The sequence below is a fragment of the Tachyglossus aculeatus genome, chromosome 3 (assembly GCF_015852505.1).
Source record: "Tachyglossus aculeatus isolate mTacAcu1 chromosome 3, mTacAcu1.pri, whole genome shotgun sequence".
Taxonomy (NCBI): Eukaryota; Metazoa; Chordata; class Mammalia; order Monotremata; family Tachyglossidae; genus Tachyglossus; species Tachyglossus aculeatus.
The window spans coordinates 17,998,738-18,270,755 of NC_052068.1; the positions used below are offsets into that span (position 1 = coordinate 17,998,738).

The 272,018-nt window shown below is 45.1% G+C and overlaps 3 protein-coding genes and 2 non-coding genes across 8 annotated transcripts in view; 3 read left to right on the plus strand and 2 right to left on the minus strand.

Annotated features, from left to right (window-relative positions):
- Positions 1-16,213, plus strand: part of RBP3 (retinol binding protein 3) — an 18,382-nt gene extending 2,169 nt beyond the window's left edge. The window contains exons 2-5 of the mRNA XM_038743347.1: positions 1-1,771; positions 5,104-5,294; positions 13,100-13,242; positions 15,885-16,213. The exon at positions 1-1,771 is cut by the window's left edge and continues 1,423 nt beyond it. Of these exons, the coding sequence (XP_038599275.1) occupies positions 1-1,771; positions 5,104-5,294; positions 13,100-13,242; positions 15,885-16,213 (2,434 nt within the window). The remainder of the gene's footprint in view (positions 1,772-5,103; positions 5,295-13,099; positions 13,243-15,884) is intronic.
- A 19,824-nt stretch (positions 16,214-36,037) lies between these two features.
- Positions 36,038-66,122, minus strand: ZNF488 (zinc finger protein 488). 4 transcript variants are annotated; one of them, XM_038744118.1, is made up of 4 exons: positions 66,084-66,110; positions 53,229-53,295; positions 46,777-47,033; positions 36,038-37,427 (listed from the first exon to the last, which is right to left on the minus strand). In XM_038744118.1, exon 4 carries the CDS (start codon positions 37,237-37,239, stop codon positions 36,247-36,249), a length of 993 nt encoding a protein of 330 aa, XP_038600046.1. In that variant the 5' UTR covers positions 37,240-37,427; positions 46,777-47,033; positions 53,229-53,295; positions 66,084-66,110; the 3' UTR covers positions 36,038-36,246. The 4 variants fall into 4 exon arrangements, with proteins under 4 accessions (XP_038600046.1, XP_038600047.1, XP_038600048.1 ...); XM_038744119.1 differs by lacking the exon at positions 66,084-66,110 and adding an exon at positions 63,255-63,274; XM_038744120.1 differs by lacking the exon at positions 53,229-53,295 and having other exon boundaries at positions 66,084-66,122.
- Positions 66,123-74,514: 8,392 nt separating this feature from the next.
- Positions 74,515-74,651, plus strand: LOC119926391. Its single transcript, XR_005450271.1, has one exon. It is a non-coding gene; the product is annotated as a small nucleolar RNA SNORA7 (small nucleolar RNA).
- An 8,695-nt stretch (positions 74,652-83,346) lies between these two features.
- Positions 83,347-218,269, plus strand: ANTXRL (ANTXR like). Its single transcript, XM_038743922.1, has 18 exons — positions 83,347-83,803; positions 127,360-127,431; positions 128,926-128,997; positions 132,440-132,521; positions 132,625-132,658; positions 135,694-135,773; positions 135,879-135,947; positions 137,083-137,163; positions 137,272-137,332; positions 149,408-149,506; positions 160,275-160,344; positions 163,494-163,572; positions 168,860-168,955; positions 170,846-170,884; positions 171,933-172,031; positions 176,422-176,589; positions 179,224-179,304; positions 218,033-218,269. The coding sequence occupies exons 1-18, from the start codon at positions 83,502-83,504 to the stop codon at positions 218,267-218,269; spliced, it is 1,821 nt and encodes a 606-aa protein (XP_038599850.1). The 5' UTR covers positions 83,347-83,501.
- On the minus strand, positions 102,435-102,572 carry LOC119926300. Its single transcript, XR_005450187.1, has one exon. It is a non-coding gene; the product is annotated as a small nucleolar RNA SNORA7 (small nucleolar RNA).
- Positions 218,270-272,018: the final 53,749 nt, after the last annotated feature.

Below are 272,018 nucleotides of genomic sequence, written 5' to 3' on the forward strand. Positions count from 1 at the left end.
GCTCTTCCGGGTGTCAGTCCTGTCGGGCAATGTGGGCTACCTGCGTTTTGATGAGTTCCCCGAGGCCTCTGTGCTGGAGCGTTCAGGCCCCCTCTTGCTGCACGGGGTGTGGGAGCCCTTGGAGGCCACTGACCACCTGATCGTGGACCTGCGCCACAACCTCGGTGGCCCCTCCTCCGCCGTGCCCCTGCTGCTCTCCTACTTCCAGGACCCGGCTGCCGGGCCCGTCCGGCTCTTCGCCACTTACGACCGGCCGGCCAACGTCACCCGAGAGTACACCAGCCGGGCCGGGGACCTGGAGAAGCCCTATGGGGCCCGACGCGGCATCTACCTGCTGACCAGCCACCTCACGGCCACCGCCGCGGAGGAGTTCGCCTACCTCATGCAGGCCCTGGGCCGCGCCACGCTTGTGGGCGAGATCACGGCCGGCCGCCTCCTCCACAGCCGGACCTTTCCTCTGCTGCAGCTCCCCCGGGGGGGCCTGGTCCTTACTGTGCCCCTCCTGACCCTCTTTGACCCCCATGGGGAGAGCTGGTTGGGCGGCGGGGTGGTACCTGATGCCATTGTGCTGGCACAGGAGGCTCTGGAGAAGGCCAGGGAGGTGCTGGCCTTCCACCAGACTCTGGGGGCCCTGGTGGAGAACACCCGTCACCTCCTGGAAGCCCACTATGCCCTCCCTGCGGGTGCCGGGCAGGCCAGGGCCCTGCTGAGCACCAGGCTGGCCCAAGGCGCCTACCGCACAGTGGTGGACCCAGAGTCCCTGGCCTCCCAGCTCACGGGAGACCTGCAGGAGGCCACGGGAGACCCCCGGCTGCTCGTGTATCACAGCCCTGGAGAGCTGGGCTCCGAGGAGCCGGCCCCACCCCAGCCGGCCATCCCGTCCCCCGAGGAGCTGGCCTACCTGGTTGAGGCCCTCTTCAAGACTGAACTGCTGCCCGGCCGGCTGGGCTACCTGCGCTTTGACACGATGGCCGACGGCAAGGTGGTGCGGGCCGTGGGGCCCCAGCTGGTGCGGCTGGTTTGGGAGGAGCTGGTGGACGCGGAGGCCTTGGTGGTGGACCTGCGCTACAACCCCTCCGGCTACTCGGACGCCCTGCCCCTCCTCTGCTCCTACTTTTTCGCGGCCGAGCCCCCGCAGCACCTGTACACTCTCTCCGACCGCTCCGCCGGGTGGACCGCCGAGGTGCGGACGGTCCCACAAGTGGCTGGCCGGCGCTTCGGCCCGCACAAGGACCTCTACATCCTGATCGGCCACACTAGCGGTGCAGCCGCTGAGGCTTTCGCCCACACGATGCAGGGCCTGCAGAGGGCCACGGTGATCGGGGAGCCCACGGCCGGGGGTGCCCTCGCCGTTGGAGTCTTCCGAGTGGGCAACGGTTCCCTCTACGTCTCCATCCCCACCCAGGTGGCCCTGAGCCCCATCACGGGCCAGCCCTGGCCAGTGGCCGGGGTGGAGCCAGACGTGCCGGTGCAGGCCGCGGAGGCCCTGGTCGTGGCCCAGGGCATCGCGGCGCTGAGGGCCAAGGTGCCCACCGTGCTGCGGACCGTCGCGAAGCTGGTGGCCGACAATTACGCCTTCCCTGAGGCAGGGGCTGGGATGGCCACCCAGATCAGAGGCCTCCAGGCCCAGTGCAGACGGGTCACCTCAGAAGGGGCATTGGCCGAGGTGTTGGGAGCCCACCTGAAGGCTCTCTCAGGGGACCCGCACCTCCGGATGGTGCACATCCCCGAGGATGCCAAGGACCACATCCCAGGCGTCGTGCCCATGCAGGTGAGGCTCAGGCTGGACCGTGCAGTCGTTCATTCATATTTATTGAGTGCTTATCATATGCAGGGCACTGTACTAAGCCCTGTACTTCCCAAGCACTTCGTACAGTGCTCTGCACACAGTAAGTACTCAGTAAGTATGATTGAATGAATGAATGAATGAGAATACAACAATAAACAGACACATTTCCTGTCCACAACGAGCTTACAGTCTAGGAGAGAAGCAGCATGGCTCAGTGGAAAGAGCCCGGGCTTTGGAGTCAGAGGTCATGGGTTCAAATTCCGGCTCTGCCACATGTCAGCTGTGTGACTTGGGGCAAGTGTGACTTCTCTGGGCCTCAGTTACCTCGTCTGTAAAATGAGGATGAAGACTGTGAGCCCCCCGTGGGGCAACCTGATCACCTTGTAACCTCCCCAGTCCTTAGAACAGTGCTTTGCACATAGTAAGCGCTTAATAAATGTGACTGTTATTATTTTTTTTAGAGGAACCTGTTGAACAAACACTCCTATCACCTCGCTTCTGAAGTTGGGCTACCAAGCTCACAGAGTTCACAGCCAAGAATTACCCAGCATCGGACTGTATCAGTCAGTCAATCTATTGTATTTATTGAGCGCTTCCTGTGTGTGGAGCACTGTACTAAGTGCTTGGGAAAATACATTGCAGTAATGAATGGACACATTCCCTGATGGACACATTCCCTGCCCACAGAGAGCTTACAGCCTAGATGGGGTGAGGAGACAGACATTATGCATCTGTGGAAAGCAGCGAGGGGGGAGGGTGGGACAGAGAGTCAGGAGACCTGGGTTCTAATTTTGGCTCTGCCACTTTTGCCTCCTGCGTGACCCTGGACAAGTCAATCTATCAATGGTATTTATTGAATATTTACTAGTTGCAGAGCACTGTGTTAAGAATTTGGGAAAAAATGATAACTTCTCTGAGCCTCAATTTCCTCATCTGTAAAATGGGGGTGAAATACCTGTTCTCCCCATGAACCTCATGTGGTACATGGACATGCTCTGATCTTATTGCATCAGTTTATCCCATTGTTTAGCATGGTAAAGTATCTTTAGGTTGTGAACTCATTATGGAAAGGGAATGCAACTGCTAATTCTAATTAGGCCTTCCCATACTGAGCCCCCTCCTTCCTCTCCCCCTCCCCATCCCCCCAGCCCTACCTCCTTCCCCTCCCCCCAACACCTGTATAAATGTTTGTTCAGATTTATTACTCTATATATTTTACTTGTACATATTTACTATTCTATTTATTTTATTTTGTTAATATGTTTTGTTTTGTTGTCTGTCTCCCCCTTCTAGACTGTGAGGATGTTGTTGGGTAGGGACCGTCTCTATATGTTGCCAACTTGTACTTCCCAAGCTCTTAGTACAGTGCTCTGCTCACAGTAAGCGCTCAATAAATACGAGTGAATGAATAAATGAATGTTGTACTGTACAAATACAACAGTTGTTTACTATTATTAGTTTTAGTATGGATTGGAGCGAGGCGTGCCAGGTGAAATTTTTTTTTCCAAAATCCATATTACTCTTCGAGGCAGAAACAAATACTGACTCTCTGGAAAAGAGTAGTGGGGAGATCTATTACTAGCACTGTATCAAGCAGGGAAGACTAAAATCCTTTGGGTGGGATGAGACAGCCAGAATTTTCTCTGCCGGAGTGAGTCCCCACATCTGAACATTATTCTGATCGGCTGGGTGACTGTCTAAATGACAGCTACTTCCAAAAGTACTGAAAGCTCTGTTCTGCTCATCCTCACCCTGTGTCAACCTGCCTGGACTCTATAGGCTTTCCCAGAGTCTTTCAAAGCCTTTCCCTCCTTTCCCTAAATAATAAGTGCTTACTGTGTGTTCATCTTATTGCATCAAATTTATCCGAATGCTTTGGACAGTACAGTATCTTTAGGCTGTAAGCTCATTATGGACAGAACACATCTGTTAATTCTGTTGTATTGTACATTATGCTGAACACTAGGATAAATGCAAGATAATCTGATCAGATTGATCACATGGGGCTCACAGAATGAGATGTAGGGCAATCAGGTGTCTTAGCCTCCCTTTTGCAGATGAAACTGAGGCCGAGAGAGGTTGGTTAAGTGACTTGAGCAAAGTCATACAGCAGGCAAATGGCAGAAGATGGACTACTAAAGTGCTAATTTCCAGGTGCCATGGCCATGTTCCACCTACCACATAATAATAATAATAATGATGGTATTTGTTAAGCACTTACTATGTGCCAAGCACTGTTCTAAACACTGGGGTATTCATTCATTCATTCATATTTATTGAGCGCTTACTGTGGGCAGAGCACTGTACTAAGAGCTTGGGAAGTACAAGTCAGCAACATATAGAGACAGTCCCTACCCAACAATGGGCTCACAGTTTAGGAGGGGGAGACAGACAACAAAGCAAAACAAGTAGACAGGTGTCAAAACCATCAGAATAAATAGAGTTATAGATATATGCAAATCATTAATAAAATAAATAGAGTAGTAAATATGTACAAGTAAAATAAATAAAGTAATAAACGTACAAATATATACAAGGCTGTGGGGAGGGGAAGGGGGTAGGGCAGGGGGGGCAGTGGGGAGGGGAGGAGGAGAGGAAAAAGGGGGCTCAGTCTGGGAAGGCCTCCTGGAGAAGGTGAGCTCTCAGTAGAGCTTTGAAGGGAGGAAAAAAGCTAGTTTGGCAGATGTCTGGAGGGAGGGCATTCCAGGCCAGGAGAAGGACGTGGGCCAGGGGTCGACTGTAGGACGGGCGAGAACGAGGCACAGTGAGGAGATACAAGGTTATCTGGTTTTCCCACATGTGGCTCACAGTCTTAGTCCCCATTTTACAGATGAGGTAGCTGAGGCACAGAGAAGTTAACAGACTTGCCCAAAATCACACAGCTGACAAGTGGCAGAGCCGGGATTCGAACCCTCGATCTCTGACTCCCAAGCCCATGCTCTTTCCACTAAACCACGCTGCTTCTCATGCCACATCACATTCCCATCTTCCCTCTCTTCTCTCCCTCTCTCATTTAACCTACCCTCAGCCTCACACTTATGTACATAGCTGTAACTTGTTGATTTATAGTAATGTCTGCCTCCCCCTCTCGACTGAAACCTTATTGTGGGTGGAGACAGTGTCTACCGATGCTGTATTATTGTACTCTCACAGTGCTCTGCACGTGGTAAGCACTCAATAAATAGCATCGATTTATCGATTGACAAAGTTAAATGGGGCACGTGCCGGCCACATAATATCTGTAGAGCAGAGGCTGCTGAGGCTCACCTTTCTCCAGCTCTGGCATCACCGGCTCTTGCTCTGAACTCTTTCAGATTCCTTCCGCCGAAACGTTTAAGGATCTCATCAAGTTTTCCTTCCGCACCAACGTGATGGAGGGCAACATCGGCTACCTGAGGTTTGACATGTTTGGAGACTGCGAGCCGCTGACGCAGGTGTCCGAGCTGATGGTGGAGCACGTGTGGAAGAAAATCGTGCACACGGACGGCCTCGTTATCGACATGAGGTGAACGTGGGAAGGAAGGGCTGTCCCCCGGGCTTTGGGGTAAAAGCCGTTGTCGTGTCCGGAAATATCTGTGTCCTGGCAAGGCCGCATCAGGGCTGTGGGTTTGGTCGCTGTTTTGAGGAGACCATGGAGATGAGCAGGAAGAGGGGAGTCAACCTGTAACAGAGTTCTAAGGTCGAAGAGATACTTGAAAATCAGATGGTCCATGAGCAAGAAGGTCTTTAGAAGGAAAACATGAACTAGTGGAAAGAACAGGGGCCTGGGGAGTCAGAGGATTTGGGTTCTAATAATAATAATTATTATTATTGAGAAGCAGCGTGGCTCAGTGGAAAGAGCCTGGGCTTTGGAGTCAGAGGTCATGGGTTCAAATCCCGGCTCTACCAATTGTCAGCTGTGTGACTTTGGGCTAGTCTGTTAACTTCTCTGTGCCTCAGTTACCTCATCTGTAAAAATGGGGATTAAGACTGTGAGCCCCCTGTGGGACAACCTGATCACCTTGTAACCTCCTCAGTGCTTAGAACAGTGCTTTGCACATAGTAAGTGTTTAATAAATGCCATTAAAATAATGATAATAATAATAATTATGACATTTGTTAAACACTTACTATATATCAAGCACTGTTCTAAGCACTGGGGTAGATGGAAGCTACTCAGGTTGGCCACAGTCCCTGTCCGACATGGGACTCACAGCATCAGTAGAAGGGATGGAGACTTAATCCTCATTTTACAACTTAATCCTCATTTTACAGACGAGGTAACTGAGGCACAGAAAAGGTAAGTGAATTGTCCAAGGTCACACAGCAGATGAGTGGTAGAACCGAGATTAGAACTCAAGTCTTTTGACTCCAAGGCCCGTCTTCTTTCCACTAGGCCATGCTGATTCTAATCCTAGCTCAGCCACTTGCCTGCTTTGTGACCTTGGGCAAATCACTTCCCTGTGTATCAGTTTCCTCATATGTAAAAAAATGTGGATAAGATATCTGAGATCCTAGATATCCAAGATATATTTAGCTTTAATTCTATTTGTTCTGATGACTTTGACACCTGTCTTCATGTTTTGTTTTGTTGTCTGTCTCCTCCTTCTAGACTGTGAGCCCATTGTTGGGTAGGGGCCATCTCTATATGTTGCCAACTTGTACTTCCCAAGCGCTTAGTACAGTGCTCTGCACACAGTAAGCACTCAATAAATACAGCTGAATGAATGAATTTGTTCTCCCTCCCACTTAAAATGTAAATCCCATGTGGGACAGGGACTTCGTCCAGTCTGCTTACATTTTATCTACCCTAAGTCTTGTTATGATGGTAAGAAGAAGAACTGGCATTTGTTAAATACTTACTATGTGCCAAACACTCTATTAGGTTCTGAGATATGTATAATCTATGTGGACTGGACACGGACACTTTCCCGCATCAAGCTCAATCCTCATTTTCCAGATGAGGAAACAGAGGTACAGAAAAGTTGTGACTTGCCCAAGGTCACACAGCAGTGTTAGGATTAGAACCCAGGTCTCCTGACCCCTAGCCCTTGCTCATTCCACCAGACCACGCTGCTCATCTCACTACAATGCTTGGCTCATAATGAATACTTAAAAAACACCATGATTATTATTAGCAAGGGTAATTGTGGCTATTGTTAAGTGGTTATATGTGCCAACCACCGTACTAAGTTCCAGGGTAGATCAAAATAATCAGGCTGGATACAGTCCCTGTCCCATATGGGGCTCAGACAATGCGAGTAGGAGGGAGAATAATCAATGAATCCTCATTTTACTGAGGAGAAAACTGAATCACAGAGAAGCAAAGTGACTTGTTCAAGGTCAAATAGAGGCGAGTGGTGGAGTCTGGATTAGAACCCAGGTCCTTGGACTCCTAAGCCCATGTTCTTTCAACTAATGAGAGCTCACCTCCTCCAAGAGGCCTTCCCAGACTGAGCCCCTTTTCCTCTCCTCCTCCCCATCCCCCCTCCCTACCTCCTTCCCCTCCCCACAGCACCTGTACATATGTTTGTACAGATTTATTATTCTATTTATTTTACTTGTACATATTTACTTTCTATTTATTTTGTTAGTGATGTGCATATAGCTTTAATTCTATTTGTTCTGATGACTTGACACCAGTCCACATGTTTTGTTTTGTTGTCTGTCTCCCCCTTCTAGACTGTGAGCCCATGTTGGGTAGGGACCGTCTCTATATGTTGCCGACTGGTACTTCCCAAGCGGTCAGTACAGTGCTCAGCACACAGTAAGCGCTCAATAAATACGATTGAATGAATGAATGAATGAATTAACTAGGCCATGTGATTTCTCTTTAATGTCACTACTACTTTACCCAGTACTTAGTACAACACACTACATCCAGTCAGAGCTCAATTAATAGTTACTTAATAATTTCCAGCCTTTCAATGCTGACATGTGACAAAAAAACAAGTCCCCTTAACAAAATTACATAATTAGAGAGAGATGTTTCCTACATCTTCTCATTATTATTGCATCACCAGCAAAGCAAACAAGCTCAGAACCAGCAATATTGGTAGCAGAATCCTCTGCAGGATGGAAGTTGCAAACAGTGCCCGAGAGTGCTGGAGTAAAGACGGATGAAAGTGGTAAAGGGGATGAAGAAAGAGGAAGACAGAATGGTGGCGGTGAAAGGGTGGGAGCCATGCCAACATTAGGGAAGCAGCATTACCAGGTGGAAAGATCACAGTCTTTGGAGTCAGAAGACCTACATTCTAATCACAGCTCCACCCCTTACCTTCTGGGTGGTCTTGGACAAGCCACTTCTTTGGGTCTCAGTCTCCTCATCTGCAAAATAGGGATTCAATAATAATAATAATGATAATGGCATTTGTTAAGTGCTTACTATGTGCAAAGCACTGTTCTAGGTGCTGGGGGGATACAAGGCAATCAGGTTGTCCCACAGGGGGCTCACAGTCTTAATCCCCATTTTTACAGATGAGGTAACTGAGGCCCAAAGAAGTTAAGTGACTTGCCCAAAGTCACACAGCTGACAATTGGTGGAGCAGGAATTTGAACCCATGACCTCTGACTCCAAAGCCCGTGCTCTTTCCACTGAGCCATGCAATGCCCATTCTCTGTCCTCCTTAAGCTGTGATCAAGAGAAGCAGCGTGGCTCAGTGAAAAGAGCATGGGCTTTGGAGTCAGAGGTCAGGGGCTCAAATCCCGGCTCCACCAATTGTCAGTTGTGTGACTTTGGGCAAGTCACTCAACTTCTCTATGCCTCAGTCCCCTCATCTGTAAAATGGGGATTAAGACTGTGAGCCCCCCGTGGGACAACCTGATCACCTTGTGTCCTCCCCAGTGCTTAGAACAATGCTTTGCACATAGTAAGCACTTAATAAATGCCATCATTATTATTATTACTCAATGCTTAGTATAGTGCTTGGTACATAGTAAGCTTGGTACATAGTAAGCGCCTCCCAAATCCCACAATTATTATTATTTAGCATAGTCCTGGTGTTAGTTCAATGAGGAGCAGAAGTTGAGGAGGGCAGTAAGGTCCAGAAGAGCCTTGTGTGAAGGTGGAGGAAGTCAAGCAGAGGAGGTTGGGCCATGGAGATTAGGACCTAATTAGTTGTTTGAATTTGATTAGCATCTCTAGTCATTGCCAGTTTGACTCTAAGCCTGGGTGCTGTTTGGCTGTAGTCAACCATCCAGTTTGCTGAAGCTAAGAGGATATATGAATATACATCTATAGAGTTATACATGAAGGATTATATCCATAGATTTATATACAGGGCTCTGTATAGATCTATAAATCTTGTATCCACCCCAGCACTTAGTACAGTCCTGGCACATAGTAAGTACTTCATAAATGCTATTGTTATTATTAGTATTATTATTATTGTACTCCTCAAGTGTTCATTGTGTGCCAAGCACTGTTCTAAGCAGTGGGGTAGATACAAGATATCAGGTTGGACACAGTCCCTGTGCTAAATGGGGCTCACATTTTTAATCTCCATTTTATAGTTGGGGTAACTGAGGCCCAGAGAAGTGAAGTGCCTTGCCCAAGGACACACAGCAGACATGTGGCGGAGCTGGGATTAGAATCCAGATCCTTCTGACTCCCAGGCACAGCCTCTATCCACTAAGCCGTGCTACTTCTCTTATGTAGGTCAGTGGATGGATAGAGGATGTTTAGATCGTAGATAGATCGATAGATAGATAGATAGATAGATTGAGAAGCAGCATGGCTCAGTGGAAAGAGCACGGGCTTTGGAGTCAGAGGTCGTGGGTTCAAATCCCGGTTCCTCCAATTGTCAGCTATGTGACTTTGGGCAAGTCACTTCACTTCTCTGTGCCTTGGTTACCTCATCTGTAAAATGGGGATGAAGACTGTGAGCCCCCCGTGAGACAATCTGATCACCTTGTAACCTCCCCAGTGCTTAGAACAGTGCTTTGCACATAGTAAGTGCTTAATAAATGCCATTATTATTATTATAGATAGATAGAGATAGATAGATAGATAGATAGATAGAGATAGATAGATAGATAGTGATAGATAGATAGATAGATAGATAGAAAGATGGATAGATAGATAGATAGATAGAGAGAGAGAGAGAGAGAGAGAGAGAGAGAGGGAGAGATAAATAGATGATAGATAGATAGATAGATAGAAAGAGAGAGAGAGAGAGAGAGAGAGAGAGAGAGAGAGGGGGAGAGATAAATAGATGATAGATAGATAGATAGATAGATAGATAGATAGATAGATAGATAGATAGCCTAATGGATAGAGCATGGGCCTGGGAATCAGAAGGTCATGGATTCTAATCCCAACTTTACCACTTGTCTGCTGTGTAACCTTGGGCAAACCACTTAACTTCTCTGTGCCTCAGTTCTCTCCTCTGTAAAAGGGGGATTAAGACTGTGAGCTCCACGTGGGACAACCTGATTACCTTGTATCTACCCCGGTGCTTAGAACAGTGCTCGGCATAAGCGCTTAACAAATACCATTATTATTATTATTATTGTTATTATTATAATAGTAATTGAAAGGTGGCCCAGCAGGTAAATGCCAATGTTCAATTAATCGATCAATTAATCAATGGTATCATTGTACACAATGGTATTTATCGTATCCTTGCTCTGCACTAAAGCTTTAGGAAAGTACAATATAAGAGAGCTGGTAAGACCCAATCCCTGCCCACAAGGAACTTACAATATAGAGTAATAATAACTGGGGTATTTGTTAAGCACTTACTATGTGCTAAGCACTGTTCTAAGCACTGGGGTAGACACAAGGTAATCAGATCGTCCCATGTGGGGCTCACAATCTTAATCCCCATTTTACAGATGAGGTAACTGAGGCACAGAGAAGTTAAGTGACTTGCCCAAGGTCACACAGCAGACCAGTGGCAGGTCTGGGATTAGAACCCATAACCTTCTGATTCTCAGGGCGGTGCTCTAACCACTACGTCACACTGAGTACATTGGTGGATGCACAAACCTTCACTATAGAGCCCTTGTTTGGTTCATCCAATCTTTTGGGATGGAAATGACTTGCCATTGTTTAGATTGGCTACTGGACTACTAAGTATAATGTGGGCATATGCAGTAAACTTCCATCCAGGATATAGAGTGCTCTTTTTAGAAAAACAAAAATGATTATCAGAACTCTGAATTATCAGTAGATGGCACTAGACTCCAAAGGGAAATAGCTAGGGGGACCAATACGGAGTTCACATAATAATAATAATAATAATAATAATAATAATAATAATAGCATTTACTAAGCATTTACTCTGTGCAAAGTACTGTTCTAAGCTCTGGGGAGGTTACAGGGTGATCAGGTTGTCCCACAGGGGGCTTAGTCTTAATCCCCATTTTACAGATCAGGTAACTGAGGCACATAGAAGTGAAGTGACTTGCCCAAAGTCACACAGCTGACAACTGGCGAAGCCGGGGTTTGAACCCATGACCTCTGACTCCCAAGCCCGGGCTCTTTCCACTGAGCCACGCTGCTTCTTATAAATGATTGAGAAAAAAGTTTATTTCTTCAACCATTTTTTTCTCATATCCCATAAAGGTAAAAATGTGTGACTTTCTTTGCAAAGTATCCCAAGTCTGTAAGTCACAATTTTCAGACGCGGTTCGGTTTCGTGATCTGTATTGCGTCTATGTCTAAAATCCTACGTGTTGGGTACAGTGCTCTGCACACAGTAAGCGCTCAATAAATGCGATTGAATGAATGAATGGTCGCCAGTCTAAAATGGAACCGTTCTTTGTGCCATCCTGTGAGGTTTCCAGCCCAACAGAGGCACCTCTGTCTTCAGAATTCACTTCCTTCCTCACCCATCTAGCAATTTGCTGGGTTTTTGTGGGTGGGATGAGGGAAGAAAAAAAAGAGATTCAGCCAGAGCGGTTTGGGAATTCAAATAGGGATCAATGTTGCTTTATTTTCACCCGGGAATTCTTCACTTGTGCCACTGGGACTTGATTTTGAAGAGATTGACCCCAAATCCATGCAGAAGGGTAAGGAAAAGGGACTCAAAGCTAAGATGGCAGTGTAGGGAGAGTAGGGGTGGGGGGCCTAAAATGTCAGCACAGCCCTAGTTGGGCCTTCCATTCGACCCATACCAGACACGGAGCACACTGAAGAGGCTTGGAAGGTTTGGGAAGGATATTTATTAATTACCCCACTGCTTAGCCTCTTTTCTGTCAGATTTCAATATCTTCCATGGTTTGGATACCATGAAGTTAATCAGACTGTAAGTACAGAGGTCCTCCTGTTCTTGTGAATTCCCACTTGTGACTGACCACTTCAGAGGTGACTATACAAAGCAAATTTCCCCTTCCTCAACTTCACTAAGGTTTGATTTCAGAATTCCTATGAAGAGAGGGCAGCATGGGGGGAGGCGATGGGTAGAACTCCCTCCACCTATGAGCTGCCTCCCCAGAGACCACCCACTTACCCCCCAAATATTGTGGGAAAAAGGTCCATTCAATTACACCCAATTTTCCTGAGCTGGAAAGCTGCATTGAAGTCTGCTCACCTCCTGCTACCTCCCCTATCCTGCTCCCAGAAAGGAAGGAATTCACAGAAGCCTCAGCCAGCTAGCCCAGCATTTTTCAGGGGATTTGTGGGGGTGAAGGGAAAGAAATTCCAGGAGGGCTCCCTTAGGTAGCCCTGGTTTGAGGGTAGGGTCCAGTGACCTTCTTGGAGATCACTCATTTATGCATAATTTTCCTGGGGCTGGAAGCCTGGATCCTGAGCTAATATGACATGGCTCACACTCACTCTGCTGCCAGGAAAAGTAGGATACAGTTGGTGCTGAGTTGACAGAGGACAGACTGGGAATGCAGTCCTGGCATCTGTGAGTCCATTGTTGGGTAGGGATCGTCTCTATACATTGCCGACTTGTACTTCCCAAGCGCTTAGTACAGTACTCTGCACACAGTAAATGCTCAATAAATAGGATTGAATGAATGAATAAATGTGTGTTTAAGGGAGAGAGCCCGGCAGGAGGTGTGGAGAACACTCTCAGAGAGCAGGCACAAGAGGTCATGAGAAATGGGGGTGTAAAGGACCTATGAAGGCCCAAAGGAAGGACCCCCATTACCTGCCTCCTCCACTGCTGCTCCTTGGCCACTTAGCCAGAGGGGTTTGTGTCACCAGTACGGAGGACTCAAGGGGCAGATTTTCCCACCAATCAGATCCAGCAAACACTCGATAGGCAGATTTTCCCACTTGTTTTCCAGAACTTAGTACAATGCTCTCCACAATTTACAGTGCTTCCATTGTCTCTGCTTTGTCTATTTAGGTCCAAATTGTGCTTTGTCTTCCAACAGGTTTAACGTAGGAGGCCCCACTTCCTCCATCTCTGCCCTCTGCTCCTACTTCTTTGATGAAGACCACCCGGTCCTTCTGGACAAAATCTACAACAGACCTAATGACTCCATCAGTGAGATCTGGACTCATTCTCACATAGCAGGTGATAGTTTGCTCCAGGAATGGGCCCTTTCCATCCGGATTTTTAGTCTAGTATGAAATACTGTGAAATAGAAATATTCATTACTACCAAATCATTTCAATTGCCCAGGAGAAAAGATTTAATGTTACATAGCAAAGGTGACACGGTGTCTCAAGGCAGAGTTGCTATAATGTCGCACTCCCTGATACCAGCAAGCACATTACCAAAGTGTAATTCTCCCCAGCGTGCTTACTAACAATTGGGTCACTAAATGCCAGTGCATCTTAAAGTTCAGAGTGGCCTAGAACAATCTCAAGGACTACTTTCTCTAAGCCACAAAAAGGTTTTTTAGTCCGAATCTCTGGACCAAGGACCCAGAGAGAAGAGCTGTGACCTAGTGGATAGAGCAGGGGCCTTAGGGTCAGAAGGACCTGGGTTCTAACCCCCATTCTGCCACCTGTCTGCTGTATGATCTTGGGCAAGTCACCGCTTTTCTATGGCTCAGTTACTTCAACTGTAAAATGGGGATTAATACTGTGAGCCCTTGTGGGACAGGGACTGTGTCCAACAGAGTAGCTTGTATTGACCCCAGTGGTCAGTACAGTGCCTGCCATATAGTAAGCACTTAACACATATCATAAAAAGACCCTTTGAAAGGCTAGGAAACTTCCGGGATTCCATCAAGTTGCAGCTTCAGGACCAAATAAGGTTCTCCTAGGTCCCCTTCCTCCTAGGATGCATCAGAACCAACCCAGGACTCTTAGGTTGAAGGTTGAAGGTCAGTATGTGGAAGTGTAGAGAGCAAAAGTGCCCTAAACCAGGAGAGAAGGGTTATTTATGAGTCCTTCTAACATCTTTGGAGAAGCAGCATAGCTCAGTGGAAAGAGCATGGGTTTGGGAGTCAGAGGTCGTGGGTTCTAATCCTGCCTCCGCCACTTGTCAGCTGTGTGATTTTGGGCAAGTCACTTAAATTCTCTGTGCCTCAGTTACCTCATTTGTAAAATGGGGATTAAGACTGTCAGCCTCATGTGGGACAATCTGATTACCTTGTATCCCTCCAGCTCTTAGAACAGTGCTTGGCACTTAACAAATGCCATCATTATGATTATTATTACCTTTGCCCCACACAACTCACATGTCTAGACCTACCCAGATTTTCAGAGAAAGTTTTACTGGGAGAAGGCAGCAAGTATTACTTCCTCTCTTTGTATCCATCAGCATTTACCAAAAATCCACCACTTCAGAGCACTGTCGAAGTAGATGTTATTGTCTCTGCCTTCCATAATGTGTGGAACTAATTAAGGACTTACTACTTGCCAAGTACTGTACTAAACGCTGGGAAGAATACAAGATAATAAGGTCAGCTACAGTACCTGTCCCACATGGGGCTCACAGTGTGAAGGGGAGGGAGAACAGGTATTGTATCCTCATTTTCAGATGAGAAAGCTGAGGCACAGAGAAGTTAAGCTACTTACCCAAAGACACAGAGTGGGTAAATGGTAGGGTGAGGATTAGAACACAGGTTGCTTGACTCCCAGGCCTGTGGTCTTTCCATGACTCCACAGTGCTTACAATAAACTGATAATTTCGTTGCGGAGGCATTGAAGAATATTCAGACAGTGTGACCTAATGGAAAGAGCACAGAACGGAGAGTCAGAAGACCCAAATTCTAATCCCAGCTCTGCCACTTACCACCAAAGCCACTAAAATTCTCTGAGACACAGTTTCTTCTTCTGTAAAATGGGAATAAAATACCTGTCTTCCACCCTTTTAGCCTGTGTGAGCCCCATGTTGGACAGGGTTTGGATCCATTCTGATTGTCACGTATCTTCCTCCACACTTGACATAGAGTAAACATTGATTAAAAAATTAATCAATCATTCAATGGTATTTATTGAGAGCTTACTGTGTGCAGAGCACTATACTAAGCACTTGGGAAGGTACAATATCACAAAGTTCATAGACACATTCCCTGCCTACAGGAGCGGCGTGTCTTAGTGAGAAGCAGTGTGGAAGCGTGTACTTCCCAAGCGCTTAGTACAGTGCTCTGCACACAGTAAGTGCTCAATAAATACGATTGATTGATTGATTGATTGATTGATTGATTGGATAAAGCCAGCTCCACCATTTGTCTGCTGTGAGATCTTGGGAACGTTGCTTTACTTCTCTGTGCCTCAGATACCTCATCTGTAAAATGAGTATGAAGACTGTGAGCCCCATGTGGGACATAGACTGTGTCCAACCTGATTAGCTTGTATCTACCCCAGTGTTTAATACAGTGCCTGGGACATAGAAAGTGCTTAATAAATGCTGTAAATAAATTTTAAAAAGGAGCTTACCCTTTAGATTAGGGGATATTAAAATATATCACAGCAGATATGTAAGTGTTGTGGGACTGAGGGTGGTGAATATCAAGTGTTTAAAGAGTACTTGACAAATACTATGATTAGTTTTAGCTAAAGTGTTTATTAAGTGCTCACCGTGCGCCGGAGTAGAATACAGGACCACCAGATCAGACAGTGAATTAAGTGACTAGGCAGTGATTTTATCTAAGCCCCCAGTGTGATGGTGAAAATTTAGTGGGGAAAATGTCCCTGACCATACGCCTTGGCCCCAAATCCAGACATCTGCCTCTGGCTTCCAACCTGTTGTCTCTCTAAAAGGTGAAAGATACGGTTCCAGGAAGAGTGTCGTCATCCTGACCAGCAACATGACCGAGGGAGCTGCGGAAGAGTTCGTGTCCATCATGAAGAGGCTGGGAAGAGCTTTGGTGGTCGGCGAAGTGACCAGGGGCGGGTGTCACCCCCCGCAGACGTACCACGTGGACGACACCCACCTCTACATCACCATCCCCACCTCCAGGTCCGTCGGCTCTGAGGACGGCAGTTCCTGGGAAGGGGTGGGTGTCACACCACACCTGCTGGTGCCGGCTGACGTGGCCCTGAGCAGAGCAAAGGACTTGTTCCGAGCTCATTTGGAACACAAAGACTAAACCAAGTGATCTGGTAAACCGGGCTTCCAATAGTCGCTCTAAAGAGATGAAATTCCTAGCACCCTCCTGTGTAACCTCAATGTACTTATGCTATAAAGAAGAATGAGAACTAGACAAAGGAACTGATTTCTATTTTGTTCTTGGATCCATAAACCTCTACCCTAACACACCTTGAAAGGCAGTAGTAGTAATGATAATTGTGGTATTCGTGAGGCATTATTCTAAGTGCTGGGGTAGATATAAGGTAATCACATTGGACACAATCCCTGTCCCACATGGGGCTCACAGTCTTGATCCCCATTTTACAGATGAGATAACTGAGGCCCAAAGAAGTGATGTGACTTGCCCAGCGTCACACAGCGGACAAGTAGCGCAGTTGGGTTTAGAACCCACAACCTCTGACTTCCAGCCTGGCAATCCTTCCACTAGACCATGCTACTTCTTGTAGTGTGGTAGTAGTAGTACTGGTAATAATAATAAAATAATGATAATAGTGATAATACTTACTGAGTCCCCACTGGGTGCAAATCACTATCTCAAGCATTTGACAGTGAAAGCAGAATATAACAGAGCTGGGAGATGCATTCCCTGCCCACTAGGACCTTACAGTCTGGAGCGGGAGACAGTCATCAGAGCAAGTATGGTTAATAGCTTCAGCCCTTCTCTTCACTAAACCTTTCCCTAGAGCAGTTCACAACTGCCAGAATTGAGGGTTTGAATTTCAACTCTGCCCACTCTTGGATGGAGATATGCTTCTGGAGGAAGAGGGCAAAGGGCAGAGGGCGGCGGGGGCGGGGTGCAGGAGAGGGGGAATGTCAAGATGGCCTTCATTTTCCATGGTGATGCTGCCTTCTGGTGAAATCCTCTCCAAGTATGAAATCCTCTAGACTGTAAACTCATGATGGGCAGGGAAGAAGAATACCAACTCTGTTGTATTCTTTCATTCATTCAATCGTATTTATTGAGCACTTACTGTGTGCAGAGCACTGTACTAAGTGCTTGGGAAGTACAGTTGGCAACATATAGAGACAGTTCCTACTCAACAGCGGGCTCACAGTCTGGAAGGGGACTTATATTTTACTCTCCCAAGTGCTTAGTACAGTGCTCTGTACGTAGTAAGCATTCAGTTAATACCACTGTTGATGACAGTGGCAGAAAAGCCTGATTGACATATATTTGGCCCATAGTAATAATGATTATTGTATTTGTTAAACTCTTTCTATATGCCAATCACTGTACTAAGAGCTGGGGTAGATACAAGCAAATCAGGTAGGACACAGTCCCTGGCCCACGTGGGGCTCATAGTCTCAATTCCCATTTACATATGACTCAAGTGAGACACAGAGAAATAAAGTGACTTGCCCAAAGTCACACAGCAGATAAGCGGCAGAACCTGGATTAGAACCCACGACCTTCTGAGTCCCAGGCCCATGCTCTTTCCCCTAATCCATGGTGCTTGCACTTCCAAATCATTATTATCATGATTATTCTTATCATTATTATTCTTGCATTCTCTTCTGAAGTGTTTGCACATAAAGGTAAATCCTGGCTGCCCTGATATAGGTTTATCCCAAATAAGGTCTGACCCCTTGATAATCTAAATCTTGGCTCAGGGCCTCCACGATGAACGGGCTTAAGTCCTCAAATAACAGCATCAGGTGCCTCCGGCCAGGCCCATCCTGTCTCCCTGAGCGTAGAAGGTGTTCCCCAAGGAGCAAACCCCATTCCCTTCTCTAGGGAATGGGGACTCCTCAAGAACCTCCAGTGGTTGTCCATCCACAGAAACTCCTCACCACTGGCTTTAAAGAAGTCAATCACCTCGCTCCCTTCTACCTCTGCTCACTTCTCTTCTACTACAACCCAGCCCACACACGTCACTCTTTTAATGCTAACCTTCTCACTGTACCTCAATCTCATCTATCTCATCACTGACCTCTCGCTCAAGTCCTGCCTCTGGCCTGGAATGCCCTCTCTCCTCACATCCTTATTTGTACATATTTATTACTTTATTTATTTTACTTATACATATTTACTACTCTGGTTTATTAATGGTGTGCCTATAGCTATAATTCTCTTTATTCTGTCAGTTTTGACACCTGTCTACTTTTTCATTCATTCATTCAACCGTATTTATTGATCACTTACTGTGTGCAGAGCACTATACTAAGTGCTTGGGAAGTACAAGTTGGCAACATATAGAGATGCTCCCTACCCAACAGTGGGCTCACAGTCTAGAAGGGGGAGACAGAGAACAAAACAAACCATATTAACAAAATGAAATAAATAGAATAAATATGTACAAATAAAATAGAGTAATAAATATGTACAAACATATATACATATATACAGGTGCTGTGGGGAGGGGAAGGAAGTAAGGCGGGAGGGATGGGGAGGGGGAGGAGGGAGAGAGGAAGGAGGGGGCTCAGTCTGGGAAGGCCTCCTGGAGGAGGTGAGCTCTCAGTAGGGCCTGGGAAGGAAGTAAGGTGGGAGGGAAGGGGAGGGAGAGGAGGGGGAGAGGAAGGAGGAGGCTGAGTGTGGGAAGGCCTCCTGGAGGAGGTGAGCTCTCAGTAGGGCCTTGAAGGGAGGAAGAGAGCTAGCTTGGCAGATGTTTGGAGGGAGGGCATTCCAGACCCGGGGGATGACGTGGGCCGGGGGTCGACGGCGGGACAGGCGAGAACGAGGCACGGTGAGGAGATTAGCGACAGAGGATCAGAGGGTGCGGGCTTGGCTGTAGAAGGAGAGAAGGGAGATGAGGTAGGAGGGGGTGAGGTGATGGACAGCCAAGGTGATACTTGTTTTGTTTTGTTGTCTGTCTCCCCCATCTAGACTGTGAGCCCGTTGTTGGGTAGGGATCGTCTCTATATGTTGCCAACTTGTACTTCCCAAGCGCTTAGTCCAGTGCTCTGCACCCAATAAGCGCTTAATATGATTAAATGAATGAATATCCGGCAGACAATTACTCTCCCCCATTTCAAAGCCTTACTGAAGGCACATCTCCTCCAAGATGCTTTCACCAACTAAGCCCTTACTTTTTTTTCTTCCACTCTCTTCCGTGTTGCCCTGAATTGCTCCCTATATTTATCCCCGCTCCCAGCCCCACAGCACTTAGGTACATATCTGTAATTTATTTATTTATATTGATGTATCTCTACCGCTCCCCCATCTCCCCAGGGAATGTGTCTGTTATATTGTTATACTCTACTCTCCCCAGCACTTAGTACAGTGCTCTGCACAAAGTAAGTACACAATCAATTTGGGGAGCATAGATCCATCCTTCCACACCAGTGTTGAGGAACCAGCTGGCTAAATCATCATCCACCTCCAGCTCTTTGACCATTTTTTTTTAATTGTCATCTGTTAAGCGCTTACTATGTACCAAACACTGTTCTAAGCATAGGGGTAATAATAACAATAATAATGATGGCATTTATTAAGCACTTACTATGTGTAAAGCACTCTTCTAAGTGCTGGGGCGATACAAGGTGATCAGTTGTCCCACATGGGGCTCACAATCTCAATCCCCATTTTACAAATAAGGTAACTGAGGCACAGAGAATTTAAGTGACTTGCCCAAAGTCACACAGCTGACAAGTGATGGCGCCAGGATTAGAACTCATGACCTCTGACTCCAAAGCCTGGGCTCTTTCCACTGAGCTATGCTGTTTTTCCAGATACAAGATAATCAGTATGGACACAGCCCATATCCCATATGGGGATGTGAGCCCATTCTAGACTGTGAGCCCGTCGTTGAGTAGGGATTGTCTCTGTTGCCGAATTGTGTTTTCCAAGCGCTTAATACAGTGCTCTGCACACAGAAAGTGCTCCATAAATATGAATGAATGAATGAATCACAGTCTGAATTTCCATTTTACAGGTGATTCTAACCGAGGCACAGAGGAGTGACTTGCCGAAGGTCTAACAGCAGACTAGTGACAGAATCGGGATTAAAATCAGGTCCTCTGTCTCCCAGACCTCTGGTCTTTCCACGAGGCCATGCTGCTTCTCTCTGTCCAGACTTGCTCTCCACGGTCACAGAAATCCTAATGGGAGAAAATGGGCTTACAGTTGATTCGGGGAAGCAGCGTGGCTCAGTGGAAAGAGCACGGGCTTTGGAGTCAGAGGTCAGGGTTCAAATCCCAGCTCTGCCAATTGTCAGCTGTGTGACTTTGGGCAAGTCACTTCACTTCTCTGTGCCCAGTTACCTCATCTGTAAAATGGGGATTAAGACTGTGAGCCCCCTGTGGGACAACCTGATCACCTTGTAATCTCCCCAGTGCTTAGAACAGTGCTTTGCACATAGTAAGCGCTTAAAAAATGTCGCCATTATTATCATTATTTGCACTTGGATTTGCATACTTTATTCACCCCTCCCTCAGCTCCACAGCACTTATGTAGAGAAGGAAGCAACGTGGCTTAAAGGCTAGAGCACGGGAATGGGGAGTCAGAAGGACCTGGGTTCCAATCCCAGTTTCAACACGTGTCCACCGTGTGACTTTGGGCAAATCACTTAACTTCTCTGGGCCTCAGTTGCCTCATCTGTAAAGTGGTGATAAAGAGTGTGAACCCCATGTGGGACAGGAACTGTGTTTGACCTGATTAACTTGTATCTACCCGGAACAGTGTTTGGCACATAGCAAACACTTAACAAGTATCATTATTATTTTTACACATACATAATTTATTTATATTAATGTTTGGCTGACCCTCTAGGCTGAAAATTCTCTGTGGGCAGGGAAAGTAACTATCAATTCTGTTAAATTGTACTCTCCCAATGATAATAATTATGGCATTTGTTAAGTGCTTACTATGTGCCAGACCCTGTACTAAGCACTAACTACAGTGCTTTGCACACAGTAAGTACTCAATTAATACAATTGCTTGCTTGATTGATTGATGACAGTGAAGCAGGAAATTTCAGATGGCTCATAAGGGAGACAAAATTCTCACATGGATGCAGTGGTTAGAACAGTGGTCAGCACTTAGAGCAATGCCTGGCACTTAAAACATTGTTTGGCACATAGTAAGCGCTTAACAAATGCCATTATCATCATCATCATCATCATCATTATTATTATTATTATTATCAAGGGAGACTGTGACTATGACAGATTTTTATGCCCCTTGACGGCAGGGATTCTGTCTCCCAACTCTATTGAATTCTACCAACAGCTTAGTACAGTGCTCTGCATAGAATAAATTCTCCATAACACGGAATCGATTGGTGATCTCTAAGAAAAGAATAGGCTTCCATCTGGATGCCTGGAGGCAGGGGGCTGGACCAGGTGATCTCTTGATGTCCTTTCCGGCATTTGACAAGTGCTTAGTACAGTGCTCTGCACACAGTAAGCGCTCAATAAATACGATTGAAAGAATGAATGATTCTCTGAGTCTATTATTCTAGTCACAGTAGTATAGGATTTTGTTTAGCTTTCCTCCTCTGGAAAATGTTAAAGTGTAACGATAGCAGCATTTTCGCAACCGTGCACATTCTTTCCCTCTTTTTGATACATCTGATCTCTGAAAGCGGAAACCACAAAATACCCACTGTGGCCCTGTTCCCCTTCACTCTGGATGAGTGGTCTATTCTGGGATGTTTATCTTAGTTCTATTCAGTGCACCACAGCCACCTTTTTCTCAATTACAAGAAAAGCTAGGTTCGTCTTTTCAGTTCCTTAAGGCTAAAAAAGAGAAACATTGGGAGTGTGAGGAATTTTCTGTCCCAACATTTGTTCCATCTCAACAAGTGTTCAGCCGACGTCTCCATTCAATTGAACCCCTTGCGGCCTCAGAGTCCCTTATCAAGGTTAGAGATGCCATCAATCAATCAATCGATCAATCAATCATATTTATTGTGTGCTTACTGTGTGCAGAGCACTGTACTAAGCACTTGGGAAGTACAAGTTGGAAACACATAGAGACAGTCCCTACCCAACAGTGGGCTCAGCAGAAAATCCTCCAGCAGCAATGGCTCCCCTGCATTCTCTCCAGCTGGGCAGAGTTTTTGATGGGACAGTTTGGTAAATTGTTGATTTTCAAAGCACTGGCAGGGAGCATCTACCCTGAAGGCTCTGTGCATCATGATGAGTTGGTATTTGTTAAGCAGTTACTGTGTGCCAGACACTGTAGTAAGCTCTGGGGTAAATACAAGCTTATCAGGTTGGACACTGTCCCTGTCTCACATGAGGCTCCTCTAGACTGTAAACTTGCTGTGGGCAGGGAAGGTGTCTGTTATATTGGTATAGATGAGAAGCAGTGTGGCTCAGTGGAAGGAGCCCGAGCTTGGGAGTCAGAGGTCATGGGTTCTAATCCCGGCTCTCCCACATGTCTGCTGTGTGACCTTGGGCAAGTCACGTAACTTCTCTAAGCCTCAGTTCCCTCATCTGTAAAATGGGGATTAAGAATGTGAGCCCCCTGTGGGACAACCTGATCACCTTGTAACCTCCCCAGCACTTAGAACAGTGTTTTGCACATAGTAAGTGCTTAATAAATACTATTATTATTATTATTATTATTATTATTATTAAAATGGGGATGAAGACTGTGAGTCCCAAGTGGGACAATGTGATCACCTTGTATCCCCCCCAGCACTTAGAAAAGTGCTTTGCACATAGTAAGCACTTAACAAATGCCATTATTATTATTATTATTATTATTATTATATTGTACCCACCCAAGTGCTTAGTAAAGTGTTCTGCACACAGTAAGTGCTCGATAATTGTGATTGACTCTCTGACTAACTGATTTATAATTTTATTCCCAGTTTTATGATGAGGTACAGAAGTGAAGTGACTTGCCCAAGTTTACACAGCAGACAAGTAGCAGAGCTGGGGTTGGAACGCAGGTCCTTCGGACTCTCAAGCCTGTGCTCTATCCACTGGGTCGTGCTGTTTGTCTGTGCTGATCTTGTAGAGTACAATCCAACAACAAACAGACCCATTCCCTGCCCACAATGACCAAATACGTTAATCAACCAAGATCATGCCTTCTGGGACATTCAAAGAGAGAATGACTTTGTCCAAAAAGTAATGCCTTCAAATCGCAGCTAAAAATATTCACTTCCCAGATTCTCTTTGCTTGAGGAATGCCACAGGGAATTCACATTCCTGGGGGAAAGCAGTCTGCCACTTCTGTCCCCTACCCTGTGCCCCTGGGGTCTCAGTTCTAGGGGAGAGCCTGCCTCAGAGCTCTCCAAACAACATCATTATCATCATCTGTCACCTCAGAGCCATTGATTGTGGTTGGAGCCCAGTACCCTGCTAAGTCCTGGGGTAGAGACAAGATCTTCAGCCTGAACACTGACCCTGGCCCACCCGGGGCTCACAATCTCAGCAAGAGGAAGAACAGATATTTCATTCTGATTTTACCGATGAGGAATCTGTAGCACAGAGAAGTTTAGTGACTTGCCGGAAGATGGAACCAGGCTTAGAACGTAGGTACTACGACTCCAAGGCCCATGATATTAGGCCATGCTGCTTCCCTTCATCACCTCCTGCCCCTGTATTAACTGTAAGCTCACTGTGGCCAGCCAATGTGTCTGTTTACTGTTATACTGTACTCTTCCAAGCGTTTAATATAATGCTCTGTATACAATAAGAAGCAGTGTGGCTCAGTGGAAAGAGCATGGGCTTTGGAGTCAGAGGTCATGGGTTCAAATCCCTGCTCCGTCACTTGTCAGCTATGTGACTTTGGGCAAGTCACTTCACTTCTCTGGGCCTCAGTTACCTCATCTGTACAATGGGGATTAAGACTGTGAGCCCCACATGGGACAACCTTATCACCTTGTAACCTCCCAAGCGCTTAGAACAGTGCTTTGCACATAGTGAGCACTTAATAAATGCCATTATTATTATTATTATCATCATTATTATTATTAAATATAGTTGTCTGATTGACTGACTCCCCTCCTTCTTGCTTTTCTCTCCTCCCCTTCTGTTTCCAACTACTGCTGCTACTCTGCCACTTCGAGGTCAGGGAGGGAGGAATATTTGCTCCAGGGAGGACAGGACAGAGCACACTTTGATTTCAGTGATGCTTCTGAAATGCCTCTGCCCTTAGTCCATCAGAGCCTTAAATTAACTGTTGGAACAGATACACGATACGGGTGTGAACTACCTAAACTACAACTGGTTGGATTAAGACCGACCCTTGGGTGCCCCTATTTGATCTTTCTTCACCCAGTTGAAGGGGTTAACTGACAACAGGGCTATGGGCTGCATCCTCTGATAAGTTCCTGCCAACAGAATGAGAAATTCGATCCAAACCGCCCCCAACAAATGGAATGTTTCCGAAAAATCAAAATGAATATCTTTCTCCCTCCCAGCCTTATCACCCCTGCTGCAGAGGAGTGGGAGCTAGGGGTGCCACATAATAATAATAATTATGGTACTTGTTAAGTGCTTACTATGTGCCAAGCACTGTTCTAAGCGCTGCAGTAGATTGAAGTTAATCTTTAGTAGGATGAACACAGCTGATCTCTGCATTTCCATGAAATAGCAGCATCATTTTGAACTATGACCTGTTTACATGGCCAGCCCCGCTAAGACAATCCATCATTTATAATAATAATAATAGCATTTATTAAGTGCTTACTATGTACAAAGCACTGTTCTAAGCATTGGGGAGGTTACAAGGTGATCAGGTTGTGCCACGGGGGCTTACAGTCTTAATCTCCATTTTACGGATGAGGGAACTGAGGCACAGAGAATAATAATAATAATAATAATGGCATTTATTAAGCGCTTACTATGTGCAAAGCACTGTTCTAAGTGCTGGGGAGGTTACGAGGTGATCAGATTGTCCCATGGGGGGTTCACAGTCTTAATCCCCAGTTTACAGATGAGGGAACTGAGGCACAGAGAATAATAATAATGACAACATTTATTAAGCACTTACTATGTGCAAAGCACTGTTCTAAACTCTGGGGAGGTTAGACCCCTGGCTCATGTCCTCCCCCTGGCCTGGAATGCCCTCCCTCTGCACATCCGCCAAACTAGCTCTCTTCCTCCCTTCAAAGCCCTACTGAGAGCTCACCTCCTCCAGGAGGCCTTCCCAGACTGAGCCCCCTCCTTTCTCTCCCCCTCCCCATTCCCCCCTGCCCCTACCTCCTTCCCCTCCTCACAGCACTTGTATATATGTTTGTACAGATCTATTTGTTTTTACTTGCACATATTTACTATTCTATTTATTTTATTTTGTTAATAATGTGCTTCTAGCTTTACTTCTATTTATTCTGATGACTTGACCACTGTTCACATGTTTTGTTTTGTTGTCTGTCTCCCCCTTCTAGACTGTGAGCCCGTTGTTGGGTAGGGACCATCTCTATATGTTGCCAACTTGTACTTCCCAAGCGCTTAGTACAGTGTTCTGCACACAGTAAGTGCTCAATAAATACGATTGAATGAATGAATGAATGAACTTACTTTTGGTGCATCAGTTGCCTCATCTGTAAAATGGGGATTAAGACTGTGAGCCCCATGGGGAACAGGGACTGTGTCCAACCTGGTTATCTTGTATCTTCCCCAGAGCTTAGAACAGTGCTGGACAAACAGTAAGCACTTAACAAATACCATCATCATCATCATCACCTTCCTAACTTCCAGGCCAGTCCACTAAGTCACACTGCTCTCCTGATCATGCTGCTTCTCCTCAGCAGAAAACAACCAGTTAATTCCTGGGAAACAGTTGTTATGACCCTCTCATTTCAGGGGAATCAACAAAGTTCCCAATTCAAACCTTCAACCCCATAATTGTAAATGCAACCATGTGATTGAGGGATTTCACCGTTAAGTCTGGCTAAAATGCATTCTTGTTCTTTCAGTGAAAACCTATGGGCTAAATAAGAGAAAATCTCAAGCGCAGAGACATGCAATCAGGGCTATTAAGGCACAAAGTGTCAATCAACCTAGAATTTTAAAATGCGGCCACAAAACAATACAATAAAGATGTATAGATATATTTATTTTATTATAACGTGGTTCATCTGAGTACCTTAACAGAGTACCTTAACAGAGAAGCAGTGTGGCTCAGTGGAAAGAGCACGGGCTTTGGAGTCATAGGTCATGGGTTCAAATCCTGGCTCTGCCAATTATCAGCTGTGTGACTTTGGGCAAGTCAACTTCTCTGGACCTCAGTTACCTCATCTGTAAAAATGGGGGTGAAGACTGTGAGCCCCCCATGGGACAATCTGATCACCTTGTAACCTCCCCAGCGCTTAGAACAGTGCTTTGCACATAGTAAGCACTTAATAAACGCCGTCATTATTATTATTATTACCTTCTTTGGGTCAAACAGAAACTCCTTACCATCAGCTTTAAAGCACTGAATCACCTTATCCTCTCCTTGTTCACCTCGATGATTTCCCGCTACAACCCAGGCTGCACACTTGGTTCCTCTAATGCCAACCTACTCGCTATTCCTCGAGCTTATCTATCTTGCTGTCAACTTCTCACCTGGGTCCTGCCGCTGGCTTGGAATGGCCCTCCCTCTTTTTATTTGCCAGACAATTACTCTTCTCACCTTCAAAGCCTTATTGAAGGCACATCTCCTCCAAGAGGCTGCAGTGTCAAGGCCTTGGGCTCAAGGGGTTTCCCTGAGAATCATTCCATGCAGCCCCAGTCCTTCACTACCACAGGTACTTCCTATCCCCTCACCCCTCACTGAGGCCTGGAGGCCTAGTAACATTGATGCCACCACTCACCATGGCCCAAACATTCTTTCCCTCCACCATCCAGAGGCCTCCAACTTCATGCCCCTGTCGCCGACTCTGAAATACCAGGAGCCAAGGAGGAGCAGTTCTGTTTTCAGGTTCTGGAAGAGTTGTGGTCTAGGAGATCTAATAATAATAATAATGACATTAGTTAAGCACTTACTATGTGCCAGGCACGGTACTAAGCACTGGAACGGATACAAATCAATCTGGTTGGACAAAATCCCTGTCCCACACAGGGCTCACAGTCTTAATCCCCATTTTACAGATGAGGTGACTAAGGCCCAGAGAAGTGAAGTGAATTGTGCAAGGTCACACAGCAGACAAGTGGTGGAGCCGGGATTAGAACCCATGACCTTCTGACTCCTAGGCACATGCTCCAACTACTATGCCATGCTGCTTCCAAAGAGGGAGGGAGTTACAGTTAGAGGTGAAAATCAGGAAGCAAGGGGTGGTAGGAGGGAAAGGTGAAAGTGAGGGACAGTGACAAAGAAGGTTCATTCATTCATTCAATAGTATTTATTGAGGGTTTACTGTGTGTAAAGCACTGTACTAAGCACTTGGGAGATTACAGTTTAACAATAGACACATTCCCTGCCCACAACAAGCTTACAGTCTAGAGGTTGGCTTGGAAGACTTACTGGACAGGGAACATGTCTATGAACCCTGTTGCATTGTACTCCACCAAGCTTAGCAAAATGCTCTGCACACAGGTAAGTCCTCAATCAATGCCATTGACTGATCGACAAATTGAGAAACAGAACGCTATCCTCTAAACCCAGTGCTGCAGGGATTTTTTTCCCTATGGCATTTGTTAAGCACTTACTATGTACAAGGTACTGTACTAAATGCTGTAGTAGATACAAAATAATCAGACTGGACAAAGTCCCTGTCCCACGTGGAGCTCAGTCTTAATCTCCATTTTACAGATGAGGTAACTGAGGCCCAGAAAAGTGAAATGACTTGCCCAAGGTCACCCAGCAGAGAAGTGGAGAAGCCAGGATTAGAACCCAGGTCCTTGTGGCTCCCAAGCCCACACTCTATCTACTAAGCCATGCTGCTTCTCATTCTCTTCACCCAGCCAAAGCAGGTAGGAGAATGTGTATGAATCCGAGGCCGAGTGGGAGAAGGAAAAACCCACGCGCAGGCGCCCTCCTCACCTCTTAAAACCTTCCTCTCCCCCTCCCTATCTCCTCCTCCCTACTTCCTTCCCCTCTCCACAGCACCTGTATATATATATCTGTACAGATTTATTACTCTATTTATTTGACATGTACATATTTACTATTCTATTTATTTTATTTTGTTAATTTGTTTTGTTGTCTGTCTCCCCCTTCTAGACTGTGAGCCCGCTGTTGGGTAGGGACTGTCTCTATATGCTGCCAACTTGTACTTCCCAAGCACTTAGTACAGTGGTCTGCACACAGTAAGGCTTAATAAATACAACTGAATGGATTGAATGAATGAATGAACCTCTCTGTACTTCAGTTTCCTCTTCTGCAAAATGGGAATAATAAGAGCTGCCTTTCTATCTACCACAGAGGATTGTTGGGAGAGCAAATATGATATAAGTAATGTAAGAGTAATAAAAATAATAATAATGGCATTTGTTAAGCGCTTACTATGTGCAGAACACTGTTCTAAGCGCTGGGGGGGTTACAAGGTGATCAAGTTGTCCCACGTGGGACTCACAGTCTTAATCCCCATTTTACAGATGAGGTAACTGAGGCTCAGAGAAGTTAAGTGACTTGCCCAAGGTCACAAAGCAGACATGTGGTGGAGTAGGGATTCGAACCCACGACCTCTGACTCCAAAGCCTGTCCTCATTCCACTGAGCCACGCTGCTCCTCCAAGAGTACTGCTACTAATAATAATGGTACTTATTAAGCGCTGTGTGCCAAGAGCTGTTCTAAGCGCTGGGGTAGATACGAGTTAATCTGGTTGGACACAGTCCCAGACCCATGTGGGACTCACATTCTTAATGCCCATTTTACAGATGAGGTAACTGAGGCACAGAAAAGTGAAGCAACTTGCCCAAGGTCACATAGCAGACATGTGGCAGAGCTGGGATTAGAACCCCAACACAGGACCTGAGTTCGGGTCCTGGCTTTCCCAACTACCCTTCTGGATGACCTTGGGCAATTCCCCTCTAGACTGTAAGCTCGATGTGGGCAAGGAATGCTTATTGTTATTTTTTACTCTTTCAAGTGCTGAGTACAGTGCTCTGCACGCAGTAAGCACACTCAAAAATGAGATTGAATAAATGAACTCAGGACCTTCTGACTCCAAGGCCTGTGCTGTAACCACTAAACCATGCTGTTGCTACTGCTACTACTACTGTGGCTAACTCTGCTTCAAATATCCCCTTCAGTCACCACTGCCTCTTCTTCATCCTCTTGTTTCTCACAGTAGCCCTTCCTGCTAATCCAGTTCCCAAGGAGTACTAGGGAAGCGGGACAGCCTTATGAATTGCTTGTTTGTATGCACCTCAGCACTTAGTACAGTGTCTGGCACACAGTAAGTGCTTAAGAAATACCACAATTATCGTCATCATTACTATTAGAAGCAGCATGGCTCAATGGAAAGAGAACAGGCTTGGGAGTTAGAGGTCATGGTTCAAATCTCAGCTCTGCCAATTGTCAGCTGCGTGACTTTGGGCAAGTCGCTTAACTTCTCTGTGGCTCAGTTACCTCATCTATAAAATGGGGATTAAGACTGTGAGCTCCCCATGGGACAACTTGGTCAACTTGAATCCTCCCCAGTGCTTAGAACAGTGATTTGCACATAGTAAATGCTTAACAAATGCCATTATTATTATTGTTATTATTAATGCCCCGGAGGGCCTGGGACTAGGGAGGAGGAAAAGGCCAGCTGGGATGATTAGTCAGGAGAGAAAATAGGGCATCAGCACTAAAAACCATTATTTTAGATCAGCAGCATAGATTGTAGCAGTTGCTTCTGCTGGTGCCCTGTTTTCATTCCCTACTCAGTCCCGAAGAAACTCCTCATGTGAGCTTCTTTGGTTTTTTGGGGGAGCTGGAATATCCTATACTCTTTTTACTGAATGATTTACTTTTAAACCCAGCAGCAACTGGCACTGCCTAGAATCTGTTTCTCTGCCTGCAAACACTGTATTTCAACTTTGATAAATTCAAGACTGTTAGAATAGCTGGTTAGAAGACTGAGCTAGAATCAACAGTAGTTATGATATATGGTATAGGCAGCCAGTTAGAGAGCAATAATAAAAATAGCAACTGTGGTATTTCGTAAATAATAATAATGAGAGTATTTATTAAGCACTTACTGTGTGCAAAGCACTGTTCTAAGCGCTGGGGAGGTTACAAGGTAATCAGGTTGTGCCATGGGGGGCTCAAAGTCTTCATCCCCATTTTACAGATGAGGAAACTGAGGCCCAGAGAAGTGAAGTGACTTGCCCAAAGTCACACAGCTGGCAATTGGCAGAGCCAGGATTTGAACCCATGATCTCTGCCTCCAAAGCCCGGGCTTTTTCCACTGAGCCACGCTGCTTCTCTGAATGTTTCCTTGGAGTCCAGAACCGTATGAAGACTAGGGTGGATACAAGATAATCAGATGGGATAGAGTCCCTGTTCAACATGGGACTCACAGTTTAAGTAGGAGGGAGAACAAGACTCAAATCCTCATTTTACATATGGGGCGACGAGAAGCTAAGTGACTTATCCAAGGTCACACAGCAGGTGAGTGGCAGATTTGGGGTTAGAACTCACATCTCTTGCATCTCAGGCTCAGGCCCGCTCCACTAGGCCACACTGCTCCTCTCTGAAGCAGCTGAGCATTAAAAGCTCCAGCACAGTACTAGTACCCCCCTGCGCCTTACCTCCTTCCCCTCCCCACAGAACCTGTATACATGTATATATGTCTGTACGTATTTATTACTCTATTTATTTTATTTGTACATGTTTATTCTATTTATGTTATTTTGTTAATATGTTTTGTTTTGTTCTCTGTCTCCCCCTTCTAGACGGTGAGCCCACTGTTGGGTAGGGACCGTCTCTATATGTTGCCAACTTGTACTTCCCAAGCGCTTAGTACAGTGCTCTGCACACAGTAAATGCTCAATAAATATGATTGAATGAATGGAGCAGTACACTAGAAATACCACTGATTGATTGAGAACCTAATGGCTGAATAAGACTTGGTACAATGGCCTAGACTAGTCATCTGAGTCAGGGAGGATTTCCCTCCAGATTTTGCAATTGCCTCCACCCCCAGTTTTGTAATTAGCTCCCATCAGTGGATTTCCTTTATAATAATAATAACTGTGGTATTTATTAAGTGCTTACTATGTGCTTACTAGGATAGAAGGGGGTAAGGTGGTGGAACGCTTCAAAACCAGTGGTGAGGAGTTTTTGTTTGATGTGGCTGTGAAGACGCATCATGGCCTAGTGGGCATGGGAATTAGAAGGTCATGGCTTCTAAACCTGGCTCTGCCACTTGTCTGCTGTGTGACCTTGGGCAAGTCACTTTACTTCTCCATGCCTCAGTTCCCTCATCCGTAAAACGGGGATTGAGACTGTGAACCCCACATGTGACAGGGACTATGTCCATGTATCTACCCTAGAACTTAGAGCAGTGCCTGGCACTTAGTAAGTGCTTAACAAATTCCATAATTATCATTATAATTATCATTATTATTACAAGCAAAATAGCCAGGATTGGGTGATGGCCAGGGATTTTTTTTTTCTTTTGACATCTAGGGTGCATTCTGAGGAGAAGTCTCTTAATATGGAGCCACGTTATCCCAGGGTGAGGGGATATTCCTCTGGATGAGGGTGGGATTGGAGTAGCTGTTTCAGAAGGTGAAGTGACTCTGTGAAATGATACAATGTAGGATCCTGGGTGAGTGACAGAGCTCAGAGGGAGAGGGCTAAGAGATACATTTTGGCCTAGTGGAACAAGCATAGGCCTGGACATTAGATGACCTAAATTCTAACCCTGGCTCTACTACCTGCATGCTACGGGACACTAGGCAAGTTGCTTAACTTCTTTGAGGCCTCATCTGTAAAATAGGGACTCAGTAGTTTCTTCTCCCTCCCTCAGACTGTGAAGTGGGGAATGGGGAATGTGCCCTACCTGATTATCTTGTATCTACCCAGAGCTTAGTGCAGTGCTTGGCATATAGAAGATGCTAAGCAACTACCAGTCATTACTGTTTAATATGAGAGCTTATCTTCGAGTAGGGGAATAATCAGAAGGAGAGAAAGTAAAAAAGAGGGAGGAGGGAAAAAAAGTAAGACACAAAAGTGGGGAAGACATTCATGGGGAAAATCTCCTGGGGCAGAGAGGAAATTTAGATTTAGGGGGCTCCTTGGGTAGGGGAATCAAAGAAGAGCAGTGTGGCAAAATGGAAAGAGGACCTGGGTTCATTCATTCATTCATTCAATCAATCAATCATATTTATTGAGTGATTACTGCATGCAGAGAACTGTACTAAGCCCTTGGGAAAGTACACTACAACAATAAACAGATATATTCCCTGTCCACAACAAGCTTACAGTCTGGAAGTGGGGAGTCAGACATGAATAGAAATAAATAAAATTACGCATATGTACATAAGTGCTTTGGAGCTGGGAGCCGAGAAGAGCAGAGGGAGCGAGCAAGAAGGGAGTGGGAGATGAGGAAAGATTGGGCTTAGTCTAGGAAGACCTCTTGGAGGAGATTTGCCTTCAATAAAGCTTTGAATAATAAAATAATAATGATGGCATTTATTTGAAGGGAGAGTAATTGTCGGATATGAGGAGGGAGGGAGTTCCAGGCCAGAGGCAGGACATGGACTAAGGGTTGATGGTGAGATCTGTGTGATCATTCATTCATTCATTCAATCAATCGTATTTATTGAGCACTTACTGTGTGCAGAGCACTGGACTAAGCGCTTGGGAAGTACAAATCGGCAACATATAGAGATGGTCCCTACCCAATAACGGGCTCACAGTCTAGAAGGAGGAGACAGACAACAAAACAAAACATGTAGACAGGTGTCAAAATAGTCAGAACAATTAGACTTAAAGCTATATGCACATCATTAACAAAATAAATAGTAAATACGTACAAGTAAAATGAATAGAGTAATAAATCTGTACATATATATATATATATAGGTGCTGTGGGGAGGGGAAGGAGGTGAGGCGGGGGTATGGGGAGGAGGAGAGGAAAAAGGGGGCTCAGTCTGGGGACACAGTGAGAAGGTTAGCACTAGAGAAGCTCAGTGTGAGGGCTGGGTTGTAGAAGGAGCTCTGCATGGTGAAGTAGAAGGGGTAAGGTGGTGGAGCACTTTAAAGCCAACAGTGAGGAGCTTTTGTTTGACGCGGAAGTGAATGGGCAACCACTGGATTTAATTGAGGAGTGGGGAAATGTGTCCTGAACGTTTCTGTAGAAAAACGATCTGGTCAGCATAGTGAAGTATGGACTAGAAGAGGGAGAGAAAAGAAGCCGGGAGGTCAGCAAGGGAACTGATGCCAGTCATCCAGGCAGGATAGGATGAGTGACTGTATTAGCATTGTTAATAGTTTGGATGCAGAGGAAAGGGCAAGCTTTAGCTATGTTGTGATGGTGGGACCAACAGGATTTAGTGATGGATTGAATGATGGATCAGTGATGAATTTAGTGATTTAGTGATAGACTGGGTTCTAATTCTGGCTCCGCCACTTGTCTGCTGTGTGACTTCGGGCAAGTCACTTCACTTCTTTGTGCCTCAGGAACCTCAGCTGTAAAATGGGGATTGAGGCTGTGAGTCTGATGAGAGACTGGAACTGTGTCCTTCTAGATTTGCTTGTAACCACCCCAGAGCTTGGTATAATGTCTGGGACATGGTAAGCATGTAACAAATGTCACAGTTATCATTATTATTCTCTGTGCCTCAGTTACCTTATCTGTACAATGGGGATTCAAAGATTTAATAACTGCTCTCCTTCACATTTAGACCATGAGCCCCATGGGTGTCACAGACTGCATTGGGCCTAATTTTCTTGTTTCTGCCTCAGCATTTAGTACAGAGCCTGAAACATAGAAGTACTTAACAAGCACTATCTGATTATAAAAAGGAGTCTGTGCTCCTATCCCAAGGTCTGTGTGTGCATGTATGATCAGGCAACTTAGTGAGGTTTCCTGAATCTCATGAGGATGGCTGAAACCCATCCTACCCACTTTTTTTCCGAAGCTCCTCCCCCAGCCCCAACATACTCCTCAGCCTTCTGAGTTTACAGTTCTTTAAAGCTGAATAAACCTCAGAAAGTCCAGAACCCAGTGCTCTCATTTTTCTCCTTACTGGCCCTGACCACTTAGCCTCCACATCCCTCCGCATCTTGGTAGCCCTTGAAGGAAGTCAACTTCTCATGCCCTAGCAAATCCCTCCTATCAGGTGGGACACAGTCAGCATTTTCCTTGACTCATCTTTCTCATTCAACCCGTCTATTCAATCTGTCACCAAATCCTGTCACTTCTACCTTCACAATATTGCTAAAACCCAACCTTTCCTCTCCATCGAAACTGCTACCCCACTGATCCAAACACTTATCATATTCTGTATTGACTAGTGCATCAGCCTCCTTGCTGATGTCAATGGAATTTCTTCCAGTCTCTACTTCACTCTGCTAACCAGATCATTTAAAAAAATGAATCCTTCAGTCCACATCTTCATACTCCTCAGAAACCAATGGTTGTTCATCCAACTCTGCATTAAACAGAAAGGTCTTACCCACAGCTTAAAGGCACTCAATCAGCTTGTTCCCTTCTACTTTACCCCTCTGATCTACTTCAACCCAATCGTCCCACTTACCTCCTCCTATGAGAACTTACTCAAACTTAGCTCAAACTTATTTATCTGACCGCCAACCCTTACCTACCTTCTTCCACTATCCTGGAACTCCCTCCCTGACAGACCACCAATCTCCCCATCTTCAAAACCATTCTAAAATCTAATCTCCTCCAAGTGTCATTCTCTGAGAAACCCCTCATTTCCCCTACTCAGCCTTCCTTCTGTTCTTGTCTAAGTGCTTGTATCCATACTCTTTAAAGTTCTTGATTTTCACTCCACTCCCAATCCCATAGCACTTGCATATGTATCTTTACACCCTCCCATCTGTAATTTATTTGAATGTCTATCTCCTCCTGTAGACTGTAAGCTGCTTTTGTACAGGGCTCATGTCTACCAATTCTACGGTACTGTACACTTCCAGGCACTTAGTACAGTTCTTTGTACTTACTAAGTACTCAATATATACCACTCATTGTGGGCAGGGAAGGAGTATGTTTATTGTTATGTTGTACTCTCCCAAGCTCTTGGCACAGTGCTTTGCAGGGTAAGCACTCAATAAATATAATTGAATGAATGAATTGATCATTCTCCTTATTGCTACTGTCCATTATTGTTCTTGTCAGCTGGGTGACTTTGAGCAAGTCACAACTTCTCTGTGCCTCAGTTACCTCATCTGTAAAATGGTGACTAAGACTGTGAGCCCCACCTGGAACAACCTGATAACCTTGTATCTCCCCCAGTGCTTAGAACAATGCTTGGCACAAAGTAAGTGCTTAACAGATACCATTCTTATTATCCTTATCATTATATTATTCTCGCTGGATTTACCCCATTATTTCTTTCCAGGTATGTGGCCTCCACCATCCTTTTTAAACTTCATTCTCTGTGATTCAGGGATCATATCTGAATCGATGTCCAGGAGCCTTGCTCAATTTAAATGCCTGATAAATCAATCAATCATATTTATTGTATACTTACTCTCCACTGCACTAAGCCTTTGGGATAATTCACTAGAATAGGTAGGCACAGCCCCTACCCTCAAATACCTTACATTCAATGACATGACTAATCTGTTCCATTTCTAAGGGATTTGTGAAGTTTCGTTGCTTCCTTGCACATGCTCAGGAAGTGAAGAATCAAGAACAATGATACTGCTTCTTGCAGAGAAGAGGAAATGAAGAAGAAAGCGGGAAAAAAAACAATTTTCCTGGTGGCTGAGTTTGCAGATCCCTGCCTCTCAGAAAGGTATTAAGTCTGGGCATTGAATGTACACAGCTACTCTCACTACTTCCTATAAAACAACCTGGAGAAGCCCAGTGGCCCACAATTACCAACCACCTGTCATTTGATTCCACTGTTTTAATTCTTGAAAAATAAAACAAGAACTGGATTAGGCTTTCTAAATCTTAGCCTGCTGCTTCTCCTGTTAACTTCCTATCTTTCCAGAAAGGGATACAATTGTAAATTAGGGTAAATATCTGCTTCCCAAAAGAAAATAAATTAAGCAACGTCCCTCTTCTGCTTGCAGTCATGTCTTTAATTGTGAGAAGTCATGTGCCGGGACAAATGGTGATGCTCGCGGAAATACTCGTGGCAAATTGGACAGGCCAGTTTCTCTTCTCTTTTCCTCTTGGATTGAGACTCGGGGGATGAATATTCCTTCTTGTGGTGGGATCGCATGTGGAAAACCAAGTCGGAGGTCATCCGGAAGGAGAGGTTGCATTTTGCACACCAGTTCTGGGCTGCCACACCAAAGGCTGTGAAGGTGGGAGGGAGCAAGGTCAAGGAAGAGGAGGAAGAGGGAGAGGGGGATGGGAAGGAGGAGGGCGATGAGTGTATCAGGCCCGTTTTGGGTCCGGGCCATTGTTCAGAGGGATATGGGAAAGCACAATTCTGGGAGGGATTGGTCTGCGTCATTTGCGGGCCACACAAATCGCTGGCAATAAATCTGGAATTCAGGAGATTGCCACAACACATGATCTCCATGCTGTTGATGAATCCTGACAGGTCTCCCAGGGTTTCAACTGCCTTATGAGCTGGGAGAGCAGAGGTGAGCGCTGTTCTCTCCACCAGACACTTGGCTGGTTTGCTGAAGGCGCTTTTCTGCTCCCCTCTGGCTCTGTTGGGACACACAAAGGAAAAAGCACTCCCTGACATGTTCAAGACGGAGTCCTCGGGATGCTGTTCTTTGTTTAGTTGACCTGGGGTGCCCTCTCGTTCACCTTCCCTGACCTTCTCATTCCATAGCTTGTCCTTTAGTCTCCTGACCTCCGTGAAAGCGCTCGGCTTCTGCTCCCAGCGCTCCTTTTTGGCCAGCTGCTTTCCCGAGGTGAATCTTCCCACGGTCATTGACAGGACGTGTTCGCTTCCCCCATCTCCCCTGTCACTGGGAGGGTAGGGAAGTTTCTTGCTCAAGCGATTCATTTTCTCCAGGAACACTGGATTCCTGCTCTTGTTGCCCTCAACTTCCTCGGTTCTCATTCTCTTGTCAGCTAAGGGGCTGTGAGTGTCACCCTTCCCAGCTGCCATTGGGGCCTCCAGCTCCTTCACAGAGCTGTGAAAGTCTGTGGCCTTCTCTAAAAACCCACTCTTCAGGACTCTCTGGTCTTAAGGTTCCAATGTGGGAAGGAACTTTTCTCTTGAATATGAAAGAAGCAAATGTGGGAGAGACGATCTGCTCACGCCAGAAACTTGGCTACAATCTGGGTGCTTGAATTCTGAAGAAAGAGAAAAACCAGGAGGGATTAAGATATATTCTACAGAACTGGAGGCATGCTGTTGATCCCGGTAACCCAGGATAGGCAAGGTTGTGCTCTCAGTTCTACGTGTCTTATCATGGCAGCTTGGCCAGTTGTAAAGAATGTGTAGTTCTGATTGCAGCTTGCCAGCTGGATAATCCTTGGAGAAGGCATTTAACTTATCTGGGCCTCAAAGATTCAATACCTTGCCTCCAATGATGATCTGTGCCTCAGATGATGTGCATCTAGCTATGATGTGCACCTATCTTCATTTCTATTTATTCTGACTATTTTGACCCCTGTCCACATGTTTTGTTTTGTTGCCTGTCTCCCGCTTCTAGACTGTGAGCCCGTTGTTGGGTAGGGACTGTCTCTTTATGTTGCCAACTTGTACTTCCCAAGCGCTTAGTACAGTGCTCTGCACACAGTAACTGCTCAATAAATGCAATTGAATGAATGAATGAATACCTTTCCACCTTCCCTCTTAGAATGTTAGCCACAAGTAAGACAGGGACTGTGTCCGATCTGCTTATATCAATCAATCGTATTTACTGACCGCTTACTGTGTGCAGAGCACTGTACTAAGCACTGTACTATATCTTATCTACCAGTGCTAAGCACAGTGCTTGGCACATATAAAGTAATTAACAGATAACACACACACACACACACACACACACAGACACACACACACACACGTGCATCTCCCTCAAGGGACTTGCCAAGGGAAGTTTTCCATCTGTGCCCTCATAGGCTACTGGAGAAGCAGCACGGCTTAGTGGAAAGAGCACAGGCTTGAGAGTCAGAGGTCATGGGTTCTAATCCCAGCTTTGCCACTTGTCAGCTATGTGACTTTGGACAAGTCACTTAACTTCTATGTGCCTCAGTGACCTCATCTGTAAAATGGGGATTAAGACTGTGAGTCCCACATGGAACAACCTGATGACCTTGTATCTACCCCATCACTTAGAACAGTATTTGACAAATAGTAAGTGCTTAACAAATACCATCATTATAAGTAGTAGTATTATAATTACTGTATTTCTAAAACCTTGACCTTATTGGCTCAGAGAAGGGCCAGTCCCAGAGACATAGAGGGCAGGACACCTGAAATCAAGGTTCAGTTGGAAAGCTCATAGGCTTATAGGCTAAACCATCCTTGATCAGCTGTGACCAGGAAACCAACTATCCTGCTACATAGAATTTGACACTCACCTCATGGCTGGAGATTTCAAACATCCTTGGATAAATGAAGGGCAGAGGAAACTAGTGATTGTTACTTATATAAGCCTCAGCCCTTCTGCACCAAATATGAGCTTGTGTCCTCAAAACCACCCATCACACTTCCGTATGTATCAATCAATCCATCATATTTATTGAGGACTTATCATGTGCCAAGCACCATAATAAGCGCTTGGGAAAATACCATGTAATAGTTAGTTAGACATTCATTCATTCAATCATATTTATTGAGCACTTACTGTGTGCAGAGCACTGTACTAAGCACTTGGGAAGTACAAGTTGGCAACATACAGAGACAGTCCCTACCCAACAACAGGCTCACAGTCTAGAAGGGGGAGACAGACAACAAAACAAAACATATTAACAAAATAAAATAAATAGAATAGTAAATATGTACAAGTAAAATAAATAGAGTAATAAACCTGTACAAACATATATACAGGTGCTGTGGGAAGGGGAAGGAGGTAAGGCAGGGGGATGAGGAAAGGGATGAGGGTGATGAGGGGGGATGGGAGAGACATGTTTCCTGGCCACAGCCAATGTACAGTCTAGAGAGGAAGGGAGACATTAATATAGAGACATAAATTACAGATACGTGCATGAATGCTGTGGGTGCAAATCCCGGTGCGAGAATGATGTAGGAGGGAGTGAGAGAAGAGAAAATGAAGGCTTAGTCGGCTAAGGCCTCTTGGCGGAGATGTGCATTCAGTAAGGCTTTGAATGTGGGGAGAGTGATTGTCTGTTGGTTATAAAAAGGGTAGGGTTTTCCAGGCCAGAAGTAGGACGGATGAGAGGTCGGCGGTGGGATAGAGGAGTTGGTATTAGAAGAGCAAAGTATGAGGGGTGGGTTGTAGTAGAAAATCAGGGAAGCAGGAGGGAGCAAGGTGATCGAGTGCTTTAAACGTACTCTGCACATCAGACACATAGTCTGTCTCCCCCTCTACACCCTAAGTTCTTTGTGGATAGGGAATGTGTTGTATTGTATTCTCCCAAGTGCTTAGTACAGTGCCCTGCACACAGTAAGCACTCTGTAAATGCTCAATAAATTCTATATACTGTTAACTAATATATACAGCCACTTGCCCTTCTATCCATGTCCATTCATTCATTCAATCATATTTACTGAGTGCTTACTGTGGGGAAAGCACTTTACTACTACTAATAATAACAGTAATAATAATAATGGCATTTATTAAGTGCTTACTATGTGCAAAGCACTGTTCTAAGCACTGGGGAGGTTACAAGGTTATCAGCTTGTCCCACGGAGGGCTCACAGTATTCATCCCCATTTTATAGATGAGGTAACTGGGGCACAGAAAAGTTGCCCAAAGTCACACAGTTAAAAAGTGGCAGAGTTGGGATTTGAACCCATGACCTCTGACTCCAAAGCCCGGGCTCTTTCCACTGAGCCACGCTGCTTCTCTACTAAGCAATGGGATAGTAATGAGCTAACAGTCTACAGGGGGAGACAGACATTAATATAAATAAATAAATACATACATAAATACATAAATGCATAAACAGACACATACATGTTGCTGTGGGCCTGGGAAGGAGGATGAATGAAGGGAGAAAGTAATGGTGACTGCCTAGACTGTGAGCCCGTTGTTGGGTAGGGACCATCTCTATATGTTGCCAATTTGTATTTCCCAAGCGCTTAGTACAGTGCTCTGCTCACAGTAAGCACTAAATAAATACGATTGAATGAATGAAAGAATGGTGATGCAGGAGGGAGTGAGAGAAAGGAGAGGAGGGCTCAGGCAGGGAAGGCTTCTTGGAGGAGATGTCCCTTCAATAAGGCTTTGAACTGGGGAGAGCAATTATCTGCCTGGAATGGCCTCTCTCCCCAGCTGCAGTCTAAGCATTTTCAGATAAATGATCACACATAATGTACTCTTCCTGGAACTTGGAAAAATGTTCTGCACAATGAGTGCTAAATCCTTTCCTCTCCATCCAAACCACTACCTTGCTGGTTCAATCTCTCATCCTATCCCGACTGGATTACTGCATCAGCCTCCTTTCTGATCTCCCATCCTCCTGTCTCTTCCCTGCCCATATTATCTTTGTACAGAAATGCTCTGGGCATGTCACTGCCCTCCTCAAAAATCTCCAGTGGTTGCCTGTCAACCTAGGAATCAAGCAAAAACTCCTCACTCTCGCCTTCAAGGCTCTCCATCACCTAGCCCCCTCCTATCTTACCTCCCTTCTCTCCTTCTCCAGCCCAGCCTGCACCCTCTGCTCCTCTGCCGCCACTAACCTCCTCACTGGGTCTCGTTCTCGCCTGTCCTGCCATCGATCCCCAGCCCACGTCCTTTCCCTGGCTTGGAGGAGGCCTTCCCAGACTGAGCCCCCTTTTTCCTCTCCTCCTCCCCATCCCTCCACTCTGCCCTACCTCCTTCCCCTCCCCACAGTGCTTGCATATATTTGTACAAATTTATTACTCCATATTACTTGTACATATTTACTATTCTATTTATTTTGTAAATGATGTGCCTATAGCTATAATTTTATTTATTCTGACAGTTTTGACACCTTTCTACATGTTTTGTTTTGTTGTCTGTCTCCCCCCTCCAGACTGTGAGCTCATTGCTGGGTAGGGGCCGTCTCTATATGTTGCCAGTTTGTACTCCCCAAGTACTTAGTACAGTGCTCTGCACACAGTAAATGCTCAATAAATACGGTTGAATGAATGAATGAATGAACTTGATTGATTGTTTGATTAAAGTACAGCAAAGGATAGTGATTACTGTGTAGAACAAGATTCTTCACTTGCTTTCTCCAGTAAGGGAATTGCAATGGTCTAGTGGAAAGAATATGATGTTGAGAATCAAGGAATGTAGGTTTTGGTTTGTGTGTTCGTTTTGTGGTATTTGTTAAGCACTTATTCTGTTCCAGGTATAGTACAAAGCACCAGAATGGACACAAGACAATCAGGATGGACACAGTTCATGTACCACATGGAGTTCACAGCCTTAATCTCCTTTTTATAGATGAGGTAACTGATGTACAGAGAAGTTAAGTGATATACCCAGGGTCACATAGCAGACATTCATTCATTCATTCATTCAATCGTATTTATTGAGGGCTTATTGTGTGCAGAGCACTATACTTAGCACTTGGGAAGTACAAGTCGGCAACATACAGGGACGGTCCCTACCCAGTAACGGGCTCACAGTCTAGAAGGGGGAGACAGACAACCAAACAAAACATGTAGACAGGTGTCAAAATCGACAGAACAAATAGAATTAAAACTATGTGCACATCATTAACAAAATAAATAGAATAGTAAATATATACAAGTAAAGTAAATAAAGTAATAAATCTGTACAAATGTATCTACAGGTGCTGTGGGGAGGGGAAGGAGGTAGGGCGGGGGGATGGGGAGGAGGAGAGGATAAAGGGGGCTCAGTCTGGGAAGGCCTCTTGGAGGAGGTGAGCTCTCAGTAGGGCTTTGAAGGGAGGAAGAGAGCTAGCTTGGCGGATGTGTGAAGGGAGGGCGTTCCAGGCCAGGGGAAGGACGTGGGCTGGGGGATGACGGTGGGACAGTTCAGCCTCAGTTCAGCCCCGAGAATGCTTCACTCCATCTTTCTGTCAGCGTGGCCATTTGAGAAGTTTGTTTCTGTCCCTGAAGCATCCTTTTCCCCTTGGTTCTGCTACTCACTGGGTTTTTTTTTTTGCACATCTGATGTTTCCTGACCTCTTCCCATGCTCATATTTCCTGAATCCCGTAATTTCCCCAGCCCCCAAATTTGGCTCCATTCTATTCATCCCAGCTCAGCAGTGACTCAGTCATACAAATCGTTTTTTACTGAATGCTGGACAGTATCTTGTTCCCACAGACTACTGTGCGGGCAAAATCTTTCTCTCCGATTCACATGGCTAATCTCAGCTGCCAAATCCCACTTCCCAAATCCGCCAGCCCAGGGCAGTTTCCCACTTGCAAGGAGAGTGGAAAATCAGTCATGATCTGATATGTGTGTCTGTAAACAGAAAGGCCCCCTCTCAGGATCACACCTGGAGAGTTTCCAGTACTCTACCAGTCTCAGCTACGGAAGGGTGAGTCAAGCAGAGGCCTGTCCATTCCATTCCTAGCTTGGGCAGTCGCTAGCAAGTTGAAGGCAATCTGCTACAAGTCAAAACTTACCTGTGCTGGGCAACAGCTGCATAGGAGAGAGTCGAGGGCAGAGACTCAAGTTAACTGTGCAGAAGAGGGCAATAGTAAACCACTTCTGCATTTTTCCCAAGAAAACTCTATGGATATACTACCAGAATGATTGCAGATTGAGGTGGGGCATTCTGGGAGAGATGTGTCCATGGAGTCGCTATGGATTGTACACGACTCAACAGCGTAAAACAAGCAAACAGAATGGAATAATTCCTCACTGACAAAGTACACTTTCAGTATCTTTCTACTAAGACCTTTAAAGTATCTAACAACCATGAATTACTCCCAGAGGTTTTCATTCAGTTGGTTAGCACAGTTTTCCTGACCTGTGGCATATTTCATCCATCAAGTTGTTGTTTTTTTTGGCTACAATTTCTCTCATTACATTGGAGACAGCAGAGACAGAAAGCAGATCAGAAAATGGAAAGAGCTACCTGGGGGGCAGTGTCCTGGGCTGACCATCAGTGTTTAAAGGGGCAGCTCGGGATCTCAGTCTCCAGACTTTTGGGCATGGATCCAGAAACTCCAGATGCACACTGATATGAAAAGGGATCAAAGCAATTCCCATCTACCATCTCCAGTTGGCATTGCTTGACAAGGCTCAATTTTCCTCCAGCCAAGAGGGAGGGCAGGAAAGAGATTGGGCTTGGTGTAGTATCCAGCACTATGACAGAATGAATTAGCCACAGAGAAAGACAGCAGAGAAAGAGATAAAGAGACAGAGATCCAGAGAGGGGATGGGGAGAGAGAGAGAGAGAGAGAGAGAAGGAAGAAAAGAGAGAGAGAGAAAGAGAGAGAGAGCACACCCACAGCACAAATTCAGCAGTTTTCACAAGCTAACATCCCCAAAGTCTTAATTCATTGCCAGGAGACCTGGGTTCTAAACCCATGTCCACCATTTGGCCTGCAGTGTGATCCTGGGAGAATTACTTACCCGCTCTGTAACTTAGTTTCCTCATCTGTAAAATAGAGACAAAATCTGTTTTCCTTCCCCGTAAGCCCCATATGGGATAGGAACTCTATCTGATCTGATTACCCTGTATTTCAACTTCAAGGCTTGCCATCACCTCGCCCCCTCCTACCTCACCTCCCTTCTCTCCTTCTCCAGCCCAGCCCGCACCCTCCACTCCTCTGCCGTTAACCTCCTCACTGTGTCTCATTCTCTCCTGTCCTGCCATCGACCCCGGCCCACGTCCTCCTCTTGGCCTGGCATGACCACCCTCCACACATCCTCCAAGTTGACTCTCTTCCTCCCTTCAAAGCCCTACTGAAAGCTCATCTCTTCCAGGAGGCCTTCCCAGACTGAGTCCCCTCCTTTCTCTCCCCCTCCTCCCCCTCCCCATCCCCCCGCCTTACCTCCTCCCCCGCCCCACAGCACCAGTATATATGTATATATGTTTGTGCATATTTATTAGTCTATTTATTTATTTTACTTATACATATTTATTCTATTTATTTTATTTTGTTATTACGTTCTGTTTTCTTGTCTGTCTCCCCCTTCTAGACTGTGAGCCCGCTTTTGGGTAGGGACCATCTCTATATGTTGCCAACTTGTACTTCCCAAGCGCTTAGTACAGTGCTCTGAACACAGTAAGCACTCAATAAATACAATTGAATGGATGAATGAATGAATCTACCCCAGCACTTAGTACAATGCTTGGAACATACTAAGGCTTTAATGAATACCACCACCATTCATTCTCATGGAGGCTTTACAGTGTAGAATACCTATCTGACTCCATCAATGAAGCATCAGGGTTTGAATATAAAGGCAAGCAGCATTGCTTAGTGGATAGAGCATGTGTCGGGGTCTCAGGAGGACCTGGATTCTAATTCCGGCTCTGCTACTTGTCTGCTGTGTGACCTTGGCAAGTCATTTCATTTTAATGTGCCTCAGTTACCTAACCTGTAAAATGGGGTTTAATTCTGTGAGCCCCATGAGAGACATGGATGGTGTCCAACCTGATTATCTCCAACCCAATTATCTTGTATCATCCCAGCACTTAGTACAGTTCCTGGCACATAGGGAGTGCTTAACCAATAGCATAAAATTTGTTTTTAATATTTTTTTTTAAAAAAGGGGGCTCCAGGGTCCAAATGGGACATCTTTGCGGGATGCAGTCAAGGGAACCGAGGGTCATGTGAACATCTGGGTGATCTGGATCAAGCAAGAGTTAAATGACTCCCCAAAACCCAGACTATGTCAATCACAGAAGTAACATCCTTTGCGATTCTCTATGGTTAAAAGAGATGCAACCTGAACTGAACTGGGAAAGGGAGAGAAATGCTATCTTTTTTCCATGTGTCAGCTCTCTTCCTCTATTTCATATTGTAAACATCCAACCTTAAACGTTCAAAGTGGTAATTATGTGGCTTTCAAAGATTAGAAAAATCAGGAAGCAAGATTCCTGGACCTAACTCTGAAACAGAAAATAGTTAGAGGTAGGAATTCTGATGGACAGAGAGAAAATCCCAAAACTTGAGAACTGTGGGGCTATGGGGAGACACCCAGAAAAACAGTAATTCTTGGATAAGCCTCTGCCCAGTGCTTCATACAGTGCCTGGCACATAGTGAGCACTTAATAACTACCATCATTATTATTACTACCCTCACTGTTTCAAATGAGATTTTTTCACTTTCAGGGAACCAAAGAACCAAGCAGTAAATTCCCTCTCTCCCTGGAAGCCTTCTTGAGAAAATCTCCAGCTCAAGGCTGGCTCTTCTCCCATCTTAGTAAAGTCTAGCTATAATGATGGCATTCGTTAAGCATTCACTATGTGCCAAGCACTTTACTAAGCACTGGGGTAGACACAAGATAATAAGGTTAGACATGGTCCCTGTCCCACATAGGGATCAGATCCTATGAGGCAGGGTGAACAGGCATTGAATCACTATTTTACAGATGAGGAAACTGAAACAAAGAGAAGTTAAAGTGGCTTACCCAACGTGACATAGCAGAGAAGTGGCAGAGCCAGCGCTAGAACTCAGTTCCTCTGATTCCTGGTCCTGAGCTCTTTCCACTGTGTTATTACTATGTTATTACTTGACACCTGTCCACATGTTTTGTTTTGTTGTCTGTCTCCTCCTTTTAGACTGTGAGCCCACTGTTGGGTAGGGACTGTCTCTATATGTTGCCAACTTGTACTTCCCAAGCACTTAGTACAGTAGTAAGCGCTCAATAAATACAATTGATGATGATGATGATGATTACTAAACACCACATAATGACTTTTTATAAGGTAATCGATCAGATTAGGCACAGTCCCTGTTTCCCAAATGGCATCCAGACTCAGAAGTGGAGAAAGCATATATCTTATCCCCATTTTTCAAATGAACCAACTGAGGCTACAAGAGATGAAATGATTTTCCCAAGGTCTCACAGAGGACCAGCAAGGATTAGAACTTGGTCTCCTGACATCCATGTTCCTTGTGCTAGGCCACACTGGATCATGTAATAATGATGGCATTGTTAAGCGCTTACTATGTGCCGAGCACTGTTCTAAGCACTGGTAGGGGGAATACAGGGAAATCAGGTTGTCCCACATGGGGCTCACAGTCTTAATCCCCATTTTAAAGATGAGGGAACAGAGACACAGAGAAGTTAAGCGACTTGTCCAAAGTCACACAGCTAATAATTCACGGGGCAAGAATTAAAACTCACGACTTCTGAATCCTTAGTCCGTGCTCCTTCCACTAAGCCAGGCTGCTTCTCCAACTAAGGACTCAATAAATACCACTGAGTGATTGGAATTAATGAATAAGGGAGAACATAGAAAAACACTGTGTGCTGAGCCCTATACTAAGCCCTTGGAAGAGTACAATAGCGTTCGGATGTGTGTCTTGTGCCTCCTCCCAATTGCATAAAGGGACACAAGGAAAGGAAGTTTTCCCAGTCAGTACAACTGCTGAATTATTCTCACCTTTAGCACATAATGGATGTTTCTCCTGTTACAGCATTTGAGAGGGATGAATGGCATTGTATCTAGCGAAGTTCTCTGCCCCATGCACAGCACCCAAATATCTTCTTCTTAATTTAGTAATGGCATTTATTAAGCTTCTTTTGGAATATCTTAAGTTGTGCAGACAGCTGCAAACAGGGCTGAAAAATGGTGGTAGGGAGGGTTTGTTGTCATTTTTCCATGGAAGCTTGGGTGAAGAAATGAGTTCCATTATAGGCCTGAAAGAAGATGAGAGGAAATATCAGTTGAGAAGCAGCATGGCTTAGTGGATATAGCCTGGGCCCAGGAGTCAGGAGGTCATGGGTTCTAATTCCACCACTTGTCTTCTCTGTGAACTTGGGCAAGTCATTTCACTTCTCTGTGCCTCAGTTACCTCATTGTAAAAATGGGGATTGAGACTGTTAGCCCCATGTGGGGCAAGGATTGTATCCAACACAATTTGCTGGTATCCACCCCAGCGCTTAGTAGAGGGCCTGGTATGTAGTGAGCACTCAACAAATGCCAAACATACTTATCCATTGTAGTGTGCATCTTCACAACTAGCATCCTTTAAGGCTAATGCAAAGGTGGTGAACTATCTGTATGATTGAGTTCTGCACTGCCAGTCTCATCAAGTAGGCCACATCCTGTTTATTTTTTTTTATCCCAAGGTGTCATTCAGGTAGAGTCATGGGGGGGGCATTTTCCTTCCCCTTATATTCATTCAGTCATATTTATTGAGCACTTACTGTATGCAGAGCACTGTACTAAGTGCTTGTGAAGTACAAGGGATAGTCAGTACCCACGTACTGATACATCACCCAGTGGAACCAGAATCCTCAGGGCCACCTCAAAGTACCAAATGTGTTTGACCCCTCTGACCATGGTGACAGATAGTAATAATGATGCTATTTGTTAAGCGCTTACTATGTGCCAAGCCCTGTTCTAAACACTGGGGTGGTACAAGCTAATCAGGTTGGACACAGTCCCTGTCCCACTTAGGGCTCAGTCTCAATCCCCATTTCACAGATGTGGTAACTGAGGCACAGAGAAGTGAAGTGACTTGCTCAAGGTCACACAGCCGAAAAGTGGTGGAGCTGGGATTAGAACCCAGGTACTTCTGGTTCCCGGGCCTGTGCTCTATCCGTTAGCTGATTCTCAGGCCTGTGTGGAGATCCAGTGTGGCATTGTGGAAAGAATGACCTGGCTTCTTTGTCAGGTAGACTGTAGCTATCAATCAACAGTATTTATTGAGCACTCGGGAGAACACTGTGCGCAGAGCACTATACTAAACTAGTGCTGTGGTGCTGAGGATGGGATGAATATCAAGTGTATAAAAGGGATTCCAGGCTATCTACTCTATTCAAGCAATCAATCAATCTATTGTATTTATTGAGCACTTACTGAATGCAGAGCACTGTACTCTGGGCTTGATAGTAAGGAATTTCTGCTTAAGGAGTAGGTGGATGGGCAACCACTGGATGTTCTTGAGTTGGGAAACATGGACCGAACTGTTTTGTCGAAAAGTGATCTGGGCAAAACAGTGAAGTACGAACTGGAGTGGGGAGAGACAGAAATCAAGGAGGTCAGCAAGGAGGCTGATGCAGTAATCAAGCAATGTGGGTTAGTGGATAAAACATTGACCAAGAGCCAGAAGACCTGGGTTCTAATCCTGCTCCGCTGCTGGTCTGCTGTGTGACCTTGGGCAAGGCACTTAACTTCTCTGCACCTTAGTTATCTTAGCTGTAAATTGGGGATTCAATACCTGTCCCCCCTCCCAGTTGACTATGAGCCCCATATGGGTCAAGGACTGTGTCCCACCTGATTAATTTTTACATACCTCAGCACTTAAAACAGTACTTGACATAGTAAGTACTTAACAAATACTATTTTAAAAAAAGGTGAGATAGGATAAGTGCTTGACTTAACAAAGAACTCGGTTGGAGAGGAAAGGGTGGATTTTAGCAATGTTGTGAAGGCTGAACCAACAGAATTTGGTGACAGATTGGCTTATTGAAAGTGGTGAGTCGAGGATAATGGCAAGGTTAGGGCCTTGTGAGACAGAGACGATGTTGGTGCTATCTATAATGACAGGAAAGTCAAGGGGAGGACAGGGTATCGATGAGAATATGAGGAGTTTCTGTTTTAGACATGTTAAGTTTGAGGTGTTGGCGGGACATCCAAGTAGAGATGTCCTGATGGCAGGAGGAAATACAAGACTGTAGAGAAGAGAATGATCAGAGCTGAAGATGTAGATTTGGGAATTATCCACATAGAAATGGTAGTTGAATCCTTGAGAACGAATGAGATCTCCAAGGAAGTGGGTGTAGATGGAGAATAGAAGGGGACCCAGAACTGCAGTTAGGGGGTGGAAGGCAGAGGAGGAGCCCCTGAAGGAGACCGAGAATGAGTGGTTAGAGAAATAAGAGGAGAACCACGAGAGGACAGTGTCAGTGAAGCCAAGGTTGGTTACCAGGAGAAGGGGGTGGTCGGCAATGTCGAAGGCAGGTGAGAGGTTGAGGCAGATTAGGATGGAGCCCAAGACCATTGTTCTCTACTCCTACCCAATTGTACACTCTCAAAGACTTAGAACATTCAGTGCACAAAGTAAGCACTCACTAAATACTATTGATTGATTGAAATTGATTTGAAATCAGAAGAGTTGCTTAAAAAGCATGAAAATCTATCTGTGATACATTTTTTCTTTGTACCCCAGACACAACTGAGAAACATTCATTCACTCAATCATACTTATTAAGCACTTACTGTGTACAGAGCACTGTACTAAGCGCTTGGGAAAGTAGAACAATAAAGAGTGATAATCCCTTCCCACAACAGGCTCACAGTGGAGCAAGTCTACAGTGGGGCAGACAGACAAATAAATAGACATCAATACAAATAAATAAACATCAATACAAATAAATAAAACTACAGATATTTTTATGCTGTGGGGCTGGGAGAGGGGGAAAGAGCAAACAGAGCAAGTCAGGGCAATACAGAAGGGAGTGGCAGAGGAGGAACGTGGGGCTTAGTCAGGGAAGGCCTCCTGGAGGAGATGGGCCTTCAATAAGGCTTTGAAAGGGAGGAGAGAGTAATTGTCTGGCAGTTTTGAAGAGTGAGGGCATTCCAGACCAGAAGCAGGAGGTGGGCCAGGAGTTGGTGGTGAAATAGGCGAGATCAATGCACAGTGAGCATAGCGTGGGAGCTTGGTTGCAGAAGGAGAGAAGTGAGGTGGGGTGGGAGGGGGCGAGGTGATGGAATGCTTTAAAACCAATGGTGAGGTGTTTTTGTTTGATATGGAGGTTCATAGGAAGCCACTGGAGATTTTTGAGGAGTGGGGTTACATGTCCTGAACATTTCTGCAGAAAGATGATCAGGGCAGAAAAGTGAAGTATGGACTTGAGTGGGAAGAGGCAGGAGGTTGGGAGGTCAGCAAGGGGGCTGACACAGTAATCCAGGTGGGATAGGAATGAAGGGCAGCGTGGCTCAGTGGAAAGAGCACAGGCTTTGGAGTCAGAGGTCATGAGTTCAAACCCGGCTCCACCAATTGTCAGCTGTGTGACTTTGGGCAAGTCACTTTTCACTTCTCTGGGCCTCAGTTACCTCATCTGGAAAATGGGGATCAAGACTGCGAGCTCCCAGTGGGACAACCTGATCACCTTGTAACCTCCCCTGCGCTTAGAACAGTGTTTTGCACATAGTAAGTGCTTAATAAATGCCATCATTATTATTATTTAGGGCAAAGTTTAATGGAAAAAGCAAGTCTCTAGACTGGATGAAAAGGCAAATCTCTAGATTGGATCCCAAGCGAGTTACTTTTAGTTCCATCCCCACAGAACAAAAATAATTTTCAAAACTTTAGGCTGGTGAAAGTGCAACCAATGCATCCAATGCATAATATCATTATAATAACTATAAGTATAGCTCTGCTGGTACCAGTTATCAGAGCAGAAACAAGCTCTATTTTTCAATGGAAACTCTAATTCCGCAGGATTTTCTTTCTGTTCCACATGATGTGATCCTAATTTACAGGCTTCAAATTGAAGCTGAGAAGGCTGACCACAAACAGAAATGGAATTTGGTTTATCTGCAACTTGCTCCAAAAGCAAAAAAAAGTCACTCCTTCTTTGCCAAGGCAATGTGCTGAGAAGAAACGGAACTAATACAAACAAAGTTTGAGGTTCTGCATAGTCCCTGGATTTATCCTCAAGGATCTGAAAGAGTCTGAAAGCTTGGATGAATGAAACATTCCTCTGTTGAAGCCATATTAGCTCAACCTTTAAATATGTTGAGAAAATCACAGTAAGGTCGCCAGGCTTTGTCACACTTCCCAGTTTCAGAAGGTCCAAGATTCTAGTGCCAATGGATATATTTAGATTTTCAAAAACTACACTACTGGTGCAGGGGACTATATTTTTAATTTGCTCTTTATTATTCATCATGATAATAGTATTTGTTAAGCACTTACTATGTGCCGGGCACTGTACTAAGAGCTGGGGTAGATAAAAGATAATCAGGTTGGATATAGTCCATGTTCTGCAGGGGGCTCACAATCCTAATCCCCATTTTACAAATGAGGTAACTGAGGCACAGAGAAATTAAGTAACTTGCCCAACGTCACACAGCAGATGTGTCAGAGCTGGGATTAGAAGCCATGACCTTCTGGCTCCCAGACACGTGCTCTATCTACTATACCATGCTGCTTCCTATTTAAGGCTTCTTATATGCAGGCCCCGGATGAGACGCAGCCTGGCGTAGTGGCTACAGCATGGGCTTGGGAGTCAGAAGGTTGTGGGTTCTAATCCTGGCTCCACCACATGTCTGCTTTGTGACCTTGGGCAAGTTACTTCACTTCTCTGGGCTTCAGCTACTTTATCTGTAAAATGGGGATTGAGACTATGAGCCCCACATGGGACAGGGACTATGTCCAACCCAATTTGCTTTTATCCACCCCAGCACTTAGTATAGTGCCTGGCATTCATTCATTCAATAGTATTTATTGAGCGCTTACTGTGTGCAAAGCACTGCACTAAGTGCTTGGGAAGAACAAGTTGGCAACAAATAGAGATGGTCCCTACCCAACAACGGGCTCACAGTCTAGAAGGGGGAGACAGGCAACAAAACAAAACATGTGGACTGGTGTCAAGTCATCAGAACACATAGTAAGCACTTAACAAATGCCATCATTATTATTATAGGGGATTGCCCTCCCACCTGTCAGCTGATACCACTATCCCGTATCCTAGCTTAACTCAAGAAGACATCTCAACAACTTCTAAAACCCCACACAAACTCCCGAAAGCTTTTCTTGTACTCACCTTGCCAGGGAGAGGGAAGAAGGGAAACCAACAGAGAAGAGAAACAAAAGGGAGCTTCCCACAAAAGAAACAAAAGGGAGCTCCCAACAAATGGGACCAAAGTACAGGAGAATACAGGTCAGTCAATTGTATTCATTGAACACTTACTGTGTGCAGAGCACTGTACTAAGTTCATTCATTCATTCATTCATTCATTCATTCATTCATTCAATCGTATTTATTGAGTGCTTACTGTATGCAGAACACTGTACTAAGCACTTGGGAAGTACAAGTTGGCAACATATAGAGACGGTCCCTACCCAACAGTGGGCTTACAGTCTAGAAGGGGGAGACAGACAACAAAACAAAACATATTAACAAAATAAAATAAATAGAATAAATATGTGCTAATAAAATAAATAGAGTAATAAATATGTACAAACATATATACATATATACAGGTGCTGTGGTGAGGGGAAGGAGGTAAGGCAGGGGGATGGGGGAAGTGCTTGGTAGGGTACAATTTAACAGACACAGTCCCTGTCCGCAAGAAGCTTACAGTCTAGAGAAACACCTAAGGCATCCAATATGTATGGTACTTTGCAATCAGAAGCTAAAACAAAGGATAACTGAAGGATGCCTAGGCATTTCTCTTTACCTCAGTTACCTCATCTGTAAAATGGGGATTAAGACTGTGAGCCTCCTGTGGGATATGGATTGGGTCCAACCTGATTAGTTTGTATCTATCCCAGTGTTTAGAATGGTTTCTGGCATGTAGTCCTCACTTCTAGACTGTGAGCCCATTGTTGGGTAGAGATTGCCTCTAGCTGTTGCCAAATTGTACTTTCCAAGCACTTAGTACAGTGCTCTGCACACAGTAAGTGCTCAATAAATATGACAGAATGAATGAATAAATGAAGTACTTAACCAATACCACAATTGTTGTTATTATTGGGATACCCTGGGCACCCAAGGAAGTGTGTTTTTTGTTGGTGTTGTTGGGGAGGAGTGGGTGGAAGGGGTGAAGGAGTAGGAGGAGGAGAAAAAGGAGAAGGATTGACTGACTAGAAAGAGGCAGGGAAGTTAGAAGGAGGAAGAGGAATTAATCGAGGAGGAAAAAGAGAAGGAAGATCTTACCTTAACCAATAACTTCTACATATGGTTAAAGACTTTATACAGCCTGGTACATGTCATCACAGCATCTCTGAGGAGAAAGGCAGCTGTTTATAATATGATGACAGTGAGGGTATCTATGGCACAGAAGGTCCACTGCCTAATTTTCCAGTACCAGGCCTCTTTCCCAAGTCTTAAGCCAACCCTGCATATAAATACAGAGTATTAGGCATTGAGGTTTCCCCTGCCTTGAATTCCTTCCAGATGGTCAAAGTCATTCTGCTCCAGCACTGAGCCATGGATTCTAGACTGAACCCTACTAAATAATCACCAAAGTGTATCCAAGTCCCATATTTCTTCAGCTATGGTCTTGTGGTTTAATTTCCTCTGTGACCTTTAGAAAAGTAGTACAGTTTTTAACAATGCATCCCCAGGAAAATCAGAATTATTTAACTCTATCAAACCCTTTCCAGTGTGAATTGAATCTACTAGAGATCCACAGATGGGATATTACTGATATGACAGGACATTTGTCTCTAAATATTGCCATGAGACAATTTAATGCCACCTATGTGAATGATCAACCACAAAGATCAAAGTAACTGTTACAGCCAACTCTCCTGATCACTGTTACGAGCATAAGAGATGCTGAACAAGACAGAAAATATTCCCCTTCCAGTCTGTCCTGGAGAAAGCAATGTTAGTCCACCTTAAATCAAAGAATTCACATTCATCCCAGGTGATATGGGAAGACAGTTTGAGATGAAAAGAACTAAATCATATATTTTTAATGGTATCTTAAGTGTTCACTATGTGACAGGTACTGTATTAAGTGCTGGGGTAGACACAAGCTAATCAGGTTGGACACAGTCCATGTCCCACATGGGTTCACATTTTTAATTCCCATTTTACAGATGAAGAAACTGAGCTACAGCCAAGTTAAGTAACTTGCCCAACATCACACAGGGGACAAGTGGCAGAGCCACAATTAGAACCCACTTCTTTCTGACTCCCGGGCCCACACTCTAGCCAGTAGGTCACAGTGCTTCTCATCTGGGATGAATGAAAATGCTAGGATTGTGTATGTGTATGTGTGTATGTGTATGTGTATATATATATATATATGCTCTACAGCAATGCAGTGGGTTGGTTGCCATTTCAAAGACACCATTATTCTCAAAGAATCTGGGGCTCCTGTACTGAGCACAATCAGTAGGAACTCTCAAGGTCGGAAGCCCAATTAGTGGATAACCCTTGTGGCTTACAGATGAGATAACATTGTGTGTTCTGGTTGGTGAAACAAGGGAGTGGGGACTCATTAGTGTGGACATATCTCATCTTGTCTCTGAGTTACTGAATAAATGACAAAATTCAAGTTCCCTCTCAGTTTAAGTTCCTTCATTTGTAAAAATCACACAGTGGGCCTCCAGGACAAAGTACTTGACAGGAATTGTTAAGGAAACCCCTGGCTTCCCTTGAGTGTTTTACAGTATTAAAGCTAGTAATTGCAGTGGTGTGATAATGCTTTCCTTTCTTCCTCTTTCTTTATTCAGCTAGCTTTGTTTAAAACCTGTACTACAGGGAGCTTTTATGTGAAAGATAACAAAAAGCAGTGATCCTGAGAAGTACTTACTCATGAGAAAAATAAGCACTCATTAAAGCTACAGAATGCTGTTTATTATTATTGTTTATTATCTTTTTATTATTATTGTTAATTTGCAACGCATAAAGATAGGACTGGCCTGTCGTTTTGATCTGGGTTGATTACTAGAAAAGCCATGAAGATGATTAAGAGATTGAAGCATTATGGTTCAGTGGGAAGTGCTTAAGACTCAGAAGACCTGGGTTTTAACCCCACCCCTGTCAGTTGCCACCCTTGTGGTGTTGGACAGGTGACTTCAGTTCTCTGTCCCTCAGTTTCCCATTTGAAAGTGGGGATTCACACCGCACAGTGGAAATGACAAGCACCTGTTTATTACATTCTGAAGGAAAGTCTTCATTACATCCTTAAAGTGGCTAAATCACTCCCCCTGCCTGATTTTCTCCAGGGTGAAATTTAAGATTTCCTCATGTAACAATAATAATAACAATAATAGTTTTGGCATTTAAGTACTTGCTATGTACTAACCACTGAGGATTAGACAGTCCCTTTCACACCTGGGACTTACAGTGGAAAGAGGAGAGTGAACAGGAATTTAAATCAATCAATCAATCATATTTATTGAGCACTTACTGTGTGCAGAGCACTGTACTAAGCGCTTGAGAAGTACAAGTTGGCAACATATAGAGACAGTCCCTACCCAACAGTGGGCTTACAGTCTAGAAGAGGGAACTGTAAATTCCATTTTACAGATAGAAAAACTATCACCAGCAATCACTTCAGGACCACTTACACACTTGTTTTCTCACAGCCTTCTATAGCATTTATTTACATGCATTAATTGTATTTATTGAGCGCTTACTGTGTGCAGAGCACTGTACTAATATAAGTGATGTAACTAGACTAGACACTTCTAGACTGTGAGCCCGTTGTTGGGTAGGGGCCATCTCTATATGTTACCAGCTTGTACTTCCCAAGTGCTTAGTACAGTGCTCTGCACACAGTAAGCGCTCAATAAATATGATTGAATGAATATAAGAGATCAAGTCTACCAACTCTGTTGCCTTGTATTTTCCCAAATGCTTAGTATAGTGTTCTGCTCACAGTGAGCATTTAATAAATATCACTGATTTGATATCATCTTGTCCTTCTTCCCCCATTTGTAAATTATTCCAGTGTCTGTCTTCTCAGACAGATTTTAAAATCCTTAAGGATAGAGATCATGTCTACTACCTCGATCGAATTTGAGACCCGTAAGCCAAACCCCGAACATTCCTGGTTTCCAAAGGATGTGACCTCATCTTCCTTAAAGAATGGTTATTAATCCTATTTAAACCCCCAGAGATCTTAAAGCTCCCTGCTATTACTTGCATACAACTAGGAGATTGCAGATAATTTTGCAACATGAGCAGGCATTGCTTGTTCCTCTGCTCATCTAGTGGCATTTGCTAGACTGTGAGCCCATTGTGGTCAGGGAACATCTCTTTTTGTTACTGAATTGTACTTTCCAAGTGCTTAGTACAGTGCTCTGCACACAATAAGCACTCAATAAATAGATTGAATGAATTGAATGAATGAATAATTAGATTTTCTTGTTCTTGTAATTGAACCCGATTTTGCATTGAAAACACGAATAGTGGCCTTAGGAGACACAGCTGCAGATTCATGAGACATTGTTTCCTTGTGAGTACTTCTTGTCATTCATTCATTCATTCATTCAATCGAATTTATTGAGCACTTACTGTGTGCAGAGCACTGTACTAAGCACTTAGGAAGTACAAGTTGGCAGCATATAGAGATGGTCCCTACCCAACAGCAGGCTCACAGTCTAGAAGGGGGAGACAGACAACAAAACGAAACATATTAACAAAATAAAATAAATAGAATAAATATGTACAAGTAAAATATATAAATAAATAGAGTAAAAAATATGTACAAACATATATACATATATACAGGTGCTGTGGGGAGGGGAAGGAGGTAAGGCAAGGGGATGGGGACGGGAGGAGGGGGAGAGAAAGGAGGGGGCTCAGTCTGGGAAGGCCTCCTGGAGGAGGTGAGCTCTCAGTAGGGCTTTGACGGAAGGAAGAGAGCTAGCTTGGTGGATGTGCAGAGGGAGGGCATTCCAGGCCAGGGGGAGGACGTGGGCCGGGGGTTGATGGCGGGACAAGCAAGAATGAGGCACAGTGAGGAGGTTAGTGGCAGAGGAGTGGAGGGTGTGGGCTGGGCTGGAGAAGGAGAGAAGGGAGGTGAGGTAGGATGGGGCAAGGTGATGGACAGCCTTGAAGCCGAGAGTGAGAGTTTTTGCCTGATGCATAGGTTGATTGGTAGCCACTGGAGATTTTTGAGGAGGGGAGTAACATGCCCAGAGCGTTTCTGCACAAAGATGATCTGGGCAGCAGCATGAAACATAGATTGAAGTGGGTAGAGACAGGAGGATGGGATATCAGAGAGGAGGCTGATGCAGTAATCCAGTCAGGATAGGATGAGAGATTGAATGAGCAGGGTAGCGGTTTGGATGGAGAGGAAAGGGCAGATCTTGGTGATGTTGCGGAGGTGAAACCGGCAGGTTTTGGTGACAGATTGGATGTGAGGGGTGAACGAGAGAGCGGAGTCGAGGATGACACCAAGGTTGCGGGCTTGTGAGACGGGAAGGATGGTAGTGCCGTCAACAGTGATGGAAAAGTCAGGGAGAGGGCAGGGTTTGGGAGGGAAGATAAGGCGTTCAGTCTTGGACATGTTGAGTTTTAGATGGCGGGCAGACATCCAGATGGAGATGTCCTGAAGGTAGGAGGAGATGCGAGCCTGGAGGGAGGGAGAGAGAGCAGGGGCAGAGATGCAGATTTGGGTGTCATCAGCGTAGAGACGATAGCTGAAGCCGTGGGAGCAAATGAGTTCACCAAGGGAATGCGTGTAGATAGAGAACAGAAGGGGACCAAGAACTGACCCTTGAGAAACCCCTACAGTAAGGGGATGGGAGGGGGAGGAGGAGCCCGCTAAAGAGACTGAGAATGAACAGCCAGAGAGATAAGAGGAGAAAGAGGATAGAGTCTGTGAAGCCAAGGTTGGATAGCATGTTGAGGAGAAGGGTGTGGTCCACAGTGTCGAAGGCAGCTGAGAGGTCGAGGAGGATTAGGATAGAGTAGGAGCCATTGGATTTGGGAAGCAGGAGGTCATTGGTGACCTTTGAGAGGGCAGTTTCCGTGGAATGTAGGGGATGGAAGCCAGATCGGAGGGGGTCGAGGAGAGAGTTGGTGTTGAAGAATTCGAGGCAGTGTGTGTAGATGACTCGTTTAAGGAGTCAGACCAGGAAAAAGCACATTCTGAAGCTCAGGATTCTGACCCACTAGAAAATCTTCCCAACCTCCTTCCCACCACCTGGTCTTTCTGCCCCAAAGCCACCCAGGTAGGCAGCAGAATGGGCTGGTCAGGTGTAGGAGATTGGAAAAGATGTAAATGCTGTCAATCAAGTCAACATGAAAACATCAGTGCTTCTGGAAAGGGACAGTTGTGAGAATAGTGGGAGGGGGTCGGCAGGACGGGTTTAAAGAATGGTTATTAATTCTATTTAAACCCCCAGAGATCTTAAACCTCCTTGCTACTACTTATCTACAATCCAGAGGTTGCAGAGCATTTTGCAACATGAACAGGTATTGGTTGTTGCTCTGCTCATCAAGGGGCATTTGCTTGACTGTGAGCCCATTGTGGGAAGGGATTGTCAGAAGGGGATTAGCGGGCGGGTTCTGGGAAGATGGATCTCAACTAACAATTCCACCTACATGACCTTCTCTCCCTGGTAGCATTAGTTACAATCTCAGCCTCTGGCTTGCACCAAATAGGGTGGTGATGAAAATGGAGTTTTCTATGGAAATGTCCATTTGGAAAAAAAACATACTACTGTCTGTTGTAGCCACAACAGACGGCGACATCCACAAGGGCAAAGTGACGTGAAGAGTTGAGCAATTTTCTGGGGGCCTTGACCAACTATGGCAATCAGATCACACAGCTTCCTCTAAAAACAAGGTTTTTAGACTGAATTTTGCAAATTCTCCCCTTCACTCTGCCTCTTTAGACCAAGCCAAAATAACATTAATGCTTGTGGAATTTGTTAAGCGCTTAGCTATGTGCCCAAAACTGTACTAAGCACTGTGGGGTAAATACAAGATCACCGGGTCCCAAATGGTGTCACAGTATAAATAGGAGGGAGACTGGGTATTGAATCCTCATTTTGAAGATCAGGGAACTGGTGCCCAGAAAAATTGAGTGGTTTACCCAAGGTCACAGAGCAAGTAGGGGCAGAATGGGATTAGAACCCAGGTCATCTGACTCCCGGGCCTGTGTTCCTTCACTAGGCCAAGTTGCTTCTCCCCAAAAGAAAGCAGAAATATTGTCAAGAGCAAGGAAACCCTGAACGAGAGTCCAACAATTTGGAATGGTAATGTTTCTCATTTCACCAGGACAGGCAACTTGCCTATCAACTCTGATATTCTGTATATCAGAGTTGATATACAGTATACTGTATATACTGTATATCTGATATACTGTACTCTCCCAAGTGCTTAGTACAGTGCTCTGCACACAGAAAGTGCTCAATAAAAATGATTGATTGTGTTTCATCCTTTAACTGTCAAGATTCCTGACTCCTGATTTGCTAGGGGAGTAATTTGATGGGAAAACTTGAAACAACTGATCTAACTCATTTCAAGAGCTTATTTCATCTGAATCCTGCTTCCTTTGGATCATAGTGAAACCAGAATTAAAATAAACTACATAGAAAAAGCAGCCTGTCTGTAAAACAAAATCTATATAAACGCTACACACAAAACTGTGAGTTCTTTCAGCTCTATGTAAGCACATCTCTTTGAAAAGATGTCTCCAAAAACCTTTAACCCCCTTTAAAACATGTAGTTTACAACACAAAGATTATATAAATACTGTTGTGTGTGCTATGATTAGGGTTTTATTTTCTTTTATGTTGAACCTTGAACAGTTAGATACCCATAAATAATTCTAGTGAACCAAAAACACTATGTGACAGTAAAGGAATTCAAATAATCTCATTGTAGGATTAGGAAATCAATCATTCAGCTGTATTTATTGGGAGCATAGTGGGTACTGTACTAAGCACTTGGGAGAGTACAATATAGTGAAGTTGGTAGACATGTTCCCTGCCCGCAGGGACCTTACAGTCTAGACAAGGAGACAAATAGTATGTACATAAGTGCTATTTTCAAAATATCCTGTGGTCCATTTTTCAACTCACAGTAGAACTCATAGTAGACTAATTTCTCGTGATTCTGTGAGGAAGCATAAAATCTTACATAAATAATCGTCCTTCATATTAAAAAAAAAAGGCCAGGAACAGTGAAATTCATTCTTGAGAGTACCTAAAAAGGCCAATGCAGAGCCAACATTCCTGGACACAAGGTGCTCACTGAAAGACTGTCTCATTGAATTGTTTTGCCTTAAATTTGAGAGGCCTGGCTCGGTTTTTTCTTTTGCCTCCTTTACTCTTATTTCTTATGAAGATTTTGCTCAAAAAGAGCCATTCCTTTCTTGATAGCAGTAATGTGGTCTATCTTCCGCAACTGATTCCCAGTTTTCAAGTGGGATGAAACATTGTCTGACTTTTTGTTTTACTGTCTCCTTAAAATGTTTCCTCTGCCCTCCTTGCTTTTGCTTTCCAAATCTCAGCTCTTCACACATCAATTGTCTGGATATTCTGCTGTCATTTATTCTCCTCCTGCATCCCACCTTGTTCAGTTGCATTGAGGTGAGCACAACTTCCATGTTGGAGACTGATTTCATTTCAAACTTCAAGTGTTTAGTACAGTACTCTGCACCCAGTAAGTGCTCAAGAAATGGCATTGATTGAAAATACCATGGATTGATTCATTGTTTAATAATAAAAATAATAATGGCATTTATTAAGTGCTTACTATGTGCAAAGCACTGTTCCAAGCGCTGAGCTCCTTTCATAATGAGTATTTAAAATTTTGGAGCCCTTGGTCCTATCCCCACCTCTAGACTGTAAGCTCCTTGTGGGCAGGAATCATGTCTACCTACTCCACTGTATAGTTCTCTCCCAAGTACTTAGTAAAGTGCTCTTCACACTGCAAGCACTCAATAAGTATCATTCATTGATTAATGCTGTGAAAAAATAAAATCAGTAATTTTGCTTTCTCAAAAATCAATAGAGAATTTCAGTGCTCATTCAGTACACTTTTCATTCTTATTTGTATTCCAGTACTCTAATGCATTTAATTATAAAATATTTATTACATACTATTCACCCTCACTTAATCACAATGAGTCTAATTGGTAAGTGCTGTGGTCACTAATATTTCAATCAGCTTACTCTTTGCTAGGATTTCTGAAATCATCATTTCCAGCTTTGACAAGTGTCAAAGTCACCATTATTGAGACATACAAAAAGGCTCTGTATGCAGAATCAACCACTTTTTATCAATTTTTACAAAAGCTGCCAGGCACCATAGAAAGTATTGCACGGCCAATGTTTTCCTAAATATTTCATTTTCCAATGTTCTACCAATTGCCTGTGGTCCTTCTTTAAGTTGACTGGATAATAACGAAAAGAATCAGGATTCCTTCTTGCAATACTCTGAAATCAGTTACTCCCTGCTATTCACCTATTAATACGCTGAACAATTCAAGTAATGTATGAACGGGACAACCAGCTGGATGCTGATGACTGCTAACCGATATTTAGGTGCAGTGGATAGTTTGGGAAGAGGAGGAGTTGAGGGGGTGAAGAGAAAGAGAGAGAGAGAAAGAGGGAGGGAGACAAAGTTGTCCAGAATACAGACACAGATAGCTAGAGAGAATGCTATTTTTCAAAATAGACCGTTTGATCATAAAAATGTTTCCAAAATCATTCTAGCAGAAGAGTGGGAGTGGAGAGATGAGGGAACAAAGTGGAAAGAGACTGGGCTTGGGAGTCAAAGGTCGTGGGTTTTAATCCCCGCTCCGCCACTTGTCAGCTGTGTGACTTTGGGCAAGTTGCTTCATGTCTCTGTGCCTCAGTTGCCTCATCTGTAAAATGGGTATTAAGACTGTGAGCCCCAAGTGAGACAACCTGATTACCTCATATCTCCCCAAGCACTTAGAACTGTGTTTGGCACATAGTAGGCACTTAACAAATACCATTATTATTATTGAGAAGCAGCATGGCTCAGTAGAAAGAGCACGGTCTTGGGAGTCAAAGGTCATGCGTTCTAATCCCGGCTCCACCATTCGTCTGCTGTGTGACCTTGGCAAGTCACTTAACTTCTCTTTGCTTCAGTTACCTCATCTGTAAAATGGGGATGAAGACGGTGAACTCCACATGGGACAACCTGATTACCTTGTAGCTATCCCAGCGCCTAGAACAGTGCTTGGCACCTAGTAAGCTCTTAACAAATACCATCATTACAATTAAACCTTTCCAAAGACTGTATAGAGCAGCTGTTCCTGGAAGTTGGAGAATCAACGTGGCTCAGTGGAAAGAGCACGGGCTTTGGAGTCAATGGTCAGCTGTGTGACTTTGGGCAAGTCACTTAACTTCTCTGTGCCTCAGTTACCTCATCTGTAAAATGGGGATTAAGACTCTGAGCCCGCTGTGGGACAACCTGATCACCTTGTAGTCTCCCCAATGCTTATGACAGTGCTTTGCACATAGTTAATGCTTAATAAATGCCATAAAAAAGGTTGGAGAGAACGGGGGGAAGCACAGAGAGAAGGACAAGAGGGGGAACAGGGGGAAGCAGAGGGAGAGAAGAAGAGGGAGAGCAGCATGGAGGACCTGTTCGCTTTCTCCCCACTGTTTGAGGCCCTCTCCGGCTGCTGGAGTCCCAGCCGCGCCCTGGGGAGGGGATCGAGACCCTCCCATTGCCCCCTGACCCCACTCTGAGCTCGTGGCTGGCACTACCTGAAGAGCAGCAATCCCAGTTTCCTTCAATCTGCCTCCTCCCTCTCCCATTGATTTGTTCATTCATTCATTCTTTCAATCATATTTATTGAGCACTTACTGAGAAGCAGCGTGGCTCAGTGGAAAGAGCACGGGCTTTGGAGTCAGAGGTCATGGGTTCAAATCCCAACTCTGCCAATTGTCAGCTGTGTGACTCTGGGCAAGTCACTTAACTTCTCTGTGCCTCAGTTACCTCATCTGTAAAAGGGGGATTAAGACTGTGAGCCCCCCATGGAACAACCTTGTAACTGCCCCAGCGCTAAGAACAGGGCTTTGCACATAGCAAGCACTTAATAAATGCCATTATTATTATTATTATTACTGTGTGCAATACTAATAATGATGGTATTAAGCACTCAACTATGTGCCAGGCACTGTAATAAGTGCTGGGGTGGTTATAAGAAAATCGGGTTGGACACAGTCCCTGTTCCATGTGGGGCTCACAGTCTCAATCCCCATTTTCCAGAGAAGTGAAGTGACTTACCCAAGGTCACACAGCAGACAATTGGCGGAGCTGGAATTAGAACCCATGACCTTCTGACTCCCAGGTTGGTGCACTGTCCACTACGCCAGCCAAAGCACTGTACTAAGCGCTTGGGAAAGTACCATAACAGCAGGCACATTCCCTACCCACAGTGAGCTCACAGTCTAGAACAGGAGAAAGACATCAACATAAATAAATTAATAGATAAATACATAAAATAAATGACGGATATTCATTCAGTCATATTTATTGAGCACTTACGGTGTTCAGAGCACTGTACTAAGCGCTTAATTATACAGTTATATCCGTATGTGCTGGGGGGAAGGGAGGGATGATGAAAGAAGGAGCAAGTATGAGCGGCACAGAAGGGAGTGGGAGAAGAGGAGAGGAGGGCTCAATCAGAAAAGGCTTCCTGGAGGAGTCATGCCTTCAATAAGGCTTTGAAGGTGGGGAGAGTAATTACCTGTCTGATATGAGGAGAGAGGATATTCGAGGCCAGAGGTAGGATGTGGGTGAGAGGCCGACGGTGAGATAGAGGAGATGGAGAAGCAGCGTGGCTTAGTGGAAAGATCATGGGCTTGGGAGTCAGAGGTCATGGGTTCTAATCCCCACTCTGCCACTTGTCAGCTGTGTGCTTTTGGGCAAGTCACTTCACTTCTTTGTGCCTCAGTTACCTCATCTGTAAAATGGGGATTAAGGCTGTGAGCCCCACATGGGACAACCTGATTACCTTATATCTATCCTAGTGCTTAGAACAGTGCTTGGCACATAGTAAGCGCTTAACAAATACTATTATTATTATTGAGAAGCAGTGTGGTTCAGTAGAAAGAGCACAGTCTTGGGAGTCAGAGGTCATGGGTTCTAATCCCGGCTTCACCACTTGTCTCCTGTGTGACCCTGGCAAATCACTTAACTTCTCTGTGCTTCAGTTACCTCATCTGTAAAGAGGGGATGAAGACTGTGAGCTCCACATGGGACAACCTGATTACCTTGTAGATACCCCAAGGCTTAGAACAGTGCTTGGCATATAGTAAGTACTTTAAAAATACCATTATTATCATTATTATTATTATCATTATTATGGAGGGCCAGTGAGGAGAGCACCAGAGGAGTGGAGCATGCAGGCTGGGTTGGAGTAGGAGAGCCACAAAGAGGCTGGCTTTGTCCCCATCCCAAAGGGCACTACCCATCCTTAGGTTGCACTCTGGGCAGCTGTCCATCCTGAGGGGAGTAAGGGGCACATCCAGAGTTGTGGGAAAATAAAAATAATAACAATAATTGCGGTATTTGTTAAGTGCCTACTAGGTGCCAGGCACTGTACTAAGCCCTGGGGTGATGATGGTATTTGTTAAGCACTTACTATGTGCAAAGCACTGTTCTAAGCACTAGGGAGGTTACAAGGTGATCAGGTTGTCCCACGGGGGGCTCACAGTTTCAACCCCCATTTTACAGATGAGGCAAATGAGGCACAGAGAAGTTAAGTGACTTGCCCAAAGTCACACAGCTGGCAGTTGGCAGAGCTGGGATTTGAACCTATGACCTCTGACTCCAAAGCCCATGCTCTTTCCACTGAGCCACGCTGCTTCTTATGAAGTAGTGTGGCTCAGTGGAAAGAGCCCGGGCTTGGGAGCTTGAGGCTGTGAGTTCTAATCCTGCCTCTGCCACTTGTCTGCTGTGTGACCTTGAGCAAGTCAGTTCACTTCTCTGGGCCTCAGTTCCCTCATCTGTAAAATGGAAAAGAAGACTGTGAGACCCACGAGGGGCAACCTGATTACCTTGTATTTACCCCAGCACTTAGAACATTTCTTGGCACATAGCAAGCGCTTAATAAATACCATAATAATGGTAATAATAATAATAATTACCTTGTATCTACCCTAGTACTTAGAATAGTGCTTGGCACAAAGTAGGCACTTAACAAATACCATAATAATAATAATTATAACAATTACATTGTATCCATCCCAGTGCTTTGAACAGTTCTCGGCACATAGTAAGTGCTTAACAAATACCATAATAATTGTAATAATTACCTTGTATCAACCCCAGTGTTTAGAACAGTGCTCGGCACATAGTAAGAGCTTAACAAATACCATAATAATGAGAATAATTACCTTGTATCTACCCCAGTTCTTAGAACAGTGCTCGGCACATAGTAAGTGCTTAACAAATACCATAATAATAATAATTACCTTGGATCAACCCCTGTGTTCAGAGTGTTGTACTTCCCAAGTGCTTAGTACAGTGCTCTGTACACAGTAAGCGCTCAATAAATACGATTGAATGAATGAATGAATGAACAGTGCTCGGCACATAGTAAGCATTTAAAAATACCATAATAAAAAGAATAAGAATAATTACCTTGTATCTACCCCAGGGCTTAGAACAGTGCTCGGCACATAGTAAGCACTTAACAAATGCCACAATAATAAGAATAATAATTACCTTATATTAACCCAAGTGTTTAGAACAGTGCCCGGTACATAGTAAGCACTTAACAAATGCCGCAATAATAAGAACAAGAATAATTACCGTGTCTTTCGCCAGTGCTTAGAACAGTGCTCTGCACATAGTAAGTGCTTAACAATTACCACAATACTAAGAATAATTACCTTGTATCAACCCCAGTGTTTAGAACAGTGCTTGGCACATAGTAAGAGCTTAACAAATACCAAAATAATAAGAATTATTATTCTTAATAATATTATTAAGAATATTCTTAATAATAAGAATAAGAAGAATTACCTTGTATTAACCCAAATATTTGGAACAGTGCTCATCACAGAGTTAAAGCTTAACAAATGCCCTAAGAAGACGAAAAAGAATTACCTTGTATCTCCCCCAGTGTTTAGAACAGTGCTCGGCATAGAGTAAGCGCTTACCAAACGCCCTGATGTTGATAATGATGATGATGGAGGAGGAGGAGGATGGAGGTTGATGATGATGGAGGAGGAGGAGGATGGGGGTTGATGATGATGGAGGAGGAGGAGGATGGGGGTTGATGATGCTGGAGGAGGAGGAGGATGGGGGTTGATGATGATGGAGGAGGAGGAGGATGGGGGTTGATGATGCTGGAGGAGGAGGAGGATGGGGGTTGATGATGATGGAGGAGGAGGAGGATGGGGGTTGATGATGATGGAGGAGGAGGATAGAGAAGGAGGAGGATGGGGGTTGATGCTGATGGAGGAGGAGGATAGAGAAGGAGGATAGAGAAGGAGGAGGATGGGGGTTGATGCTGATGGAGGAGGATAGAGAAGGAGGAGGATGGGGGTTGATGCTGATGGAGGAGGAGGATGGAGAAGGAGGAGGATGGGGGTTGATGCTGATGGAGGAGGAGGATGCTGGAGGCTGGCAGCAGGGGTCTGTGTGAGAGTCGGTGGGGTGGTGGGGTCAGGGAGGAGCTGGGGGTCCCCCGGGGTCTCCCCCACCCCCCGGTCCCGCCCCCCGGACTCCGGGGCCCAGGGAAAAGGAGGCAGGGAGGGACGGAGGGAGGCGGGAGGAAAGGGGCACCCAAGGGACCCCGAGACTCCGGAGGGGACGGGGAGGAGGGGAACAGAGGCACCCACGGGGGAGAGGAGACACGGGGAGACACACCAGGAGAGAGAGAGAGAGAGAGGGAGAGAGAGAGAGAGAGAGAGAGAGAGAGAGAGAGAGAGAGACGGAGAGTGATGGGGAGAAACACGGGGAGAGATGGAGGGAGACAGAGAGAGACGGGGAGAGATGGGGAGAGACAGAGGGAGACACACGGGGAGACAAGGGGAGACACAGGGAGACACACGGGGACAGAAGGGGAGAGACAGACAGAGAGACGGGGAGACACGGGGAGAGACAGAGAGGGACTGGGAGACACACGGGGAGAGATGGGGAGAGATGGAGGGAGACAGAGAGAGACGGGGAGACACGGGGAGACACACGGGGAGAGATGGGGAGAGATGGAGGGAGACAGAGAGAGACGGGGAGACACGGGGAGACACACGGGGAGACACGGGGAGAGGCTGGGAGGATGGAGGGAAATGGAGAGAGGTAGAGAGAGACGGGGAGACAGGGGAGAGATGGGGAGAGACCGAGAGAGACCGGGAGAGATGGAGAGAGATGGAGGGAGACGGAGGGAGACGGGGAGACACGGGGAGCCACACGGGGAGAGATGGGGAGAGATGGAGGGAGACAGAGAGAGACGGGGAGAGACAGGGAGAAACACGGGGAGAGATGGAGGGAGACAGAGAGACACGGGGAGAGACAGGGAGAAACGGGGAGACACGAGGAGAGGCGGGGAGAGATGCAGGGAGATGGAGAGAGAAAGAGAGAGACGGGGAGAGATGGGGAGAGACACGGGGAGAGATGGGGAGAAATGCAGGGAGATGGAGAGAGATAGAGAGAGACAGGGAGAGATGGGGAGAGACACGGGGAGACACGGGGAGAGATGGAGGGAGACAGACATGCAGAGACACATGGAGACACGGGGAGAGATGGAGGGAGACAGAGAGAGACGGGGGAGACACGGGGAGACACACGGGGAGAGATGGGGAGAGATGGGGCGAGACGGAAAGAGATGGAGAGACACGGGGAGAGCCGGAGAGAGATGGGGAGACACGGGAAGTGACGGGGAGACACAGAGAGGCACTGGGAGACACGGGGAGAGATGGGGGGGGGACACGGAGAGACGGAGAGACCCGGGGAGAGATGGAAAGAGACAGAGAGAGATGGGGAGACACAGAGAGACACGGGGAGACGCACAGAGAGAGACGGAGAGATAGACACGGGGGAGAGACAGCTGGGGACAGACCGCCAGCCGGGGGGAGACGGGTGGGTGGGGTGGGGAGTGGGGTCTTACGCCTTTGGGGTGGGTGGGTGGGTGGGTCGGTGGGTGGGTGGAGCTCAGGACCCCCCGAGCCGGGGCCCCCCGGGCCCCCCGCTGCCCCCAGGCCCCCCGGGGCCCCGTCCCGGAGAGCCGGGCTGCCGCCCGCGATGGGCGGCCGGCCGGACGCGGGCTCCCGGCCCGGGCGTCCCGCACAGCGTGTCCCGCAGCGTGTGGCGCCCCGCGGGCTGCGGGGGAGGGGCACGGAAAGCCGCCGCCGCCGCGGGCGGCCCCCACCGGCCGGCCTTCCCCTTCTCCTCCCACTTGCTCCCCACTCTCCCTCCCTCCCTCCACCCTCTTTGCCATCCTCCAACCCCACGCCCCTCCCTCATCCCTTCCCCCATCCCTCCTCTATCCCCCCGAACCCCCATCTCCTCCCTCCATCCCCTCCCTCTCCCCTCCTCTATGCCCCTGACCCCCCATCTCCTCCCTCCATCCCCTCCCTCTCCCCTCCTCTATTCCCCCGACCCCCATCTCCTCCCTCCATCCCCTCCCCATCCCCTCCTCTATCCCCCCGACCCCCCATCTCCTCCCTCCATCCCCTCCCCATCCCCTCCCTCTATCCCCTCCTCCCAGCCCCTCCCCATCCCTTCCTCCAGCCCCTCCTCCCTCCCCTCCCTCTACTCCCCCCTCCCACCGACCCCCATCCCCTTCCCCATCTCTCCACCCCTACGCCCCTCCCTCATCCCCTCCCTCTATTTCCAAGTCCCATCTCCTCCCTCCATCCCCTCCCCCATAATAATAATAATAATGATGGCATTTATTAAGTGCTTACTAAGTGCAAAGCACTGTTCTAAGCGCTGGGGAGGTTACAAGGTGAACAGGTTGTCCCACGGGGGGCTCGCAGTCTTAATCCCCATTTTACAGGTGAGGGAACTGAGGCCCAGAGAAGTGAAGTGACTTACTCAAAGTCACACAGCTGACAAGTGGAGGAGCTGGGATTTGAACCCATGACCTCTGACTCCAAAGCCCGTGCTCTTTCCACTGGGCCACGCTGCTTCTCATTCCCATCCCCATCCCCCCAGACCCCCACCCCCATCTCCGCCCTCCATCCCTTCCCCCAGCCCCTGCCATCCTTGGGTCCTTTCCTCTTTTCAAGGGGTGCCATGCTCGCCCAGCCCGCCCTCATGCCCACCCTTTCCGTCTTTTTTCCTTTTATTATTCAGTCCTTCATTCATTCCATAGTATTGATTGAGCGCTGACTTTGTGCAGAGCACACAGTAAGCGCTTAACAAATGCCATCATCATCATCACTGCACTAAGCACTTGGGAAGGCATAGAGGCGGTCCCTACCCAGCAACGGGCTCACAGGCTAGAAGGGGGAGACAGACAACAAAACAAAACATGTAGACAGGGGTCAAAACCGTCAGAATAAATAGAATTATAGCTATATGCACATCATTAACAAAATGAATAGAATAATAAATATGTACAAGTAAAATAGAGTAATAAATCTGTACAGATATACACAAGAGCTGTGGGTAGGGGGAGGGGGGAGGGCAGGGGCGGGACAAGGGGCAAAGTGGAGCAGGAGGAAGAGGGGAGGAAAAATGGGGGGTCAGTCTGGGAAGGCCTTCTGAAGGAGGTGCTTAGTACAGTGCTAAGCGCTTAGTACAGTGCTAAGCGCTTAGTACAGTGCTCTGCACATAGTAAGCGCTCAATAAATATGATTGATTGATTGATTGATTGAGGTGAGCTCTCAGTAGGGCTTTGAAGGGGGGAAGAGAGCTAGTTTGACAGGTGAGAACAAGGCCCAGTGAGGAGGTGTGTCCTCACAACAATAACACTATTCACAATAATAACAATAATCACAACAATAATAACAATAACAGCATTCGTTATTATTATGGGAAGCAGCGTAGCTCAGTGGAAAGAGCACGGGCTTGGGAGTCAGAGGTCGTGGGTTTGAATCCCAGCTCCACCACTTGTCAGCCGTGTGACTTTGGGCAAGCCACTTAACCTCTCAGGTACCTCACCTGTAAAATGGGGATTAAGATTGTGAGCCCCACGTGGGACAACCTGATCACCTTGTATCCCCCCACCGCTTAGAACAGTGCTTTCCACATAGTAAGTGCTTAACAAATGCCATCATTATTATTATTGCTTGTTAAGCGCTTACTGTGTGCCAGATGCTATACTAACCAAGACATACCAAGCGATGAGGCATTGTACTAAGCGCTGAGCCTTTTGCCTCTCTGCCCCGGGTACTCTCTCTGTTCCCCAAATTCCATCTCTGGGGGTCGCCCCCTGGCCTTGCCCCAGAGCCAGCTCCTTTCCCAGTTGCTTTCTTTTTCCCCCCTTCCTATTTCCCCTCTCTGGACCCTTTCTCCCCATTTCCCATCTGCACCCCTCCCCCCCTCCATCTCTCTAGCCTCCCCCAGGTCCGCACCCCCTCCAAGACCCCTGCCCAGTCCTGCTCCTACTGCCCCCTCCTCTGGGACGGTTGGGTGCCCTCCTATCATCTTCTGGGTGGGGATAATAATAATAACAATAATGATTTCTAGACTGTGAGCCCATTGTTGGGTAGGGACCATCTCTATATGTTGCCAACTTGTACTTCCCAAGTGCTTAGTACAGTGCTCTGCATGCAGTACGCGCTCAATAAATGCAATTGAATGGATGAATGAATGGTATTTGTAAAGTGCTTACTATGTGCCAAGCACTGTTCTAAGAGCTGGGGTAGTTACAAGGTAATCAAGTTGTCCCATGTGGGTCCCAGAGTCTTTTATCCCCATTTTACAGATGAGGGAAATGAGGCACAGAGAAGTGACACGGCTTGCCCTAGCTCATACAGCAGATGAGGGACAGAGGCAGAATGAATAATAGTAATAATAACAATAATAATGGTATTTGTAAAGCGCTCACTATGTGCCAAGCACTGTTCTAAGAGCTGGGGTAGTTACAAGGTCATCAGGTTGTCCCACGTGGGGCTCATGGTCTTAATTTGCATTTTACAGATGAGGGAACTGGGGCACAGAGAAGTGACATGGCTTGTCCTAGGTCACACAGCAGACAAGGGGCAGAGGGAGAATGAATAATAATAATAATAACAATAATAAAGCGCTTACTATATGCCAAGCACTGTTCTAAGACCTAGGGTAGTTACAAAGTCATCAGGTTGTCCCACGTGAGGCTCACAGTCTTAATCCCCATTTTACAGATGAGGGAACTGAGGCACAGAGAAGTGACATGGCTTGTCCTAGGTCACACAGTAGACAAGGGGCAGAGGGAGAATGAATAATAATAATAATAACAATAATAATGGTATTTGTAAAACGCTTACTATGTGCCAAGCACTGTTCTAAGAGCTGGAGTAGTTACAAGGTCATCAGGTTGTCCCACGTGGGGCTCACAGTCTTAATCCCCATTTTACAGATGAGGGTACTGAGGCACAGAGAAGTGAAACAGCTTGCCCTAGGTCACACAGCAGACTAGTGGTGGAGACAGAATTAGAACCCACATCCTCTGACTCCCAAGCCCGGGCTCTTGCCACTAAACCACTGTGCTTCTCTGATCTTGTAATCCCTTCCACACCCCTAACCCAGTTTGGTATTCCCCCTACCCAGCCACCCCTTCTTCTGGGGAAGTGCATTCGGAAAATGTTTTCTTTAAATTAGAGACTTCCCTTCTCGCAAGAAAAGAAATCACATGCAAGCAATCATGCACACATGCAGTGGGATAAATCGTGCGTGGGAAGGGGATGTGAGCCTATTCTCATCGGCCTTATTCATTCATGCAATTGTATTTACTGAGCACTTACTGTGTGCAGAGCACTGCAATAATAACAAAGGTATTTGTTAAGTGCTTACTATGTGCCAGGCATTGTTCTAAGTGCTGGGCACTGTACTAAGGCCTTGGGAAAGTATAATACAGCAATAAAGAAAAACAATCCCTGCCCACAACAAGCTCACAGTCTAGAAGAGGGAGGAGACATAAGCACAATCAGCTTTTCACCCCTCTACTTATTCTTGATCCTCTCCCACTACTCCCCAGTTCATACACTTCATTCTTCTCAAGCCCACTTACTCACTGCAGCTAGGTCTCATTCATTCATTCAACCGTATTTATTGAGCGCTTACTGTGTGCAGAGCACTGTACTAAGCATTTGGAAAGCACAAAACAGCAATGGAGACAATCCCTGATTACAACGGTCTCCCCTTTCTGTCTCCCTCTCCCTCTCCCTCCTGTTCAAGCCTCCCTCCACCTTCACATCTAGGAAACCACTACTCTCCCCACCTTCAAAACTCTTCTGAAAGGACATCTTCTCCAGGAGGTCTTCCCTGGTTAATCGCTCCTCTCACCACCCTGTTCACCTCTCCTCACTTTGATGTCACTCAAACACTTCTGAGCCATCTATGCATTTGGGTACTCACTCTCGGGCCCTTGATCACATCTGGTTCTTTATTGCTTTCCCCTGTTCATAATTTATTTTAGTACCTAACTCTCCTGCTAGAATTTAAGATCCTTGATGGCAGAGACCGTATCTATCATATTGTACTCTCCCAAGAGCTTAGTACAGTGTTCCACACCAAATAGGTTCTCAATGAATACTAATGGCTCTGCCATTTGTCTGCTGTGTGACCTTGGGTAAGCCGCTTCACTTCTCTGGGCCTCAGTTTCCTCATCTGTAAAATGAGTATTGAGACTGTGAGCCCCACGTTGGACAGGGACTGTGTCCAATCCGATTTGCCTGTTTCCACCCCAGCGCTTAGTACAGTGCTTGGCACATAGTAAGCACTTAACAAATACCATAATTTTATTATTATTATTATCATTGATTGAACGACTGAAGTGAACGCTAAGGCACCCTGGGTTTCATACACTCGTCCCTCATGACTCCCAAACCCAAGCTCAAAAAGAACCCCCCCAAACCAAAAAACATGCCTGCACTTCTTCCACAGAAGTCTTACTCCTGGGCCATCCAAACCCTTCTCTGCAAACTTCCCAAAGCCCAGAAACATCCCGAGATTTCAAATGAGGACATTTTTTTTTCAATCAAATACCCTGGGAGGAAAGTGCTGGGAATTAAAGACTTTTATAGCCTAGGGAACAATGTCCAGCACCACTTAAGCCCTAAGCATATTTCCTCTTCAAATCACCACCAGGCATCCCCAAATCCTAAATCCAAAGAAAGAATGATTTCCTCCCAAGCCTGACCTTCAACCTCTCGCAGTCTTTCCGGAATACACAGCCGTCTCCGGGCCTCCCATCCACCCACTCTCCAAAATAAACACGTGGATGTCTACCCAGGCAAAGCGAAACAGATCATTTAGGTCATTAGTGGGAAAAATGTTATTCCTCTGTCAAACTAATGGCCTATCTCTATTGGAGTGTTCTGTCTCCCCCAGGGGCAACAGGATGCTTGGAGGAGTCATGTGATCGCTGGAATGGTAAATATTTTTATGTAAACTCCTTTTGGGCAGGGAATGGGTCACTTTGGTGCTGTCCTTTCCCAAAGGCTTAGTGCCAGGTATTGGTGCACCCCGAGGGTGCTCAATAAATACTATTATGTAACGGTTGCCCTCCTTGGCATCGATCGTAATGTTTAGGATAGATGGGCTATTTCACATCCCTAACCTTTCCCTCTAATAATAATTCTGGCATTTGTTAAACACTGTATTCCAGGCACTGTGCTAAGTGCTGGGGTAGATATAAACTAATTGGGTTGAACACAGTCCTTGTCCCATGTGGGGCTCACAATCTCAATCCCCATTTAACAGCTGAGGAAACTGAGGTACAGGGAAGTGAAGTGACTTGCCCAAGGTCACGCAGCAGGCACGTGGTGGAGCCGGGATTGGAACCCATGACCTTCCGACTTCTGCCTTCACCTGGAAGAAGGAAAAGCTCTTTTCTCCTCTCTAAGGCTGACCAGATCTGGTCACATTACTCCCGATTGGATGGGCCATGGTTTTATAAAGTGGCAGAAATAATTAATCAATCAATGGTATTTATTGAGGGCTTACTGTATGCAGGGCACTGCACTGTGCACTTGGGAGGGTACAACAGAGTAGGTTTAGGCGATCCCCACTCACATAGATCGTACAAAGAGAAGCAGTGTGGCTCAGTGAGAAGAACACAGGCTTGGGAGCCAGAGGTCATGGGTTCTAATCCTGGGTCCGCCACTAGTGAGCTGTGTGACTTTGGGAGAGTCACTTAACTTCTCTGGGCCTCAGTTACCTCATTTGTAAAATGGGGATTAAAAGTGTGAGCCCCACATTGGACAACCTTACTACTTTGTACCCCCCCAGCACTTAGAACAGTGCTTGGCACACAGTAAGCGCTTAACAGATGCCATCATCATTCTAGGGGAGAAGACAGATGTTAAAATAAATTATACTGATGATGTGTCTGGAAGTACTGTGGGGCTAGGGGAGAGGTGAGTATCAGAGTGCACATGGGGAACAGCCCCTCTCAGGGTCACACCTGGAGAGTTTCCAGTCCTCTACCAATCTTGACTACAGGAGGGAGAGTCAAGCAGAATGTACCCATTCCATTCCTAGCTTGGCCAGGGGCTAGCGAGTGGCAGGCAATCCGCTACAAGTCAAAACTCATCCACGCTGGGCAGCAGCGGTGTGGGAGAGAGTCGAGGGCGGAGACTCAAGTTGACTGCACGGAAGGCGGCAATGGTAAACAACTTCTGTATTTTTACCAAGAAAACTCTGCGGATCCACTACCAGAACGATTGCAGATGGAGGTGGGGCATTCTGGGAGAGATGTGTCCATGGTGTCGCTATGAGTCAGACACGACTCGATGGCATAAGACAAGACAAGACGGGGAAAAGACCCAAGTGCTTAGGTCATCGTGCTTTTTTTTACTAGTAAAAAAAGACAGAAACGGAGTTTGGATCTGGAGGATTGGAACTGTCCGTCTAAGCGCGAAGTTCATTGGGTCTACTCTCAACCGTCCATTCTGCTCCCATCTGGGAAGAGCCATGGAGAGCAGGGATGGAAGGCAGCAGGATGAGCGAAAGGGCCTGTGTCCAACATGATTATCTGTTCAACCATATTTATTGAGCCCTTACTGGGTACAAAGCACTGTACTAAGCACTTGGTAGAGTACGCTATAACAATAAATGGACACATTCCTTGCCCACAACGAGCTCACAGTCTAGAGGAGGATAATGTATGGAATGTAGGGATATGTAGCCCACAGTTAAGCCTGTCTCCACCCCAGTGTTTGGCCCCAGTAAGCATTTAAAAAATAACACAATTGTTATTGTACTTATTATTAACCACAGAGCCGCAGCCCCGATGAAGAGCATGGAGGAGATGTTAGTTGTCAGCGACTTCACAGCCAGCCACCATCTCCTCCATCCAACCCCTGAGAGAGTGGGGATTCGGCCCCAGCCCCCATTCATTCATTCATTCAATTGTATTAAGCGCTTACTATGTGCAAAGCACTGTACTAGCCGCAATTCTGGAGTTCTGTGGCACTGGGAATTCTTTCTTCACCCGAACCCCTATTGTCTGTTGTGTGACCTTGGTCAATCGGCTTGACCTCTCTGTGCCTCAGTTACCTCATCCATAAAATGAGGATTAAGACTTTGAACCCCACTTGGGACAACCTGACTGCTTTGTATCAGTCCGGGCTGAGCAGTTGAGGAAACGGAGAGGGTCTGGTCTCAGATAGGCAGCCCCTACCCTTGGCCATGTCTCCCTGTACTTCCCCACGCCCCTCCCACACTCCTCCAGAAAGCTGTCGCTCTGCATCAGGACATTTAATGCCTAGTCGAGGATGCTGGGGAACATGTTGACAAAGGAATTAACCCAGGGTATTTGATTAATGTCTGAGCGATCGGAATGTTGGTTTGTATCTGGAAAGAAAATGTCAGCCTATTCCAAGTATGCGAATGAGATGTTTTATGCCCAATAAATCTACTCTTCTCTTTTTGTATGGAGGCGGGAGGGGCTGCCCCAATGAAGAGGAGTCATCCTAGGATGCCCCAGATCCTTCATCGGTGAAGGGCAACAGCCTTCTGCAGCCTGCGAAGACCTGAGAAGTAGTGTGGCCTAGTGGAAAGAGCACAGGCCTGGGAGACACAAGGACTTGGGCTCTAATCCAGACTAGGACACGTGTCTGCTCTGTGATCTTGAGCAATCATTTCACATCTCTGTGCTTCAGTTACCTCAACTGTAAAATGGGCATTAAGGTTGTGAGCCCCATGTGGTTCAGGAACTGTGTCCAAACTGATCAGTTGTATCTACTCCAGAGTTTATGTGCCTGGCACATAATAAGCCTTTAACAAATACCATAAAAAAGCCACTACTAGCCAGAAGTAGCCCCTGTGCCCCACTCTGTGGCCCAGTGGACTTTTAAAGGGGATTTCCCTGGGCAGGGGGCTGCATTCTCAACCCTTGTGAGGTTTTCCTAAAGAGGAAAACTCCACGGCCAAATCAAAACTCCTTTCCCTTTTCCTCATTTCCCTCCTTCCCCCTTTCCCTCCCTTTCCCTTATCTATCTCTTCCCCTCTCCCTCCTTCCTCAATCTCTCAATCAATCAATGGTAGTGTCTGAGCACTTACTGTTGGCAGAGCACTGTAGTAAGCACTTGGGAGAGTACAATACAGCAGAGTTGGTAGACACATTCCCTGCCCACAACGAGCTTAGTCAAGGTGGGGGAGATAGTCACTGATATAAATACAATATACAATTTATAGATAGGAACAAAAGTGCTATGGGGCTGACTGGGTTGAATATCAAGTGCTCAAATTGCAGATCTTAATGCATGGATGGCACAGAAGAGAGAGAGCTGGGGAAAAGAAAGCTTAATTGGGGAAGGCCTCTTGAAGGAGATGTGAACTTTATAAGGCTTTGAAGGTGGGGAGAGTGGTTAACTGGCATCTATGAAGGCAGCTGGGGTGGGGAGCTATTTGCAGGCCAGAGAGAGGATGTGGGAAAGGGGTCAGAGGAGAAATGGATAAGATCATGGCACAGTGAGCAAGATGGTGCTAGAGGAGCAAAGTGTGTGGGCTGGGCTGAAGTAGAAAATCAATGAGAAGCATTATTGCTCAGTGGAAAGAGCAAGGGCTTTGAAGTCAGAGGTCACGTGTTCAAATCCCTGCTCTGCCAACTGTCAGCTGTGTGACTTTGGGCAAGTCACTTAACTTCTCTATGCCTCAGTTACCTCATCTGTAAAATGGGGATTAAGACTGTGAGCCCCCCATGGGACAACCTGATCACCTTGTAACCTCCTCAGTGCTTAGAACAGTGCTTTGCATATAGTAAGTGCTTAATAAATGCCATTAAAAAATGAGGTCAGGTAGGAGAGGGAGAGCTGATTGAATACTTACATTCATTCATTCAATCATATTTATTGAGCACTTACTGAATGCAGAGCACTGTAGTAAGCACTTGGGAGAGTACTATACAACAATAAACAGACACACTCCCTGCGCACAAAGAGCTTACAGATTTGATGTAAATGGTAAGGAGTTTCTGTTTGATGCAGAGTTTCTGTTTGGGCAGTCACTGGAGGTTCTGGAAGAGTGGGGAGACATGGACTGAACATTTTTTGAGGAAAATCATTTGGGCAGCAGATAATGAACTGGAGAGCAGGGAAAGGAGGCAAAGAGATCGGCAAGGAGGCTGAGTCAAGGTGGGATAGGATAAGGGCTTGGATCAGCATAGTAGTGGTTTGGATAGCGAGGAGAGGGAGGATTTTAGTGGGGTTGTGAAGATTGAATCAACAGGATTTGGTGAAAGGTTGAATATATGGGTTCTGTCCCTTCCCCCTTTCTTCCCATAGAAAGGGAGCCCACTGTTGGGTAGGGACTGTCTCTATATGTTGCCAACTTGTACTTCCCCAGCGCTTAGTACAGTGCTCTGCACACAGTAAGTGCTCAATAAATACAATTGAATGAATGAATGAATGAATGAATGAATAATGGTATTTGAAAGCACTCCCTATGCGCCAAGCACTTTTCTAAGCGCTGGGGTAAGACAAGGTAATCAGGCTGTCCCACGTGGGGCTCACAGTCTTAATCCCCATTTTACAGGTGAGGTAACTGAGGCACAGAGAAGTTAAGTGACTTGCCCAAGGTCACACAACACATAAGTGGAGGAGCTGGGATTAGGACACACACATCCTGTGTGTGAGCCCACTGTTGGGTAGAGACTGTCTCTATATGTTGCCAATTTGTACTTCCCAAGCGCTTAGTACAATGCTCTGCACATAGTAAGCGCTCAATAAATACGATTGATGATGATGATCCTCTGACTCCCAAGCCTGTGCCATTTCCACTAAGCCACACTGCTTTGCTTCCCTTTTGGCTGCCTTCCCTTCCCTCCCTTCTTCTTTCCTTCCTTCCCCCTTTCTTCCCATTCCCCTTTCCCTCTTTCTCTCCTTTCCTATCGCCCCCAACCCGCCTTCACACGTGAAAAGCCCCAGTTGTCTGATGTCAGGCGGCGGGTGGTGGGCTGAGGGGAGGGAAGCGAGCATCCATCGATTTGCCTTGCAGCCGCCAGCTCCCTGCCCCGCCACTCTCTCCCCTCCTGCCAGCCTCTCCCAAGCCTCCTTAATTGGTTTTGGGCAGCACAGGGTGCATCTCGAGAGGAGCCGAGGGGCCATGGAGAGGTGGATGAGGTTGAGCAAATGCACTTGGGCATCCCTGTCACATCGCATCGGCTGGCTCTCACCATCTCGCCATCCCTCCCACTTGGGTGAGAGAAATAAAGCAGACTGAGCCCAGCTTCATCCTCAGAGCAGCAGCACCGTGATCCTGGAAGCAGGAGCATTTATTCATTCATTCATTTGATCATATTTATTGAGCATTTATTGTATGCAGAACACTATATTAAGCAGTTGGGAGAGTACAAGACAACAATAAACAGATAAATTCCCTGCCCACAAGGAGCTTTGTCTAGAGGAGGTGGTCCACCCCAGATTTTCTCCTTTACCTGTATAGGATTTTGTGCTAGTTGTCCTGGTTACAGTGTAATTACTACAACTACTATTTTGGTATTTGTTTAGTCCTATGTGCCAAGCACTGTTCTAAGCACTGGAGCAGATACAAGCTAATCAGGTTGGACACAGTCCCTGTCACACCTGGGGCTCACAGTCTTAATCCCCATTTGACAGTTGAGGGAACTGAGGCCCAGAGAAGTTAAGCGGTTTAAGACACAGTGGACAAGTGGCGATGCGGGATTAGAACCCACATTCTCTGACTCCTAAATCTGTACTCTTTCCACTAAGCCACACTGCTTCTCCAATGCCTCTAAGGGCAGAGATTGTGTCTTCAAATTTTAAGGTGCCCTTTCAGCATAATAACAATAATAATAACTGTGGTATTTGTTAAGCACTTACTACGTGCCAAGAGTTGCACTAAGCGCTGTGGTGGATGCAAGCAAATCAAATGGGACACAGTCCCTGTCCCACATGGGGCTCACAGTCTCAATCCCCATTTTACAGATGAGGAATCTGAGGCCCTGTAATAATAATAATAGCATTTTTAAGCGCTTACTATGTGCAAAACACTGCTCTAAGCACTGGGGAGGTTACAAGGTGATCAGGTTGTCCCGCAAGGGGCTCACAAGGAAGTGAAGTGACTTGCCCAAGGTCACAGAGCAGACAAGTGGTGGAGCTAGGATTACCCCAGCATTAGTACAGTGGGGAGTCAGAAAATCTGAGTTCTAATTTTGTCTCTGCTGCTTGCTTCCTGGGTGAACTTGGGCAAGTCACTTAATTCATCTGGGCTTCAGTTTCCTCATCTGTAAAATGAGGATTCAATATTCATTCAATCATATTTATTGAGCGCTTACTGCGTGCAGAGCACTGTACTAAGCGCCTGTTCTCCCTCCCCAACTCTTGGCTTGTGAGACTCATGTAGGACAGAGACTTTGCCTGATCTGATTACCCTGTATTCATTCATTCATTCATTCAATCATATTTATTGAGTGCTTACTGTGTGCAGAGCACTGTACTAAGCGCTTGGGAAGTACAAGTGGGCAACATATAGACACGGTCCCTACCCAACAACGGGCTGTACCTACTCTGCATTTAGTGTATATTCAGTACTTCACACAAATTAGTATAGTAAGTGTTTAATGAACATTTATCTTCATCATCATCATCATTGTCATCATAAGCATCAAATGAAGCAGGTCTGGGAGTTAGGAGGACTTGTGTTCTAATTCTGACTCTGCCACTTTGCTGTGTGACCATGGGCAAGATACTTAACTTCTCTGAGCCTCAGTAACCTCATCTGTAAAATGGGGATTAACCCTGTGAGCCCCCATGTGGGATATGGACTGTGTCCAATCTGATTAATTAGCTTGAATCTATTCCAGTACCATGCCCGGCATTTAGTAAACACTTAACAAATGCCTTTAGAAAACAATGGGCAAAGAAAGGGAAGGCAAGTCCTGTATGGGGAACACAGGTAACCCTTGGGTAGGCAATTTTCTCTGTAAAGTGACCAGTTGACTCTACAGGATGACATCGTGGCTTTGCCGTGTCCAGCTGTATCCCTTCCACACAATAAACACCATTTCACCAGCTGGGCAATGAGGTGGCTGGCCCGGGCCATCTGCTTTGTGGTGGGAAGGGCAAAGGAAGCAAACAGTCCAGGCTCCAGGCTCCAGGCAGCCCTGTGTGACCTCTCCAAACATTGCAGGAGGGGCGAGGGGTCTCTGGACCGGACTGCCCAGGCCACTGCCACCTTCATTCTTTCAGGGTTTCAACTTTCAGTCCCACTGGCAAGCCTAGACATGACCGACTGAGAGAAAACGTCACTTTCGACCAGCGCACAGTTACTTCTTAGCAATCCAGAAGGGGCGGAGCAAGGTTTGGGGGTCCTTGGAGAACCCCCAGATGGGCCATTCTGCGTGGATAATGATAAGAGTCAGGGCAGGACTAACTGCGTGCCTGCAGCCTCGGTATGCTGAGTCGTCGACAGCCAAAACAAAGCAAAAATCTTCCCCACCTCTGAGGCTTTATAATCCTCAAAACTTTCCAGCCAACTCCAGCTCTGGGTGTCTTGCATGTGGTTTGTCTAGCCCTTTGTGTGGGTCTGCCATTCTTTGTCTGCATGTCTCTCTCTCAATTTTTTTTTAATGGTGTTTGTTAAGCCCTTACTATGAGAAGCAGCGTGGTTTAGTGGAAATAGCATGGGTTTAGGGGTCAGAGGACCTGGGTTCTAATACCGGCTCCTCCTCTCGTCTGCCATCTGACCTTGGGTAAGCCACTTTACTTCTCTGTGCCTCAGTTACCTCATCTGTAAAATGGAGATTAAAACTGTAAGCCTCATGCAGGACAGTCTGATTACCCTGTATCTACCCCAGCACTTAGAACAGTGCTTGGCACATAGTAAGTGACATAACAGACAAGTAGCAGAGGTGGGATTAGAACCCAGGTCCTTTTGACTAACAGGCCCATGCTCTATCCACTAGGATCTCTTTGTGTCTCTCTGTCTCTCCTCCTCTCCCTCCCCTCCAGGCCAGCTGAGTCTTCGGGGAGTCAGTCAGTCAATTGTATTTGTTGAGTGCATACTGTGTGCCGAGCACTGTACTAAGCACTTGGGGGAGAACAAAATAATAAAACAATAATATAACAGATGTGTTCCCTGCCCACAACCGGACTGGGGATGGGGGTAGAACAGGGAGCCTGTGGGTAAGAGTGCAGTCTTTAGCGAAGCAGCTTAGCCTAGTGGATACAGCACAGGCCCAGGAGTTAGAAGGCCACGGGTTCTAATTCTGACTCGATCACTTGTCTGCTGTGTGACCATGGGCAAGTCACTTCACTACTCTGTGCCTCAGTTCCCTCATCTGTCAAATGGGGATTGAGACTGTGAGCCCCACGTGGGATACGGCCTGTGTCCAATTGGATTTGCTTGTATCCACCCCAGCACTTTGTACAGTGCCTGGCACATAGTAAGCTCTTACGAAGTACCACAATTATTATTATTATTCTCTTCCTCCTCCTCCTCCATCTCTGTCCACCAGGCCCTAGTCCAGGATCGTTTGGGCTGAGTGGCATCCATCCCCCTACCTCCCCCAGATCCCCCAGCTTCCAGCCCTCCCCCAGTTCCCCCAGCTCCCCCAGCTCATCGCCCTCCCAGCTCCCCTAGTAGTCCCAGATCTCCCAGCTCCTTGGGCGGGCTTGCAGGAAAAGCCAGGGCCGGGTGGTTCCCACCAACTCAGCCTTTTCCTTGCAAGAAGTAGAAAGAAGGAGGAGAAAGAGGGGGCCGGCGCAGGGGTGGGGGTGGGGAGAGGGATTGAGGAGGAGAAGGAGGAGGGAGAAGGGAACCAGGGAAGAGGAGGGCCAGGAGAGAGGGAGAAGGGGGCAGGGGAGGAGGACGGGGGAGAGGAGGAGGGAACGGGAAAAAAGGAAAGAGGAGTTGGGAAAGGAGGGAGGGAGAGAAAGGGGCAAGGGAGGAGGAGGAGGAGGGTACGGGAAAGAAGGAAAAAAGGAGTGGAGAGAGGAGGGAGGGAACGGGAAAGAAGGGAAGGAGGAGTGGGGAGAGGAAGGAGGGAGAGAAAGGGGCAAGGGAGGAGGAGGAGGGTACGGGAAAGAAGGAAAAGAGGAGTGGAGAGAGGAGGGAGGGAACGGGAAAGAAGGGAAGGAGGAGTGGGGAGAGGAGGGAGGGAGAGAAAGGGGGCTGGGAAAGAGGAGGAGGGAAGGGGAAGAAGGGAAAAAAGACGGGGAGAGGAGGGAGGGAGAGAAGCGGGCAGGGAAAGAGGAGGAGGGAAGGAGAGAAGGGACAGGGAAAGAGGAGGAGGGAAAGGGAAGAAAGGAAAGAGGAGTAGGCAGAAGAGGAAGGGAGAGAAGGGGGCAGGGAAAGAGGAGGAGGGAAGGGGAAGAAAGGAAAGAGGAGTAGGCAAAGGAGGGAGGGAGGGAAGGGGGCAGGGAAAGAGGAGGAGGGAAGGAAGAGTGGGCAGAGGAGGGAAGGAGAGAAGGGGGCAGGGAAAGAGGAGGAGGGAAGGAGTGGGTAGAGCAGGGAAGGAGAGAAGGAGGCAGGGAAAGAGGAGGAGGGAAGGGGAAAGAAGGGAAGGAGGAGTGGGCAGAGGAGGGAGAGAGGAAAAGGGGGCTGGGAAAGAGGAGGAGGGAAGGGGAAAGCAAGGAGGGGAGGAGTGGGCAGAGGAGGGAGGGAGAGAAAGGGGGCTGGGAAAGAAGGGGAGGAAGGAGGAGGGAAGGAGGAGTGGGCAGAGGAGGGAAGGAGAGAAGGGGGCAGGGAAAGAGGGGGAGGGAAGGAGGAGTGGGCCGAGGTGGGCGGGGGGGGGGGGGGCGGCCGGAGGAGCAAATCCCACGGACCGCGGCGACGCCGGAGCCCCCCGAGCCCCCGGCCCGGCCCCAGGGAGCCAGGGAGCCAGGCAGCCAGGCAGCCAGGGAGCCAGGGAGCCCGGGAGCCCGGGAGCCAGGGAGCCCGGCCCGGACGGACAGAGGGACAGGAGGGGAAATGGCGAGGCCAGGCCCGGGCCTGCTGCTGGCCCCCCTGCTGCTGCTGCTGCTGCTGCTGCTGGCCCTGCTGCTGCTGCTGCTGGCCGGGCCTGCGGAGGGGGCCGGGCTCGGGGACGGGACCCTCGGCCGGAGCCGGGACCCCGGGGCCGCCCACGGCAACCAGGGCCAACCAAGCCCACCGCAGCGGCACCGGCACCAGCACCGGGACCAGGACCGGGACCAGGAGCAGGAGCAGGAGCAGGAGCGGGGCCCGCGGCGCTCCTGCCACGGAGCCTTCGACCTCTACTTCGTCCTCGACAAGTAAGTGGGAAGGGGCACCAAGCTGTAGCTCCTGGGCCCGGGGGCGGGGGGGCACAGGCTCCCAATAACGATCATCATGATGAGGATGATGGCATTTGTTAAGCGCTTACAATGTGCTAAGCGCTGGGTGGGGGGATACAAGGTGATCAGGTTGCCCCACGTGGAGCTCGCAGTCTTCATCCCCATTTTAAAGATGAGAGAACTGAGGCACAGAATAATAATAACAGCAGTGGCATTTGTTAAGCGCTTACTATGTGCTAAGCGCTGGGGGGGAATACAAGGTAATCAGGTTGCCCCACGTGGAGCTCGCAGTCTTCATCCTCATTTTAAAGATGAGGGAACTGAGGCACAGAATAATAATAACAACAATGGCATTTGTTAAGCGCTTACTATGCGCTAAGCGCTGGGGGGAATACAAGGTGATCAGGTTGCCCCACGTGGAGCTCGCAGTCTTCATCCCCATTTTAAAGGTGAGGGAACTGAGGCACAGAGAATAATAATAGCAATGGCATTTGTTAAGCGCTTACTATGTGGTAAGCGCTGGGGATGGGGTGGGGATACAAGGTAATCAGGTTGCCCCACGTGGAGCCCGCAGTCTTCATCCCCATTTTAAAGATGAGGGAACTGAGGCATAGAGAATCATAATAATAACAATGGCATTTGTTAAGCGCTTACTATGTGCCAGGCACTGTTCAAGTTAAGTAATAATAATAACGATGATGGTGATGACGGTATTTGTTAAGCGCTTACTATGTGCCAAGCACTGTTCTAAGATACGAGGTGATCAGGTGTCCCACGTGGGGCTCACAGCCTTCATCCCCATTTTACAGATGAGGGAACTGAGGCACAGATAATAATAACGATGACATTTGTTAAGCGCTTACTGTGTGCTCAGCACTGATTTCAGCGCTGGGGAGGATATGAGGTGATCAGGTTGTCCCATGTGGGGCTCACACAGTCTTTATCCCCATTTTACAGATGAGGGAACTGAGGCCCACAGAAGTGAAGTGACTTGCCCAAAGTCACACAGCTGACAAGTAGCAGAGGCGGAATTAGAACCCATGACCTCCAACTCCCAAGCCCGTGCTCTTTCCACTGAGCCATGCTGCTTCTCTACTTCTCAGTGCTGCGCTTTCTCTCTCTCTCTACCTCTCTCTCTCTCTCTCTCTTTTTCTCCCAGGCACGCGTGCACACACACACACACTCATAATAATAATAATGGCATTTATTAAGCGCTTACTATGTGCAAAGCACTGTTCTAAACGCTGGGGGGATTACAAGGTGATCAGGTTGTCCCACGGGGGGCTCACAGTCTTAATCCCCATTTTACAGATGAGGTAACTGAGGCACAGAGAAGTGAAGTGACTTGCCCAAAGTCACACAGCTGGCAATTGGTGGAGCCAGGATTTGAACTCATGACCTCTGACTCCAAAGCCCGTGCTCTTTCCACTGAGCCATGCTGCTTCTCATGACAAGACATTATTTATTTATAATAATGGCACTCAGCGCTTAGAACAGTGCTTTGCACATAGTAAGCGCTTAAATGCCATCATCATTATTATTAATGGTATTTGTTAAGCGCTTATTATGTGCAAAGTACTGTTCTAAGCCCTGGGGGGATACAAGGAGATCAGGTTGTCCCACGTGGGACTCACAGTCTTCGTCCCCATTTTACAGATGAGGGAACTGAGGCACAGAGAAGTTAAGTGGCTTGCCCAAAGTCACACAGCTAAGTGGCAGAGCGGGATTAGAACCCACGACCTCTGACTCCCAAGCCTGTGCTCTTTCCACTGAGCCACGATTTATCTATCCATCTATTTATAGCAATGTCGGTCTCCCCCTCTAGACTGTCTCCCCGCCCCGACCCAGACTCGCTGTGGGCAGGGAATGTGTTTGATGCTATGTTGTACTCTCCCAAGGGCTTAGTACAGTCCTTTGCACACAGTAAGTGACCAATAAATAAGATTATTCATAATTATATACTCCCACCCCTCACAGGCCCTTGCACGTATTCACAGGGTGGACACATATATGGGCAACTCCCCCGCACCCCAGTCCCAGTTGCCCCCAGTTGCTCCCAGATCCCTCTTCAGCCTGGCCCATTCCACCCATCCCTGGCCAACTGGGAGGCCAGCTGCCATTACTGTCGGCACCAATGTGACCCGGTGTAATAATAAATGATATTGATGGTATTTGTTAAGCTCTTACCCTGTGCCAAGCACTGCTCTGAGTGCTGGGGTGGATATAAGGTAATCAGGTTGTCCCACATGGGGATCACAGTCTTAATCCCCATTTGACAGATGGAGTAACTGAGGCACAGAGAAGTTAATTGACTTACCCAAAGTCACACTGCTGATAAGTGGTGGAACCGGGATTAGAACCCACGACTTCCGACTCCCAAGCCCGGGCTCTTTCCACTAAGCCATGCTGCTTCACCCCATCTTCAGCTGCTTCCTTTTTCTCCCCAGTCCCTCTTCAGCCTGGCACATTCTGCCCAGAGCACGGGCTTTGGAGTCAGAGGTCATGGGTTCAAATGCCGGCTCTGCCAGTTGTCAGCTGTGTGACTTTGGGCAAGTCACTTCACTTCTCTGGGCCTCAGTTCCCTTGTCTTTAAAATGGGGATGAAGACTGTGAGCCCCCGTGGGACAACCTGATCACCTTGTAACCTCCCCAGCGCTTAGAACAGTGCTTTGCACATAGTAAGTGCTTAATAAATGCCATTATTATTATTATTATTATTATTAAGTGTTCAAATCCCGGCTCTGCCAATGGTCAGCTGTTTGACTTTGGACAAGTCACTTAACTTCTCCGGCCCTCAGTCCCCTCATCTGTAAAATGGGGATAAAGACTGTGAGCCCCCCGTGGGACAACCTGATCACCTTGTAACCTCCCCAGCGCTTAGAACAGTGCTTTGCACATAGTAAGAGCTTAATAAATGCCATCATTATTATTATTATTATCCTCTGCCAACTGGGTGCGGATGGTGGAGTGAGTCAGCTGCAGTTGTTGTTGATGCCGATGTGATCCAGTGTATTTGAGAATACACTCGGGCCTCAGGGTCCAACCTGGCCATGCCCCTGCCTCTGAGAAGGGACTCAGGGGGGTCACATTGGAAAGAGAGAACCACCAAAACAGAAAAGTGTCAACTCCAGCTTTGGTTCCTGGGTTTGTGTCCGATTGTCGTACCATCTTACGTCATCCCTGAGACTGCAGCATATTTTCTGGTGGTGACACTCTTTGAAAGGATGTGACTGTTGCTAATTCCCAGCTGCTTGGTTTCTGCTAGTTTCAGGCTGGGGGGCGGGGTGGGGGATGTGAAGGGATTAGAAGCCAATTAGTACCGAAGAGAAACAGTTTGGCCTAGTAGATAGAGCCTGGCCCTCCCTGGGTGTCAGAATTGTGGGCAGGGAATGTGTCTGTTATATTGTTATATTGTACTCTGCCAAATGCTTAGTACAGTGCTCAATATATATTCATTCATTCATTCATTCAATCGTATTTATTGAGAGCTTACTGTGTGCAGAGCACGGTACTAAGCGCTTGGGAAGTACAAGTTGGCAACATATAGAGACCCAACAGTGGGCTCACAGTCTAGAAGGGGGAGACGAGAACAAAACAAAACATATTAATAAAATAAAATAAATAGAAGAAATATGTACAAATAAAATAAATAAATCAATAGAGTAATAAATACGTACAAACATATATACATATATACAGGTGCTGTGGGGAGGGGACAGGTGCTGTAGGGAGGGGGCAGGTGCTGTGGGGAGCACAGCATATGATATGGTCAGCAAATATGATCAACTGACAGATCCTGGCTCCACTACTTGTCAGCTGTGTGACTTTGGGCAAGTCACTTTACTTCTCTGGGCCTCAGTAAAATGGGGATTAAGACTGTGAACCCCATCAGGGACAACCTGATAACCTTGTATCTCCCCCAGCACTTAGAACAGAGCTTGGCACATAGTAAGCGCTTAACAAATACCATTATAGAGAAGCAGCGTGGTTTAGTGGAAAGAGCATGGGTTTAGGAGTCAGAGGTCGTGGGTTCTAATTCCCGGCTCCGCCGCTTGTCTGCTGTGTGACTTTGGGCAAGTCACTTCACTGTGCCTCAGTTACCTCATCTGTAAAATGGGGATTAAAAACTGTGAGCCCCACATGGGACAACCTGATTAACTTGTATCTCCCTCAGCGCTTAGAACAGTGCTTGACACATAGTAAGCATTTAATAAATGCCATCATTATTATTATTATTGTTATTAATCCTGACCCCACCACTTCTCTGCTGTGTGACCTTGGGCAAGTCACTTCTCTCTTCTGTGCTTCAGTTACCTCATCTGTAAAATGGGGTTTAAGACTGTGAGCCCCATGAGTCCGTTGTTGGCTAGGGACCGTCTCTATATGTTGCTGATTTGTACTTCCCAAGGGCTTAGTACAGTGCTCTGCACACAGTAAGCGCTCAGTAAATATGATTGAATGCATGAATGAATGAATGATGGGGACTGTGTCCAACCTGACAACCTTGTATGCACCCCTGATCTTAGTACAGTTCCTGGCATATAGTAAGTGCTTAGTGAATACCATAAAAAAATGATCTGGCTTTCCACTCCCACTGAGGCTCAGAGGGCATCCTCAAAGTACAGGAAAGCTGCACTTCAGCAGTTCACTAGGCAATTTTGGCTCCTGGCCCACTCGTGGACAAGCACCAGGAAGGGCCGATGGCCTCTTCATATGGCGCTCATTTCATATCATCCTCAATATGGGGGATGTTGGCCCACGATCACTTAACGTTATTGAAATGTAGAAACTGGAAAACCATCCAGGTTATTTTTAAGGTTGGCCCCTGAGGTCAGCATTGCTTTACATCCTTCCTCTGTCGGGGTCTGCGATTAAAGTGGAAATGAGTCTCTTCCTTTCCTTTCTGGAATGTTCATCATTGAATTCACTGACGTTATGTGTTCTAGTCCCACAGCTGCTTTGCCAAAAAGCCAGTATTTATGGGGAAAAGAAGTATTGAGAAATTACAGATGAGTTTCATGGGTTATTACGCAAAGCATAATAGGGAAGCGGCATGGCCTAGTGGATATAACATGGGTCTGGGAACCAGAGGACTTTGGTTCTAATCCCAACTCTGTCACTCGCCTGCTGTGTGACCTTGATCAAGTCACTTAACTGCTCTGTGCTTCAGTTTCCTCAAATGCAAAATGGGGATTCAGTACCTGTTCTCTCTCCTACTTAGACGGTGAGCCCTAGGTGGGACAGGGACTGGATCTGACCTGATTAACTTGCATCTACCCCAGTGCTTAGATCAGTGCTTAGATCCTTAATAATGGGAAAAGCCGATTTTCTAACTTGCAGTCCACTGCAAGTTCTTGCTGTTCGATCCCTCCCCGTCTTAATACCCCAGGTAATAATAATTGTGCTATTTAAGTGTTTACTAGGTACAAAGCAATTGGCTTAAAACAAGATAATCATACATATCCCTGCCTGGCATGTGCCTTCAAGAGAAACAGCATGGCTCAGTGGAAAGAGCACAGGCTTGGGAGTCAGAGGTCATGGGTTCAAATCCTAGCCCCACCACTTGTCAGTTGTGTGACTTTGGGCAAGTCACTTAACTTCTCTGGGCCTCAGTTACCTCATCTTTATTAAAGTGGGGATTAAGACTGTGAGCCCCACATGGGACAACCTGATCACCTTGTATCCTCCCCAGCACTTAGAACAGTGCTTTGCACATAGTAGGTGCTTAACAAATGCCATCATTATTGCATCAATAATAATGTACATCAATAATAGTGATAATTATTATTATTATCATTAAAGTCTAGGTGGGAGGGAGAACAGGTATTGAATCCCCAATTTAGAGATGTGGAAGCTGAGGCCTGAGAAGTTAAGTGACTTGAGCAAGGTCACACAGCAAGCAAGTGGCAGAGCTGGGATTAGAATCCAGGTAGTCTTGACTCCACTGTGCTAAGTAATAATAATAACAATAATAGCATTTATTGAGCGCTTACTATGTGCAAAGCACTGTTCTAAATCCTGGGGAGTTTACAACGTGATCAGGTTGTCCCACGTGGAGCTCACAGTCTTAATCCCCATTTTACAGATGAGGTAACTGAGACACAAAGAAGTTAAGTGACTTGCCCGAAGTCACAGCTGACAAGTGGCGGAGCCGGGATTTGAACCGATGACCTCTGACTCCAAAGCCCATGCTCTTTCCACCCACGCTGCTTCCCTAAGTGTGGATTATCCACACTGGGTAGCCAGGCTCTTGTCTGATGTCCTGTTTCTTTGTAGAAGTGGCGAGGGAAGTAGTGGTATCCAGCCTTCCCCCGGTCTTGGCCCCACCCTCTATTCATTCATTCAATCATATTTATTGAGTGCTTAGTGCTTGGGAAGTACAAGTTGGCAACATATAGAGACGGTCCCTACCCAACAACGGGCTCACAGTCACACCCTCTCGTGACCAAACGGTCAATCTGAAATGCCTCTGGCATTTATATCCTGGCACATCTAATTGAATGGCTGGAATCTTCTCAGGCTGCTTAGCCAAGGTAGACTGACCTTGGAGATGATAATGAATTGAAGCAGCGTGGCGTCATGGGTAGAGCACGGGCCTGGGAATCAGAAGGGCTTGGGTTCTAATCCCAGCTCCGCCACATGTCTGCCGTGTGACCTTGGGCAAGTAGTTAACTTCTCTGAGCCTCAGTTACCTCATTTGTAACTCTTGACTCTCATCTGTTCCTCACTCTCGGCTTCAAGGCTCCCCATCACCTCACCCCTTCCTACCTCACTTCCCTTCTCTCCTTCTCCATCCCAGCCCGCACCGTCCACTCCTCTGCCACTAACCTCCTCACTGTACCTTGTTCTCGCTTGTCCCGCCGTCAACCCCCAGCCCACGTCCCCCCCGTGGCCTGGAATGCCCTCCTTCTGCATATCCACCAAGGTAGCTCTCTTCCTCCCTTCAAAGCCCTACTGAGAGCTCACCTCCTCCAGGAGGCCTTCCCAGCTGAGCCCCCTTTTTCCTCTCCCCCTCCCCATCCCCCCAGCCCTATCTCCTTCCCCTCCCCACAGCACCTGTATACATGTTTGTACAGATTTATTACTCTATTTATTTTACTTGAACATATTTACTATTCTATTTATTTTGTTAATGATGTGCATCTAGCTTTACTTCTATTTATACTGATGCCTTGACACCTATCCACATGTTTTGTTTTGTTGTCTGTCTCCCCCTTCTAGACTGTGAGCCCATTGTTGGGTAGGGACTGTCTCTATATGTTGCCGACTTGTCCTTCCCAAGCGCTTAGTACAGTGCTCTGCGCACAGTAAGCGCTCAATAAATACGACTGAATGGGTAAACAGGGCAGAAACAGTTCTTGCCCCACATGGGGCTCACAAGAGGGAAAGGGAGTATTAAATTGCTATTTCATAGATGGGGAAAGTAAGGCACTGAATGAATGAATGAATGAATGAATGAATGAATGAATGAACTAGGCCATGCGATTTCTCATTAATGTCACTACTACTTTACCCAGTAAAGTATATATATGGTGCCGACTTGTACTTCCCAAGCGCTTAGTACAGTGCTCTGCGCACAGTAAGTGCCCAATAAATACGATTGAAAGAATGAATCTGTAAAATGGGGATTAAGACTCTGAGCCCCACGTGGGACAACCTGATCACCTCGCATCCCCCCCAGAGCTTAGGACAGTGCTTCGCACATAGTAAGTGCTTAACAAATGCCATCATTATTATTATTGTTCAGATATTGAACCCTGTGTGGGAGAATTGCATCTGAACTGATTATTTTTTACCTTCCCCAGCACTTAGAACAGTGTTTGATGCATAGTAAGCGCTTAACAAATAACACAAGTTTATTATTATTATTAATAATAAATCATCTGAAGGACCCCTGAATTGGGTGGAGGTGCATCTGTTGAAGGCAAATTCATACATTAGTATCATACTCTCCCAAGTGCTTAGTGCAGTGTTCTGCACTCAATAAAGACCACTTATCAATTACCGATGACAATGTCCTCTTCCTGGGTCAGATTCCAGGTGGTTTCTGTGGCTGGCCTTAGGCTATGCAAAACAGGCTGTCCAGGATACTGAAGTTGACAGTGTCTGTTTTTGCCAAGGGTAATAGCACCAGAGGATAAAGAACCTACCAGGGCAATGCATATTCTTTCATTCAATCATATTTATTGGTGCTTACTGTGTGCAGAGCACTTTACTAGGTGCTTGGAAGGTATAATTCAGCAATCCCTACCCAACAATGGGCCACAATCTAGAACGGGGGGAGACAGACATCAAAGCAAGTAAACAGGCATCAATGGCATCAATATAAATAAATAGAATTATAGATATATACACACGCATATAGATTGCCTTTGATAAAAAGATGCTTGCCAAGTAGAGCAGCCCTAGTGGAATGAGCAGCCTGGAAGTCAGAAGACCTGAGTTTTAATCCCAGCTCTGCCAATTACCTGCTGGGTAACCTTGGATTAATCACTTGAATCTCCTGTCCTTCAGTTTCCTTCAATCAATCAATCAATCAATCAATCAATCAATCGTATTTATTGAGCGCTTACTGTGTGCAGAGCACTGTACTAAGCACTTGAGAAGTACAAGTAGGCAACATATAGAGACGGTCACTACCCAACAGTGGGCTCACAGTCAAGAAGTGGGAGACAGAGAACAAAACAAAACATATTAACAAAATAAAATAAATAGAATAGATATGTAAAAGTAAAATACATAAATAAATAGAGTAATAAATACATACAAATATATACATATATGCAGGTGCTGTGGGGAAGGGAAGGAGGAGGAGAGGGAGAGGAAGGAGGGGCCTCAGTCAGGGAAGGCCTCCTGGAGGAGGTGAGCTCTCAGTAGGGCCTTGAAGGGAGGAAGAGAGCTAGCTTGGCGGGTGTGGGGAGGGAGGGCATTCCAAGCCAGGGGGATTACGTGGGTGGGGGTTCAACGGTGGGAAAGGCGGGACAGGCGGGACAGGCGAGAATGAGGCACGGTGAGGAGATTAGTGGCAGAGGAGCGGAGGGTGCGGGCTGGGCTGGAGAAGGAGAGAAGGGAGGTGAGGTGGGAGGGGGCGAGGTGATGGACAGCCTTGAAGCCGAGGGTGAGGAGTTTCTGCCTGATGCGTAGGTTGATTGGTAGCCACTGGAGATTTTTGAGGAGGGGAGTAACATTCCCAGAGCATTTCTGGATGAAGATGATCCGGGCAGCGGCATGAAGTATGGATTGAAGTGGGGAGAGACAAGAGGATGGGAGATCGGAGAGGAGGATGGGAGTCAGTAGTCCAGACGGGATAGGATGAAAGCTTGAACGAGCAGGGTAGCAGTTTGGATGGAGAGGAAAGGGCGGATCTTGGCAATGTTGCGGAGCTGAGACCAGCAGGTTTTTGTGACGGCTTGGATGTGAGGGGTGAACGAGAGAGCGGAGTCGAGGATGACACCAAGGCTGCGGGCTTGTGAGACGGGAAGGGTGGTAGTGCTGTCAACAGTGATGGGAAAGTCAGGGAGAGGGCAGCGTAGGGAGGGAAGACAAGGAGTTCAGTCTTGGACATGTTGAGTTTTAGGTGGTGGGCAGACATCCAGATGGAGATGTACTGAAGGCAGGAGGAGATGTGAGCCTGGAGGGAGGGAGAGAGAGCAGGGGCAGAGATGTAGATCTGGGTGTCATCAGCGTAGAGATGATAGTTGAAGCCGTGGGAGCGAATGAGGTCATGAAGGGTGTGAGTGTAGATCGAGAACAGAAGGGGACCAAAAACTGAACCTTGAGGAACCCCCACAGTAAGGGGATGGGAGGGGGAGGAGGAGCCTGCAAAAGAGACTGAGAATGAATGACCAGAGAGATAAGAGGAGAACCAGGAGAGGATGGAGTCTGTCTTTATCTTATCTTCCTTATCTTTAAAAATGGGGATTGATACCTATTCTCCCTTCTTTCTTAGACTGGGAGCCCCTTTCTTAGACTTGGAGCCCTGTAGTAAGGGCTAGGAACCTTATTTTACAGATGAGGTAACTGAGACCCAGAAAAGTGAAGTGACCCTCCCAAGATCACACACACAGCAGGCACATGGCAGATACAGGATTAGAACTCAGGCCCTCTGGCTCCCAGGCCCGTGCACTTTCCAGTAGGCCAAACTGCTCCTCAAATGGACATATCAAATGGATATGCCAACTTCAGGTCTACCAGAGTTGACATCATCATGTTGGGTCTGTAGAGCAGGAATGAACCCCAGCTGTAGCAATAATCCTGATGTGGGCCAGAGTATTCTGGAAGAGTTTAGCCCTCGATGGTATTCCTGTCAATACCCATGCTGCTCCCAATCCCTCCCCTGCAAGAGACAGGACAGAGAGACATGTGGGCAGGTGAGACTTTCTACGGTATCCATTGAAGGGGTTTTGGCAATTAAAATCTTAATTAAGTTAATATGCAGTCAAGCAAATCCTTCCTTTTCTCTAGGTTGGGAGAAAAGAGTAGATTGTTATAAATCTATGGAGGGATGCCCTTGGTGTCCCTCCATGCATGTACACAACAAGAGAAAATATTTGTACCACACTTTGTTCAGGAGCAAAGTTACTCAAAGTCCCGAGAAGCAGTGTGGCCTAGTGGAAAGAGCTAGGGCTTGGGAGTCCGAGGACCTGTTTTCTAATCCTGACTCCGCCACTTGCCTGCAGGGTTACCTAAGCCTCTCTGTGCTTCTGTTTCCTCATTTGTAAAATCAATCAATCAATCAATCGTATTTATTGAGCGCCTACTGTGTGCAGAGCACTGTACTAAGCGCTTGGGAAGTACAAGTTGGCAACATATAGAGACAGTCCCTACCCAACAGTGGGCTCACAGTCTAAAAGGGGGAGACAGAGAACAAAACCAAACATACTAACAAAATAAAATAAATAGAATAGATATGTACAAGTAAAATAAATAAATAAATAGAGTAATAAATATGTACAACGTATATACATATATACAGGTGCTGTGGGGAAGGGAAGGAGGTAAGATGGGGGGATGGAGAGGGGGACGAGGGGGAGAGGAAGGAAGGGGGTCAGTATGGGAAGGCCTCCTGGAGGAGGTGAGCTCTCAGTAGGGCCTTGAAGGGAAGAAGAGAGCTAGCTTGGCGGATGGGCAGAGGGAGGGCATTCCAGGCCCGGGGGATGACGTGGGCCGGGGGTCGATGGCGGGACAGGCAAAAACGAGGTACAGTGAGGAGATTAGCGGCAGAGGAGCAGAGGGTGTGTGGTGGGCTGTAGAAGGAGAGAAGGGAGGTGAGGTAGGAGGGGGCGAGGTGATGGAAAGCCTTGAAGCCGAGGGTGAGGAGTTTCTGCCTGATGCGCAGATTGATTGGTAACCATTGGAGATTTTTGAGGAGGGGAGTAACATGCGCAGAGCATTTCTGGACAAAGACAATCCAGGCAGCAGCATGAAGTATGGATTGAAGTGGGGAGAGACACGAGGATGGGAGATCAGAGAGAAGGCTGATGCAGTAGTCCAGACGGGATAGGATGAGAGCTTGTATGAGCAGGGTAGCAGTATGGATGGAGAGGAAAGGGCGGATCTTGGCAATGTTGTGGAGCTGAGACCAGCAGGTTTTGGTGACAGCTTGGATGTGAGGGGTGAATGAGAGAGCGGAGTCAAGGATGACACCAAGGTTGCGGGCTTGTGAGACGGGAAGGATGGTAGTGCCGTCAACAGAGATGGGAAAGTCAGGGAGAGGGCAGAGTTTGGGAGGGAAGACAAGGAGTTCAGTCTTGGACATGTTGAGTTTTAGGTGGCGGGCAGACATCCAGATGGAGATGTCCTGAAGGCAGGAGGAGATGTGAGCCTGGAGAGAGGGGGAGAGTGCAAGGGCGGAGATGTAGATCTGGGTGTCATCAGCGTAGATGTAAAAGGGGTATTCAATATCTGTTCTCCCGCCCCTCTCTACTACCAGTCCCATGTGATCCAAGGAATATGTCTGACCTGATTACCTGGTATCTATCCACATGCTTATTACATAGTAAGTGATTAATAAACACCAAGTTATTATTACTTCTTATCATCATTATTTTTATAATAATAATAATGATGATGATGATGATGGTTTTTGTTAAGTGCTTACTATGTGCCAAGCACTGATCTAAGCTCCGGGGCATATACAAGTTAATTAGGTTGTCTCACATGGGGCTCTCAGTCTTAATCTGCATTTTACAGATGAGGTAACTGAGGCACAGAGAAGTTCAGTGACTTGACCAAAGTCACATAGCTGACTAGTGTCAGAGGCGGGATTAGAACCCATGACCTCTGACTCCCACGCCCGTGCTCTTTCCACCAAGCCATGCTGCATGCTTTCAACCTTGAGTGGCAATCTTATTCTTCTCAATTTTCTTCTGAAGAAGGTGAAGTGGTTGATATTATTGCCCCTTTTCATTCATTCATTCCTTCTAGCTTATAGTCTAGAGGGGAGGAAACAGACATCTGTACAAATAAACAGACATCAGTATAAATGAATAAAATTACAGATATATACATAGGTTCTGTGGGGTGGTGGGGGAAGAGCAAAGGGAGCAAGTCAGGACAACACAGGGAGTGGAAGATGAGGAAAAGTGGGGCTTAGTCTGGGAAAGCCTCTCGAAGGAGATGTGCCTTCAGTAAGGCTTTAAAGAGGGGGAGAGTAATTGTCTGGCGGATTTGAGGAGGGAGGGCATTCTAGGCCAGAGGTAGGCCATGGGTCGGCGGTGAGACAGGTGAGATGGAAGTACAGTGAGGAGGTTAGCGGCAGAGGAGCAGAGTGTGCGGGCTAGGTTGTAGAAGGAGAGAAGTGGAGTGATGGAATGCTTTAAAGCCAATGGTGAGGAGTTTTTGTTTGATATGGAAGTGGTTATGCATCCACTGGATAGGTTTGAGGAGGGGGGTGATATAATAATAATAATAATAATAATAATAATAATAATAATAATGGCATTTGTTAAGCGCTTACTATGTGCAAAGCACTGTTGTAAGCGCTGGGGGGATGCATGGTGATCAGGTTGTCCCATGTGGGGCTCACAGTCTTAATCCCCATTTTACAGATGAGGCAACTGAGGCTCAGAGAAGTTAAGTGACTTGCCCAAGGTCACAGAGCAGACATGTGGTGGAGCCGGGATTAGAACCCATGACCTCTGACTCCCAAGCCCGTGCTCTTTCCACTGAGCCATGCTGCTTCCCTTTCTGTGGAAAGATGGCCAGGGCAGGGGAGTGAAGTATGGACTGCAGTGGGGAGAGGGAGGAGGGTGGGAGTCCAGAAAGGAGGCTGATGCAGTAATCTAGGCGGGATAGGTTGAGTGAATGTGGTAACATGGTAGCAGTTTGGATGGAGAAGAAAGGACAGATTTTAGCGATGCTGTGAAGGTGAGGCTGACAGGATTTGGTGAAGGATTAAATATGTGGTTTGAACGAGAGAGCGGAGTCAAGGAGAATGCTCTTGTGAGACGGAAAGAATGGCTGTGCCATTTACAGTGACGGGAAACACTGGGAGAGGACAGGGTTTGGGTGGGAAGATAAGGAGCTCTGATTTGGACATATTAAATTTGAGGTGACGGGAGGACATCCAAGTAGAGGTGTCTTGAATGTAGGAGGAGATGTGAGCCTGGAGAGAGGGAGAAAGATCTGGGGAGATGTAGATTTGGGTATCATCCGCATAGAGATGGTAGTTGAAGCCGTGGGAGTGACTGAGTTCTCCAAGGGAACGAGTGTAGATGGAGAATAGAAGGGGACTGAGAACTGAACCTTGAGGAACCCTCACAGTTAGGGGGTGAGAGGCAGAGGAGAAGGCTGCGAGGGAAACTGAGAATGAACAGCCAGAGAGATGAGGCTGGACTAAGCGCTTGGGTAGTACAAGTTGACAACATCTAGAGACGGTCCCTACCCAACAGCGGGCTCACAGTCTAGAAGGGGGAGACAAACGACAAAACAAAACATATTAACATTCACACTGATGATACACTTTGGCATCCCTGGATGTGGTCAGATCCATGGATCAATACAAACACACAAAAACAGAGAAGCAGCATGGCTCAGTGGAAAGAGCCCAGGCTTTGGAGTCAGAGGTCATGGGTTCAAATCCTGGCTCCGCCACATGTCTGCTATGTGACCTTGGGCAAGTCACTTCACTTCTCTGTGCCTCAGTTACCTCATCTGTAAAATGGGGATTAAGACTGTGAGCCCCCCGTGGGACAACCTGACCACCTTGTAACCTCCACAGCGCTTAGAACAGTGCTTTGCACATAGTAAGCACTTACTAAGTGCCATTATTATTATTATTATTATTATGAGGTAGATCGGGAGAGGACAGAGTCAGTGAAACCAGTTGTATTTATTGAGCGATTGCTGTATATGGAGCACTGTTCTAAGCCTTGGGAGAGTACAAGAATGAACAGACACATTCCTTGCCACAACATGGTATCTCCCCCATTGATGATGATGATGATGGCATTTATTAAGCACTTACTATGTGCAAAGAACTGTTCTAAGCTCTGGGGAGGTTACAAGGTGATCAGGTTGTCCCACGGGGGACTCACAGTCTTAGTTCCCATTTTACAGATGAGGTAACTGAGGCCCAGAGAAGTTAAGTGACATGCCCAAAGTCACACAGCTGACAGTTGGCGGAGCTGGAATTTGAACCCATGACCTCTGACTCCAAAGCCTGGGCTCTTTCCACTGAACCACGCATTGGAGTGTAAGTTCCTTGTGGACAGGAAACCTATCCATTCTTTATTCTTTACTTTCCAAACGCCAATAGTTCAGTTCACTGCTCCAAGCGTACACTCAGTAAGTGCCACTACTAGTACAATAGTAGTTAGGTGTGGAACAAGAAAATAAGAGAAGTAGAGTCTTACAGAGAAGAAGAAGTCTGTAAGAAGTCTTGCTTCTTACAGAGAGACAGCATGGCTCACTGGAAAGAGCATGGGCTTGGGAGTCAGAGGTCATGGGTTCTAATCCTGGTTCCACCACGTATCTGCTGTGTGACATTGGGCAAGTCACTTAACTTCTCTGAGCCTCGGTTGCCTCATCTGTAAAATGGGGATTAAGACTGTGAGCCCCACATGGGACAACTTGATCACCTTATATCCCCCCCAGCGCTTAGAACAGTGCTTCACACATAGTAAGCGCTTAACGAATGCCATCATTATTATCATTATCATTATTATAAAAAACCTGGATCTTCTGATTTAATTCTTTTGATTGAATTTTCATTCCTTGATTTGATTAACTTCTTTCTAAGGGCAAAATTAGATGAGGTTCTAAATGTCGATGAAAATATTAATAGAGGCAATCAGCCAAAAACTGCATTCATGATATTAAGAGAAAAAAACAAAGAGTCAACAATATTTACATTATTATTACTAGGTTCTTGAAGAACATGAAGAAATAACTATTACTCTTAGGGAGTTTGTAATCAAAGACAGTCATAAATTAACAAGCTTACAGGGTGCTCCTCCTGGGCAGGAATGTGTCTGTAGTTTTATTGTACTCTCCTATGCATTTAGTGTAGTGTTTTGCACACAGTAAGCACTCAATAAATACGACTTAATGAATGCAATAGGTGAAGTAGATATAAATAAATATCACTGATTGATTGTTAGAAGAAAGAGAAAATAGACTTGGATCTGTACCCTTTAAGCACTTAATATTTGCCTCACTCCAGTCCCATAGTATTTATGTATATATTCATAGTTCTATTGTTGTTTGTTTCCCTCTCTAGACTGTAAGCTCCTTGGGAGCAGGGAAGGTGTCTACCAACACTATTGTATTCTCCCAAGCACTTAGTTCACTGCTCTGTAGTTGTAAGCCCTCAGTAAATATCGCTGATTGGTTGATTGAAATAACAAACACCAAGAGATAAATAAATCGGTAAGAACTAAGCAGATAAGCTTGCACGAAGGCTGTTGTGTCGGAGAGAGTGGCATGGTCTGAAAGATGGAATGAAGGGGGAATCAGTCAAGAAGCCATTCCAGATGGAAATAGAAAAAAAAGGCAAAAGCATAAATTCACCACTCTAAATGCATGATGTATCCAAAATACTGCAGATAATTTTATCACAATCTTAGGAGGGACCTAATGGAGACCAACAAAGTTCAGGGAGGAGCAACCGAGATGAGCAGGAAGATAGGACAGTTTCTGAATGAGAAGAAATGAAATGAATGAGGATTCTTCAGTCTTTCTTAAGTGCTTACTTAATGCCAGGCACTGTATTAAGCAATGGGGTAGCCATCAGATTGTCAGGTTGGACAAAGTCCCTGTCCCACAGCGGGCTCACAGTTCAGTTAGGAAGGAGTCACATTTAATGGTTTTCCACCTCCGTGGTTCCACCCTAGTGCGCAAAGTGGCATGTATCAGGGCGGACTGAGAATGAAAGTCAATGTTCATGTCTTCTCCCCTTCAAAGCCCTACTGAAGGCTCACCTCCTTCAGGAGGCCTTCTCAGTCTGAGCCCCCCTTTTCCTCAGCTCTCTCTCCCCCTCATCGCACCAACTCTCCCCCTTTGCTCTAGCCCCCCCCCCACCACACAGCACTTGTGTACATATGTACATATCTATAATTCTATTTATATTGATGCCTGTTTACTTGTTTTGATGTCTGTCTCCCTCCTTCTAGACTGTGAGCCCGTTGTGGACAGGGATTGTCTCTCTTTGTTGGTGAATTGTACTTTCCAAGCACTTAGTACAGTGCTCTGCACAGTAAAGTGCTCAATAAATACAGTTGAATGAATTCATGAACTCACCCCCTTTGCTCTAGCCCCACCTCACCCCACAGCACTTGTGTATATATGTACATATCTAATAATAATAATAATAATAATAATGGCATTTATTAAGCACTTACTATGTGCAAAGCACTGTTCTAAGCACTGGGGAGGTTACAAGGTGGTCAGGTTGTCCCACGGGGGGCTCACAGTCTTAATCCCCATTTTACAGATGAGGTAACTGAGGCCCAGAGAAGTGAAGTGACTTGCCCAAAGTCACACAGCTGACAACTGGGTCACTGCCAATCTAATAATAATAATGATAATTATGGTATTTGGTAAGGGCTCACTGTGTACTAAGTACTAGAGTAAGTACAAGATAATAAGATGGTACACAGCCCATATCAGACTGAGCCCCCTTTTTCCTCTCCTCCTCCCCATCCCCCCCACCCTACCTCCTTCCCCTCCCCACAGCACCTTTATATATGCTTGTACAGATGTATTATTCTATTTATTTCACTTGTACATATCTATATTTTGTTAATGATGTGCATTTAGCTTTAATTCTGTTTGTTCTGACGACTTGACACCTGTCCACATGTTTTGTTTTGTTGTCTGTCTCCCCCTTCTAGACTGTGAGCCCGTTGTTGGGTAGGGATTGTCTCTATATGTTGCCGAGTTGTACTTCCCAAGCGCTTAGTACAGTGCTCTGCACACAGTAAGTACTCAATAAATATGATTGAATGAATGTATCAATGAAAGTGGCAGAGTCGGGATTCGAATCCCTGACCCCTGACTCCAAAGCCTTTCCACTCTTTCCACTGAGCCATGCTGCTGTAATTGTATTTATTTATATTGATGCCTGTTTACTTGCTTTGTTGCCCGTCTCCCCCTTTCTAGACTGTGAGATTTCATTCATTCATTCAATTGTATTTATTGAGCGTCTAGAATGGACAGATGAAGTCCATTCTAGAATGGACAGTCTAGAATGGACAGATGAAGGCCAATAGGGAATTTGATTGAAGTTTACACTATCCTGAAGTGGGTGGACAGGAGAAAGACAGAATTGTAGCTCACCATTTCCACAACATGAGTGCTGGGCACATCCCCTGCAGTCTGGAGGCCCTTCTGCTTCTGATGTTGTTGATTGTTGTTTGTGCTGAATCTCTCCATTAGGTTGTAAACTCCTTGAGGGCCGGAGTTGCTTCCATCTAGCCTATTGCTCTCTCCCAAGCATTTGCTAGGATCTGGATCCAGTAATCAATCAATCATTCAGTGGTAGTTATCGACCCCTTACTGTGCTGAGCACCATAACGAGCACTTGGGAATTACCAGACACGTTGGTTAAGAACCCATAAATAACAGTGATTGCTCTTCTCAGAGTAAGTATTCCTTGCCAAATGTTCATTTCCCTTTTTAACTTTCAATTTGACTTCCTCTCCACGCCCCTTTGTGATGTTTAATTCCCTTGGGTCTGAGTCCAGCGACTGCTCCTTTCCATTTACAGTTTCTCATTCGGCTCTGAGTCTCACCCAGCCTGCCCGCCCAGAGACTCCTTATGTATCTGTCGTCAGTCTCCTTTCACACCTTTTCTAATTTCCACCCATGTATTCTTTCCTAGCATTTAATGCAGTTTCTGCAAATTGTTGTTGTCTTATGCTGTTGAGTCGTGTCCAACCTATAGTGACTCCGTGGACACTTCTCTAGCGCTCAATAAATACGATTGAATGAATGAATCTCTCCCAGAATGCTCCACCTCCATCTGCAACCATTCTGGTAGTGGATCCAGAGAGTTTTCTTGGTAAAAATCCAGAAATGGTTTACCATCGCCTTCTTCCGTGCAGTAAACCTGAGTCTCCACCCTCAACTTTCTCCCACGACGCTGTTGCCCAATACAGGGATAGTTTTGACTTGTAGCAAATTGCCTTCCACTCTCTACCCCCTGACCAAGCTAGGAATCGAATGGCTATACCTCTACTTGACTCTCCCTCCCATAGTCAAGACTGGTAGAATACTGGACATTCTCCAGGTGTGACCCTGAGAGGTGTCTCTGCACATAATAAGCATTTAATAAATCTCTTGCTACTACTATTGTTTGACATATCCATTTATTTCTTTATCTGCCTGTCTACCCCACTCTTTTAAAATATAAGCCCCCTCTAGGCCAGGGACCTTCCCTCAGTCAGTAGTTGAGCTTCTGCTTTGTACAGAGCACTGTGCTAATCACTTGGGAGAGTGCAATAGACTTGGTAGACATGATCCTTGCCCTCAGAGAGCTTACAGTCTAATGAGTTGCAGTCTAATGGGAATCAATGGAGGTAATTGGGGAACATCTAGCCATTATTTTTGAGAACTCAAGGAAAGTTAGAAAATATTTAGAAATGACAAATATTAGGGGCCCACTCAAGAGAGAAAAGAAGGATGATCTGGTAATTGCCAGGAAGGAGCTTGTCATATATAGCCGGGAATATACTAGAAGAAATAATCCAATAACCAGTTTGCATCTGAGAATATTTTCTCCAAAACAATCATTTGGCCTTTGGACCACTTAGGTTTTGAGGTCTCAAGGATCCCTTTGTTGGGTAGGGACCATCTCTGTATGTTGCCGATTTGTACTTCCCAAGCGCTTAGTACAGTGCTCTGCACACAGTAAGCACTCAATAAATATAATTGAGTGAATGAATGAATGAATGAGTACCATAGAAATCAATCAGGGAAGGCCTCCAGAAGGCGGTGTGATTCCAGAAGGACTTTGAAGATGGGGAGAGCAGTGGCCTGTTGGATGTGACTACCCATTGTGTATACATCTAGTTCTGTTCATATATTCTGATAGTATTGACACCTGTCTACTTGTTTTGTAGTCTGTCTACCCCTTCTAGACTGTGAGCCTGTTGTTGGGTAGGGACTGTCTCTGTCTGTAGCCAAATTGTACTTTCCAAGCCCTTGGCTCTGCTGCTTGTCTGCTGTGTGACCTTGGGTAAGTCACTTCACTTCTCTGTGCCTCTGGTACTTCATATTTAAAATGGGGATTGAGGTTGTGAGGCCCATGTGGGTCAGTGATTGTGTCCAACCTGATTTGCTTTATCTACCCCAGTGCTTAGTACAGTGCCTGGCACATAGTAAGTGCTTAACAAATTATTATTATTAAGTGCTGTGGAGTCATTTCCTATTCATAGAGATTCCATGGATATACTTTCTCCAGAACGTCCTGTCCTCTGCCGTAATCCGCAACCTTTCTAATGATTCTTCTGTTATCGTTGTTATGGTTTCTATCCATGTAGCTGCCAGTCTGCCTCTTCCACATTTTCCCTGGACTTTTCCTAGCATTAGTGTGTTCTCCAGAGAATTAGTCCTCTAGATTATGTGTCCAAAATATGCTAATCTAAGTTGTCATTTGGCCTTCCAAAGACCACTTTGGTTTAATTTGTTCTAAATTCCATTTGTTTGTCTTTCGGGCAGTCCATGGTATTCACAAAAGCCTTCTCCAATGCTATTTTTCAAAATAATAGATGTTCTTTCTACCCTGATTTTTCACTGTCCAGCTTTTGGATCCATACAAATATTATTGTTATTATTATTGTTATTATTATTATTATCATGGCAAACAGGATTTGGTGACTGACCAAATATAGGGTAAGAGAGGGAGGAGTCTAGGATGATGCCGAAGTTATGGTGTCAAAGATGGTATTGTTAAGTCTTTTGGGGAAGTTAAGGATAAGAAAAGATGTGGGGAGGAAGATGAAGAGTTCATTTTCAGACTGAGTGCCAATGGGTACATTAATGTAGAGAAGTCCTGGAAGTAGATGGAAAAGCAAGGTTTCAGAGAAGGTGAGAGGTTAGAGGTAGGAGGGCAGATTTAGAAGTTATGTGCAAAGAGGTGGTAATTAAGGCCTCGGGTGAGGATTAACTCCCCAAGGAAGTGAATGTAGGTTGAGAGGAGAAGAGCAACCAAAACAGAGTCTTAAAGGGCAGACTAACAGTAAGGGAGTGGGAGTTACAGGAAGAGGATCAGACACAGGGATAAAAGGAAATGGAAGAGAGAACTGTACCAGAGAAAATAAGGTTAGACAGTGTTTCCAGAAATTAGAAGGGCAACCAGAACGAAGTCTTCCTTTAAGACTATAGTTAGTCTTAAAGAGAGTGGGAGTCAAAGGAAGAGGTGACCAAAGAGACTGAGAGAGATCAGACATGGAGATTCGAGGAAAAGTGGGAGAGAACTGAAACAGAAAATAAGTTTAGTCAGTGTTTCCAGAGAAGGGAGTGGGCTACAGGGTTGATGACAGCTAAAAGGTGGAGGAGGATTAAGGTGAAGTCAGTTAGATTTTGCAAAGAGATGAGGATTAACTTGTATCAACCCCGGTACTTAGAACTGTGCTGGGCCCATAGTAAGCACTACAGTACTCTAAATTGTAAGCTCGTTGTGGGCAGGGAATGTCACTGTTTATTGTTGTATTGTACTTTCCCAAGCACTTAGTACGGTGGTCTGCACACAGTAAGCGCTCAATAAATAGGATTGACTGAATAAATCTGGTCCTCAGTTACCTCATCTGTAAAATCGGGAGTGAGACTGTGGACCTCCTATGTGGGACAGGGACTGAGTCCAACCCGATTTGCTTGTATTCACCCCAGCTCTTAGTACAGTGCCTGGCACATAGTATGTGCTTAACAAATACTACTACTATTATTATTATTGCTAGGATAGTGCCATTATTAGAACATATCTAGATGATACTGGGATGTCTTTACAGTAATCTGACAAGCAGGAATCTGGAAAGTAATGTTTCTGTTTTACTCAGCCTCGACCACACCATCACAAGGATTAAGACTGACTGTGAGCCCTGTGTGGGACAGGGTCTGTGTCCAACCTGATTAACTTGTATCTACTCCAGTGCTTGGCAAATAATAATCGCTTAACAAGTACCATAGTTATTATTATTGTTATTCTTGTCAGTTTAGCAGTGTGGTTATTTTTAGATGCTTAACTCTGTCTTTGACTTGTCTGCAGTGATTAAACTGGAGGTTATGGTAGGGATTGCTCTCAAATAGTAGAAGTAGTAAAAGTCTGATAGTGGATAGAGCATGGGCCTGGAAATCCGAAGGTCATGAGTTCTAATCCCACCTCCACCAATTGTCTGCTGTGTGAATGTGGGAAAGTCCCTTCACATCTCTGTGCCTCAGTTACCTCATCTGTAAAAAAAAGGGGGATTATGAGTGTTAGCCCAATGTGGGACAGGGACTGTGTCCAACCTGATTAACTTGTGTCTACCTCAGTGGTTAGAACAGTGCTTGGCACGTAGTAAGCATTCAATAAGTCCCATTATTTTTATTTATTAAGTACCCATTGTGTGCAGAGCCCGCAGTAAGCACTGGGAAAAATATGCAGGAGGCCTTCCACGGACCCAGTATGAAAAGAAAGGATTTGGTGACAGACACCATAGGAAAGACAGTATAAAAACACAGAGCTCAACTAACGTGGTGAGTGGTATCTCAGAGTACGGCCTGGACATCAGGAGTGCAGGCCCAGCTGCAGTTCCCGACTCTGTAAAATTGGGAGAGGTTTCACACTGTCGCTGCTACAATCCCTCCCAGCCCTGGATTCCCAGGGCTTGTCAGAACAGGGGCCGGGAATGTCATGATGGGAAGCAGGCCAGGCTTCCCTGTGGTTTCGTTCAGTAGTTCAGCACAGGGGAAGACTGAGGACTTGTCAGTGACTGAGAAAATGTCAATCTGAAGCTTGAACTTGATCTAATATCCATCAGAGCCCTGGCCTAAGAGTCAGAGGACTTGGGTTCTAATTCTGGCTCTGCCACTTGTCAGCTTGTCTTCAGAGAGTCTCATTTACCTCACTTGCAAAATGGGGATTGAATTCATTCATTCACTTGTGTTTATTGAGTGCTTACTGTGTGCAGAGCACTGTACTAAGCGCTTGGAAAGTCCAAGTCGGCAACATATAGAGACGGTCCCTACCCAACAACGGGCTCACAGTCTAGAAGGGGGAGACAGGCAATAAAACAAAACATGTAGACAGGTGTCAAAATCAGGTGTTAAATCCTCCTGACTTAGATTGTGAGCCCTATGTGGGATACGGACTGTGTCCAACCTGATTATCTTATATCTACTCCAGCACTTAGGACGATGCTTGTCACATAGTAAGCGCTTAACGAATACCATAGAAAGCACAATTGGGCAGTCAAAAGAAGCTGGTGGAGTATATGTCAAAAGATATGGTGTAGGTGGGATGGAGAATACTTTTCCATAGCAATACAAAGGACACTGTCCTGGGTACCAGTCTATTTCAATGGAAGTGAAGTCATCCTAGTCTCACTCAGTAGTTTGACAATGGAACCTCTCTTTGGTGAAAGTTTTTTTGGTAATTATGTGGAAATGTGCTTCAGCTGGGAAATGACTGACTTCTAGTGTTTTCTAATTATAACTGGCTCCATTATTATAACCATCTGTGTCGCAATCATTCAGCCTTATTTTTGTTAGCAATTTCCCACTCTAAACTAGAGATATACTCCAGGCTAAACCTCTCCATGTCATGGCTTAGAGCTTCCTATTTGTTTATTTTTCATCAAAGTTGATTTTTTAACTTTATTCCAAGTGTCAATGAAGCACAAAAGATGAATTATATGATCTAAGCCATCACTATTTTCCACAACTCAAGCATGTATCAGATGCAGATGGTGAGGAATCCAAAAAAGATACTTTCAGCAAGGGTCATTATTGAGTCTGGAAAGTAGCAGTCACATAAATGTAAACATGATACTTATCATTGAATGAGTGAAATGAATGATAGCACCTCTCATTCTTATGAAAATTTTGATGTGTGAATTATAAATGAAGTTGCATTTAAAAATATATTCTGCAGGAATATTTAGACGTATATGTTAAGAGTTTAAAACATTAGGGAAGCAGCTTGACCTACTGGAAAGAGCTTGGGCCTAAGAGTCAGAGGACCTGGTTTCTAATCTGGTCTTTGCCACTTGCCTGCTGTGTTACTTTGAGTAAGTCGCCTAACTTATTTTTGACTTAGTTCTCTCAACTGTAAAATGTGGATTTAATACCTGTTCTCCCTTTCTCCCTCCTACTGTGAACCCCAAGTGGGACTATGTCCAACCTGATTATCATGTATCTATAATAATAATAATGACATTTGTTAAGCCCTTACTATGTGCAAAGCACTGTTCTAAGCGCTGGGGGGGATACAAGGTGATCAGGTTGTCCCATGTGGGGCTCACAGACTTCATCCCCATTTTACAGATGAGGGAACTGAGGCTCAGAGAAGTTAAGTGACTTGCCGAAGGTCACACAGCAGACATGTGGTGGAGTCAGGATTAGAACCCATGACCTCTGACTCCCAAGTCCGGGCACTTGCCACTGCGCCACGCTGCTTATCTATCCCAGTGCTTGGCATAGTGCTTGGCACAAAGTAAGCTTAACAAATACCACACTAATAATGCTAAATGATGACAGCAACACAACAAAGCTCAGCTCTTTTGTATACACATGGTGACTGAGACACTGGTGATTTTCACCACTATTGGTATCTTCTCTGCATATAAAGAACACCTCCATAGATAGTCATACTTAATGATGTTGAAGCTTAAAAGTGCCATCACTTTTTTTCCCTTCTCTCATCTCTCTCCTGGCTCTTCAGTGTCAAAGGCTATTTTCCTCTCCAGCTAGGCAGGAAAAAGTATGGAACCTGGATGTCTCAGTTTCTACACATATAAAATTGGGATAATAAATTTGTTGTATTAATAATAGTAATGATATTAATAATAGTTGTGCTATTTGTTAAGGGCTTACTATGTGCCAAGCACTATACTAAGCTCTGGAGTAGATACGAGGTCAGATTCCTATTCCAGTTGGGGCTGAGAATCTAAGTAGAAGGGACAACAGGTACTGAATCCCCATTTTGCAGATGAGGAAGCTGGCACAGAGAAGTTAAGTGACTTGCCCAAGGTTACATAGCAGAAAAGCGGCCGAGCTGTTATTAGAACCTGGGTCCTCTTACTCCCAGACCTCTAGTCTTTCAACTATACCATGCTGCTGTTGTGAAACTGAATGAGAAAATGAGTTCAGTTCTTCCTTTCAAATCCAGAAGGGAAGTGACAACATCCCTGGAGTGGAGGAAAATGGAATCTCCACCTCTCTTCCCCACCACCCCTGGATTCTTTGGAGTGGTTCACCTTTTATTCAGGGCTCCAGGTAGTCATTTTCCCACTGCAGAATAATAATAATAATGATGGCATTTATTAAGCACTTACTATGTGCAAAGCACTGTTCTAAGCCCTGGGGAGGTTACAAGGTGATCAGGTTGTCCCACGGGGGGCTTGCAGTCTTAATCGCCATTTTACAGGTGAGGTAAATGAGGCCCAGAGAAGTTAAGTGACTTGCCCAAAGTCACACAGATGACAAGTGGTGGAGCTGAGATTTGAACCCATGACCTCTGACTCCAAAGCCCGGACTCTTTCCACTGAGCCACGCAGAAAGCATGTGGCTAGGGGTGCAATGACTGATAAAAGCTTCTTTGCACTGATTTTCAGTGCTTAGAAACGTGGCTTTGGGGAAGCATTCTAAGCTTTCTAAGAAGCCTTAGAGCAACTCAGTCTCTAGTTCTGTCCTTCTAAGCATCTTTCCTGCCCAGGTGATGCTTCACACTCAGAAGCAAAGAGAATAACAAACAGTCAGCCTTAAAAACACTCTAGCTGCAAATCAGGGAGGAAGGGTATTCTTATTTTCCAGCTGGCACAAGGTATTAAATCGTAGAATTCACCATAGTTTTTTGGACAAAACAGTAGAGAAAGATCTTGGTCAAAAACCTGATTCTCTCTTTTGTGTTAGGAATTCAAGTTTCCCAGGTGGGAAGAGTAGAAGAGCCTTCTTTACCCACTTATTACCTTCTTCTGTTGGGGAAAAAAGGAAAAAGGAGCTAATTGTGTTGGAGTCAGACTCCTGCTAACTGAAAACTCCAGTGTCCCACTGTGGGCATGCTCCTGTGTTGAGAGCAGTGGGGCCTTGTGGAAAGAACTTGGGCTTGGGAGCCAGAGGACCTAAATTCTAATCCCAGCTCTGCCACTTGTCTCCTGTGTGACCTTGGGTGAGTCATTAAACATTTTTTTAATGGTATTTCATTCATTCATTCAGTCGTATTTATTGAGCACTTACTGTGTACTGAGCACTGTACGAAGTGCTTGGAAAGTACAGTTCGGCAACAAATAGAGATGGTCCCTTCCCAACAATGGGCTCACAGTATTTGTAAAGTGCTTACTATGTGCCAGGTACTGGACTAAGTGCTGGGGTAAATACCAGGTTGTCAGTTTGGACACATTCCTTTTCCAGCGTGGGGCTCACGGTCTCAATCCCCACTTTACATATGTGGTATCTGAGGCACAGAGAAGTGAAGTGATTTCTAGACTGTGAGCCAGTTTGTAGAATGTGAGCCCATTTCTAGACTGTGAGCCCGTTGTTGGGTAGGGACCATCTCTCTATACCGCCTCTGCCACATATCAACTGTGTGACTTTGGGCAAGTCACTTCACTTCTCTGGGATTCAGTTACCTCATCTGTAAAATAGGGATTAAGACTGTGAGCCCCACATGGGACAACCTGATCACCTTGTAACTTCCCCAGCACTTAGAACAGTGCTTTGCACAAAGTAAGCACTTAACAAATACCAAAATTATTATTATTATTATTATTATTATTATTATGTTGCCTACTTGCACTTCCCAGGCGCTTAGTACAGTGCTCTGCACACAGTAAGTGCTTGATAAATATAATTGATTGAATGAATGAATGAATTTGCCCAAGGTCAAATGCAGACAAGTGGCAGAGCCGGGACTAGAACTCAGGTCCTTCTGACTCCCAAGTCTGTTCTCCATCCATTAGGCCAAGCTGCTTCTCAAAATCAAAGTCATTAAACTTCTCTGTGCTTCACTTGCCTCATCTGCAAAACGAGGGTTCAGTACCTGTTCTCCTCCCTATTTAGTAGATTGTGAGCCTCTTGTGGGAGCTGTTTATCCTATATATACCCCAATGCTTAGTACAGTGCTTGGCATATAGTAAGTACTTAACCAATATTATTATTATTATAATTATTAATGATAATTATTATTATTAGGGATGACAAGTAACGAATCCCCATTTCTAGGTGAGGAAACCGAAGCACAAAGAAGTGAAGTGACTTGCTCAAGGTCACAAAGAAGTTAAGTGGCAGAGTCAGGATTAAAGCCTGGGCCCTCTGATTCCTAGGCCCAGGTTCTTTCCACTAAGCCACACAGCTTGCCATAATAAGTTGTACACACAAATATTTATTTTGATTACTCCGTAAATACTTCTTTGTCTGTCCCTCTCCTCCTCTTAGAGTGTAAGCTCCTTTTGGGCAGGGTATGTGCCACTGGCCTCTTTTGTAGTTCCCAAGTGCTTAAGAGAAGCAGCGTGGCTCAGTCGAAAGAACACAGGCTTGGACGTCAGAGGTCACGAGTTCAAATCCCAGCTCTGCCAATTGTCAGCTGTGTGACCTTTGACAAGTCACCTAACTTCTCTGGGCCTCAGTTACCTCATCTGTAAAATGGGGATTAAGACTGTGAGCCCCACGTGGGACAAACTGATCACCTTGTATCCTCCCAAGCACTTAGAACAGTGCTTTGCACATAGTAAGCACTTAACAAATGCCATTATTATTATTATTATTATTAGGGTCCAATGAGTGTTTGAGAAATGCTATTACTGCAAGTGCCCTCTCTAGACTGTAAATTTGTTTTGGGCAGGGAATGTGTCTACCAACTCTGTTATGTTGTATAACGGGTCCTTAGTGCAGTGCTCTGCGTACAGTAAGCCCTCAATAAATATGATTGATTGATTAGAACTACTTTTGGGGGATCCACCCAAGTAACTACAGTCATGCATTGAGCTACTGTGCCCAAACATTAACGAGGTGGGCAGAATGAGGTGCTGGCTGAACTGGAGCATGTATATTTCCTGCCCTCCTGCCTTCTGGAGGAGAGGAAATGAAGAATTTGGTGGGAGGGAGGGGCGGGGGGGAAGAGAGAGAGAGAGAGAGAGAGAGAGAGAGAGAGAGAGAGAGAGAGAGAGAGAGAGAGAGAGAGAGAGAGAGAGAGAGAGAGAGAGAGAGAGAGAGAAAGAGAGAGAAATACCCTGTGTCTCTGAGAGACATTGTATCTGGCAGTGAGCTACTACCAGTGATGTTGGATTAAGTGTTTTTGGGACCCTAGTCTCAATGGCTTTCTGTGAGAAGCAGACTGGAAACGTAGCCGAAGCACATGCTTGAGCCTGTCAGCATTCACATCCAATTTTCTGTCCCGGAGGGTGAGCTGACAGCAGAGGTGGGACTTCACTGTTACTGTTATACAGCAAGAAAAATGATGTGGGGAGAGTGAGACATTTTATGTCCCTCTGTTTCTACTCACCTATCTGGGGAAAAAGGTCAGACTGGAGGGAGATAAGAAACCTGGACTGAGACATTTCATCATCTCTCTCTGCTTCTTCTTGCCTGTCTTTTCTAAGATGGCATTTATTAATCACTTATTACGTATCAGGCATTATACTAAGCACTGAGATAACAGTAATTATGGTATTTGTTAAGCATTTACTGTTATTCCAGGGGACTGTTCTAATCAGGTTAAACACAGTCCCTGTCCCACATAAGGCTCCCAGGCTTAATCCCCTTTTGACAGGTGAGGTAACTTAGGCACAGGGAAGTGAAGTGATATGTCCAAGGTCAAAGAGCAGACAAGAGGCGGAGCTGAGTTTAGGACCCTGGTCCTTTGGGCTCCCAAGCCTATGGTCTATCCACTAGGCCACACTGCTTGGGACCAAGGTCATCCTGGAGGGAGACAAGGGACCTGGAATGGGATATTTCATTTCCCAGTTCTTCTACTCCTTTGTCCTGGAGCCAGGGTCAGCCTTGAGGGAGACAAGGGACCTGGAATCAAGACGCCAGAAGGCTGCAGATTTGGCAGATGCTGGAAATCTTTGAGCCGCGAGGGTTTGTGAGGGAAGCAGGAAGGGAGGAGGTTGCTGGCCAGCCTTCTCTCGCTCAATCCCACAGGCTCGCAAGGGGAGCCGTGCCACCAGGAAATGGCTTGGCTTGGCTGGATCGACGGCTCCCTCGCTCCGACCGTGTCTGTAAAGAAGTCCGACCTGAGCTCTTTGCTGATCTGGAAGAATGCTAGATGTTTTGAACAGCAGCGAGCTGGAAATGGTCCAGTCAGGAAAACTGCTCATTGTTGCCTTGGTAATGGCCAACCGGCCCACAGAAACTAGTAACCCCAGGCCTGCAGAAAGAGGATTTCATTGCCTTTCAGGGAAACGGGACCATCATAAGGGTCTCTGATTTGGAGATGTTCATTCAATCGTATTTATTGAGCATTTAGTGTGTGCAGAGCACTGTACTAATTGCTTGGAAGAGTACAATATAACAAACAGACACATTCCCTGCCCACAATGAACTTGCAGTCTAGAGGGGGAGACTGACATTAATATAGATAAATAGATGACAGATCTGTACATAAATGTTGTGTGGGTGGGAGCGGGGATGAATAAAAGGGAGCAAGTCAGTGCAAGGCAGAAGGGAAAAGGAGAAGAGAAAGGAGGGCTGATTCAGTGAAGACCTCTTGGAGGAGACTTGCCTTCAATAAGGCTTTGAACGGGGAGAGACTAATTATCTATCAGATTCAAGGAGGATGGGCATCCAGGCCAGAAGTAAGGATGTAAGGTACCAGTACAATTCTGAGTTTCAACCCAGAGTGTTGGCCTCCCAGATCTTTCCAGAAGGTAGCAGTCTGGCTTGGGAAAGGTCAGCAGAGAATCTGTCAGGTAATAGGAAGCTACCTTCCTCTTAGTGTCCTGAGAGAACCTATTGCTCATTCTTGTCTGGGACCAAGAGGCGATACCAGTTTCTTTCATTTCCCTCCTTGGTGACTTTGGGCAAGTCACTGTGTCTCAGTTTCCTCATCTACAGATGAGGATTAAATACTCGTTTCCTCATCCCCTCAGACTGCGAGCCCTAGATGGGACAGAGACTATATTTAATCTGATTGTATTGTATCCACTTGTTGTGAGTCACCACTCAGAAGTGACTATCAAGGACTTCAGATAGATTAAAAGGAGGAAAATCCACTTGCTAGGATGACATGCCAAATATTTTGCATAGTCCAATTCTCCTGATACATAGGCTCCTCCCCGGATGTTTTGGGACCTTTGGGAAGCTGCAGTGACCTTTCACTCAATCAATCATATTTATTGAGGGCTTACTATGTACAGAACACTGTACTAAGCACTTGGGAGAGTACAGTAGAACAACATAAGAGACATATTTCCAGGCCACTATGAGTTTCCAGACCACTATGAGTTTACCGTATAGAGGGTGGGATAGACACTGATACAAATAAATTATGGATATGTCCATAAGTGAGGCAGGGCTGAGGGTGGGTTGAATAAAGGGAGCAAGTCAGGATGATGTGGAAGGGAGTTGGAGAAGAGGAAAGGAGGGCTCAGTCAGGGAAGGCCCCTTGGCAGAGATGTGCCTTCAATAAAGCTTTGAAGGGGTGAAGATTTGTCTGTCAGATATGAGGAGGGAGGGCGTTCCAGGCCAGAGGCAGGACACGGGTAAGGGGTCAGCAGAGCAGCATGGCTCAGTGGAAAGAGCACGGCCTTGGGAGTCAGAGGTCATGGGTTCAAATCCCGGCTCTGCCATTTGTCAGCTGTGTAACTTTGGGCAAGTCACAACTTCTCTGTACCTCACTTACCTCATCTGTAAAATGGGAATTAAGACTGTAAGCCCCACGTGGGACAACCTGATCACCTTATATCCCCCAGTGCTTAGAGCAGTGCTTTGCACATAGTAAGCGCTGTACAAGTGCCATCATTATTATTATTATTATAGATGAGATGGAGGAACATGAGTAGATTGGCATTAGAGGAGCAAAGTGTGCAGGCTGGATTATAGTAGGAGAGTGGCAAGGTGAGGTTAGAGGGGACAAATTGATTGAGTCCAGGAGGATTCATTGAGGAAGATGCCAGTGCTTATTGCACCCGAGGGAAGCATTTGGGTGGGCAGCCGGCTCCTGGCCCAAGGCAGGAGGAGCTGTTGCTGAGCCGGCAGAGTCGAGGAGCTGGACACCACACCAGGAGGTCAGACCGCTGCCGGCTCCCCTCTCCTTGCCCTCCCTTAAACCCTTCCAAGCAGTGTTGCCTAGTGGATACAGCCTGGGCCTGGAGTCGGAAGGACCTGGATTCTAATCCCAGCTCCTCAACTTGTCTGCTGTATGACCTTGGGCAAATCTATTCACTTCTCTGTGCCTCAGTTCCCTCATCTGTAAAACAGGGATTAAGATTGTGAGCTCCTAGTCGGACGGGGATCACATCCAACCCAATTTGCCTGTATCTGCCCCAGCGCTTAGTACAGTGCCTGGCAAATAGAAAGCGCTTAACAAATGCCACAGTTGTTATTAATATTAGTATCCCAAGGAACCGTCCCTTTGGCCTGCTGGGAACTTCCCAGCCAGATCCGTGGCTTTAAACCAGTTTAGGGGGAATTCCTGCTTTTGACCTTAGAGATTTTTCCATGCAGTCCGTACTTCTCTATGCTGCCTGGATCGTTTTTCTACAAAAACGTTCACGACATGTCACCCTGCTCTTGAAAAAACTCCAGTGTTTGCCCATCGTCCTCTACATCAAACAAAAAATTCTCACCCTTGGTTTTAAAGCACTCCACCATCTTTCCCCCTCCTACCTCACCTCGCTGCTCTCCTTCTATAACCCATCCCGCACATTTAGCTCCTCTAGTCCAAACCTTCTCACTGTGTCTTACTCTTGCCTGTCACCACCAACCCCTGGCCCACATCCTTACTCTGGCCTGGAACACCCTTCCTTCTCAAATCTGGCAGACAATTACACTCCCCTCCCTTTCAAAACCTTACTGAAGGCGCATCTTCTCCAAGTGGCCTTCTCAGACTAGGCTCCCCCTTTCCTCTTCTCCCTGCTGCCTCTCCCTGACTTGCTGCCTTTGTTCTTCCCCCCTCACCGCCCCACAGCACTTATGTATATATCTGTTATTTATCTATTTGTATTGATGTCTGTCTTCCCCTTCTAGATTGTAAGCTCACTGTGGACAGGGATTGTGTCTGTTAATTGTTGTATTGTACTGTCCCAAACACTTAGTACATTGCTTTGTGCACAGTAAGGGCTCAATAATAGTAATAATGATAGTATTTGTTAAGCGCTTACTATGTGCAAAGCACTGTTCTAAGCTCTGGGGGTGATACAAGGTAATCAGGTAGTCCCACATGGGGCTCACAGTCTTCATCTCCATTTTACAGATGAGGTAACTGAGGCACAGAGAAGTGAAGTGACTTGCCCAAAGTCACACAGCTAACAAGTGGCAGCGGAGAAGCAGCCTGGCTCAGTGGAAAGAGCCCGGGCTTTGGAGTCAGAGGTCATGGGTTCTAATCCCGGCTCCTCCAATTGTCAGCTGTGTGACTTTGGGCAAGTCACTTCACTTCTGTGCCTCAGTTCCCTCATCTGTAAAATGGGGATGAAGACTGTGAGCCCCCCGTGGGACAACCTGAATCCTCCCCAGCACTTAGAACAGTGCTTTGCACATAGTAAGCGCTTATTAAATGCCATCATTATTATTATTAAGTGGCAGAGATGGATTTAGAACCCATGACCTCTGACTCCCAAGCTCGGACTCTTTCCACTGAGCCATGTTGCTTCTCAATAAATACGATTGAATGAATGAATGGCCCCACTTCTGCCAGGCTAGTCAACCCAGCCATAGACTGTAACCCATTTTACAGATGAGGTAACTGAGGTTTAGAGAACTTGCCCAAGGTCACACAGCAGACAAGTGGCGGAGCCGGGAATAGAACCCATGACCTTCTGTCTCCCAGGCCCAGGCTCTATCCATTACACCATGCTGCTTCTCTAGACTGCGAAACTGAGAAACTAAGATTTAGGAAGTTAAGTGACTTACCCGAGGTCATACAACAGGCAAGAGGTGGGACCGGGACTAGAACTCAAGTTTTCTAGTTCTCATTTCTGTGCTCTTTCCACTAGCCAACACTGCCTCCTTTGAATCTCTCCTCCTGAAACTAGAAGGGGTTTCTGAATGTGCTCATGAATATCAGTGATTTTGCAGATCCAAGAACCAAAATTTCAAGCCATTGCCTCCTTTCTGTTTGGATTGTTGCTAGGTGACGTGTTTCCTAGTGAACCACAGGGCAGAGCAGGCTTGCAATCAATTACCCAAAGCCACATCCTGCCCTCAGAGGAATGATCCTCATGGATCCTGACCAGCCGTCATTAGCCTGGAAAGTAAATTCCTCAGCCCCTCCAAGAGTTAATGGAGCAAGCCCTGAAAAGCAGCGAGCTCCAGTAGAAATAGCACAGGCCTCGAATCCAGAGGACCAGGGTCCTAATCCCAGCTCTGCCACTTGCCTGCTGAATCACTTTGGACAAGTCACTTCACTTCTCTGTGCCTGTTACCTCATCTGTAAAATGAGGATTAAGGTTGTGAGCCCCAGGTGGGAAATGGACTGTGTCCAATCTGATTAGCTTGGATCGACCCCAGCTCTGATTACATTGCCTGGCCCAAAGTAAGAGGCTAACAAATACCATAAAAAAAAGTCCTGAATGATAGATTGGACAATTGGTTTTCCATTGTTCCCTCAGTTCAAGAAAGACTTTTCCAAGCCGGGAAGGCTCATGTGTGAGCCTCATGGATGCCCTGGAGAAACTTCCCGCTGGAAAATGATCGTATTGGAATGATGATTGCATCCTTACAAGTCTTTGTTAGGGCAGGGCGGCCAACGAAATCACTCGCTAGAAACCCTTACTCAGCTGTATTCCTGCCGCTGTGTGGTTTTCTGTTTGTGCATATGTCCTCCTCTTTGTGGTTTGCTGCTCCGACTTCTGACTCATGCCCCAGGGATTAAGCTGGCAACATCACAGGCTAGGGGTAAGGATAGAATCAGGAGATCCAGGAGTCAGGAGAGGGTTGTCATTTCACAGACGATCCCAGGGTAAAGGCAAAAGGGTAATTTAGTCCCTGGTATCTGTCCGTATCTTGGGATTCCTGGTTTTAGTTTTTTCTCCTTCTGCGGAGCTCAGACTCATTGATGTGGTCTAGGGCATAGATAATGGGGCCCTGAGAAATGGCAGATGGAGTTTCTGTCTGGATAATAATAATAATAATAATAATGGCATTTATTAAGCGCTTACTATCTGCAAAACACTGTTCTAAGCGGTGGGGAGGTTACAAGGTGATCAGGTTGTCCCACAGGGGGCTCACAGTCCTAATCCCCATTTTACAGATGAGGTAACTGAGCCACAGAGAAGTTAAGTGACTTGCCCAAAGTCACACAGCTGACAACTGGCAGAGCCGGGATTTGAACCCATGAACTCTGACTCTAAAGCCCGGGCTCTTTCCACTGAGCCATACTGCTTCCCCCCCACCCCGTAACCCTTTTGTGACCTTGAGCATGTTGGCTCAGTCAGCAACACATACAGTTTCTGGCTTTAATTCCCTTCGCTGCCTTCCAGATGGGAATCGCCAGATCCTTTCAGCATGGCATAGCAGATGGAGCACAGTCAGAAGGTCATGAGTTCTAATTCCGGCTCCGCCACTTGTCTGCTGTGTGACCTTGGACAAGTTTTATTTTGTTGTCTGTCTCCCCCTTCTAGACCGTGAGCCCGTTGTTGGGTAGGCACCGTCTCTATTTGTTGCCGACTTGTACTTCCCAAGCGCTTAGTACAGTGCTCTGCACACAGTAAGCGCTCAATAAATACGATTGAATGAATGAATGGAAGTCACTTCACTTCTCTGCCCCTGTAAAATGGGAATTGAGACTTGTGAGCGCCACGTCGGACACGGACTGTGTCCAACCCGATTTGCTTGTATCCACCCCAGTGCTTAGCACATAGTAAACGCTTAACAAATGCCATGATTATTACATTATCATCATTATTACTACTCTCTCCTTGACACATTTCATTTCATTTCCCAAATGCCCCGTCAGCCCTACTCTGCCTCTCAGCTCTCCCTCCGTGTTGTCAACCCACATCCCTTCCCATGGTGTGGCGGTCTGTTTCGTGTTTGACAGGGCAGCGTGGTCTACTGGAAAGAGCGCGAGGCTGGGAATTTGATGACCTGGGTTCCAGACCCAACCCCACCGCAGGCCTGCTGTGGAACTTTAGATAAATTACTTAACCTCACTATGCCTTGGTTGCTTCATCTGTAAGTTGAGCATAAAATAATTCCTCCCTCTCCCTCATGGGGACTTGAGGAGGCTCAAATACGATGATTGATATGCACGTCCTTTGGTAAAAAAAAAATAATGATAATGATTCATTCAATCGTATTTATTGAGCGTTTACTGTGCGTAGAGCACTGTACTAAGCGCTTGGGAAGTACAAGTTGGCAACGTATAGAGACAGTCCCTACCCAACAACGGGCTCACAGTCTAGAAGGGGAGCGCTTACAATGTGCCAAGCACTGTTCTAAGCGCTGTGAGCCCATTGTTGGGTAGGGACCATCCCTATATGTTGCCAACTTGTACTTCCCAAGCTCTTAGTACAGTGTTCTGCACACAGTAAGTGCTCAATAAATGCGATTGAATGAATGAATGAATGAATGAATGATACAAATTAATCAGGTTGGACACAGTCCCTTTCCCGAATTGGGATCACACTCTTATTCCCCATTTTTTACAGATGAGGAGACTGAGGCCCAGAAAAATGAAGTGACTTGCCCAAAGTCACACAGAGAAGTGATGGAGCCGGGATTAGAACCCGTGACCTTCTGACTCACAGGCCTGTGCTCTATCTACTACACCATGCTGCTGCTTCTCCACAGATTATTATTTAGGCGATGTCTGACCTCAATCTCAATTAGAAAACAATAATAATAGTAATAATAATAATAATGGCATTTATTAAGCGCTTACTATGAGCAGAGCACTGTTCTAAGCAGTGGGGAGGTTACAAGGTGATCAGGTTGTCCCACAGGGGGGCTCACAGTCTTAATGCTCATTTTACAGATGAGATAACTGAAGCACAGAGAAGTTCAGTGACTTGCCCAAAGTCACACAGCTGACAATTGGCGGAGCCGGGATTTGAACCCATGACCTCTGACTCCAAAGCCCGGGCTGTTTCCACTGAGCCACGCTGCTTCTCCTAGTATTTGTTAAGCACTTACTATGTACCAAGCACTGTTCTAAGCACTACGGTAGGTACAGGAGAATCGGGTTGGACATAGTCTCTGTCCCACAGAGAAGCAGTGTGGCCTAGTGGATACAGCATGGGCCTGGGCATCAGAAGGTCATGGGTTCTAATCCTGGCAATGCCACATGATGATGGGCAAACACTGTTGTAAGCACTGGGGGGATACAAGGTTATCAGGTTAGCCCATGGGGCTCACAGTCTTAATCCCCATTTTACAGATGAGGGAACTGAGGCACCGAGAAGAGAAGTGACTTGCCCAAAGTCACACAGCTGATGAGTGATGGAGGCGGGATTAGAACCCACGACCTCTGACTCCCAAGCCTGGGCTCTTTCCACTAAGCCACGGTGCTTCTCATGTCTGCTATGTGACCTTGGGCAAGTCACTTCCCTTCTCTGGGCCTCAGTTACCTCATCGGGGGAATGAGGTTTAAGAGTGTGAGCCCTATAATGGAACAGGGATTGACTACCGTGTATTTACCCCAGCTCTTAGAACAGTGCTTTGCATTTAGTAAGAGCTTAACAAATACCAAAATTATTATTAATTATTATTATTACATTACAGGGCTCACAGTCTTAATTCCCATTTTACAGATGAGGTAACTGGGGCACAGAGAAGTGAAGTGATTTGCCCAAGGTAAAGAGGAGACTGTGAGAGAGATGAGATCAAGGTACAATCAATTAATGGTATTTATTGAGTGCTTACTGTTTACAAAGCACCCTACTAACTGTTTAGTCTAGTAAGTAGGTTGGTGTAAGGGGAGCCATATGTGTGGGTTACAGTATAGTAGGAAATCAGCAAGGTAAAGTATGAAGGGGAGAGCTGATTAAGTGCCTTAAAGATGATTTTTTTTTTCTGGTATTTGTTGAGCACTTACTATGTGCCAGGCACTGTTCTAAGCGCTGCAGTAGATATAAGCTAATCAGGTTGGACACAGCCCATGTAATAATAATAATAATGATGATGGTATTTGCTAAGCACTTACTACGTACCAAGCACTGGGATAGATACAAGGTAATCAGGTTGTCCCACGTGGGGCTCACAGTCTTAATCCCCATTTTACAGATGAGGGAACTGAGCCATAGAGAAGTTAAGTGACTTGCCGACAATTACGCAGCTGATAAGTGGTGGAGCCAAGAATAGAACCCATCACCACTGACTCATCATCATCATCATCATCAATCGTATTTATTGAGCGCTTACTATGTGCAGAGCACTGCACTAAGCGCTTGGGAAGTACAAATTGGCAACATATAGAGACAGTCCCTACCCAACAGTGGGCTCACAGTCTAAAAGGGGGAGACAAAAAAGTCTAAAAGGGGGAGGGGCTGACTCCCAAGCCCGTTCTCTTTCCACTAAGCCATGCTGCTTTTCCAACCAGGTCCTCCTGACTCCAAGGCCCGTAGTCTATGTACTAGGCCATGCTGCTTTTCTATGAGGAGGAAGAGTTTCTGTTTGATTTGGAGATGGATAGGCAACCATTGGAGGCTTTTGAGGAGTTGGGTGGTGTGGACTAAGTGACTGTTCAGAAGAATGATCTGGGCAGCAGAATAAAATGTGGACTGGAGTGGGGAGAAACTGGAGGCAGGGAGGTCCGAGGAGGCTGATGAGAGCTACGAGAAACATTTTCCCTCTGCCTTGGAAGGAGCAGTTTACAACCCCGTTCCATCTACATTTCTTTACATAGGACATTCTTGCTCAAAGAGAGCTATTTCCATCTTGATGGCAGTGCGCCATCTGGGTCTGTCAGTCAGGCAATCATATTTACTGAGTGCTTACAGTGCTCTGCACACAGTAAGCGCTCAATAAATACGATCGAATGAATGAATGAATGGAGAGCACTGTACCAAGCACATGGGAGAGTACAGTCCCTGCCCACAATGAGCTTGACTCTCAGTTTTCAGTTGGGTTGCAGCATTGTCTGAGGTTTGGTTTACCACATCCTGAAACACTTCTCCTGCCCTCCTCGCTTTCAGTTTCCCAATTTCAGCACTCCATACCACAGCCATTTGGTTGTCCTGCTGTTCATTTTTATCCCATGTCTCACCCAATGTAGTTGTGTTAAGGTGTCCGCTGTGGGATCTTGGGCAAGTCGCATCCCTTCTCTGTGCCTCAATTACCTCATCAATATGTGGGACAGGGACTGTGTCCAACTTGATTTTCCTGTATCCACCCAGCGCTTAGTACAGTGTCTGGCACATAGTAAGCACTCAACCAATACCGTCATTACATAGCTTTGTTGCTAGGGGGCTAACTTCAGTTTGGAACTGCATCGTTTGTGATTTTGTCTTGCCGTTTGACACTGAATGTGATGCATGAGCAAGGCCGGTAGAATTGTTCTAGAAAGGAGATGTGCTGCCAGGCTATGGTCTAAGTCTCACTGCCATAACAAAGGTTGGACAGCACTACAGCTCTGTGGACTTTTAGTTTGGTCTGGAGCCTCATTTTCATGCTGCCATCACAGTCTAACAATCTCCCAAAGGATTTGCTGGCCTTTTTGATTGTGTTTTTTATTTCCCTGTCTATGATTGCATCATTGGTCAGTGTGCTGCCTAGGTAGCAGAATCTGGTTCCTCTTTTAATTGGCAATACATTTTTTGGTTTTTTTGGTCTGACTACTCTGGTACATACTGGTATGCCACTTTGGTTTTCTTTAGACTTGCCTTCAGCCCTTAATTGATCAGGCTGATCCGGTGAAATATCACACAAGGGACCTAATGGTAAGCTTTGTTGGGTGTTTAAGAGGAATATAGAGGCCTGTCACCCGTTGCCCAGGGATGGGTTCATTCAGGAATCAGGAGAGAGACAGACAGACAGACAGACCGGGGACGGAAAGCCTGAGATTTATATAAAATTTATTCCATGAGGCAAGTGGAATTATTTAATGGTTTAGGTGCAATGGATTCAACTTCCCTTTTGGGAGGAATGTGATAAATTAATGATCTTAGAGCTTCCCTAATGGGAGGAACACACTCATACATTCCCCACGCGTGCTAGCTCTCTCCCATGTGCACTTCCCACTCGGGAAGAATCCACTTACTTTCAATCAATCAATCAATCGTATTTATTGAGCGCTTACTATGTGCAGAGCACTGTACTAAGCGCTTGGGAAGTACAAATTGGCAACACATAGACACAGTCCCTACCCAACAGTGGGCTCACAGTCTAAAAGGGGGAGACAGAGAACAGAACCAAACATACCAACAAAATAAAATAAATAGGATAGAAATGTACAAGTAAAATAAATAAATAAATAAATAAATAAATAAATAAATAGAGTAATAAATATGTACAACCATATAAACATATATACAGGTGCTGTGGGGAAGGGAAGGAGGTAAGATGGGGGGATGGAGAGGGGGACGAGGGGGAGAGGAAGGGGCTCAGTCTGGGAAGGCCTCCTGGAGGAGGTGAGCTCTCAGCTGGGCCTTGAAGGGAGGAAGAGAGCTAGCTTGGCGGAGGGGCAGAGGGAGGGCATTCCAGGCCCGGGGGATGATGTGGGCCGGGGGTCGACGGCGGGACAGGCGAGAACGAGGTACAGTGAGGAGATGAGCGGTGGAGGAGCGGAGGGTGCGGGCTGGGCAGTAGAAGGAGAGAAGGGAGGTGAGGTAGGAGGGGGTGAGGGGATGGACAGCCTGGAAGCCCAGGGTGAGGAGTTTCTGCCTGATGCGCAGATTGATTGGTAGCCACTGGAGATTTTTGAGGAGGGGAGTAATATGCCCAGAGCATTTCTGGACAAAGATAATCCGGGCAGCAGCATGAAGTATGGACTTCCCCACACTTTCCCACACGGGTACCATTTACTTTCCCACATGGGAGGAATCCATTACATTACCCATTCACGTGGTGGGTGGCTAGCTCTCACCATGTGCTCTCCCTACACGGGAGGAATCCACTTAGGTTCCCCGTCCACAGCGGGGCACCTGGCTCCCAGCCACGAACGTTGGGCGAGACACTCACCCGTCCCGCGGCCCTTTCCTCAGTGTGTCAGTTCTGGATGCAGAGCGGGTGTCTGGCCTTCTGGGCAGAGAAAGACACATGGGCCGCTGCTGTTGCTGCGCGGCTGCTCCTCCTGCTGCTGCGTGTCTCGGTGTTCTGCCCCCGAAGGTCAGAGGCGACAGGTATTTATCACCTGTGCTCCTAGGCCATTCCAGCTTCCGGCCTCAGTTTATCCAATCTCTGCCCTCCCCCTTCATCCATACATAATTTGATTGGAATGGGGGCGAGGGTCACTTTCTGTATTCCCATCTTGGGCTGTCAATCTAGTAGTTTGGGTTGCGGAGGCGGTATCCCCCCCTCACTTCCGAGTTCTGCCTGCCGGCTCAGGCAGCCACGAGATCGCATTTGATCTTGAGATGGCCGGTACCCAGGGTCCTTAAAGTTATGCCAGCCCTTTGCTGTTGAAGAGGCACAGAGGGGTATATTTGAGATGGTATCCGATCTGTTGATTCATTCATTCAATCGTATTTATTGAGCGCTTACTGTGTGCGGAGCAGTGTACTAAGTGCTTGGGAAGAACAAGTCGGCAACATATAGAGAAGGTCCCTACCCAACAATGGGCTCACAGTCTAGAGGGGAGAGACAGACAGCAAATCAAAACGTGGACAGGTGTCAAGTCGTCAGAACAAATAGAATTAAAGCTAAATGCACATCATTAACAATAGAATAGTAAATATGTACAAGTAAAATAAATAGAGTAATAAATCTGCACAAACATATATACAGGTGCTATGGGGAAGGGAAGGAGGTAGGGCTGGGGGGGATGGGGAGGAGATCTGTTGGCACCACCCCCATCAGAGGCTTTTATGAGAGGATTCTAAAGCTAAATGGATATAGATATCTTGGTTGGTTCTCCGACTCTGGCCCACCCCTGATTACAAACCTAGAAGTAAGTATGATTCAGGTTTCACCAAGTGAGGAGAAACTCCTCAAAATGACCTTATAGGATGCCAGCGACTTCCCTTTAGAAAATCACTGGAGTCCAGGTAGCCTAACACCTTGTCCCAACCTGGGACTTTTCTATAATATTAATGGTGATATTTGATAAATGCTTACTTTCTAGACTGTGAGCCTGTTGTTGGGTAGGGACCGTCTCTTTATATGTGGCTGACTTGTACTTCCCAAGTGCTTAGTACAGTGCTCTGCACACAGTAAGTGCTCAATAAATATGATTTAATGAATGAAAGTAATAATAATTATAATAATAATGGTATTTGTTCACTTACTATGTGTCAAGCACTGTTCTGAGCATAATAATGATAGCATTTATTAAGCGCTTACTATGTGCAAAGCACTGTTCTAAGCACTGGGGAGGTTACAAGGTGATCAGGTTGTCCCATGGGGGGCTCACAGTCTTAATCTCCATTTTACAGATGAGGGAATTGAGGCCCAGAGAAGTGAAGTGACTTGCCCAAAGTCACACAGCTGACAATTGGCGGAGCTGGGATTTGAACCCATGACCTCTGACTCCAAAGCCCGTGCTTTTTCCACTGAGCCACGAGCATGGGAGTAGATACAAGCTAATCAGGTTGGATACAGACCCTGTTCCACATAGAGCTCGCTGTCTTGATCCCCATTATACAGACAAGGGACCTGAGGCAGAGAGAAGTGATGTGACTTGACCAAGGTCACAAAGCAGACATGTGGCAGAGCTGGGATTAGAACCCAGGTCCTTCTGATGCCCAGGCCCGTGCTCTATCCACTAGGCCATGAACAAAGCACTGGTGTAGATACAATATAATCAGGTAGGATATAGATGCAAACAAGCCCAAGTAAACTGGGGGACAGAGAATGGTTTGCCCAAGGTCACACAGCCAGCAAATGACAGAGCTGGGATTAGAAACTAGGGCTCTTGAACCTGTGCTGTCTTTACTAGACCGTGATGCTTCTGGAAAAAAAGAAAAGATTCGAGTACTCATGTTATAGATTTTCACTGTACCTCGTTCTCACCTGTCCCACCGGACAGATAGCCTGGAATGCCCTCCCTCCACATATCCGCCAAGCTCACCCTCTTCCTCCCTTCAAAGGCCTACTGAGAGCTCACCTCCTCCAGGAGGCCTTCCCAGACTGAGCCCCCTTTTTCCTCTCCTCCTCCCCACCGCCCCCGGCCCTATCTGCTTCCCCTCCCCACAGCACCTGTATATATGTTTGTACAGATTTATTACTCTATTTATTTTATTTGTACATATTTACTATTCTATTTATTTTGTTAATGATGTGCATTTAGCTTTAATTCTATTCTGACGACTTGACACCTGTCCACTTGTTTTGTTTTGTTGTCTGTCTCCCCCTTCTAGACTGTGAACCCGTTGTTGGGTAGGGACCGTCTACATATGTCGCCAACTTGTACCTCCCAAGTGCTTAGTACAGTGCTCTGCACACAGTAAGCTCTCAATAAATACGATTAACTGAATGAATGAATGAATCTTCTGAGAAGCAGAATGGCTCAGTGGAAAGAGCACGGGCTTGAGAGTCAGAGGTTATCGGTTTTAATCCTGGCTGCACTGCTTGTCAGCTGTGTGACTTTGGACAAGTCACTTAACTTCTCTGTGCCTCAGTTACCTCATCTGTAAAATGGGGATTGAGACTGTGAGCCCCATGTGGGACAACCTGATTACCTTGTATCTACCAAGCGCTTAGAACAGTGCTTTGCACATAGTGAGTGCTTAACAAATATCATCATCATCATCATCATCTTCTCCCACCATCCACCAACCTCCTTCCACCCTCATCTGTGCGTCCCCCAAAGCCACCATTGCCCCCGCAGAGATTGGTGTAGCTAACCAGGTTTAACACTGCTCAATTCAAAAGTGTGTTTTGAGGCCAGGCTGCGTTGGCGTGGGACTGAACATTGATAAAAAAAATGCAATATTTGGTGTTAAGAATGACGTTTGACGAATGGATTGCGTCTTCATTAAGGTGTATTATTGAGTTGTTCTGGTGTATTCCGTGGGATCTGGTTTCATTTGTATCACCAACATGTGTGTAAAAATATAGGAAATGGATAGTGTTAAAACTAAAATGATCATCAATCAATGGTATTCATTGAACCCTCCCCCAGGAAGCCTTCCAGGATTCATTCACAACATCATCAGTATGTCAGCCCAACTTCCACCCTAAGCTCTTGGGTATTTTGTGTCCATCCTCACCATTCACATATATATGTTTACTTGCATGTATATACATATATTTAACTGTAGATTCAGTTATTTATTCAACTGTTTTGTCCTGATGAGTTTGTAACTGCTCTCTGCTTTATCCTTGTTCTTCCTCTTGCTTTCATTAACTTTAATGACATTAGTGTCTGTTTCTATCCGTCAATTGTATGTCCCTTAAGGTCAGGGGATATGTGTCTTCCACTGCTGTATTCTACTGTTGCGCTCAATAAATACCACCGATGGATCACTTAATTGGCTGAGCATCTTCTGTGTGCAGAGCACTTTACTGAGCACTTGAAAAAGTACAGTAAAGGTAAAAGGCACAGTCCTTACTCTCAACAACTCTCCAGTCTGTTCGAGAGGACCGGAATGATACTAACTTCATTAAGCTGGAAAACCAATTATAACCTATCTTTCTCTATTCAGGTCTGGAAGTGTGAGACACCACTGGACGGAAATTTACTCCTTCGTTGAAAGCTTGGCTGAAAAGTTCATAAGGTACAGTTTTCCAAGGAGGAGATTCAACTTTTCCATATGTAAAGTCTAACTGTTTCCTCTTTCAAGCCGGAGGGGCATTTGTTCCTGGTTTGCATTTGCCGGACCCATCCAGGCAAGAAGGGAGAGCAGAATGTGGGCATCATCATTGCTGAGAAAGCCTTTCTCAGTTCTGATCCCAGTTTATACTTTTATGACCTCTTCTGTTGATGGCATATGGAATTTAAATGTGTGTGTGTGTGTGTGTGTGTGTGTGTGTGAGAAATTGTGTGTGTGTTTGCTTTCAACAACTTTTCTGGGAAGTGTATCAGCAGTGATACAGCAGTTAGCTAACAAACAGGGGTAAGAGTAAAACTCATATATTGTCCATATACCCATGAGGTTACCATGCTAAACTGGAAAAGCAGCCTAGTGTGATGCCACATTTTGAGCTGGATGAATGCTGGGACAAAAATTCAAATAGGGGGAAGTAGCAGTGGAAGCAAAAGCCGGGAACCCCAGCATTTCCTCGGCCTCCCTCCCGGAGGGTCCAGGGCAGAAGCCTACAGGGAGGAGCCTCGACCCTCCAGCCACAGGCAAGGCTGAGCCAATTTCCCTTCCTCCTCCTCCTCATTCACTAATTCAATCATATTCATCGAGCCCTTACTGTGTATAGAGCACTGTACTAAGTGCTTGGGAGAGTACAAAATAACAATAAGCAGACACATTCTGCTTGTGAGCCCCCTGTGGGACTACCTGATCACCTTGTAACCTCCCCAGTGCTTAGAACAGTGCTTTGCACATAGTAAGCACTTAATAAATGCCATTATTATTATTATTATACTATTATTATTATTATTCCCTTCCCACAACAAGCTTATGCTCCCTTGGCTTCCTCATTCTCCTCCACCCTAGAACCCTGAAATCAATCAATCATTCGTATTTATTGAGCACTTACTGTGTGCAGAGCACTGTACTAAGCGCTTGGGAAGTACAAGTTGGCAATCTATAGAGACAGTCCCTACCCAACAGTGGGCTCACAGTCTAGAAGGAGTCTAGTCTAGTCACAGTCTAGTCTGAAACTGAGTCCTGCCCTGATCCCCCCAATGGCAGAGGAAGAGAGGAGGAAATGACGGGGCGAGTCATCTTCATTTTGTCTCCCGGGTACCAGGCTCTGGGCAGGGGTCCAGCGGGTGGGTGGCGGGTGAGAGGATGGCTGAGGGACCAGGCTGAACTGATGCCATGCTAGGCCTCCCATGCGCCATTCAGTGCTGTCCAGTGTCCCTGGAGGTGCAGACCTCCTTGGAGCAACCTCCCTGGCACCGGGGATGCCTGCATCCCCGTGGGCCACCACCCACGGCTGCCACCCTACTTCTTCAATCTTGTGCCCCCCTCCTCGTCCCCCTAAGATCCGGCAAGTCTGAAGAAATTCTGACGAAGCCGGAACTGCTGTGCCAGTGAGTTGCACAGGGTGTATTTTTGCCACCGTTCACACGTCGCTTTCTATTTCTTTTCCAGTCCGATGCTGCGAATGTCTTTCATAGTTTTCTCCTCCAGAGGAACTACGATCATGAAATTGACAGAAGACAGGCAAGTGGCTCACACTGTGTCCGTGGCTGTATAAATCGAGAGCTGAAGTGGCATAGGCATTACTCTTTCATTCTTTCTTTCATTCAGTCATAATTATTGAGCAGTTACTGCATGCAAAGCACTGTACTTGGCACTTGGGAGAGTACAATACAGCAATAACCACATTCCCTGCCAAGTGAGCTCACAGGCTAGAGGGGGAGACAGACGTTAATATAAATAAATACATAAATAAATGCATTACTCTTTATTTCATTTTATTTGTTATTATTTATTATATCAATCAGTAGTATTTATTGAATGCTTATGGTGTGCAGAAATGCTTGGGAGAGTGTAATGTAACAGAGTTAGCATGCACATTCCCTGCCCACAATGAGTTTACAGTTCAGAGAGATTTTATTAAATTATGTTAATTGATATTAGTAAGGACATTAGTAATATTTGTTAAGCATTTACTATGTGTCAAGCATGGTACTAAGTACTGGGATGAATCCCAGAAGCAGTCCCTATCCCAAATAGGGATAAGGGAGGGAGAAAAGGTACTTAATCCCCATTGTACAGAGGAGGAACCCAAGTCCCAGTGAAGTTGTGACTTGTCCAAGGTCACAGAGCAGACCAGTGGCAGAGCGGGGATTAGAACCCAGTTCCTCCGACTCCCAGGCCCGTATTCCAACAACTCTTCAGTTGATTTATGTAGTAGATGCCACCAATTATGTCCACAAGACCAATATATCTGAGGTTAGGTTGCCCTTGTGGGGGTGTAGTTTGCATAGCCATAGGAAAAGCTAACCTTCAGGAGGGAAGAAGAAGGGCCTGGGGGCCGGAAGATGTGGGTTCTAATCCTGGCTCCACCACTTGTCTGCTGTGTGACATAGGGCAAGACACTTAAGTCACAGAGAAGCGGCGTGGCTCAGTGGAAAGAGCACAGGCTTTGGAGTCAGTGGTCTGGGGTTCAAATCCTGGCTCCGCCAATTGTCAGCTGTGTGACTTTGGGCAAGTCACTTAACTTCTCTGTGCCTCAGTTACCTCATCTGTAAAATGGGGATTAAGACTGTGAGCTCCCTGTGGGACAACCTGATCACCTTGTAACCTCCCCAGTGCTTAGGACAGTGCTTTGCACATAGTAAGCGTTTAATAAATGCCATCATTGTTGTTGTTGTTAATTTCTCAGGGCCTCAGTTCCCTTATGTGTAAAGTAGGAATCAACTCTCCCTCTGACAAACAGACTGTGAGCCCTGTGTGGGACAGGGACTGTTTCCAACCTGATTAACTTGTATCTACCCAGCAGCAGGGCTTAGTGGCAAGAACACAGGCTTGGGAGTCAGAGGTCATGGGTTCGAATTCCGCCTCCACCACTTATCAGCTGTGTGACATTAGGCAAGTCATTTAACTTCCCTGGGCCTCAGTTACCTCATCTGTAAAATGGGGATAAAGACTGTGAGCCCCATATGGGACAATCTGATTACCTTGTATCTACCCCAGTGCTTAGAACAGTGCTTGGCACATAGTAAGCACTTAACAAATACCAACATTATTATTATCATTATTACCCCAGCCTTAGGAATGTAAGCATTTAGTCAGTACAATGAAAGAAGAAGCTTCCGTGAGGATGCAGCATTCATTCATTCATTCATTCATTCAATCATATTTATTGAGCACTTACTGTGTGCAGAGCACTGTACTAAGCGCTTGGGAAGTACAAGTTGGCAACATATAGAGTTGGTCCCTACCCAATAGTGGGCTCACAGTCTAGAAGGAAGACCTGAGCTGGCGAGGAGCTGACCTGATTTGAGTTTTAGTTATATAAATGAACTTGACATTTGATGTTAAATCCATCATGTGATGCCTGGACTTATAACGAGGGAAATAATATCATACACACAACCTGGAAGTGGTTAGTCCACATTACTGTTTTACAAGAGAATTACATTTTTTTTGATGATTTATTTTTTCCAGGAGTGAAAAGTCTAATCGCTGGAGGAGCTGAAAGCAGTTTGATCAGATGCACATGGGCAACTTCAGTTTAGAAGAAACTTGACAGGGAAGGCCGGGGGAAGAGGGGTGAGAGGAGCAAAGCTTAGATGGGTGAGGAGCCAGTAAGAAATGAAAATAAAAGGAAGAAAGCATAGCCTGTTCTCTGTTGATGTTAATGCTGGAGAACCCAATTACCCAATCTGCAATTCCCCTCCTCTTTCACCCCCTATCCTGAATGACCTAGTGACATTGGTTTGGGGGGTGGGGGGAGAGAGAGAGAGATAGAAAGAGGAAGACCCGAGAGAGAGAAATAAAAAGAAAGACAAAAGAAAGAGAGAGAGAAATTCCCCTGACCCCACAGGCTTGGCAATATAGCCTGAGCGGCCTGAAGGATAATCATGTTTGGATTGATCTGTAGAAGCAGTGTGGACTAGTGGAAAGAGCATGCGCCTTGGAATCAGAAGGACCTGGGTTCTAATCCTGGCTCCTCCACTTGTCTGCTGCCTGAGCTTGGGCAAGTCACTTCACTTTTCTGTGCCTCAGTTCCCTCATTTGCAAAATGGGATTAACACTGTGAGCCCGATGTGAGACATGGGTTATGTCCAACCTGATTAGCGTTCATGTATTCCAGCCCTTAGAACAGTGCCTGGCACATAGTGAGGACTTAACAAATACCATAAAAAAAATTGTAGTTGACATGGAATTACTAAGACAAGATCCCTGAAAGTAGTACCTTGGGCCACCTCAGGTTGAAGAGGGTGATTTACTGGAACAATCCATTGTTTAGCAGTGGGAGAAAAACCAGATAAGACATTTCAGGGTAATAAAGCTTATTGGGAAGGCCTTGACTAATCTTATGGACTGTAAGTTTGTTGTAGGAAGGGAGTGTGCCTACCCACTCTGTTTCATTTCACTCTCCCAAGTGCTTAGTACAGTGTTTGGCACACAATAAACACTCAATAAATATGATTGATTGATAGAGATCTGACTATCAAAAGAGGGTCAGATCTGACTATTAAAAGAGAAGCAGCTTGGCTCAGTGGAAAGACCACGGGCTTTGGAGTCAGAGGTCATGGGTTCAAATGCGGCTCTGCCAATTGTCAGCTGTGTGACTTTGGGCAAGTCACTTAACTTCTCTGTGCCTCAGTTACCTCATCTGTAAAATGGGGATTAAGACAGTGAGCCCCCTGTGGGACAGCCTGAACACCTTGTAACCTCCCCAGCACTTAGAACAGTGCTTTGCACATAGTAAGCCCTCAATAAATGCCATCATTTTATCTCTGCTATCTGAACTGTCTTTTTCCTTCCATGTGCTTTCATTGATTGAATGTTGATTGATTGTAGTCAAAATGTCTTTTTGAATTTTAGAAATGATCATCAAAAGTCAGAAAATCAGAAATCTTTTTTTAATTTTTTCTCTCTCACGCCTTCCTTCCCCCTCCCCACAACTCTTTTTTTTTTTCATTTCCAGAGAAGCCATAAGACGGGGACTAAATATCCTTCGGTATGAAGTGCCTGGAGGAGATACATTCATGCATGAAGGACTGGAAAGGGTAGGGGGCGAGTGCTTGGGATTTATTCATGTTTACTAAATTTCTCCTTTCTGGTAGTGTTAGGATTACCAAAACCCACAAATATTTCTCCATTCTTTTTCAGGCAAATGAGCAGATTAGCCTCGAGAACAGTGGAGGTAAGACAATGATTGAACTTTCAGTCTCAGAGCCTAAAAGATTTTCTTTGGCTGCTGTTTCCTAAAGTTAGGCCCTGTTGATAAAAAGAAACAAAGAGTATTTAACAGGGTAGAATCCAGTTCCGAATTCTTAGTTTGTCTTTCCTGTTAACTAGTTTGATTCATTCATTCATTCAATCGTATTTATTGAGTGCTTACTGTGTGCAGAGCACTGTACTGAGCGCTTGGGAAGTACAAGTTGGCGACATATAGAGATGGTCCCTACCCATCAATGGGCTCACAGTCTAGAAGTTTGATCAGCTACAGTGAACACATTTCATACTTTCCAGTGGTTTCGAGTCTCTTTTGGACTTGAAAGTTTAAGACTGTGACTTGATATGATATGGAGAGCAAGTTAATCAATCAATCAATGATATTTATTGAATGCTTACTATTTGCAGAGCCCTGTACTAAGTGCTTGTGAATGTAGCATAAAAAGGAGTTGGCAGATATATTCCCTGTCCTCAACAAGCTAAGCTAATGCCAAAAGAAAGCTGTCTAAACCCATCTGTCACCTTCATTATAGGCTGTTCTGATCATACAGCGTTTGAATTTTAGGAAAAATGGGGAAAAAAGCCAACAACAAAAATTATATTTGAAAGCACAATGAGACTTAGATTGTGAACCCCATGTGGTACAGGGACCGTGTCCAACATGATTATCTTGAATCTACCCCAGTGCTTTGTACAGTGCTTGGCACATAGTAAGTGCTTAACAAGGACCACAAAAATACAGTGAATGAGCTGAAATAGTCAAATGAATGAAATTAATCATTGTGGAATTTTTGGTTTGTATTTGAGACAGGGTAACTGTTAACTCCTATGGTTTCTCACTTCCTTGTTCAGTTGAAGTAATATGTCACTTGCCAGATTCCTGGGCCAGCTCATAGGAAAATTACAGGGAATAGTCCTTAGATAACAGTATGGAGAAAAAAAATAAATAAAAAAACCCTGACTTTCTTTTATTCAGAATTTATTGAAAGAAGTGTCTAGTCCTCACTCAGCTGTTCTGAAGGTGTATCACTTAGGGGTCTCCATAAATATTTAAATGTATATTGATTAAGCGCTTAGTACAGTGCTCTGCACACAGTAAGCGCTCAATAAATGTGATTGATTGATTGATTGATTAGAATATGCATACAGTAGATATAATTATAAATGTATATAATGTACTTAAATAATATATATATAACTATATATAATGTACTTAATATATGTATATATGTACTTAAAATATGCTATATATGTAAACTTACTACCACTCCACTCCCTTGGAGAATTCATTCACTCCCATGGCTTCAACTATAACCTCTATGCATATGATACCCAAATCTACATCTCCAGCCCTGATCTCTTGCCTTCTCTCCAGTCTCACATTTCTTCCTGACTTCAAGACCTCTCTACTTGGATGTCTTCCTGTCACCTCAAACCTAACGTGTCCAAAACAGAATTCCTTATCTACCCACCCAAATCCTTTCCTCCCCCTGACTATCCCATCATGTAGATGGCATCACCAATCCTTCCTGTCTCATAAGCCCATAACCGTGCCATTATCCTTTACTCCTCTCTGTCATTTAACCAACATATTCAATCCATCATTAAATCATGTCCATCCCACCTTCACAGCATAGCTGAAGTCTTCCCTTTCCTCTATATCCAAAATGCACCACGTTAATACAATCACTCATCATATCCCGCCTGGATTACTGCATCAGTCTTCTTGTTGACCCCCCAGCCTCCTGTCTCTTCCCACTCCGGGCTGTATGTCACTCTGCTGTCTGCATCATTTTTCTATAACAAGAATCAGGACATGTCATCCTAATCCTCAAAACACTCCAGTAGTTGCCCATCTACCCCTGCATCAAATAAAAATTCTTCACCGTTGGCACTAAAGCACTCTACCAACTTGTCCTCCCCCCGACCTCACTTCACTACTCTCCTACAACCCAGCCCGCACACTTTGCTCCTGTTAATACTAACCTTCTCACTGTGCCTCCATCTCACCTGTCTCGCCGCCAACCTCTAGCCCACATCTTGCCCCTGGCCTGGAATGCCCTCCCTCCTCAAATCCGACAGATAATGACCCTCCCCCTCTTCAAAGCCTTATTCATTTATTCATTCATTCAATTGTATTTATTGAGCATTTATGTGTTCAGGGCTTGGAAACTACAATTCAGAAATAAAGAGAGACAATCCCTGCCCACATTGGGTTTACAGACTAGAAATTGAAGGCACAACTCCTCCAAGAGGCCTTCCCAGACTAAGCTCCCCCCTCACCCCCTTTCCTCATCTCCTACTCTCTTCCGCATTGTCTTGACTTACTCCCTTTGTTCTTTCCCCCTCCCAGGCCCACAGCATTTATGAGCATATTTGCAATGTATTTATTTGTATTGCTGTCTGTCATCCCTCCCCCACTCCCCAGATTATAAACTCATGGGCAAGGAATGTTTCTGTTTATTGTTGTATTGTGCTCTCCCAAGCATTTAGTACCATGCTTTGCACATAGTAAGCTCTCAATAAATAAAATTGAATGATTAAATGTATGAATGAGAGTGAAGTCTCTTGTAAAACTTAGTTACTAATACAATTCTTAGCAGGGAACATATCTACCAACTCTGTTATAGTGTATTATCCCAAACTCTTAGTTCAGTACTCTGCACACAGTGAGAGCTCAATAAATATGATTGATTAATTGATTGCTGTTTAGTCAAATACTATTGCAAGTTAAGCCAAAATTATGATGGGCAAAATCAATGAGCAAAGATGCAGATTCCAAATATGTTCACAAATTTACTTTTTTTACTTTACACAATGAAAAATTGGATGTGGATTTTGAGCCATGTGAATTATCCCAGGATTCTTGTGTTAGTTGAGGATTACTTCACCTGGCTTCAGTGTACAAATCCATTGCCGTGTCTGGGAATGCGACTCTCAAAGGTCATCGGGTCCCTCTTACTTCCATGCACGTCGCTAACCATCCAATTTTTCTTCGTTCAGGTCTTCGGACTGCTAGTGTGATCATTGCCTTGACAGACGGAGAATTGCAAAAAGACCAATTTTATTATGCAGAGAAGGAAGTAAGTCCATTTTGCCATTCCTGTCATGTCAGTCAAATGCATTTTGATCTAGTTTTTGCCAAACTACCTTCATGAGCTTTGCATTTAATACTCTTTTCCATGCAGGCCGACAGAGCCCGGAGTCTCGGGGCAATTGTTTACTGTGTGGGAGTGAAAGATTTTAATGAAACTCAGGTAACTTTCAGCCATGAGTTTTTCATTTTCCACAACTGGGATAGAGGAAGCAATTGATATTCACCCCACCTTCAGCCCCTCAGCTCTTGTGTACATATCCATAATTTAATTTAATGTTTGTCTTCCCCTCTAGACTGTAAGCTTGTTGTGGGCAGGGAATGTGTCTACTAACTCTGTTTTATGGTACTTTCCCAAGCACTTTGTACAGTGCTCTGCACAGAGCAAGTGCTCAGTAAATACAATAGATTGTTTTCTTCATTGATCACAATAATGGAAAATTGAACACTCTAACACTTAAATATCCAGAGCCTGCAATGCCACCAAAGGAACTGATGAAACAAGGCATGTTTATCTGACCAAAATATGGGTCTAGACTAACATGGGTTGAGATGCAGTGGTATTTCATTCATTCATTCATTCATTCATTCAATAACAATTATTGAGTGCTTACCGTGTGCCAAGCACTGTACTAAACTCCTGGGGGAGTACAGTTCAGCAATAAACAGACACAGCCCGTTGTTGGGTAGGGACTGTCTATCCATTGCTGAAGTGTACTTTCCAAGTGCTTAGTACAGTGCTCTGCACACAGTAAGGGCTCAATAAATATGATTGAATGAGTGAATTCCCTGCCCACAACAAGCTTACGTTGCAGTGGGAGAGACAGACATCAATATAAGTAAACAAATTAATAATCAATCAATCAATCAATTGTATTAATATGATTCAATCCATCAATCATAATAATAACAATAATGGCATTTATTAAGCACTTACTATGTGCAAAGCACTGTTCTAAGTGCTGGGGAGGTTACAAGGTGATCAGGTTGTCCCACGGGGTGCTCACAGTCTTACCCCCATTTTACAGATGAGAGAACTGAGGCATAGAGAAGTTAAGTGACTTGCCCAAGGTCACACAGCTGACAATTGGTGAAGCTGGGATTTGAACCCATGACCTCTGACTCCAAAGCCCGGGTTCTTTCCACTGAGCCTCGTTTGCACATAAGTTGTGTGGGGCTGGTAGGGAGGAAGAACAAAGGGAATAAGCCAGGTTGATGCAGAAGGGAGTGGGAGAACTATAAATGTATATTTTATATTAATATGTATACTTTATATTTTGTACATTTTTTTCTTGCAGCTATCAACAATCGCCGATAGCATTGATCACGTGTTTCCTGTTACAGGGGGCTTTCATGCCTTGAGAGGCGTCATTGACTCAGTGAGTATGATTTGGGGCTTGAGTGATGGAGGGCTCTTCTCACTTTTCACAAACCGGTGGCGGGGGAAAGCAAGACTCATTTCACAGCCCATTCCTTTCGGATTGTAGATCCTGAAGAAATCCTGCATCGAAATCCTAGCAGTGGAGCCATCCAGTGTCTGTGCAGGAGGTGAGTCAGTTTCAGAGAGAATGCTAAATGGCAGGAGAAGTAGTAGAATTTATTGGGCATCCACTTGGTGTGGTGCTCTGTACTAGGCCCTTGATGAAGGAGTGTTCTTCAAAAAGGCACATGTGTTTGTTTCTATGATGACTGTGTATTTGATGTAATAATAACTGGCATTTTGAAAGTTGCTGAGAAATGATGTCAGATGTGTGAAATTGATGTCTAATGTGGTTTTCATGTGAAATTGATGTCTAATGTGGATTTTGGCCAGATCTCTAGTCTGTGGTCCCTTCGGGATGTGATGGATGTGTCTTGCGAGGTGGTTACAAATTTTATATAACTCAGAGAAAGGAAAGAAATATGAGTTCTGAACCTGCCAGAGGAGACCCAAGCAAAATGATATATCCGAGTGAAAGCAGTCTCCATCCAGGCTGTTCTGCAGAATAACAACATTTTCATATCAGTAGCCAAAAGACCAATGATGATAAAGGAATGAAGATTTCAAAGCAATGAAATGCTTTTCACATTTGCATTCTTCACTCTATCCTTTTGTTATTTGTGCCAGTCACCAGGAGTTGGACTGCTAAACTTTAAGATCAAACAGCGAATAAGTGGCGGAGCCGGGATTAGAACCCATATCCTTGTGACACCCAGGCTCATGCTATCCACTAGGCCATGCTGCTTCTCTGTTATTACTGTTATTGAGAGGGAAAGGTTTGACTGAACGCTTTAAATGTGGTACAGGTCTTTACACAGACTACATCTAAAACGTGGGTGATAATAACAGTAGTAAAAGTCATCTATCTCTCTGCCAACTTCTCGCCCACATCTTCCCTCTAGCCCGGAATGCCCTCCCTCCTCATATATGTCACACAATTACTCTCCCCCATTCAAAGCCTTTTTGAAAGCACAATATTTCCAAGAGGCCTTCCCTGACAAAGTCCTCTTTTCCTTTCCATCAACTCCCTTCTGTCACCCTGACTTATTATGGTATTTAAGTGCTTACTATGTGCACTGTTCTAAGCGCTGGGGGGGATACAAGGTGATCAGGTTGTCCCACATGGGGCCTACAGATGAAGGAACTGAGGCACAGAAAAGTTAAGATTTTACAGATGAGGGAACTGAGGCACAGAAAAGTTAAGTGACTTACCCAAGGTCACACAGCTGACAAATAGCAGAGACAGGATTCGAACCCATGACCTCTGACTCCCAAGCCCGTGCTCTTTCCACTGAGCCGCGCTGCTTCCCTAAGGACTTGCTCCCTTTATTCATCCCTTCTCCAAGCCCTACAGCACTTATATCTGGAATTCATTTATTTATATTAATGTCTGTCTCCCCCCTCTAAACTGAAAGCTCATTGTGGGCAGGGAATGTGTCTTGTTATGTTGTTATATTGTACTCTTCCCCAGCACAGTGCTCTGCACATAGTAAGCGCTCAATAAATACAATTGACATAGTAGTCATTGTAGTAGAAGTAAATATCTTTGTCTTTGGCTTCAGGTTGGAGTGTAAATTCTTTGTAGCCTGGGAAAGCATACCTTCGTTATTCTGTATTTCCCAAGTGTGCAGTTCTGTGCATACAGTAAGTACTCAATAAATAGGATTGATTGATTGATTGATAGTGTAGTGCACCATACCAGGTGAGTGCTCAATAATTGCTTTGTCTAATTCACACCCACGTATTCTTTCCCAGCACTTAGTTCAGTTGCTGTGCACTTAATTCAATCCAGAGTAATGACTTCATTCTTTCTCTCAATCATATTTATTGACAATAAATACTGCTATGAATAAATATACAAATGAATAAATCATACTATTACTCTTGCTGCTACTACTCTTCTGGCTTGATCCTACCTCTGTCAACCTCCCACTCCCGTCCCCTCTGCCACCTTGCTCTCTGACCTTTTCTTATAGTATTCGTTAGGCACTTACTATGTGTCAAGCCTTGTTCTAAGCACTGGGGTAGATTCAAGTCAATCAGGTCATACACAGTCCTTGTCCCACATGGGGCTCACAGTCTAAGTAGCAGGTAGAACAGGTTTGGAACCCCCTTTTTACAGTTGAGGAAACGGAGGCCCAGAAAAGGGAAGTGACTTGCCCAAGGTCCCGGAGCATTAATTCATTTATTTCTTTATTTTACTTGTACATATCTATTCTATTTATTTTATTTTGTTAATATGTTTTGTTTTGTTCTCTGTCTCCCCCTTCTAGACTGTGAGCCCACTGTTGGGTAGGGGCCGTCTCTATATGTTGCCAACTTGTACTTCCCAAGCGCTTACTGTGTGCAGAGCACTGTACTGATTGCTTGGGAATCAATCAATCAATCAATCAATCAATCAGTCATATTTATTGAGAGCTTACTGTGTGCAGAGCACCGTACTAAGCACTTAGGAAGTACAAGTCTGCAACATATAGAGACGGTCCCTACCCAACAACAGGCTCACAGTCTAGAATGGGGAGACAGACAACAAAACAAAACATGTGGACAGGTGTCATGTCATCAGAATAAATAGAAATAAAGCTAGATGCACATCATTAACAAAATAAATAGAATAGTAAATATGTACAAGTAAAATAAATAGAGTAATAAATCTGTACAAACATATATACAGGTGCTTTGAGGAGGGGAAGGAGGTAAGGCGGGGTGGATGGAGAGGAGGAGAGGAAAAAGGGGGCTCAGTCTGGGGCTGATTGATTGATTGACCATGGTCCAACATGCATGGAATTTTGACACTACCAATTTATAGCGTGTGATGTGGGAAGGAGGAGATGGGATTGTGTCTACCAACTCTAATATATTGTACTCTCCCAGGTGCTTAGTACAGTGCTCTGTACAAAGTAAGCACTCAATAAATGCCATTGATGAGTGATTGACCACTGTTTGACACACTGCATTCTCAATCTACCACTCTATAGCATATGATGTGGGAAGGAGGAGGTGGTAATGTGTCTACCAACTCTGTTATAGCATACTCTCCCAAGCGCTTAGTAAAGTGCTCTGCACATAGTAAGCCTTCAATAAATTCCATTGATTGATTAATTAACTGACCACTGTCTGACACGCCCTGAATTCTGACACTTCCGACGTGGGAAGGAGGAGGTGGGAGCAGAGCATGTCTGCCAACTCTCTTACAGTGAGAGTAGAGTGTTCTGCTCAGACTGTGAGCCCATTGTTGGGTAGGACAACATTTTTGGGTAGGGACCGTCTCTATATGTTGCTGACTTGTATTTCCCGAGCACTTAGTACAGTGTCCTGCACACAGTAAACGCTCAATATATGTGATTGAATGAATGAATAAATACCCCTGATTGACTGATTGATTGGCCACCCTCCGACACGCCCTGCATTGTGATGATTCCAATCTGTAACATGTGATGTGGGAAGGAAGAAACAGGGCCGGTCTCTTTCTGAACTCTTTATGGCTCAGTGGAAAGAGCCCGGGCTTGGGAGTCAGAGGTCATGGGTTCTAATCCCCGCTCCACCACTTGTCAGCTATGTGACTTTGGGCAAGTCACTTAACTTCTCTGGGCCTCAGTTCCCTAATCTGTAAAATGGGGATTAAGATCGTGAGCCCCACGTGGGACATCCTTGATTACCTTGTATCCTCTCCAGCTCTTAGAATAGTGCTTGGCACATAGCTCTCTTCCTACCTTCAAGGACCTACTGAGAGCTCACCTCCTCCAGGAGGCCTTCCCAAACTGAGCCCCCTCCTTCCTCTCCCCCTCGTCCCCCTCTCCATCCCTCCGTCTTACCTCCTTCCCTTCCCCACAGCACCTGTATATATGTGTATATGTTTGTACATATTTATTACTCTATTTATTTATTTATTTATTTTACTTGCACATATCTATTCTATTTATTTTATTTTGTTAATATGTTTGGTTTTGTTCTCTGTCTCCCCCTTCTAGACTGTGAGCCCACTGTTGGGTAGGGACTGTCTCTATATGTTGCCAACTTGTACTTCCCAAGTGCTTAGTACAGTGCTCTGCACACAGTAAGCGCTCAATAAATACGATTGATTGATTGATTGATAGTAAGCGCTTAACAAATGCCATCATTATTATTATTATTATTTAAAGCACCCGAGCCGCGAAGCCCCTTCCCAGTGGAGCCTCCTGGCCCACTGGATGACGGCTCTGTTGCTTTGAATTTGTACACGGTCCACAGATGCGATGAGAAGGATCTTTCAGCTGGGACCTTCCAGCGGCTACTTCAGCTGCCGGGTGAGGATGTGAGCCGTCAGCTCCTCAGCGGAGTCACGGAAGCGGAGCCGACAGGCTGCTTCGCCAACTCCAGCTCCACGCCCCCAGCCCCGTACTCGCTTCCAGCGCTGCCTGGTGATATCAGGGCTGACCTTTTCCCCCTCCCTGTCTTGTCAAAAGCTGCCTCGTGCAGCCTGACGGTAACTCAGGAGGAAAAGGGCGAGGCCAGTGCCAGGGCCCCCAATTTAAGTAGGATTAGCCATGCTGGCAGCCCATCGTCCTGAATAAAGGAATCTTTCCATCGATCAATCAGAAGCAGTGTGGCTTAGTGGATAGAGCACGGGCCTGAGAGGCAGAAGGTCATGGATTCTAATCCCGGCTCTGCCCCGTGTCTGCTGTGTGACCTTGGGCAAGTCACTTCACTTCTCTGGGCCTCTGTTACCTCATCTGTAAAACAGGGATTAAGACTGTGAACCCTATGTGGGACAGGGACTGTTTCCAACCTGACTACCTTGTATCTTCCCCATTGCTTAGAACAGTGCTTGGCACATAGTAAGTGCTTATCAAGTATTATTATTATGATTATTAGTGTATGTGTCGAGCATCCGCTTTTCACAGGGCATTGGACTGAGCATATGGGAGGGTTTAATAGAGTTAGTAGACATGATCTCTGCCCCCCAGAAGCTTACAATCTAGTAGGGGAGGAGGATACCATCATGAATTACCGCTGAGGGAGGCAACAGCATTTAAAGATATAATAATAATGATGGAATTTATTAAGCATTTACTATGTGCAAAGCACTGTTTTAAGCGCTGAAGAGGTTACAAGGTGATCAGGTTGTCCCACGTGGGGCTCACAGTCTTAATCCCCATTTTACAGATGAGGTAACTGAGGCCCAGAGAAGTTAAGTGACTTGCCCCAAGTAACACAGCTGACAAGTGGCGGAGCCGGGATTTGAACCCATGACCTCCTCTGACTCCAAAGCCCATGCTGTTTCCACTGAGCCATGCTGCTTCTCTAGATGCTTGTTAGATACTACCCCAGGGCTTACTCTTTTAAGCCCTGGGGTAAATACAAGACAATTAGGTCACACACACACACACTCCCTGGTCCCTTATAGTGAAGCGACAGGGAGTGTGAAGGGACAGGGAGTGTGAAGGGGGGTGGAGAGGGGGATGAGGGGGAGGGGAATGAATAAAGGGAGCAAGTTATGGAGACACAGAAGGGAGTTGAAGAAAAGGAAAAGAGGGCTTAATCAGGGAAGGCCAATTGGAGGAGATGAGCCTTCAATAAGGCTTTGAAGGTGGGGAGAGTAATTGTCTGTTGGATTTGAGGAGGGAGGGCATTTCAGGCTGAGTGCTTACTGTGTGTAGAATGCTGCACTAAGGACTTGGGAAAGCCCATTACAGGGAATATATCTACCAACTCCAATATATCTATTATATTGGCACATTGTATTCACCCAAGTGCTTAGTACAGTGCTCTACACACAGCTCTCAAATATGATTGATTGATACAAGAGAGTTGGTAGACATAATCCCTGCCCATAAGGAGTTTACAATCTCGCGCGTACTGGTTTATAGATTGAGAAGAAACTTGGTCTAGTGGAACGAGTGAAAGATTAGGTTATAGTCTTGGCTTCACCCTTTGCCTGCTATGTGACTTTGGGCAAGTTACTTAACTACTCTGGGCCTCAATATCCTCATATAAAAAAATGAGGATTAAAAGACTGTTCTCCCTCTTTATTAGATTTTGAGCCCCATGTGAGGCAGGGACTGTGTCTGAGCTTATTGTATCATATCTATCCTAGTGCTTAGCATGGGGCTTAGCACAGAGTAAGCCCTTAACAAATGTCATAATTTATATGACAAGTGATTATGAAATGAGCTTTCTGTGAGAGTCAATTCAAGTCAGGGATAAGGGTTGAACAAGTCAGGGTAGTGAAAGAGGTTCTTCCAAATGACTGATCCCACTCTTCTTACAGTACTGCAAATACAGGGCCTAGTATAATGTCAGTTCCATTATTAAAATTGGACAATCAGGGCATTGTTGGTGAGCTATATTGCAGGATGAGAATTTTGAATAAAACATTGAACCAACTGGCATAGACTATTTCTACAGTGTTGAACTGACGTGGACATTCAGTGTCTTACTGCCAAGGAAATGGATCATGTAAAAACATTTCCCTATATTAGCGCTCTTTCAGCACATATCACTTCTTCCCATGCCCTCTACAGTATTCTTCCTGTTGTCAGCACTCTGTGGTTTCAGGGAGATAGGTAATTAGATGATTAAGTCTTCTGACTAGGGATTCTAGTCGCAGATAGATCCAAGGTAGAGTGGAGAGAGTTTTGCCTTCAGCAAATGTTTTGTTTTCCTGTTATTAGAAAGAAGTCCTCCATTACTTACCATGGGTACACAACAGGGGGGTGATTTGCATAAAAGGAGTTTGATTGAATTCTGAAGGTCTCAGGCTGTCCTGTCAGATCAACTAATCCATAGCAGAAGAGGTTGAATTGCAACCCAACATGGTGCTGGATCTCCTATGATTGACATCTGCCAGTAACATGACACCATCCAACGCCAGCCTGGTACCTTAGTCCTGATCCAGGAGAGGAAACTACTTAATAATAATAATAATGACGGCATTTATTAAGCACTTACTATGTACAAAGCACTGTTCTAAGCACTGGGGAGGTTACAAGGTGACCAGGTTGTCCCATGGAGGGCTCACAGTCATAATCCCCATTTTACAGATGATGTAACTGAGGCACAGAGAAGTTAAGTGACTTGCCCAGTCACACAGCTGACTAGTGGCGGAACCAGGATTTGAACCCATGGTCTTTGACTCCAAAGCCCGGGCTCTTTCCACTGAGCCATGCCGCTTCTTAGCGTGACCCCCGTGTGTCCCCCTTCACCCACACAGCCCCTCCTCCTCCTCCCTCTCTCCTGGAGAGACTAGACTGTGAGCCTGTTGTTGGGTAGAGACCGTCTCTATATGTTGCCATCTTGTACTTCCCAAGCGCTTAGTGCAGTGCTCTGCACACAGTAAGCACTCAATAAATATGATTGAATGAATGAATGAATGAATGAATGGAGAGGCGACAGCCCCAGGGGCAAGGTGGGGGAATTGCCCCAAGTAGTCCTGATCCCTTCTGAGTATATGCTTTGGTTTCCTTCGACCCTCCCTCTGGTACACTTCCCACTTCCACAATCCACATGCATCCCAACCCCAGATAAACTCTGCCCCCCAACCCCTGCAGTAGAGGTCAGCTCCAGGGGAAAGGACAAAGCCCTCCTTTCCTCTTCTCCCACTCCCTTCTGCATCACCCTGACTTGCTCCCTTCATCCATCCCCCCTTCCAGGCCCACAGCACTACATACATATCTATAATTTATGTATCTATATTCATGTCTGTCTACCCATCTAGAATGTAAGCTCTTTGTGGGCAGGGAATGTGTCTGTTTATTGTTATATTGTACTCTCCCGGGCTCTTAATAGAGTGTGGTGCACACGGTAAGCCCTCAATAAATATGATTGACTGAAAGTCCCGTCTCCCTCTTCTCTGGCAGCTCTGGTCGCAAGATTAGGTGACGTTGTAATTTAAACTAATGAAGACCATCAGTCAAGAGCCGATATAAATCTCTTGTTTATCAAGTCATCTTGAAGTGTTTCTCCCAATTAACATGTCGCAGTGCAAAATGTACCAGTCCATCATGGAACACTTACTACATTTAAATCATGATGGATAATAGTTCTACTGGAAATGGCCTTGGTAATTCTCATGCATTATCTTAAGGCTGTTGATTAAAAAAAAACTTAGAAGTTTTAAAAATTGGGCTTTCATTCAAGGGTGACAAAGTGAAGTGGATAGTTGAGGCAAGTATTCAAGAAATATAACACTTCAATTAGTGCTCCCTTTTCCCCCCCAAAAAAGAAAAAAAACATTCTAATGATTTTGGTGGAGGACTGAATTACCCATGACTGTAGAGGTTGCTGAATATATTCCCTTCATTTGGTCAGAGAATCCATTTGAGAAAAACCCTGCTTTGAAAAAGACATTTTGAAAATTAATCTATCATTGTCATTTATTGAGCTCCTATTGTTTGCAGAACAATGTACTAAGTGTTTGGGAGAGTATAACAGAAGCTAAATGCCACTTTTTGGCTCTCAAAGGGTTTTCCGTGAAATGGGGAAGATAGACTTCATGGCTTTTCTCGTTTGTCTTTGAGCCACAGCATTTCAGATATTTTTCTGGCTTTTCCAAATCCAGGTTCCTTGATGCTATCAAGAGAAGAGTGAGTAGGCAGAACTCTGATCCTGTGAATCACTTTTATACAGAGGACTTCATTAATCTTTTGCTAGAGCACTATTGAATTTTATTGCTGGTATTACAGTGCTCCACTTCTTTGTGATAACATCTGCAAAGTTTCCCCTGGTTTAAGCATTTCCCTTCCTTTTTATAGGGCTGTTGCCAAACTTCCCCACTCCTCTCCCTCTTGTTCTTACATTGTTAGTCTTTTGGTGGGGTCAGGGACCGTGTCTGTATCTCAAATACATATTCCTTTCCCAGCCTTTCATACAGCGCTTTGGCATAGGTCACTATTAATAAACACCGCTACAGCTAATCAGTCAATCAGCCAATCATATTTACTGAGCACTTACTTTGTTCAGAGCACCATGAGAGAGTATAACAAAGTTGGTAGACACATTCCCTGCCCTCTTAGGAAACACGCAGTGTGGCATAGTGAATAGAGCCCAGGCTTGGGAGTCAGAAGGTCATAGGTTCTAATCCTGGGTCCATCACTTGTCTGTTCACTCATTCAATCATATTTATTGAGCACTTACTGTGTGCAGAGTGCTGTACTAAGACCTTGGAAAGTACAGTTCGGCAAGAGATAGAGACAATCCCTACCCAACAACTGGCTCACAGTCTAGAAGGGGGAGACAGACAACAAAACAAAACAAGTAGACAGGCATCAATAGCATCAAAATAGATAAATAGAATTAGAGATATAAGCACATCGTTAATAAAATAAATAGAATAATAAATAAGTACAAATATACACAAGTGCTGTGGGGCGGGACAGGAAGTAGCGCAGAGGGAAGGAGTAGGGGCGATGGGCGATGGGGAGGGAGAGCAGAGGAAAAGCGGAGATCAGTCTGGAAAGGACTCCTGGAGGAGGTGAGCTCTCAGTAGTGCTTTGAAAGGGGGAAGAAAGCTAGTTTGGTGGATGAGAGGAGGGAGGGCATTCCAGACCAGAGGTAGGACATGGGCCAGGGGTCAACAGCGGGACAGGCGAGAACGAGGTACAGTGAGGAGGTTAGCGGCAGAGGAGCAGAGTGTGTGGTCTGGGTTGTAGAAGGAGAGAAGGGAGGTGAGGTAGGAGGGGGCAGGTTGATGGAGAGCTTTGAAGCCAATAGTGAGGAGTTTTTGCTTCATGCGAATGTTGATAGGCAACCACAGGAGATTTTTGAGGACGGGGGTGACATGCCCAGAGTGTTTCTGTAGAAAGATAGTTCGGGCAGCACAGTGAAGTATAGACTGAAGCGGGGAGAGACAGGAGGATGGGAGATCAGAAAGGATGTTGATGCAGTAATCCAGTCGGGATAGGATGAGAGATTGTACCAACAAGGTAGTGGTTTAGATAGAGAGGAAACGACAGATCTTGGCGCTGTTGTGGAGGTGAGACCTGCAGGTTTTGGTGATGGATTGGATTTGTAGGGTGAAAGAGAGTGGAGTCAAGGATGACACCAAGATTGCGGGCTTGTGAGACGGGAAGGATGGTAGTGACATCCACAGTGATGGGAAAGTCAGGGAGAGAACAGGGTTTGGGAGGGAAGATATGGCACTCAGTCTTAGACATGTTGAGTTTTAGGTGACGGGCGGATGTTCAGGTGGAGATGTCCTGAAGGCAGGAGGAGATACGAGCCTGGAGGGTGGGAGCGAGAACAGGGGAGGAGATGTAGATTTGGGTGTCTTCTACATAGAGATGATAGTTGAAGCCGTGGGAGCAAATGAGTTCACCAAGGGAGTGAGTGTAGATGGAGAACAGAAGGGGACCAAGAACTGACCCTTGAGGAACCCCTACAGTTAGGGGATGGGAGGGGGAGGAGGAGCCCATAAAGGAGACTGAGAATGAACAGCCTGAGAGATAAGAGGAGAACCAGGAGAGGATGGAGTCAATGAAGCCAAGGTTGTAGAAGCAGTATGGCTCAGTGGAAAGAGGAAAATGGAAAGAGCCCGGGCTTGGGAGTCAGAGGTCGTGGGTTCTATTCCCAGCTCCGCCACTTGTCGGCTGTGTGACTTGGGGCAAGTCACTTAACTTCTCTGTGCCTCAGTTACCTCATCTGGAAAATGGGGATTAAGACTGTGAGCCCCACATGGGACAACCTGATTACCTTGTATCTACGCAGTGCTTGGAACAGTGCTTGGCACATAGAAAGCGCTTAACAAATACAAAAATTATTATTATCATTGGTTAACATGTTGAGGAGAAGGGGGTGGTTGACATTGTCAAAGGCAGCTGAGAGTATGAGGATTAGGATAGAGTAGGAGCCATTGGATTTGGGAAGAAGGAGGTCATTGGTGACCTTTAAGAGGGTGGTTTTGGTGGAGTGGAGGGGACGGAAGCCAGATTGGAGGGGGTCCAGGACAGAGTTGGAATTTAGGAATTCGAGGCAGTGAGTGTAGATGACTCGCTTTAGGAGTTTGGAAAGGAAGGGTAGGAGGGAGACAAGGTGATAACTGGTCTGTTGTGTCTATTGTGTGACCTTGGGCAAGTCACTTCACTTCTCTGTACCTCAGCTCCCTCATATGTAAAATTAGTTTTAAGACTGTGAGCCCCACATGGGACAGCAACTGTGTCCAACTTGATTTGCTTGTAGCCACCCCAGCACTTAGTACAGTGCCTGAAACATAGTAAATGCTTAACAAATACAATCATCAATATTATTATTTTTATTATTATTAGTAGTAGTAGTAGTAAATTGATTAAAACCTATTTCAAATTAATGCTGAGTAGGAAATTTCCTCAAGTTCCAAAAGCACTTCAAAAATGAAGTAGTGTATTGACATAAGTACACATAAATTCAAATTCATATTATTTCATTTTCAGTGTAAATCTATGTTGATATTTGATCATGTAACTCTTTCAATCACTGTTTTGAGTATGTTCTTATTGCTCTGGGCAAAAATAGTTTGGATCGGGGATACTGTAATGCATTATACATTCTCTTGAGAAAACTACTTTTCATGTAGCACTCTTTTTGCTTAATAGTCTGCTTTCATGGAATCAATTTAAAGTGCTCACATTATAGCAATAATAGATTTTGGATAAGCCTGGCAGTAAAAAAAGAAAAATTATTGTTGTTTTTTCTGTTTTTTAAAAAAGGGAAAAGATCCATCATAAATATAACAGAGCTCAAAATGAAAAAAATCTGAAGCCATCTGAAATATCCACGTGTTTGTTTGTTCCCCACACGTGCTATGGGAAGCCACGTCTCACTAAATTCCCCATATCCCACTTTCCAACAATAACGAATCTGATGAAGTTCCATAAAGGAGCCAGACACAGTTCACATAAACCCAAGAAGACTGGATATTCTTCCTAATAAAATAGTATCCTAAAGCAGAATGAATGTGAGCTAGTCAGAGTGCTCCATTCAAGAAGCCTAGGGTCTGGTTTTCGTCCAACCTCTCTGAGAAGTTGGCCAGGTGTGAAGTTGTTGAGTTAAGACTTACCTTCTGCATAAACTGCTTCCTTATATGTTTCTCCCGCGGACTGGTTTCTAGAAAAGGTTAACTTGAAGAGTTGTCTGACAGACCACAGGACTGAGTCATTTTTCACATGTATGTCTATATTTTTTACTTGTAGAATCCTTCCAAGTGGTCGTTCGAGGGAATGGCTTCTATCATGCAAGGAATATTGACCAAGTCCTCTGCAGCTTCAAGATCAATGACACCATTACCATTAGTAAGTGGACATTCTACCCATGTCAGCTTGTTGTTTCTAAGTAGACACAGTAATGATAATCCCTGTAGTGTTTAGTAAATACCAGGGAAGTAGCATGGCCTAGGAGAAAGAGCATGGACCTTGTATTTGGAAGACCTGGGTTAATAATAATGATAATAATTTTGGTATTTTTTAAGTGCTTACTATGTGCAAAGCACTGTTCTAAGCGCTGGGGAGGATACAAGGTGATCACGTTGCCCCATGTGGGGTTCACAATCTTAATCCCCATTTTACAGATGAGGTAATTGAGGCACAGAGAAGTTGTGACGTGCCCAAAGCGGTGGAGCCGGGATGTGAACCCATGACCTCTGACTCCCAAGTCCATGCTCTTTCCACTGAGCCACGCTGCATCTCTATGCTTCTCTATGATCTAATCCCAGCTCCACCACATGTCTGCTATGTGATCTTAGATGAATCAATCAATCAATGAATCAATCAATCAATCAATCATATTTATTGAGCGCTTACTGTGTGCAGAGCACTGTACTAAGTGCTTGGGAAGTACAAGTTGGCAACACATAGAGACACAGAGAACAAATCCAAACATATTAACAAAATAAAATAAATAGAATAGATATGTACAAGTAAAATAAATAAATAAATAAATAGAGTAATAAATATGTACAAACATATATACATATATACAGGTGCTGTGGGGAAGGGAAGGAGGTAAGATGGGGGGGATGGAGAGGGGGACGAGGGGGGCGAGGAAGGAAGGGGCTCAGTCTGGGAAGGCCTCCTGGAGGAGGTGAGCTCTCAGTAGGGCCTTGAAGGGAGGAAGAGAGCTAGCTTGGTGGATGGGCAGAGGGAGGGCATTCCAGGCCCGTGGGATGACGCGGGCCAGGGGTCGATGGCTGGACAGGCGAGAACGAGGTACGGTGAGGAGATTAGCGGCAGAGGAGCGGAGGGTGTGGGGTGGGCTGCAGAAGGAGAGAAGGGAGGTGAGGTAGGCGGAGGTGAGGTGATGTACAGCCTTGAAGCCGAGGGCCTTCCCAGACTGAGCCCCTTCCTTCCTCTCCCCTTCGTCCCCCTCTCCATCCCCCCCATCTTACCTCCTTCCCTTCCCTACAGCACCTGTGTATATGTATATATGTTTGTACATATTTATTACTCCATTTATTTATTTATTTATCTTGTACATACCTATTCTATTTATTCTATTTTGTTAGTATGTTTGGCTTTGTTCTCTGTCTCCCCCTTCTAGACTGTGAGCCCCCTGTTGGGTAGGGACTGTCTCTATGTGTTGCCGACTTGTACTTCCCAAGCGCTTAGTACAGTGCTCTGCACACAGTAAACGCTCAATAAATACGATTGATTGATTGATTGAGGGTGAGGAGTTTCTGCCTGATGCGCAGATTGATTGGGAGCCACTGGAGATTTTTGAGGAGGGGAGTAACATGCCCAGAGCATTACTGGACAAAGACAATCTGGGCAGCAGCATGAAGTATGGATTCAAGTGGAGAGAGACACGAGGATGGGAGATCAGAGAGAAAGCTGATGCAGTAGTCCAAACGGGATAGGATGAGAGCTTGAACGAGCAGGGTAGAGTTCCTTTCCAAACTCCTTGAACGAGTTGTCTACACGCACTGCCTCAAATTCCTCAACACCAACTCTCTCCTCGACCCCCTCCAGTCTGGCTTCCATCCCCTACATTCCACGGAAACTGCCCTCTCAAAGGTCACCAATGACCTCCTGCTTGCCAAATCCAACGGCTCATACTCTGTCCTAATCCTCCTCGACCTCTCAGCTGCCTTCGACACTGTGGACCACCCCCTTCTCCTCAACACGCTATCTGACCTTGGCTTCACAGACTCCATCCTCTCCTTGTTCTCCTCTTATCTCTCCGGTCGTTCATTCTCAGTCTCTTTTGCAGGCTCCTCCTCCCCCTCCCATCCCCTTACGGTGGGGGTTCCCCAAGGTTCAGTGCTTGGTCCCCTTCTGTTCTCAATCTACACGCACTCCCTTGGTGACCTCATTCGCTCCCACGGCTTCAACTATCATCTCTACGCTGATGACACCCAGATCTACATCTCTGCCCCTGCTCTCTCCCCCTCTCTCCAGGCTCGCATCTCCTCCTGCCTTCAGGACATCCCCATCTGGATGTCTGTCCGCCACCTAAAGCTCAACATGTCGAAGACTGAACTCCTTGTCTTCCCTCCCAAACCCTGTCCTCTCCCTGACTTTCCCATCTCTGTTGACGGCACTACCATCCTTCCCATCTCACAAGCCCGCAACCTTGGTGTCATCCTCGACTCCGCTCTCTCGTTCACCCCTCACATCCAAGCCGTCACCAAAACCTGCCGGTCTCGGCTCCGCAACATTGCCAAGATCCGCCCTTTCCTCTCCATCCAAACCGCTACCCTTCTCGTTCAAGCTCTCATCCTATCCCGTCTGGACTACTGCACCAGCCTTCTCTCTGATCTCCCATCCTCATGTCTCTACCCACTTCAATCCATACTTCATGCTGCTGTCCAGATTGTCTTTGTCCAGAAACGCTCTGGGCATGTTACTCCCCTCCTCAAAAATCTCCAGTGGCTACCAATCAATCTGTGCATCAGGAGAAACTCCTCACCCTCTACTTCAAGGCTCTCCATCCCCTCGCCCCCTCCTACTTCACCTCCCTTCAATCTTACTTGTACATATCTATTCTATTTATTTTATTTTGTTAGTATGTTTGGTTTTGTTCTCTGTCTCCCCCTCCTAGACTGTGAGCCCGCTGTTGGGTAGGGACTGTCTCTATGTGTTGCTGACTTGTACTTCCCAAGCGCTTAGTACAGTGCTCTGCACACAGTAAGCGCTCAATAAATACGATTGATTGAAGGGGCAGATCTTGGGAATGTTGCGGAGCTGAGACCCGCAGGTTTTGGTGACGGCTTGGATGTGAGGGGTGAATGAGAGAGCGGAGTCGAGGATGACACCAAAGTTGCGGGCTTGTGAGACGGGAAGGATGGTAGTGCCATCAACAGAGATGGGAAAGTCAGGGAGAGGGCAGGGTTTGGGAGGGAAGACAAGGAGTTCAGTCTTGGACATGTTGAGTTTTAGGTGGCAGGCAGACATCCAGATGGAGATGTCCTGAAGGCAGGAGGAGATGCGAGCCTGGAGGGAGGGGGAGCATTTAACTTCTCTGGACCTCAGTTACTTCATCTGTAAAATGTGGGTAAAGAGTGTGAGCCCTATGTGGGACAGGGACTGAGTATCTACCCCAGCTCTTAGAATAGTGCTTGGCACACAGTCAGAACTTTTATTATTATTGTTATTATTATTATTATTGTTATTCCTTGTGCCTCAATTTCTTCATCTGTAAAATGGGGATTAAATCCTACTCCCTTCTACTTTAGAACTGCAAGCCCTATGTGAGGCAGGGACTGTAACCAACCTTTCATTCATTCAATCATATTTACTGAGTGCTTACTGTGTGCAAAGCACTGTACTAAGCACTTGGGAGAGTACAATATAACAATAGACACATTCCCTGTCCATAACAAGCTTACCTTGTATCTACCCTAGCATTTAGATCAGGGCTTGGCACATAATAAGCGCTTAAGAAGTATCACAGAAACTACCCTGTGCCAAGTACTGTATTAAGCCTTGGGGTAGATACAATATAAGAAGATTGGGCACAGCTCCAGTTCCTTGAAGCGTTCACAGTCTGATGGAGAAGGAGAGCAGATATTTAATCCCCATTTTACATATGAGGAAGCAGAGGCACAGAGAAGTAAACTGACTTGCCAAGGTGACCCTTCAAATAAATGGAGGAACTGAGATTAGAACTCAGGTCTTCCTGCCTCCCAGTCCTGTGTGTGCTCTTTCCACTAGCCCACACTGCTTCTCTGTATTAGAAACTGAGCAGTGAAGCCAAGGTTGGGGCAAGTCCTGAACACTGAACTCCTCTTGCCCCCAACGAGGGCAGCCTTCCAAATCAGAGTTTGGGCTTTTGGCAAAGGACCGTGTGTGGGAAAAACATTTCTGCTTCCAAGGGCTCGCACAGCATCTGAAGTTAAACAGAGGTTTTGGGACTGCCAATCTAAGCGCTCTCTGACTCCACTCATTCCTTGTCCTTTTCCTCAGAACTGAATTCACTTCTTAGGGCAGAGAAGACCAGATGGCATGAATCGCCCCTCCTCCCCCGATCTGGCTGCTCAGGCGCATTCACAGCTAGTCAGCTTTGGGGGCCTGAGTCTGTTTCAGGTTCAGATGTTCATCTGCCAGCGTAGCTTGGTTTTTCATTCATTCATTCAATCATACTGATTAAGGGCTTACTGTGTGCAGAGCACTGTACTAAGTGCTTGGGAAAGTACAAGACCACAATAAAGAATGACGATTCCTGCCCACAAGTAGCTCACATTCTAGCGGGTGGAGACAGACATCGATACAAATAAACAGACATCAATACAAATAAATAAAATTACAGATATATACATAAGTGCTGTGGGGCTGGGAGAAATGGGGGAGAGCAAAGGGAACAAGTCAGGGAGACGCAGAAGGGAGTGGAAGATGAGGAAAAGTGGGGCTTAGTCTGGAAAGGCCTCTTGAAGGAGATGTGCCTTCAGTAAGGTTTTGAAGTGGGGGATGAGTAATTGTCCGCTGGATTTGAGAAGGGAGGTTATTCCAGGCCGGCGGCAGGACGTGGGCCAGGAGCCAGTCGCAAGACAGGTGAGATTGAGGCCCAGTGAGAAGGTTAGCACCAGAGGAGCGAAGTATATGGGCTGGGTTGTAGAAGGAGAGAAGTGAGGTGAGGTAGGAGGGGGGCAAGGGGATAGACTGCTTTTCCTCCCATAGAGTTGATTTTCTAATCTCTCTCTCCTTTTCTTTCTCTCTTTCCCTCCCTCTGTCTCTCCCTCCTCCTCTCCACCTCTCTCTCTCCCTCTCCTTTTCTCCCCCTCTTCCTTTCCCTTCCTCTTCCTCTCCCCCACTCTCTCCCTTTTCCCCCCTCTAACTCTCTATCCTCACCCTCTCTTCCTCCCTCTGCTCTGGCCCCCTCCTCCTCCTCATCATCATTTTATTCCTCTCTCTCTCTCTCTCTATCTCTCTCTCTCTCTCTCTCTCTCTCTCTTTCTCCTTTCCCCCTCTTCCTCTCCCCCTTTCTTTCTCCCCTCTTCTCTCTCTTTCCACACTCTCTTTTCCTTCCCTTCTCCTCTCCTCCCCTGCTCTTCCTAGAAGCAGCATGGCTCAGTGGAAAGAGCATGGGCTTTGGAGTCAGAGGTCATGGGTTCAAATCCCGGCTCTGCCAATTTTCAGCTCTGTGACTTTGGGCAAGTCACTTAACTTCTCTGGGGCTCAGTTACCTCATCTGTAAAATGGGTATTAAAACTGTGAGCCCCCTGTGGGACAACATGATCACCTTGTAACCTCCCCAGCACTTGGAATAGTGCTTTGTACATAGCAAGCGCTTAATAAATGCCATCATCATCATCTTCCTCTCCCACTCTCTTCTCCCTTCTCTCTCCCTCTTTCCATCTCTTTTCCACTCCCCCAATCTCCCTACCTCTCTCTTCTTCTCCCCACTCTCTACCTGTCACTCCATCTACCTCTCTGTCTCTCTGTCTCTCTGTTTCTTTCTCTCTCATCATCATCATCATCAATCGTATTTATTGAGCGCTTACTATGTGCAGAGCACTGTACTAAGTGCTTGGGAAGTACAAATTGGCAACACATAGAGACAGTCCCTACCCAACAGTGGGCTCACAGTCTAAAAGTCTCCCTCTCTCTCTCTCTCTCTCTCTCTCTCTCTCTCTCTCTCTCTCTCTCTCTGTGCCTGAGTGCTATCCATTGCAACAGCCTTGTGGGGAAGTTTCCACAGTTGACAAGTTTCTGTCAGAGCTGGGTGGAGTAGGGAAGATCTTAAGGACAGGGTTTGGATGGAAACTAAGGAATTCTGGAATTCTGTTCTGCGCATGTTAAGTTTGAGGTGTTGGTGGGACATCCAGAAATAGATGTCCTGAAGTCAGGAGGAAGTATGACACTGCAGAGAGGGAGAAAGAACAGGGCTGGAAATATAGATTTGGGAAGTATCCCCATAGAGATGGTAGCCATGGGAGAGAATGAGTTCTCCAAGGGAGTAGGTGTAGATGGAGAATAGAAGAGGACTAAGAACTGAGCCTTGATAGACTCTCCCACTTAGGGGGTGGAAGGCAGAGTAGGAGCCTGTGAAAGAGACCAAGAATGAGTGGCCAGAGAGATAGGAGGAGAACCAGGAGAGGACAATGTCAGTGAAGCCAAGGTTGGATGATGTTTCCAGGAGAAGGGAGTGATCCACGGTGGGCAAGGCAGATGAGAGTTTGAGGAGGATTAGGATGGAGTAGAGACCATTGGATTTGGCAAGAATTTGAATATGGAGTGGCCATAGAGAGGGCAGTTACTATGGAATGAAAGGGGTGGAAGCCAAATTGGAGGGGGTCAAGGAAAGAATTAGAGGAGAGTAAGTGGAGGCTGCTAAGTGTAGACAACATGCGGAGTTTGGAAAGGAATGGTAGGTGGGAAATGTCCTCCCTCTCTACTGGAAGTCCCTCCCGCTTCATAAGCTCCTTGTGGGTAGAGAGCATGTCTACCAACTCTGTTGTATGTACTCTCCCAAGTGCTTAGTACAGTGTACTGCACACAGTAAGTGCTCCATAAATACGATTGATTGATTGATTGACCCCCCCATCTTCAAAGCTCAATTAAAATCACTTCACTTCCAAGATGCCTTCCTTGAATAACCCCTTTTCCCACCTATTTGCCTTCCCTTCTGCATCATCTTTGCACTTGTGTCTGTAAATCACAAGCATTTTGATACCCACCCCACCTCCACATTACTTATCAGCTGTAATATATGTATAGCTATCTCCTTCCCTATTCTGTTAACTCCTTCTCAATCAATCATATTTATTGAGTTCTTACTCTGTGCAAAACACTACTTAGCCCTTGGGAGAATGCAATATAACAGAGTTGGTAGACATGTTCCCTGCTCACAAAGGGCTTACAGTGTAGAGAGACTCTTTGAAGGCAGGTATTGTGATTGCCTACTCTGTTGTACTCTCCCAAGGTCTTAATAATAATAACATGTAAGCTCCTTGGGGGCAGGGAATTCATCAAATATGTCTGTTATATTTTATTCTCTCAAGCATTTAGTACATTATTCTGCACAGTTTACTATTACTGCTAAGTTCTATCTAGTCATTTTCAGTTTATAGAGACTCCATGGATATACTTTCTCCAGAACGTTCTGTCCTCTGCCATAATCCGCAAACTTTCTAAAGGTTCTTCCATTATTATTGTTACGGTCTTTGTCCATCTAGCTGCCAGTCTGCCTCTTCCTTGTTTTCCCTGGACTTTTCCTAGCATTAGTGTCATCGCCAGGGAATTAGTCCCCCTGATTATATGTCCAAAATATGCTAATCTAAGTCAATTTATTTGGCCTTCCAAAGACCACTTTGGCTTAATTTACTCTAAAATCCATTTGTTTTTTGGGCAGTCCATGGTATTCGCAAAAGCCTTCTCCAACACGGCACACAGTAAGCGCTCAATAAATGCAATTGATTAAATGGTTGATTGAACAATTATGATTGTGGTATTTGTTAAGCTCTTGCTATGTGTCACGAAGTCATGGATTCTAATCCAGGCTCTGCCTCTTGTCTGTTGTGTGACCGTAGGCAAGTCACTTCACTTCTCTGTGCCTCAGTAACCTCATCTGGGAAATGGGGATTAAGACTGTGAGCCCCACATAGGACAACCTGATTACTTTGTATCTGCCCCAGTGCTTAGAACAGTGCTTGTCACATAGTAAGTGCTTAACAAATACCATTATTATTATTACTATTATTACTAAGTGCTGGGGTAGATTCAGGATAATCAGGTGCCACATGCGGCTCACAGTCGAAGTAGGAGGGAGAACGGATTGAATCTCCATTTTGCAGATGAGGGAACTGTGAATTGTGCTCTGTACACAGTAAGGGATCATTAAATCCCATTCATTAATTGATTGATTGATTGAGCAATATGCATTCCCACCTCCCTGGGGATGTCTTTGGAGTGTCCCATCATTGCTACTCAGCTCCCTGCTCCCCCTATATCTGGAGGAAAGTCAAGATGAGTGATTCTGAAATCTGGGTTCGTGCCCCAATCAGAGGAAAAAATATCACTCTGTTGAAGCTGTCAGCACTTTGGTTTTCAGACAGTGAATTAGTCTGCTGAGCTTCCTCCCTTTCCCCATCAGTGCTTTTAAAGTAATTTGAACTCCTTAGTTGGAAACCCAAAGAACAAAGCTCTGTCCCTGTGGCAACTTGGACTAAAATCAGTTCAAATCATCTAACTTCTGGGTTGAGTTGCACACCATTTTTTTTAATGGCATTTATTAATTGCTTACTATGTGCAAAGCACTGTTCTAAGCACTGGGGAGGTTACAAGGTGATCAGGTTGTCCCACCAAGAGCTCACAGTCTTCATCTCCATTTTATAGATGAGGTAACTGAGGTTCAGAGAAGTTAAGTGACTTGTCCAAAGTCACACAGCTGACAGGTGGCGGAGCTGGGATTTGAACCCATGACCTCTGACTCCAAAGCCCGGGCTCTTTCCACTGAGCCACGCTGCTTCTTAACACCATGCTACACCATTTCTTAGCTATCTATCAGCTGCCTTTCTGGCTGTCATTTTTTTGATGGTATTTGTTAAGCGGCTTACTATGTTCCGGGCACTGTGCTAAGCCCTGGGGTAGATACAAGCTAATCTGGTTGGATACAGTCCCTGGCCAACATGGGACTCACAGTCTTAACCCCCTTTTACAGATGAGGTAACTGAAGTACAGAGAAGTTAAGTGACTCACCCAAGGTCACACAGCAAGCATGTGGCAGATCCCTGGATCTGATTAGATCCAGGCCCATGCTCTTGCCACGAGGCCACCCTGCTTTTCATTCTGAGGAAGAAGAGCAAAAGCTAAATTTGAAAAGCTCAGTCCACAAACTCCACCCACCCGCGGTGGAGACTGACTTCAGCAGGTTTTCGAAGATCCATTTTGACGACCAAATATATTTCTTATTCAGACTGTGAGCTCTATGTGGGATGGGGTCTGGGTGCAATCTGATTAGCTTGTAATAATAATAATAATAATAATGGTGTTTAAGCGCTATGTGCAAAGCACTGTTCTAAGCACTGCGGGCGGGTACAGGTGATCTGGTTGTCCCACGTGGGGCAGGTTGTCCCACAGTCTTAATCCCCATTTTACAGATGAGGTAACTGAGACACAGAGAAGTTTGTACCTACCTCAGTGTTTAGCATGGTACTTGACTCTTAGTGAGGGCTTAACAAACATAATAGTAGTAATCATAATTTCATGCCAAGAGCCCAGACCTAGAGACAGAGACAGTCATAGCCATCCTCAAAACCACTGGGTGTGATTGAGTGTCTGAGTGTAAGCTTGTCGTGGACAGGGAATGTGTTTGTTATATTGTTGTGTTGTACTCTCCTAAGCACTTAATACAGTGCCCCGCACACAGTAAGTGCTCAATAAATGTGATTGATTGAGGAGCTCTTGGGAGAGTCCAACAGAAGAAAGAACCAAAAGGTCTGCCTTCTAGGAGTTTGCAATCTATGGGACAGACCCACTGTCAAAAACTACTTCTCAATAGAGAGAGCAGGAGGAAGAACAGTATTAATGTTTGTCTCCCCCTCTAGACTGCAATGTCATTGTGGGCAGGGAATGTCATTGTTTATTTTTGTATTGTACTTTCCCAAGTACTTAGTACAGTGTCCTGCACAGAGTAAGCGCTCAGTAAATATGATTGATTGAATGAATGAATATAGCAGGAAATAGTACATAGGTATCATGGATGGCTTTTCTGAACAATGTCATTCACTGGAAACCTAATTTTCTGGACTCAGTGGAGGAAGGTCAGAGTGACAGGACATGGGGGAACATGAACAGACAAAGGCAGTACAGGTTTATACATATGCCGACTCCTCTACATGTCTTGTATGTGACCCTGGGCGAGTCATTTCACTTCTCTGTATTTGTTACCTTATCTGTAAAATGAGGACTGAGACTGTGAGCCCCAAGTGGGACATGGACTGTGTCCAACCCTATTTGCTTGCATACACCCCAGCATTTAGTACAGTGCCTAGCATATTGTAAGTGCTTAACACCACTATTATTATTATTAAATTATTATTATTATCATATCAACATCATTTTTATATGAGCATCCCAAGGTTCCCACTGTATTAATCAAACAATGGTATTTATTTCTGCTCTAGGCAGAGCATTGGGATGTACTTTAAAGAACAAAACATTCCTGTCAATCAGTCTTTCAGTCATATATGTTGAGCGCTTACTGTTTACAAAGCACTGTACTATGTGCTTTGGAGAGTACAATATAACAATAGACAGAACTGGTAGACACATTCCCTGCCCACAACGAGCTTAGGTTGTAGAAGGGGAGACAGACATCAATATAAAGAAATAGATTTCTGATGTGCATATAAATGCCATGGGGCTGAGGGAATGGTGAATAAAGGGAGCAAATCTGAGTGACACAAGACCGAGTGAGAGAAGAGGGAATGATGATTTAGTCAGGGAAGACCTCTTGGAGGAGATGTTCCTCTAAAGGTAATGACCAAACCCATGCATTAATACACAATGGCCACAGAGCATGGATACCAGAGGCTAGCTCCTTCTGTCTGCAAAAGGAAGAGCTAATGTTGTGGAAATGTGTTTTGTTGTGGTATAAACTGATTTTTTCTTGTTGGGCCACTTTTAGATGAAAAACCAACGGTGGTGCAAGATACATACCTGTTTTGTCCCGCACCAGTTCTAGAAGAGATTGGACAGTAAGTACTAATAAAAAATTAACAGTGATATATTGTACAGTCTTGGTCGCTGCTAAGCTTGGGTGTATGCTATCTGTGAGACATCGTAATGTTTTCATCTGGAACTTATTCAAGGATGTTTTTTAAGGCACTCAGCAGGCTTTCTGGCTAAAGAGCCCAATTCCTTCCGCCCCGGCTTAGCAAAGTGGTCATTAATCAATGGTATTTATTGAGCACTTATTAAGTGCAGAGCACTGTACTAAGCACTTGAGAGAGTTCAACAGAGTTGGTCGACACGTTCCTCACCCACAATGAGCTTTACAGTCTAGAGGGAGTTTACAGTCCACATTAATAATAGTGAAAATTGTGGTGTTTAAGTGCTTACTATTAATCATTTGTATTAAATTGTATTTATTGTATTCATTGTATTCATTGAGAAGCAGCGTGGCTCAGTGGAAAGAGCATGGGCTTTGCAGTCAGAGGTCATGGGTTTGAATCCTAACTCCGCCACATGTCTGCTGTGTGACCTTGGGCAAGTCACTTCACTTCTCCGAGCCTCAGTTACCTCATCTGTAAAAATGGGGATTAAGACTGTCAGCCCCGTGTGGGACAACTTGATCACATTGTATCCTCCAATGCTTAGAACAGTGCTTTGCACTTAGTAAGCGCCTAACAAATGCCATTATTATTATTATCATCATCATCATCATCATCATTATTATTATTATTATAATTATTATTCATTTGTATTCAATTCTACCTTTTGAGTGCTTACTGTGTGCAAAGCACTGTAGTAAGCACTTGGGAGAGGACAGTGTAACAACAGATACATTCCTGCTCCACTGTGTTCCAAGGACTGTGCTAAGCCCTGGGGTCAATCCAGTCCAATCACAAACAGTCACTATTCCACATGGAGCTCCCAGTCTAAGAGAGACAGTATTTAGTTCCCATTTCACAGATGAGGAATCCGAGGCACATGAAATTATTCCACTTACAGGAGGCAGATGGGGTGGAGCTAGGATTAAAACCCAGGTCTCCTGACTCATTCATTCAATCATTCAATTGTATTTATTGAGCGCTTACTGTGTGCAGATCACTGTACTAAGGTTCCCAGGCCCGAGCTTTTCCCGCTAATTCACACTGCTTCTTTCATTGGGTGGGGAGAGCACTGTACTAGACAATTCCTAATGAAAAGCACCACTGGCCTGGGAATCAGTGCACTTGGGTTCTAATCTTATTTCTGCCACTTGCCTGCTCTGTGACCTTGAGCAAGTCACTTAACTGTGCCTCAGTTTCCTTATTTGTGAAATGTGATTCAATACCAGTTCCCCCACCTTCTACCTAGACTGTGAGCCCCATGTAGGACAGGGACTGTGTCTGACCTGGTTATTTTAAGTACTCCAGTGCTTAGTACAGTACTAAGATCATAGTAAGTGCTTAACAAGTACTATTATTATAACTATTGCTACTACTACTATTTGAGAATTTACAGAAGAAGCAAAAGCCACCCCACCTTCCCTCAAGGCGCTAATATTCTATTTGTGAAGTGGCAGACACACATTACCCAGTAAAATATGGAAAAACCAAGTGCTCTTCCACATACAGTGACTTCTCTCACCTCCCCTTCTGTAAATTCTGAGGTAGTCAGGAGGTGGCTACTCACAGCCCCTTCTGCTCCCTGCAATTCAGTGAGTTCCAGAAAAATGGGACGATGAGTCAGAAGACACGATAGAGGTAACCCTTAGGCTGTTATCTGACTCTGACATCTGAATCTCATTTGGTTTTTTTCTCGGTCAGATTTCTTTCCCTATTTGCGCTTCTTAGCGTTTTCAGTCACAACAATATTTCACTGTGCTGGAGTCCCTGACCTCCACAATTAGTCAATCAATCAATCAGTGATATTTATTCTGTGCCTACAGTGTACAGAGCACTCTACTAAGTGCTTGGGAGAGTACAATGAAACAGAGTTGGTAGACTTCCCAAGCGCTTAGTACAGTGCTCTGCACACAATAAGCACTCAATAAATACGATTGAATGAACGTTTCCTGCCCACAATGTCCTTGCAGTCTTAAAAGGAAGACAGCTGGCCTTAAAAAGAAATAAGGTCCCAGATCCATGCAGCCCAGAGGAAAGTAGTGGCCATTGGCTCACTCAGGTGAATTCCTGACAGCCCAGGTTAGCATTTAGAGGTTAATTGTGATGCCAGAGCTCATGGGGACAAAGGACAGAAAATGCGGTATAAACGAACACCTCTTTTCATTGCTGTGGTGGTTATTATTATATCTGTTAAGCACTTACTAGGTGTCAAGCACTTTATTGGGAAGCAAGCAGACAGAATTGATTCAGTCCATAAAATGCACATAAGCCAAGGGTTCTTCTATATGTCAAGACTTCTCTCACCTTCCCCTCCTATATATCCTGAGGTTATCTGGAGGTGGCTAAACTTAGCCCTTTCTATTCCTTGCAGTTCAGTGAGTTCCAGAGAAACGGGTGATGAGTTAAAAAGCGCAACAGAAATAACGCTTAGGCTGTTTAGCCTAGATTTTCCTGACTGGGACATCTGAATCTCATTTATTTTGTTTCTTAGCCAATTTTTTTTTATTCCATATTTCTGCCTTTTAACACTTTCAGTCAAAAGAATGTTTCATTCCGTTGAAATCCCACCTCCAGGTTGCTAGATGGCCTTAGAAAGAAATGAGGCCCCAGCTCATGTAGCCCGATGGAGAGTAGTGGCCGTTGGCTAACTCAGATGAACATGTGCAAGCCCAGGTTGGCATTCTGAGGCTGCTTCTGTTTTTGTTTTTGTTTGTTTTTTTATGGTATTTGTTAAGCACATACTAAGTGCCAGGCACTGGAGCGGATACAAGCTAAACAGGTTGGACACAATCCATGTCTCACAGGGGCCTCACAGTCTTAATCTCCATTTTACAGGTGAGAGAACCGAGGTATAGAGAAGGTAAATGACTGTCCCAAGGTCACACAGAAGACAAGAGGCCGAGCCAGGATTAGAATTCAGGTCTTCGGACTCCCAGGCACATGCTTTCCATAAGCCATGCTTCTTTCTGGTTGTAATGCTCGTGATTGTGTGAGCCTGTGACAGAATTCAGATCTCATGGGGACAACCGACTTGAAAATATTGGCCCAACTGAACACTTCCTTTTTGTCTTTAGGGTGGTTTTCCTTCAGGTCAGCATGAACAAGGGGCTCACATTCATCTCCAGCTCTGTCAGCATTACAAGCACAAAATGTGTAAGTATCTTGGAGAATATCTTCGCTTTGCATTTCCATAGTATTTTTCTCTCAAGGAGTTCAGAGTACTCTTCAGGCATCAACAGTCAATCAAGGAGTTCATGGAGTGCTTACTGTGTGCAGATCACTTTACTAAGCACTTGGGAGAGTACAATACAGCAGAGTTGGTATTTCCCTGCCCCGAACAAGCTTAAAGTATAGAAGGGGAGACAGACATTAATATAAGTAAATAAATTGCAGCTACCTATTTAAGATCACTTTACTAAGCACTTGGGAGAGTACAATACAGCAGAGTTGGTATTTCCCTGCCCCGAACAAGCTTAAAGTATAAAAGGGGAGACAGACATTAATATAAGTAAATAAATTGCAGCTACCTATTTAAGTGTTGTGGGGCATTATTTAATTAATCCTCTCTACCTCCATGAGGAGCAGGTCACTCTGGGAGAGATGTGTCCATGGTGTTGCTCTGAGTTGGAGATGACTTCATTCATTCATTCATTCAATCGTATTTATTGAGCGCTTACTGTGTACAGAGCACTGTACTAAGTGCTTACTGATGGCACAAGACAACAGCCTCCATGAGAATTCATTTATTCAATCATATTTATTGAGCACTTAGTTTGTGCAGAGCACTGTACTAAGTGCTTGGGAGAGTAAAATACATCAATAAACAGAGACATTTCCTGTCCTCAGTAAGCTTAAGGTCTAAACGGGGAGACAGACATTAATTAGAGAGCAGGAGCCATTGCTGGCTTGAAACTGAGGTACTGAAGATTAGCTAGGCCACACAAGGAAGTCATTACAGAGCCAAAGTGTAAGCCTTTAGACTTCTTTATCATTATTATTATTATGATTATCAGTAGTAGCAGTAATACTATTATTATCATTATTATATTTGCTAAGTGCTTACTATGTGCCAAACTCGTTTGCAAGCACTGGGGTAGATACAAGTGAAGCAGGTTTTACACAATCCCTGTCCCACATGGGACTCATGGGACTCACAGTCTAAGTAGAGGGAGAACAGATATTGAGAACCCCATTTAGCCATTGAGGAAACTTGTGCTGTTTCTAATATGCTTGCCACAATCTCCTTGGGAATGTCTTTTAAGTGAGTATTGGTGTTAGAATTAGAGGTCGCAGGTTGAAGTCCAGGTTCAAAAGAATGATAGAAGGGAGCCTCCATGATCAATAATGAAGGCTAGGTGCTTCCTCTTCTGTTTTCTCTCACCCCATCGCCCCCCCCCCCCCCCCACCTCAAAACAATTAGGATCACAGAATAGAGAGGCGGCTTTCTTTGGTCACTTTCTGGCCTTGGGCCAAGGGGCTGCCAGATGCAGGAAGCTCCATGGGCCATGGGGAACTGAGCGAGGGGAAGTGTTTGGAGTGGGCAAACGGCTTCCCAAAGTTTGCCAAGGTGACAGTTCAGTCCTCAGTTTGTTCCCCAACTAAAACAGCACACTCCCTCACTTGTTCCTGGGCCTCGCTCAGAACCTGCTCCATCTATTTCATTAAATTTTCTCCTTATCATTTTGCAGATTTCTTCAGTTTCTCTTTCCTCTGGCTTCCTCTGTCTGGTTCCTCCGCTCTAGTCCTCAGCCGATTCTCTCATTGCCTCTGCAGTAAGTTTTTTCCTCTGACTTTCTTTTCTGAAATACATCCACTCCTGAATTTCTCCCCTCTGATGAAGGGACTCTGTGTAGGAAGGGCTTTGACGTGCCTTTTTAATTACTGCTCTTCAGGGTTTTGAGCCTCATAAGGGAACCTCTCATCTCCTTTTCGGGGTTTTCTGCAGTCAGCGCTCAAAACTTTCTGTGCACTTTAAACATCATTGGATCATCATGGCTCCTGGGTATATTTTGTAAGTAACCATGAAGACATATTTGCCTGGAAGGAAAGGTGTGTCTGTGGATGTCAGTGAAGCGGGAATAACTTCATTTCTCCTTGGATCAGGTACCAGCTTGTGCAGCCACAGCCACCTGATTGCTTAATCTCTGCTATCTAAAGGAAAATATGTGGTTAGGTCTTTGCGAACACACACCCCTGCACATTTACCAACCCATCAGCAAAACTAGCATCTGGCAAATTGTTTCAGCATTCCCTTAGAGTGACTCTAACTTACAATTTCTTTTTTTAGAAAGGTAAACCTGATGGTGCCTCTCTCTGCTAGTTTCAGCACGTTAATATTTCTGGTCCCCTTTTCCAACCGACTTCTAGGCTCCCTTTTGTCTTCTATTCACTCCGGCTTAATTACAATAATAATAATAATAATCACTGTATTTGTTAAATACTTACTACGTATCAAGCACTGTACTAAGCCCTGGCGTAGATACGAGACAATGAAGTTAGACACAATTCATGTCCCATATGGAGCTCAACTCTAAGTAGGAGGGAGATTGGGTATTGAATCCCCATTTTACAAATGAGGAAACTGAGGCATGGGGAAGTTAAGCGATTTGCCCAAAGTGGCACAGCAGACAAGTGATGCAGCCGGAATTAGAACTCAGTTATTTTGACTCCCATGCCTGTGCACTTTTACCTAGGCCTCACTGCTTCCAACAAATTGACGCCCACTTTTTCCAGATCTGTTCTTGTCTGTCTTTTACCATCTCATTCTTCCCAACCATTTCTAGAAAGAGTTTGCTTGCATTTAACAAATTAGCAAACTGTTAATATACTTTCAAAATGCATTTACTGTTTTGAAAATGCATAGGGGACTTCTGCATTGAGCTCCCACCATCTGGCACATAGCACTTAACAAATACCAGAATTATTATCATTATCGTTATTAATAATAATAGTAAAAATGGTTAATTAATAGCTACTAACATGCCTGTACAGTAGGGTGATACTTTATAATCCTGAATTGGTAATTAAGAAACAGAAGCGTAGGGCAGGGAAGTGAATTATCCAAATGAGTTTAATGCTAAAATTCAGTAGAGAAGTTACCTGTTCTGAATCTGCCTTAGGTTTTTCTATTCGAGGCCACTGCTGCTTCCCATCTCCCAAAGACACAGCAGAAGTACCCAGAAATTGTCATCCTCACTGTCATCTTAATACATGATGATGATGATGATGATGATGGTATTTGTTAATCGCTTACTATGTGCAAAGCACTGTTCTAAGCGCTGGGGGAGATACAGGGTAATCAGGTTGTCCCAAGTGAGGATCACAGTCTTCATCCCCATTTTACAGATGAGGGAACTGAAGCACAGAGAAGTCAAGTGACTTGCCCAGAGTCACACAAATTAAGGGTCTGGAATCAAGCTAGGAACTGTGGGATTTAGCCTAGCACTGTGTAGAATTGCTCAAAAAGAAATGATCCTTACCTTCTTGGAGTTGTTAAGAGACTCAGCATTTAATGCTGTTATTCTGAGGCTTTTGCCCTTTGAATTGTGACCTCAGTGAACAGGAATGGTTATTGTAACTGTTCAGTGGGTGGGGTGGTAATCCATTTGCTCCAGGGGTCTCTCGTGCATCCCCTAGTTTTTCAGTGATGGAATCGGCAATTTTGCTTATTGCTTTTACTATTAATAGCAGTAATAATAATAATATAATAATAAACCTGACTCTACCATAAGCACTTTGCAGTCAGTCAATCCAACAGTGGTATTTATCGAGCATTTACTTTGTGCAGAGCACTGTTCTGAGTGCTTGGGAGAGTACAGTTCATCGGAGTTGGTAGACACGATTTCTAGCCACAACGCAAATGACTATTGCATTCTATTTTATCACATATTTTTTCACTTAGATCTTGGACCTAAATTGATGAAACTCTTCCAAGTCCTGTTCATATGTGATAACACCGCCTTATGCTTAGGGAGTTTCGATTTGCGTAGCAAAAACTAGTGAGATGGAAGAGGACCCAAATCTGCATTCATTCATTCAGTCGTATTTATTGAGTGCTTGCTGTGTGCAGAGCACTGTATTAAGCACTTGGAAAGTACACTTCAGCAACCAGTGGAGACAATCCCTACCCAACAACAGGCTCACAGTCTAGAAGGGAGGATACAGACATCAAAACAAATAAACAGGCATCAATAGCATCAATATAAATAAATAAATTTATAGATATATACACATCATTAATAAAATAAATATAATAATAAATACATACATATATATGCTATGCTTGTGCTGTAGAATTCTCAATGGGGTAGTCTGGGCTCAACAAGATGATGATAGTATTTATTAATTGATCAATCATATTTAGTGAGGACTTACTGTGTGCAGAGCACTGTACTAAGCACTTGGAAGAGTACAGTGTAGCTGAGGTGCTAAGTGTGTTCCCTGCCCACAAGGAGCTTAAGTGCTTACTATGTGCTAAGCGCTGAAGTTGGTAGTCTCTGTTCTGCATGGGGTGCAGTGACAAAAAGAAGAAGTTTTTGATCCCCATTTTACAGATGGGGAAAATGAGGCCTAGAGAAGTTCAGTGACTTGCCCAAGGTCTCACAGCAGGCAAGTTATGGATTCAGGACTAGAATGTCAGCCTTTTGGCCTAAAGAGAAATCTTAGAGCAGTCCATCAATCAATCATTCAATGGTAATCACTGAGTGTTTACTTTTTGCAGAGCACTGTATTAAACGCTTGGGAGAATACCCTATGAGTTGGTAGAAACGTTCCCTACCCACAAAGAGCTTACAGTCTAGAGGAGGAGACAGGTATTAAAATAAATTACGGAGAGGTGGTTAAGTGCCATGGGGCTGAGCGGGGGTAAAGGAAAGGTACAAATCCAAGTGCAAAGGTGATGAAGAAGGAAGAGGGATTAGGGGAAATGAGGCCTTAGGGAAGACCTCTTGAAGAGATGGGACTTTAAAAAGGCAGTCGTCTCTGTGTGTTTGAGACAGGATAGCAGGCCTTTGTGTGCTGCATCCGTGGTGGACTCTCTTCTTCTGATTCAGTCAAATGTGGCTGTTCATATGCTCTTAAAATGACCTGAGAGAAACAGGAGGTTCCCAGTACCAACTGCTGATGGGACAGTATCAGCAGTCGCAGAAGAAGTCAGTGTTTGAGAGGAGGAAAAAGGCAAGCTTGGCAAAAGTCTCAGCTGGAGAACCAAAAAAGGGGCATTTTAATAAAAATTGGAGAATAAAAAAGGTAAGTAAGATGGGTTTAGGCCTGACAAATAAGAAGCAGGAGAACTGCTGGGTTAATCTGCCCCCACTCCCAACCACTGGGTCACTTCAGCGAAATTCTGCCTTAAAAGAAATGGACATTCCATCCACTGACACTTTGGTTTCTGCCCCATTTGCAATGAGAAAAGTAACTGATAGAACTGTCTTCTTTTCAGCTGAGTGGGACCATTCTCTTCATCGCCTTGCTCATCCTGTTCCTGTTGCTCGCTTTGGTTTTCCTCTGGTGGTTCTGGCCCTTGTGCTGCACCGTGGTAAGTGGGATCGCCTTGGCAGCTGGTCTCCCTTCCTCAGGATCAGAATGTGGACCCTTGTGGGCAGGGAATTTGTCTGTTTATTGCTGTAGCGGACTCCCCTAAGCGCTTAGTACAGTGCCTTGCACACTGTAAGCTCTCGATAAATGCAACTGATGAATGAATGAATGGACACCAGTGCCGATTTGCAAACTCCCTCCCCCTTAGGTGGTGACCCCAGGTGGGATGGGGATTAGGTCTTATCTGCTGAGAAGGTTTCCACCCCAGCACTTAGCACAGTGCTTCAGTGCCTGAGAGTCAGAAAGTCATGGGTTTTAATCCTGACTCTGCCACTTGTCTTCTGTGTGACCCTGGGCAAGTCACTTCACTTCTCTGTGCCTCAGTTACCTCATCCGTAAAATGGGGATTGAGACTGTGCGCCCCACGTGGGTCGGGGACTGTGTCCAACCCGATTTGTTTGTACCCACTCCAGTGCTTAATACAGTGCCTGCACATAATAAGTGCATAATAAATACTGTAATTATTGTCATTATATAATCAGGCTTAATACAGTCTCTGCAGCACATGGGGCTCACAGTCTAAATAGAAGGGAGAACAGTTACTCCCCATTTTGCATATGAGGAAATTGAGGCACAGAGAAGTTAAGTGACTTTCCCATAGTCACAAAGCAGGCAAATGGAGGAGCTAGGATTAGAACCCAGGTCCTCTGACCCCCGGGCCCTCGCTATATCCATTATGTTACACTGCTTTCTTTTTTTGTTGTTGTTCTTATTGTTTTTTTGGTATTTCTTAAGCATTTACTGTGTGTCAAACATTTTTCTAAGTGCTGGGGTAATAATAATAATAATGATGATATTTGTTAAGCGCTTACTATGTGCGAAGCACTGTTCTAAGCGCTGGGAAGGATACAAGGTGATCAGGTTGTCCCACGTGGAGCTCACAGTCTTAATCCCCATTTTACAGATGAGGTAACTGAGGCAAAGAGAAGTTAAGTGACTTGCCCAAAGTCACACAACTGACAATTGATGGAGCCGGGATTTGAACCCATGACCTCTGACTCCCAAGCCCATGCTCTTTCCACTGAGCCACGCTTGGGTAGCACAAGTTAATTATGTTGGATACAGTCCCAGTCCCGCATGGGGTTCGCAGCCTAAGTAGTAGGAAGAACAGGAATTAAATCCCTATTTTACAGTTGAGAGAATTGAGACACAGCAATAAAGACAGCAATAAAGCAATAGAGAAGCAGCATGGCTCAGTGGAAAGAGCACGGGCTTGGGAGGCAGAGGTCCATGGGTTCTAATCCCGGCTCTGCCAGCTGTGTGACTTTGGGCAAGTTACTTAACTTCTCTGTGTCTCAGTTATCTGATCTGGAAAATGGGGATTAAGACTGTGAGCCCCATGTGGGACAACCTGATCACCTTGTATCTCCCCCAGTGCTTAGAACAGTGCTTGGCACATAGTAAGCACTTAACAAATACCAAAATAATTACTATTATAATTATAAAGAGAGACAGTTCCTGCCCACAATGAGCTCACAGTCTAGAGGGGGGAGGAGACAGACATTAATACAAGTAAACAGGCATCAATATAAATATATAAAATTGCAGATATTTACATAAGTACTGTGGGACTGGGAGGGGGGGAAGAGCAAAAGAATTAAGTTAGGGAGATGTGGAAGGAAGTGGGAGATGAGGAAAAGTGGAGCTTCATAAATACCATTCATTCATATTTATTGAGCGCTTACTGTGTGCAGAGCTCTGTACTAAGCACTTGGAAAGTATAATTCGACAGGTCTGAATATTAGGGGCTAGACTCAGTTTCCTTCCCTGCTGGAGCAAAGGGGAAAGCTTTGAAGCATGCCTTATAGCTGTGTTTTCTCATCTCAATCAGGTCATCAAGGAGCCTCCTCCTCCTCCGCCTCCACAGCCGGTGAGTATCTTCCTTAATGACTGCATCCAGGGGCACGCCTCTTTCAAAATCCTTAAGGACTCCTAAAGGGAATTTCCCTAATCTATCTTGTGGCCTTCCAATAACCACAAAAGAAGAATCACAAACATGGTAGATAGGGATGGGATTTGGAGCTAATGAATCAGTGATATTTACTGAGTCGTGGGATACATCATCAGCCATGCTAGGAGGATGTAGCCAAAAAAAACAACAAAAAAGCTAATCTTTTTGCCAGGGTTTCAGGAAGTCAGTGTGGCTTGTCATAAGAGGGGAACTTTTACATGAATCAAACAAAGGATGGGCGCTTCCAGTCACCAGCTGAAGAACATTCAGAGTGAATGTCATTGAGACTCAAGGGTGTCTTTCTGGCCCCTGAGGCTTGAGGTTAGTGAAAGATTGTGTTTGCGTAGCTGGTTGTCACTCTTTGAGAAGGGAGTGGCACAATTAATTCATCACCATACTGCCCGCTACCCTTCAAGCCAGTGGTGTGGCAGATGAAGCTTTTATGCAGAGTTGATTGTAAACAAAGGCAGGAAGGGGGAAGAGAGGGAAGTGTGATCTCTGCAGGCTTCATTCATTCATTCCATCAAATTTATTGAGCGCTTACTGTGTGCAGAGCACTGTACTAAGCGCTTGATTCAATCAGGCATCTTGAGAAGCTGCAGAAACAAGAGCTTTTTGTTGGCAGTCACCGTGAAACATACCATAACAGTGCAACTATCTCCATTACTTGCTATAACCCGAGAAGTCATAGGTTGGTCTGCCCTGCGCAAACCTTACATCAGTCTGAAAACTCACTGCAGCCTTAATGGAAACCTACTTCGTTAACCAGCGAATGCAAGCAGGAGGTTTGCTCCTAGTGATGGACCACCTCTGCTGTTAATAAGCCAGATTCTTAAAGTTAAGTTTGTCCCAAGCAGATTTGGGTGAAAAAAGAGATTTTTTTAAACTGGAAATACACCTTTCAAAAAGTCTGCCTGGCCCCCAGGAAGTGTAACCGATGCCTTTCCTTCTTTCCTTTCCCTCCTAGGACTCGGATGACGAAGATGGATTACCCAAAAAGAAGTGGCCGACCGTTGATGCCTCCTATTATGGAGGAAGAGGGGTTGGCGGAATTAAGAGAATGGAGGTGAGACCAGTTCACTATGGTTCAGTAAAACTGGACCGGTCCATTGGGCAAATTTGAGGGAAAATTATCAGCTTGGAGGGCTCCTTGGGAACATATTAAACTTGCCCAAAAAGCCCCCAAATCATAACACAGAAACCCTGGCATCGCTGTGCCTTCGGATGATGGATTTGGGGCTTTTGGTGGTGAGGTGGTAAAGGCAGAGTGCTAAATTGAATGGGTCATTCTGTACCCTCAGTGCTCCCTTTAGCCTGTGACACCACAGTAAGAAGGGAGAAGCAGCATGGCGAAATAATAATAATAATAATGATGGCATTTATTAAGTGCTATGTGCAAAGCACTGTTCTAAGTGCTGGGGAGGTTACAAGGCGATCATGTTGTCCCATGGGGGGCTCACATTCTTAATCCCCATTTTACAGATGAGGTAACTGAGGCCCAGAGAAGTGAAGTGACTTGCCCAAAGTCACACAGCTGACAATTGGCAGTGCCGGGATCTGTGGCATAATGGATACAGCACAGGCCTCGGGGTCAGAAGGTCATGGGTTCTAATCCTGTCTCCATCACTTGTGTGCTATGTGACCTTAGGCAAGTCACTTCACTTCTCTCTGCCTCAGTTACCTCATCTGCAAAATGGGGATTGAGACTGGGAGTCCCTGATTAGCGTGCATGTACCCCAGTACCTAGAAGAGTGCCGGGTACACAGTAAAGCACTTAACAAATACCATTATTGTTACTAAGAGGGATAGGTCAGATCTCCCGACCCAAAATTCATTCATTCAGTCGTATTTATTGAGTGCTTATTGTATTCAGAGCACTGTACTAAGCGCTTGGGAAGTACACCCGTTGTTGGGTAGGGACCATCTCTATATGTTGCCAACTTGTACTTCCCAAGTGCTTAGTACAGTGCTCTGCACACAATAAGTGCTCAATAAATGTGATCGAATGAATGAATGAATGAACAAGCAGCGTGGCTCAGCGTAAAGAGCCCAGGTTTTGGAGTTAGAGGTCATGGGTTAAAATCCCGGCTCCACCACTTGTCAGCTGGGTGACTTTGGGCAAGTCACTTTACTTCTCTGGGCTTCAGGTACCACATCTGTCAAATGGTGATGAAGACCGTGAGCCCCCCGTGGGACAACCTGATCACTTTGTAACCCCCCAGCACTTAGAACAGTGCTTTGCACATAGTACACTCTTAATAAATGCCATTATTATTATTATTACAAATTGGCAGCATATAGAGATGGTCCCTACCCAGCAACGGGCTCACAGTCTAGAAGGGGGCTCATCTGCCTCAGTTCTGGAGAGCCTCACACATCTGGCATTTTGAAGATCATTTGGACTTTGGAGGGTGGGTTTTCATGTTGTCCAAGCTGAATCCCTCTTCCAGAGAGAAAATCCAAGCTTCTTGGATTTTGCGTCCTCAACCAGCATGCGGTTGAGTATGGAGCAACTGAATTAGAAAAGCAGAAAGTCAGGTCATACCCACAATCAAAAGAAATCAATCAATAGTATTCATTGAGCACCTACCGTGTGCTTAGCACTGTAATAAGAACTTGGTAAAGTACATAGGTGGAAGATTCAGAAATGAAAAGAGAAAGCCATGAGCTTGGAGAGCAGCATGACCTAGTGTAAGCGGCATAGGCCCTCCTCCCACTCCCCATCCCCCCGCCTTACCTCCTTCCCCTCCCCACAGCACCTGTATGTATGTTTGTACAGATTTATTACTCTATTTTATTTGTACATATTTACTATTCTATTTATTTTATTTTTTTAATGTTTCATTTTGTTGTCTGTCTCCCCCTTCTAGACTGTGAGCCCGTTGTTCGGTAGGGACCGTCTCTATGTGTTGCCAACTTGTACTTCCCAAACGCTTAATACAGTGCTCTGCACACAGTAAGCGCTCAATAAATACGATTAAATGAATGAATGAATGAATGAGTCTGAAGACCTGGGTTCTAATCCTGGGTCTGCCATTTACCTGCTGTGTGACCTTGGGCAACTCACTTCTTTGTGCCTCAGTTCCTTTATCTACAAAGTGGAAATTCAATGCCTGTTCTCCCTTCTACTTAGACTGTACCTCAGTGCTTAGTGCAGTACTAGGCACATAGTAAGCATTTAACAAAAACACAATTATTATCATTGTAATTATTATTCTGGGCATTTAATCTCATTCAGTCAATCGATTGTATTTGTTGAGATCTTTGTGTAGAACATTATTCTAAGCTGTTCAATCAATTCATTCAGTCAGTGGTATTTATTGAGTGCTTACTGTGTGCAGAGCACTGTACTGAGTGCTTGGGAAGTACAAATCGGCACATATAGAGACAGTCCCTACCCAACAACAGGCTCACAGTCTACAAGAGGGAGTCAGACAACAACAACAAAAAAAGTAGACAAATGTCAGTACCATCAGAATAATTAGAATTATAGCTATATACACATCATTAATAAAATAAATAGAGCAATAAACATGTACAAATATATACGAGTGCTGAGGGGTTAGGAAGGGGGTAGGGCAGCGGGGGCGATGGGGAGAGGAGGAGGAGAGGAAAAAGTCGGGGGGGCTCAGTCTGGGAAGGCCTCCTGGAGGAGGTGAGCTCTCAGTAGGGCTTTGAAGGGAGGAAGAGAGCTATTATAGCGGATGTGTGAAGGGAGGGCATTCCAGGCCAGAGATAGGACATGGGCCAGGGGTCGACGGCGGGACAGGCGAGAACGAGGCGAGTCTTCTAGACTGTGAGCCAGCTGTTCGGTAGGGACTGTCTCTATATGTTGCCAACTTGTACTTCCCAAGCACTTAGTACAGTGCTCTGCACACAATAAGTGCTCAATAAATACGGTTGAATGAATGAATCAATGAACGAGGCCAAGTGAGGAGGTTAGCGGCAGAGGAGCAGAGGTTGCGGGCTGGGCTGTAGAAGGAGAGAAGGGAGGTGAGGTAGGAGAGGGCGAGGTGATGGACAGCCTTGAAGTCGAGAGTGAAGAGTTTTTGCTTGATTCAAAGCGGTTGATAGGCAACCACTGGAGATTTTTGAGTAGGGGGGTTGACATGCCCAGAACGTTTCTGTAGAAAGATAATCCGGGCAGCAGAGTGAAGTATAGACTGAAGTGGGGAGAGACAGGAGGATGGGAGATAAGAAAGGAGGCTGATGCAGTAATCCAGTCCGGATAAGATGAGAGATTGAACCAGCAAGGTAGCAGTTTGGATGGAGAGGAAAGGGCGGATCTTGGCGATGTTATTGAGCACTTACTATGCACAGAGCACTATACTAATCACTTTGAAGAGTACAATACAATAGGTTTGGTAGACTCCTGCCCTCCTCATATGAGACAGACAATTGCTCTCCCCTGCTTCAAAGCTTTATTAAGGGCACATCTCCTCCAAGAAGCCTTCCCTGACTAAGCCCTCGTCTCTGCTTTTTTCACTCCTTTCTGAATCACCAGACTAGCTCCCTTTACTCATCCCTGCTCCCAACCCAATGGAGCTTATGTATATATCTGTAATTTATTTATTTATTTATTTATTTATTCATCTTTTTTATTAATGTCTGTCTCCCCCTCTAGACTGAGAACTCATTATGGGCAGGGAATGTGCCAGTTTATTGTCGTATTGTACTCCCTCAAGCGTTTAGTACAGTGCTTTGCACACAGTAGACAATAAATACGATTGAATGAATGATTAAATGAATGGAGTGAGGGAGACAGATGGTAAAATGAATTACGGGTAGAGGAAACAAATTCTAAGGATTTTTACATAAGTGCTATGGGAATTAGGACTCAAAGGCATGGATATCACAGTAGGGAGGGAAATTGGGCGGGGAGATGAGTGATTAGTCAGGGAAGACTTCCTGGAAGAGATGTGATTTTTAGAAACTCTTGTTGGCAGGGATCAGGTCTGTCAAGTCTATTGTGGTGTTCTCTACCAAGCACTGAGTATAAATGTTCAGCAAATACTCTTGATTGATTGATGGGTTACTTGTAAATGTCTCTGGCCCAATTGGGAAAACCCAAGAAACTCGTTTCTATGTCTTCAGGGAAAACGTAGAAGCAGCATGGCTTAGTAGATAGAGCTGAGAGGCTTGGGAGTCAGACTGGTTTCTAATTCCAGCTCTTCCACGTGTCTGCTATATGACCTTGGGCAAGTCACTTATCTTCTCTGGGCCTCAGTTACCTCATCTGTAAAATGGGGAAGAAGACTGTGAGCCCCATGTGGGACATGGACTGTGTCCAACCTGATTAGCTAGTACCTACCTAGAGCTTAGAACAGTGCTTGGTACTTAGTACGTGCTTAACAAGTACCATAATGATAATAATTGTTATTAATATTGCAGTAGATGGTGGATTGAACATTCGGCTGTGACCTGCTCAACTTTGTTGTCTTTGTTGTTGGGACTAGGTGAGGTGGGGCGACAAAGGCTCGACGGAGGAAGGAGCCAAACTGGAGAAACCCAAAAACGCCGTCATCAAGTTACCGGAGCAGGAATATGAGCCGTGGGAGCCCAAGCCGAAGAAGCACGGCGCCCGGAAGCCGCCGTCCCAGAGGAAGTGGTACACGCCCATCAAGGTGAGCCTGGGGGTGTCCTCTTAAACCTCTCCTCAAGTGAGGCCCTGGGCCTGGCCCCTGCTACCTGAGGATGACCCTTCTGATGGTGGCTGGTGGAGGTCAAATACTTTCCGGCCTAGTGGAAAGAGCACAAGCCTAGGAGTCAGGAGATCTAGGTCCCAATCCCAGCTCCGCCACGTCCCTGCTCTGTGGCCCGGGACCAAGTCACTTCACTTCCCTGTGCCTCAGTTTCCTCAGCTGTAAAATGGGAATAAGATACCTGTTTTCCTCCCCCTCTTAGACTGGGAGCGGGGTGTGGGAGAGAGAAGCAGTGTGGCATCCTGGATAGAGCACGGGCCTGGGAGTAAGAAGGACCTGGGTACTAATCCAGGGCCTGCCGCTTGTCTGCTGGGTGACCTTGGGCAAATCATTTCACTTCTCTGTGCCTCAGTAACCTCTTATTTGGAAAATGGGGAATAAGACTGTGAGCTCTATGTGGGACAGACACTGTGTCCAACCCAATTACCTTGTATCGACCCTAGCACTTAGTACAATGCCTGGCACAAAGTAAGTACTTAACAAATAGTATTATTTTTATTATTATGGACTGTGAGCCCCATGTGGGACAGGAACTGTCCGACCTAATTATCTTGTTTGTCCTGTGAAATGATTATTTTCATTTATTAATTTTGATGACCTCAGTGTGCATGGACTTTCAGATGGACGCAAGCTCGTTTTGAGCAGGGAATGGTTTCTTCTAATTCTGTGCATTATAGTCACCTGAGCGCTTAGTACAGTGCTCTGCACATAGTTAAGCACTCCATAAATACCAATGATGGATCTTGTATCTATACCCCAGCTCTCAATGCAGTGCTTGGCACATAGTAAGCACTTAAGTACCCAATTATTATTATTATTTAATAATAGTATTTGTTAAGCGCTTACTGTGTGCCAGGCACTGTCCTAAGCACTGGGGTGGATACAGGCAAATTGGGTTGGACACACTCCCTGTCCCACGTGGGGCTCAGTCTCAAACCCCATTTGACAGATGAGGGAACTGAGGCCCCGAGAAGTGAAGTGACTTACCCAAGGTCACATAGCAGGAAAGTGGTGAAGCAGCGATTAGAACCCAAGACCTTCTGACTTCCAGGCCCGAGTTCTGTCCACTCCACCTCACTGCTTAACCCATCTGCTTCACATTAAGGTAGGGCAGAATCCAAGAATAGGGCTAGAGCTTCCGGAGTGGGAATCCCATTGGGCCCCGGGGTAACCTTTCATATGCACCACTTCCAAGCCATTGTAGAAGGAAATGAATGGGCATTCCATAGAGTAATGGGGCTGAATGTTTATTATTTTGGGTCAGAGAATTTGTCTAAGGAGCTTGCAGGCCTGGTGGTCTCAGCATAACCAATGTCTGTAGGGTTTTCTATTTTGGAGCTATCCTTTCAGACGAGAGCAGCACATAGTACAGTGCTCTGCACATAGTAAGTGCTCAATAAAAACTATTGATTGATTGATGAAGAAGCGTTTTTTTTGTGTGGTATTTTCTTAAACACTTATTATGTGTCAGGGACTGTTCCAAAAATAGCGATAGATACTAATTAATCAGTCCAGATATAGTCCCTGGACCACACGGGGCTCACACTCTAAGTAGGAGGGAAAACAAGTATTGAATTCCCATTTTGGGGTTGGGGAAATTGAGGCCCAGAGAAGTGAAGTGACTTGCCCAAGGTCACACAGCAGGCAAGTGGTGAAGCCAGGATTAGAACTCAGATCCTCTGGCTTCCACTCTCTTGATTTATTCACTAGGCCACACTGCTGCAGTTGGGTAGGACAAGATTTTTATTTCATATTTAGGAACGTTTTCCTATCCCAAATTGGAGGGCACTAAAATCACCCTCTCCCAGGCACGAGGGAAAGAAGAGCTGAAGCCCTGCATTGGATAGTCCAGAAGCTAAGCACTCTGACCTGGCCTGATCTGAAGACTAATTATAGTAATAATGGGATTTATTAAGCATTTACTACGTGCCAAGTACTGGGCTTAAATATGGGATGTTTACAGTTGAATCAGATGAGACAGAGTTCTTATCCCACTTGGGGCTCACAGTCTAATGGGGAGAGCAGGTACTTTATCCCCATTTTTGCTGCTGTGGAAACTGAAGCACAGAGCAGGCAAGCAATTTGCTCATGGATACCCAGTAGGATAGTGACAGAACTAGGACAGGCTGACTGCCCCACCAGGGCACATCTGACCCCAGCTGGTCTCTCAGTGATGGGAAATCCTTGGAAATTGTCCACCTCTGTATACAGGGAAGCAGTGTGGCCTAGTGGAAAGAGCACATTCCTGGAGGTCATAAGATCTGGGTTCTAATCCGGGCTCCACCACCTGCCATCTGTGTGAGATCATGGGCAAGTCACTTGACTTCTCCGGGACTCAGGTTCCTCATCTGTAAAAGGGGGATTAAATACCTGTCTTCCCTTCTACTAAGACTGTGAGTCCCATGTGGGACAGGGACTGGGTCTGACCGGCTTATCTTGTTCCTACCCCCGTGCTTAGTACAGTGCTTGGTATATAGTAAGGGCTTAACAAATACCATAATCATTATTATTATTATTATCATTATTAATTAAATCATACTGTGGCAATTTTCCTAGGGCAAACTGGATGCATTGTGGGCATTGGTTCGACGAGGCTATGATCAAGTGTCCCTCATGAGACCCCAGCCAGGAGACAAGGTAAGACGTCTCGAGTGTGTCTGCGTATCACTTGCCATCAGTATTTCTCCTTGCTTTTTTTCTGGAAGACCTCACCTGCCTGAGTCGCCTGAGATTGCAGTCTGTCACTATCAATAAACCAATGGTATTGATTGAGAGCTTACCCTGTTTATTGAGCACATACTGTGTGCAGAACACTGTCCTAAGCAATTTGGAGAGTACAAATCCCTGCTGACAAGGAGCTTATAGTCTAGAGGCAGACACAGACATTAAAATTAATTAATTATGGATGTATACATAAGTGCTAGACTGTGAACCCTTTTCTAGACTGTGAGCCCACTGTTGGGGAGGGATTGTCTGTATTTGTTGCTGAATTGTACTTTCCAAGTGCTTAGTACAGTGCTCTGCACACAGTTGGTGCTCAATAAATGCAAATTCATTGAAAGAATTCATGAGTAAGCAGAAGGTTAAGCTTCTGCAGCTAATGGCATCCGATGTTCAGGAATAAATTCTCTGTCAATGTCCCGTTGTCAGTGTCCTGTTAACTTGACCAAAGGAGACACTGGCAGGTATTGGGTCTGTCTTCAGGAGTTAATTTGAACGTGAAAGTAAACTTTAGGATCTATAGTATTTTTGCAGACACAAAATCCGTTAATAAAGGTGCTGATAGAACGTTGTTTTACTGACATTTCAGAGCCTCTTCGGTTTCAGTGATCATTCGTATTCTAGTGTTCTCATGTTTCTCTTAGACTGTGATATTTTAGCTCATAACTTCAGCAGAAGCATTGTTGATTGAGTTCATTTCAACCCCAGCTGAAACCCCTCTAGACAGTAAGCTCTCTGTGGGCAGGAAATGTGTCTGTTTATTGTTGTATTGTACTCTCCCAAGTGCTTAGTAAAGTGATCTGCACACAGTAAGCGCTCAGTAAATACAGCAGACTGCCTGACTGACTTCAGTCCATACCCACTAAGCACTAAGTATTCACCCCTTTCCTACCACCTCCTCCCCAACACCTCAGCACTTATGCCTGTTTTCACTGTAATATATGTTAATGTCTGTCTCCCCAACTAGACTGCAAGGTCCTGGAGGACAGGGATCATATCTACCAACTCTATTATATCGTACTTTCCCAAGTGCATAGCACATTGCTCTGCACAGAGTAAGCACTCAGTAAATATTGCTAATTGAGTGGTTCGTTGGATGGATGCTAGACCCTTGGGAATGAGCGATAGAAGTAAAGATGCCATGCTTGCCCTTGGATGCACAAGGAGCTAAATAACACTTTTACAATTGAGAAGAAGCCGTTTCCTCTACTCAATTCAATTCAATCATATTTATTGAGCACTTACTGTGCAGAGCACTGTTCTAAGTGCTTGGGAAAGTACAATGCAGCAATAAAGAGAGACAATCCCTGCCCACAACGAGCTCACAGTCTAGAGGGGATTGTTTCTCAAGGCAAGATTTCTTTCTTCCCATTCCTAAAGCCACAGGGAAGCAGAGAAAACAATGATTCCTTTGTGAAAGAGCCAAATTCCAGCTTACCTGGCCAGAGTGGAACATTGCTGGTTCCATCCTTGTAAGGGAAAGTCACAGTCATAACTCTGGGGGAAAGTGCTTCTGTTCATTCCATAATGTCCCGGAAAAGGTACAGCACTATATGGCAAAGACCATCTGGAGTCTAAGGCACGGCAGGGAATATGTCTGTTCATCTTTATATTGTACTCTCCCAAGTGCCTAGTACAGTGCTCTGCATCCAGTAAGCACTCAGTAAATACAACTGACTTATTGACTGGCTGATATTGTAAATTGTATTATCTTAAGTCGGGTTCTTCTCATTCGTATTCTTCAGCAAGATTAGTGTGCCCCTTTCTTAGCTTCAATAACCCAATCAGGCCTTAAGAGAATGATCTAGTAGCATTGTATTGAATACTGCCCTGCCCTTCATGCCCTGTTAGCATGAAGCCTGTTCACATTTTCTTCTGAAACAGCAGCTTACCTACTGGGAGAATCTAGCTCGTAGGTTTTGCTAGCCCTGTTTCCATCTTGACATTATTTATTTCCCTTAATGTTGTCTCCCCATCTAGGCTATTCGCTTGTAGTGAGCAGGGAATGTGTCTATCAATTCTGTTGTATTGCACTCTCCCAAGCGCTTAGTACAGTGTTCTGCAAAAAGTAAGCACTTGGTAAAAACCATTGATTGATTGCTTGACCTGAATAAATGTTTTTCTAGTTCTTGGGCTAGTGTGTCGCTACAAATTTTGGAGAGCCAATATGCCATTGAAATATCCATATGGAGCTGGAGAAATCAACTTGTGTCATTTTTTTAGCCTACATCATCTATTTCCAAGGCAGAGTTGCAAAGAGAGATGAGGCAAACTATTTTTTTCCTCTTGTGTGCATGCATGAGTGTGTGTGGATGTGTATTCATAGATGCATACATGTGTGTGTATACACACATACACACAACATCATCAGTGGTATTTATTTAGGGCACTGTTCTACGCACTTGGGAGAGTACAACAGAGTTGGTAGCTATATTCTCTGCCAGCCCCCCATCTATATCTTATGTATATACCACTCATGTATGTATATATCACTCAAATGTATACCTATATATCACTCATATGTATATGTGTATTCTCAGAAAAAGTGCTGTCATGAAGACTAAGGGGAGTAGGGGCAAGAACCTTAATCTGATTTTTTAGAATTCTGAATTATGAAAATGCTCTATAATTATTCATTCTGAATGCATAGGTGCATTAGGCGTCCTGGGGCATCTCAGCAGGGAGTCTTGAAAAGCCAGATCACATTTGATTTTTGTGGTTCATTTTCAGAGACCGCCTAATTCTCTACCCAAGCTTGGTCTGCCTCTTGCTTCCTGCACTCTCCAATGTTGAGTACACTTAGGGAATAGAGGAATTCTCCTGGTGGGAGCGGTAATCTGATCATTGCCTGAACTTATCCCAAAGGATCTGTGCTTTCCTACTTAGTGAGCCTCCCCCAGTGTGTAACTGTTGATTGTAGGTACCTTGGGATTGGCTTGGGCTAATCCCACAAAATCAGACCATTTGCAGGAAAATGGGTTTTATGCTTGCAACTCTGAAAGGAATCTAAATAGCGCAGATTGTATTGTTCAGTATTTTCTGCTAAAGTTCATAAGGTTTCCCAAGCAATGCATTCCCATTTTTGGATGATTAAAGCAGCGTTCCTAGAAGAACATCACCATTTCTATATCATTCAGATTGTAAACTTCTTGATTATATCTACCAACTCTACTGTATTTTACTCTCCCAAATGCTTAGTCTGGTGCTTTGCACACAGGAAGCATTCAATAAATACCATTGGTCAATTCAGCTACCCTCAGAACAACCAACTGTGCAACAGTCCCTGTCCGGGCATGGTCCCGCCATTGGGACAAGAGGGTCACTAGAAATGAGTTGTTCCAAATGAGTCAGAGAATACTAATGCTAATAGGAATAATGATGATAATTGCAGAATAATGATAAATGTAGTATTTGTTAAGCACTTACTATGTGTCAGGCACTGTTCTAAGCACTAGGGCAGATACAAGCAAATCAGGTGGGACACTGTCCCTGTCCCATGTTCATTTATTCAATCACATTTATTAAGTGCTTACTATATACAGAGCACTATACTAAATGCTTGAGAGTACAGTACAACAATAGACACATTCTCTGCCCACAGCAAGCTTACAGTCTAGAGGGGGAGAGACAGACATTAATATAAATAAATGAATTACAGATCTGTACATAATGTGCATAAATAATATATATATATGTATATATATATATATTATGCACATTATGTACAGATCTGTAATTATATATTATATAATTATATATATATATTGCATATATATATATATAATTATATAATATATAATTACTGTGGGGCTGGGAGCAGGAAGAGCAAAGGGAGCAAGTTAGGGCAATGCAAAAGGGAATCGGAGAAGAGAAAAGTTGGGGCTTAGTCAGAGAAGGCCTCTTGGAGGAGATGTGCCTTCAGTAAGGCTTTGAAGCAGGGGAGAGTAATTGTCTGTCAGATTTGAGGAGGGAGTGTGTTACAGACCAGAGGCAGGACGTGGGCAAGGTGTCGGCCATAAAATAGGTGAGATGAAGGCAAAGTGAGAAGGTTAGCCTTAGAGGAAAGAAGCCTGTGGGCTGGGTTGTAGAAGAAGAGTAGCGAGGTGAGGTAGGAGAGGGCAAGGTTATGGACTGCTTTAAAACCAATGATGAGGAGTTTTTGTTTGATATGGAGGTGGATGTGTAACCACTGGAGATTTTTGAGAAGTGGGGTGACGTCTTGAATGTTTTTGTAGAAAAATGATCTGAGCAGCTGAGTGAAGTATGGACTGGAGTGGGGAGAGCCAGGAGGCTGTGAAGTCCACAAGGAGGCTGTTGCAGTAATCCAGATGGGATAGAATAAGTGATTCTATTAATGTGGTAGCAGTTTTCAAGGAGAGGACAGGGTGGATTTTAGCCATGTCGTGAAGGATGGAACCAACAGGGTTTAGTGGTAGATTGAATATGTGGATTGAATGACAGAGAGGAGTCAAAGATAATGCCAAGGTTATGGGTGTGTGAGACAGGAAGAATGGTGGTGCTGTCCACGGCGATGGGAAAGTCGGGGTAAAACAGGGTTTGGGTGGGAAGATAAGGAATTCTGTTTTGGATACATTAAACTTGAGGAGATGGGAGGCCATCCAAGTAGAGATATCTTGCAGGCAGGAGGAAATGTGAGACTGCAGAGAGGGAGAGAGATCAGGGATGGAATTGTAGATTTGGGTACCATCCATGTAGAGGTGGTAGTTGAAGCCATGGGAGTGAGTGAGTTCTCCAAGGGAGTGGGTGTAGATGGAGAATGGAAGGGGACCCAGAACTGAACTTTAAGGGACCCCCACAATTAGGGAGTGGGAGGCAGAGAAAGAGCATGCAAAGGAGACTGTGAATGAATGGCCAGAGGGTTAAGAGGACAGAGTCTGTGAAGCTAAGATTGGATAATGTTTCCAGGAGAAAGTGGTGGTCCACAGTGTGGAAGGCAGCTGAGAGGTCAAGGAGGATTATGATGGAGTAGAAGCCGTTGTATTTGGCAAGAAGGAACTCACAATCTTAATCCCCATTTTGCATATGAGGTAACTGAGTCACAGAGAAGTTAAGTGACATACCCTTGGTCGTACAGCGGAGACGTGGCAGCACCGGGATTAATATCCGGATCCTTCTGACTCCCAGTCCCGTGCTCTTTCTAGTGGATAGATATCAGTCATCCACCTATTTGGGATGGGCAGGGTGTCAAACTGTGAATGACCTCTTGAGATCATTTGTACCCCTACATGGTTTTTGCTCTCCTCCTGCCCCCCTTCACAATGAGAGCATTTTCACTTGTTTCACAGCACACAGATTCTGAGTAGCCTTTGGGGAAAATGGTCAAAATGAGGCCTTTTTCTGATACGCAGCTTCCAAGGCAGAAGGATCCGAAAACTGAAAGATGAGCATCCCACAGTGCCATGCCAGTCCCAAAAGAAGCCCTTTGACTGGTTTCTCTATGTGGTAGCTCTATAGGCAGCTGGACTGCAGGCTCTATTTACTTTTGGGGCACGCTTTGGGGGTTTTGAATGGAGCTTTTAGTCCCCAGCTGTATTTTGATAGAAGTAACATTGTATAATCCGATTTCATCCAAGGTCCTTTCCTGGCTCCGCGGGTAGGTTTCTGTCACCTAGAACACAATGACACCACTGTGATCTTGAGCTGTCAAGTTCCATGCCCACACAAGGATTCTCAGTCACTCACATAGAAAATACTTCTCAGGCGGGAGGGGAGAGGGGAGGGATAAAGGGGTACAAGACAAAGGTTAATCAAAAGCAGGGGGGAATATTAAGCAAGTCAATGCTCCTTAGAGAAGTGGGACCCAAAAAGTCTCGTTGGACATTCTCGCAGGATTAGAGGCTAATCTGACTTGTGTGTCCCATTAAAGTAGCGAAAGGTGGTGGTGGATGTAAAGGAAACAAGGGATGATCTGAAGAGACTCTATTTTCCCAAAGAAATTTGAACAGTACTGGATTTTAGTTGGGTGGACAGACCACTGAACTGGGGAGGGGGGAGGGTCATAAAGGAAACAAAGGACTATCTGAAGTGACTCTCTTTTCCCCAAAGAACTTGAACAGTACTGGATTCTAGTTTGGTGGACAGAGCAGTGCACTGAGGAGTGGGGGGTGGTCAGGAGAGCTGGGCATTCATCCTTGTCTGGCCTCTTGCACACCGTGTGACCTTGGACAAGTCACTTGACCCTCTTTGAGCCTCGATTTTCCTTTCCGTGAAATGGAAATGATTATCATTTGTGGCAGATAATAATAATAATAATGTTGGTATTTGTTAAGCACTTACTATGTGCCAAGCACTGTTCTAAGCACTGTGGGGGGGATACAAGGTAATCGAGGTTGTCCCACATGGGGCTCACAGTCTTAGTCCGCATTTTACAGATGAAGGAACTGAGGCAGAGAGAAGTTAAGTGATTTGACCAAAGTCACACAGCTGACAGATATAGTGCAATACTTTTTTTTACTTTAGTCATTTATGTGAGAGCTCTGAACTCCCCGAAAGGAAAGCACTATATACAATCAATACAAGTATCAGTATTGCTCTTTGGTTACTCCCTTCAGTCTGGGAGGGGGCTAATGCTCATCCCTCAGGCTCAGGGAGGAGAAAGTCTTCTCCCTGCCTCATTTTGAGTTTCTCCTAGTTGTTGGGGGCTGCTGGCAGTCTGCAAGAAGCAGAAGAAAGCTTCAGTGTCTGGTTGCCAGCTCTGTCCCTCGTCCTTCCCAGCTTCAATCCCTGTGAGAATCGTCCTGCCTTGTGCAGAATGGCGGCACCCATGAACTATGAAGGGTGTGTATTCTTTGAATCAAGTCACTCTTGCCTCTCCAGAGAGGGCTACCTTACTGAACTTTACTTGATCAGACCAGTAGGGCTGCAACTACACCACAAAAACTCCTGAGAACCTAATCCTAGTGATAACTGTGGGATTAGTTTAAACGCTTATGATGTGCCAGACGCTGTCCTAAGCACCCGGGTAGGTATAGCAGGTTCTAACAGTGAGAAGCAGCGTGGCTCAGTGGAAAGAGCACAGGCTTTGGAGTCAGAGGTCATGGATTCAAATCCCAGCTCCGCCAATTGTCAGCCGTGTTATGTTGGGCAAGTCACTTAACTTCTCTGTGCCTCAGTTACCTCATCTGTAAAATGGGGATTAAGACTGTGAGCCCCCCGTGAGACAACCTGATCACCTTGTAACCTCCCCAGCGCTTAGAACAGTACTATGCACATAGTAAGAATTTAATAAGCACATTCCCCTCCCCACAGCACCTGTATATGTGTATATATGTTTGTACATATTTACTACTCTATTTATTTTACTTGTACATATTTATTCTATTTAGTTTATTTTGTTAATATGTTTTGTTTTGTTGTCTGTCTCCCCCTTCTAGACTGTGAGCCTGCTTTTGGGTAGGGACCATCTCTATATGTTGCCAACTTGTACTTCCCAAGCGCTTAGTACAGTGCTCTGCACACAGTAAGCGCTCAATAAATACGATTGAGTGAATGAATGAATAAATTAATGAATAAATGCCATCATTATTATTATATAGGCAAATCATATTGGACACTGTCCTTGCATCCCATGGGGTTTACAATCTCAAGCCCAGTTTATAGATGTGGCAATTAAGGCACCAATTTAGGGGTAAAGATTCATTCATTCATTCAATCACATTTATTGAGCACTTACTTTGTGCATAGCACTGTACTAAGCGCTTGGGAAGTACAAGTCGGCAGCATGTAGAGGTGGTCCCTACCCAGCAACGGGCTCACAGTCTAGAAGGGAGAGAACATGGACAATCAAATCCATTACACGCACAAGAAAACAAAACTGTCCAAAGGTATTTACACACATTCAGTGGGAAGGTGGAGAGAGTACCCAAGTGCTTGTTTGTTAGATTGGTTGGGTTTTTTTTAATAGTATTTGTTAGGTACTTACTATGTTCCAGGAACTGTACTAAGCAGTGGGGTAGGTACAAGCTAATCAGATTGGGAACAGTTCATGTCCCATGTGGGGCTCCCAGTCTTAATCCCCATTTTACAGATGAGGTAACTGAGGCTCAGAGAAGTTAAGTGACTTGCCCAAGGTCACACAGCAGACATGTGGCAGAGCTGGGATTCGAACCCATAACCTCTGACTCCAAAGCCCACGCTCTTTACATACACTGATTCTACTTCCCAAGCGCTTAGTACAGTGCTTTGCACACAGTAAGCACTCAATAAATACGATTGAACGAATGAATGAATCTCACAGCAAAATGGAAGTTTTAGGTGTTGGCAGGACATGCAAATAGAGATATCTTGAAGGCAGAATGAAATATGATATTGCGGAGAAGGAGAAAGATCACGGCTGAAGATGTAGATTTGGAAATAGAAATGGTCCATGGGAGTGAGGAAAATGTGGATTAAAAGTGTGAGCCTCATGGGGATAGGGACTGTGTCCAACCTGATTAAATTGTATATACCCCAGGCCTGGGACTCAGAAGGTCACGGGTTCTAATCCCTCCTCTGCCACTTGTCTGCTGTGTGACCTTGGGCAAGTCACTTCACTTCTCTGGGCTTCCGTTTCCTCTTCTGTAAAATATGGATAAATACTTTTAGACTGTGAGCCCACTGTTGGGTAGGGACTGTCTCTATATGTTGCCAACTTGTACTTCCCAAGCGCTTAGTACAGTGCTCTGCACACAGTAAGTGCTCAATAAATACAATTGATTGATTGATTACTGTGAGCCCCATGTGGGACAGGGACTGTATCTAAACCAATTTGCTTGTATTCACCCCAGCACTTAGTACAGTGCCTGGCACATAGTAAGCACTTAACAAATACCGCAATTGTAATTATTATTATTAACCCTGTTCTTCTGACCCCCAGGCCTGGGGCATAAGGGTCATAAAGGAGTTGGTGGGGTGATAACTACAAAACCTCTGAATAGAGGTATTTGACTAAACTCTTTGTTTGCCTCACTCCTGCTGGGACTGTGGACAGAGAAACCGCTGTGCCCTGCAATAAACCGCCCTTTTCCCAAGGGCTGGGAGGAAGTAAGGCATTCATTAAGGACAATCTCATTTTGTCTCAAGTAGCAATTTGTGGGCTAGTTCTCTATTCCCACCTTCTGAAGAGCTGAGGAATTAATCAATGTTTTTGTGTGTGAACTTGATTCTTGGTTTGCTTTTCTATAACCCTGCTGGCCATAGCATTACAGAAATTTTATTCTCAGCAAGTTTGAGTAGGGAGGCATCGTAGACTAGTGGAAAGAGCATCATGGCTCAATAGAAAGAGCATGGGCTTGGGAGCCAGAGGTCACGGGTTCAAATCCCAGCTCTACCCATTGTCAGCTGTTTGACTTCGGGCAAGTCACTTCACTTCTTTGTGCCTCAGTTCCCTCATCTGTAAAGTGGGGATTAAGGCTGTGAGCCCCACGTGGGACAACCTGTTCACCTTGTATCCTCCCCAGCGCTTAGAACAGTGCTTTGCACTTAACAAATAAATAAAAAAGAGGGTAGTCCTTGGAATCAGGAGACCAGAATTCTAATAGCCACTTGCCCCTTGCCTGCTGTGTGACCTTGGACAAGTCACTTAACTAGACTATAAACTCCTTGTGAGCAGGGATCAAGTCTTCCAACTCAGCTATACTGCTTCAAGCACTTAGTACTGTTCTTTACATACAAAAAGTGTTCAATAAATGCCATTGATTGATTTTTTTTGGTGGGATTTGCTAAGCACTTACTACATACCAGGCACTGAACTAAGTGCTCAAGTAGAAATCATGTTGGAAACAGTCTCAGTCCCACATAGGAGTAACAGTCTTAATCCCTAGTTTACAGATGAGGTAACTCAGGCCCAGTGAAATGAGGAGTCTTGTCCAAAGCCACTCAGCAGAAAAGTGGAGGAACCAGAATTAGAATCCAGTTCCTCTAACTGGTTGGATTGATTGTGACTCTTTGCCAAAGTTTCTTCATCTGTAAATGGGGGCGTTGAATACCTGTTCTCTCTCTTCCTTTGACTGTGAGCCAATGGGAGACAGAGACTGTGTCTGAGAGAAGCAGTGTGGCTTAGTGGAAAAGAGCACGGGCTTGGGAGTCAGAGGTTGTGGGTTCTAATTCCGGCTCCATCACTTGTCTGCTGTGTGACCTTGGGCAAGCCACTTCATTTCTCTGTGCTTCAGTTACCTCCTCTGTAAAATGGGGATTAAGACTGTGAGCCCCACGTGGGACAACCTGATTACCTTGTATCTACAGTAGGGCTTAGAGCAGTGCTTGGCACATAAAAAGTGCTTAACAAATACAATAATAATGATAATAATAATATGCTTATATTGTATCTACCCCAGTTTTGGGGGGTTGGGTTTTTTATAATAATAATAATGGCATTTATTAAGTGCTTACTATGTGCAAAGCACAGTTCTTAGCACTGAGGAGGTTACAAGGTGATCAGGTTGTCCCACAGAGGGCTCACAGTCTTCATCCCCATTTTACATCTTTCCACTGAGCCACGCTACTTCTTATGGTACTTTGTGCCAGGCACTGTACTAAGCACTGGGGTAGACACAAGCTAATCAGCTTGAACACAGTCCATGTCTTACAAGGGGCTCAGTCTGAATCTCTATTTTACAGATAAGGTAACTGAGGCACAGAGAAGTTAAGCAACTTGCCCAAGGTCACAAAGCAGAGAAGCAGCAGAGCCAGGATTAGGAATCAGGTCCTTCTGACTCCCAGGCTTGTGTTTCTTTTCATTAGGGCACAGTGCTTAGCAGTGCTTAGCAAAACCACTATTATTATTATTATTGTTCTATGCTCCAGAAAAAAGTCTGTCTGACAGCCTCCAGAGAAATTTGTGTATTATATGTCCAGGATTTTTTTATTTGAAGAAGGTTCCAAGGGAATTATAGATACAGTAGTGAAGAACTTGGATGTGACATCTCTAGTTATCTCCTGCTCCCCATCCTCCTCCCTGCCCTACCTCCTTCCCTTCCCCACAGTACTTGTATATATATATTTACAGATTTATTACTCTATTTATTTTACTTGTACATATTTACTAATCTATTTACTTTGTTAATGATGTACATATAACTATAATTCTATATATTCTGATGGTTTTGACACCTGTCTCATGTTTTGTTTTGTTGTCTGTCTCCCCCTTCTAGACTGTGAGCCCGTTGTTGGGTAAGGACCGTCTCTATATGTTGCCGACTGGTACTTCCCAAGCGCTTAGTACAGTGCTCTGCACACCATAAGCGCTCAATAAATACAATTGAATGAATGAATGAAAGAATGAGGGTTACTGTCAAGCAAGCGGGCCCCTCCAAAGCCTGTGTAGAGAGAACCCAAGTTAAAGAGTTGGGCTTATTAATAATAATTATAATGATGGCATTTATTAAGCGCTTACTATGTGCAAAGCACTGTTGTAAGTGCTGGAGAGATTACATGGTGATCACGTTGTCCCACGGGGGGCTCACAGTTTTAGTCCCCATTTTACAGATGAGGGAACTGAGGCCGAGAGAAGTTAAGTGACTTACCCAAAGTCACACAGCTGACAATTGGCGGAGCCGGGATTTGAATCCCTGACCTCTGACTCCCAAGCCCGGGCTCTTTCCACTGAGCCATGCTGCTTCTCCATTAAAGACATTTAGACTCCAATAGCTTCCTGTAAGGCTGGTGATCAGGTCCTTTGTATTCCTAGAAAGGAATACTTTCTGTGGGCTCACAGTCAAAGGAAGAGGGAGAACAGGTATTTTCAGAGTAAAAGTGGGTGTCTGGATGCGGCTGAAAAGAGTAATACAGGACCCCCGGTCCCAGCCACAGTGTGGCCACAAAAAAGTTGTCCCTTGTATGAGTGTGCTGAATGTTGGCAGCATCTGGATCTGTTTTCTCTTTTGCCTCGTTGTCTCCCCATGTGAACTAAAGAGTCAGGTCCTTAGTTCTAATCCTGACTCCACCACCTACCTGGTGTGCGACCTTGGGCAAGTCACTTCTGTGCCCCAGTTTCTTCTTCTGGAAAAAGGATTGAATAGCTGCTCTCCTTCTTAGACAGTGAACCCCATGGGGGACGTGGACTGTATCTACCTATCCTGTTTCTAACACAGCACAGCAAAGATACTTAACAAATACCCCAAAGAAGCAGCCGAAGACAGAATATTCATTCATCCTTTCATTGTCATATTTATCAATCAATCGTATTTATTGAGCGCTTACTGTGTGCAGAGCACTGTACTAAGCACTTGAGGGTTTATCAAGCACTTACTGTGTGTGGAGCACTGTACTAAGTGCTGGGGAGAGTACAGTACAACAATGAAAAGATACATTCCCTGCACACAGTGAAGCTACAGTTTAGAATTGGGGAGACAGACATTAATCTAAATAAATGCAGGCCAGATATGTACATAAGTGCTGTGGGGCTGGGAGGGGAAAGAACAGAGAGCAAGTCAGGGAGACACAGAAGGGAATGGGACATGAGGACAGGGGGTGCTTAGTCAGGGAAGGACTCCTGGAAGAGCTGTGCCTTATTTTAGGAGTAAAATGTGCATTCTGCTTTGTAGGAGAGTAGTGAAGTGAGGTAGGAGGGGGCAAGGTGATGGCGGGCCTCGTTGTCTCCCCATGTGAAGCTTTCCTCAAAGAAAGCCATTCCCTTCTTGATGGTATTGCACGCCGCTCTACCCTCAACAGTTGACTGGCAGTTTTCAGCGAGGATACAGGAATGTCTGAAGCTCTGTTTGTTTTTCCTTAAACACTCTCCTCTTCTCTCCTAACTTGTGCTTTTCTCATTTTCATCTCTCCGTACAACAGCTGTTTAGGGTACCCCGCTGTTGCTCATTAATCTCAGGAATCCCACCAAGTGTAGTTGTGTTAAGGTGGGCATAGCTTTGATGCTGAGATTAGATTCAGAGGTTTAGATTTAACAGGTAGATTACTGTGAGCTCATTATGGGCAGGGAATGTCACTGTTTATTGTGGTATTGTACTTTTCAAGGGCTTAGTGCAGTGCTCTGCACACAGTATACACTTAGTAAATAGGATTGAATAAATGAATGGATTTCAGAACTTCTGAAACTCTCTTTTTGTTTCTGACAGTCGACTCTCCCACTTTCAAAACCTTATTGAAGGCACATCTCCTCCAAGAGGCCTTCCTTGATTAATCCCTCACTTCCTCTTTCCCCACTCCCTTCTGCGTCACCCTTACTTGTTCCCTTAATTCACCACCAGACACCAAATCCCCACCTTCAAAGTTCTACTAAAATCACATCTCAAAGAAGCCTTTCCAGACTAACTTCTCATTTCCCCACAAAATTCATCCTCTCTACTGCTTGGCCTATGCAGTGGATAGATATTCATTCATTCATTCATTCAATCAATCATATTTATTGAGCGCTTACTGTGTGCAGAGCACTGTACTAAGCGCTTGGGAAGTACAAGTGGGCAACATATAGAGACGGTCCCTACCCAACAGCGGGCTCACAGTCTCATTCATTCAATCAATCGTATTTATTGAGCGCTTACTGTGTGCAGAGCACTGTACTAAGCACTTGGGAAGTACAAATCCTTTAAAGTATTTTGTTACTCATCCACCCCTATTCACAGAGCACTTATGTACATATCCTGCATTATTATTATTATTATTATTATAAATATTATTAATAATGGTATTTGTTAAGTGCTTACTTTGTGTCAGGTGCTATAATAATAATAACAATAATAATAATTCTGTTTTTTAAACACTGTGTGACAGGCACTGTACTAAGCGCTGGGTTGGTCTCCAGGCTCACATCTCCTCCTGCCTTCAGGACATCTATATTTAGAAGTCCTTCTGCCACCTCAGACTTAACATAGCCAAGACAGAGCTTTATCTTCCCTCCCAAACCCTGTCCTCTCCCGAACTTTCCCGTCACTGTAGATGCCATAGCCATCCTTCCTGTCTCACAACCCAGTAATCCAATCTGTCACCAAATCTTATTGGTCTCACCTTCACAACATCGCCAAGATCCACCCTTTGCTCTCCATCCAAACCGCTATCACGCTAGTACAATCACTCATCCTGTCCCGTCTAGATTACTGCATCAGCCTCCTTTCTGACCTCCCAACCTCCTGCCTCTCCTCACTGAAGCTGCCCAGATTATCTTTCTACAGAAATGTTCAGGGCATAATAATAATAATAATAATAATACTGCTGGCATTTATTAAGCACTTACTATGTGCAAAGCACTGGGCTAAGCGCTGGGGAGGTTACAAGGTGATCAGGTTGTCCCACAGGGGGCTCACAATCTTAATCCCCATTTTACAGATGAGGTAACAGAGGCACAGAGAAGTTAAGTGACTTGCCCAAAGTCACACAGCTGACAACTGGCAGAGCCAGGATTCAAACCCATGAACTCTGACTCCAAAGCTCGTGCTCTTTCCACTGAGCCACGCTGCTTCTCCTCATGTCATCCCACCCCTCAAAAATCTCCAGTGGTTGCCTATTAACCTCCGTATCAAGCAAAAAACTCATTATTGGCTTTAAAGCACTCCATCACCTCGCCCCCTCCTACCTCACCTCCCTTCTCTCCTTCTGCATCCCAGCCCAGCCCTCTGGTGTTAACCTCCTCACTGTGTCTTGAGCTCACCTGTCTCACTACTGACCCATGTCCTTCCTCTGGCCTGGAATGCCTTCCTTCCTCAAATCTGCCAAACAATCACTCTCCCCGCCTCCAAAGCCCTGCTGAAGGTGCATCTCCTCCAAGAGGCCTTCCCAGACTAAGCCCCACTTTTCCTTAGCTCCCACTTCCTTCTGCATCACCCTGACTCACTCCTTTTGCTCTTCCCCATCTTCCTGCCCCACAGATTATGAATATATCTATAATTTTATTTATTTATGTTGATTCCTGTTCATTTGCATTGATGTCTGTCTCCCTGCCTGTAGACTGTGAGTTTGTTTAGGTCAGGGATTGTCTGTCTTTATTGCTGTATTGTACTATCCCAAGCGCTTAGTACAGTACATCCGCCAAGCTAGCTCTCTTCCTCCTTTCAAAGCCCTATTGAGAGCTCACCTCCTCCAGTAGGCCTTCCAGACTGAGCCCCCTTTTTCCTCTCCTCCTCCCCATCCCCCGTGCCCTACCTCCTTCCCCTCCCCACAGCACCTGTATATATGTTTGTACAGACTTATTACTCTATTTATTTTACTTGTACATATTTACTATTCTATTTATTTTGTTAATGATGTGTATCTAAGTTTATTTTTATTTGTTCTGGTGACTTGACACTTGTTCACGTGTTTTGTTTTGTTGTCTGTCTCCCCTTCTAGACTGTGAGCCCATTGCTGGGTAGGGACTGTCTCTATATGTTACCGATTTGTACTTCCCAAGAGCTTATTACAGTGCTCTGCACACAGTTCGTGCTCAATAAATACGATTGAATGAATGAATGAATGCTCTGCACACAGTAAGCGCTCAATAACCACAATGAATGAATGAATGCAAGCAAATTGGTTTGGACACTATCCCTGTCCCACTGGGGCTCACAGTTTTAATCCCCATTAATCAGATGAGGTAACTAAAGCACAGAGAAATTAAGTCAATCAATCGTATTTATTGAGCGCTTACTCTGTGCAGAGCACTGTACTAAGTGCTTGGGAAGTACAAGTTGGCAACATATAGAGACAGTCCCTACCCAACAGTGGGCTCACAGTCTAGAAGGGGGAGAAAGAGAACAAAACCAAACATATTAACAAAATAAAATAAATAGAATAGATATGTACAAGTAAAATAAATGAATAAATAAATAGAGTAATAAATATGTAGAAACATATATACGTATATACAGGTGCTGTGGGGAAGGGAAGGAGGTAAGACGGGAGGGATGGAGGGGGGATGAGGGGGAGAGGGAGGAGGGGGCTCAGTCTGGGAAGGCCTCCTGGAGGAGGTGAGCTCTCAGTAGGGCTTTGAAGGGAGGAAGAGAGCTAGCTTGGCGGATGGGCAGAGGGAGGGCATTCCAGGCCAGGACGATGATGTGGGCCAGGGGTCGACAGCAGGACAGGTGAGAACGAGGCACGGTGAGGAGATTAGTGGCAGAGGAGCGGAGGGTGCGGTCTGGGCTGGAGAAGGAGAGAAGGCAGGTGAGGTAGGAGGGGGCGAGGGGATGGACAGCCTTGAAGCCAAGGGTGAGGAGTTTCTGCCTGATGCACAGATTGATTGGTAGCCACTGGAGATTTTTGAGGAGGGGAGTAACATGCCCAGAGTGTTTCTGGACAAAGACAGTCCAGGCAGCAGCATGAAGTATGGATTGAAGTGGGGAGAGACATGAAGATGGGAGATAAGAGAGAAGGCTGATGCAGTAGTCCAGATGGGATAGGATGAGAGCTTGAACGAGCAGGGTAGCGGTTTGGATGGAGAGGAAAGGATGGATCTTGGCAATGTTGTGGAGCTGAGACCGGGAGGTTTTGGGGACGGCTTGGATGTGAGGGGAGAAGGAGAGAGCAGAGTCGAGGATGACACCAAGGGTGCGGGCTTGTGAGACGGGAAGGATGGTAGTGCCGTCAACAGTGATGGGAAAGTCAGGGAGAGGGCAGGGTTTGGGAGGGAAGACAAGGAGTTCAGTCTTCAACATGTTGAGTTTTAGGTGGTGGGCAGACATCCAGATGGAGATGTCCTGAAGGCAGGAGGAGATGTGAGCCTGGAGAGAGGGGGAGAGAGCAGGGGCAGAGATGTAGATCTGAGTGTCATCAGCATAGAGATGATAGTTGAAGCAGTGGGAGTGAATGAGGTCACCAAGGGAGTGAGTGTAGATCGAGAACAGAAGGGGACCAAGAACTGAACCTTGGGGAACCCCCACAGTAAGGGGTTGGGAGTGGGAGGAGGAGCCTGCAAAAGAGACTGAGAATGAAGGACCGGAGAGATAAGAGGAGAACCAGGAGAGGATGGAGTCTGTGAAGCCAAGGTCAGATAGCGTGTTGAGGAGAAGGGGGTGGCCCACAGTGTCGAAGGCAGCTGAGAGGTCGAGGAGGATTAGGATAGAGTATGAGCCGTTGGATTTGGCAAGCAGGAGGTCATTGGTGACCTTTGAGAGGGCAGTTTCCGTGGAATGTAGGGGACGGAAGCCAGACTGGAAGGGGTCGAGGAGAGAGTTGGTGTTGAGGAATTCGAGGCAGCACGTGTAGATTAAGTGATTTGCCCAAGGTCACACAGAAGACAAGTAACAGAACTGGGATTAGAATTTAGGTCCTTTGGACTTCCAAGCCAATGCTCTATCCAGTAGGCCGTGCTTATTATTGTTGTATTTATTAAGCATTTAACTATGTGCTAAATTCTGCATTAAGTATGGGGTAAATCTAAGATAACACAGTGTGGCCTAGTGGATAAAACACAGGCCTGGGAATCAGAGGACCTGGGTTCTAATCCCAGATCCACCACTTGTCTGCTGTGTAAATTTAAGCAAGTTTCTTAACTTTACTGTGCCTCAGTTACTTCATCTGTAAAATGGGGATTAAAACTATGAGTCCCATGAAAGAGAGATATGGACTGGCTCTAATCTGAGTATCTTGTATTCATTCATTCATTCAATTGTATTCATTGAGCACTTACTGTGTGCAGAGCACTGTACTAAGTACTTGGAAAATACAGATTGGCAACGTTTAAAGACGGTCCCTACCCAACAATGGGCTCACAGTCTAGAAGGGGGAGAAAGACAACAAAACAGAAGAAGTAGACAGGTATCAATACCATCAGAAGCTTTCTAGACTGTGAGTCCACTGTTGGGTAGGGACCATCGCTATATGTTGCCAACTTGTACTTCCCAGGCGCTTAGTACAGTGCTCTGCACACAGTAAGCATTCAATAAATATGACTGAGTGAATGAATCAGAACAGATAAATAGAATTATAGCTATATACACATCATTAATAAAATAAAGAGTGTAACAAATATGTACAAATATCCACAAGTGCTGTGGGGAATGGAAGGAGGTAGGGCAGAAGGAGGGAGTGTGGGTGATGGGGAGGGGAAGAGGATCAGAGGAAAAGGTGGGCCTAGTCTGGGAAGGCCTCCTGGAGTAGGTGAGCTCTCAGTAGGGCTTTGAAGGGAGGAAGAGAGCTAGCTTGGCAGAAGTGTGGAGGGAGGGAATTCCAGGCCAGGGGGGAGGATGTGGCCCAGGAGTCGACAGTTGGGCAGGAGAGAATGAAGCCCAGTGAGGAGGTTAGTAGTGGCAGAAGAGCAGAGGGTGCGGGCTGGGCTGGAGAAGGAGAGAAGGGAGGTGAGGTAGGAGGGGGCAAGGTGATGGAGAGCTGTGAAGCCAATAGTGAGGAGTTTTTGCTTCATATGAAGGTTGGTAGGCAACCACTGGAGATTTTTGAGGAGTGGGGGTGACATGCCCAGAGCATTTCTGTAGAAGGGTAATCCAGGCAGCAGAGTGGAGTATAGCCTGAAGCAGGAGAGACAGGAGGATGGGAGAACAGAAAGGAGGCCAATTCAGTAATCCAGTAAGGATAGGATGAGAGATTGAACCAACAAGGTAGTGGTTTGGATGGAGAGGAAAGGGCAGATCTTGGCAATGCTGTGAAGATTGTGGTTGTAATAATAATGATGGCATTTGTTACGCGCTTACTATGTGCAAAGCACTCTTCTAAGCACTGGGGTGGTTACAAGGTGATCAGGTTGTCCCACAGGGGGCTCACAGTCAATCCCCATTTTACAGATGAGGTAACTGAGGCACAGGGAAGTTTGACTTGTCCAAAGTCACACAGCTGACAACTGGTGGAGCTGGGATTTGAACACATGACCTCTGACTCCGAAGCCCGTGCTCTTTCCACTGAGCCATGCTCCTCCTCTGTATCTACACCAGCACTTAGTACCACACCTGGAACATAGTAAGCACTTAAAAAATACCATATAGAAAAAACCACACAGTCACCATCTCACATGGAGTTCACCTTCACATTGCTGCTTCCCCTAACTGTAAATTATTTTAATGTCTCTCTCCCCCTGTAAACTCTAAGCTCCTGGAGGGCAAAGAATGACTTTTATTCTCCCAAGTATTTACTACAGTGCTCTGCACAGAGAAAGTGCTCAATAAATGACATTGATTGTTTGATTGGTTGACTGATTGTAGACTTTTAGCTTGGTCTGGGGTGCACTACTATACTGCCGCAATTTTTCCTCCTCCTGAACTTAGCACAGTGCTTGGGCCCTATAACCTGCTTAGTAGGGGACCATCTCTATTATCTTGTGAAAGGGACCTGGGTTCTAATGTCGGCTCCCAGGGTGACTGTGGCCAAGTCACTTCACTTCCCTGTGCTTCAGTTACCTCATCTGGAAAATGAGGATTAAGACTGTGAGCCCAATGCAGGACAGGGACTGTGTCCACCTGAACAACTTGTGTCCACCCCAATGCTTAGTATAGTGTCTGGCACATAGTAAGTACTTAACAAATACCATAAAAAAGCACATCCAAACCCTAGGAGAATGAGCAGTTTCAGAAAGTGACAAAAAGCACTTTAGGACGCTTCTTTGTGTATGTTGAATTGAAAAATGCTGCCATTTTCAAAATGCTTGTTTAGTTGCTTGTTTCAGCAAATCCCCAATTGTCTTTTTTTTTTTTTTGGCTTTTTCGCCCTACAGCATAGAGTGTCACAGGAAATTCTTGAAGGCTGGGTTGACCAAAAAAACCTCAGCTTTAAAGAGGCAACATTTTTCAGTAGAACCAGCCTTGTTTATTTTAAGAAGCTTAGAAAAAGAATGTCTTCTCTGCCCCATTCTACCTCTCCCAACTCTAAGAAGCTACTGAGATAGGCAGATAATGATGATAATAATACTATAAGTTGCTAAGCAAAGCAAGCAGTGTATGAAGCTCTGGGGTAGGCCCTCTCCCACACAGGACTCACAGTCTTAAGGGGGAAGGAGAACAGGAACCTCCTCTCCATTTTACAGATGAGTAAACTAAGGCCCAGAGAAGTTAAGTGACACAAAGCAGACAGGTATGTGTACTTTTCCAAGTATTTAATACAGTACTCTGCACACAGTAAGCACTCAATGATTGCCATTGATTGATTGATAGGTGGCAGAGCTGGGATTCAAACCCAGGTCCGCTGACTCTTTCCGTCAGGCCATAAGGCTTTCTTCATCATCAATCGTATTTATTGAGCGCTTACTATGTGCAGAGCACTGTACTAAGCGCTTGGGAAGTACAAATTGGCAACATATAGAGACAGTCCCTACCCAACAGTGGGCTCACAGTCTAAAAGACTGTGCTCCCTTGGGCTCCCTTGAGTCCTCGGAGTTGTTTAAAAGGTAGCACAACCTTTTTGTTGGCTTGGATGACTGCTTTTTCCGGAGGTCAATGTGGCACAGGAGGTGGGCATCTAGGGGACAAATAAGGGGTTGGAACTCCAGAGGATTGTCTTCCAGGAGAAGGCAGAAGAGAAAACCAGGCAGCCAGAGAGAAAAAGATGGAGGGGGGAGTGAGAAGAAGAGGGACAGGGACAAAGGTGACAGGCATATGGCAATACACCCATGAACACAAATGCACACACACACACACACACACACACACACACACACACAATCTTCTAAAACAGATTTATTACTCTATTTTACTTCTACATATTTACTACTCTATTTATTTTGTTAATGATGCGAATATAGCTATAATTATATTTATTCTGACAGTTTTGACACCTGTCTACATGTTTTGTTTTGTTGTCTGTCTCCCCGCTTCTACACTGTGAGCCCATTGTTGGGTAGGGCCCGTCTCTATATGTTGCCGACTTGTACTTCCCAAGTGCTTAGTCCAGTGCTCTGCACACAGTAAGCACTCAATAAATACGATTGATTGCATGAATGAATGAATAAAACATGGACAAGCACACACTCCCCTATGGTACACACACACACACACACTCACACTCACCCAGAAAAGAGAGGCACCCCAGGCTGTGTCCTGTAGAATAATAATACTAATAATAATTATGGTATTTATTAAGCACTTACTATGTGCCAGGCAGCATACTAAGCACTGGGGTAGATACAAGTAAATCGGGTTGGACACAGTCCCTGTCCCACATGGGACTCATAGTCTCAATCCCCATTTTACAGATGAGGTAATTGAGGCACAAAGAAGTAAAGTGATTTGCCCAAGGTCACACAGCAGACAAATGGCCAGGATTAGAACCCATGACCTCCTGAATCCGAGGCCTGTGTTCTATCCATTACACTATGCTGCTTCTTAAAGCAGCTTAGCCTAGTGGAAAGAATATGGATCTGGGAGTAAGGTCCTTAGTTCGGATCCTGACTCCGCCACGTGACCTTGGGCAAGTCACTTCTGTACCCTAGTTTCTTCTTCTATATATATATATACCTGTATATATGTATATATGTTTCTACATATTTATTACTCTATTTATTTTACTTGTACATATCTATTCTATTTATTTTATTTTGTTAATATGTTTGGTTTTGTTCTCTGTCTCCCCCTTCTAGACTGTGAGCCCACTGTTGGGTAGGGACTGTCTCTATATGTTGCCAACTTGTACTTCCCAAGCGCTTAGTACAGTGCTCTGCACACAGTAAGCGCTCAATAAATGCGATTGATTGATTGATTGATTCTTCTGGAAAAAGGATTGAATAGCTGCTCTCCTTCTTAGACTGTGAACCCCAAAGGGGACATGGACTGTATCTACCTGTCTTGTTTCTAACACAGCACAGCAAAGGTACTTAACAAATACTCCAAAGAAGCGGATGAAGACAGAAAATTCATTCATCCTTTCATTCAGTCGTATTTATCAATCAATCAATCAATCAATCATATTTATTGAGCGCTTACTGTGTGCAGAGCACTGTACTAAGCACTTGGGAAGTACAAGTTGGCAACATATAGAGACTATATTTTATTTTATATTTTATGAATGAATGAATTCATTTATTCAGGTGTGTGTGTGTGTGTGTGTGTGTGTGTGTGTGTGTGTGTGTGTGTGTGTGTACCATAGGGGAGTGTGTGCTTGTCCATGTTTTATTCATTCATTCATAAAATATAAAATAAAATATATTTTATTTTGTTAGTATGTTTGGTTTTGTTCTCTGTCTCCCCCTTTTAGCACTTTTAGCACTTATCAAGCACTTACTGTGCACGGAGCACTGTACTAAGTGCTGGGGAGAATACAATACAACAATGAAAAGATACATTCCCTGCACACAGCGAAGTTACAGTTTAGAATTGGGGAGACAGACATTAATCTAAATAAATACATGCCAGATATGTACTGTGGGGCTGGGAGGGGAAAGAACAAAGGGAGCAAGTCACAGAGATGCAGAAGGGAATGGGAGATGAGGAAAGGGGTTGCTTAGTCAGGGAAGGACTCCTGGAGGAAGCTGTGCCTTATTTTAGGAGTAAAATGTGCATTCTGCTTTGTAGAAGGAGAGTAGTGAAGTGAGGTAGGAGGGGGCAAGGTGATGGAGTGCTTTAAAGCCAATGGTGAGAAGTTTCTGTTTGATGCGGACATGGATGGATAACCACTGGAGTTTTTTGAGGATTGGGGTGACATGTCCTGAACGTTTTTATAGAAAAATGATCCGGGCAGCAGAGTGGTGGTGGAAAATGTGTGGTGATGGAAACTCAAATTGTTTTAAAGGGAAACGAGTGAGCGCAGCCACAACCATCACATTCCTTTGTGTCAAATGAATCTGTCACCAAGAAAAAGACATTTTCTCCCAGAGAATGGCCAAGCAACCGTGGATGAGGGGAACTTTGACATCCAGACCTACTTAGTCCACTGTGGTCAAACCGATGTTCAGCCCTGCCTGCCTGCCGGAGTCGGTATTCAGGCCGATTCCAAAGGAAGCGATGACGATTTTAACGACTTCTGATGTGTGGAGGAGACAGTCAGCACAAAGCGTGACAGCACAGGGAAGCTTTAAGAATACACGGCTCCATATAGTTTCTGTTCACTAGGAATCTGAGCACTAATGATAATCATCATAAAAATAAAGGTATTTGTTAGTAATAATAATAATGATGGTATTTGTTAAGCACTTACTATGTGCCAAGCACTGTTCTAAGCCCTGGAGTAGATACAAGGTGATCAGGTTGTCCCAAGTTGGGGGGGGTCACACTTTTAATCCCCATTTTACAGATGAGGTAGCTGAGGCATAGAGAAGTTAAATGACTTGCCCAAGGTCACACAGCAGACAAGTGGAGGAGCCAGGATTATAATAAGAATAATAATAATAATGGCATTTATTAAGCACTTACTATATGCAAAGCACTGTTCTAAGCACTGGGCAAGTTACAAGGTGATCAGGTTGTCCCACAGGGTGGTCGCAGTCTTAATCCCCATTTTACAGATGAGGTAACTGAGGCATAGAGAAGTTAAGTGACTTGCCCAAAGTCACACAGCTGACAATTGGCTGAACCGGGATTCGAACCCATGACCTCTGACTCCAAAGCCCGTGCACTTTCCACTGAGCCATGCTGCTTCTTACTATGTGCCAGGCACTGTACTAAGCACTGGGGTAGATACAAGCTAATTAGGTTGGACACAGTCCCTGTCTCACGTGGGGCTCACAGTCTTAATCCACATTTTACAGACGAAGTAACTGAGGTACAGAGAAGTCAAGTGACTTGCCCAAGGTAAAACAGCAGAAAAGTGGCAGAGCTGGGATTAGAACCCACGTCCTCGGACTCCCAAGCTGATGATCTTGCCACTACGCCGTGCTGAATGGAGGAGGTTATCTCATGCTTGGCTCTCAGTCAGAATTTGTGTCTAATCATTGAGGGCCAAGTTCAAGCACATTAGTCCAAGGGCCTTGTTTTTAAGGTGAAATAGTACTCACAAATCTCCCCGAGGGGTAGCTTTCCAAGACTCAGTTACTCAGCCAAATCTTACAGAGACTGCAAATTCAGGCCAGAGGGAGATATGCTCATCGATGGGATATTTGAGCAAACCACTTCTTTCATTCATTCAACTATTTATTGAATGCTTACTGTGTGCAAAGCACTTACTAAACACTTGGGAGAGTATAATGAAATGAAAAATATATACATTTCTTGCCCACAATGAGTTTACAGTCAAGGGTTTTGATTCATCTAAAGAGTAATTTCTCCCCCTCCTCTCTCAGTGTTTTAATTTGTAAATATTTTCATGTCTGGCGTGTACTAAAGTGTAAGCTCCCTATGAACAGGGGATTTGTCACTTTTATAGAGCATCTTACACCAAATGGGCAGTCAATGATAATATTGCTTCTACTACTAAAAGCGGTGTGGCTTAGTGGAAAGAGCATGGGTTTGGGAGTCAGAGGACATGGGTTCTAATCCTGGCTCTGCCACTTGTCTGCTGTGTGACCTAGGGCAAGCCACTTAGCTTCTCTGTGCCTCATTTACCTCATCTGTAAAATGGGGATTAAGACTGTGAGCCGCGCATGGGACAACCTGATTACCTTATATCTACCCTAGCGCTTAGAACAGTGCTTGGCACATAGTAAGCACTTAACAAATACCCTTTATTATTACTAATGCTTGCCAGTTTTACCCTGCAAAATGTACAGGCAAACATTTTTCTTTCCAGCCTTTACTTTGAAATATTACCAGGGTCGAAAAGAAAAGAAAAAACAAATTGCCATTTTTATTCTGCAGAAGAGAGTGAGAGATCCCATGTTCTGCCATCCCATACTGAAGATCCATTTAGTGGTTCATGCATAGTTACAATATTTATTAGGTGTTTATTATGTGCAAAGTACTATACTAATCACTGGGAAAGTGTTTACAAGTGAAAATTAGACACAGACACTGTCCCCCAGAACGGATAAGGCAGGACATTGGGTATTCATTCATTCATTCATTCATTCACTCATTCAATCGTATTTACTCATTCATTCATTCAATCATATTTATTGAGCGCTTACTGTGTGCAGCGCACTGTACTAAGTGCTTGGGAAGTACAAGTTGGCAACATATAGAGACGGTCCCTACCCAACAATGGGCTCACAGTCTAGAAGGGGGAGACAGACAACAAAACAAAACATGTCGACAGGTGACAAAATCATCAGAACAAATAGAATTAAGGCTATATGCACATCATTATGAATCCCGGCTCCACCACTTGTCTGCTGTGTGACCTTAGGCAAGCCACTTAACTTATCTGTGCCTCAGTTACCTCATCTGTAAAATGGGGATTAAGACTGTGAGCCCCGCATGGGACAACCTGATCACGTTGTAACTTCCCCAGTGCTTAGAACAGTGCTTTGCACATAGTAAGCACTTAATAAGTGCTATCATTATTATGATTATCTGTAAAATGGGGATGAAAACTGTGAGCCCCACGTGGGACAACCTGATCACCATGTATCCCCCTGTGCTTAGAACAGTGCTTTGCACATAGTAAGCGCTTAACAAATGCCATTATTATTATTATTATTATTATCCTTAACAAAATGAATAGAATAATAAATACATACAAGTAAAATAGAGTAATAAATCTGTACAAGTATATACAAGTGCTGTGGGGAGGGGAAGGAGGTAGGGTGGGGGGGATGGGGAGGAGGAGAGGAAAAAGGGGGCTCGGTCTGGGAAGACCTCCTGGAGGAGGTGAGCTCTCAGTAGGGCTTTGAAGGGAGGAAGAGAGCTAGCTTGGTGGATGTGTGGAGGGAGGGCATTCCAGGCCAGGGGAAGGACATAGGCTGGGGGGGGGTTTCAGAGACTTTCCAGTAAGTGGAGCATCTTGGCTTAACGGACAGAGCACAGGCCTGGAAGTGAGGACACCTGGGTTCTGTTCCCAGCTCTCCCTCTTACCTGCTGTGCAACCCCAGGCAAGTCACTTAACTTTTTGGTGCCTCCATTTCCTCGCCTGTAAAAATGGGACACGATAACTCTTCTCCCTGCTCCTTAAACTGTGAGCCCCATGTGTGACAGGGACTGTGTCCAATCTGCTTATATTGTATCTCCTCTAATGCTTGTACAGTGCCTTGCACACAGTAAGCACTCAGTAAGTATTCTTGATTGTGGGCAACGAATGTGTCTGTTATATTGTTACATTGAGCTCTCCCAGGTGTTCAGTACAGTGCTCTGCATGCGGGAAGTGCTCAAAAAGCATGATCAATGGCAAGCTCATCGAGGGACAGGATTTATTCATTCAGTCAGTCATATTTATTGATCGCTTACTGTGTGCAAAGCACCGTAATAATACAAATAATAATAATAATGACATTTATTAAGTGCTTGCTATGTGCAAAGCACTGTTCTAAGTGCTGGGGAGGTTACAAGATGATCAGATCCCATGGGGGGCTCACAGTCTTAATCCCCATTTTACAGATGAGGTAACTGAGGCACAGATAAGTTAAGTGACCTGTCCAGAGACACACAGCTGACAGTTGGTGGAGCTGGGATTTGAACCCATGACCTCTGACTCCAAAGCCTGGGCTCTTTCCACTGAGCCACGCTGCTTCCCTACTAAGTACTTGGGGGAGTACAGGGTCCATATCTGTACACTGGAGAAGCAGCATGGCTCAGTGGAAACAGCACGGGCTTTGGAGTCAGAGGTCAGGGGTTCAAATCCCGGGTCCACCAATTATCAGTTGTGTGACTTTGGGCAAGTCACTTAACTTCTCTGTGCCCATTACCTCATCTGTAAAATGGGGATTAAGACTGTGAGCCCCCCGTGGGACAACCTGTTCACCTTGTAACCTCCCCAGCGCTTAGAATAGTGCTTTGCACATAGTCAGTGTTTAATAAATGCTATTATTATTATTATTATTATTATTATTATTATTATTAATCTGCTCTCCTCCACCTAAACTGCAAACTCTCTGTGGGCAGGGAACTTGTCTACCATATCTGTTATACTGTCTCAAGTTTTTAGCACAGTGGTCTGCACACAGTAAGTGGTCTGTAGATATTGTTAATTGATTGTATAATCTCTCCCAGCTCATAGTACAGTGCTGTGAACACTTAAGCATTTACGATTACTACTTAGCAGGCATTTAACCAGTACTCCCCATTGTTATGATTATTATTAGTGGTTATGTGGAAAGTAGCCATGAGGCAGCATGGCGTATGGGATAGAACACGGACTTGGAAGTCAGAAGGACATGGGTTTTAATCCTGATTCCGCCTCTTGTCTACTGTGTGACCTTGGGCAAACCACTTCACTTCTCTGGGCCTCATTTACCTCATCTGTAAAACAGGGATTGAGATTGTGAGCCTATGTGGGACAGGGACTGTGTCCAACCCGATTTCCTTGTGCCCACCCCAGTGCTTAGTACAGTATCTGGCACTTAGTAAGCACTTAGCAAAATACCACAATTATCGATATTTTTATCATTATTAAGGCTCAAAAGGTTCGATAATATTATGGTTAATCAACCCCATAATTGAGAAGGCGGTGGCTGAGGATGCAGTTGGATCACAGAATATCGAGAGACTAACAAGTGGATGAACATATGGGAAGGAAAAATAATGGTCTTTCATAAAGCCCTGTGCAGATGTGAAGGGAATAAGGGTCAGGGCATCATATGGTAATAGTAATAATAATAATGATGGTATTTGTTTCCCTGATGGGCCAAGTCAGAGAGGAGGGAAGGCAGTGTCAGTTATTTCACATTTGTCTTTCACTTTGACTGAGGTGGAAATCATTCAAACAGATTCCTGGGATCCTCTTTGGTTATAAACCATGAAAGAAATGTGGGCCAGAATGCAGCTGTATTTGAGGTGGAAGGGATATGGGCTGACAGGAAGATGAGGGGATGATGGGAAAGAAAATGAGCACACATAGCAAACTTGGGTCAGCGATCGTGTGCGTGTGGCTAGTTCTCCATTTCCTGAATAATAATAATAATAATAATAATAATAATAATAATAACAGTAATAATAATAATAATAATAATGGCATTTATTAAGCACTTACTATGTGCAAAGCACTGTTCTAAGCTCTGGGGAGGTTACAAGGTGTCCCATGTGGGGCTCACAGTCTTCATCCCCATTTTACAGATGAGGTAACTGAGGCACAGAGAAGTAAAGTGACTTGCCCAAACTCACACAACTGACAATTGGCGGAGCAGGGATTTGAACCCATGACCTCTGACTCCAAAGCCCGTGCTCTTGCCACTGAGCCATTCTACTTCTCTATAATAATGATGGCATTTGTTAAGTGCTAACTGTGTGCGAAGCACTGTTCTAAGTGCCGGGGGGGATACAAGGTGATCAGGTTGTCCCACGTGGGGCTCACAGTCTTAATCCCCATTTTACAGATGAGGTAACTGAGGTCCAGAGAAGTTAAGTGACTTGCCCAAAGTCACACAGCTGACAAGTGGTAGAGCCGGGTTTAGAACCCATGACCTCTGGCTCTTAAACCCAGGCTCTTTCCACTGAGCCACGCAGCTTATTCCTGAAGGCAATGGACCATCAGCTGGGCCTATGCATCGGACCCAGGAAAACACGGGCCTGTGGTAGTGGCCTGTGGAATCTTGGACAATCAATCAATCAATCAATCAATCATATTTATAGAGTGCTTACTGTGTGCAGAGCACTGTACTAAGCGCTTGGGAAGTACAAGTTGGCGACATATAGAGATAGTCCTTACCCAACAGTGGGCTCACAGTCTAGAAGGGGGAGACAGAGAACAAAAACCAAACATATTAACAAAATAAAATAAATAGAATAGATATGTACAAGTAAAATAAATAAATAGAGTAATAAATATGTACAAACATATATACATATATACAGGTGCTGTGGGGAAGGGAAGGAGATAAGATGGGGGGGATGGAGAGGGGGACGAGGGGGAGAGAATGCCTCTTGACAGTTGATCCCTTCTTATTCCTGGAGTGCTTCCCAAGCAAGATTTCCTTCCAAGATTGGATGGTGGAAGTAGGTTTTCTCACAGGCTAGCCGGCAAGAGCTTGTTTTCCAGATCCAGTAGGACAGAGACTGTGTCCAACCTTTCATTCATTCATTCATTCAGTCATATTTATTGAGCGCTTACTGTGTGCAGAGCACTGTACTAAGCGCTTGGGAAGTACAAGTTGGGAACACATAGAGACGGTCCCTACCCAACAACAGGCTCACTGTCTAGAAAGGGGAGACAGACAACAAAACAAAACATATTAACAAAATAAAATAAATAGAATAGTAATCATACTAAATAGAATAGAATCATCCTGTATCTATCCCTGTGCTTGGTATAGTGTTTGGCTCGTAGTAATCAATAAATCAATCAATTGAGCACTTACTGTGTCCAAAGCATTGTACTAAGTAAGTACTTGGGAAAGTACAGTATAGCACAGATAGATGCAGTCCCTGCCCATGAGAAGCTTGTACTCTATAGGAAGCACTTAACAAATACCACAATATCATTATTAGCGTGAGGAAGGGCAGGATGGCCTAGTGGAAAGAGCACAGCCCTGGGAGTCAGAAGGACCTGGGTTCTAATCCCATCTCTGCCACTTGTCTGCTGTGTGACCTTGGTTAAGTCACTTCTCTGTGCCTCATTCCTTCTTCTGTAAAATGGGAATTAAGACTGTGAACCCTATATGGGATAGGGACTGTGTCCAACCCAATTATCTTATCAGGAAAAGCACCGTGGCTTAGTGGAAAGAGCCCGGGCTTGGGAGTCAGAAGTCATGGGTTCAAATGCCGGCTCTACCACTTGTTAGCTGTGTGACTTTGGGCAAGTCACTTAAATTCTCTGAGTTTCAGTGACCTCATCTGTAAAATGGGGATGAAGACTGTGAGTCCTACGTGGGACAACCTGATCACCTTGTATACCCCAGCGCTTAGAACAGTGCTTTGCACATAGTAAGCGCTTAACAAATGCCATTATTATTATTATTATTGTATTTAGCCCAGAACTTAATAATAATAATAATAATTATGGTATTTGTCAAGCACTTACTATGTGCCAAGAACTGTTCTAAAAGCTGGGCAGATACAAGGTAATCAGGTTGTCCCACGTGGGGCTCACAGTCTTAATCCCCATTTTACAGATGAGGTAACTGAGTCACAGAAATGTTAAGTGACTTACCCATGGTCATACAGCAGACAAGTGCAGAGCTGGGTTTGGAACCTACGTCCTCTGACTCCCAAACCCGGGCTCTTACCGCTCAATACCTGGGACAAAGTAGGAGCTAAACAAATGCCACTGTTATTGTTCATCTGGAAAATGGGGATTCAGTGTCTTAGCTGATTAACTTATATCTACCTATGCACATAGAACAGTGCTTGACATATAGGAAGCTCTTAACAAACCAATCAATCAATCAATCGTATTTATTGAGCACTTACTGTGTGCAGAGCTCTGTACTAAGCGCTTGGAAAGTACAAGTTGGCAACATATAGAGACAGTCCCTACCCAACAGTGGGCTCACAGTCTAAAAGGGGGAGACAGAGAACAAAACCAAACATACTAACAAAATAAAATAAATAGAATAGATATGTACAAGTAAAATAAATAAATGGAGTAATAAATATGTACAAACATATATACATATATACAGGTGCTGTGGGGAAGGGAAGGAGGAAAGTTGGGGGGATGAGGGGGAGGGGGAGAGGAAGGAGGGGGCTCAGTCTGAGAAGGCCTCCTGGAGGAGGTGAGCTCTCATTAGGGCCTTGAAGGGAGGAAGAGAGCTAGCTTGGCGGATGGGCAGAGGGAAGGCATTCCAGGCCCAGGGGATGACGTGGGCCGGGGGTCGACGGCGGGACAGGCGAGAACGAGGCACGGTGAGGAGATTAGCGGCAGAAGAGCGTAGGTTGTGGGTTGGGCTGTAGAAGGAGAGAAGGGAGATGAGGTAGGAGGGGGCGAGGTGATGGACAGCCTTGAAGCCCAGGGTGAGGAGTTTCTGCCTGATGCGTAGGTTGATTGGTAGCCACTGGAGATTTTTGAGGAGGGGAGTAACATGCCCAGAGTGTTTCTGGACAAAGACAATCCGGGCAGCGGCGTGAAGTATTGATTGAAGTGGGGAGAGACAGGAGGATGGGAGATCGGAGAGGAGGCTGATACAGTAGTCCAGATAGGATAGGATGAGAGCTTGAAAGACCGGGGTAGCGGTTTGGATGGAGAGGAAAGGGCGGATCTTGGCAATGTTGCGGAGGTGAGGCTATATAAATATAATATATCTGTCTCCCCTTATAGACTGTAAGCTTTGCTGTGGGAAGGGAATGTGTCTGTTATATTGTACTCTCCCAAGCACTTAGTACAGTGCTCTGCACACAGTAAGTGCTCAATAAATACAATTGACTGACTGAATATGGACTGGAGAGGGGTAAAGCTGGAGGCAGGGAAGGCTGTGGGAAGCATCATGGCCTAGTGGATATAGCACGGGCCTAGGAGTCAGAAGGAATTGGGTCCTGATCCCGGCTCTGCCACTTGTTTGCTGTGTGATCTTGGGCAAGTCACTTCATTTCTCTGTGCTTTATGCACATAGAGCAATTCAGTAGTCAAGGTGGAATATAGCAAGTGCTCGAGACAGCGGTCTCATCGTGCCTGGCTCATCCAGATTCATGTAGAACCTGCATTTCTACATGATTGTGGGAGTGATCAGGCAATGGCTGGCAATCTGGATTGGAGGAGTCTGCGGGACTAGATGTCACTTGGCATTGGGCAGAATCCATGCTGCTCATCTCCCGTGTTTGAGCGAGCCACTCTACAACTAGGTCTTGCAGTGTTAAACAAAATATTAGAGGGATATGGGTCCCCTTTGATCATTCTGTAGAATTTACTGAGCACCACCTATGTGCCAGAGCAGTGTACTGAATGCTGGGAGAGGTACAAGGATGAGAATTCAGATACTGCCCCTTGCCAACAAGGGGATCACAGCCTACCAATAAGGGAGGGAAAGTGATGGATATGCAAGGAAAGATTTAAATGATCGATAAATAACTTAATGGTGATTATTGAGTGCTTACTATGTTCAAGGCACAGCACTGTTTGGGAGAGTATAATACAATAGAGTTGTTCAACATGATACCTGGCCTCAAAGTGCCAACAGTCTAGTAGGGAGAGACAGACGTTAAAAATAATTCTAGAGAGAGAAAGCAGTGGAGTGTAAGGATATGTCAGTCTTATTGAAGGCACATCTCCAAGAGGCCTTCTTCCCTCACTAAGCCCCCTTTTCCTTTTCTTCAACTCCCTTCTGCATCACCCTGACTTGCTTCCTTTTTTTATCGCCCCAGCACTTATGTACATATGGGTAATTTATGTATTTATATTAATATCTGTCTTCCCCTCTAGGCTGTAAGTTCTATGGGTCTGAGGATGAGGTGTGTATCAAAGCGCTTAAAGGGGTACAGAGTCACACACACAGTCTATTTGAAAAGGAAGATAAAAAGGGTGGGAAAATGAGGGGTTAGTCAGGGAAGGCCCCCTAAGGAGATACAATTTTAGTAGGGCCTTGAAGATGAGGAGAGCGGTGGTCCGTTGAAACAGCATGGCTTAGTGGAAAGAGCCCGGGCTTGGGAGCCAGAGGCCATGGGTTCTAATTCCGGCTCCGCCGCTTGACAGCTGTGTGACTTTGGGCAAGTCACTTAACTTCTCTGTGCCTCAGTTACCTCATCTGTAAAATGGGGATTAAGATTGTGAGCCCCATATAGGACAACCTGATCACCTTGTATCTTCCCCAGTGCTTAGAACAGTGCTTTGCACATAGTAAGTGCTTAACAAATACCAAAATTATTATTATTATTATATAAAAGAGGAGGGAGCTCCAGGCCAGAGGGAGGATGTGGGCGAAAGGGGTTGGCAGCTAGAGAGATGAGACTGAGGGAACAGTGAGTAGGTAGAAGTTAGGGGAATGAAATGTTAGGGCTGTGTTGTAGTAGGAGTAAAGTTAGGTTCAGCAACAGAGCCTAAGGAAACAAGGACAACATTAGAAACAGTGGATCAAGATGCAGATCTCGGGCTGGGCATCACCAAGGCGGCCAATCTAGAGTCCAGCAGTCAGTCAGTCAGTTGTATTTATTGAGCTGTGTGCAGAGCACTGTACTAAGTCCTTGGGAGAGTACGATATAACAACAGGCGCATCATTCCCTGCCCGCAGCAAACTTACAGTCTGGAGGGGGAGACAGATATGTACAAAAGTGCTGTGGGGCTGGGAGGGGAGATGAAAGAAAGGAGCAAGTCAGGTCGATGCAGAAGGGAGTTGCAAAGGAAAAGAGGGCTTAGTCAGGGAAGCCCCCTTGGAGGAGATGTGCCTTCAATAAGGCTTTGAAGGTAGGGAGAGTAATTGTCTGATGGGTATGAGGAGGGAGGAGGTAGAGCCTTCCCAATATTCCAAGCACTCCACCTTCCTGACAGAACAAGGTAGGCCTTCACGTGGCAATAGGGGCCGTGAGGGGGATGGGGGCCAATGAGGTTTTCGTGGACCTACTGAGACAGGCAGTTGTCCTTTGTCCGTGACTTACTGGGGTGGGATCCACCCCTGCTGGCCCTGGGCGGGGAGGAGAAGATTCCCCGTGCTGCAACCATGAGGAAAAGGGATGGGCAGGCCGCACCAGCAACCAAGGAGCTGAGAGGCATAAAATTGTTTTTCTGCCACAAGCACAAACATGCCAAGGCTCAGCCCTGCTTAAGGGCCCTGAGCTGGAACCTTCTCCCATTTGCTGATTTGCAGAATCTTCCTGAGCGCATAGTTACCCTTTCTTTGCCTCCACTCCCTCACATAAATCACCGTTCCAAAAACCACCATGAGACACAACAACCCCAACCACCTCAAGGGGATTGTTGGAAGGAATTACTAATAAAACTGATTGCAGAGAGTCTGGCGAAACATCAGGCAGTGATGCCCAGAAGCTGAGTAATGGTTCTCTGCCGTGCTTGCTTCAGGAACGAACATCAGGGAGCATCTGGGAGCAGTTATGTGAGAGACAACATGGTTCAGGCAGTGGCTGGGGCTAGATACAGGAAGGCCCCAGTTGTCGTCTTGAGCGAAGCCTCCGGCTTAGTCTGTGTTGTAGGACAGATTTAGGAAAGGGAAGGCGTAGGTGCTGGGGTTTCCGGGGATGGAGTAATAATAATAATTATGGTATTTGGTAAGCACTTAACTATATGTCAGACACTGTACTAAGCACTGGGGTGGATACAAGCAGATCAGGTTGGACACAGACCTTGTCCCATGTGGGGCTCACAGTGTCAATGCCCATTTTCCAGATGAGGTAACTGAGGCCCAGAGAAGTGAAGTGACTTGCCCAAGGTCACACAGCAGACAAATAGTGGAGCCAAGATTACAACCCATGACCTTCTGGCTCCCAGGCCTGTGCCCTATCGACTGTGCTATGGAGGGAGTATTAAAGGGCTTAGGCAGTAGAGCTTTAAGTGCCCAGGTGATGCAGAGAAGAGGGTGAATAGAGTGGGGATCTTTCCTTTCCATCCAAACTGCTACCCTGCTCGTTCAATCTCTCATCCTATCCTGACTGGATTACTGCATCAGCCTCCTCTCCAATCTCCCATCCTCTTGACTTTCCCCACTTCAATCCATACTTCACACCGCTGCCCGGATCGTCTTTGTGCAGAAACGCTCTGGATATGTTACTCCCCTCCTCAAAAATCTTCAGTGGCTACCAATCACCCTACACATCAGGCACCTCCTCCTCCAGGAGGCCTTCTCAGACTGAGTCCCCTCCTTCCTCTCCCCCTCCTCCTCCCCGTCCCCATCCCCCCACCTTACCTCCTTCCCCTCCCCACAGCACCTGTATATATGTATATATGTTTGTACGTATGTATTACTCTATTTATTTATTTATTTTATTTGTACATATTTATTCTATTTATTTGATTTTGTTAATATGTTTTGTTTTGTTGTCTGTCTCCCCCTTCTAGACTGTGAGCCCACTGTTGGGTAGGGACTGTCTCTATGTGTTGCCAACTTGTACTTCCCAAGTGCTTAGTACATTGCTCTGCACGCAGTAAGCGCTCAATAAATACAATTGAATGAATGAATATATGATTTTAGTAGGATTCGGAGAATGGAGAGAGCAGCAGCCTGACAGATATGAAGGGGAAGGGAGGAAGTTTGTTTATTCAGTTCATTCAATTTGCATTTATTGAGCGCTTACTGTGTGCAGAGCACTTCATTCATTCATTCATTCATTGTCGTATTTATTGAGTGCTTACTGTGTGCAGAGCACTATACTAAGTACTTGGGAAGTACAAGTTGGCAACATATAGAGAGGGTCCCTACTCAACAACGGGCTCACAGTCTAGAAGGGGGAGACAGACAACCAAACAAAACATGTGGACAGGTGTCAGGTCATCACAATAAATAGAAATATAGCTAGATGCACATCATTAACAAAATAAATAGAATAGTAAAGATGTACAAGTAAAATAGAGTAATAAATCTGTACAAACATACATACAGGTGCTGTGAGGAGGGGAAGGAGGTAGGTTGAGGGGGATGGAGAGGAGGAGAGGAAAAGGGGAGCTCAGTCTGGGAAGGCCTCCTCGAGGAGGTGTGCTCTCAGTAGGGCTTTGAAGGGAGGAAGAGAGCTAGCTTGGCCGATGTGCGGAGGGAGGGCATAGTTGTGCCTGGGACATAGGAAGCATGGAGAGAGAGAGAGAGAGAGAGAGAGAGAGAGAGAGAGAGAGAGAGAGAGAGAGAGAGAGAGAGAGAGAGAGAGAGAGAGAGAGAGAGAGTGAGTTGAGGTACTGTGAGCAGTCTGTTGTTTGGGGAGCAAACTGTAAAGACTGGGTTGTAGTGGGAGAGGTAGGAGGGAGAGAACTGATTGAGCTTTGGCACTTCAATCTTTTGTGTGATTTGAGGCTTGGTTAGACCCCAATTCTGATGCTCGAACTGAGAATGCTCTGTGTGCTCTGCACACAGTAAGTGCTCAATAAGTACGATTGATTGAATGAATGAGAATGTGCTCCCTGGTCACTTCCACACCCCCAAAAGGATAGATAAAACTATGGGTTGGGCCTGGGGCCGAAATGGAGACAAAGTCATGTCCCCCAGAAGAGTCCAGCAGGAGGCAAAGCAGGACATGCCAGAGTCCTGGATCTGTCTGGCCTCTCACCTCCAGGCTGGAGGAAAGAAGAGGCAGAGGGAGGCCCGCCACCACAACTCTCCCCTAGAGCTGCCTTACCCCATGTCTGGCTGCCAGAGGTCACCCGGGTTAGGACCTGGTGGATCCTGGATTCTTTGGGGAATGGAGCTAAATGCGGGGTGGGTGACGGGTTTGCTGGGGTGCTACAATGCCAGGCAGAAAAGGAAAATCGTCTGTGGTTTCTGGAGTCTGGGCCAGAACAGATTGTAGACTCTAGCTGAAAGCTCGATGTGGGCAGGGATTGTTACTGTTTTCTATTGTTCTGTTGTACTCCAAGTGCTTAACAAATAACATAAAAAGGAAAGAATTCTCTCTTTAACTACAACCTCCAGGCAGATGATACCCAAATCTGCATCACCAGCCATGATCTCACTCCCTCTTTGCAGTCACATAGAGAAGCAACGTGGCTCAGTGGAAAGAGTAGGGGCTTTGGAGTCAGAGGTCGTGGGTTCAAATCCCGGCTCCGCCAATTGTCAGCAATGTGACTTTGGGCAAGTCACTTAACTTCTCTGGGCCTCAGTTACCTCATCTGTAAAATGGGGATGAAGACTGTGAGCCCCCCGTGGGACAACATGATCACCTTGTAACCTCCCCAGCGCTTAGAACAGTGCTTTGCACATAGTAAGCGCTTAATAAATGTCATTATCCCAAACTGAGCACCCTTCTTCCTCTCCCCTCCCCATCCCCCACCCTACCTCTTTCCCCTCCCCACAGCACCTGTATATATGTTTGTACAGATTTATTACTCTATTTTACTTGTACATATTTATTATTCTATTTATTTTATTTTGTTAATATGTTTCGTTCTGTTGTCTGTCTCCCCCTTCTAGACAGTGAGCCCGTTGTTGGGTAGGGACCGTCTCTATATGTTGCCAACTTATACTTCCCAAGCTCTTAGTACAGTGCTCTGCACACAATAAGCACTCACTAAATACGATTGAATGAATACTCTCCCAAGTGCTTAGTACAGTGCTCTCCACATAAAGAGCTCTCAATAAATATGATGGAATGAATGGACGAATGAACAGATGGATCCTGCAATCTTCCCCCTGTTTTGCCCCTGTTTGTCAGTCAATCAAAGGTATTTATTGAGCGCTTACTGTGTGCAGAGCACTGTTCTAAGCACTTGGGAGAGTTCAACCCAATATAACAGACACATTCCCTGCCCACAAGGAACACTCAAGATGGTTTGTCTTTACAGCTCCCCCCACCCCATGCTGGTCTCCAGCTGCTGTGTTTATTTGAATAATGATGAGCATCACAAACAAAGCGAAATATGGCTTGGAGCCAAAAATCAGCTAGCGCAGGCAGGCTCTGAGTGAAGGGACTGAGTTTTCTGAGAAGGGCCCGAGAAGCAGCATTGTCTAGTGAGAAGCAGTGTTGCTTAGTGGATAGAGCACGGGACTTGGAATCAGAAGGAGCCGGTCTCTAATCCCGGCTCTGCCACTTGTGTGCTTTGTGACCTGGGGCAATTCACTTAACTTCTCAGTGTCCCAGTTACCTCATCTGTAAAATGGGGACTAATAGGACATGGACTGTATTCAACCTAAGTAGCTTGTATAGAACACCATAGTACGTGCTTAATAAATAGCATGAGACAACTACAAAAACTTGTGATTTTAAACTGCTAGCCATCAATCAGTGGTATTTTTTGAACCTTTACCATGTACTGGAAAAGGGGCTTGGGAGTCGGAAGGACCTGGGTTCCAATCCGGCTCGGCCACAGTCTGCTGTGTGACCGTGGGCAAGTCACTTCACTTCTCTGTGCCTCGGTCACCTCATCTGCAAAATGGGGATTATTAATAATAATAATGATAATGTTGGTATTTATTAAGTGCTAAATATTGGCCCAGCACTGTTCTAAGCACTGGGTAATCAGGTTGTCCCACATGGGCTCACAATCTTCATCCCCATTTTACAGATGAGGTAACTGAGGCACAGAGAAGTTAAGTAATTTGCTCAAGGTCACACAGCTAACAAAGTGGCAGAGGTGGGATTAGAACCCACAACCTCTTCCATGCTCTTTCCACTAAGCCACGCGGCTTCTAGACTGTGAGCCCTGTGCGGGGCGGGGACCGTGTCCAACCCGAATAGCTCATATCTCCCTCAGTGATTAGTACAGTGCCTGGCACATGATAAGCGCTTAACTAATACCATAAAAAAAGACTTGGGAGTGCACAGGATAATAGAGCTGGTAGACGCGATCCTTGTGTGATGAGGACATAGAGTCAGACATTTTGCCATTTTTGGAGCCCAATCCCTGAGCCGGGTGGATCGTCACTTGAGTCGCGGCGTTGCTTCAGGCCTCCAAAAGCCTCCGACGGAGTCGCACGCGAAACCCTCCTTTGAAATAAACTCGCTCACAGAAGTATATATGTTTGTACATATTTATTACTCTGTTTATTTATTTTACTTGTACGTATCTATTTATTTTATTTTGTTAATATGTTCGGTTTTGTTCTCTGTCTCCCCCTTCTAGACTGTGAGCCCACTGTTGGGTAGGGACTGTCTCTATATGTTGCCAACTTGTACTTCCCCAGCGCTTAGTACAGTGCTCTGCACACAGTATGCGCTCAATAAATGCGATTGATTGATTGATTCTCGTCCCCGAGTGCCGGCTGTCTGTCATTGCTGATGGGCTTTCCTTTTGCCTCAAACAGGGTAGGTGCATCAACTTCTCCAGAGTCAAGTCGGACGGTACGACGACGACCTTCGCTGCCACCCCAAGACCTGCTCCCAGCCATGAGCAGGTGCCTCTCAACAACGCCCCGAGGGGCCCTCCCCCACCTCCGGCACCTCCGCAGCCTCCCACCAGGCAGTTACCTCCCGGCCCCCCTCCGGCCCGGGCCCCTCCAGGCCCTCCCCCCTCCCGCCCGCCCCCCCAGCCCGCCCTGTAAAGTGCTGGCCGAACCAAGATCGACAAAACACGTTTCTTTGCTGAACTCGGCATATTTATTGAGTCTTGGTTTACAGTTGGAAGATATTGGAATTTGTTGCTGGTCAGCAAAAAAAAAAAAAATTACCATGTGTCCATTTACTGTACAAAACGTATTTATACCGCACGTGTTGAATCTGTGCGGTGGAGAGGTCCGGGGATCTGCCCCTCTGTGTATGTGGGTTTATAGATCTCGCCAGGTGCCCAGAGTAGCCAAATTAGGTGCCCAGTCGATGTGTCCACCCAAGCGCTAAGTACAGTGCACTGCGCACAGGAAGCGCTCAATAAATACCATTGACCAAGTTACCGGTAACTTGTCTAGTTATCGAGAGTGACCCAGGGCTCTCCCTTATTTGAGAGAACCCGAAAAAGGCCCTAGGAATATAAAGCCGGCCTGTCCCTGATTCATAAAGTGGAGCAGCCCCTTCCTTAGTTCCTTTACAAATAGAAATCTGGGAGGCATTCTTCACCCTTATTACACAAGGCCTCTTTCCATGACCACATCCAAGAACTCCAAGCAGGAAGCAGGAAACGCCTATGACCCTGAAGCTAAGGTTGGATGAAATCGAGTGGCTTCTGTTCAGTCATCATAAATGGAAGAAAGTGGTGAAAAAGTACAACGAAGGTGGATTTTACTCCAACGGGGCCTGGGTGCTGAATCGTTTCCACTTCATTTTGTCGTTCCCCCTCAAAAGTGGGATGTGGAGGGAAGGCACCCTTCTTTTCTTGATTTTGGTCCTCCTATGCTCATTTCATGTTACTTCTTTAGAGATCGTTCCCTTGGGAAATGATGCGGCTCAGTTGTAGAATACGGAACACCAGTAAGTGTGCAGTGTATGTGTTTGTGTGTGTGACAGGGAGTGTTAGGGGTTGTGTGAGGTCACAATCCCACAAGGAGAGTGAGAGTATCAGACGTGAGGCTCCTCAGCAATTCAGCATGGGACCCAGAATGGGATAACATGAATGAGCTACAGCCAGGAGCCTCTAATCAATCATACTAAGTAGTAAATTAAACTGCCTGCTCTCATCCGTTATATTTAGACCACATCAGAAGGAACGTCTGTAGAGCTAGAACAGATCTAAGTGTGTTTTGTTTTTTCAGTGAGTATTATTGGTGTTAGTTGTTGGACTCTAACAGCTATGGTTTTTCTGAATTCAGGCTGGTATGGTATGCATATAATATATGTGCACGTGTTAGTGGCAATGTTGTCTTCCACCAAACCAACTTTAAGTCTTCCAGTTGCCATGTCTGTGAGTCATATTTCCAATGGAAATCCCCACTTGCAGTAGAAATCTTGGTTCTCACAGTGCCCTCCTAGGTGCCCCAGGTCTCCCTTCTCTTACCCCTACCCCCCCACCACCCCACACTGGCGTTTGGGAAGACCGAATCGGCTAGGAACCTCAGTTCCTGGCTCCGTTTAATCCAGCACTCGGTCTGATGCTTCGGTGGGTATCAAGAACCTCCCTACTCTCCCCCACTTCACAATGCGTACATTCAGTCTTCTTTCCGACTTCACAGGTCCATTTTGAGGATTGCTCAGATCCAGAAGAAGGCCTTTACAAACTGCCTTGATCTCGTGGCCCGGTGGAAAAATCTAGGGGCTGAGAGTCCAGACCTAAATTCTAATCCCAGCTCTAATAGTGGCCTGGTTTATGGCCTCGGATGAGTCATTAAACCTCTCTGAACTTCAGTTTCCTCTTCTGTAAAATGGTGATAAGGGACCCACTCTCCATCCCTCTTAGATTGAGAACCCCGTGTGGGCCAGGGACTGTGGCGGCTTTGATTCTCTTATATCTACTGCAGCACAGCCCAGTGCTTGGTACCGAGAAAGCACTTAACAAATACCATAATAATAATAATAATAATGATAATTCTGATTTTCTTAAAGGAAAAGCACTATGTAGATGGGAAAACTTCAGATAATTATAATAGTCCTGCAGATGAGCAGTTCTTTTTCCTTCTCTTTGTAACAATCATCTTCTTCTCCCCATCATAAAACCCGGGCCTCTCACAGAATTTAGGCTGTGTAGCAGGGAAATTAGTTGGGCTCTATTACAAGTCCCAAATGGCAGAGGACTAGGTCGGAAGATGGCAGAGGATTAGTTCATTGCTTTCTGGCTAGGTGCTTCTTCCTTCTTCTTCCTCTTGACTGGGCCAACTTCCCAGTGTTCTTTCCCACCCTAGAATTCCTACTGGGTTTTCTGGGCAGCCCAGGACTTGGTCCTTTCCCTCCCACAATGTATCATGGAGGGTTGGGCCCTGGATCCAAACCCCCCAAAAGACACCCAGCAAGTGGAAATCTCCCTTTACCAGTGCCCCATGGAGGGCCACATTCGTTGGCTACACTCTGCAGACATCTTTTATTCCAGCGAGTGGGGAGTGACGGTCATCTGACTGCTCCGGGCTCAGAGTCCAGACAGCAAGGCCCACTTCTGGTTTTGCTTATGTGACTCCAAGTCACTGCATTTCTCAGTCACCTCCCTGAGGGCTGGGTTCACGTCTGCTGGCTCGGTTGGATTCCAGCAAGTGCTTAATCCAGTGCTCTGTTTAGTAAGTGCTCAAGGAATCCCATCGATTGATTGATTTCACCATCTCCACCCTCGTCTGGGTCAGGAAGAAGAGTCCAATCATGGGTTAAGTGTGAGAATCCAATCATGGGGAGAGTAGCAGGACTTGCCATGAGACTTTGGGCACTTCCCCTTGGGAGGAGCCGAGCCCATGGATCAGTCTGCTAATAGTATCCCAGGCCCAGAATGTGTGTAACAGCTTTACAAAACACCATCACGCCTAAGCCTTTTCTCCTGTTGCCTTCCTAGAATGTGATTCATAACTTTCATTTTTTGTTTTTTGTTTTTTTTAACCAAAAGCAAATATCCTTTCTGTACATAGAGAGATTTTTTTTTTAACAAAGAGGAACGGCTCATGTCTGCTTTACTGCTGGTCAGTTAGAGTAATTTATTACCAGGGGCTTTGGGGAAATATCTACTGGTCACCGACATAGGGTGCTCGCGGATAGGATCCACAGTAGCTGAGTGGCATCTAACGGATCCTCCTCGGGAGCTTGGGGAGAGGGATTGGGAAGGGATTGGGACTGGTGCTCTGTAGTATGCTTAGTTTATAATCGATTTATTATAAGTAATGCATAGATGTGTCAATCCAACCTGCCAGAGCCATGTATTAGTACTTGGAAAAGATGGGTAGAACTGAGTCTCCCGAGAATGTTTTAGGAAAAAAAAAATTGCTTTGCCAATACAGTACAAAAAAAAAAGATGTAGACTCACTTTAAAGGAAAAAAAATGGTGGGGTGGGGGTGGGAGGATGAAATGTCAGTTTTTTAAGAGTTGGAAGGGATACGCATCATTCGGGGATTGTCACTGGTTTGAAATGCTCATGTTGTACAATTTTATGCAGCTCACCTACTGCTTGCACATAGTAATTGTATAATCACTGCATATGACATATGCCTGCTGTCCATTTCTGTGATATTTTACAATGGTGAGACTTACAACTACATGTGGAAAATGTATCTAATATGGAAACAACGTATGTGTACCAATTTAAACCCCTCAATAAATCTGTTTACCAACCTTTAGAAATTTTTTTTGTGGTTATTCAAACAGTAGGGTGCAAAAATATTGCCTGCAACTGTTATGTATCATTCTCAATATGGGTAAGAAGGTGATAGAACCAGACAGGTAAATTCAGAAATCTGTCAGCTCACAAAAATCTCCAAACTAACCCTTTTTACTCATTGCCACTGATGAAGTAAAAATAATTAGGGCATTTTGTGAGTGTTTTACTATGTGCTAAGTTCCGGGATAGATTCGAGATAAGTAGATCAGATAATAATAATAATGATGATGGTATTTGTTAAGCACTTACTATGTGCCAAGCACTGTTCTAAGTGCTGGGGGAGATACAGGGTAATCAGGTTGTCCCACATGGGGCTCACAGTTTTAATCCCCATTTTACAGATGAGGAAACTGAGGCACAGAGAAGTGAAGTGACTTGCTCAAAGTCACACAGCTGACAATTGGTGGAGCCAGGATTTGAACCCATGACTTCTGACTCCAAAGCCCATGTTCTTCCCACTGAGCCATGCTGCTTCATCAGGTAAAGCCTCTGTCCTGCAACTCACAGTCCAGGAGGGAGAGAGAGCAGGTATTTAATCTCCATTTTAAATATGAGGTGACAGACACAGAGGTTAAGTGATTTGCCCAAGGTCACACATCAGGCACGTGATTGAGCTGGAACTAGAACCTGCATCCTCTGATTCTTAGTCCCTGGATCTTTTTACTAGGCCATGCAGTAGCCATAGTAGCTATGATCTGGCCCTCAGGGAGCTTACAATCTTGTGGTAATAATGGTATTTCTTGTGCACCCTCTGAGAACAATGCACTGTAGTAAATGCTTAAATCTGAAACTCCTTGAGAGCAGGGTGATGTCTCTTACTTCTGTGGCCTGCTCTCTAATCCCAGACCAGTGCTCTGCCCAGTTGCAGACACTCAACAAATACCATTTTAGAAAATAATTTGGAACTGGAATGCGCAGTTTGGTTTCTCCCTCATCACAATCTCAAAATATGCATGACGAAATATGTGAAATCTCCACTGCATTTTCACTGATCGAGTTGGTTGTGGCTGATTCCACCCTCCCCCACGGTTTGGCCTCTTGTTCCCTCGAGCCATGCTGCTTCCCTCTGATCGGGCTTATGTTGCCAACTTGTACTTCCCAAGTGCTTAGTACAGTGCTCTGCACACTGTAAGCGTTCAATAATAATAATTATAATGATGGTATTTGTTAAGTGCTTACTATATGCAAATCACTGTTCTAAGCGCTGGGAAGTTTACAAGGTAATCAGGTTGTCCCACGTGGGGCTCACGGTCTTAATCCCCATTTTACAGGTGAGGTAACTGAGGCCCGGAGAAGTTAAGTGACTTGCCCAAAATCACACAGCTGACAATTGGCGGAGCTGGGATTTGAACCCATGACCTCTGACTCCAAAGCCCATGCTCTTTCCACTGAGTCACGCTGCTTCTCTAAGTATTGCCATCTCACTCTGGACTTTAGACCCAGGAAGTGTGTTTTTCCTGACTCTTAGGGGTCTTCGTGTCCCTACCCATATTCCACCGGGAATATTGTCCCCGACCGATTAAATGCCTGAGTTGTTTTTTCTTCTGACCTTAAGCAACCAAGTGGGTAAGAACAATCAGCGATTTTTCCTTGGTGCCCCTGGCCTCCTTCCCAGCCTGGAGTCGTGTTATTTCATCTGGTTCCCATTGAGCAGGAAGTGAGGGGGGTTGTGTGGGGCAGGGAAGGTGGGGCTGGAGGGAGCCGAAGTCTGCACAGAGCCCTGATGCCAGCAGCTCTGTTCCCAAGAATGCCACCCTCGTCCTGCCCCGACTGAAGACATGGCGAGCATTTCAGCTCCTCCCTTCTCAAGATGCAGCAGCAGCAGCTTTCCACCCTCAGCGCCAGCCCTTCAACTAATAATAATATTAATGAGGACATTTGTTAAGCAGTTAATCACTTACTATGTGCCCAGCACCGTATACTAAGTTCTGGAATGGATTTGTTCATTCATTCAATCGTATTTATTGAGCGCTTACTGTGTGCAGAGCACTGTACTAAGCGCTTGGGAAGTACAATTTGGCAACATATAGAGACGGTCCCTACCCAACAGTGGGCTCACAGTCTAGAAGGGGGAGACAGAGAACAAAACCAAACATATTAACAAAATAAAATAAGTAGAATAAATATGTACAAGTAAAATAAATAAATAGGGTAATAAATACGTACAAACATAAATACATATATACAGGTGCTGTGGGGAAGGGAAGGAGGTAAGGCGAGGAGGATGGAGAGGGGTAGAAGGGGGAGAGGAAGTAGGGGGCTCAGTCTGGGAAGGCCTCCTGGAGGAGGTGAGCTCTCAGTAGGGCTTTAAATAGAGTTGGACACAGTCACATGGGGCTTACAGTCTGCATCCTTATTTGAGAAGCAGCGTGGCTCAATGGAAAGAGCCCAGGCTTGGGAGTCAGAGGCCATGGGTTCTAATCCCAGCTCCGCCACTTGTCTGCGGTGTGACTCTGGGCAAGTCACTTCACTTCTCGGTGCTTCGGTGACCTTATGGGAGTGAAGACTGTGAACCCCGCGTGGGGCAACCTGATTCCCTTGTATCTACCCCAGAGCTTAGAACGGTGCTTGGCACATAGTAAGCGCTTAACAAATACCATCATTATTATTATTATTTTCCAGATGAGGTCACTGAAGCACAGAGATGTGAAGTGACCTGCCCAAGGTCACACAGCAGACAAACAGCAGAGGCGGGATTAGAATCCATGACCTTCTGATTTCCAGGCGCATGCTCTAACCAGCTCCAAACTGCTGGGGAGAGAGGGAGTCATGGCTTGGCAGGGCTCTGTGGCAAAACCCTGAAACTGCTGTAAGGTGGAAAATTTTTCTGCCTTCCTCCTCCAGAGTGGTCAATAGGCCAACAGGAGAATAATAATAATAATGATGGCATTTATTAAGCACTTATTATGTGCAAAGCACTGTTCTAAGCACTGGGGAGGTAACAAGGTGATCAGGTTGCCCACGGGGGCTCACATTAATCCCCATTTTCCAGATGAGGTGAGAAGACTCACATCATGCAGTGAAGCACCCCAAGGGGTCAGGGAATAGTTTAGGATTGGAGCTTCCTCACACTTACACCTTCCCCTCCTGGGAAGCAGCATGGCCTAGAGGATAGAACACAGGCCTGGGGGTCAGAAGGTCTTGGGTTCTAATCCTGCCTATGCCACTTGTCTGCTGTGCAGCCTTGGGGAAGTCACTCAACATCTCTGTGCCTCAGTTACCTCATTTATAAATGGAGATTAAGACTGTGAGCCCTAAGCAGGACAGGGACTGCGTTCAACCCGATTTGCATGTGTCCACCCTGGTACTTAGTACAGTGCCTGGCACATAGTAAGTACTTAACAAATTCCATCAGAGAAGCAGTGTGGGTTAACGGAAAGAGCCCAGGCTTGGGACTCAGCGTGGCTCACCGGAAAGAGCACGGGGCTCAGAGTTCATGGGTTCAAATTCCGGCTCCGCCAATTCATTCATTCATTCAATTGTATTTATTGAGCGCTTACTGTATGCAGACCACTGTACTAAGTGCTTGGGAAGTACAAGTGGGCAACATATAAAGACGGTCCCTACCCAACAGTGGGCTCACAGTCTAGAAGAGGGAGACAGAGAACAAAACATATTACCAAAATAAAATAAATAGAATAAATATGTATAAATAAAATCAATAGAGTAATAAATACGTACAAACATATATATGTATATACAGGTGCTGTGGGGAGGGGAAGGAGATAAGGCGGAGGGGAGGGGGAGGGGGAGGAGGGGAAGAGGAAGGAGGGGGCTCAGTGTGGGAAGACCTCCTGGAGGAGGTGAGCTCTCAGTAGGGCTTTGAAGGGAGGAAGAGAGCTAGCTTGGCGGATGTGTGGAGGGAGGGCATTCCAGGCCAGGGGGAGGACATGGGCCGGGGGTCGACGGCGGGACAGGCAAGTGCTTACTAAGTGTCAAGCACTGTTCCAGGCAGTGGGGCAGATACAAGCCAATCAGTCCGGACACAGTTCCCATCCCACATGGAACTCATAGTCCCAATCCCTATTTTACAGGTCACTGAGGCATGGTTAAGTGAAATGACTCACCCCAGTTCACACAGCAGACAAATGGCAGAGTGGGGCCGTGTGATTTTGGGCAAGTCACTTAACTTCTCTGTGCCTCAGTTACCTCATCTGTAAAATGAGGGTTAAGACTGTGAGCCCCACATGGGATGACCTGAGCATCACCTTGTAACCTCCCCAGTGCTTAGAACAGTGCTTGGCACATAGTAAGCACTTAATAAATGCCATTATTATTATTATTGTTATTATTATTATTATTATTATTATTATTATTACCTGGGTTCTAATCCCAGCTCTGCCACTTATCAGCTGTGTGACCTTGGGCAAGTCATTTCACTTCTCGGTGCCTCAGTTCCCTCATCTGGAAATTGGGGATGAAGACTGTAACTCTACGTGGGACAACCTGATTACCTTGTATCTACCCTGTGCTCAGAACAGTGCTTGGCACATAGTAAGTGCTTAACGAATACCATCATTATTATTATCATTATTATTCCCCGAACCGAACCATTAATCGGTTGTATTTACTGAACGCTTACTGTGTGCCGAGTACTGTACTAAGCGCTTGGAAGAGCACAATAGAGACATTGTAGTACTATAGGCCCAGACCTTATCAAGTGCCCCTCTAGTGTCCTGTTTATCTTTCTCCACCTGAGTATATGGTTGCTGAGTGAGATGCAGGGGGAGGGTGTGTGTGTGTGTGTGTGTGTGTGTGTGTGTGTGTGTGTGTGTGTGTGTGTGTGTGTGTGTGTGTGTGTGTGTGTGTGTGTGTGTGTGTGTGTGTGTGTGTGTGTGTGTGTGTGTGTGCGCGCGTGCAACCTATGTTTGTATATTTCTCTTCACAGGAGGAAGTTTAGTCTTATAGAGAAGCAGCGTGGCTCAGTGCAAAGAGCCTGGGCTTTGCAGTCAGAGGTCATGGGTTCATATCCTGGCTCTGCCACTTGTCAGCTGTGTGACTTTGGGCAAGTCACTTAACCTCTCTGTGCCTCAGTTACCTCATCTGTAATATGGGGATTAAGACTGTGAGCCTCCCGTGGGACAACCTGATCACCTTGTAACCTCCCCAGCGCTTAGAACAGTGCATTGCACATAGTAAGCGCTTAATAAATGCCATTATTATTATTATTATAGAAAGAGGCTGGTTTGGAGGATCAGAAGAGATGAGTTCTAGTCCCAACAAGGCCTATGCATTGCTCACAAGTGGGAAATCAATTTCAGATTCAAAATCAAAGGGGACTGCTAAGAATGTGCAGAACGATCTTCACTATTCATTAAAATTTGCCTTGAAAGGTCCTGTCCTGCCACACTCCCTTCAGAGGAACTTTCTCAGCCTGCTAGTTTGGCCCTTTTAGTCCAGTATTTCTAAAGGAGTCCCCAGAGGGAGGGTCGTCCTCTCCAAAACTCTACCTCCAGAGTCCTGCCCTTGGGCCGTTGGAAAGAGCCCTGTCCTGCCCATCAGGAGTCTCGTCTGGTTGCGCATGGAGCCGGCCAAGCGGGGTTAAGAGCACACACATGTTTGGTTACATGCTGTGCCTCTCTCCCGCTACTCTCTTGTTGCTCCCTGAACTCCACTAGAAGCATGATGGGAGGGAACTGGAGTAGAGAAGTCTCTGCACCAGTCACTAACACAATCATCAATCCCACTGAGGGCCCTGGGTCTCTTGAAATCTTGGGCCCAGAGCTCTCAAGTGGTCTCTGACAGGGGACCTTATAAGTCAGTCAATTGTATTTATTGAGAACTTACTACATGCAGAGCACTGTACTAAGTGCTTGGGAGAGTACAAGCAGTGGGGCTTAGAGGAAAGAGCACAGGCTTGAGAGTCAGAAGTCGTGCGTTCTAATCCAGGCTCTGCCACTTTTCAGCTCTGTGACTTTAGGCAAGTCACTTCAGTTCTCTGTGCCTCAGTTACCTCATATGGAAAATGGGGATTAAGACTGTGAGCCCCACGTGGGACAACCTTGATTACCTTGTATCCCCCCAGCACTTAGAACAGTGCTTTGCACATAGTAAGTGCACAACAAATACCATCATTATTATTATTATTATAGTAAGTGCTCAACAAATACCAACATTATTATTACTATTACCCCAGTGCTTAGAACAGTGCTTGGCACATAGTAAGCGCTTAACAAATACCGTCATTATTATTATTACAATAGTATAACGATAAACAGACCCATTCCCTGCCCGCAATGAGTTTACAGTCTAGAGGTGGAGCTCTGCATCATGGTTTTGGCAAGGTGGAACCAAAAAACCCAATGTGGCCCCACTTTCCGGTGAGGCTCTGTACAGCTCTGTGGCACGGGCAGGGGTAGTGCAAGGCAGGGTAAGATTCACGGGCACACAAGCAGAGCAGTTCTTCTGTTGCTTTCTTCTGCACTCCACTTCTGGCTCCATCTGTTTCTCCACCTGATGCTCTTCTCCACCTTCTTCCCCCACTCTGTGCTCACTGTTTTCCCCCCAAAACACATGCACGCGTAAAGCCTTGGCTCTCCTTCCATCCCCTTCCCTCAGCATGCACCCCCCTCCCTAACCAACATTGCTCGCTACGCTCCAGCCTCGCTCACAGCGTTCTTCATAACGGCCCTGGCTCAGTCAATCAATCAATGGTATTTATTGAGCACTGACTCTGTGCACAGCACTGTTCTAAACATTTGGGAGAGTCAGCCTCGCCTTCCTAACACCACTTCCTGCAGCTGGCTGTTTGTTTGTTTTTGGCCAGTTGACAAGCTAGCTCTCTTCCTCCCTTCAAGGCCCTACTGAGAGCTCACCTCCTCCAGGAGCCCTTCCCAGACTGAGCCCCTTCCTTCCTCTCCCCCTCGTCCCCCTCTCCATCCCCCCCATCCTACCTCCTTTCCTTCCCCACAGCAGCTGTATATATGTATATATTTTTGTACATATTTATTACTCTATGTATTTATTTATTTATTTTACTTGTACATATCTATTCTATTTATTTTATTTTGTTAGTATGTTTGGTTTTGTTCTCTGTCTCCCCCTTTTAGACTGTGAGCCCACTGTTGGGTAGGGACTGTCTCTATATGTTGCCAATTTGTACTTCCCAAGTGCTTAGTACAGTGCTCTGCACATAGTAAGCGCTCAATAAATACGATTGATGATGATGATGATGACATCTTGGCTCTGGCTGGGGGCATGCTGCAGGAAAAAGCATACTGGGGGAAGGAAAGGAGCCAGTTAACTTCCCAAAAACCAACGTGACTCCAGTCCCCCTGGGAGAAGGGGGAGGATGCAGAATGTCTCACTGTGGAAGGAAGGTGACCAAAACTGAGACCCGGAGTCTTGTCTGCCCAGGTAAAAGGCACCGATTGGAACTGGCCTCCAGAGAGGCACTCGGCTTCGGAATTTAGCTTTCAGACTCAGAGAAGAGATCCAGACAGAGGGGCCTCTATGCTTCTCCTTCACTTAGTGCCAACTCTCCTCCTCATGATATGCCACAAGACGGATTGTTTATTTAAGCAAGTTGCCAAATGACCCCCGGTTGGTGAGCGTTGCACTTGACTGTCAATTGGTCTGGAATGTCAACGGCTGTCTCTGTGCTTTGATGTGTTACCAAGGGACCCATACATTGTCTCTCTTTTGCCTCTCTGGCCTCTCTTCACCTTCCCCCACCACACCTGGGAAAAAGGGATCAGAGTCAGGCGTTATGGTGGTCCAGGTGGCAAGCTTGGTCCCAGGCTCGGGCTGGGAAAACGGGCCACTTGCTAATCGGAGGTGAGCCTACCCTGAAATCATCAGGGGGTGGGGAGGATTTGTGTTTTCCTTCCCTTCTCCCCTCCTGCCCCCTTCTTCTCCCCCCTCCTCACCCAATTCCAGAAGCCTCTGCGCAGTAAGTAGCACTGCTCCCTTCCTCCCACCCCGGCAGGCATCTTCCCCTTCACAAAGGACAAACTGCAATTAACCTATGAGTGTTGAAAGAGCCTTTCACTGAACATCATGAAAACCTCTTTCAGAGTCCTGTAAAGGGGAGATGCTCTAAGATACACACATCAATGCCAATCATTCTACACTTCCTGACGCTGGACGCTTCCCGGCACCGTCCAACTGCAGGAAGGACCGATGGGCCATCCAAACCCTGGAGGTGTCCGTGGTGGTCCCAGATGGGGAGATGGGGGGAAAAATGATTGCAGATGGCACTGTTTCCCAGGAGAGAATTTCTTCCTGGGGAAAGGTGAAGGGCCATGGATCAGCGGGACGAAAGATGGAGCCTTTGCTGCCTTTCAGGGCCAGCTTCCTTCCTGCCCTGGCCTGACAAAAATCTCACAATTCAGAGAAGCTGCATATTCTTGGAGTTGAACTCCTCCTATCAAATTAAATCCAATTCTTTCTAAAGCGTAGAGGGAGTGAGGTCTGAGTGAAATCTAAATCAAGAGTGCTAAATTGATCCAATAGTCTCCCTCTAAAGAGGGTCAGGGGGCAAGTCAGTGGTCTAAATATGTGGTGTGTGTGTTTGTGTTGTGTTTATTGTTATATTGTATTCTCCCGAGCACTTCATACAGTGCTCTGCACAGAGTAAGCCCTCAATAAATACCACTGACTGACTCCAACTTGTACTTCCCAAGAGCTTAGTACAGTGCTCTGCACACAGTAAGCACTCAATAAATACGATTGAATGAATGAATGAATGTATAAGAGGGTGAGAGAGAAGAGGGGGAATTGAAAGAAAAGCAGGAAAGGAAAACAGACAAAGGTAGAGACAAAGAGGTAAAGCCACAAACACATCCCCTGTCAAGGGAAGGAGACACATGAACAGAGATAGACAAAGAAAAAGAAAGACAGAAACAGAAAAACAAAAAAATAGAGTGCGAGAGAGAAAAATGTTCAATGAAGAGTGAGTCCCAATTTACACTATGCTCCTTTTATCAGAGTGACAAAAAGAATGATAGAGAACAAAAGAGAAAGAAAAAGAAAAAAAAAGCATGGCCTAATGAAAAGAGCACAAGCCTGAGGATCAGTGGACCTGAGTTATAATTTTCTCATTGGTAAAAATGGGGATGATACATGTTTTCCCTTCCCCTTAGGCTGCGAGTCCAATGAGAGAGAGGGACTGTGTCTGACCTAATTATCTTGTACCTTCTCCAGTGTTTGACACATAGCAACCACTTAAATAAAACAATTATTATTATCACTGGAAGCAAAAGATAAAAACGAAGTGGAAAAGAAACCAAAATATAATAAAAATAATTATGGTATTTGTTAAGTGCTTACTGTGTGCCAAGAACTGTACTAAGCGCTGGGGTGGATACAAGCTAATCGGGTTGTACAGTCCCTGTCCCACACGGGGCTCACAATCTCGATCCCCAGTTTATGGATGAAGTCAGTGCTTAGAACAGTGCTTGGCACATAATAGGTGCTTAACAAATACCATTTTCATCATCATGAGGTAACTGAGGGATAGAGAAGTTAAGTGATTTGTCCAACATCACATAGCATGATTCTACACTTGAAGAAGTTTATTTTAAGAAAATTATCTCCTCAGGAAGTCTCTCCTAAAGGTTTTCCTCCATTCTCTCTCGCAAAGCCCTTCTCTTGACTCTAGGTGGGGGTTTCATGATTTATTGGGGGGTGAATATTTTTATGTCTGCCCCCTTGTCAGTACAGTGCTTGGCACATAGTAAGCATTTAACAAATACCATTTTTTTCTTCCTGAGTGACTTGTTCTCCACCATTGAAGGGCCAACGAGGCGTTCACAATGCTCTTCTGGAGGGGTGGGTGCCTTGGGCGGGTGCATTTCTCTAAAAGGCAGAACCTGAAACGTTTCTTCTTGTTCAGACAGAATTTTGAGGCCCCGAGCATCTCCCCTTGCCCCTTTCACTCTTCCCCTTCCTCCTTCCACCAAAGTCCAGAGACAATAATGATAATAATTATGGTATTTGTTAAGTGCTTATTCTGTGCCAGGGACTGAACTAAGAGAACTAGAGAACTAGAGAAGCAGCGTGGCTCAGTGGAAAGAGCCTGGGCTTTGGAGTCACAGGTCATGGGTTCAAATCCTGGCTCCTCTAATTGTCAGCTGCGTGACTTCGGGCAAGTCACTTCACTTCTCTGTACCTCGGTTGCCTCATCTGTAAAATGGGGATTAAGACTGTGAGCCCCACGTGGGACAACCTTGATTACCTTGTATCCCCCCCAGTGCTTAGAACAGTGCTTGGCACATAGTAAGTGCTTAACAAATACCAACATTATTATTATTATTATTACCCCAGCACTTAGAACAGTGATTGGCACATAGTAAGCACTTAATAAATGCTATTATTATTATTAGTAATAATAATGATAATAATAATAATAATTATTATTATTATTATTATTATCTGAGAGGGCTAACTACCTGCCAATATCAGGACTCGCCACCAGGGGGGAGTAAATCCCAGGATATTTACATATCCGGGCTGGCTCTTCCTTTTCTCCCCTTGTTGCCCGGGTAACTGGGGATCTAATAATAATAATAATAATAATAATAATAATAATAATAATAGCATTTGTTAAGCGCTTTCTATGTGCAAAGCACTGTTCTAAGCTCTGGGGGGGATACAAGGTGATCAGGTTGTCCCACGGTGGGCTCACAGTCAATCCCCATTTTACAGATGAGGTAACTGAGGCACGGAGAAGTTAAGTGACTTGCCCAAAGTCTCGCAGCTGACAATTGGTCAATCAGTCAGTGGTATTTATTGAAGGCTTCCTGTGAGAAGAGTACTGTACTTAGCGTCTGGGAGAGTGCAATACAACAGAGCTAGCAGTCTGGTTCCCTGCCCACAATAAGCTTACTGCATTTGGCTGTGCATAAAGAATTTCCTCCCATTCATCAATCAACCAGTCGCATTTATTGAGTGCTTACTGTGTGCAGAGCACTGTACTAAAAGCTTGTGATAATGCAATACAACAGAGCTGGCAGACATAAAGAAGAGTGGCTCAATCGAAATAATTATAATAATAATCGTATTTGTTAAGCACTTGTTATGTGTCAAGCACTGTTCTGAGCGCTGGGGTAGACTTATTCATTCATTCATTCATTCAATCGCATTTATTGTGCACTTACTGTGTGCAGAGCACTGTACTAAGCGCTTGGGAAGTTCAAGTTGGCAACATATAGAGACGGTCCCTACCCAACAGTGGGCTCACAGTCTAGAAGGCATGGCTGTATCTTTGTGAGCCCTCCGGGGGGACAACCTGATCACCTTGTAACCTCCCCAGTGCTTAGAACAGTGCTTTGCACATAGTAAGAGCTTAATCGGTTCGAATCCCAGCTACACCACATGTCTGCTGTGTGACCTTGGGCAAGTCACTTAACTTCTTGGAGCCTCAGTTATCTCATCTGTAAAAAGGGGATGATGACTGTGAGCCCCACACAGGACAACCTGATCACCTTGTATCCCCCCAGCGCTTAGAACAGTGCTTTGCACATAGTAAGCACTTAACAAATGCCATCATTGTTATTATTATTATTATTAATAATAAATGCCATCATTATTATTATTATCATACAAGGTAATCGGGTTGTCCCACTTGGGACTCACAGTCTTCATCCCCATTTTACAGATGAGGTAACCGAGGCACACAGAGAAGTTAAGTGGTTTGCCCAAAGTCACACAGCTGACAAGTGGCAGAGACAGCAGTAGAACTCACAACCTCTGACTCCTAAGCGCTTAGTACAGTGCTCTGTACACAGTAAGCACTCAATAAATACGATTGATGATGATTTCCACTAAGCCACACATAAACTCCAAAATTGTATGGATTAGAAATGACAATGTTCACCATTTCTGTTTTTTTATTTAAATATTTTAAGAAAGAGCACAGGTTTGGTAGTCAGAGGTCATGGGTTCTATTCCTGGCTCTGCCACTTGTCAGCTGTGTGACTCGGGCAAGTCACTTAACTTCTCTGTGCCTCAGTTCCCTCATCTGTAAAATGGGGATTAAGACTCTGAGCCCCATGTGGGACAACCTGATTACCTTGTATTCCGCCCCCCAGCCCCAGTGCTTAGAACAGTGCTTGGCACATAGTAAGCACTTAATAAACATTAGTATTATTATTATTAACAAGTAAGTGCTCAATAAAAAGGATTGAATGAATGAATAAGCCTCCTGATGGTCCATCACCCTGAAGTTCTAAATACTCCAAATACAAATTTTTAGAAGCACCGTATTTTCCCTTCCCTTTTAGCATCACCTGTTGACTCAATTCCGCACTCTAAAGGCCTTAGCCACCTACCCTCCCTGCCCCACACTCTTATACTTGTTTCTCCTACCTATAATTTATTTTAATGATGATGGCATTTATTAAGCACTTACTATGTACAAAGCACTGCTCTAAGCTCTGGGGAGGTTGCAAGGTGATCAGGTTGTCCCAAGGGGGGCTCACAATCTTAATTTGACAGATGAGGTAACTGAGGCACAGAGAAGTTAAGTGACTTGCCCAAAGTCACACAGCTGACAATTGGCAGAGCCGGGATTTGAACCCATGACCTCTGACTCCAAAGCCCGTGCTCTTTCCACCGAGCCACGCTGCTTCTCTAAAACTGAGCCACTCTCAGTGACGCTGCCACTCTGCACTTGCCAGAGTGCAGTACAATAATTTTGGTAAACACCACCCTGCCCTCAAATAACTCCCAGGCTCACTGTATAGGGCTTGTGAGTCTAAATAATAGTAATCATGGTATTTGTTAAGCACTTACTATGTTCCCAGCGCTGTTCTAAGTGCTGAGGTAGATTCAAGGTAATCAGGTTGTCCCACGTGGTGCTCACACTCTTAATCCCCATTTTAAAGATGAGGTAACTGAGGCACAGAGAAGTTAAATGACTCACCCAAGGTCACACAGCTGACAAGTGGAGGAGCTGGAATTATAATAATAATAATGATGGCATTTATTAAGCACTTACTGTGTGCAAAGCACTGTTCTAAGCGCTGGGGGGTTGCAAGGTGATCAGGTTGTCCCACGGGGGGGTCACAGTTTTAATCCCCATTTCACAGATGAGGGAACTGAGGCCCAGAGAAGTGAAGTGACTTGTCCAAAGTCACACAGCTGACAATTGGTGGAGCTGGGATTTGAACCCACGACCTCTGACTCCAAAGCCCGGGCTCTTTCCACTGAGCCATGCTGCTTCTCATGGATTAGAACCCATGTTCTCTGACTTCCATGCCCGCTAAACCAGGCTGCTTCTCCAGCTAAGTCTAGCTACTTGGCTACTTACTGTCTGACTGACTCATAGACCCTCCAGGGTAACTGAATTTGACCTTTAATTGATGCAACCAAATACCTTCTCCAGGGAACAGTCTAAGGGATTCTCCTATTCTTGGCATGAGTCCCACTTCAATCAATCAGAGGGAATTTCTTGAGTGCTTTCTGTGTGCAGAACACCGTATTAAGCGCTTTTTAATGGTATTTGAAAATTCTTACTATGTTCCAGACATTGTACTAAGCAGTGATGTAGATATAAGATAATCAAATTCGATACAGACCATGTCCCTCCTGGGGCTCACAGTTTTAATTCCTATTTTGCAGATGAGATAACTGAGGCCCAGAGAAGTTAAGTGATTTGCCCAAGGTCACACAGCAGACAAATGGTGGGGGCAGAATTATAACCCAGGTCCTCTGACTCCCAGTCCCGTGATCTTTCCCAGTGATGGGAAAGTCCCTGGGAGGATAGGGTTTGGGTGGAAATTGAGGAGTTCCTTTTTGGACATGTTGAGTTGTGGTGTTGGCAGGACATTCAAATAGAGATGTCCTGAAGGCAGGAGAAAATACGGGATTGCAGAGAAGGAGAAAGGTCAGGGCTGAAGACATAGATTTGGAAATAGAGGTGGTAGTTGAACCATGGAAGTGAGTAAAATAGGGATTAAGAGTGTGAGCCCATGTGGGATAAGGACTGTGTCCAACCTGATTTGCTTGCATCCACCCCAGTGCTTAGAACAGTGTTTGGCACATAGTAAGTGCTTAACAAATACCACCATTATTATTATTATTATAATATTAACAATAATAAATATTATATTATATTATATTATATTTTATATATTATATTATATTTATTACATTATATTATATTACATTATATTATATTACATTATATGTTCTATTATATTGTAATATTGTATTATTATATATTATTAGTAATAATAATGGTGGCATTTGTTAATAATAATAATAATAATGGTGGTATTTGTTAAGCACTTACTATGTGCCAAGCACTGTTCTAAGCACTGGAGGGGATACAAGGTGATCAAGGTTGTCCCACGTGGGGCTCACAGTCTTAATCCCCATTTTACAGATGAGGGAACTGAGGCCCAGAGAAGTTAAGTGAATTGCCCTAGGTCACACAGCTGACAAGTGGTGGAGCTGGGGTTTGAACCCAGGACCTCTGACTCCCAAGCCCGTGCTCTTTCCACTGAGCCACGCTGCTTCTTGCTTCCTATGTGCCAAACACAGTTCTAAGCACTGGGGGAGATACAGGGTAATCAGGTTGTCCCACGTGGGGCTCACAGTCTTCATCCCCATTTTACAGATGAGGTAACTGAGGCCCAGAGAATCAATCAATCAATCATATTTATTGAGTGCTTACTGTGTGCAGAGCACTGTACTAAGCGCTAGGGAAGTACAAGTTGGCAACATATAGAGACGGTCCCTACCCAACAGTGGGCTCACAGTCTAGAAGGGGGAGACAGTCTAGAAGGGGGAGAAGTTAAGTGACTTGCCCAAAGTCACACAGCTGACCAGTGGCAGAGCCAGGATTAGAACCCACGACCTCTGACTCCAAAGCCCGTGCTCTTTCCCCTGAGCCATGCTGCTAGTAGTAGTAGTACTACTATTTCCCTCCTTCCCTCCTCTCCCCCTCGTCCCCCTCTCCATCACCCCCATCTTACCTCCTTCCCTTCCCCACAGCACCTGTAAATATGTATATATGTTTGTACATATTTATTACTCTATTTATTTTACTTGTACATATCTATTCTATTTATTTTATTTTGTTAGTATGTTTGGTTTTGTTCTCTGTCTCCCCCTTTTAGACTGTGAGCCCACTGTTGGGCAGGGACTGTCTCTATAGGTTGCCAATTTGTACTTCCCAAGCACTTAGTACTGTGCTCTGCACACAGTAAGCACTCAATAAATACAATTGATGATGATGATGATAGTAGTAAAGGAATTTATTTACTATCCACTGTGTGCATGTAATACGCCGTACTAAACCCCTCAAAAGAAAGTAAGAAACAAAGATGGGTGCTTCTTGAAAAGCAGCCTGGATTTACTGGAAAGAGCACAGGCCTGGAAATCACAGGACTAATCAATTCTAATCCTAGGTTCTAATCCTGGCTCTTGCCTCCTACTTGACCGGGGGTGAGTCATTTAACTTCTCTATGCCTCAACTCCTTCATCTGTAAAATGGAAACTGTATAGCCGTTCTCCTTCCTTCTTAAACTATGAGCTCTATCTGGTTCAGAGGCTGTCTCTGATCTGAATATCTTGTATCTATCCCAGTGCTTAGAACAGTGTGGCTCAGTGGAAAGAGCACGGGCTTTGGAGTCAGAGGTCACGGGTTCAAATCCCGGTTCCGCCAATTGTCAGCTGCGTGACTTTGGGCAAATTACTTAACTTCTCTGTGCCTCAGTTACCTCATCTGTAAAATGGGGATTAAGACTGTGAGCCCCCCATGGGACAACCTGATCACCTTGAAACCTCCCTAGCGCTTAGAACAGTGCTTTGCACATAGTAAGCACTTAATAAATGCCATTATTATTATTATTATTAGAACAGTGTTTGTCACACAGTAAGCAATTAACAAATATTTTTATTATTATTATTATTCTCTCCTCCTCATTCCCTACTCCAATGGCAACAGACACAAGAATATTTCCAAGGTAATCAAAATAAATTTTCTGTAGCATTCCTTAGCCCCTGTCACACCTTCTTCTTCCTCATGATCGCCTGCCATTCTAGACACACCCCATGAAGAGTTTTGCAGAGACGAAGAGGCCTACCCTCTCCAGAGTGAGTCTTTGGCTCCCCGAGCATCCCGGGGCCTGTTGTGTAACTGTAACCACACAGGGCCCAAGTCGGAAAGTTCCTTAGGTGCGGTTTATCCCGCATACCACACCAGTTTCCACTCTCAGCCAGTGAGGAAGTGTCCTATGAGAGAGATGACTATCTTATTTTCTCTGTCTCCATTCCTTTTTGGAACAAAGGCCAGGGAAGGCAAACAGGTTTCTTAGCTCTGGTTTTTCTGGCTCACGTTATATTGATTCTGCAGAACTGGAAAACAGCTATCATAAAACACCTTAGAAAATCATTCAGTCAAGCAGACAAATCTTAATACAGGCTCTCTAAAAGGCAACACGAATAGCTTTAAGGAAATCCCGGTCATTCTCACATTCCCTATCATGGCAGGGAGGAGTAGGGAAAAAAGCATGGGCCTACTTGCTAATCTCAGCTCCTCCACTTACCTGTTATGACTTTAAACAAGACACTTATTCATTCATTCATTCAATCATATTTACTGAGCGCTTACTGTGAGCAGAGCACTGTACTAAGCACTTGTCTTCTCTGTGCCTCAGTTCCCTATCTGCAAACTGTGAATTTGATATCTGTTTTCCCTCCCACTTTGATGGTGAGCCCCATGTGGAACCTCATTACCCGATTATCTAACCCAGCCCTTAGTACAGTGCTGGGCATATAGTAAAGCTCTTAACAAATGCCATAGTTATTCATCCATTCATTCATTATCAGTCGCATTTATTCAGCACTTGCCTTGTCCAAAGCACTGTAGGAAGCGTTTGGAAGAGTAAAATTTAACATAGACACATTCACTATTGTGATTATTAGCAGGAAGGCAGCCCTTTACCCCTTGACATTTCCTTTCTCTCCCTCTAGAATGTGAGTTTGTTGTGGACAGAGAATGTGACTGTTTATTATGGAATGGTACTCTCCTTAGTACTTAGTACAGTGCTTTGCACACAGTCAGCACTCAGTAAATATGCTTGAATGAATGAATAAATGAGCATTACCCGGGTCAGAGCAGGGTGTGGCCAGGATTTCCAGTTGATGGGGAACCAAATGTTAGCTTCCACAGGCTCATTCATTCATTCAATCGTATTAATTGAGGGCTTACTGTGTGCAGAGCACTGTACTAAGCTCTTGGAAAGTACAATTCAGCAACAGAAAGAGAGAACCCCTGCCCACAACAGGCTCATAGTCCAGAAAAGGGGAGACAGACATCAAAACAAGTAAACGGACATCAATAGCATCAATATAAATAAATAGAATTATAGACATATACATATCATTAGTAAAATAAATAGACTAATAAATATGGGGACAGGGAGGGGGGAAGAGCAGAGGGAGCGAGTGGGATGATGGGGAGGGGAGTGGGAGCAGAGGAAAAGGGGGGCTTAGTCTGGGAAGGCCTCTTGGAGGAGATGAGCTTTGAAGGGGGGGAAGTGAGCTAGTTTGGCAGATTTGAGGAAGGTGGGCTTTCCAGGCCAAGGGTAAGACGTGGGTCAGTGGTCAACAGCAGGACAGGTGAAAACAAGGCCCAGTGAGAAGGTTAGCGGCACCAGAGGAATGGAGAGTGTGGGCTGGGTTGGAGAAGGAAAGAAGGGAGGTGAGCTAGGAGGGGGCAAGGGGATGGAGAACTTTGGCTCCCCTGTGGCTCCACTGCAGGGACTTAATCCTGAACACTTTGAGCGTCTCTCCTCCAGCAAAAGTACAGTTGGAGGATCGTGACCATTTGCAATCGCTTTCTTCACCGACCACCCCTCAGCTCATTGCCTTCTCCCAAAAACCCTCTAACCATACCTCGATCTCGACTCTCCCACCCCATCACCTCACTCACGCTTACCCCCAGTTTGCAACCCCCCACCCTTCCCACACCAGACAGCAGCTTCCCTACATTGAAAGTCTTCCTAAAGTCCCCTTCTTCCAACGAGCTATCCCTGATTCACTTCTCAACAATCTGAGCCACATAATCTACGAAACCAACTCTTGTCTTGCTTTATGCCGTTAAGTCGTTTCCGACCCATAGTGACACCACAGACACATCTCTCCCACGACTCCCCGCTCTCCATCTGCAATCATTCTGGTAGTGGATCCGTAGAGTTTTCTTGGTAAAAATCCAAAGGTGGTTGACCATTGCCTCCTTCCGCCCAGTAAACTCGAGTCTCCACCCTCGACTCTCTTCCATGCCACTGCTGCCCAGTATGGGTGAGTTTTGACTTGTTGCAGACTGCCTTCCACTTGCTAGCCCAAGCTAGGAATGGAAAGGATGGGTCTCTGCTTGACTCTCCCTCCCATAGCCGAGTAGAGTACTGGAAACTCTCCAGGGGCGACCTGAGAGGGGAAAACCAACTCTACTTGAGTTCTAATCCCAGCTTTGCCACTTGTCTACTGCGTGACCTTGGGCAAGTCACTTGACTTCTCTGTGCCTCAGTTACCTCATCTGTAAAATGGGGATTAAGACTGTGAGACCCGTGTATCTTTTATCTAGCTCACCTCTTAGAACAATGGTTGACACATAGTAAGCACTTAACAATTGCCATCCTCATTATTACCACTTAGAAATGCACTTATATTCTGTTCTGCATTCATGTTTATCTGTTCACTCAGTTTATTTGTTTCAGCTACTCCAGTTAACAATAATGGTACTTGTTAAGCGCTTACTATGTGCCAAGCACTGTTCTAAACACCGGGGCTATACAGGTTGGACACAGTCCCTATCCCCCATGGGGCTCATACTATTAATCCCCATTTTACAGATGAGGTAACTGAGGCCCAGAAAATAATAATAATAATTATTATGGCATTTGTTAATCACTTGCTATGTGGCAGGCACTGTACTAAGCACTGGGATAGATACAAGCAAATTGGGTTGGATATAGTCCCTGTTCCACATGGGGTTCACAGTCTCTATCCTCATTTTATAGATGAGGGAACTGAAGTGAAGTGACTTGCCCGAGATCATGCAGCAGACATGAGATGGAGTCAGGATTAGAACCCAGGTCTTTCTGAGTTCCAGGCTGGTGCTCTACCCACTAAGCCATGCTGCTTCTCATTGCAAATTTTTTTCTAATTGTCTCCCTCATTATCAATCAATCAATCTATCTATCAATGGTATTTATTGAGTTCTTACTATGTGGAGAGCACTGTACTAAGGGTTTGGAGGAGTGCATTGCAACCAAGTTAGCAGACATGTCCCCTGTCCGTAACAAGCTTACAGTCTAGAGTGGAAGTTCCTTGTGGGCATGGAAAGGGTCACTTCTTTATTTTCTATTTATCATCTTCAATCGTATTTATTGAGCGCTTACTATGTGCAGAGCACTGTATTAAGCACTTAGCACTGTACTAAGTGCTTAATAATAATATTATCTATTATTATATTATATCATAATATAATATAATATAATATAATATAATATATACAGTATATAATATAATATATTATATAATATATTATACATTATATTATTATATTTTATTTTATTATTGTTATTATATTATCTATAATCTATTATTATCTATTTATAATAATAATAATGTTGGTATTCGTTAAGCACTTGCTATGTGCCAAGCACTGTTCTAAGCACTAGGGTAGATACAAGGTAATCAGGTTGTCGCACGTGGGGCTCACAGTCTTCATCCCCATTTTACAGATGAGGGAACTGGGGCCCAGAGAAGTTAAGTGACTTGCCCGAGGTCACACAGCTGACAAGTGGCGGAGCCGGGATTAGAACCCACGACCTCTGCCCCCCCGGCCTGCACGCTTTCCACTGAGCCATGCTGCTTCTTGTAAGGGGAAGCTCCTTCTCTTATAAGGAGTCAACAGTACAGTCTGAGTGAGGGGAAGGATGTGGGAAGGCTGAACACTAGGTACTGTTAGAAGGAGAGTCTGGGGGGAGGGAAGAGGGCAAGTTGGGGAATAGTGGGTGAAGAGACAAGATATGGAGGAGGAGGCAAGCTAATGGGGAACCCTGAGGCCTAGTGTGAGGAGTTTCTTCATGTCTTCACCAGAAAGCAGTATATCTTACTGGAAAGAGCGTGGGCCTGAGAGTCCGAATCCTGGCTCGGTCACTTAAGGCAGGTCATTACACTTTCCTTACCTCAGTTTCCTCCTCTGTAAAAAGGGGGTGAAATACCTATTCCCAGCTCCACCGCTTGTCAGCTGTGTGACTTTGTTCAAGCCACTTAACTTCTCTGTGCCTCAGTTACCTCATCTGTAAAATGGGGATTAAGATTGTGAGCCTCACATGGGACAGCACTTAGAACAGTGCTTTGCACATAGTAAATGCTTAACAGATACCAAAATAATAATAATAATTATTATTATTATTATTCTGCCTCCCCCGTGGAGGCTCAGCCCCACATGGGACAGGAACTGTGTCCAACTTGATTATCATGTATCTAACCCAGTGCTTGATACATAGTAAGTGCTTAACAAATACCAAAATTAGTGTTAACTTCTCAAGGCCCTACTGAGAGCTTCAAGGCCCTACTGAGAGCTCACCTCCTCCAGGAGGTCTTCCCAGACTGAGCCCCCTCTTTCCTCTCCCCCTCGTCCCCCTCTCCATCCCCCCCCTTACCTCCTTCCGTTCCCCACAGCACCTGTATATATGTATATATGTTTATACATATTTATTACTCCATTTATTTTACTTGTACATATCTATTCTATTTATTTTATTTTGTTAATATGTTTGGTTTTGTTCTCTGTCTCCCCCTTCTAGACTGTGAGCCCACTGTTGGGTAGGGAATGTCTCTATATGTTGCCAACTTATACTTCTCAAGCATTTAGTACAGTGCTCTGCACACAGTAAGTGCTCAATAAATACGATTGATTGAAAAGAAAACAATGACTGAGGAAAACTTAAAACTGGGAATCTATCCGTTTTCACTTGCTCACACTGGCTCCTTGGTTTTTCTTTCTCAAATCACTTGGTTTTGGACTAAATCTCCTTTCATGGTAGTTTCCCCTCCCATCTCTTCACTAGAGTGTGGGAAATGAAGTGAAATATACTCAGAACCAAGAAAATACCAGGGATTCTCCCATTGCTTGAGAACCTCCTAGGTAGGTTGTACGTTTGCAAAAAAAAAAAAATTCAGGGCCCCAAAATATTTTGAGATAATTTATGGGGATGTTTCAGGCAGTGTGAGAGTTTAAAGCCCATATTTACCTCTGGAGCTACATAAGCACCCAAAATTGCAATCGACTATCAGTGGTATCTTCTTCCAACACAAAAGAAAGCTACACATACATTATAATAATAATAGTAATAATGGTATTTGCTAAGCGCTTACTATGTGCCAGACACCATACAAAGTCCTGGGGTGAATATAAGCAAATCGGGTTGGACACAGTTCCTTGTCCCATATGGGGCTCACAGTCTCAATACCCATTTTAGAGATGAGGTAAATGAGGCACAGAGAAGTTAAGTGACTTACCCAAGTTCACTCAGCACAAACACACACACACACACACACACACACACACACACACACACACACACACACAATTAAGGCCAAGGATCGCTTTAAAAGCAAACTTATATGAAAAATTTGCTAGAATAGAGCCAGAGCAGTTCAAAAAGAATCTTGGATCAAGGTCCAGAAAACAGAATCATGATTCCAAAGTTTAGACTTCAGAGGTCTCACACCTCCCTTAGATAACTGGGTTAATCCTTATAAGCGACAGGTGTGGTATTCTGAAATCAGATTCTGTAGCTGGCAGTTGTGAATTGTGAACAAGTAGGATCTTGCTCGCTTTGAGTCACCGTTGCCTCTAGAATTCTAACAAGACTGAGTGGGGGATAAGCAGAGATGCATTCCCACAGCCGCAATGTGAAGAAACCATCTGGCTAAACCCGTGATGGAGGGAGGCTGGAAAATTTGATCAAATTAAACGGTAAGAATTTTCTCTGAATTGCTAGGATTCCTCATGGTCATAAAGTGAACCAACTCCAACATCCCACTACCTGACTGTATTCGGACACTTCCTCCGGATTCCTGGATTTCTGGATTTTTTTGAAATTTGTTTATTAGAATGAAACCTGGATCTTGGGGTATAATCCATCTTTCTAGACTGTAAACTCACTGAGGGCAGGAAATGTGTTTGTTTATTGTTGTAATAATAATGGTGGTATTTGTTAAGTGCTTACTTTTTGCCAAGCAATATTCTAAACGCTGGAGTAGATACAAGGTTATTAGGTTGTACCACGTGGGGCTTACAGCCTCAATCCTCATTTTACAGATGAGGTAACTGAGGCATAGAGAAGTTAAATGACTTGCCCAAAGTCACACAGCTGACAAGTGGCAGATCCGGGATTAGAATCCACGACCTCTGACTCCCAAGTCAGGATTCTTTCCACTAAGCCATGCTGCTTCTCCCAAGCGCTTAGTACAGTGCTCTGCACACAGTAAGCGCTCAATAAATACAACCGAATAAATTAATAAATGAATGTGAGCATGTCGTCTCCTTATTAGATTGGGAGCCCCTGCGGGACAGGGCCTACCTCTGATGTGATTACCTCAGAGCAGTGCTTAGAACAGCGCTTGACACATAGTAAGGGCTTAACAAACACCACAAATATCTCCCAGTATTCAACACAATGGTGTTCTGAAAGAAATAGTGGTGTGTTTCCACACAGCCTTTTCATCCACCAAGAGCTTTCCCTTACTTGGGATTTGTCAAAAATATATTCCCAGGTTCTAAGAGAAGGGATGGCAAAAGTAATTATGAAATGAAATGAATTTACAGGCTGACTTAGACTAACACCCAATCATCAAGGGACTGATGCAGTTTGTTATTAACCCCGGAAAATTGGCAACCACAACTCAACGAAGAGGAGGAAAGCTTCCATCTCAGTAAAATCGTGTGTACTTATTAATCAATCAATCAATCAATCAAAGGTATTTATTGAGTATAAAGTGCAGCGAATTGTACCCTCAATCGGGTACCAAAGATAATATATCCAGCTGGGCATTTGATATTCACCCCACCTCCAGCCCTACGTCACTTACGCACGTGCCTTTAAATTTCATATTATAAATTACTTATTTATTTATATTAATGTCTGTCTCTCCCTCCAGACTGTAAGATCATTATGGGCAGGGAACATTCCTACCAACTCTGTTATATTGTCCTCAACCAAGCGCTTAGAACAGGACTCTGCACTACGAGAAGCAGTGTGGCTTAGTAGAAAGAGCAAAGACTTGGGAGAGAGAGGATGTGGTTTCTAATCCTGGCTCTGCCACCTGTATTCTCTGTGACCTTGGGCAAGCCACTTAACTTCTCTGTGCCACAGTTCCCTCATCTGTAAAATGGGGATGAAGACTGTGAGCCCCACGTGGGACAACCTGATCACCTTGTATCTAGCCCAGAGCTGAGAACAGTGCTTGACACATAGGAAGCGCTTAACAAACGCCATTATTATTATTATTATTATTATTATTATTATGAATTGATTGATCCAGTTACTCACTCTCGCACTGCGATTGGTGAAGTGCCTGTCCACACAAAAGGGAGCTGATGGGTGGGACAATCAAGGGAGAGTTTGTTTGAATTGGTGGGACAATCCAGGGTAAGACACCCAGGAAGCACCTACTCGGTGCATGAAAGGGTACAACAAAAATAAAATACCTGGTGGCCATCTGGAGGAGGAGGTATTTCATGGTCTTACCACCTTTTTAGGCCTGGACTGTAATAGAGGTGACCCAAGCCAGGTGGAGAAGGTGGCTTCCACCGCACAAAGCTGGCACTCCCCATGGCAAGAGGGAGTTAGAAGAAAAGGAAGGACTTAGAATTCAAGTGTTACCTCAGTCAAAGCAGCATGAAGAGCACTGTGACCTAGAGGATTGAGCATGGGCCTGGGAATCCTAAAGACTTGGGTTCCAATCCCAGCTCCACCACATTTCTGCCGTGTGACCTTGGGCAAGTCACTTCACTTCTCTGGGCCTCAGTTACCCCATCTGCAAAATAGGGATTAAGAGCCCCATGTGGGACATGGACTGTGTCCAACCTGATTATCTTGTATCCATCCTAGCACTAGCACATAGCTTTTAGCAAATACCATTAAAAAAAAAAATCCAAGGTGGTAGTCATTCCAGAGGTCTGATCAAATTAAGTGACTTTGAAAGCTACAGGGAACTTTCCACGACTCAATCTAGCTCACTGCCTGGAAGCTTGATTAGAAAAGACACCTACTTTTAGCCCAATTAGGCCTCTAGTGCAGTTTGGCATCCATCCTGTAACCCTGAAAAACAGTGAGATTGCCCACCCAGGCAGGCATTCTGGGTTCTTTCAAACCCCTTTACCTCCCACCAACAAGGAGGCTGACTTTCCTTTTCCAGGGTGATAAGACCCAAGAGGTCCTGGCCCAGGATGACAGAACGGCTGGATGAAACAGCTGCTCTGTGCTCTGCAATAATGAGACTCTGACAGGAGTCCCCTTAGACACAGACAGTGCAAAACACGGGCGACAGGAAACACTTATTCCCATTTATCTTATTCTAAGCACCACAAGGGACTAGGCTAATAAGGCCGGAACCAATCGGGATTTCCCAGTAGACTCTGTGGGGCCTGGGCTTGGGTGGAGTTTGGAGTTGGGGGTTTTAGGTAGCATTTTTCAAGAGAAAAAGGCCTCATACTAATGACAAAGGAATTTGTATATACTTAATAGGCTACAAACTGAAATTGAAAATACTATCTGAACATACCATAGATAGTAATAATAATAATAATGGCATTTATTAAGCACTTACTATGTGCAAAGCACTATTCTAAGCACTGGGGGGGGGTGTTACAAGGTGATCAGGTTGACCCACAGGGGCTCACAGTCTTAATCCCCATTTTACAGATGAGAGGACTGAGGCCCAGAGAAGTTAAGTGACTTGCCCAAAGTCACACAGCTGACAATTGGTGAAGCTGGGATTTGAACCCAGGACCTCTGACTCCAAAGCCCATTCTCTTTCCATTGAGCCACGCTGCTTCTCATTTGGGATGGACAGTTTAGGACGGTAAGCCACTTGAGGGAGGGGATTGTGTCTGCTCATTCTATTATTCAGAAGCAGCATGGGCTAGTGGCAAGAGCACGGGCTTGGAAGTCGGAGGTCCTGGGTTCTAATCCTGCCTCTGCACTTGTCTGCTGTGTGATATTGAGCAAGTCACTTCACTTCTCTGTTCCTTAGTTACCTCACCTGTAAAATGCAGACTGAGACTGTGAACCCCATGTGGTACAGGGACTGTGTCCAACCTGATTACCTTGTATCTATCCCAGTGCATAGAACAGTGCTTGGCACTTAGTAAGGGCTTAAAAAATACCATAATTATTATTATACTCTTCCAAGTGCTTAGTTCAGTGCTCTGCACACAGTAGATGCTCAATAAATGCAATTAATTGATGGGAAGGGCTTCTTATAAGACTGCCTGTTTACTGTTATGGTGTCTCTCCCAAGTGCTTAATACAATGCTTTGCACACAGTAAGCTCTCAATAAATATGATGGAATGAATGAATGAATGACTAGAGCAGTCCAGAACTGGGCCTGTCTCAGAAAGTTCTTGGTCACATAGTTAACAGACATCTGGTTTTAAGTGACAGGGAGATTAACAGAACAGTGTTCAGTGCTTAGAACAGTGTTTGGCACATAGTAACCACTTAACAAATACCATCATCATTATTTATTCATTCATTCATTCAATCGTATTTATTGAGCGATTGCTGTGTGCAGAGCTCTGTACTAAGCACTTGGGAAGTACAAGTTGGGAACACATAGAGATGGTCCCTACCCAACATTGGGCTCAAAGTCTAGAAGATTGGTATTAATTAATATTATTATTAATAAGCTTAGTGCTTATAGAAGGCACAAACTAAGTCCATTCTGGCCTGTGTCCTCTAAGACCCTAACTCAAGGCAACCCAGCTTCTTTAGAGCGTGGCTCAATGGAAAGAGCTCAGGCTTTGGAGTCAGAGGTCATGGATTCGAATCTCGGCTCTGCCAATTGTCAGCTGTGTGACTTTGGGCAAGTCACTTAACTTCTCTGTGCCTCAGTTCCCTTATCTGTAAAATGGGGATTAAGACTGTGAGCCCCCTGTGGGACAACCTGATCACCTTGTATCCTCCTCAGCGCTTAGAACAGTGCTTTGCACATAGTAAGCACTTAATAAATGCCATCTTTAATTCATTAATTTGGAGGATTGTTTACATCTACTTAGAGAAGTATGGCAGAGGGCATAGAAGATAGACCATGAATCTGGGAGTCAGAAGATCATGGGTTCTAATCCTGGCTACACCACTTGTCTGCTGTGTGACTTTGGGCAAGTCACTTAACTTCTCTGGGCCCCAGTTCCCTCATCTATAAAATGGGGATGAAGACTGTGAGCCCCCCGTGGGACAGCCTTATCACCTTGTACCCTCCCCAGTGCTTAGAACAGTGCTTTGCACATAGTAAGCTCTTAATAAATGCCATTATTATTATTACTGGGAGCCCCATGGGGAAGCAGCATGGTCTAGTGGATAGAGCACGGGCTTGTGAGTCAGAAGGTCCTGGGTTCATATCCCAGCTCTGCCACTTGTCTGCCGTGTGACCTTGGGCAAGTCACTTAACTGCTCTGGACCTCAGTTACCTCATCTGTAAAATGGGGATTAAGACTGTGAGCCCCACATGGGAAGGGACTGTGTCCAACCCAATTACCTTGTATCTACCCCAGCGCTTAGTATAGTGCCTGGCATATAGTAAGCATTTGACCAGTACCATAATTATTAATCATTGTCGTTATTAAACTGTAATCTCCTTATGGGCTGAAAACATGTCCACCAACCCTGTTATATAGTACTCTCTCTAGAGTTTAATACACTGCTCTGCCCATGGAAAAGGCTGAATAAGTGTGATCGATTGATTGATTGAGTTCAGTATCTCAAAAACCACATATCTCAAAAATTCAATCAATCAATCAATCGTATTTATTGAGCGCTTACTGTGTGCAGAGCACTGTATTAAGCACTTGGGAAGTACAAGTTGGCTACATATAGAGACGGTCCCTACCCAACAGTGGGCTCACAGTCTAGAAGGGGGAGACAGAGAACAAAATAAAACATATTAACAAAATAAAATAAATAGAATAGATATGCACAAGTAAAATAAATAAATAAATAGAGTAATAAATACGTACAAACATATATGCATATATACAGGTGCTGTGGGAAAGGGAAGGAGGTAAGGTGGGGGGATGGGGGGAGGGGGAGAGGAAGGAGGGGGCTCAGTCTCAAAAATTCAATAACTCTAAAGGCTTGGAAGAAATCTATTGATGCTGCAAGGGATAAACCTGAATTAGAATTTGTCTACTTATTGTTTTATTATACTCTCCCAAGTACTTAGTACAGTGCTTTGCACACAGTAAACACTCAATAAGTACCATTGACTGACTGACTGGCTGACTAGAGAAGTTTAACCTCTGTCTGGCAAAAAAAGCATTTAATTCTTTGATTCCAGAGAAGCAGCGTAGCTCAGTGGAAAGAGCCTGGGCTTGGGAGTCAGAAGTCATGGGTTCAAATCCCAGCTCCACCACTTGTCAGCTGTGTGACTTTGGGCAAGTCACTTCACTTCTCTGGGCCTCAGTGCCATCATCTGTAAAATGGGGATGAAGACTTTGAGCCCCCCATGGGACAACCTGATCACCTTGTAACCTCTCTAGCGCTTAGAACACTGCTTTGCACATAGTAAGCGCTTTACAAATGCTATCATTATTATTCCAAATGGCTGCTGCAGCATGGCTAGGCAGAGTAGAGAGATCATGGTCCTGGGAGTCAGAAAGTCATGAGTTCTAATCTCGGTTCCACCACCTGTCTGCTGTGTAGCCTTGGGCAAGTCACTTCACTTCTCCGTGCCTCAGTTCCTTCATCTGAAAATGAGGATTCAGACTGTGACCTACAAGAGGGATAGAGACTGTGTCCAACCCGATTTGCTTATATCCACCCCGGGGCTTAGTACAGTACCTGGCACATAGTAAGTGCTCAACAAATACCACAATTTTTTATTATTATTACCTCTCTCTTCTCAGCCTGAGCAGGGAACCACCGCATCCAGCCTTGTCTCGCATGGGGCTCTTAGCCAGAGAGTTAGTCAGTTCCTCCTAAAATATTCAAGAGAAATAAGGTCATTCTGGTCTGAGAGCTGCCACATCACAACCAACAGGGACTCAGGAGTAAGCAAATGGCTTCCATAGTAATGAAGCCCTACCTCCTTCCCCTCCCCACAGCACCTGTATATATGTTTGTACATATTTATTACTCTATTTGTTTTACTTGTACATATTTACTATTCTATTTATTTTATTTTGTTAATATATTTTGTTTTGTTGTCTGTCTCTCCCTTCTAGATTGTGAGCCTGTTTTTGGGCAGGGACCGTCTCTATATGTTGCCAACTTGTACTTCCCAAGTGCTTAGTACAGTGCTCTGCACACAGTAAGCGCTCAATAAATATGATTGAGTGAATGAATGAATGAATGAAGCCCTGCCCCAGGCACTAACACTAATAACAATGAGGGGATTTTTTAAGCACTTTCTTTGGGTCAGGTACTGTACTAAGCGCTGGGGAAGATATAAGCAAATCAAGTTTTCCCATGTAGGGCTCACAGCCTCAATCCCCTTTTTACAAATGAGGTACCTGAGGCACAGAGAAGTCATTTGCCCAAGGTCAAACAGCAGGTAAGTGAATAAAGGGTGCAAATTCAAGTGCAAGGTCGGCAAAGAAGCAAGTGGGAGAAGAGGAAATGAGGGCTTAGTTGGAGAAGGCCTCTTAGAGGCTGCTCTCTGGCTCCCTTCTTTCCCCTCCCCTCCCTTAGCTCAAGTGGCAGCAGCAATAGTATCGGCACTCTACAACCGGCTGGGAGTCCTCTGGCTGTGATGGTCCAGACTGGGATCTCCCCTTTATTCCTGCCATGGAGATCAGCTCCAGGTTTGCCCAGACGTGCTTCAGTCCCAGACAAAACCTGATGGCCATACTGCATTCCTTCCTCCCTGGTTTCAGGGAAAAGTCCAACCTCCCTCTTTCCTGGATCCTCCCCCTGTTCACCAGATCAGGAGATCTGAACTGAGAGATAAATCACCCCAAAGACATTGAAAAATGCTATCTAATATATCACCCTGAAAGATTTTTTCTAAATAATGTGTCACAGCAAAAAATGCACTGCCCTGCCATGGAACCGGCTCGATGTGTACTGAGAAATACAACTTCCTAAACACTGTGACTGAAATTTGCCAGAAATCCTGGTAGGATACAGTAACATAAGACTTTGTATGAACTGCTAGTAAATGGAAAATGTAACAAGATTAATTTTCAAAGAAAGAGCACATTTCTCCCTAGATATGTGAAATCTCCCTGGAGATTTCAACCTAGAGAGGTTCAAAATTTCTGATTTCAAATCAGGTAGATAAGAAAAAAATTTCAACTGAGAGGTTATATGTACAATCTGAAAAGTGGACGGCCTAAAATCAGTCTATCAATCAATCAATGATATTTCATTGAGCTTGTTCCATGTCAGAGAACAGTATGAAGTGCTTGGTAATAATAGCAATAAAAATTATGGTATTTGTTAAGTGCTTACTAGGTGCCAAGCACTGTTCTCAGTGCTGAGCTCTGTTCTAAGTGCTGATAGAGTTAGTAGACATGATCCCTGCCCACAAGGAATTTACAGCCTATTGGAGAAGATAGAAATTGATAGACTTTAAGAATCCTATATATACATATATTCAAAATAATAAAAAATCTAATTTTTATTGACTCATATGTTCAACAGTTACCATCAAATTTCTTCACAGACTCCCAGACTGAGCCCCCTCCTTCCTCTCCCCCTCCTACCCCTCCTCCCTCCCACCTTACCTCCTTCCCCTCCCCACAGCACCTGTATATATGTATATATGTTTGTACATATTTATTACTCTATTTATTTTACTTGTACCTATTTATTCTGTTGATTTTATTTGGTTTATATGTTTTGTTTTGTTGTCTGTCCTCCCCCTTCTAGACTGTGGGCCTGCTGTTGGGTAGCGACTGTCTCTATATGCTGCCAACTTGTACTTCCCAAGCGCTTAGTACAGTGCTCTGCACACAGTAAGTGCTCAATAAATACGATTGAATGAATGAATGAATGAATGGTGGAGCTGGGATTAGATCCCATGACCTTCTGACTCCGAGTCCCGTGCTCTGTCCACTATGAATCAGTCAATCAATGATATTTATTGAGCACTCAGTATGTGCAGGACACGATAATATAATGATGATATCTGTGGCATTTGTTAAGCACTTATTATGTGTCAGACACTGTACTAAGTGCTGGGGTGGATACAAACAAATCCAGTTGGACATAGTCCTGTCCCACATGGGGCTCACAGTCTCAATCTCCATTTTACAGATGAGGTAACTGAGGCACAGAGAAGTGAAACGACTTGCCCAAGTCACAAAGCAGATGAGTGGCAGAGCCGAAATTAGAACCCAGGTCCTTCTGACTCACTGGCCTGTGCTCTATCCATTAGGCCAGGCTGCTTCTCTAAGTACTAAGTACTTGGGAGAGTCGGCTGCGATGGAGTTAGTAGACGTGATTTCTTCCCTCAAGGATAAGCTCTTGTACACTAATTTAGGGGGAGCAGAAGTTTATAATAAAGAAAAAGAAACAGCATGGCCTCATGGAAAGCACAAGGGCCCGGGGTGTCAAAGGACCTGGATTCTAATCCCTACGCTGCCACTTGTCCGCTGTCTGACCTTGGACAAGTCACTTCACTTTTCTGTGCCTCAGTTCCCCAACTGGAAAATGGGGATTAAATCTTTCTCCCCTCTGTTTAGATGGTGAGTCTCATGTGGGACAGGGACTCTGTCCAACCTGATTAATTAGTATTTGCCCCTGTGCTTAGTTCAGTAGCTGGCAATATGGTGAGTGCTTACCATGTATTGTGATTATTATTTTTTTTATTAATGTGTTTTTTTCATTGTCGTCCCAATATGGCTCTGTAGGAGAGGACAGGCTAGTGTGTGCGTGTGTGTGTGCTTGTTTACTTACATTATATTGTTGTGTTTGCTACGTTCAGTTAATGGTGTATCAATTTGGAGATTTTTTAAAAGGTATTTGTTAAGTGTTTTCTGTGCCCCAGACACTCTACTAAGCGCTGGGGTAGATAATAATAATAATAATAATGGCATTTATTAAGCGCTTACTATGTGCCAAGCACTGTTCTAAGAGCTGGGAAGGTTAGAAGGTAAACACGTTGTCCTATGGGGGGCTCACAGTCTTAATCTCCATTTTACAGATGAGGGAACTCAGGCAGAGAGAAGTGAAGTGACTTGCCCAAAGGGATTTGAACCCATGACCTCTAACTCCAAAGCCCGTGTTCTTTCCACTGAGCCACGCTGTTTCTCTAAGATGCAAGCTAATCCAGTTGGACACAGTCCATTTTCCACTTGTTCACAGTCTTTGATCCCATTTTACAGTGCGGTAACTGAAACCCAGAGAAGTTAAATGACTGGCACAAAGTCACACACCAGACAAGTGGAGGAGCTGGGAATAGATTCCTGGTCCTTCAGACACCCAGGTCTATGCTCAGCCCACTAGGCAATGTCACTTCTCTGTAGATGCTGTGGTGAATTCAAGGCTGTTCCTGAATGGTTAATGCATTGAACTATCTGTATTCTCCCTCCTGAAACAAGAAACTTTGGTTTCTAGGTTCTGCTCACAGATTTACATGGAGAGAAGATTACCTGTGTCTCCCCCCGCATGGATTGATCAGCTGGGCCTTCTGCTTCTTCAACCATGCACATCCTGGGCCTAAAAGGGAAGCATGACCTAAGGCAGGACAGGGATAAGGTGGGTGGACTCGGGGACCATTTTGCTGTCTGGCTCTTGCCAGTGCAAAGTTGATGATGATGAGAATAGTATTTGTTAAGCACTCACTGTGTGCCAGATAGCGTACTAAGCACTGGGGAGGATACTAGCGAATCAAGTTGGACACAGTCCCTCTCCCATGTGAGGCTCACCGTCTCGATCTCCATTTTACAGATAAGGTAACTGGGGCACAGAGAAGAGAAATGACATGCCCGAGATAACACAGCAGACAAGTGGCAGAGCCGGGATTAGAACCCATTCTGATTTGTAGGCCCACGCTCTATCCACTGCCTCATGCTGCTTCTCTAAATGTAAAGCCATCAGCAGAGGATGTTTTCGATCCATCGACCTTTGGGTTATGGGCCCGGCATGCTCCCTCTGCGCCACTCTGGTCACATAGCCATGCTTCCATGGGCAACCAGAGCTGCCTATATATTGCCTCACAGTCTTTCTCTGACCTCAACTGCCTTTGAATTTCCCTCTGTGGAGGCTGAAGATTAGTCATGGAGAACATGGGAGAATCAGGTCTGTTCCTCATAAAAAATGTCTTTGACCAGGGGCCAACTTTCTCATAAAAAGAGAGAGGATCAAAGAGTTCAAACTGGCCAATCAAACTCTACTCATGTGCCCATAGGACTGTTAATCGGGCAATTTAGACCCAGCTTGAGATGGGAGGAGGCGGCAGACAAAAATGTTTCAGGTTTTGATAGTCCTAAGAAGTGCTGGGTCTCTTTGACTAGGATGGCAAGGACTGTGGATAGTGGACACTCAGATACACATAACATGTTATATTGTACTCTCCGAAGTGCTTAGTATAGTGCTATGCCCACAGTAAATGCTCAATAAATGTGATTGGATGAATGAATTATGCACGAGACTCCGAGCAGGCAGCATTTCACAATGATGTCACCTGTAACACTTTCCCAACATCTGAAAAACCTAGAACAGCTATCGGGGTCAAGAGGTGGCGGGGGGCAGGGAGTCCCCCACCCCCACCTAGCCCCAGAGCCATTGCTGTCTCCCAAGTTCCTGTGAACACAGACACCTGCTTCAAGCCATGGAACTCAGCAGCAAAATTCGAGGCGGGATGGCTGAAAATTGCACTATCGGACCTAGAGGTAAAAATAATAATCTTTGTTAAGTCCTAGAGACAGGATAATCGGGTCAGACACTGTCCCTGTCCCATATGGGGCTCCCAGTCTTAATCCCCATTTTCCAAATGAGGTAATGAGGCACAGAGAAGTGAAGTGACTTGCCCAAGGTCACGCAGAAGAAAAGTGGCAGAGCTGGAATCAGAACCCAGGTCCTTCCACCTCCCAGGCCTCTTCTCTATCCACTAGGCCAAACTGCTTCTCGGCCAAAGATAGGGTAAAAGTGCCCAGTACCCTATTTGTACCATGTTTGGGATTGATTGGCTGAAAACCAGACTGTCCAGTATAAGATCTGCTGGCTGGCCACCCTGCCTTTGATGAGATGCAGGCCAAGCAGCAACAACTTAAGCTGCAGGAGCAGAAAGAGAAGACATCAGTTATCCTCTCTCTCCCTGCCCCTGCAAACCCCCCAGGCTCCAGTCTCCCCCTACTTTCAGCTTCCCTCTAACCACTGGATTTCTTCAACAGTAACTTCTGCCGCAGTCTGTCAGTCATTCAGCATGACTTAGTGGAATGAGCCCGGGCTTGGGAGTCAGAGGTCATGGGTTCTAATCCCGGCTCCGCCACTTGTCAGCTGTGCGATTTTGGGCAAGTCACTTAACTTCTCTGGGCCTCAGTTACCTCCTCTGTAAAATGAGGATTAAGACCGTGAGCCCCACGTGGGACAATCTGATGACCATGTATCTACCCCAGTGCTTAGAACAGTGCTTGACACATAGTAAGCGGTTAACAATACCAACATCATCATTATTATTATTATTGCGTGCTCATTGGGTGTAGAGTATTGTACTAAGCTCTTGGGAAAGTACAATAAAACAATAGACACATATATTCCCTCCCCACAGTGATCAGCAACTGGTTCCATCCTAGTTCCAGATGTCCCTCCTGCTGAGCTACTTTAATCTTCTAGACTGTGAGCCTGCTGTTGGGTAGGGACTGTCCCTACATGTTGCCAATTTGTACTTCCCAAGCGCTTAGTACAGTGCTCTGCACACAGTAAGTGCTCAATAAATATGATTGAATGAATGAATGAATCAATCAATCAATGGCATTTACTGAGCGCCTGCTGTGCACAGAGCACTGTCTTAAGCACTTGGGAGAGTACAATATAACAGAGTTGGTGACGTGTTTCCTGTCCACAATGAGCTTATTTTTGCTGAAGCTCTGAGTTCCAGCTCCAGGTGAAATCCTCTCCGGAGGCTCTGAAGAACCAGACAGGATTGTTGGTTCTGAGTCCTGGTATACAGTGGTTTCCCTGCAGGCCTGCTTCCTAAAGACACAGCAGCCCCATCCTGGACTGAAATTTGAATTGAGGCACTAATGCGAGGAAGCATTAGGGTTAAGGAGGAGCCAAAGTCATAAAATGAATCTGCTCAGAAAGTTCCCATAACATCTTTTTGGATTGAAGTCTTCTATTTTGAGACTTAGCACAGAGATAGCTTGTTTTTAACTTTTTTAGAAAGTTGGAGTTCAGTTATTTCAGAATCTGAAAGAGAAAATTCACTTCCCACTCTTCAGATTATTTGCCTGAATGTGACCCTCCTTTGCCCTTGTTCAATCCTCCAACAGCCAAAGCTCCAGCTTCAAACTTGTCCCAGCTCTCATATTTGCTCACCTTGAGAAATCTAGCTGAAGGAAAAGAATTCAGTGTTTTTACATTCCAAATACTTATATGAATTTGACATTGTAGCTCTTCAGGACAATCAAGGGAGATCTATGATGATGAAATTTTTAAATCAATCAATCGTATTTATTGAGCGCTTACTATGTGCAGAGCACTGTACTAAGCGCTTGGGAAGTACAAATTGGCATCACATAGAGCCAGTCCCTACCCGATAGTGGGCTCACAGTCTAAAAGGATTTAAAGAATTTACTATGGGCCAAGTACCCTGCTTAAACACTGTGTTAGAAACAAAATAGGCTGGGTACAGTCTCTGTCCCACAAAATCTCACAAGCTAAAGGAAGGAGAACATATATTTTTTTCTCCCTTTTATAGGTGAGGAAACTGAGAGAGAGAGAAGTTAATTGACTTGCCCTATAATGATGGTGTTTGTTAAGTGCCTACTATGAGTCAGACCCTGTTCTAAATGCTGGGGTAGATACAACCTAATCCTGCTGTTGGGTAGGGACTGTCTCTATATGTTGCCAACTTGTACTTCCCAAGCGCTTAGTACAGTGTTCTGCACACAGTAAGCGCTCAATAAATAGGATTGAATGAATGAACCTAATCAGGTTGGACACAGTCTGTCACACATAGGGCTCACAATCTTAATCTCCATTTTACAGATGAAGTAACTGAGGCCCAGAGAAATTAAATGACTTGCCCAAGGTCACACAACAGGCAAGTGGTGGAGCAGGGACTACAACCAAGGTCTTCTGACTCCTAGTTCCATGCTCTTTTGACCTTGTTCTACTTTACACTGACAGATTAATGTTTGTTGAGACAATCTGGGGACCAGAACCTCAGGCTGAAAGCAGTTTCAAGCCTTAGAATTATATCTGCCTTAGGAGCTCCTTGAGGGCAGTAATTATATCTACTAACTCTAGTGTTCTATCCTAGATACTTAGTGCAATGCTCTACACATAGTAGGTGTTCAGTAAATACTATTCCAGAGAAGCAGTAAATACTATTCCAGAGAAGCAGCATGGCTCAGTGGAAAAGAGCTCGGGCTTTGGTGTCAGAGGCCACGGGTTCAAATCCCTGCTCCGCCAATTGTCAGCTGTGTGACTTTGGGCAAATCACTTAACTTCTCTGTGCCTCAGTTACCTCATCTGTCAAATGGGGATTAAGACTGTGAGCCCCCCGTGGGACAACCTGATCACCTTGTAACCTCCCCAGCACTTAGAACAGTGCTTTGCACATAGTAAGCGCTTAATAAATGCCATTATTATTATTATTATTATTATTCCTTGACTGAGAAGAAAATTGAAAACTCTACTCAGAAGGAGGACAGGACTTGGAGCCGGGAAAGGTTTTAATCCTGGCTATGCTACTTCCTTACTTCTGACTTCCTTACTTCTTACTTCCTTACTTCTGGTCATGGGTTCGAATCCCGGCTCTGCCACATGTCTGCTGTGTGACCTTGGGCAAGTCACTTCACTTCTCTGAGCCTCAGTTCCCTCATCTGTAAAATGGGGATTAAGACTGTGAGCCCCACGTGGGGCAACCTGATCACCTTGTATACCCCCAAGCGCTTAGAACAGTGCTTTGCACATAGTAAGAGCTTAACAAATGCCAACATTATTATTCTGACCTTGGGTAAGTCACTTAACTTTTCTGTGCCTCTATTTCTTCATCTGTAAAATAGGAATTAAGATACCTACTCTTCCTCTTCCTCCCACTGAGACTGTGAGCCTCATGTGAGAGAAGCAGCATGGCTCAGTGGAAAGAGCCTGGGCTTTGGAGTCAGAGGTCATGGGTTCAAATCCCGGCTCCGCCAATTGTCAGCTGTGTGACTTTGGGCAAGTCACTTAACTTCTCTAGGCCTCAGTTACCTTATCTGTAAAATGGGGATTAAGACTGTGAGCCCCCCGTGGGGTAACCTGATCACCTTGTAACCTCCCCAGCGCTTAGAACAGTGCTTTGCACATAGTAAGCGCTTAATAAATGCCATCATTATTAGTATCATATGGGACAGGGACTGTGTTGGATCTGATGATCTTGTATCTAACCCTGTGCTTAGCACAGTGCTAGGCACAGAGTAAAGGTTTAACGATTGTAATAGTTATTATTAATTGTAGTAGTAGAGCAGCAAATTGTGGATGGCATGAGACTTGGCTCTCAGTAAATATCATTGATTAATGACTGACCAACTGAATCCATTCTTTACACTGTTCCTCACTTGCTATAATAATAATAATGGTGGTATTTATTAAGCACTCACTGTATGTCAAGCACTGTAATGAACATTGGGGCAGATACAAGATAATCACGTCATACACAGTCCCTGTTCCTTATAGGGCTCACACTCTAAATAAGAGGGAAAACAGCTATCTGATTTTACAGATGTGTAATTGTGTAACGTGTATTCTGCAAACAGTAAGCGCTCAATAAATACGATTGAATCAATCAATCAATCGTATTTATTGAGCGCTTACTGTGTGCAGAGCACTGTACTAAGTGCTTGGGAAGTACAAGTTGGCAACATATAGAGACGGTCCCTACCCAACAGTGGGCTCACAGTCTAGAAGGGGGAGACAGAGAACAAAATCAAACATTTTAACAAAATAAAATAAATAGAATAGATATGTACAAGTAAAATAAATAAATAGAGTAATAAATATGTACAAACATATATACATATATACAGGTGCCGTGGAGAAGGGAAGGAGGTAAGGCCGGGGGGATGGAGAGGGGGAGGAGGGGGAGACGAAGGAGGGGGCTCAGTCTGGGAAGGCTTCCTGGAGGAGGTGAGCTCTCAGTAGGGCCTTGAAGGGAGGAAGAGAGCTAGCTTGGCGGATGTTGGGAGGGAGGACATTCCAGGCCAGGGGGATGATGTGGGCCAGGGGTAGACGGTGGGACAGGTGAGAACGAGGCACGGTGAGGAGATTAGCAGCAGAGGAGTGGAGGGTGCGGGCTGGGCTGTAGAAGGAGAGAAGGGAGGTGAGATAGGAGGGAGCGAGGTGATGGACAGCCTTAAAGCCCAGGGTGAGGAGTTTCTGCCTGATGCGTAGGTTGATTGGTAGCCACTGGAGATTTTTGAGGAGGGGAGTAACATGTCCAGAGCATTTCTGGACAAAGACAAAGTGTAGAGATTGAATGAATGAATGAGGAAACTGAGGACCAGAGAATTGAAGTAACTTGTCCAGGATTACACAGCAAGCAACCCATGCTGTTTGTATTAGGCTACTGTGTGACCTTCTCCCAAGTTATTTGCTTCCATCCCTCTTCCCATTTATTCATCAATAACAATGAGGAGGAGCCATTCAATTCCATGATCACAGAGGAAAGGCTAAGAGGCAAAGGAAGCCAGAGCCACGAAACAACCAATTGAATGCACTCAAAGGGTAATTTTGCCTGTCAGATTTCTCAAACAGAAGCTGGATGCCCTAGTGGATAGAGCATAGAGCTGGGAGTCAGAAGGACCTGGGCTGTAATCCCGGCTCTGCCACTTGTCTGCTGTGCGACCTTGGGCAAGTCACTTTACTTCTCTGTGCCTCAGTTACCATATCTGTAAAGTGGAGATTGAGACTGTGAGCCCCTTGTGGGACAAGGCTGTGTGCAACTTGATGAGCTTGTATCTATCCCAGCAGTCAGTACAGTGTCTGGCACTGCATTTCACCTTCATCTTACCCTTCACTCTCAAACTTTTCACTCCCCAGGTCTGTTGTGAGAATTCCCGCAATCACGTTAAAAATATTTTGCCTCAAAATAGAAGCTCCTCCTGTGTAGTTGCAATTTATCAACGTCTTATCCTTAGTCCAACTGGCAACGGTATCAAGTCTCGCCCCACTTCTGACAATGATGTCACTTCAACAATAGCACCTCTGGCATGCAACTGTGCCGCTCTCCTCCCCTCTTCACACTCAGTTGGCCACCAGGCATTTTTACTTAAGCACTTAGTACAGTGCGTTGCACACAGTAAGTGCTTGATAAATATAGTTGAATGAATGATGCTCGATAAGTGTAATTGAATGAATGGTATGTCATCATGGCTTTGAGCTGATCGGCCACGAAATGAGGAGTTTGCAGAAGAGCTGCTGAATTTGCCAATGTGCTTGTTCCTTGAAAGTTAGTGCCTTTCAACTCTGTTATACTGTATTCTCACAAGCACTTAGTACAGTGCCCTGCATTCAGTAGGTGTTCAATAAATACGATTGACAGTGAACTTTCTCTTAACCTACTGTCTGGGTACTTTGGATAATCATAAGAGTTCCAAGACACCATCTTAAACAGCTACCCTGCTCTTGAGTCTTTTAGGTATCTATTAATATACTTCCTCAGCCCTTGTAAGCATATGTTCCTGGACTGGGACTAGACGGGAATTGACTAGACAGTCAATTATTTATTTTGATCTCTCCACTGAAAACATTTTTATGCCTGTCACCCTCTTTTCCCCCCAAATAGAACGTAAGCTAATTGTAGTCAGGAACTGGGACACGTGTTTCTGTTGTATTTTGTCAAGTGCTTACCATCATTTGGGCCGTCAATTATTTACTTTGATTGTTGCATTGAAAACATTTTTTATGTCTGTCTCCCCCCACCCAATTAGAATTTAAGCTCACTGTGGGCAGGAAGCGGGTCACATGTGTCTGTTGTACTTTGCTAAGTGCTTAGTGCAGTGCATTACACCAAGTGGGTGGTCAATAAATACTATTTCTACCACCACTGCCTAATAGTGAACAAGAGTGGCCCATATGTATAAGGAGGGAAGATATGGAAGATGCTGGTTGTAAAGTTCTCAACTCTCCCAAGTGCTTAGTACAGCGCTTTGCACATAATAAGTACCCAATAAATATGATTGAATGAATGAATGGAGGAAAGAAGGATTGTTTCAGAAGAAAGTTATGGTAGTTGTTGGACTGCATTCTTGCCAGGATGGGGAAATGATTCTGTCCCATGAAAAGAAAGTTAGTCTTTGAGAGTGTCTTGCTCAATAAAAGCAGATTTAAAGTAAACAAATCTTCTACCCCAAATTAGGTCCAGGGGACAAGGAAGCAAAACACAGCAGTGTAGATTAGCAAGGTTTATTTAAGGTAGTAACAGCTCCTCTTTTCTGGAAGGGATACAGTGTGTAAGCAGTTAATCATTCAATCAATCAATGGTATTTATTGAATGTTTGCTGTGGGCAGAGCACTGTATTAAGCACTTAGGAGAATTCAATACAATAGTGTTGGCAGTCAGCCAATCAATCAATGATATTTATTAATGATGATGGTATTTGTTAAGCGCTTACTATTTACCAAGCACTGTTCTAAGCATTGGGGTAAATACAAAGTAATCAGATTGTCCCAAGTGGGGCTCACAGTCTTAATCCCCCTTTTACAGATGAAGTAACTGAAGCACAGAGAAGTTAAGTGACTTGCCTAAAGTCACACAGCTGACAAGTGGTGGAGCCGGGATTAGAACCCATGACCTCTGACTACCAAACGCATGGTCTTTCCACTGCTTCTCTACTTGAGCACTATGTGTAGAGTACTGTACTAAGCACTTGAGAGAATACAGTACAACAGAAATAGCAGACACAATCCCTACCTATAACAAGCTTATAGTCTAGATGGGGGAGACAGACATTAATATGAATAAAGAAGTAATGTATAGTAAATAATTTGATGATATGCTCATAAGTGTGGTGGAGTTGGGGTGGGACAGATATCAAATGCTCAAGGGTCACAGATCCAAGTGCATAAATAACACAGAAAGGAGAATGAGCAGGGGAAAGAGGGCTGAATCAGAGAAAGCCTCTTGGAAGACATGTGAATATGCTGGTTTAGGTATAAGCTATTTGGATTGGACACTGCCCCTGTCCTAATGGGGCTCCCAGTCTAAGTGGAAGGGAGAATCGATATCCCCATTTTACTGTTGAGGAAACTGAGGTATAAAGAAGTTAAATAACTTGTCCAAGGTGCCACAGAAAGCAATTGGCAGAGCCATGATTAGAATCCAGGTCCTTCTGACTCCCAGGCGCGTGCTCTTTCTAGCAGGCCTTGCTGTTTCTCATTAATTGGTTACTTAGGTTTCTATCTCCTAATCAGGCAAGTCTTATGGTCATCATCATCATCATCATCATCAATCGTATTTATTGAGCGCTTACTGTGTGCAGAGCACTGTGCTAAGCGCTTGGGAAGTACAAATTGGCAACATATAGAGACAGTCCCTGCCCAACAGTGGGCTCACAGTCTAAAAGGGGGAGACAGAGAACAAAACCAAACATACTTACAAAATAAAATAAATAGAATAGATATGTATAAGTAAAATAAATAAATAAATAGAGTAATAAATATGTACAAACATATATACATATATACAGGTCATCTTCTACCCATCTTCTATCCATCTTCTATCCATAGCGACACCATGGTCACATCTCTCCCAGAACGCCCCACCTCTATCTGCAGTCGTTCTGGCAGTGGATCCAGAGAGTTTTCTTGGTAAAAATACAGCAGTGGTTTACCACTCCCTCTTTCCTCCCAGTAAACTTGAGCTTCTGCCATCGACTCTCTCCCATGACGCTACTTCCCAGCACAGGTGAGTTTTGACTTGTTGCAGATTGCTTTCCACTAACTAGCCACTGCCCAAGCTAGGATTGGAAGAGGTAGGCCTCTGACTCACTCTCCCTCCCACAGTGGAGACTGGTAGAGTCCTGGAAACTCTCCAGGTGTGACCCTGAGAGGGGACTCAGGAAACTGAGGCACAGAGAAGTGAAGTGACTTGCCCAAGGCCACACAGCAAACAAGTCACCTTGTAACCTCCCCAGTGCTTAGAACAGTGCTTTGCACATAGAAAGCACTTAATAAATGCCACCATTATTATTATGTTTGGTTTTGTTCTCTGTCTCCCCCTTCTAGACTGTGAGCCCGCTGTTGGGTAGGGACTATCTCTATGTGTTGCCGACTTGTACTTCCCAAGCGCTTAGTACAATGCTCTGCACACAGTAAGCACTCAATAAATATGATTGATTGATTGACTCAGGAAAGTACTTGTGGCTAAGATGTTTTGACGCCACAGTTATAGCTGCATAGTCACATCAGTTTGCACTATAATAATAATAATAATAATGGCATTTATTAAGCACTTACTATGTGCAAAGCACTGTTCTAAGCACTGGGGAGGTTACAAGGTGATCAGGTTGTCCCACAGGGGTCTCACAGTCTTAGTCCCCATTTTACAGTTGAGGGAACTGAGGCCCAGAGAAGTGAAGTGACTTGCTCAAAGTCACACAGCTGACAATTGGCAGAGCCGGGATTTGAACCCATGACCTCTGACTCCAAAGCCCGTGCTCTTTCCTACTGAGCCACGCTGCTTCTCATTATGAGACACTGCATGGCTTAGTGGATAGAGCCCTGGCCTGAAAGCCAAAAGGACCTAGGTTCTAATCCTGGCTCCACCACTTGTCTGCTGTGTGACCTTGGGCAAGTCACTTCACTTCTCTGTGCCTCAGTTTCCTCATCTGTAAAATGGGGATTGACATTATGAGCCCCATGTGGGACAGGAACTATGTCCAAACTGATTTGCTTGTATCCACCCCAGTGCTTAGTACAGTTTCTGGCACATAGTAAGCTTATAATAAATACCACAGTTATTATTATCAGTATGTATCTGTGGCTTAACTAGATGTGGGAGGCCCCTCTGAACTCTAAACTCATTGTGGGCAGGGAACAAGTCTACCAAATCTGTTATAGTCATCATCATCATCATCATCAATCGCATTTATTGAGCGCTTACTGTGTGCAGAGCACTGTACTAAACACTTGGGAAGTACAAGTTGGCAACATATAGAGACAGTCCCTACCCAACAGTGGGCTCACAGTCTAAAAGGGGGAGACAGAGAACAAAGCCAAACATACTAACAAAATAAAATAAATCGAATAGATATGTCTACTCTCCCAATCACATAGTGCAGTGCTCTGCACCCAGTAAGAGATCAATAAATACCACTGATTGATTGATTGAGTGATGGATTGAAGCTGAGTTTAGCTAACTAGATATGGGAGCCTAGGGGAGTCACGTCTTCTCATACAATGGGTTTCTGGGTTACCTGTCATTGAGCCCACTGTTGGGTAGGGACCGTCTCTATGTGTTGCCAACTTGTACTTCCCAAGCGCTTAGTACAGTGCTCTGCACACAGTAAGCGCTCAATAAATACGATTGAATGAATTCTCAGTCACCACCGGGTCTGTTCTTCTTGTCCATAGTGGAAGGGTACTGTGTTGGAAGTCTAGGGGCAGGGGGCCAGGCTGACGAGAGGAAGGAGACAGTTAGAGAGAAGATTCCCAATGAACATGAGGTCCATTCCCACCCTCAAAATCCATTAGTGGTAAATGATTAACACCAATCAGAAGTAGCATGGCATAGTGGATAGATCTTGGGCCCGGGAGTCAGAAGGTCATGGGTTCTAATCCCGGCTCCAGCACCTGTCTGCTGTGTGGCCTTGGGCAAGTCACTTCACTTCTCTGGGCTTCAGTTCCCTTATCTGAAAAATGGGGATTGAGACTGTGAGCCTCACGTGGGACAGGGACTGTGTCCAGACCTATTTGCTTGTATCCACCCTAGCGCTTAGTACAGTGCCTGGCACATTGTAAATGCTTAACAAGTGCCTTAATTATTATTTGTTTTATTTATCTTCTAGCTTCCCTCAGAAGAGAGCTTTCATCGGGGCCAAGGCCCAGGAGGCTTGACAGGAAAATCATGGTGCTCTCCTACAGTGTCAGCTCCTTGTAGCAAGGGCAATATGTCTTGTAAGTCAGTTAATCATATTTATTGAGTGCTTAGTGTGTGCTGAGCACTGTAATAAGCACATAGGAGAGTACACTATAAAATATAACAGACACATTGCTTGCCCACAACGAGCTTACAGTCTAGAGGGCAAGCAGTGAGTACATTCAGGAGGAGCTCAATAAATTTCAGTACTTTAAAAAAAATCAGGTTTGTTAAGAGTTTACTATATGCCAGGCACTGTACTAAGCACTGGGTATAAACAACCTTCTAGACTGTGAGCCTGCCTTCTAGACTGTGAGCCCGCTGTGGGGTAGGGACAGTCTCTATTTGTTGCCAACTTGTACATCCCAAGCGCTTAGAACAGTGCTCCAGAACACAGTAAGCGCTCAATAAATACTATTGAATGAATGAATGAAGGAACAACCTAATCAAATTGGACTCAGTCCATGTCCCAGATGGGGTTCACACTCTAAATCCCCATGTTACAGGAGAGGTCACTGAGATCCAGAGAAGTGAAGTGATTTGCTCAAGATCACACAACAGACAAGTGATGGACCCAGGATTAGAACCCAGGTCTTTCTGACTCCCAGGACCTTGCTTTATCCACTAGGCCATGCTGCTTCTTATCTCAGGCATGTACATGACTGCTCATCTTTAAATTTGTCCCAGAGGGATGCAGCTTGGAGAAATCTCCTTGAATAATAATAGTAATAATAGCAGTCCCTCATTGTGAGGAGGGAATGTGTTTGTTTATTGTTGTATTGTACTCTCCCAAGTACATGATGCAGGGCTCTGCACACAGTAATCACTCAGTAAATGCGATTGAATGAAGTAGGGGTTATCATCATCATCAATCGTATTTATTGAGCGCTTACTATGTGCAGAGCACTGTACTAAGTGCTTGGGAAGTACAAATTGGCAACATACAGAGACAGTCCCTACCCAACAGTGGGCTCACAGTCTAAAAGGGGGAGACAGAGAACAAAACCAAACATACTAACAAAATAAAATAAATAGAATAGATATGTACAAGTAAAATAAATAAATAGAGTAATAAATATGTGCAAACATATATACATATATACAGGTGCTGTGGGGAAGGGAAGGAGGTAAGATGGGGGGGATGGAGAGGGGGACAAGGGGGAGATATTTATGATATGATATTTATGATATTATGATATGTTATGATATTTATCAAGTGCTTACTATGTGCAGAGCACGATACTAAGCACTGGGAACAGTCCCTGACTCTCAAAGTGCTCACAGTCTAGGAATATGAGACAGGTAGCAGACATGTAAGGAGAAATGGAACAGTAAACATTGAAACATTAAAACATTAAAACAAGGACATATGCACAGAATGAAAACACAAAGCAGTATGGTCCTGTGACCAGAGGAGCAGAATTTCAGGCTCCTTGCTGCATCGAGCATACTGTTGGCATTACAGATTAAGTGCTCATTAAGTACCATTGATAGATTGATTTGGCCCTGACTTGCTCCTTTTATTCATCACTGCTCCCAGCCCCACGGCGCTTATGTACATAACTGTAGTTTATTTATTTATATTCATGTCTGTCTCCCCATCTACACTGTAAGTCCGTTGTGGGAATAGAATGTGTCTGTTATATTGTACTCTCCACTCACAACTGATTAGTATCAGTGCCCTGCCCACAGCAAGCACTCAATAAATACTATTGATTGGTTTTTGATTGATTGGTAAGGATAGATGGTTATGCGTTGGTCTGTCCGAAGGCAGGGAACAGTTCTGGGTGAATTGTCGGGCATTTTCTGTTGATGAGCCTCCATCTTTGGGAGTCTATGATTCATGCTTACGCTATGTGAGACACCCACATCTGGATTGCTCAATCTCTATTTTTCAAGATCATTTCCTAATTTGGAATCTGGGATCCGGTGCCCTGGAGACACAACCAGTTTTGCCCAGGCCTTGGAGCTAGAAGTCTTATTGTTTGGACAATAATAATAGTAATAATAATAACAATAATAATAATAATAATAATAGTGGATGCCCTGGATCCCACCCCCCTAAACCAGCATCTTCAGTAGGATTCTGAGTAGATGCTAGAAGACCCCAGATTTACAGGCTGCCCAGGAACTCAGAGCTCATTTCGAATGAACCGATCATACTTAGTGTAGTTGTATGGTCCAGGGGAAAGAGCACAGGCCTGAGAGTCGGAGGACCTGAGTTCTAATCCTGACTCTTCCATTTGTCTGCTGTATGACTTGGGCAAATCATTTCATTTCTCTGTGTCTCAGTTCCCTCATCTGTAAAATGGGGATGGTTCTCCTCCCTCTGACTTAAAATATGAGCCCTGTGTGGTACAGGGATTGGGTCCAAAGTGATTAACTTGTATACACTCCAGTGCTTAAAATGGAACTTGACACAGAGTACACTCTTAAAATAGAAAAAAAAAATCTAACCTAAAACCAAGACAGTTGTCACAATAGTAGTAGTAGAGGAGCAGTAGTAGTAATAATAAGAATTAATAATTGTGGTCTTTATTAAGTGTTTACTATGTGACTGGCACTGTACCAACCTAGAGCCATTGAGCTCGTCCACCATAGAGATGTGTAAAGTTCACAGCTTTCCTAGGCTATCTCCTCATCTTTAAAATGGGGGTTTAGTACTTGTGGTCCCTCCTGCTTAGACTGTGAGCCCTATTTGGGACTGTGTGACCGCTTAATTATCTTGTATTTAGACCAAGTGCTTAGTACTGTGCTTGGCACTTAATTAGCACTAACAATACCACTGTTATTTTTAACTCTAGTGTCTAGCACATAGTAAGTGCTTAACAAATACCATCAGTATCCCAAGCACTTAGTACTTTGCTCTGCAAAAAGTAAATGCTGACCTAGTGGTCAGAGCACAGGCCTGAGAATCAGAAGGACCTGGGTTCTAATCCCGGCTCTGCCACTTTTCTGCTGTGTGATCTTGGGTAAGTCACTTCACTTCTTCATGCCTCAGTTACCTTATCTGTAAAATGCAGATTAAGACTGTGAGCCCCATGTGGGACAGGGACTGTGTTCAAACCAATTTGCTTGCATCCACCCAAGCACTTAATACAGTGCCTGGCACTGCTTAAAAATACCATAATTATAATTATTATTATCAGTAGTATTCTTAGAAAGATCTAGTGGAGCTCCACCTGGTTCTCTGTCTCAGTTTCTAGGAGCCAGTTTGTTGGAACCTACTGAGCACTCACAGTGTGCTCAGCTCTCAACAGAATGAGCTCAAGAGCCCTACTCTGTGACCTTGAGTGAGTCACTTAACTTCTCTGTACCTCAGTTTCCTCTACTGCCAAATGGAGAGTCAATACCTGTTCTTCCTCTTACTTAGAACAGTGCTGGATACAGAGAAAACATTTAACAAATGTTGTTATTATTTTATTATTATAATTACTACTATTGGACTAGACTATTATTATTACTATAGACTGCAAGTTCGTTGTGGGAAGGGAATGTGTCTGCTTATTGTTATATTGTACTCTCCTGAGTGCTTAGTACAGTGGTCTGTACACGGTAAGCACTCAATAAATCTGACTGACTGACTGACTGAATGAATGAACATAAGTTGTTCTTTTTGACATGTTAAGTTGGAGGTGATCACAGGACAACCAAATAGAGATGTCTTAAAGGCAGGAGGAAATGCAAGACTGCACAGAACAAAAGAGATCAGGGCTGGAGATGTAGATTTGGGAATCATCTGCTTGGAGGTGGTAGTTGAAGCCATGGGAGTGAATGAGTTCTCCAAGGGAGTGGGTGTAGATGGAGAAAAGAAGGGGACCCAGAACATAACTCTGAGGGACCTCCACAATTAGGGGGTGAGAGGCAGAGGAGGAGCCAGCTAAAGACTCTGAGAATTAGTGGCCAGAGATATAGGAGGAGAACCAGGAGAGGACAAAGTCAGTGAAGCCAAGGTTGGATAATGTTTCCAAGGAGAAGGTGATGGTCGACAGTGTCAAAGGCAGTTGAGAGGTCGAGGGTGATTAGAATGAAGTAGAACCCATTGGATTTGGCAAGAAGGAGATCATTGGTGACCTTTGAGAAGGCGGTTTCTGTGGGGTGAAGGGGACAGAAATCCGTGAGCCCATTGTTGGGTAGGAACCATCTCTATATGTTGCTGATTTGTCCTTCCCAAGCGCTTAGTACAGTGCTCTGCACATAGTAAGCACTCAATAAATACAATTGAATGAATGAATGATTGGAAAGGGTCGAAGAGAAAATTGGAGAAGAAGAATTTGAGGCAGTGGGGTTAGATAACTTGTTCAAGGAGTTTGGAGAGGAATGATAGGAGGGAGATGGGGAGATAACTGGAGGGATCTGTGGGGTCATGGGAAATTTTTTTAGGATGTTTGGACATGGGCAAGTTTGAAAGCAGTGGGAAAGTAGCCAATGGAGAACAAACAGTTGCCAGGATAGCTAGGGAGGGAAGAAGGGAGAAGGCAAGTGTTTTGCTAAGGAGTAAAAGGAATGGGGTCTGATACACAGGTGGAGGGGGTGGATTTTGAGAGAAGGCAGGAGTTCTCCATTTGAGAGTTGATGAGAGGTGAAGTTGAAAATCTGTATCTATCCCAAAGCCTACCAGAATGCTTGATACATAAGAAGGGCTTAATAAATCTCATCGTTATTGTGATTGGACACCTCACAGAGAGTGAAAACCATGGGAGGAAACAAACACAAATCAGAGTGGGATTAGGATGAGTAGCAAATGTAATGTTACAAATAAATGTGAGACATGGAGATGGAAGAAGAAGCCCTATAGTGCTAAACAGAGACATAGTTTTTACAGGAAGATCTTATAGCTTCCTATCCAACAGTGATTCAGTGAAGCCTGGGTAGGAGGTAGGCAGGAGGAAGATGTGTAGCTTAATAAATCCATCAATCAATGCTATTTATTCAATGCTATGTGCAGCAGCACTATACTAAGAGCTTGGGAGAGTACAGTACAACAGAATTAGCAGACACATTCCCCTTCTAAAAGTACAGTGCTCTGCACATAGTAAGCGCTCAATAAATACGATTGAATTGAATTGAATTGAATTGAATTGAATGACCCCAGAGTCCAGAGGGGGAGACAGACATTACCATAAATAATAATAATGATGGCATTTGTTAAGTGCTTACTACGTGCAGAGCACTGTTCTAAGCACTGGGGAGGATACAAGATGATCAGGTTGTCCCACATGGGGCTCACAGTCTTAATCCCCATTTTATAGATGAGGGAACTGAGGCCCAGAGAAGTGACTTGCCGCAAGTCACACAGCTGACAAGTGGCAGAGCCGGGATTAGAACCCATGACCTCTGACTCCCAAGCCGGTGCTCTTTCCACTGAGCCAAGCTGCTTCTCAATAATGAATAATGAATAAATAAGTGATTTATAATATAGAATTTAAAGATGCATACACAAGTGCACAGAAGCAGTGTGGCTTAGTGGATAGACCATGGGCCTGAGAGTCAGAGGATTTAGGTTCTAATCCCAACTCTGCCACCTGTCTGCTTTGTGACCTTGGACAAGTCACCTCACTTCTCTGAGCCTCAGTTATCTCATTGTAAAATGGGGATTAAGAGTGTGAGCCCCATGCGGGACAGGGACTACGTCCAACCTGATTAACTTTCATGTACTCCAAGCCTTAGAACAGTGCTTGGTACATAGTGAGTGCTTAACAAGTACCATAATTAGGATGGAGAAGCAGGCAGGACCCTAGGGGAGGATAAAAAGAACATAAAACAGCTGGGTGACAGTTTACACTTCACTTATACACACACACACACACACACGCACACACACACACACACACGCACGCACGCACAAAGCACAAAAGCAACAACTTAGCATGCATGTACATGCACACACATACACACACACAGCATGAGCCAAGGCATTTTGAGTAAACACATAACTTGTCCCTTTGGCTGGAGCAGAAGGTATCTTGGGTATGAGCATTTCAGTAAGTGCATGAATGTGTGTGTCTGTCAGAGTATGAGAATGGAATCTGCGTGCGTGTAGCTGTGAGCGTGAATCCAGGTGTGAGGTCTGAGAAGATGGGGCCGGGGGTGGCGGGGGAGCCTAGAATTGGGGAGAGAGTGGGGTTCTTTGAGGAACAAAAGGAAGGAGAGGGAGGAAATAGAGGAGAGGTGGGGGAAACAGGAAGAGAGATTAGAACAAAAGAGACTTTAAAGAGGGAGAGAAAGTAGTCAACCAGTAGAATTTATGGAGCACTTACTGTGGGCAGAGCACTGTATGGAGTTCTTGAGAGAGAACAATACAATAGAGTTCAATTATTCATTCAATAGCATTTATTGAGCACTTACCGTGTGCAGAGCACAGTACTAAGCACTTGGGAGGGTGCAATGCAACAATAAACAGACACATCCCCTGACGGTAAGGAGCTTACGATCTAGAGGGATGAGCTTACAGTGTGACACAATCCTTGCCCTGAAGGAGCTGTTAGTTGAGTGGAAAGAGAAATGGCAACAGAGTTCACTTATTCATTCAGTAGTAATTATTGAGCACTTACTGTATGCAGAGCACAGTACTAAGCACTTGGGAGGGTGCAGTACAACAATAAACAGACATATTCCCTGCTGCAAGGAGCTTACATTCTAAAGGGACGAGCTTAC

What these genes read in the sequence shown, in the direction of transcription:
- ZNF488 (XM_038744120.1), bottom strand. Translation starts at nt 37,239, where the DNA reads ATGGCAGCTGGGAAGGGTGACACTCACAGCCCCTTAGCTGACAAGAGA.
- ANTXRL (XM_038743922.1), top strand. Translation starts at nt 83,502, where the DNA reads ATGGCGAGGCCAGGCCCGGGCCTGCTGCTGGCCCCCCTGCTGCTGCTG. An exon ending in GCGGAATTAAGAGAATGGAG is followed by an intron (nt 172,032 to 176,421) that starts GTGAGACCAGTT and finishes TGTTGGGACTAG; the next exon opens with GTGAGGTGGGGCGACAAAGG. An exon ending in AGTGGTACACGCCCATCAAG is followed by an intron (nt 176,590 to 179,223) that starts GTGAGCCTGGGG and finishes CAATTTTCCTAG; the next exon opens with GGCAAACTGGATGCATTGTG.